Genomic DNA, 288,358 nt, shown 5'->3' with positions numbered 1-288,358 from the left:
TCAACAGCGTTTTGGTTTTGACATGCTCCAGAAATTAAACCCTTGCTTGAGCTTAAATAAATTTTTTACAAGAAAAAAAAGTGTTTTTTGGGGGATAGTAAAGGTATAGTTCACCCAAAAATCATTTACTTATCCTCATGCTGTTCCAAACCTGTATGACTTTTTATTCTGCAGAACACAAAAGGAGAATTTTTAAAAGAATGTTTCAAATGTTATTGTACATACAATGAAAGTCAATGGGCTCCAAAACAACACTGGACCCCTCACTATATGGACATATATTTTCTAAATATCATCTTTTGTGTCCATTGAAGAAATAAAGTCACACAGGTTTACAAATGATTACAACATTTTCATTTTTGGGTAAACTAGCCCTTTAATAAATAAAAAAAAGATGATGATTCTCTTGATGAAACCTCTCTCTGGAATCCATTTGGGTGATTTTAGGGTGTTTGGAGACCCTATGATGAAGGTAAGCATGTGCAGCTTCATTCCTTCCCCCTCTTTTCACAAGGAGCTTAGAGCTATTTCAATTACCTGTGGTTGTGCCATTTCATATTAAACAGAATGCAAGTCCAATTCAATTTCAATCACTGGACACTTGGGAATTGAAACAATAATGACTAAATCTGTAAACAGGACAGTCTCACTCTGAACACAGCATCCAACCATAGCACCTGTGGTGTGAATACAAATAAAAAAGGCCAGGCACAATTATATGAACGAGCAGCTTTCACCAGTGAGGCTCTTTCTTGGTCTCATAGCTCAGTGAGGTGGGCTGATGATGAAAATTACCCTTAGAGGCCATATGTCTGGCTGAAGTCAATATTTTGGTTAGAAGTTGGACATAAATCATAGCAATTCATGCTTTGAAAAGGTTTAAAGCAATAGTTGAGCATAAATGAAAATTCTGTCATCCATTTACCACCCTCATGGCTTTCCAAACCCTTAACACACAAGATTTAGCATATAAGTCATATGGACCACTGCTTTTGTGTCCTTTTTGTAAGCTACAGACGTCATTTGTTGTCACCATTTTTTTATTAAACCGTTTTGGATTCTGAAGAATAATGTTTCAACAAGGAGCTGAGATGGTCTCTTTATGATCATTAATTGAAACTTTTAAGGGTTGCTAAACCCACTGGTAAAGTGAGCAACAATCTCTATTTTCATTACTGAATTGTATGTGCATTGCTCACGCATTGTTTTTGTGAACATCCATGAGTTCTTGTTAAGATGAAGGCCAAAACCAAATCAATCCAATTCATTTTAATATTTTGGTTAGAAGTTGGGATATAAATCATAGCAATTCATGCTATGAATAGGCTTTAAATCAATACTGCACCCATAAGTGAAAATTCTATCATTTTACCACCCTCCTGCCTTTCCAAACCTGTAAAGGGCCGTTCACACCAAGAACGATAACGATAAACATAACAACTATCTTAGTGTTCACACCAGTGGGCGATATTGTTCTGTTTATTCTAGTGTGTGCTGCAGTTTTGTCGTCTGTAACTTTAAATGCTCGAGATATTTAAAGCAGGATGGATTCTGATTGGCTGTCAATGTTTCAGTCAATCAGCTGGAACCTTTATCGTTATCGTCCTTGGTGTGAAAGGGCCTTAAGACTGTCTTTCTTCTGTGAAACTTTAGAAGACTTAGCATATAAGTCAAAAGGACCACTTTTATGAAGCTTTTATGTCCTTTCTGTAGTTTGAAAGCTCCAGTCCCCATCAATTGTTGCATGGACAACAGTGACCTATACATCTTCTTTTGTGTTTCTTGGGCAAGATAGTAAGCCATATTGGTTCGTAACAACATGAAGTCCAGTAAATGATGACAAAATGCTTATTTCTGGATCAGCCATCCCTTTAACAGGTTTTGCTGTGTTCTTACCTGTGTTCATCTGTCTGTTAGGTCCTCTCATCATGTAGCTGAATTCTTGGCAACTCGCACTCTGGCTGAAGCCTCCAGACCGGAAGCACAGTTCCTCCACCAGCACCAACGCCTTCTTACAAAGGTCGTCTTCCCAGTCCCCCGACATCCTCCAATCCGCATCGCACACCCACCCTGCACTCAACCAATCGTGCCGCAGCCCTCACCGCCCACACCAACCGGACGGCGCCTGAGCGAAGAGGGTGTGTCTGGCCACTTTCTACTGTAGGATTCTGATAAAACAGGGACTCGTTTTCGATTCTGAAGGACAATGTTTCAACAAGGACCTGAGACAGTCTCTTTATGACTGTTAATTGAAACTTTTAATAGTTGCTAAACCCATTGGTAAGTGAGCCACAATCTCTCTTTTCAATAATAACATAGGCTCCTGGGGGGGAAACAGGAGAGAGGGGAAAAAAGAAGGAATGAGAGCAAGGGAGAAGACATTGCATACATTTATGAAGTAAAATTAAAACAGTGAAAAATCCATTATTCAATTGTATGTGCATTGCTCATGAGTTGTTTTTTGTGCACATACTTGTTATAAAGGACAGCAATGACATCCCTGAGTCCTTGTCATGGTGAAGAAGAAGGGAATTCAATTCAGAGAAATGTTTTCTTCAATGGATAAACAGCGAGACTATATTTAAGTCTGTTGTTCAGAAAGCATAGCCTAGATTTTGTGGGCTATTACTCTCAGTTAATTCATCAGTCAGGGAAGAGAAGAGTGTTTGCAGGCTCGGTCCTTAAAGCAGCATCAGGGCAGGGTAAAATCTGAGACGTATGGTGTATTTCCACTAGATTTCTCTCTTTGTTTTTTCATTCAAGCTTTAATGTTCATTATGGTCCATGGCTGTATTTCTGGAATGTTCTACAGGAGCTTTGAAATTGCCTGAAAAGAGAGGAAGAGAGAGCGAGAGAGAAAATGAGGCACACATCATAAAAATGTGCTGTAAAATTATGGTTAAATTATAAAGGCAACCCGCTGGGCTTGCAGAGCTCAATAGCATGCAAAGAAGAACTTTTCATTTTGGACATCTATTTCTTCCCAAAGACAAACGGCTCTCTTTGTACAGTGCATCTCGGGAACAAGTTTATCTTGGTAAGCTGTTGTTGTTTGATACTCTGAAGATTAAAGGTGAAGTATAATTTCTACTCCATTAACGATGCTAAACTTGTATTGCTAATTTGAGCTGCTCGACATATTGGCTCAACCAATGGTGTGAGTTTTGGGCGAAATTATCGATTTGATCAATAATGATGGGATCTTTTTTCCCCAATTCAGTTTGTTTGAAGTGTGTTATTTCTGCACCACTAAACTGCATACATTTTCAGCATCATTACTCCAGTCTTTAGTGTCACATGATCCTTCAGAAATCATTCTAATACCGTTCACTTTATTTAAACAATTCATTTTGATTTAACGCCATTGTATTAGGTTTCTCGTTCAAACAGGATTACATTGTGTTAAACAGACTTGAAATGGTTTTTATTAATGTTTTTACTTTGAAAGAACATGTTTCAATTAAGTTGGTCAATGTTTATTCAATTTACTTAAATCAAGTTCACTCAATTATTTTCAGTCACTAAATCCATTTGAGTTGAGAGTACATGAATGATTTTAGATTTTATGTTTACATTTAAAAGAGTTTCTGTTATGTTAGTGTTTTTGGGGGGATACCATGAAGTGTAGAGCATGTGCTTGGGTTAAGGACCTGCTAAAAGGAATTAAAATGGTTTAAAAACAACTATGGGCAAAACCATCCTCTGGCTAATACAATAAGAGTCTATACAGAGTTATTCTCATTAGATAACATTTGTAAAACAAAAAACAAAAACAAAAAAACATGAATTAAGTGCATTCACTAAATAACCGAATCAGTGACACTGGGTTATTTGTTTTATTTTTTATTAGATATTAATTTTAGGATAATTTAACATAATTTTTGGACAAAATTAAGAATGTTAACCTGATTCAACTAAATGGCACTGAATTAACCTTATGTAAAAAACGTAAAGGTGCTCTAAGCGATGTTGGGTGACGTCACTTCTTGTTGACGTTCGAAGTATTGTCAAACAAAACGGAGGCAAGCTCGACCCTCCCCCCTCCTCATCCCTCATTCTTGCCGAATAAAGTTAATTTACTTTTAAAAAAAATACTGACCTCAAACTTTTAAATAATCGTAAGAAGTGCCCTTGCAAAAAAGAATGACAGAAAATAAAGTACGTTTTTTAACATTGAAGTTTGGTAGACACACTTCACATTTAAGGTTAACACTGTGTCCTAACAGGGTGCAACACCACAAGATTCAAGTGACAGGCAATTTGTCTGCAAAAATGGGCCGTGACACGACATTGATGTCCTTTTGTGCACAACACAGCCAATAAGAACAGTTCTCACACTGCAGATGAAGAGCATAAACTAATAAAACAAACCTTGTATTTTTATGCTTTTGAATGGGCAAATTTTGAACCCTCATGTGGAGGATAAAAGCATTTAAGGTTCATGTTAAATAGGCCAATATTCACAACATTTTATTACTTCAACACGACTGCACTAGATGATGTAGTTCATCATAGTTCATCAATTTGAAATTCCAAGAAGCTTTTCATTGATGGATTAGAATAAAGATCAAATCTACACGGAGTACTGCTACCTGCACTTTTTTTTATATATACATAAAAAGGACATCAATGCAGTATGCTAACATACTGTAGTAATTACATTTTCGCTATCTAGTATACAATGATCAAAACTTTATGATTTTTGACATTCCTTTTAAGGAGAATTATGAAGAACCTACAATACAAGTAACGAATCTGTGGTTTGATACATGCAGACGCCATTGAGAAATAAAACGTGTTGTAGCGATTCATCTGGTAAGGTGTATAATTTGTCAGCATGGGGTTCTTCTGTATCTATGAGATCTCTCAGTATTCTTCCATAGTTCTGTGCTCATTCTGTCTCACAAAACCAGGTCAAAGCTCCACCTTTCATTTCCATTCTCTTTCGCTCCTTGTCTCAGCCCTCCTCCAAGTGTTTCTTTTCACCCTTCCGTCCATCCTTCATCCCCTCTCTGCATCAGCTAAAACAGTGCAAGCCCAGAAAAACTGTGCAAATCTATCGATATGTGAATCAATTTAATGATCGTGTGCTTTCATCTGAGAGTATTTCATGCTGCCAAAATCGCTCAAGAAGGCCGATCTGTTTCACTGGTTGACGGGACACCTCCTCTTATTGAACCGATCATCCATCTATCATCCTGATAGACTATCTTTTCATGCTTTTTAGGTCTGTAAAATGTCATTGGTCTTTGGTGGATTGTTTCTTTCCAGCAAGCTGCATCTTTTCCGTCCGTCTTCTCTGCTCCGATCTATCAATCAATCAATCAATCAATCAATCAGTCAAAGCCTTAAGTACAGCTATAAGTCATTCTGGGCAGGACTCAGGTCAAGATGTTCACCCACACACTTGGCCCTCTCCTCTAAGCTGCCTAATCAGCGTGTCTGAGCGGTCTATCACTCTGGAACATCGTCTAAAGGAAACCCAAAACAGATTGAGGTCCATTTATCTGTCCATCTCAGATCTTCGGTCCATTGTAAAAAATAAGCTTCAGATTAGCCCATAAAAAAGCACCCCCTCTCCCCACAAAAAACTCCTGTCTGCACTCTTCACCAATGGCTCGGCCTGTAAATCTGTCAAGGTTTGACTTAAAAATGCTGCATATCTCAATGTGAAAGATGGCCGTCTGGCAGCAAACTACAGTGTCACTGTCCAGAAATGCCAGATCGATTCAGAACAAAGTTAGAGAGGAATGGAAACGGGAGGCAGGTGAGAGAAAGAGCCAATGAAAGAGAAAGCAAGAGAGAGACATAAACTATCAAGCTTGAGAAGAAAAGGAAGTCAGTCACAGAAAAGGGCATATAACATGTGGCATTGAAGTCTAGACAGAAAAAGCATCTTGATGCTAGTGTAAATTTCTAGAGGATATGAATTTTCAATTGATATACTGTAATAAAACTACACTGACGCTCTGGGGTATTATAGGATGTGCGTCTTGAAAAAAAGCAGGAATAGAATAATGTGGTGGTAAAATCCATGCAAGTGACACCGACATGAAACAATCGGCCAACAGAACATGAAACCCATCTCAGACATTCCATTGACTGCTGCCCAGGTCTCAATCAATAGCTCCAGGAAAAGCATTATCCCACAACAGGGACCCCAGGAACCTGTATGGTCACTGTCCAATCACATGCAAGCCAGGTGGAATTGCCACAGTCCAATCATGTCAAAAAGGCCACAAAAGCCCCTGTCCAATCACACATTACAGATGAAAATCTATAATAAAATGCAATGATTACATGGATATGTACACAGACACACACAACCGGAAAGGTCAATGTTCAGTGACATCCATCAAAATGGCAATAATTGCATTGCCATTACATACGTACACATTTGAAGGTTGCAGCTCTGTTTGGTGTCTAGACAATTCATACAACACCTAGATGTCCAGTTTAAACCGGAAAGCAGAAAGACTAGATCAGGTCGCTGTGTCATTGAATGACAGACAACAGAAAGCGGTCCCAAAGCAGAAGAGATGACCACAAATGCTGACCAAAAATCAAAAAGTAAAATAAATCAAACACATTTTACAAAACAATTTGAACATTTTTCAGTACTAAAAAACTACAATAAGAGTAAAAAAAAGCATATTTTGTTTTGTTATTTTGTAGTTTGCCAATCATTAATAATCACCTTTTTTGACTATTAGTCTATAAATCCTTGTAAAATGCTGCACGTAATAAAGGTCACAGGCAAAGTGGTTTAATCTAAAATCTGCGTGGCCTCTAAAAATGGCTCACAGATTGTCATTTCATTTCACGGACGTGACTGAAAGCGATGATGTCCGAGTGGATTAATTTTAAACTTGTAATTAGTCTATTTCCACCAGTTTGATCCATTCAAGCGGATTTGCAGACCGCTTTGGTGGACATGATAAAGCGTGACAAATGAGGCCATCCTACGATACAACAGGTCCTAATAACCTCTAAAAAACGGCAGCTAGCACTCACAAATGTGTGTTATCATAACGCAAGTACTGACAATGATAATATCGCTGACTGTTCATACATAAGACACCTGGCATTCACTACATAACTGTCAGGTGTCTTAGGTTGAGATGTGTCAACACCACAGATCAGCAGCAGTCACTCAGGTCACTGCCTGTATCTACAGCAGAGGGCAGATGGGTCTGAGGTTCTGTCCTCGGCCCTGAGGTGAAATTATTCAAGCCAATGAAGAATGATGCAATTCGTTTTGTCCCGCAGGCAATGTCCGGTGGCCTATTTAGGTTTACCAGTTTGTAGGCTAATGGTTAAGTTGCTGTAAAGTCTGCAAAAGATGACAAATCTCAAAATAGCTGGAAGCAGTGTCCTCCATTCTTTAAGAATCTGGCAGAAGATGAAGACACGCAGGATCAAATATATAAACATCACACAAACCATACACATTATGATACATTTTAGTGAGAACGTACACGGATAAAACTTTATAGCGAATAAAATTCCTCTATTTTTTGTTTGGAACTGCTTCAGTATTGCGGCTCTTTGGCCCGTTTTCCAGTGTCAAATCTAGTGTTTAAATATACAGAAATATAAATATAATCAGATGTTTCAGTTGCTGTGTTTTGGAAATCAGAGCTGTCATGGGATCCTAACTATCTCTGATCCATCTAATCCATCTCCAAATGCAACTTTTAAAAATGATTTGTCCTTTAATATTTAAACAGGACAATTATGGCTTCAAACTGAAAATTCAGTCATCTACACATCAAAAATGCATTCAGATTAAGCAATGTTGCTTGGTTTATTTTTTAAAGGAAACAATAATAATAATAATAATAATTAGAATTATTATTGTTGTTTATAATAACAATACTTAATTATAATAAATTATGTCAATCTATTGGTAAACTCTCTTCTTAAGGTCCTTGCACACTGAGTCCGAAATTCTCGTCCGAAATTTTCACGTTAAAAAATAAATACAACCTCAGGTTGTGTCAATCACGTTTACACACTGCCTCGTAAAAAAATTTGAATCGGGTTTCATTTTTCTGCATTTTTCGCATCTCTTAAGCAAGCATTTTGAGAGGTGTTTTGACAATTCAGAGCCACCGAATGACGAATGTGAAAAAACGCATATGAAAATTTCGAAACTAAATAAATATAAACTATATATATCTATAGTCTGGTTTCAATAGCAGCCTAAATATCAATTTGATCAGATACTGTAAATATTAAATATACCTCAAAAAGCCATTAGGATAAACTGAGAATATCAGGCAAATATGAGGCACATTTAACATTTTGTTATGTACAAAGCATTTGTAGTTTCCACAGTCCCCTGCCTCCTTTTGAAGTTTTCCCGTCTTTCCTCTTTACTCAATGGAAACCTGCCTTACAACTTCCCTTATTCCCCTGAAATTGATAGATGTGACTGAGACTAATTGTAAAATAAAAATGATGGCTAATCCTTTTCTTCTCTACTGAGGCTATGAATTTGAACACTTCTATTGACAAGGGATGTAAATCCATTAAGTATAACCAATAGGATATTAGAGTAATTTCTTAATGAAGCAGTTGTGGTTTTTCTTTCTCTCATTCTTTTACGTTCCCTTTTTTCTCTCACTCACTGTATCACCCCCATGCCTGTGGTCTTATCTGCAATGTCATCGGGAGTCTAATCTGCTTTTGTTTTCTGTAAGGATGGTGTGTTTTTGTTTTTTAAAACCTGTTGGAAGATAACAGTAATTTTCTTTACCCCTCTGGCTTCAAAGCAAAGTGTTTCCAGACTTCCTGCAAAGTGGGAATGAATGAATAAATGATAACAACGCAGTTTTAGTAGACTCATGTAGCAATTTCTCTTCATCTCCCTCCCTCCAATGCTCTCTTGCTTTTCTAACCCTTCCTTCCTCTTTTGTTGCCTCTTTTGTACCATTCCACATTGCACTGGGAGAGGAAACCAGGCTAAACGGCCTTCAGTGCGGCCACAACCTCTACTTAGGAACACTCAGCCAGATCACTGCGTCATCTCATCGTCTTGCTCATATCTGCCACAATGATGTGAGTTCCTGGACACTTTCTCCATCCCCTCCTGTGTCCAGCGTATTCACTGGCCACTAAACACACATCAAAACTGCCCTGCCAACAGCTGCTGTCATTTACACAACCGGACCTCTGCCACTGGCCAAAGACAGGGGTGATATTACATATCACTGTAAAAAAGGATACCTTGGGCCTTTGCGGCTTGTGGTTGCAAGCTGAGGTAGCTTAGAGCATGTCGTAACATTGTTTTCAGTGTCTAAAAAGAGTTTAGTCCTGTTTCTTTGACAAAAACAGTCTAACCTGCACGTGGCTATTGCGGTGAAACTCTGCTGCAAGTTACCCTCAGGCCCAGATGGAATCTGCAGACTTTTTCTGCATGGATTTTGGGGATTTCTATGGAATACATTCAAACATAAAGCACAAGAATAATCAAATTAGTCCAAGTATTTAATAAACAAATCCGCAATGGGGGGTGTGGGAAGGTTCTAGAACTATATGAATGGCACACATCCCAATTCTGAGTAAACCTGCAGGTTTCATGTGGGCCTGGTTATTCCCTCCCATCCTTAGCCTTTTTTTTCTCTCTCTCCCGCACTCCTCTGTCCAGGCCCTCAGAGTATCTAAATCATCTATAACATCACACGGGAAAACACAGGCAAAAGAAAGAGCAGTGAGCAGTGCGAGGAACCCTGGGATACTGGTGACGTTCTGCGCCAGCCCTTAAGATTCAGCTCCCACACAGATAAGAGTGTAGAGGGAAGCTCTCGGCAGCCCGACAGCCAGGCAACGTCATCACCCGCTCCGTCACATTGTGGGGGGAATTAATCGCCCCCTCATATGGCTTTTACGAATGCCGTTATATGCTGTCAGTGAGCGACAGAGAGAGGATTCCTGTGACGGTTCCATATGGACGTATTAATATTTGCATAATTATGGTCCTGTGCCTGAAAGAAGCCCATGTAAGCCTGCCTTTGAAGACTGTGGGGAGGGGTGGGGTTTGGAGGGGAAGGAACACTGATAAGGGGTTGAAGAGGAGGGAAGCAGCTTCATATGTACATTTCACATTCTTGCCTCGTGCATATTACATATGCATGAGCAGATTAGGCATGTAGAGTAGAAAATATAGAAGTTAAGAACAGAATTACATAAGTGACAGTCTAACTGACTGATGATCATTCTATACATTGTTGCACACACACACACACACACACACACACATATGCACATCTGAAAATGCGAGGTCACGATGCTCAGCTCATATTCATGCATTATTTTGCAACAGATAAATGAGATTACTAAAGCAACTGAGAGGTTTTTGCACGACGATACCGGACAGACGTGCAGACCTATACAACATAAGCGCGCGCGCACAAACAGACATATTATGGATAACCTTAACACAACAATTCGTAGAGAGTCTGTACCGTTTAAAGCAATGCAGATCTCGAATGGAACGACTTTCTACATTATATGCACACTCTCTTCTTCGAGCTTACATTCATCCAAATATAATTTTTCTCATGCGACGCGTTACAACAGCAACATCATAACATCCGCCCCGCACACCCAAAGACAGATAAAGGCTGAAATACCGCACCTGGGACAGACGGATGCCAAAGAGTAGACCGAGAGGGACAGAGGAGGTGTCTCTCCGCTCCCCTCTTCTTCCTCTCTTTCTGTGTTTTCGCCTGTCTTCACAGCCTCGTTTTTTTTCTCTATTTCACTCTCTACCCTCCCTCCCTTCTCTCTCCTTCGCCTTGTGCACGGAATACTAAACGAGCCTCGTCTCCGCTCACGGGCTCCAGTGCGCGTGCAGTGCTAAACACATACTGATGTATGGCGAGAGAGAGAGAGAGAGAGAGAGAGAGAGAGAGAGAGAGAGAGAGAGAGAGAGAGAGAGAGAGAGAGAGAGAGAGAGATCACTAATATACTTGTGTGTGTGTGTGTGTGTGTGTGTGTGTGTGTGTGTGTGTTTACACAGACACACACATATATATATATATACACACACACACACATATATATATATATATATATATATATACACACACATATATATGTACGCTTATGTTGTATAGGTCTGCACGTCTGTCCGGTATCGTCGTGCAAAAACCTCTCAGTTGCTTTAGTAATCTCATATATATATATACACACACACACACACACACATATATATATATATATATATATATATATATATATATATATATATACACACACACACACACACACACACACACACACACATATATATATATATATATATATATATATATATATATATATATATATATATATATACACGTGTGTGTGTATATATATATATATATATATATATATATAAAGAATAACTTTTCATAGTGCACGTTATAAAAAGGTTTTCAAAATTTCAAGTAATAATTAAAGTGAGATTACCAGCTAGTGGTGTCGAGTCCTAGTGTCGTTAATCTTATATTGCATTCACAAAGGCTGCATTTACATTAAAAGTGACCCAATTCCAATTTTTTTCCTCCCATGTGGCACAGATCGGATATGACCCACGAACGTGTATACACAGGAAAAAAGCATGGATTCCAATATTCTCAGATTTCAGTCCTCATTCATATGTGGAAATAAATCTGATATGAATCGGATAGGCCTGCGTGCATTTGCGTCTGCCATGTAAGCAGGCAGATCGGATATTCCCATGTCAATGCGACTCGTAGCCTACGTTGTTGAAAAAGCAACTCAGGTGTTGACCAACCGTGATCACATGGCTCTTTCCAATGGTGCAATGGAGGAAGAAGGCTCAACCCAAATGTTTTGCAGACTTTTAAAGATGGTGCGGAAACCAAAAGCTTGTATTATCATTTCATCAGCGCCCATTGCAAATCGAGCCGTTTTTAATTCCTTTTCAGCCTAAGCTTTTCCTGGTGAGTTCATCTACCTTTGGTTGTTTCACTTTTAATGCAGATACCAGATATGGGGGTCACTTTTAAAAGATGATTTTAAGCTGGTCGTCAAAATAAATCAGACATAGTCAACAAATCGGAACTGGGCATCAAGACCTGCAGTGTAAATGTGGCCTAAAAGATTCATTCGCTAATTAGTTCAGTTTGCTGGTTACATCGCAGCGCTTTTAGGTGGTGATAAGTGAGTCTTTTAAGTCACTGGGTGAATCATTCACTCAACCGATTCACTAAAGACATAGAGTCATTCACAATATACAAAGACGTGTTACATCTACAAATCTATGCTGGGAGTACACTGCATGTTTTTACATATTCGCCAACAGTTTTGTGGAAATCGAAGACAAATGCCTGAAATTTGGAGGCAAATCAGTGCTCGTTCACGTGAGTGACAATTGCGTAGTGTGTATTATCAAAGACACAATCTGAGTGCCGATGACCGTGATGACGGGTAAACACTGGACGATTTTCAAAGTCGTCGGATCGCTATTCGTTATTCTCCCGCTACACGTTATTCTCCCACCACACGACTGTTTGGGGTATCATTTAGTTGCATGCACATAACACCAGTATTTCCCAACCGTGTTCCTGGAGGCACACCAACAGTGCACATTTTTGATGTCTCCCTTTGGGCAAGTTCACACTACAGGACTGTAAGACTACCTGAACTGCTGTGGTGCTCACACTACACAACACGTTTTCTTGTCATCTGTCATCGTCTTGTCATAGCAGCGCGCATACTACACAACACAACGCTGAGGAGGTGCACAAACTACAAGACATTTGGTCAAGAGGCAGTCCTGACCAACAAAGAGGGAAAAAAACTTGTTCTCAAATAAATTCACGCAATTGATTATGAGAGCTTTCCATTTGTACCATCTGCACTGTGATTGGCTGGATTAGTTCCACCTTGTTGTTGCATTGCACGCACTACAAGATCACATGGTGATAATATCAAACAGGTTTGAAAATATCGCAGTGTCTGTGACCGCTCGAAACAGGCTCAGATCACGTAGCTGGCCTGCTGATCCATAACGAGCATCGGCGACCTCAACGAGCGCCGATTTCAAAAAAAGTTTCTCCAAAATAGTCAACCCCATGAAAGAAAGTCACTGTGATGCACTGATGAGATTATCCTGTCAGTCTAATTTATATAATACCCCTGTATTATATAAATTAGACTGACAGGATAATCTCCTATATTTGGACTCATTTACTACAACAGTTCCTATGTAATTATTTCAGATGGGATAACAACGTGGGCTGTATTAATATATCCAACTTACAGCCAAGGGCGCTTTTGTGATCAGATCAAAATTAGTTTAGGTGCAGAACCTGAACATATGCAAATCACTCTGTCTAAACTGTCCAATATTACAGTCCTCCAGGGGCGTTATGAATAATCATTACTAAAGTTGCTATAATCCTACTAATAAAGAAATATGAGCATCTGTCAACACACAATGAATTCAAATGCCCATACAGCCAATCATTTTGTGTACAGCTGCACTGGAAATTCATACAGTGTGAAGCGCAGGATGCCTGTGCCTTGAAATCCTTCCTTTTGACACCATATAGAAGAGCAAATAGTCAATTTGGAAGGGCAGAAATCCTTTCAAATAATATAGTAGCACATTTATTTAAAGCAGCTATTATAGTGAATGTTCAGCTGTCGTTATGAATCCAGGTAATAAAGCTATTTCAGAAACATGAATGCCTCCCAATGATTTATGCTCTATCGTATACAGTATTGATGAGGATTCTGTTGAAATAAAGGGCACATAGAGAAGTAGCCTGAAGCAATGAGCACAATGATTGGGGTATAAATGAGTGTAAACAGCTGCCTCTGCTAACTGTCAGAGCAGTGCACACTGAGAAACAGAGGGAGACAACAGGAGAGGACAGGGCAGAGAGAGAGAGAGAGCACAGCAGTAAGGCTATCGAGAGAAAAAGAGGGAGGGAGAAGACAGACTTAAAGACAAACTAAAAGAGAGCAAGACAGGTTAGAGAGAGAAGATCTGAGACAAAAAGGGCTCAGAGAGAGGAAACTGAAAGCTTGGCCTCAGGCGGCTACACTGAGAGCTCATGTCACTGAGGGAACATGTACTGGCACTGCTCCTGTTTCCTACAGGAAATTATATTTACACACACTCATGCACACAGAAATGTGCATATTCTTGGACACCCATTTCTGGCTGAGGAAATGCTGCAATTCAGCTGTGGAGACGGTTTCATGTGCACAAAATAATGAGCCCATGAAAAGCTGCACAGTGGGATTTACACTAGTAGGACGTGTTCCTGGATATTGCAATTCAGAAACTTGTACAAAAAAATACTGAAACCAAAAGATTGTCATGACATTCTGTTCTATTAAAGGAATAGTTCACTTTAAAATGAAAATTCTGTCATCATATACTCATGTTGTTTCAAACCTGAATGAATTTCTTTCTTCTGCTGAACACAAAGGAAGATATTTAGAAGAATATCAGTAACCAGACAGTTTCTGGGTCCCATTGACTTCCATAGTAGGAAAAAAATATACTATGGAAGTCAATGGGACCCAGAAACTGTCTGGTTACTGATATTCTTCTAAATATCTTCCTTTGTGTTCAGCAGAAGAAAGAAATTCATTCAGGTTTGAAACAACATGAGGGTGAGTATATGATGACAGAATTTTCATTTTAAAGTGAACTATTCCTTTAACTTTTTTTTACGTCTATATTCTTCCTTCAGTGCTGCCCAACCAATGTAGCATGATTCACCAATGAATGGCTTTTGTGATAACAAATAGAAAAACTATTTTGAGCCAGTTCTTTTTAATGAATCGATCAAAGACTCTTGGATGCAGGAGTTCATATATAAACAGGTCTAATGACTAATTGACTGAATCTGTCTTCATGTATTAAATGAACTGGTAATGTGATTTTGACTCTTTTAACTCAGTTCTATTATTTGGCCAAAAAGATCAGTCCTGAACAGTTATGCATATTTAGTACTCATGTGAAGCAGTCGAAGGACTCTTTCACTGACTGAAGTGGCCTTCTTCAAGTACAACAATATTGCAATATCGACTTTGTTTTTTAACTGAATTGAATCAACATTGAACTGAATTGAGCTGAATAATGACACCCTAGCTTTTCTTCTTTAGAGCTGCTTATAGCTGACTTGAATTAATGAAATTTACAGTTATTAAACTGAACTGAATCAACATTGAAATGATTTGAGCTGAATAATTGAATCTTCTGAAGAACCGCTTTACAGTAGAATTAGAATTTGTCTTATCTGATGAAGTTTACATCATTGATCGTTATTTTCCTGTTCATTACTGTGAAGCTGTTTTGAAACAATCTGTATTGTATAAAGCGCTATAGTAATAAAGGTGACTTGACTTGACTACTAAATGAATCAGTAATGGAATTGATAAGGAATGGTGAAATTTCTCACAATTCCCATCACTATTCCTGGATCAACATCCTTTGTTGCTAATGTAACAATATTACTGTCAACCACTGTAGCCATAACACTACCTCTAAAATCAGAGAGGAACAAATGGGTGAAGTTTATCCAAGAACATGCCCTTCTTGTACGAATCCCGTTAAGCATGAAGAGCCATCTAAAGTGACGTTTGACCTTATTTTTTTAATCTATTTTGACTCCTGACTCTGTAAAATCTCGCACCAGACTTGAGAGGTATAGCAAGGTGGCGCGCTGTGCCGATAACATCTCAAGCCTCGGTGCCCAAGTTCACCTCTCTCGTCCGCAACAGTTTGTCTGCCCTTCTTCCCTGGATTGCTCCTTTTTGAGTTCTCCATTTTATTTTGTTACCATGACAACCGTCTCTAAGTGAGTCGCCCACATCTCTCATTCCCTTTCCTCTTTCATTTTTTACTTTCCTTGCAGTGACTTTCATCTTTCTGTCTTCTCGACTCATTCCCCTACTCTTTCTTGCACCATCATTGTGACTCTCACTTTTCCACTCTTCAGGCTTACCCCCATTTTTTCCCTCTCTCTCACCACCACAATATGTGGTACAGATTTATGTTCAGTCGTCTTCACTACAGTCTGCTATAAAATATTTATGCTTCATTGCAAACATCTCCTCCATATACTGTGGAGTTTCAGAATGGTGCGGAGGTTTCTTTTTTTCCCTTCCTAGTCCAGTGTGTCTGAAACGGCAAACAAACAGACTTTAATAAAGGCTTATTGTGAGGATGACAAAGATCAGTAAGCAAAAGGTTTAAAAAAAAAAAAAATGTATACCAAATTACACATTAAATACATTGGATGGACGGATGGAAGGGATTGGATTCTTTTATGCTGTTGTCCTCCAGGAGAGGAGGAGAAACACTTAACTAGATGTAGTCTCATTACTAGTCTCATTCTAGCATTTAATGCTGAGGATGACTCTAGCCTACAAGCTTCCAAAGGACTGGTCTAGGAAGGCCACATCCTCACTACAGATTCCATTTGAGAACACCCCATGTCTACATGCCTATTAAGGGTATGTTTACACGACAACGATATGCTTAAAACGGAGAAGTTTTTCATTTGAGTTTTCCACGTACAGACGACACCATTGTCAAAACGATCCCCATTCACACGGATCCGCGAAAACAACTAAAACCCTGTATTCTGCTGCCAGGTGTGATGGATTTTTTAATGAATAAAATAGTAAATTGTATATCAAACTAATCATAACTCTAACATCTAACCTTACTTCTCCTTTAGGCCTAACATTCTACTTGAACAAAATATACTCAGAAGATTGTGTCGAAACCAGTGGAAAATTCTGAGATGCTGGCTAGACAATATCAAAAATATACTGTCTAGCATAGTCTCATGACACATTGAGTAATCAAATTAACTTCAAACCCTTTTCTATTTTTTTAATCATTTGAGATTTAAGTTGCTTCTACCTAGTAACAGAAGGGTTTGCATATGAAGAACCAATCAAATTGTAGGGAAATTATGTAATGTTCCATGGCATTTTTGCCATGCTCCTATTCTATAAAAACTATTGTATTCCTTTTGCTGCTCTGAAATTTGTCTGAGATCCTCCGGCCGTGATTAAAGCATATTCGAAGGCATTGCCAGGAGTCTGTCTAGTTAATGCTGCGCAGCAAGTTAGTTAGAGGAACAAGTTAGGGATTGTGAACTCAAAGCCAGTTTTCGACTGTAGACGCAGAGCTAGAGTATAAAGATATTATTAAGTGTCGACTGCAGACGCTTGGGTGTCGATTGGAGACGCCCCAGGTAATTATGAGTCAGGTACGTAAGAAAAATATACCACAGGCCATTAGATGGCATTGAAACACGTAATACGCAAGTGTATGACATCATCGTCTTTAGAGGTTTGCGTTTTTGTTGTTTACACGGAGACCGTTTTCAAAAGTTTGTGTTTTCAGGCACTCAAAACGCTGTTTTCATGTAAATGAATCGCCAAAACGCATAAAAAGTTTTACGTTTTTAGTTGAAAATGGTGTCGTGTAAACAGCCCCTAATTAGTTACTGCCATGTGATTGGCTGATTAGATATTTGTGTTAATGAGTAGTTGAACAGGTGTACCTAATAAAGTGGCTGTTGTCTTTAAAACCCCAGCTTCACTATCCAGAGATTTGGAAGTAAAGAAGCTACATTTGAATGAGCAACATGAATAAGACACATGAATGACGTAACCATTAAACTATTTGCCCTATGGTGCTAAGATAATATTCAACCAAACGTGCTGCTGTCTGGCATTAGTATCATCATCATCACCATCAGGAAGTCTGGGAACGCTGTGAGCCACATTCGAATGGGCAGTCATGAATGAGATACATGAATGGAGTAACCGCAAATCTTAAATGTTAATTGCCATATGGGGGAAAGAGAGGGTTAAAACTAAAAACTTTGCTGCAGAATTTAGCATATAGCCCAGGGATAGTAGGCTTCTGTCTGAGACATTTGCGTGGCCAAGTTTAAAGTGAACGTGCAAACCTAATCGGATAGCAATCCAAATGATTAGAGAGCATGAAATGACATAAGTATAAATGCATCCTACATTGCAAAGAAGTCGTGCCTGCTTATGTGAATCTCTGAGAAATATGTGCATGGTTACATCAAATTGTGTTAGGACAAAATGTGTCTCTAAGACTTATTTGGCATGATCATGTCTCTTTCCTTTTAAGCTAAAGAGAATAGTGATGAATAATGTAAGAAAAAATGATGTGGACGTCGAAGATCTCAAAAATGAAGTTTATTACAAGATACACTAAGCACCTTGGGTTCACTGGCATCAGAATGAACCCAGAACATCCTGTTACAGTTTACCACTCTTAATATAAATGAAGTTGTTCCTGTTGTAATAGCTGTGGTCTGTATGTTAATGAAGTTGAGACACCCCATTGTCTGAGAAGGTTCTCTGTGTCCTACACCCACTCCCATTCTACAATTGATGATGACCATTTGCTCAGGATGTGATCAACCCAAATGGTGAAGAAACAATATACAGTAACTTCAATTCCTGCATCTCTATGATAATTAAGCCATTTTGGGGATGAGCTCATTCTAAAATATATTTTGGAGTGGAATCTGGGTCGAGGCAGACTACAATTTCTTACAATATTCAATCCTCCGGCATAATTTGTGTGTGGCTGTTTGCATGGGAGTGATAGAGTGGCTGAAACAAAACAAAAAAACAGCGAGTCCACTTCACCCGAAGCAGTCATCTCCTCAGCGTCTCTCTTCAAAGCAAATACTGCTGTTCACACATTTCTCACACCCCAGGGTTACACTGTGGCAAAGGCAGAGTGGTGGCATAGGGAGGCGTCTGCTGATGTTTTTCACCACTGAAACAAGGCGCTCTATATATCACACTTCTCTGGCTAAACTGCACTGCTGTTCAGATGTCCATTTTAAAGCTTGATGCATTGCTGACTGTATGGAGTTGGCCAGCAGGCCACTAAAGCACTCTGCACAGAGAAGAGAATTAGAATTGGGAGTTCTCTGTACGGGTATGAAAGTACAAGGGGGATAGATTTAAAGGTGACACAGGTTACCAGACACTCAAACACTGCCAAATACAAAGAGATGCAGGGAGGTAGACCAATGAAGAGAGAGGCTGTGTTGCATTCCGATCTCTAGCTGCCTATATTGCGAAGGACAAAATATTTTTATTTCAAATAAATGCTTTTTTTTAAACATCCTATTCAAAGAATCCTGAAAAAAATGCTACATGGTTTCCACTTCAAATATTAAAGGGTTAGTTTACCCAAAACTGAAAATTATGTCATTAGTTACTCACCCTTATGTCTTTCCAAACCAGTAAGACTTTTGCTCATCTTCAGAACATAAATGAAGATCTTTTTGATGAAATCTGAGAGCTTTCTGTCCCTGCATTGACACTTTCAAGGCCCAAGAAGGTAGTAAAGACACCATTAAAAGGAATCCATGTGACTCCAGTGGTTTAACCTCAATTTTATGAAGCGACGCGAGTGCTTTGTTTGCGAAAAACAATTTACCACTTTATTTACAAAATATTAATCTCACACGCATTCACAAGAGCACCATGACGCATACGTGTTGTGTTGGCGCTACCTTTCTGGGTGGTAGTTGTCTAGGGAGGGATTTCATCAAAGAGATCTTCATTTGTGTTCCGAAGATGAACTAAAGTCTTACGGGTTTGGAACGACATGAGGGTGAGTAATTAATGACAGAATTCTCATTTTAAGCAGCACAACTGTTTTCAACACTGATAATAATAAGAAATGTTTCTCGAGCACCAAATCAGCATATTGAATTATTTCTGAAGAATCATGTGGCACTGGATATAAATCTTATACTGGATGGTTGTCAAACTTTTATGTCAACCCACCCATTTAACTATAAGGGCCTTGATTTTCTAAACACTCATTATGAAGTCACACATTGGGCCCTATTTTAACAATCTGAAACGCAAGTATCAAACGCGAAACGCAAGTAACTTTGTGGGCGGATCTTGGCCTATGTTGCTATTACACTGGCGGGATAAATGACTCTTGCCCCGACGCAAATCTAAAATGGGTTGGTCTGAAGTAGCTTCATTATTCATAGGTGTGGTTTGGGCGTAACGTGAAATAAACCAATCAGAGCGTCATCTCACATTCCCTTTAAAAGCAGGCGTGCTTGTTCCATGGCAGATTGCTATTATAACGGCGGATTTGCCAGGCGCACGCCAGGAGCGGTTCACAGCCGAGGAGACCGACGTTCTCGTCAGGGCCGTGAAAGACAGAGAAGTGACACTGGGGATGGGAGAAACCCACCCAAATAAGCTTTGGTTAAACAGGCGTATAATAATTTGAGTAAATGTGTAAGCTATATTTATGCCTATTTTTTCACATCTTCATGGACACAATAATGATTTCCCTCGTGTGTTAATATTTTTCCTTGTAATAATGTATGATTTGCAAAAATGAAAACTGCTGCTTCTGTGTGTAGATGAGAGAATCAAAGTGTATGCGCGTTGTGCACATGCTACATTATGGCCAAGCATGCGCCCTTAAAATAGCATATGAATAACATGCGCAACGCGCTACTGACTTTAGACTAGCTTTTTCCTGGTCTGTGGCGGAATTGTTTTCTAAACCTGCAAAATAGCACCAGGGAACGTTTGCGCCGGAACACGCCTCCTCTTTTCGCTGAACCGCCCCCGGGAGCGCAAGTTCATTCCCTAATTTACCGACGTGAGTCTGTGGAGGGAAAAGTCCGTGCAAAATAGGAATGATACATGCGTCGGTGTACAAAGTCAATTGCGCTGGGTGCAAGATAGGGCCCATTAAGTGTATTTGGTATCTATCAGCAACATCACTGTAAAACACAGCATTATGTATTTTCATATAAGCTGTTAAAAAGTACAGTGCTATCATGAAATATGGGCAAGTCCTGCATTTTAAGCAAAACTGATATGTGTAAACAATGGCATTCAGACATTAAACTAATATAATGCACATAAAACTACAGAACATACATAAATGAACAAAATTATGTGTCTGTGGGGGGTGGGGCTTTAATCTTTATTTGCTCTTTTAATCTAGAAACTCTGCAGGACTATTTCCCTTTGCATGCACATTAGGTATGAAATGAAAGCTTTAGCGTAAGTTCTGTTAGGAAGACTCAATTGTTGCGTCACTTATTACCTTCACATCTAACCAATCATGTGCTAATACTTGCAGTATAAAAGATTGGTACTTACACATGTCTGAGTTTGCAGATGCTGACACTGCCAATTACCTCCATCCTCCCCACCACCACCAGGATGGTCCCTTCCCATACCTCCCGGGGATCAGCTGCGCCCCTGCCTTCGTCTTCAGGCAGGAAATGCAGATTCCGTACCCTCGGATTGCGCGCTATGGACGGGGCCTACGCCAAAGAACTTCAGAAATATTTGCTTGCTGGGCTGTTAATACATATATACTTTGTTATATCATTCTATCTCCCGAGTCTTTCTGGTAGAAATATAATATCTACTCATTTTTTGTGATTACTTGAGAGTCATTTTCTGTCCTTTACAACTGCTACTTGTGAGACAATGCGACCTCAGTGAGAAAGCAGAGGCAGACTGCATGTCATTGGTTATCTTGCACGTCAGACTGTATCAGATACATCGTAGTCAAAACTTTGGTCATGACCGACATCACTTACTGTTTTACGTCATCAGCCCATATCACGCATCACTACAATATAGCTACTCACCAGGGAATCGTATTTCCTCTGCCATCTCCATTCTGTGAACTTCAGTGAACTGAAACGATTTTGACAATGGGACACTCTTAGAAATGGCCATATAAACACATCTTGAGAAATGCAGAGAAGAGCCTTTCTGTTGAACCTGAGAGAAACAGATCAAAAAGAAGGAGATAAAAGACAAACATTCTGATAGAAATCTCAATGAGGTGGGGGAAGATGGGGTGGTGAGGGACCTGAAGGAATTTAAAAAAACGGAGCAAATGAAAAAAGGCTTTGTTTATTTGTTGTGTCAGGGATGTTTGGTTTCACAAGCTAATGAGAAGCAATTAGACAGCTGCCAATTAAGCATGACCATTAGACTGTGACTGAGAGGATGGGGAAAGACAGAAATACTGATGAGGGATGGAGCACAGTGACAGGAGACTATTGGGCTTTAGGGGAGAACGAGGGAGGAAAAAAACACAGTAAGTAATTATTACAAACAGAAACTTCTGGTAACCTAGCAAAGCCCCAAAGTGTTCATCTCTGTCTGTAAACAAGGAGCCCTCAGGGCCGCCTGAATACAAGCACTCAGTGATATTGGTCAGTCAATGTGAAACCCATGTGCATGATATCTCCCTCAACATGTTTGAGCTGTGGAAACAGAGCCATCACTGAGGCAAATAAGCTACATGCTCACTCAGTCGTTGTGCCTGGCGCTGGGGAGCTCCACTCTTCAGGCGGAACAGTCACACTGTGGAGGAGCAGAAATCTGGAAACAAGTGTGTCTATGTATGTGTGTGTGTGCACATGTGTTTGTGTACGTGTAGTCCTGCAGGGGGTGCTACACTCAGTTCTTGCTCTGTCTCTGTGAGGGTTCCACTCAGCCATCTGGCTCTCAGCTGAAGAAGTGATGCTGAAGTAATGATTAACCTCTACAGCTCTCCAGCTCTCTGCTAATGGAGGCTATTTCTCTCTCTCTCTCTCTCTCTCTCTCTCTCTCTCTCTCGGCCCTTCCACCTCCTGCTGCTACCTGAGACTGGTCACTCAGAGAGATTGCATTGATGGGTGTCTAGGGGTGTACAAGGGGAGACAGGGGCTAGATGTCAGACATGAGGGTGAGTAATTAATAACAGAATTTTCATTTTTGGGTGAACTAACCCTTTAAATGTATATATTCAATTTATTAATTGCAATACTTGTTGACCAAAACATATTTGTTGATATTTCTACCTTTTTTTTTTGCTGTTTCATGAATCATTTTGTGTTTTCTAAATGTTCAATAACTTGACAAACTTGGCTTTTCCAGTTAAAATTATAGTTGTATTAATTCATTTTGAGTTTATTTTTCAAATCTATGTTCTTACATTCAAATAAAAAGTGTAACTTTGCATCCGATTTGCTACCTTAATTCAAATTCAGGATTTGAACTATATTTGCATTCTCATTTCATTTCTGAATGGTACCAACTGGGAATTGTATCTTTTTTTTTCTGTGGCAATGACAGCTGAAATGTACCAAGCCAAGACAATTAAGGTATGTAGCTAACACAGAAATATTTCAAAATAAATCTACCCTGAGAAATAATTAAAAAGAGAGATATATAGCCACAGTTTTCCCTGTACATTCATACACACTCATAAAGTATCCAGAATGTATTGCCCATCTAAGCCTTAAGCTTCTCTGAGGATGTTGCATGCGCACACGCACATGCACACGCACACACACACACACACACACACACGCTATTTCAAGTCCCTCTTCTCCAGTCAAACTCTTATTTAATTAGGCTAATTAAGAAGCTAGAATAACCATTTCCTGATTACTCATAATTTTGTTCAGTGTAAGAATTGAGCAGACAAATAAAGCCAACACAAGTCTGTTCCCTTAACTGACCCAGTAAGCCAGTACACACACACATTTTCTTGCTGTCTCACCCACTCACGCTGTGTGAAGGATGACTTTAAGCTTTCTGTCAGAGGTTTTATATGATGTGACACAATAAGCTCCTTAACACATGGAGTTAATGGACTCCATATGGGGGAAAACGAAACAACGTAGATGAGTGTCCTATACCGAACCTGTCATATACGGGGGGGGGGGGGGGGAACATTCCTTAAAAAAATACAGTTTTGATGATAATTTATTTGTTTTAGTGTTTATTATTCACTTTTTGTTAATTAAATAGTTACCTTTTTTATTACATTGAGACACATCTAAATTCTACTGTACAACAGTAATATACTACTAAACCAAACTTTAATTTGACGGGTTGCCGTGAAGACCTTTGAGTTTCTGTGTGTTTATCACATGATGATAGTTTTTCTCAAATGAAGTGGTTCAATGCTCACAAAGTGACTTTCAGAGCTGATCTAGAGTCTGGAGATGAAGTTCATGCATTCGTGTCCTAATATAGAAAAAAAATGAGCCATAACTTGATGTCTGGTGAGAATCGCTCTCTCGAGACCATCCCAAATTCATGGTAAATCCAATCAATTGCTTTGTTGTAGGAATTTGAAATAAAAATGTTGTCATCATTTTCTTTCATGTCATTCAAAACCAGATTGCTTTTTTTGTTTGCTGTTCAGTGGGACATAAAATATTTTTAGCAACGTCTGCAACACTGTTTATTTGCACCCTAACTGGGCTAAATGGAATTCGGCTGAAAGTGTGGCATACATCTGTGATTGGATGAAGCAACTAGCCATCTTATAACTCTCTGCTTTTTCAGCACAGCCACAGGGTCAGGGTGACTGATGGACTTTATTCTTGGTGGAAAGTTTCTTTGGATGCCAATTTCAGCCAAAAATCTTTTGTATTTTTCTAATAATGGTAGCAGGTAGGGGGTCAGACAGCTTTGTTGCACACCAGTGAAGACTGATGTCTTGCTCTAAAGTGAAGCTTTTCTTTCAGTTTTTGAAGCTTTATTATGGCTGTTTATGTATAAGTCACTGTTTTTTACACAATGGGGTTGCCAGCATATGCTGTAAGGAGGTGTTACGGTCAGCCGATCATTATCGCAAAATAAACCCAGACAGGGTGACCTGGTATCACCCTGAGGGGGTTTACTTTGTGATAATGACTGGCTGCGGCTGTACATTATCCCATTTGCCTTCTCGCAAAATAAATAAACATGTGAAATTTTGAGCAGAGTTAAAATTATTTTATAATCTTACTGCTTATCTTAAAGCTTCCACTAAGGAAAATTGTTGGGCACTGCTGGATCCCTGAAGTAAAACTTCTTTCATTTTCTCCACATAGAGAAATTGATTTTTAAACGATAACTTACAAACCTTTAAAGACAGACCTGTTGTGAGATCAGAGGTTGTTAATCAATGGTGGCCTATATGCTTTTGTTGAAGCAATCATTCACAATATTTCAACTTATTTTTCAAATAATCATGTTTAATAGCATTATGTGTGCAATGTATTTAGGATAGCTGTATAAAATTTAGCATAGAAACTAACACTAACATTTATATTTATAAGATATATTTTTCTTTCAAGGGAAAATATAAACTTAAGCAGACCTACTCAAATAAGGATATAATCTCCATGTCTCAGTGTGACTGTTTCACTCTCTTGATCTTTCTCGTTCTATTTTCTCTCTCACACACACACACACACGCGCGCGCGCGCGCGACAGTGAGGGGGAGCCTATGACAGATTGCTGAATTGCTCATATGCTATATGTACCTTGCTGGAAGTGCGTGAGTCACCTTCCGCACAGTTATTCATGTGCATTTATCAGAGACATGGAATAAAAATCATCAACATACATCCACGCATGTTTGTTTGCATAAAGCATTAGTAGACTTGATGATTTGGTGGTTCAAATAAACATAAATAAAGACCTCCATAATCATGAGAGGCTTTCTGCACGCGCGCGCAAATCCTACTTAAAATATAATGACTCGCTTCTTAATTGTCTGTTGGTGTGAGTGAAAATAGGATAGCAAAATCAAACTGTTTGAGGCTGTGGGTCCAATCATACTGGAGCAAATTTAATCAATTAGAAATACAGCTAGCTAATGCCAATACAATATTTGGCCTAGGGTTTGTTGTTTCATGTGCTAGGCCTAAAATTACCCCTATTTATTTACCTTCAAATGCGGCGATTTTCTTTTTCAGTCTATGTCAAGCTGATATTTATGCACGTTTTGGGTACATGTAATCAAGTGTTTGTTTTAAATACATTTTTCTTACCTTTTTTTACCAAAAAAAAGAAGAAAAAAAAAAGAAAAGTTGCCACGATGTCCAAAATAGAACGTAGGTTGCTTGAATCCAGACCCAGTTGTGTTCGATATCAGCGTTTAGGGGTTTAGCCGTTTATCAGCTAATTGCTTCATGAATCAACTGCGCCCTCTGCTGACTGAGACCATCGTCATCTCTCACACGACAGCACAAAGTAGGCCTTGCCATCTATTTCTATAGAAGTTACATAACAATTATCCACTTGAAATGATAAATAGAGCACATCAGTATTGTAAGATAATCAGCTTATGAGAACATCCGGGCAGGCAATTTCGTGAAATTTGAGAGGCACTTGGTGTACGTTGAAAATAATATCGATCTATAAAAGCATCTAGCATGATGAGTTTGGAATACAGTGTTCTTTCTGACAGACAGTAATGTCCAGTAGAACACAGCGTTCACAGCATAAATATATTCATTCTCTTTGCTTAGTCTATTATTACCATGTATTCAATTTTGAATGTGAGATGTTCAGTTCTCACTGAATGAATATTTATCTTTGCATATTAATTAACTTCATGAAATGTGAGAGAATTTGATGCATATTAAATGCATAAAATTGTGTGTGTGTGTGTGTGTGTGTGTAATAATTTAAATACATGATACATTTAAAAAAATATATATATATATATATATATATATATATATGCTCTGTAACTGTAGAACTAATGGTGTACAAAAATTAGATGATCTCAGCCAATGTTGATTTGTAGAATCCACAAAGTGTAAACGATGCCTTTGTAAAGTCCTGTTGTGGTGGAATTGGGAGATAGGATGGGTTTTATGAGCAGAAAATGACCTTTATTTTATGTAAGGGATATTTTCCCCTTTCGTCAGAACCCTCACAGAAATGTGCCTACCAGCAGGAAGATGATTTTTAAAAAGCCTTCATTTACCATCAATATAGAAGCATTTTTGTACAAATTATCCCCAAATCTGCAAGTGGAGAAGTTTAAAACCCTGCAGTGTCCTGTTTGGTGAATGTACCCACCCAAGTAGCAAAAGTGCTGCCAGCACTGACCACAGAGACCACAGTGGCGGAGGCGCAACATATGGACAGTCAGTAGGGAGGCAATCGGCCTGGCATCTGGGATTTAAGAATTATGGATAAACTGAACAAAGCATGAGAAACTTTTTTGCTATTAGGCCTCTTCACTAGGCCTAATACTGTTCTATGGTATGTTTGGCTAGTTACTGTCATACATGCAATGGGAAAGAGTAAAAAAAAAAAGTGCAAATTGCTTGGTAAACAGTGTGTCTGTGAAAGTTTTAAAACCTGTGAAATAAAAGCACATTTTTGGGTTTCATCATTGACCTACTCATAGCTTGTGCCAGCTTTACTTAGCCTGAGTGTTATTATTTTCCCTGTAAGGTATTTTATGCAGACAGAGAGCAGTAATCAGCACATTTCTGTGCCGTGCTTATTTTTGGAAATGTGAAAGGTTAATGTTGCTCAAAACTGTGGGAAAGGAATTGACCCTAGGAAAATCAAGCCCAGAGTGGGAACATTTCTGACTCATGTACTCGTCATGATGCACGCTAAGCATGTATGTGACTGAGAATGTGTGTGACAACCACTCAGGGCAACACACTGAATGATCTGACACTATTAAAAGATGTGCTGCCTGTGGGGTCCAGTGGAGCTGAAATCCTGAGATACGTGAGCAGGCTGACTAATACGAGTCTGCACGGCACGCACACACACACATATATTTGCCTTTAAAGGGGTCTCAGAAAGTGAGGACCAGCCAAAATGTCCTCACTTTACTCTCTTTATCCTCACTCCGATGGTCTAACACTCAAACCGGTCTTAACACACACACACACACACGGATATTTATTTAAAGCCCCATTTATTTGCACTGGCATGTGGCCTGGGGACAAGCACAGAATGAAATATGAACAAGAATAATAAAATGTATATTATGTATAATAATGCGTATGTGCATAATGAAAGTTTTCCCAAGATGATTAATAAGAACAAGACTCCCAGTAATCTGTATCCTTTTTAATACTGGTATTATTTGCATTTGATTAGTGATGGTGCATAAACTACGGCCCTGATCCGATGTAATTTACCACCACTACTGCACAAACAAACATTGGGCTTATTTGCATACATACTTTTTCTTTGGTTAGAATGACATCTTAAAACACAACAGAAATACACAAGAAGAGACCGTAATGGGTCCCATGGATATCACTTTAAAATGGTGTTGATTAATACTGCCTTTGTGTAACTAAAATTACTAAATGTGAGACAAGTGACATTTAATAACAAGATCAAAGCAGATAAAATATAGCATATCATCATACCTATTAACACCTTGCGTGAAATTCGCAGCTGTGAATGACATCATACCCATCTGGCCCCTTTTACACAGGCATCAGATATAACAATTCTCATCAAAAGAAGTATGTCATTGATAAAATGTAAATATGCACTGAAGTCTTTGGTGTGAGACATTGTCCTCAAAATACTCTGTAGGTTCATGCATACATCAAGACAATGCAGTTCATATTCTCTATATATTAGAGGATCTTTGTAGCTATTCATATCATAATTGTATGAAAATCTCTGCATATTTTGATCTAAAGCCACAATGTGATGCACAATAAAACATATATGCCCAGTTTCACAGACAAGGCTTAAGCTAGTCCCAGACTAAAATGCAAGTTTGAGCTGTTTTAACTGAAATCAACTTGCACTGACGTATCTTAAATTATGTCAGTGCCGTTGTTTTGTCTCAAGATGCACACCAGTAATGTTTTTTTTCTAAGGCCCATTTATAAAAGCTACGTAAATGTCCTAATTGAACTAAGGCCTAATCCTGGCTTAATATAAGCCCTGTCTGTGAAACCAGGCCTACATTACAATATTCTCAAGTAAGGTCGTAATGAAAGCACTTTGGATGCATTTTCTTGTTCAGATCCCAACTTCACACACTTAATTCAGCTCTAAACCCGTACCTGCACCATCTGTCATCCGCTCAGAGAAAACAAAGCAAACTTCAATAAACATGGCTGTGAAACTGGCTTAAACCTGGGTGCCTGTAGGCAATTATGTACCCCAGAGCGGGAGCTCTGTGTCGTCCTGTGGATCTACACCACCTCCACGTAGTTAGCAGGGTAAAGACCCTCTTTCCCTCCATCCATCATGCCTCTGCACCAACCCTGATCATCCTCATCCTCGATCTTCAGAAACTCCTCACCTGAACACACACACAAACAGAAAGCATCAGAGGTGGTGCACGTACATCATATAGACACAAAATATGAATACAAACACAAAGACAGCTGACCTGCTTTGAAGGAGAGTTCATCTGTCTCCTGTCCAACATAGTCATAAAGAGCTCTGACTCTCACTCCTCCAATCATTACACTGAGACGAGGAGGGAAAACAGACACAGTCAATCAACTAAGCACTGCGTTAAAAATTTTGCAGACCACTCCGACCTTATTATTAAGTTAAAAAGTCTAAATTATGACAAAAACATAAACATGACATAAAAAGTTGAAATTATGAGATTGGTCTCAGACTAAAATGCATGTTTGAGCTGGTTTAAATTAAAGCAACTTGCACTGACGTATCTTAAAATATGTCAGTGCCATTGTTTTGTCTCAAGATGCACATCAGTAATGTTTTTTTTCTAAGGCCCGTTTATAAAAGCTACTTAAATGTCCTAATTGAACTAAGGCCTAATCCTGGCTTAATATAAGCCCTGTCTGTGAAACCAGGCCAAAAAGTTATAAAAACTTGAAATGGACAAAAACATAATTAGGACAAAAAGTTGAAATAATAAGATAAAAAATATGATATGTCAAAAGTCGCACGGGTATATTTGTGGCAATAGCCAACAATACATTGTATGGGTCAAAATTATTGATTTTTCTTTTATGCCAAAAATCATTAGGATAAAAAGTAAAGATTTAAGGTGTAAATTTCCCACCTTAAATATATAAAACATTTATTTTTGTGAGTGAATGCAGCACAATCGCGAACATAAATTTACAACTTTAAAGACGATTTTCTCAATGTTTTGATTTTTTTGCACCCTCAGATTTCAGATATTCAAATAGTTGTATCTCGGCCAAATATTGTCATATCTTAACAAACCATACATCAATGGAAAGCTTATTTATTCACCATTCAGATTATATATACATTTTAATTATTTTTTACAATTTAAAAATTTAAAAAAGAAAATAACCCATGTGAAAAAAACAGGTTTTGTGGTCCAGGGTCACATATTATGAAATTATTATTACAAATTTTGTCAGTTATTACAAAAATATTGACTTTGTCATAATTATCTCTTTTTTGACTTTGTATCTCATAATTCCGACTTAGTATGTCGATTTTGATGTTTTATCTCATAGTTATGACTTAGTATTTCATAATGTTGACTTAGTATTTAATAATTGTAACTTTTTATTTTTTTAAATAATTTTTGGATTTTTTATGTCATAATTATGATTTACCAATGTATTATTTTTTTCTGACAGAAACAGGTTTCCATAGTAATACTGTACATCAGAAAAACGTGATCATCTTTTTCTTTATTTCTTATATAAAACTTCTAAGTACCATATAACTCACAAAACTAATACAGTGAAACACTAGACAAAAGAAGGATATCAACCAAGTTAATGAGGATAAGACAACTTTAGGGTCGAGTCTTTCCACATCTGACCAAACAGAATGCCACATACTATAACATTTTTAAACAGGTTTAAACAGAATTTATCCGATACTCTAAAACATTGCTAGAAAACTTGCGTATAATCATGACACATGATTTACTAATTTAACATCTTTTTATTATCATATCGATTCAGTTCATTGAACTGTATTGTCGATAGTAACTGTAGTGAATGTGTTGTAGAAACATTAGGAACAGTTCTGTTGTTCACTTACACTAATGTTATCACTTGTAATGTCTTTCTTGTAAAGTCGACTGTGATCAGCATTTGCCTCAATTGTGATTCGCAGACTCCACAGATTTCCTCACAATACTGTATATATTTTAGATTTTTGTAAAGACTAAAAATGTTTTGCAGTGTTTTCACACTTCATTTAAGTATTGTATGTAATAACCACTCAATGTTTGCAACTGTATTTTACTGAAAATCACACTGTTCAAACCCCAATTCATGTCCTGTGAAGCTTGTCTGAGAAATCAGACATCAGTAACCAAGGCAGCTGAGCTTAGCAAAGGTTCAATACACAGCAGCAAACAATAACAAGGCCAGTCCAAGTCAGGTTTGTGTATAACAGACGGACAGCCCTGTGCTGTAAGAGCCCCACAGCAAATATCAAAGTAGTAAACTGACCTTCTCTCCATCATTGCTGCTTTCTGCTCCACCTCCTTCTTTCCCTTTTTATGCTTCTTGTCTGGAGTCCACTCCTGAAATAGAAAGAGAGCGAAAGACAGAGTGAGAGAAGGAGTAAATGTGGGTTTTGGCACAACAGAACGCAGTCTATTTCAAGATGTGCCTCTGTTAGATACATAATTAAATATCACAGATAACAACAGAAATTAACTCTAACACTCTAACTCTGACACCCTCAGGAATGCATTAACCTCAAAACAATACTTTAAAACCAACCCCATTACAGCTTTCTTTTGCTCTGGACATAGGAATGCCACTTATTGCACATTTCTCATTGCGGATGATAAAATAAGGAAAAACCCCATAGACTTATAGTGAATGAGAATCCAGGATATCAGAGACATGAGTGACATGGGTGACCCTAACAAGAACCTAACCTCTAGTTTTAGTCAGTGTTTGGGGAACACTCAATAAGGTTCATTAGTTAATACTAGTTAACTACATTAGTTAACATTAAATAATAATGAACTGCACTTCTACAGCATTTATTAATCTTTGTTAATGTTAATTTCAACATTTACTAATACGCTATTAAAATCAAAAGTTGTATTAGTTAACAGTTAATGCACTGTGAACTAACATGAACAAACAATGAACAACTGTATTTGTATTAACTAACGTTAACAAAAATGAATAAATACAGTAACAAATGTATTGCTCATTGTTAGTTCATGTTAGTTAATACATTAACTAATGTTAACAAATGAACCTTAAATGTAAAGTGTTACCGTGTTTGGAAGTATAAATGTATTTGCAATATACCTGAAATTGAGGCCAGTCAGTGGGCATTCCCGGCCCATGTGTATTCTTCCACCAACGCAAATCCTCCTGATCGCTGATGGACATCAGAGTGTTATGGAGCTCATTGTACACGGCTTTTATGCTAACAGAGAGAGAGAGCGAGAGAGAGTGGGAACTTGTATAATTCACTCATTGTGAGTAATACTGAAATTGACTGAAATTGAGATTTTGACCAGAATGACCCTTCTCACACACCTGTCATTGTTGGTGATATCCAAGTGTCTGTGGATGGAAAGGAAAGCCTGTTTGAGGAAACTTATCCTCTTCCTCTCCTCCTCTTGTGATTGGTCAAAGATAGACTCCATTTCCTCCATGTAGCGTGGAGCATAACGCGTCACTTCCTCGAGAACCTTCTCATAGCGGGCTCGCACCTGCATACAGGAATTTGCAGTCAATCAGTCAGATGTGTCGCTCAGTGCTAATGTGACCCTTCAGATTGACTGTCATCAAAGGATCCTAAAAACAATGTATCACAGTTTCCACAAAAATATCAAGCACTACAGTTTAAACATTGACAATAATAAAAAAAAATTCTTGAGAACCAGATCAGCATATTAGAATGATTTCTGAAGGATCATGTGACACTGAAGACTGGAGTAATGATGCTGAAAATTCAGCTTTGCCATCACAGGGATAAATTACACTATTATATATATATTAAAATACAAGTTTGACTTTTTTTAAATGAATGCAGCCTGGGTGAGCATAAGAGACTAATTTCAAAAACATTAAACATCATACAGAGCCCAAACATTTCAACGATAGTGTATATATATATATATAATTAATAAAAACATATTTATATAAAAAATGATTTCAAATATTACCATTAATTAAATTACAACCCATGTCCCCTTGAATGCCAATGAAAGATTGTGTCACAAGACTAACATGAGCAGATTTACATGTGTTAAGTTGTCTGTTTTGTTTCCTTTGCACCTGAGTTGGTTTTCCACCTTATCTCTTTTCTCTTTCTGTTGAGTGCTGTAGATTTACTCTTAATCATTAAGCAGTGTGACATACGTTGTATAATTTCACTGTATCATAATGCAGTCTGTAAATGTACAGTAAATGTAGGTTTTTTTCTGCTTCTTTTTTTTTTCCATTGAAACTCCTTGATTTTCTCTCTCTCTTTCTGATAGTTTTCCCCACACAACACTCACTTTCTCTGTCTCCTGGTGAGCCAGTTCGGTCTCTTCCTGGATCTTCCTCTGTTTCTCAATGGCAATGTCAGGGTTGCCTTGGGCGTGGGCCTCCCGCTCACGAGCCATGTTTTCCTTGCGACAAGCTTTGTGAAACGCTGTCCTGGCCTTCTCTAACTGTCACAAAAAACACACATTCAGAGCGGTCAGATTCATTCAGTATTGCACACTGTATACATTCATTTTCAATAATTCAGTTCATTATTCACAGTTATTCCACATTTACCATATGTATACATTCTTATCTGGAGACAGAAAAAGTGAAATTAGTAAAAAAAAAAAAATATCCCAAATCCCTGCATTGCTTTCTACCTTCTTCAATCTCTTGCCCCAGGGCTTCTGAGCACGTGAGAAACCGGTTTCAAAATCCTGGGACTCCTTGAAACCTCCAAATATCTTCTTATGGAAAGTGTCCTTCTGCCATGTCCGGATGCGATCTCCATCCTCTGACACCAGAGCCCGGCAGATGGAGGAGTGCAGTGAGGAGAGGCGGTCAGCAGAAGAGAGGAAGCACTGCCACGCTCGTAACAGAGAGCCGTAGAGAGGACCTGGACAAAGACAAACATTCATGAAATAAATGAGAGGACCTTTTAGGGTCACAAACAGAAACCTCTTAATCAGATGCTAAACTAAAGATGTGGGCATCTCATGTAAAAATGCAGGTCACAGAAAAAAAAAACCTTACATATCTTACATGTTATGTTAATGGCACTACTCATACTATTTTTTAGTATGCAGTATGTAAACACACAACAGTATGCACATTTTTAATGCATTTTAAGGCATGCATTTACTAAAAGTAGGGAAATACTTTTTTCTTTTTTTATTGCAAATGAAAGATTACAGACATTAACAGTGAGAAGAAAAAAGAAAGGGGGTATACGGATACCATAAAATAATGAATTAGGCTACACAAATCAATACAATATTACATTTTGTCAATATGAAAAATGAAAGGTTCCTTAAAACAGACTCAAGGATGTGTGGGAAATACTGTATACAACAATATTTTTTTCTCATTATTTACCTATAATTAGACAAAATTGTATATGCAATTTTATATGAATTTAAAAATATTCATATTTATTCCCAAGATGAACTTGTTGAATTAAACAGTGAGATCATGTGACAATATTCTAGCTTTAATTTTGTATAGTTGTAATATCAATTGAATGTAAACATAACCTCAGTAAAACATTTATTGATATTTACTGCATACAATTTTTTTTTACACTGGCACACAGTCTACAGTAAGCAATAATATTGTATTATGTTCTAAACATTCAAAATTTGAATGAAAATGCAAAATATTATAAATGACAACACAGTGAGGTCATGTTACAATCATTTAGCAGACAATTAGCATAATTGTAATGTTAAAGTAAACATTGAAATGCATAAATAAAACAACATAAACAAAACATTTATCATTATTTACTATTATGCATACTTATTTTTAAATATGACAATAAAATCTACAGTACATACTGCACAGTACGCAGTAGGAAATACGCTAGTATTGCGTTCTACACATTCAAAATTTTACTGAAAATGCAAAATATTATTTTTTATTATTTCTGAACTTGTTGAATTAAATAGCATAGTCGGGTCATGCAAGTTAGAATTGTTGTATGCAAACAATTGACTTTTAACATTATTTACTATTGCTGAATATTGTACATATTGCATAGTAGTACACAGTAAGAAATAAGTTAGTTTTCTATTCAGAACATACATTTCAAAGGTTTGGGCTTGGTAAGATTGTTGGTACAGTAAGATGGTTTTGAAAGAAGTCTCTGTTGTTTACCCAATTTTTTTATTATTATTTTTTTTTTTAATGAAGTTTATTCCTGAATTTTCAGCATCATTATTCCAATCTTCAGTGTCACATGATCTTTCAGAAATCATTCTAATGTGATCATTTAAAGCATCAAAAAACATTTTTTATTATTATCAATGTTGAAAACAGTTGAGCTGCTATTATTATTATTATTAATAATAATAATAATATAAATTTCTTTCAACAACTAAAAAAAAAAAAAAAAAAAAAAATCGCACTGACCCCAAACTCTTGTACAGTAATGTGCTCTATCGTTCAAAGGTTTGAGGTCTATCTAACAACAAATCCTGAAAAAAAAAAATAGTTTACATGGTTAATACGGTTTACACAAAAATACTAAAGTGCACAGATTTTTTATTTTATTTTTTATATTGATGACAGTAATAGTGTCAAAACAGCATAATAGAATGATGCTGAAAATCACAGGAATAAATGACATTTTAAAATATAATAAAATACAAAACAGTTATTTTTAAATTGTAATAATATTTCACAATTTTACTATTTTTGATCCAATAAATGCAGCCGTGGTGAGCACGAGACTTCTTTCAAAAACAAAAAATCTTACCAACCCCAAACTTTTGAACGGTATAGTACTGTCTCCAAGTTCTTGATAAAACTGCAGTACTTACTGGCATCCACTAGGGGTTTCCATTTGGCACTCCACTCACTAAGTTGCTGCGCGTACTGTCTCTCGACCCTGGCCCTCTCCTGGAAACACGTCACTATGTCATTACATGCCTGGAAGGCATCTTCGGTCCTCTTCACTGTACGATGGTAGTTCCCTGGCTGAGAAAGAACAAGGATAGAACTGTAAGGTTAATAGCATAATATAGAGGGAAAAGAAAATGAAAGACTGGCTCTTGGCGCTAAAGGTTTATAGTCTATTTAAAGGTCAAGAATGAGGTATTTACTCTATGACACAGGGAAAATGTCCCTCTGTCATCTGAGCGATTGGCCTCATTTCTTTTCCAGCAGGGTCACTGGGTTTGTATGCTATGGATTGGACAAGTTATCAGTATAGCGTAAGCTTTGTTTCTAATATAAACGGCAGAAGACAACATGTGGTGTGGAAAACCAAAGCACATTTCAAACATTATTCCCCTGAAAAAAACATCTGTGAGTAGATGAGGACCAGCGAGACGAGAGAATTCAGGCCATGGCAAGTGGAGCATAGCATGGACAGCGCAGTGAAAGGGGTTGATTAACTGCAATAACACGATAAATGAGAGAGAATGAGGGAGGAGAGCGAACGTAATGACAATTTCAGAATGGGTGTTTTGTTTGCTGATGTGGAGCGTGTTCTACTATTTTGCTGGCAACCATTAGTGGCTCCCCCACGATTTTATCAATTCATCTCTCTCTTCTACATCTTCCTTTTGTGCCGTTCTTTGTCTCTCTCTCTCTCTCTCTCTCTCTCTCTCTCTCTCTCTCTCTCTCTCTCTCTCTCTTAGCTGTGGTTTGCACCACATATTTTCCCCAGTCTTAGAAAAAAGTAAAAACAGCTGAAGAATTTCAACTCCGGCCAAGAGCGGTGCAGAGAAGCACCTGCCAACCAATCAGAGAGTTGCAGAAACCAAACAAATAACACAATCCCTGTCAAATGGAATATAACATTCAGCTGGACTCAAAGCTGCAGTATTTAAACAGAGCTGTTTCACTGAACAGACAAGCCTATTTAAAAATCAACCCCATTCAACTCTGGCTCAAACTTTCAGCATTTCATCACTGCAATCCTCTGCCAATGCTGTGGTTAACCAATCACAGCGTCTGGGATGAACACAAAAACACTACTGCGCTCAGTTCTGGTCAGCCGCCAGCCAATTACAAGGTAGGACATGCAACAAAACCCTTGCAGGCGATATCAGTGTGGTCGTTGTAAACTGACTAAACATCAGTGGTCGGAGCATTTCACTGAAAACTGTACCACTGGCCAAGCTCCAGATGGGATGGCAACTCAGCAAAAAGTGCTCAGGCTAAGAGGAGAGCTGAGGAGAATCTTAAACAGCTTCATACAGAGTGGTAGTGGGAGCTCTAGATGGCATGGCATTGATAATAACAACAAATCACCACAGAAAACTAATCAATAAAAACTTACTTAGATGCTAAATTAAATGCAAATTATATGTAAAATAATAATTTAACCAATGAAAATATATTTTAAATGATCATTTTTAGATCATTTATCCCAAAAATTATAGTAAAACCTAAAATTACCTACTTTGTGGGGACCAGCCAACAGTCCCCAAGAGAAAGTATAAAATTAATATATTTATCTACTAATACTGAATAATGTCAAACAAAAATCTGAAACTGCAAAAAGGTTTCTGTGAGGGATTCTGTGAGGCTTAGAGGCTAAACATATCATTAGTTCAAAACAAAGACAATAATAGAATGATACAGGAACAAGTGTGTATGTGTGTAACTAACATCAGGTAACACATCTGCTGAATAACATCTTGTTAATTGCTTTAAATATAAGTCTAAACATGAACATGACAGTTAACAGTGCCTGTAGTTAATTATATATACAATACCATCACATTATTACCATTTTCAGTGTCACAAGAACCTACTGTATTATATATATATATATATCAAAGACATCTAATACATGAGCAAAGACACCTATTTTTTATCCACATACTGTAGGCATTCACATTTCCACGTGTTTTAGATTAAGAAAGAAAGCCACAGAACATCTTAAAAATACTACAGAATTTCTACAGAAGAAAAATACTGTATTACTGAGAACTATTCTCACAATGGTGAAACAACTAGACAACAAATTTTAAAAGGTTATAAAACTATTAAAAGGCAAGCTACTGCATGATTCCCAGCAGTATTGGGGAACAGAAAAGTAAACCAGTTAAGGAGCTGAGAGACAAAAGCTGAGCTAATTAAAATGGGTGGAGGCACAATGGATGAAATTTATAGATGGACATTAAAGTTTAAAAAAACCTTGAACCATGCTGAAATAGTCTCAAAGAGGTGAAAACACTTGACTTGAATTTCAATCTTAATTTGGCTAATAGAGAGTGTTCAGTAGCTTTTGTGAACCATTTAACTTACAGTTTTTACCAACTGCTTACACACAAAATCTTTTCATGTCACACGATTTTTTAAACCTCTCACTCAAAGTGCAAAACTACATGCCAAATCTTCAAAACCATTCTCAGCATTTGACTCAGTTTTCAATTGCATAAAACACTTTTTGCAAAACACTACACACAATTCTCTACCTAAAACACAAAGATCTATCAGGAAGTGACTTGCTTTCCTTTTCCAAACACAACCAATCAAAATGCTACACTTATTCACCAGGTCACACAGACACACTCCTCACATGTGCAAACACTAATTGCTTAACTGATCACTAACCAATCACTGCTTTACTGAAAGCAGTGATTGGTTTCCCCCCCCCCCCTAGTGGTTTGGATGCAGATTCACACACACACACACACACACACACACACACACACACAATTGTGTTATTTACTGTATTCTAAAGAATATACTTTTGGTTTACAGTACATATGTTTATGGTTTTGTTGTATGCTACTGTAAACAATAATAATGTTAGACCTAATAAATATTTTCTGTTGCATTTGGTGTTTACAGTGTACTTGTTACATCAGATTACTTTCACTGTAGAACATTGTATTGAAATGTAGATATAAGCCTATGAAAGACCAAAGAGCTTTAGATTTAGAACATGGTATATACAAAAATGTATTATTATGAAAGAAGTGTTTGCCATTTGATGCAAATGCTTCATTCTGACATGTGTTTATGGCATTTTGAATGCAGTGTTGCATTTTGAAGGAGATGTGAGGCGTTTTGCATTTTGTGTGTGCAGTTTTGAGAATTGTGTGTAGAGTTTTGAAAAAAGGAGACTTAGTTTTGAAAACGTGTGTAAGCAATTGGTAAAAACTGTAATGTCCGAAAAAAATCTTGTCATTTGTTGTGAATAAAACTGTTTAGGTGTTAAAACCCAAGACAAGCTACATCACCCACATGCATTACTGGTAACACATACTTAACAAAACAGAAGCGGATGGTATTTCTTAGAGGTCCATCATCCTATCTGACTCATTGCTGTCCTTCCTCCCCCTCTCACTTACCATCCAGAAACTCTGATTGTTGGCATCCTCAGGGCCTGTCTCTGCCGGGAGGGTTGACATGATTAATCTGGAATAGAGATACATGAAAGCATTAAAGGTGCACTCATTTTCCTCATTAAAAAAAGTTTACAGAAAAATAAATGGTCACACTTTAGATTAGGGTACAATTCTCACAATTAACTATTAACTATGACTTTTTTCCTCTATAGACTTCTATTTTCTGCTTACTAATAGTTAGTAAGGTAGTTGTTAAGTTAGGTATTGGGTAAGATTAAGGGATGTAGAATAAGGTCAAGCAGAATAAGGCATTAATATGTGCTTTATAAGTAGCCTACTAATAAACAGCCAATATCCTAGTAATATACATGCTATAAAGCAACTAGTTAATAGTGAGAATTGGACCCTAAACTAAAGTGTTACCAAATAAATTAATAGTACTTTTGAATTTTTTTTAAAATCATCTATATTCACATGAAATAAAAAATATATATATTCTAAATGGGGTGGGTCGACTCATGGAAGATTACGTCTTGAGATCACATGATCAGCCGAATACTATTTCACCCTGTTGTTGTACAATTTCAACTGTGCAATAAATTGATCCTGGCGGCGACAACCAAAACCATGTGTGTGTGTGTGTGTGTGTGTGTGTGTGTGTGTGTGTGTGTGTGTGTGTGTGTGTGTGTGTGTGTGAATCTGCATCCAAACCACTAGTTGTCAGTAAGTCCAAGACGACTGAAGTATCAAACAATACAACAAACAACTGTTACTGATGCACATTTAGAGCAAGATTACTAGTATTTTTATAAATTTGTTTGTTGTGAGTTGCAAAATTAACTATGAACAATAGAGGTCAATACAATAGTTTTGCTTGTACTTGCAATTTGACATGTCAGAAATGACATGGCATGCCATTTAACAGGCATACAATACTAAGATATGTGTTTCAGAGCTGAATATCATACTGTGTCTAATAGCATGCTGGGAGGGCGTTGTCTTTTACAAGCTTTCTTTTATTTAAACTACAGTTTACGAACTGTGTCGGAAAGTGCATGGCTCCAACAAACAAGTTTAATGGTCTTGAAGTCATGAAGAATGAAGAAATGAGGATAGTAATATATAAGGTTATTTACTGAGGATCAAAGGAGTTTTCTGGATTAAAAATGTTACTAGTTAAAGTGGCTAAAAGCAGATGTGAGTGTTGAAGTGGCTTTGAGAGTTGTGGGTTATAGTGAGACAGATAATGCTCGATATTCTCCACTGCTATCTGCCTTGATCCAGAGCTCTGGGATTTGAAACTTGAGCCATCCCAAAAATAAACAGGGGTGAAAGTTCACCAACACCAATATATACTCAAACACACACACAAACACACTAGTTCTCTTCTGAAACACATGTTCATGAGCTTGCAAACACTGGTACATGTGGCTGGCCGACAAGCCCACACAGGCACATGTTTGAGCTGCCCCAAACACACGCCACTGACAGACCAACATGCCTGTGGCCATTTGTTTCTGTAAATGCAATAAACCACATTTTGTCACAAGACACGGAGTGAGAACAAGATGACAGAAGGGAACTGCGTGAACAAGCTGCTATTTGTCTGTCTTCTTTCGCTCTCTCAATCCCTCTCGGGTCCATGTCCCTCAGTGCATTATCCTAAATGGTCTCTTTCTATCCCCTTTTCCCACTGCAGGGGTCATGGGTATAGTAAATCACCCTATATTTGAACTTTAACCTCACTTCCTGTTCCCTCTCTGTTCCTCTCCCTCCAGACAGCCTTGTGCTCTTAGAGAATATGAGCAGGGAGCACGAACTTAAAGGGATAGTTCACCTAAAAATGAAAATCTTTAAAAATCTTGAAAGTCTTTAATTTCGAATCATCTTTTTACTCTCTTTGATGTTTTGATGTTGAACAGAGCCTAAAGCTTTCAAGCTTCAAAAAGGATGCAAAAAAACACCATGAAAGAATCATAAAAGTGGCCCATAGGATTCATACACTACATTCCAAGTTTTCTGTAGCTTTGTGTGAGGAACAGACTGAAATGTAAGTTGTTATTAAGATGGAACTTTGCAATGAGACCATTCATTTTGTTAGAAAAAAACTGATCTAATTGGAATGTTCATAAATCAGATTGATACATTCCGTATTGTGACTTCCGTACATCTGAGATAAACAGATTGTAGGGTGGGGACTTTTTTTTATCTATCAGTTGTTGTTTGGACAGAGACAGATCTGAATGCAAGCTTGCGTTGATTGTAAGAAAGAGAAGTGGTTTAAGGGGACTGAATCATTGGAGAAGTCCACAATATGTCACCAGAGAGAAGTCTGTCAAATCACTGGATGATTCAGTTATAACATTTGGATGAAAAATTACGAGCTCAATAAAGATAACGTTAAACTTATGTATGGATGAATCGCAATAAGATCAATACGATGCATTTAGAAAGTAGACTGAATGGTAAATTTGCATTTCATGCTGACTTTAAGGGATAGTTCACCCAAAAATGAAAATGCTGTCATCATTTACTCACCCTCAAGTTGTTCAAAAACTGGTTAAATGTCTTTCTTCTGCTGAAGACAAAATAAGATAGTTTGAAGAATATAGGTAACCAAACAGTTGATTGGCCCCATTAACTTCCATAGTGTTTTCCCCCATACTATGGAAGTCAATTAAACCACTTCACTCACTGGAGGGGAAGAATTTCAGTGAGTAAATAAAAAAGTTTTAGTCTGTTTTGCACCCAAAACATATGACTAAGACTTAGAAGAAATATATTGCACAAGCCAAATTTTTTGTCAAACTTTTATGGTGCTCTTTTACATAATTTCAGTCTGCAATGCATTCACTGCAATGACATGGGGAAAAAATAATCAGCTACATTCATCTGCTTTTGTGTTCCAAAAAAGACAGAAAGTCGAACATGTTTGCAGTTACATGAGGGTGAGATTGTGATAACAGTAGTTTACTTTTTTCACTTTTTTGCCAGTTTACATTCAGCCTTTTGTGTAAGGTTAACCTAATAGACTCCAGAAGAGTTAATTCTTCGTAACCCATCTCTGTGGGTCATACTGGACCCTCATGCAATGTTATGTGTAAGTAAATAAAAGGATGAACAAATCTGCTTGATTGAATTAAATCATCACTACTTGGAGGGTGGGGGGATTAGAATGAAGTTTTGAGGTATTGTAAAACACCCCAAAAAAAGATTACGAAGAATAGCATTTTAGAGAAGACAAAGTGCAATCAAATTGATCAAAATCGAGATCAAAAATAGTTTGAAAGGTTCTGTAACTTTTGAGAAAAGGGAATGACCCATTTCTCGGAAAAGATCATCATGACGTTGCTGTGAATCTCTCTCCTCTCTCCTCTTATTTTCTCTTTTCTCCCCCTTTCCAAAGCCCTCAAACCCCGATACCCCTCACCCACCCTGGCTCTCTTTCTCTCTCCTCCCCCTGTCCCCGTTTTGAGTGTCACACATAACTCAACACACACCCACACACTGAAGAAATATATAGCAACTTATGAATACATCAGACAGAAATAGTCTATGAACGCAACAGAACTCATCAACGCAATGTGATCTAACTTGACACAAACACATCAAGAATAAATGAAGGGCAGAGAAAAACGAGACAACAAACTCACCTCTATCTTTTCCAGGGAAAGTTTCCTTTAGTTTACACTTTTATTTTCCAAAGTAACTGATTTTTCCACTTTTAAGACCACCATATGGTTATGGTACGTTCTGGACACCCTCTTTCTCCTCTTCTCTGTCTTTGACCCGCTGTCAGTGTTTAATGATGTGGCTTCCTGTCACTTTCTTTCTCTCCTCTCCTCTCCTCTCCTCTCTCTCTCTAGTTCCCCCTCTTTCCGAAGCAGCTGCGGACTTTTCACTCTGAGGATCATACTACATGACAACACTCCTCCCTCTCCCTGTCTCTCTCTCTCATTTGAGCAGAGAGCTGCTCCTCACAGTAGCCTATAAAGTAATAATGCAATGGGTTCAGTCCAGACAATTAGTGTGGATGCATTTTATTCCAGAAGAGACCCATATCTGTTGCACACTTTTTCTTTTTACTTACCACCCCTAATTAGGTAGAACTATTTCATTTTCTGTGAATTGTGTCTGTTGTAACAGCCAGATTTATTACAAACACAATGTACATACCTCAGAAATGCCCATGGTCACTCTGAGGGGTTCCACACAACAGTTGTCTGGCACATCCAGTGGTTCTTAAGGAGGGAAGGAAAGAAAGAGTGGGGGGTGGGGGGCAGATTGAGTTGAACAAAGTCTATGACTCAGTATTAAAAATATGGCAGCTGTTGTACACACTGGCAAGAGCCCATCCCAAATATCCCTATGTATAATCTCATACTAAAGCATTTTGAATTAACCTTCATAATTTATATAATTATACACAAAATAATAATAATAATAATTAAATTACTTACATATTTATGCTGATGCTGGATCTTTAAATGTATACCACTCTTAATGAACCAAGCAAAACTCTCTAACTAGTGCTGCCTCCCAATTTGCATATGCTACGCCCTAAAAGTCTAGAAGTATGTACTCTTTTTGTGAATAAAAAGTACATACTTTTGAGTGTGTAGCAAGAGAATAGACAAGCTTTGGGACATACTATCATGTCATTAAATTGCATCTTTTAATGGACGCTCTATCGCATAGTTAGTTTTACATGCTGTCACTGGCTGCATCCAAAATCGCATAGTTCCCTACTATATAGTAGACAAAAAACAGTATGTGACAAAAGAAGTGTCTGAATTCACAGTACTCAGGAAAGAGTAGGCAAAAAGTACCCGGATGACCTACTTCTTCTGGCAAGATTTTGAAGTGTGCATAAGATGGACACTTGAGGCCACGGGAGACTATTTATGAATGACAGTGAAGCGACGTAACAGAGTGGTTCAGATATGACATCACTTTGTAGGCCAAAACGTGGTTAGCAATTTAGTACTTCGGGTTCCATCGTCCCGAAGTCAATGGGTTTATTGAATGGGGTTTTGGTTAAATGGCTGAAATAAGGTCTGTGGTGAGCACAAACTCAAGACACTTTCACGTTTTATTCCACGACATAAAATAAATCAATATTACACCATTTTTGAAGCCGTTACGTGTCTTAAAAAAGGCGGTTGCTGACAAGTGGCTAAATGGGAGCCCTAAAAGCTCAGTCCGCTTTTACAGCATTGTTGTGCTCTTGCAAACTATTCTAACTCAAACGTTCCGGGAAAACGTTTTTAGGTAAAGACCGAAAAAGTTGTCAGAAGCTTAGTGGTGATGATGTTGACGTTGTGGGACCGTGGTGTAGTTCGTTCATAGCCTATCTTTCAATAGGCTTCAAAATTCATAAAAGTTGTGTTCATCTGTGATAATATTGATGGACAAAACGTGCAAGTATCATAAACTTTTGTTGATCACAAAGCTTGTTTTTAGCGATAATCCAAAAGCCTATGGGAAAACCAATGTGATGCTAACTTGCCGGTTGGCCTACAAAGTGACGTCATATCCGCACCACTCTACTGACGCTGGTAGGTCACATGATAATGACAACATGGCAAATGTAGTATGTCCAGATTACATTCACGCACATTCATACTATATAGAACGTACTTTTTTGCAGTCGTGATTCAAAATAAGTACCTGAGAGTCTGCGATTTTGCATGCAGCCAATGTAAACTGGCCTGTCAGTCATCTTGTCACAGTTAAAATCCTCCACATTTCATTTAATTTAATTTCCTACTATAGCTAAAGGATAAAAAAGAAGTAGCACGTTTATCTGCCATAGGTCTTTCATGCAGGGAACTCTCCTAAAGTGTTTGCATAATGATGCAATAAATGAATGCAATGAAAAGTTAATGGTCAAATGAATCTTTATAAAATCCACATTGTTGCAGATGAAATATAGCCTAACTTTCTTTTTTCTTTTCTTTTTTCTTTAAATCAGGTTAAATGATGATTATATTTTAGTCACTCAAACCCCTTAATATAGTTTTTTTTAACACTTTTTTATTTGTGTATTTATTTCTGAGCCGAATCCTCCTCCAAAGCGCAATGGGTTGTGGGCAATATTAGCTGTTAAATAGCCTGCACGGATCAATATACATAGCCTAATAAATACATAGACACCCCATTGGCTGCTTTGGGCCGTTGCTGCAATATGTCAACGAGTCTGCCATATTGATCCAGGCAAGACCACTCTATAAACAAATAAATACTTAAGTACGAAAAAGGTTCTGTCGCCAATTATTAAGAATTAAGAATCTATTCAGAATTATTAGGAATTGTGAAACTCATGCGTGTCAAGCATAGATTTGGTTTGTTTTTCTGGGTTAATAATTGTAGAGACATCCCTAATATAATATAATTTAATGTACATGAAATATTCATAGTGTATTTCATTGTGGAAATGGCTTTTTCCGTCTTAAACACCATAATATGAGCTTTCTCTCTTGAATCACATGTCATAGGATGTGAAGATAACTTGCAGCTCAAACTTATTTATCTGAAGCATTTAAAATAAACAGCATTACATTTAATGTGTCTGGCAACTTGAAAATGTGTTTTATTGGGGTCTAAAAATTGTTTTACTTTATTGTCATTGTACATAGTAGGCTACAACGAAATTCTGTCTGGTGAATCTCAGTTAAAGACCTAAACAAAAAAAAACTTAAAACGAACAACGATAAACAGCTACAAACAGCAGCAATTACAGCAAAATAATGTGCAATTATGTCACTATAGCTGCAAGGTGTGTCAGTATGTGCAAAGATTGTAATGGAGGTCACAGCTCTTGGAAAGAAGCTGTTTCTCAGTCTGTTCATGTGTGTTTTTCATAGCCCTGTATCTCCGCTCTGTACATTTAATTATCTAGGCTATAAGCGTTTCACTGATTTTTACTGTCAGTAGACCATAGTTATACAAATGAACTAAATGCATTTATTTCCATTCAAATGAATGGAAACATATACACTCACCTAAAGGATTATTAGGAACACCACACTAATACTGTGTTTGACCCCCTTTCGCCTTCAGAACTGCTTTAATTCTACGTGGCATTGATTCAACAAGGTGCTGAAAGCATTCTTTAGAAATGTTGGCCCATATTGATAGGATAGCATCTTGCAGTTGATGGAGATTTGTGGGATGGACATCCAGGGCACGAAGCTCCCGTTCCACCACATCCCAAAGATGCTCTATTGGGTTGAGATCTGGTGACTGTGGGGGCCATTTTAGTACAGTGAACTCATTGTCATGTTCAAGAAACCAATTTGAAATGATTCGAGCTTTGTGACATGGTGCATTATCCTGCTGGAAGTAGCCATCAGAGGATGGGTACATGGTGGTCATAAAGGGATGGACATGGTCAGAAACAATGCTCAGGTAGGCCGTGGCATTTAAACGATGCCCAATTGGCACTAAGGGGCCTAAAGTGTGCCAAGAAAACATCCCCCACACCATTACACCACCACCACCAGCCTGCACAGTGGTAACAAGGCATGATGGATCCATGTTCTCATTCTGTTTACGCCAAATTCTGACTCTACCATCTGAATGTCTCAACAGAAATCGAGACTCATCAGACCAGGCAACATTTTTCCAGTCTTCAACTGTCCAATTTTGGTGAGCTCGTGCAAATTGTAGCCTCTTTTTCCTATTTGTAGTGGAGATGAGTGGTACCCGGTGGGGTCTTCTGCTGTTGTAGCCCATCCGCCTCAAGGTTGTGCGTGTTGTGGCTTCACAAATGCTTTACTGCATACCTCGGTTGTAACGAGTGGTTATTTCAGTCAAAGTTGCTCTTCTATCAGCTTGAATCAGTCGGCCCATTCTCCTCTGACCTCTAGCATCAACAAGGCATTTTCGCCCACAGGACTGCCGCATACTGGATGTTTTTCCCTTTTCACACCATTCTTTGCAAACCCTAGAAATGGTTGTGCGTGAAAATCCCAGTAACTGAGCAGATTGTGAAATACTCAGACCGGCCCGTCTGGCACCAACAACCATTCCACGCTCAAAATTGCTTAAATCACCTTTCTTTCCCATTCTGACATTCAGTTTGGAGTTCAGGAGATTGTCTTGACCAGGACCACACCCCTAAATGCATTGAAGCAACTGCCATGTGATTGGTTGATTAGATAATTGCATTAATGAGAAATTGAACAGGTGTTCCTAATAATCCTTTAGGTGAGTGTAGAAAAGATTCCTTATCCTGTGGGTTCCTCTAATGGGCAACATTAATATCACAGCTTGGACCCCTAATTATAAGATGGATCCAGTTTAAAAATAGTACAACTACAGTACAGTACAGTATAAATTGCATGAAATATAAGCATAACATAAGGTCAGATGTACTGTAATAGTTCAATATACAGTATGCAGTTTTCTTCTAGAGCATATTATTAGTATAAATAATATTCTTCATAAGAATCATGTGAACTTTATATTATCTCTTCTTTTATATATAAATTATAGTCTAATTTTTCATAACTAAATACCGCAATAGTCTGACTTTGGTGGCCAACTAGCTGTGTCAACATAATGTTATAATGACCAAATACAACCAAAAACAACTGTTCAGACTTACCAGTGAAAGGTAATTCCCCGAGATCTGCTTTGGATCGTACGACGGTTCATAAAACCCATAGACTGTAAAAAATAGGTAAAACCTCAAAATAGTCAGGCACATTTTCTTCAGTCCACTTATGAGAGTTACGGCAAGTTGCCCGGACAAATATGGCGGCGCCGTTGACGTACGATCCAGCGGCCAATTTATTATTGTATTAGTCTTTGTATTTATTATGTCTACGGATCCACACTTTGAAAATCGACCGAAAATCGACCTTCAGTGGACTTTTGGCATACTCTTTTCAACATACTATGCTTTGGGGCACACTTTTTGTAATCTAACATACTATTTAGGATGGATGCACATAGGACGCAGGGAATTAATGAAGTAAGTTAGGCTCAACCCATAGACAGTAAAAGAAAGGCTCAACCCATAGATTGTAAAAAATAGGGCTCAACCACAGACTAATATACATACAACCGGCGTAGCGTCATAGAACGTCTCTGAAAAGGTTCACGCCCACTTTTAGGAGAAAACAATCCGGCGAGCGCCATACACAGTATCGGATTGAGGACGTGTACTAACCCTTACAAACATGTAATTTGTATTTAAACATTTTTTTTCACACAGTAGGCTACCCCTATTATGTATTTGTATTTAATCAAATTTTTCCACACAGTATTTTGTATTTTTATTTTATTTTAAATACATTTCCATGTATTTATGCCCATCTCTGCCTGCCATCATCATCAATATCTTGCTGTTATGGAAATATCATGAATTACGGATGATGCTATCAAAAGCTAAATCAGGCTAGTTGTATGGCTGGACAGAAAAGTGCACTCAGTAGCTCCTCTAAATATAAAGACATACTATTATACATTTAAAGATGTTTACTTCTTAAAACCGTAGTAAAATCATTCACTGGCTACCTGGTGACTCGATGAGGTACGAGTAAATGTCCAGGTAAGACACTTCTGGCCAATGGGTGGGGTTGTTAGACCAATTTGACGCTGGTAGAATGAAAGGGACATGTTTTTAAGTTGCCCAAATTAAGTTTATAAATGTATCGTTCACGCTCTATGGAAAGCAGTGTGGACATATAATTACTCGACATATTTCATCTAAGTGATTTCTGAAGTTACACACGTCTGCCGGCTGTGTACGGACGTTGTTTTGTGCCGCTATTTTGTATTGAAGTCTATGGGAAGTCTGGCTTGTTTTCCCCTAAAAAGGGGCGGTTACGAAATTGACAGTGAAGTTCCCGGATGTGCCGGTTGTATGTATTTAGTGAACAAGTTTGGTACAATTGCGGGCACAATTACATTTTTTTTTTTTTAATTAATTAAATTGATAATACAAACAAAACTTCTAGAAAGATACAGATCACTTTTAAACTTCATGTTTATAACTAGAATCTTAAATTTGGAAAGGCGATATTAATGGAGACCTAAAGGTCCTACTCAGGATATATAAACCGCCACACTGCCAGCGATAGAGTTCTCTTTTCAGTCGGCATTGGTAGATGTTGGTGCTGCATGTGCTGGTAAGCGCTTGGGTTTTTGATCGTGTAACTGTTAAATGTATATTATTTGTTTTTTTCTGTAATTATGAAAAAAGATTACTAGAAGTTAGTTCATAAAATAATTTTCTAGGTAAGTTGATTAGTAAGTCAGCGCTACCTTCACCACGTGGCGCGTGTAGGTAGGTAAGCGGACAGTATGCGAATTTACTTTAATAAAATACACTATTGCCTGTCAAATGGTTCAGGGTGCGTTTGCACTGTATGCAATGGATCTGTTTTTGAGACAAAACTCGTATTAATGTTAGTCTTACCTGCGGCCGTCATTTGCTTTCTTTTGCAGAAGACCGAGTAAATCAGGGTTATCACTGCTGCCTTGAGGTAAGAGAAAGCTGCATAGCTTTTAAAATGAGTATACGTTTGTGTTGTAGGTTTGTTAAACGCTTCTATGATGTTTTAGCACTGGGCTCTGAGCTTATGTGTAGACAAAAGTGCAATTCTGCTCCTGACATGGCAGAGGCTGAGAAGTGTTGAAATGCTGTTAAAGACAACAAAGTCTGATCATCCAGATTAAGTTTACATTCCTTTAGCATTTAATGTAGTGTTGCAGCCTTGAGCATCTGCACGTATGTGCATATTTTTGTTATTGTGTACGAGTCCCACAGTTCTATGTGTGAGGAGTTCTATCTCAATCATATCACACATTCCTTTTGGGAAAATGTGCAGAAGATGCTGGTCAAGGAATTTGTAGGATTTTTAGCTTCATTACTCGGGACAAAGCAGGAACAACTATCAAAACATTAATAATAATAATAATAATAATAATTTGAGAAAGCTATGTGCCATAAAAAGAACTGGCTAATTTGTGTACTTTTGGCTTGTGGACTAAGTGTAAACATCTGTCATGGGAGTTATTCAGGGCAGTACTAAATAATTTGTTTTCTTTTGCAGAAGACAGAGTAAATCAGGACCCATCACTGTTTCCTTGAGGTGAGATAAAGCTGCGTCGCTTTAAAATGAGTATACATTTGTTGTATTTGTAAAAGGCTTCTATGATGTTTTAGCACTGGGCTCTGAGCTTATGTGTAGACAAAAGTGCAGTTCTGCTCCTGACATGGCAGAGGCTGAGAAGTATTGTTGAAATGCAATCAAAGAAGAGATTAAATGCCAGATTAATAATAAAACTGGTCTTTTCTTACAGAGTGGAATCTGGTGAGAAGTGAGTGTGGCCTGTTGACGAGTTTCTGCCTTTCTGCAAATGTTTGATCTGTTTTAGCTTTTTTTTTTTTCTCTTGACCATACAAATGCTTGATGTTTAAAGCACTGATTGTTTCCTTCAAATATGTTCTTTTTTGACAACCAATAAATGAGACTAAGACCCCTCAAGCTCTGCACTGTTTTCAAATTGCATGATCTGAAATGCTGTTCTTATGAGTTGCTTAAGTTATACCCGGGTTCCTACAGTCAATGATTAAAAATCGCTTCATGAACTGACTAGTAAATGAAGTGCCAAGCGGTCATGCTCATGGCAATCTCTGCAGGATTTTGTCCCTCCAATGAGTATTTGTATAGTACTTTTCATATTGCAATATTGCTTCATTGTATGTCAAAAGTGTGAAAACCATCAGTAAGCATGTAACAAGGTGACTAGCATGGGATAGAAATGGCAATATGTTTAGATTGGAACACTAAGAACCTATCTTCCTGGCAGTCACATAAGATTGTAAAGATGGTAAGGGAATTTAAAAATCTTACTGCTATTCAAAAACTGCACAAGCAATACACATACTTGAGTAGACCACAATTTAAGCAGATCATCCTGTTTAAAAGTTTACATCCCTTTGGCGTTTCATGTAGTGTTGCTGCCTTGAGCATCTGAACATTTGCATATTTTTGTAATCGTGTGAAAGTTAAATTCTGATTCTGCAACATTCTGTACATTTCTAAGGTTTAAAATCAATGTCCATATGCCAAATAAATAATATAGTAAAAAAAACAAGTCACTCAAAGTAATTCCTGCATTTATTATAATTCTAATAGCCTTTATTCATTTCTTAAACATGTGTATATGAATGTGTATAATTGCATACACATATATATATATATTTTGTAAATAACCTCTTATCTGTTCATAGTTAATTTTCTTCAATTTAAAAGAAAAGATGCTTTCTGCACACCCTGGACAGCTACTGCATCAATTGCTCCTGTGTGTGATCAGTGACCTCTTCCTGGGTCACATTGTCCAGACCCTTTAATGGCTATGTGATCTTCAATGTGCATGGATCCTCAGCATGATCATGGATAATTCTGCAGCTTGAAAAGCTGTCTGCATACTGTTCTGTTGTAATATTTAAACTGTCTGGGAAGAGAGAACCATACGACTTTTACTCCACCTAGTGGACAATACAAGAAAGTGAGAATTACCATTCATCAGGGTACAACAGCTGTTATTGAAGCAAATCAGTTCTATGAATTTGACTCTGAAAAGATGAAACAACAGAGAACACAGGATGTGTAGAAAGCATGATTCGATTACACGTTAAATTCATGTTAAACATTTGGAAGACAGAGATTCTTTAAAACTTGGAATCCTTTTTTTCCCATCTCAGAATGATAATTTCTTTCATTGTCCTTACTGTTATCAACATCACTATACTTACCAGTCTCAAACATCAAAAATACAATAAATTCTTCAATCTTTTTATCCAATATTGATGATTATGCTAAAGTGAGAGCTGTGATGAATGATGCATAAATCCCACACTCGTTCTGAGAAGACGAACAGATGCAAGATGGGCAGAGAGAGATGGAGGGGGCGAGATCTTTACTGATGGTCCTGAAAGAGACACAGACAGGTAAGTAACATAAAGGTGAAGGCGTCTGTGGTTTGGACTCAAGGTGATAGCAGATGAAAGGAAGAGAAAAGAGAAAGGAAGTGCAATGTGATGATGAGGAGCCCTTTTAATTGATTGAGCAACTATTTGTGATGTGGGAGATGAAGGCTGGAGGTCACTAGATTTACTTATTAGTTTGGGAAGTGAGGGAATATGAATGTAAAGGGTTTATATACTACCGGAGACAATAAACTCCTTGATAGTCCTTGCATACAAAGTGGTCACATTAATTTTGTGTTGGAAGGGAAAAGCAGGAGGGTAAGGAACATTGTAAGATATGAAAGTCTTGTCTCTATTTTAAGTCTTAGAGGTACCAAAGATCTGAACACATAGCATGTTGTCAAAAAAAAAAGATGTCAAGAATAAACACCCGTCCAGCATTTGCGCTCAGAAACAAACAAGAAACACTGCAGAATAGCGATAACAGCAAGGACGATGAGAACAGTGACGGCAATAAATAACATTATCTCATGTTAAATCAACAACAGAATTCCAGACCCATTTAGAGTTTAAAAATTGTTATAGGAACAATCATTGTATTAAAACAGATGTTAGCACATATCCCTCACCCATGTCAGAGTGCATGTTCATCTTGCCTTTGCTCCATAGAAAGAGTGTTTTTTGGAAGGAGAGAGGGAGAGTGACTTGGAAAGAGAGAAATACAGGCAGTTTGGTTTTCCCTCTCCCTCTTCTCCATGTTGTCTCCTCTTTTAAAATGGAGCCTTGATATCGTCAATAGGTTTGCTGAAGTCGTAGTCACCTCTATATTTTGAGAGTCTGTGGTAAAAATGTTGATAAATTTTCAGTATATATATATATACTTTTCTTTGTACAATGTTGTATGATCTTTCTTCTTTAAAAGATTTTTTGCTTGTTTAAACATGATCTTCATCTTGTATCCATACATTGATATTTTACTGTGTCCCATTATGTTATAGAAATAAAAGTATGTTGCTATCAGTAGTCTGAGGATGTAATGTCTTTGCATGTGTGTGTGTGTGGTAGAATGCTTGTGTGTCTATTCTGTTGGTCTGGGCACTTATTTTTGCTACGGGTTTGTAATACAGTGACCAGTCTGTATATGTATGCATGTATATATGTATATATATATATATATATATATATATATATATATATATATATATATATATATATATATATATATATATATATATATATATATATATATATACATGCATATAATTTCATTATAAGACATGAGAAGGTAAAGAAGTTCTAGTGAAATAGAAGATAAGCACAAGCCCCAATCTGGCTTCGGCAAAATAGAATCCCTCCATTGGTGAGGTAAAAACACGTAAACCACGGTCATGCCTCTAGTGATAACCTTTCATATTATCATGTATACACACACACACACACACACACACACACACACACACACACACACACACACACACACACACACACACACACACACACACACACACACACACACACACACACAAACACAAACAAACAAACAAACAAACAACAGGAACCCATGCATAAACACAGTCGTACCAAATAAGTGCCTGCTGTTAAACTGACCTCTATTTTAAGGGCTTCCCTAGTCATGCCAGACAGGAGGTTTGTCAGTACTTGCCCTCCCTGCATTGGTCTCCATTGAATCTGCTCTAAAAACGAGACCGTTAGTAAATATTTGTTGATGATAGACTCGGCTCAAAATCTGAGAAAAAGAGAAAAGACAGCAAAGGAGGTTTCAATATCTCTCTTTCTCCCTATCTCTTTCTAAAGAACTACAGAAAAACAACAAAGCTAAAGAGCATTGTGATTGTTTCCCTCAAATTATTTGGCTCAGATATGTAGTATGTTACCTTCTCATGTTGCTCCTCATGGAGTTAGATTCCCCTATTCATTCAATTATTTCCATTTTGATCACCTTGTGAATGCCTGCAAGCTCAAACTATGTGTTCTGTTTAAATGTTGATATGTACGGATGTGTATGTGGGTGTTCATGTTTTCGTCGACTGAATCAAACATGTAAGTGCAGGCGTTCACAGTTCGGCAGGCCTTCAACTCTCTCTCTTTCTCCGGTATGGCTTCATCTGCAAGCCGGCAGTTTGATATCGAAGTCACCTCTTCTTGCGTTTTTCTTCATTCAGGGAATAATCTCTGATGGCAGCAGTTGTCACCTCATCTTTCTTGTTCTCTCAACTCCGGTTGGCCTCATCTCTCCTTCTGTCTCTCCGTTCATCTCGAGGGGAGAGGGCGGAAATGGGGAAAGTGCTAGAAGACAGCCTGATGATAGGGGGGAAGGTGGAAAGTCTTTATAAGGAAGTAAATTTTGTTCTGTTCATCCCCCACTTTCTGTTCTCCATCTCTTTCCCCATGCCATCCTGGACCCCATGCAGCAGCCCACTCCATATGTTCCCAGAAGTTAGCAATCAATAGCATATCAACGTTTCACCTCATCTGTACTAGCTTTATTTCTCATGCACTAACCCTTTCTCACCCTAATCCCTCTCCATCGCTGTCCTCCCTTGCGTCTCTCTGCCTCCCCTTCTTTCTCTCCTCTCACCTGTCCATCACTCTCCTGAGTGCCCTCTCTATGTTCATACGATGGCCAACCCTGGTCACACCCAGGTCCAGGTAGTCGTCCTTAGTAAGAGAGGGCAGGTGCGTGCCATCGATCTCGTTGTCTAGGAAACGCTCTCGGTGCTCACCCAGGTTCAGGTAGCCCAGCCAATCTGCAACATCATACTTGGTCCAGTATGGGAGTGGTTTGGAGGCAAAGGGTTTGGTGGGTGAAGGGGGTGGGAGGTGGGGGTAACTCAGGCAAGTGGGTGGAGGAATGGGGTGAAGAGGTGGGGATGAAGTCCCTGAAAGGAAGTGGGTGGGGGACAGGGAGCGAGAGACCACCAGAGAGGAATTTGGAGGCGGAGGAGCACCCGACGGGGCAAAGAGAGGGGGAGAGGGGGAGAAGTAGGGGTCCCCAAGGGGATTGGCAGGTGAGGGAGGAGTAATAGAACCACGGAGGTCATATAGGCTGCTATAGAGGGGCGTGGTGGGGAGAATAGGAAGAGAAGAGGGTCGGGGAGGGCCAAGCTTGGGCCGGTCAGATGGAGAAATTAACGGGCTGGGTGCTCGTCTGCGCTGGGCATGATGTGACTCGGCCTTCCGAGACTCTCGGCTGGGGATAAATTGGAACTCCAGGGCTTTGGTGCGATAAACGGGCCGGTGTTTGGGTGAGGTGGGGTATGGTGAATACGAAGAGGGAGAAACAGGTGAGTGGGACCGGGGAGGAGGCTGGGATGAGGCAGCAGGGGGCTGAGGGGAAGGAGATCGAGCCCAGTTTGGGAAAAGTGGCTGGGAGGAAGGGGTTGGGGAGGGAGACAAGGCAGGCTGAGAGAGATGAACAGGAGATGGGGAGCTAGAGCGGACTGAGGGAGGACTCAGTGCACCTGTAGAGTCCTCTGAGAACCTGAAATAAGAGAAAACACAACACAAATTAAGGCAAAAGTATAAAAGATTGGACAAAAAGAGAGAAAAAGAAAAAAAAGTTTGACAGTAAAGAGAAAGAGAGAGCAAGGAGGTTTAGTGAAGCAGTTACCTGTGTCTGATGTGGGACAGACAGATGGACATGGACAGTGCAATAAAAAGCAGAAATCACAAAAAGAGAGGAACAGTTTAAACAGACACAATTACACAATACACACACAGAGTTCTTTGGTGTTTGAGACATTGTTAATAAAAATGGCAGTTACAAAACTATTTTAGAGCACTGTCGTAAATTAACTGTTAGTCTAAATACCCAAGGAGTCCTTTAACTTAATGGCTCAGATTTCCCATGACTTATGGCATCCCAAATCACACAATGCTCATGCAGCTGAGAAACTCTCATGCTACATGCCTCCTTTCAAGGTCACCATGCAAACATTAACATATAGCCATGCACATATACCTATACTGATAACACACAAATACCTATGCCTGCTCAGTGATCTCTGAGCCCCCCAGTTCTCTGTTCCTTTGCTCCTCTGCTGTAATTTGGTGCTTAGTTCGTTGATGATGCTTGCCTTCATACCGGACACGGGAGGATGCAGTTTACGTGCCTCCACATATGTCCCCACAGTCTGGCCCCCTCCCTCTCCCATGGTTCCAGCCGACCCATCACCCCACAGAGGTTTTATCTCTGGAGTGCGGGGACGGTCAAAGTACATTACAGAGGAGCGAGCGATCCCTGGCCCTTCCCTCATCACATAGCCATCACGGGCATTAAAATCTTCCTCCTCTCCCTCTTCTGCCTCATCCTCCTCCTCTTCCTCCTCCCTACGACGGTGGTAGGCAGGGGGTGCCGTGCTGGTTTGGCGCCGAAGATCTCCAGGCCGGCTGCCTTCTCTGTACCTCTGTGTTTTTGGGTAGGTGGATGCAGTGCTGGCGGCTTTGGCATTGTGCATTTCAAAAGTCTGTCCATCAAGGTAGCTCATGTAAGACTCTAAAAAGTCTGCCCCACTTGTTCTGTCAGCCTCGGTTGACCCACCTCTCTCTCCAACTCCTCCTATGCTACCTATCCCTGCTCTCTCTAACCTCTCTCTGACCCCACTACCACTGAGTGCAAGGATGTTGTCTAAGTGATGGTCACTGCTGCTTCGACTGTCCAGCTCCTCAATCCCAGAATCTACCACTGTCTCCTGGGACTCGCCACTCTTGGCTGCAGCTGCAGAGGGTGGTGGACGATGCTCTGCACTAGGCCGCCTGCTACCCCCTGTAGCTACTGTGGAGACAGTTGCCATGCGTGTGTGTGGTGTGACAGCGGCAGCAGTAGTAGTAGTAGAAGAAGAGGCAACAGTTGTAGAAGCAGTTGTAGAACAGCTTGCGGTCACAGTTGAGGCGCCTCTGAGAGAAACAGAAGTGGCAGGGGTGGATGTTGCTACTGGGGCCCCCCGGTAGGCAGGTGGAGCTGGAATAGAGAGAGGAGGTGGTGTGGGAGAAGAGGAGCGCCCAGTAGAGTGTGTACTGTTGTATAAGTGTTGCGACTGAGATAGGCCAAATGGTCTATGGTAGGAGGTGGGTGGTGGCGGAGGTGATACAGAGGGAGGTGGAGGTGGCCCAGAGGGCTGCAAGGTAGAGGGGGAGGGAGGCGGTAGAGGGTTGGGGGAAGATTGAGAGGGAGACGGGGCTGACTGGGTTAGGTTGGCAACCTCACTGTCATAGGAAGTAAGACTGGAAGTTGTGGAATCTCCTGCCTGGGGGGAAGGCAGTGGTGTGTGAGGTGGGAACCCAGCCATAAAGGAGTCTTTTGGAGGGGGAGGAGGTGGTGGGGGAGGTGGTGGTGGAGGATGAAGCTGCTGACGGGCTGTCACATTGTGAGACATCATTGCAGAGTAGCTCAAACCCCGATCAAAACTATTGGCAAACTCCAGAGGTGGAGGGAGAGGATCGACAAAAACAAACTCATCATCTACATCTACCGAGGGAGCTGGGGGAGGAAGAACCATCAGACCTGTTCCACTTCCACCTTCACCTGTGGCTCCTACTGAAGGACGTGTAGGGGCTGCTGTTGAAGGAGGAGATGGTGGTGTTAATGAAAGGATGTACGCCCCAGCCTCACTCTCCATTCTCAAGAACGAGGGGCGTCGAGGCTGCTGGGTCGTTGGCTGTGTAGACTGTTGCAGTGACTGTGTCTGAGCTTTTTCTATTTCTCTTTCTCTCTCTCTTTCTCGTGACCTCTCTCTCTGACGCTCTCTTTCACGCTCTTTGTAGGTGGGTTGATAGTGCTGAGACTGATAGTGGTGCGTGTGGACAGTTTTGTCCTCAGAGAAACGAACCCTTAGGCCTTCTCTGGGAGCAGAGGTGCTAGCAGCCTCCCTATCTGCACGCTCTCCTACCCCTGCTTCCTCACCCCAACTGTTCCCTGCTCCACGCAGGATCCTAGGAGATGGAGGGCGAGTGGATGTGGTGGTGGCAGCTAGTGATGAGGAGGTAACAAGGTATGAGGAGGAGCTTGAGGACTGAGCAGCAGAGGAGGTTGCAGGGGAAGAAGAGGCCATTGAGTAAGAGTTGTGTGATGTTGATTGTGCAGTGGATGAGGGAAAGGCCCCAATGCTGGACAATTGACGGCTAAAATGGTGTTCAGTAGTCCTCTCCCTACGTATGCGACCATCATCCTTCAAGGCACGTTCCCGTGCAGCCAATGCCAAGCCTAGTGGGGATGAAGGGTCCAGGACTTTCCCTGTTAATGGGTGAATGAACGTTGTAGTGGAGGCTTGCTGCTGTTGTTGTTGTCGGCCTCCTGCCCCATAGAAGTCAGCAGGTACAGACTTAGGCTGGTAATCCCCAGGAGGAGCAGGTGAGGAGTACTCAGGCAGGCCAAAGGCAGGAGGCATACTGCGTGTGTGGTGGATAAAGGTATCACCTGAGAACATTCCTTCATCTATAGATTTGGATGGTCGCAGGCGTGGTGAAGGCTGGGAACTCAGCTGCTGTTGGGAAGTCTGGGTTCGTCCTCCTGCTCCTCCTGCTCCACCCAACTCTTCCTCAGCAGAAAGAAAAAAGGAGGCACTCTTTCGTCGTGCTTCATGGAATCGCTCTCGATCCCTGCGAGCTGCCCCTACTATGGCAGCACCAAACTGGCTGGTGAAGTCCAAACTCTCTTGCGTACGAAGTGATGGCAGTGATGGGGGTGGAGGAGCAGGTATAGATGGAGGGGCTGGCGGTGGAACAGTGGGTGCAGGTGGGGGAACAACAGGTTGGGGTTTAGAACTGTCACTCTCTCCTGGAGGAGGCGGTTCGGCTTCCACGCTGCTGCCTTGGCTACTGCGACCACTGCTGCTGGTGGAAGGGGCTTTAACAATGATGGTTGGGATAGGAATGGAGCTCTTCTCCACGGACCCCTTCCCTTCCAGTGTGCCCTGGCCCTGACGCAGATCCTCCACCTTTGACTGCTTCACCAAGGGCCCCTTCCCTCTCCGGGCACCACCTTTTGGTACACCACCTGCCCCTGCCCCTGCTCCTGTCCCTAACCCACTGCGGTCCATCCTGGAAGGTTGGCCCTGTGTAGTCTGCTGCTGTTGGGGAATAACCGTAGCGACACTGGTGGGTGGGACTGCGTTGCTGTAGCCCCTTCTCAACACTGTAGCCTTGGCCCCTGCTGCTCCTCCAGCCCCTGCAAGGTCCCCTGTGTACCCAATCACCTTCCTGGAGGCAGTCCTGCTTGGCACGGAGGGATGGGCTTGAGCATGGGAATAAGCAAGGTCCCCGGCTCCGGACCCAGTAGGTGGTCCAGGGGACCTGTCTCGGGGTCCATGAGTGACATGTACTGACTGTGAGTAGAGCTGATAATGTGCAGACGAGGAAGTGGATTGGGACACAGAAACAGACGGTTGCTGGGATGTCTTGCCCCTAAAGCCAAGAGGAGGAGCTGAGGAGAAAGGGGGCTCAGGGGGAGCTGTAGTAGGAGGAGGAGGTATGTCATCTGGGCCAGGTACTGAAAGACTGCGGGCAAACTTCATGGTTGGAGGATGAAGGAACTGCTTCTCCTCCTCAAGAACCCCTGCAGAAAAAGATAACAAAAAGGAGAGAGTTTAAATACATTTTCAAGGAAAGTAATGAAGGGAGAATTAATAGAAAGGATAACATGTTACAAAACAAAAAAGGCAAAACAAAAGTATGCTTGAGAGTGAAGGAGAATGTATGACAGCTGGAAGTGAGGAAAAAAAGAAAAGAAGAAAAAGAAAAGATATATTTCCTAAAAATGAGCAGAGGGCAAACAAAACGGGATACAGAATTGAGGCCATCTTGTAGTATATCTGTCTGTCTGCTTGTCTGTTTGTTACCTTAACTAATTTCCCAGCGTGAACATGTACAAGCCATTCACCTCTCTACTTTTGCAATGCTGTTTTGTGTTAGTGCAGACTTTAGTTACAGTATTAGTTACAGTATGTTATAGAAGGACAAATGCTATACACACACACACACAATGTCTACCTGATGACACAATAAATTACACAAATACACAATAGCTATAGCTAAAGGCAAGCAAAATAAACAAATGGCCTTAATTTAAAAAATGTTTTAAGGCAATTTTAATTTTAATATAAAGATCCCAATTATGTAAGCCAAGAAAGTTGAAATTTTCATATTGAACTTTTAAACACAATTTGGCATTGTAAGCTTACACACACATCCATGGCATGGGACAGAAAGTGTTTCTCATCATACAGATAGTGTGCTAATAATCTTGGGGATTTTAAATGGGCTGTAAATTTTATAGACCAACCAAAACTGAATACTAAATGCCCCAATACACTTCCAGCGAAATCGAAGAACGAACTGAAGTGACATAATTTAGAACAAAATCAGGCCAAAACACCGCCTTCTTTCATGCTGAAATCTTTACTAGTTAGGGTTAGGGTGAGTCGTTCGAGGTCAGATATCCGTGAGTAAAAACATGAACACACTGGAGAGCCGCTTTTTGCCCGTCTGCTCACTGGCAACCGAAAACGAGATCACATCACCCCAATCCTACGTTCTCTGCATTGGCTACCAGTCCGATACAGAATTGACTTTAAAATTGTATTATTTGTTTATAAATCTCTTAGCAACCAGGCCCCCAAATACATTTCTGACTTAATTATCACTCATAATCCATCCAGATCACTCAGGATCAAGAGATCAGCATCTCTTGGCTGTTCCACACAATCTCGCTTAAAACGCAGAGATGATCGAGCTTTTGCAGTAGTCAGCCCTAAGATGTGGAACACCCTACCACTACATGTTAAATCAGCTTCCACATTAGCTGAATTCAAATCTTTGCTGAAAACACATTTTTTCTCTAGTGCGTTCAATGTACCATAACTTGTATGTTTTCTGTCTTGTTTTGTTTAGTTTTTCTTACTTTACTGTACAGCACTTTGGCCAACCAAGGTTAATTTTAAATGTGCTTTATAAATAAAATTGATTTGATTTGAATTTACAGTAGAAAATGAAGTTGTACTTCTGATTAGATGGGACATTGACACTGTTTATATTTAAGAGGGTAAAGCTGCTTGATTTTAAGCAATCTATTGTTTAAAGTGCCATATAAATAAACGTAACGTGACTTTACTAGAGTGCCGAATTGCAGAGCTTGTGCAAACACATCCACGTTGCTATAATCAGATGCTTTTCTTATGCTTTATTAAAAAAATGCTTTTCTCAAGAATTGTTTTCTCAGTTTTGTTGTGCGTTTATTTTGTTATTGAGAGGAAAGCGCGCAGCACATTTATACATATTCATCTAAATGCCGTTCTCAGCAGAGTGGGTGGCGTCAGATGTTCTCTAACAGTATATCGCTGCCCACGTATTTCGAACTTCGTTTTAGCCCTAGGCGAAGAACAAAAAATTGTTTCGTTGAGAGTATATCGGGGACTTTATGTTGAGCACCAGATGAAAGAAATAACTTTCACCTTTGTTATGACAATTTATCTCTTTTGTAACCCAGTCAAACTCCTGACAAGATTCTTATGGACCGTTTCAACAAACTGAAATGTACAGTCAGTATTCTAAAGCAATAAAGCATTACAGATGATAAGCATTAAAGCAAACCCACAGTTGCACTCTTTTGAGTGCTCTAAACGCACATACCAGAGACGTAGAGCAGTATGGCTAAACAGACAGACAGGTGGGCAGACAGACAGATGGACTAACAGACAGCCTCACCGATGGACTTCTGTCGCAGCATACCGTGCGGAGGGCCATGGCCAGACACAAATTGACCACGGTCGTAGCCTAGCCCTGCCCCAGATGATGTCATCCCCATTCCCGATTGGTCGAAATTTGGCTGCCAAAAAACAATGATTTTCATTGAACATTATGGACAAAATTTTTTAAAGTCTGCAAATTTGCTAAAAGCAAAACATAGCTCAGTAAACCCTGAGCATCAATACCTCATTCCATAATTATCATGATCTTTGTGATAGTAATCTACACACACCTCATTATAAAAGCCTCTGCCCCGTTCTCTTTTTACCCCCTGAGCCCGGGGTCCTGGAGCTTCATTGGTACTGATGGACTGCTGTGCTGCTGCTAAAATCTCATCCAATTTATCTGACATAGAATAATAGGACAGATAAAAAAATAAAGAATTAATTAACTTACAAACAATGTATTCTTAGCTTGAATTAGTTTGAACTAAAGGAATTGTTCACTCAAAAAATAAAAAATTATAATTTTTAATTACATTTTTAGTGATTTTCCTACCCATATTTCTTTTGAAATCCTTTTTTCCCGTTCCATTGAACAAAAAAGTTATTTTTAGCAAAATACCCAAGCTGCTCTTTTCCATACAACAAAAGTAAATTGTGGTCACAGCTGTCAAGCAAGTTTGTCAATGAATTATAAACTAAATTTCAGCCTACACTGTAAACCCTTATGCTCAAAAAAATAATTGGTTTAAGTAAGGTAAACTTAAATTAAACAATTTAGTTCAATCAAATTGACTTTTATGAGTATTTAGAAATGTATTTTTCTTTCGAGTTCACAAAACTGACACATAATAAGTAATCTTAACTGTATCATTGTTTTGAGTTGTTCTTTTAATTTAGACAAACTTAAATTTAACAGAAACTGGGCAGGGATTTCTATTTCCCAGCATGCTTTGCCAAGACACTCGAAAGGGAGAGTAAATGCTAAAATTAAGTGTCAAGTTTATGAATTAGCTTACTCAAATATTTCAAGTCAGGAGCAATTAAAAATCTTTTTGCCAACTTATTCGGGTTTAAAGTATACTATACCACAGTGGTGCCTGCAACTGTATGCTCTGTTCATACCACGAATGACCTGAGAAAATTTTAGAAATTATAATGTTTCCCGTATCTCTGTCGGCTGAACCAGCAATGCCAATGAATCATTTGTGAAGTAATCATTCTTTTGAGTCGCTTCTAATTGGCCAAATGGGTTTGCTAAACGGTCTGAATTTATTAACAATTCAGTTACATTCATTCATATCACTTCACTGAATCATTTGGAGTGGTTTCTCGGTCAGTATATGCAAGAACACAGAAAAGAAAAAAACGATGATGGATGAAGTGGATGTTCATACCAGCAATCAATTCAAACTTTTGGCTGTGGTTACTTTGAGAGACTTCAACTAGTGCTAAGTGAATAAGTGGCCGTTCAGAAGGAAAAGGGGTACACCCACACTGTTTTAAATTGTAAACATGCACTAGATGTATATTTTTTACCACTGTGCCACGTTTTGTTGTTTATGTGTTTTAAAACATTTAAAACATGTGCTGTCAAAAACACATTTTCGTTCTGCTCAGATGTTGCGTTCATTTACTGTTTTGTCGAAGGGTCTCTAGATGTGCATTAGCCAATAGTTACATGAATGGATGAATGTGCTGGAATTCATATTCTCAAGAAAATGAAAAATGCTTTCATTGAAATGAAAAAGTTGAATTGAACACCCACTTCCCCCTTCCTGTGCGTACCATTAGATAAAATCATGCAGGTGCCTCTGCTATACCCCACACAAAACTATAATTTGGCTTCAGAAGACTTGGAACATAGTTTACAAGACTTGGACTATTGTTATGATGCTTCACAGTGCTTTTTTTGCCCTGGTCTCTGTGCATTTTCATTGTAAGACAGCAGCTCAGACATTCTGCTTAACTTCTCTTTGGTGCTCAGTCATACAGGTTTGGGTGAATAAATGATGACTGAATATTCTTTTTTTTTTGGTGAAATCTCCCTTTATTTCTTTACATTATTTATGACTAGACATATGACAATGCATACAACTATTGACCCTCTTACTCAAAGCCATCTGATAAACTGTCCTCTTCTTCTCTGTAGCTTGTGAAGATTCGAACTCTGTAACAGAGGGACAAGTTTCATTTTATAAGAAATATTTGCAGACCCATTAGGTCAAGTGTCTCATAAAAGACACAGAGAGTGGAACAAAGAGCTTTACCTGATTTTTTTTTCCATGGGGCAGAGGCTGTGTTCAAGCAAACAGAGAGTCAATGTAAGGTGGAAAACCATCAGCCTGTAGTAATACTCTATGAGCTGTTAATGCTGCAATCACATTCCCTTCAACTAACAAATAGGTTAAAGACTTTTTTACATTTTATTAACACTCCTTTCCAGGATGCACACAAAATGTTCTCCCAAACTTGTACAAATGCAACCTTAGCAAAACAAGAGAAACTGAAGTGCCTCTTACCTCTGTCCACTGTGTATGGAATGCCGGGACAGACAAAAAGATTAGGGAGGTTATAAAACAGACTAGTTAGGGCTTCAATCATTAAAAAAACAACCTGTGCAACAAGTGTGAAGGAAAGGTTAAAAAAGCCACAGGTGAGTTTGTAGGGAGTGTATATGTGTGTGTAATGTCTTCTCCTGTTATTGTCACTTGCACTTCGTGTCACATGTATAGTATAGCCTTCTCTATCAGCGGTGAGGACTACACATGTGATAAATGCAGGGAGATAGTCAGGCTGACGGATAAGATTTCAGTACTAGAGACACGCATCCAAACTTTAATCGAGGATAGTAAGAATGCAAGGGCTTTAGATACCGCTTTGGATGCGACTAGCTTAGTGAACTCTGTACATTGTTCAGTTCTGGCTGTAGAACCCGTGCAGCAGGGCAACTGGGTGACCGTGAGACACTGTAGTCGCGGGACAAAACACTGCGCTTCCGTTCCGATTACAACATTAAACAGGTTCTCCCTACTCAGTGAAACACCCACTAAGAATCCTGCTGAATGTGCCCTAGTTATTGGTGATTCTATTACACGGAACGTGAAAATAGAGACACCAGCCACCATAGTCACATGTTTACACACCAGAGTGCCTGACATCAAAGCAAATTTAAAAGTGCTGGCTAATGCTAATCGTAAATTCTCTAAGATTATTATTTACGTCGGCACTAATGATGTTCGACTTCGCCAGTCGGAGATCACTAAAATAAACGTTAAAGAGGTGTGTGAACTCGCAAGTACGATGTCAGGCACTGTAATTTGCTCTGCCCCCCTTCCTGTTCGCTGGAGTGATGAGATACTTAGTAGACTGTCCTCACTCAATGGCTGGCTGTCTAAGTGTTGTCCACAAAATAATATAGGGTTCATAGACAATTGAAAAAGTTTTTGGGGCAAACCTGACCTGTTGAAAAGAGATGGTATTCATCCCTCCTGGGATGGTGCTGCTCTTCTCTCTAGTAATATGGCACATAGTCTTAGAGCTCAAACATGACAGTCTGGGGCTCAGGTCAGGAAACAGACAGACTTGCTAAACCGACCATCTGCTAGCTGTCTCACGTCACTGAGGTCAGATAAATTCCATCACACAGAGACTCTTTCTCCTAGATATCATCATATAGAGACAGTGTCTGTTCCCCGAATCAGGAAATACAAAAAACTCCCAAACCCATTTAAGGGTAAAAAATGTATCGATGTTCAACAAATAAAAAATAGATATAATACAGATGAACAAATGATAAAGCTTGGGTTCCTGAATATTCGATCCCTTACTTCAAAAGCACTTGTTGTTAATGATATGATTATAGATTATAACCTAGACGTGTTGCGTCTGACAGAAACCTGGCTAAAACCAGACAATTACATTACTTTAAATGAGTCCACCCCCCAGGATTACTGTTATAAAAACGAGCCACATCTGAAAGGAAAAGGGGGTGGTGTTGCTGTAATCTATAGTAATTTCTTCACAATTACTGAGAAGTCTAGTTTGGTGTTGGTGCTTAATGTAACACTATCTAGTGTAAATGATAAATCGTGCTTGACATTTGTGCTAACTACTGTATACAGGCCACCAGGGCACCATACAGACTTTATCAAAGAATTTGCTGATTTTTTATCGGAGTTAGTACTGGCTGCAGATAAAGTCCTAATTGTTGGTGATTTTAATATCCATGTAGATAACGAAAAAGACGCATTGGGATTACCATTTAGAGACAATCTGAACTCTATTGGTGTTAGACAACACGTGTCAGGACCCACTCATTGTCATAATCATACTTTAGATCTAATATCGTCACATGGAATCAATGTTAATGCAGATGAAATTCTGCAGCAGAGCGATGACATCTCAGATCATTATCTAGTCTTGTGCATACTCCATTTAGCCAAGGTTGCAAAGCCGACTCCGTGTTACAAATATGTTAGAACTCTGCCACTAAAGATTGCTTTATTAATAATATTCCTGATCAGTTTCATCTCCTCAGCGTCCCAGATAGCTTAGAAGAACTCGATATTGCGACAGAAACTTTTGACTCGGTCTTTTCTAGCACTTTAGACACAGTTTGTCCTTTGCACTTAAAGAAGATTAAAGAAAATATTCCAACGGCGTGGTACAACGAGCACGCTCGGGCCCTTAAAGGTGGGGTATGTGATTTGCAAAACGGCCGGCAGATTCCACAGATGATTAAATTGCTTAATTTTCATTTCAGTGCTTCTAACTCGGTGGCTGTAAGTGGGTTAGGAATAGGATTTCAAGTGATTTTGAAAAAATGGACAAAAAAAAGAATCACATACCCCACCTTTAAGAGAGCAGACAGAAAAATGGAGCGCAACTGGAAGAAACTTTGACTCTCTTAGAAGAAAACAAACACAACCCTAGGTATTTATTTGACACAGTGGCTAAATTAACAAGAAATAAAGCTTCTACTTCTGAAGTTTCCAAAGAGCATAGCAGTAATGACTTTATGAACTTCTTAACTGATAATATTAGAGAGATTTTAAGAAGAAATTATAACTATGCAACCATCTACTACAGTATCGCATCAGGCAGTGCATTGTAGTGCTCCTGAGGAAAAATTCCATTCATTCGTTGCAATAGCAGAGGAAGAATTGTCTAAACTCGTTAAACCATCTAAATCAACAACATGTATATTAGACCCTATACCGACTAAGCTACTGAAAGAAATGCTTCAGAGGTCATAGATCATCTTCTTAATATCATTAATTCATCTTTGTCACAAGGATATGTACCGAAAACTTTTAAGCTGGCTATTATTAAACCTCTTATTAAAAAAACCCAACTTGATCCTAGAGAATTAGTCAATTACAGGCCAATCTCAAATCTACCCTTTTTGTGAAAGATACTAGAAAAAGCAGTATCCTCACAACTATGTTCCTTTTTAAAAAGAAATGATATCTGCGAGGATTTCCAGTCAGGATTTAGACCGTACCATAGTACTGAGACTGCTCTCATTAGAGTTGCAAATGATTTGCTCTTATCATTCGATTGTGGTTGTATCTCTCTATTAGTATTACTTGATCTTAGTGCTTCATTTGATACCATTGACCAAAACATTCTTTTAAATAGGGTCGAAAATTATGTTGGCATTAGTGGAATTGCATTAGCATGGTTTAAATCATTCTTATTTGACCGTTATCAGTTTGTAGCAGTAGATGAAGAAATATCTTATCGATCACAAGTTTAGCATGGAGTACCACAAGGCTCAGTACTAGGACCGTTGCTGTTCACTCTGTACATGCTATCCTTGGGAGATATCATTGGGAAGCATGGGATTAGTTTTCACTGTTATGCCAATGATACTCAGCTCTATATCTCTTCGTGCCCCAACGAAACTTGCCAATTCAAGAAATTAACGGAATGCATAGCTGATATAAAAATTTGGATGACTAGCAATTTCCTATTACTTAATTCTGAAAAAATAGAGTTACTAATGATTGGACCAAAAACCTCCAAACATACTAACCTAGAATACTGTCTAACAATTGATGGCTGCTCTGTCAAGTCTTTGTCGTCGGTTAGAACCTGGGTGTGCTCTTTGATACCAATCTTTCATTTGAAAGCCACGTTTCTAGCATCTGTAAAACCGCATTCTTCCATCTTAAAAATATAATGAAAAATGCGTAACAGTTAGTTCATGCGTTCATGACCTAGATCATTGTAATGCTCTTATGGGTGGTTGCATAATAAACAAACTACAGTCAGCTAGTCCAAAACGCAGCAGCTAGAACCAGGACCAGGAAGTATGATCATATTAGCCCGGTTCTGTCAACACTGCATTGGCTCCCTATTAAACATTGTATAAATTTTAAAATATTGCTGATTACTTGCGTACTAAATGGTTTAGCTCCCCAGTACTTGAGCGAGCACTTAACGCATTATAGTCCTTCATGTCTGTTGCGATCTCAAATCTCTGGCCAGTTCATAATACCTAGAATATCAAAATCGACTGCTGGCACCCAAGTTTAGCACCTAAACTCTGGAACAGTCTTCCTAACATTGTCCGGGTAGCAGACACACACTGTCAGTTTAAATCTAGACTAAAAACACATCTCTCTAACCTGGCATACACATAGAAAATGATACATTCCTATTATTCAAATCAGTTAAATGATTATTAGGCTGTATAAATTAGATCAGCCAGAACCGGGAACACTTGCTATAACCTCCTGATGTACTCGTTACATTATAAGAAGAATGGCATCTACGCTAATGATAGTCTTTCTGCTTATTCCGAGGTTTACTGTAATCAGCTGGATCCAGGCCGTATCCAGATCAGATGGTGGACCTGCGCCTAGACACGACCACAACGCATGATGTAGTCAGCAGGATCTGGGCCGTATCCAGATCAGATGGTGGACCTGCGCCTAGACACGACCACAACGCATCCCTGAAGTGTCAGCAGAGATTGTGTCAACTAGACTCTCCCCTGTGAAGGCCTCATCGACACGACAGCTATCGGCACTGATCCTCAACAAACCCGTCTCCATACCGGCGTGACTTCGATCTTCAACCAGACGGAACTGGATAATATTCTCATTGTTTCAAACCAGTCTGACTTCTGACCTATAATGCTGCCTGAATCATAATCATACACTGTTCGTTCATTGGCTAGAGGAGAACTGGCCCTCGACTGAGCCTGGGATCTCCCAAGGTTTTTTCTCCATTCTGCCACCTGATGGAGTTTTGGTTCCTTGCCACTGTTGCCTTTTTCCACCTTTGTTGCCATTGGCTTGGCTTGCTTAGTTGGGGACATTAAATTTAACAGTTAATTTAATATTATTGATCTGCCTGCATTGACACTATTATAAGAACTGAACTGAGCTGGACGATGACATCATGGTTGACTCCAGAGCGGCTATATATATATATATATATATATAAATGAACTAATTTAATAACTTTTTTAAAACAAAAATGAAACAGCACTGAACTTACTTAAGCTGGACTATGACGCTATTTTCTTCTGGAAACAAACTTTTTTGCATTAATTTCCTATTATCTCTGTAAAGCTCCTTTGAAATAATCTGTATTGTAAAAAGCGCTATATAAATAAATGTGACTTGACTTGACTTTTAAGTGTTTCTGTGTGCATATAAAGCTGAGGGATTCTGGGGGAATTAGAGGAGGGCTGATCTGCTTGCCTGTAAAGGCTAATCATCTGCCCTTTTGTCTTCATAGAGTTGTTTCTGTCTTTTTCATTTAACTGCCTTTTTTATAAGGTACAGTACCAGTACAGCAAGACATTAATGCCAGCGCAATCTCGGATATCTTTAGATCACGGCAGCCAATGAGGTGGGACACTACCGTGTCCTTAGCTTGTAGCTTGGGGATTCGAACTCTGTAACAGAGGGACAAGTTTCATCTTATAAGAAATATTTGCAGACCCATTAGGTCAAGTGTCTAGTTAGGACAGCACCCACTTTTTTATTTTTATTTATTTTTTTATTTTTTCAAGGCTTGCACCTTGGAACCTATTTCAAGGTTTGCATTCTCCAGGCACTGTTGTTGTGCGAATGAGCAGGCCGGAGTGCGTTAAGGGTTTTCTGTTAGAACGGTGTCGTGTTAGCGGCCCCTAAGCTAATAACTAATGATCTTTGCAACAGAAGTGAATCAATCAAAACTAGATAATAACTTTATTCTAGAGCTGTGTAAAGCCAAAACAATCTCTGTTACTTTAATTTCCTATTATCACTGTAAAGCTGCTTTGAAACAATCTATATTGTTAAAAGCGCTATATAAATGAAGGTGACTTGACTGCACCAGGTGACGAGGTGAGTGCGTAAAAAAGGCAAGGGCTCTTCACTCACATTAAATTGCTGCATCTGATTAGGCACATGGTATATATAATGGTATAGATGACATTATCTGCACACATTAAACACCCGAGACACCTGGAAATGTTCTTCTAAACTGAGAAGAAACATCAGTAACACATCAAAACCACTCTGATCACGTTATTATAACGGAGTATTAACTTAAACAGCGTTAAATGTAAAAGCACACATGCATCGCTATTATATGCCCTACATTACAGTCTAAAGGCTTCTGACATTAACGTCTGGATCTACATACCACACCAACCACACATTGATTTTCATGTGACACCACAATAATAAACTGGTATGCAACAAAGTGGTAGTTCGTTGAATAAGCTGAATATGAAATGGAAGCTGAATGGAAATTTTGGTTCATAACAATTACTGATAATTACATATATTTTGATCTTTATAACTGATATATTGGCCAATATAAGATATACAAATGTAGAGCTATTAACCACTGGAAATAAAAAAATTATAAATACTCATGACCAACGTTCTTTAAAGGTCCCATGACATGAAAATGTCACTTTTTTTTTTTACATTAATATGAGTTCCCCTAGCCTGTCTATGGTCCCCCAATGGCTAGACATTTTGATAGGTGTAAACCAAGCCCTGGGTATTTTTGAGAAAATGAAAGCTCAGACGGGCGTATCTAGAATCTTCCCTTTATGTCATCATAAGGGGAAAGGTCACCTCCCCTTTCTCTTCTTTGCCCGCAAAGAGAATTTGTCCCGCCCATGAGAAAATGAGCTGCGTGAGCGCGATATTGTTTTTTCCTCGAGAGACATCATGGCTTGCAAACGAGCGAAGCATGGCAGTTGCTCAGTGTTTGGATGTACAAATGACCACAAAAGTATTTTTTTAGTTCCTTCATCTGAGCCTCTGAAGAACCAGTGGGTTATGTGAATTTCTGATGTGTAATTCAAGTTCAGACAGATAATCTTTCTCTCAAAATCGTTCAATACTGTTTATGCATCAGTAAATCAAGCCAGTGACTAAAATATCAACTTCACATCGTTTCTCTTGGTAGGATGAAAATAATCTTATTTAACCTGGGATTAAAATATATACAGAAAGCGATCAAAGAACAATCCTTTTCCAATCACCCAAGCTGTCAATCACACAGCACGAGTTTATCTGGACACTTGCCAAAACTCGTTATGAAATCAATCACTTGCCAAAACTCGTTATAAAATCAATGACGCTGTTACGCTGCACAACGAAGCTCTTACTGTACTTACCTCATGTTTGCATTGGTGAAATCATTAGTGAGAGTGCAGAAACTGCGTTGCAATGATAAGATCTTCATTCACGCGATCAACAGGCTGTCATCTGCTCAATGCTCATCACTGCAACCTTTTATGTGATGGGAATAGATCTAAATACTTAAAAAACTTCTCACGGTTCATTAATCTCGATAGCTGTAATAGTAAAAACGTATAATAGCTGTAATAGTAAAAGTATTCGAGAGAGTTCCACATGTAATGCTAGCTATTTCATATGCAAGCATGTCAGCCAATCACAGCAGTGGGCGTTTACACTGAAGTCTCACAGCAGACACGCCCCTTCAAACAGAGTGTTCAAATCAGAGGCTAAAATCAGGCTAGGAAAAATGCCTTTTATTTCTAAATTATTACAATTTTTGATCTTAAAAACATACTAACATTATAAGGGCACCCCAGGAAACATTATAAAATAATAAAATAATCCATGTCATGGGACCTTTAATAAAAGCTAAAAGGAAATTATAACTTTCATAAATATAATTAAGAAGAATAACAAACCAATATCATTTGCCTATAATTTATTGACTTACACTTCCATTCAAAAGTTTGGGGTCAGTAATATTTTTAAAATGTTTTTGAGAGAAGTCTCTCATGCTCACCAAGCTAGCAAATCAGAATTTTCAGCATCATTACTCCAGTCTTCAGTGTCACATCAGAAATCATAATAATATGCTGATTTGGTACCCAAGAAACATTTATTATTATTATCATCAATGTTGCAAACAGTTGGGCTGCTTAATATTTATGTGGAAACTGTGGCACATTTTTTGCATTTACAATGCATTTATTTGAAATATAAAGTATAAAGTCTGGTGCATTTTGGTGCATTGACCTTTAGATCAATAGCGTATCCTTGCAGAATAAAAAAAAAATTATTATTGACAGCAAACTTTTGAACAGTATTGCATATATATTGGGTTATTTTACTTATTGGACTGATATTGATGTGATAGCTGATATACTGTCCGTCTCTACCAAATATACATTTGTGTTCATATTACTAAGTGCCTAGAACAAAACTCTGAATACCTTGTGAAGATTCAAAACCATTAACTAGGCAAACTGGCAACATCTAGTTCTTGCTTAGAAGTGTTAGTTGAAAACCTGACTATGTTTCCTGACGGACAGATTAAAACCTGTACATCCAGATTTCCTGCCAATCTGATTGAGTGCTTTAATCAGCACTCACTATTACTGAATTGCATTACCCTCACACTAACCCTGACTACTGAATTATGGGAACTGGGCTAAGGAGAGCATTGAGCATCTATAGTAGACAGTGCCACAAGGGGCTATGAGCTCTGAGAATATTGCTGGTGCTGAAGAGAAGGGAGAAGGGTAAAATATGCCTCAGTGAACTACAAAGTACCCTACTGGTCTTGATTTTGGTTTTAAAAGTTAATAGGGGAAGGTCAGTGTATACATTGATTTGGAGGTAGACCGTTGAAATTATCTAGTCTGATTCCATTGATGTTATAGAAGCCTGATTGGTAAACTAAATGACTGTAAGTGATGGTGACACCTTGAGCCAGTACATACTGCGCCTCTCTAGCAATGCCCATCGCCCGCTGTGTTAATAGCGACCCGCACAGTGCTCAGGAACCCATTTCTCTGACAGCCGTAAGGGAGGTGTTTTAGATCGAGGTTTAGGGTTAAAGCTAAGAGGAGTTGCAGGTGGAGGATTGAGGGATAAGGTGGAAGGCAGGGGAGATATAAGGGTTGGGAGGGGACAGTTTTTGGGGGGTTACCTGTAGTGGGGGTGCTGGTAGTGACAGTGTGGAACTTCTGAAAGAACAGTGAAAGAACATTCTTAATGCTGTCTCTCTCTCTCTCTCTCTTTTTCTTTTGCTCTCTATCTCTATGCCATCCTGTTCATACGCTTCCCTCCATCATTTTGTACTTCCTTTTAGTGTATCACTGTGATAGTTTACTCTTCGATTCACTCCCATCCCTCCCCCTTCTGACCATTCAAAATATTGCATTTGGCTCTTTCATCCTCTCTTGAATTCCTCTCTTCACTGTCCTCTCTCTTTCTCTCTCTCTCTAAGCCTTCTGGTTCTGTCCTCTAGTGCAGTGATTCCCAACCGAGGGTACGCAAACGCCAGAGGTTACATAAGCAGGGAATGCTAAAAAAAGATTTTGCTTTTCTAAACCAATAAGACAAAAAATGCATCTTAAAAATAGTAGGGCTGTTAATACATTACAATAATTGTTTACAATTATTGTCATGACTTTGTTTTGTACTTTCTGTACACAATAATGCTATATGTTCTATATGTACTTTTATTCAGCAAGGATGCATTAAACTGATACAAATTATAGTAAAGACATTTATAATGTTATGAAATATTTCTATTTGAAATAAATGCTGTCCTATTGAACTTTCTATTCATCAAAGTATCCTGATTTTTTTTTATTAATTTCTACAACAAACAGCACAACTGTTTTCAACATTGATAATAAATTACATTTTAAAAATGACATATAATAAAAACAGTAATTCAAATTGTAATAATATTTCACAATATTACTGTGTTTACAGTATTTTGATCAAATGAATGCAGCCTTGGTGAACATAAGCGACTTTTTTTAAATGATCTTAAATGATCTTTAAATGATCATAAGCGTCATGATCTTAATGACCCTCAAACTTTTAAACAGTAGTGTATGTGCATAGACTACATAAAACAGCTGACAGAGATAGATTTCAGTGTCACTTCATTAAACCATTTGTGGTTTGTGTTGATGAAGGGGTACTTCAGTCATACTGAGGGGCTGTAGGGGCTAAAAAAGGTTGGGAAACACTGCTCTAGCTTTTTTTTTTATCCCTTCATTTTTCTATCCTTGCATTTCACAAGCCTTACCCATCTCTTCCAGTTCTGATGTCATGGATTTGGAGCGCAGAGCGATAGCTGGTGTGCTCAGTCTTTTACTCTGCTGTGGGACTGTGTGGAGAGAAAGAGTCACCAGAGTCATGATCATCACCACCATCATTATGATTCACTGATGTCTTTGCAGTGTGAATTTGTATCTCTTACTTTTCTTTCTGACCCCTTCCTCCATATCAGGATTCCGGGTAACCATGACAACCTTGACCATGAGACTGTTGCCACCTTGCCTGATCATATTGACCACCTGCCTGTGTCCCACCTTAACCACATTCTGACCATTCACCTAGAAAAGAGAAAGAAACAATATACAGAGAGAGAGAGAGAGAGAGAGAGAGAGAGAGAGAGAGAGAGAGAGAGAGAGAGAGACCTTAAGTAATAAGGGAAATTCTAGAGAAACATCAAGTAATGATACAGAGGGAAGAACAGAATACAAGTTCCATGATGCAGATCTGCAGACACCTCGATAAGGAAGTCTCCCATTCGCAGACCAGCTCTCCAAGCCACGCCTCCCTCGTCGACAGACTCAAGGTACTGCAGTGCTGGAAAGGCTGGGGTGGGAGTGAACTCTTCTATAGGGGTCTGAGCTACAAAGAGAGGACATTTATGCAATCAGTCTAGCGTGCTTATCCAAAATGTTTTATTGAGGTTTAAAATACATGAACAATTATAAGCAAGGAAACTATGAATAATGATGAAAGATGATTTTGTTAAATGTTCTAACTCCAGTTTTGGAACTATGTGTGTGTGTGTGTGTGTGTGTGTGTGTGTGTGTGTGTGTGTGTGTGTGTGTGTGTGTGTGTGTGTGTGTGTGAGCGAGGGAGGGAACGAAAGAACAAAAGTGAATGTGCCCTCTCTTATGCAGTGTGTGAATTATTCAATGACTTTCAGGAGAGTCGACTTATCAAAATATTTTTTGTCAGTAGTTTTTGGGGCACAGTCAGTTGTGGTTAATGTCACACACAACCCAATTGTGTTTTGCCACAACAACCCATCAACTTTAATAATATTAAAAGTTTTTTTGATGTATGTTTGACATATTGTGATGATCCTGTTAATAAGTGAATATTTAGTGCACAATGACAAAATTGTAATCTAATTTTGTGGCTAATAAAAAAAAAAAGTATATGCTTTTAAATCCCCAAACCTGATTTTGACTTCCACTGGAGGGTTCAAGTTTTAAGGAACCCTGCAAAACCCCTAATAAATTGGCCCCCTGCTCTTACCCTTGGCTCCTCTCAGGACAAAGCCAAAACCCTCATTGTCTTTTTTCTGCAGGAGGACTGTCTTCTCCTTGATTATGTAGTCACTAAAAGAAAGAAAGAAAGAAAGAAAGAAAGAAAGAAAGAAAGAAAGAAAGAAAGAAAGAAAGAAAGAAAGAAAGAAAGAAAGAAAGAAAGAAAGAGTAAAGGATAGAGAGATTGCGATAGAAGAGGCAGATAAAAGAAGAGAGAAGATATGGTAAATATCTCCACTGCATCAGAAAAACACTTAATTCCTGAACAAGCCATTGAGTGGAGGAGGTGACGGGGGGAGGGTCAGAGGTCAGAGAAAAGCAGAGTACAGTGTATGAACCATAGACTGTAAAAAATATGTATAAAAGTATGAACGAATACATTGCAGGACAGCCTGTACTGACTCTTTAAAGGTGAAGGGCTAAAACAGTGGGGAAGCACAGATGTCATATATCAGTGGAAAAATACATAAAATATGTATAATGGGTTTGTAGAAGTGACATGGCATTTTCACTGTCACACAAGATAAAAATGAATGTAATTAGTATTGTCATCATTTAAAATGCAGTAAATGGTAAAAAATGTCTCTGTCTTGCATGGACCTGTTGATTTAAAAACTGCTTTGTTATTAGATTTTAAATTATTTGGAGCCAAATCTCAAAAGAATGGTGTGACTGTCTCAAGCATGGTTCAATAAATTACAACTTTTATAAAATAAAAAAGCATACAGATTTTACAAGTGTCTATTTTAGTAAATGGCCATCATTTTTTTTCATCCATATATTTCTAAAAGCGTAGGAACCTGAAACATTTTGTCACTGAAGACCATGTCCTCCGGTGTGACACCATATCCTGATTTTAAATAGGGCAATTCCACTAACAAGTATAATTAGTTGAAGGACCCCATTCAAGGTCATGTTACTGAAGCCCCCTGTGAAGCACATGATTTGTGCACATGATAAGTTTTGTTCAAATATGTTACTTTTTTGGAACCACAATAAAAGTGTTAAGTTTTGTTGTCATTTGGTGCGACACCCCTTAATTCTTAATTATTGCTATGTCACACCATAGGACACATTCCAGTAAAAATGTTTTTAAAAAATAGTGAAAGAATTGACAAAGTTAGAGGCCCCTTATATTTTCTCCAACATCAGACTTCACACAACATAATATGTATATATATATATATATATATATATATATATATATATAAATATTTTTTTTTAAAAGTGGTGTAACTACCCATAATATGTATAATTTTTCATGTTTGCACAGTTATGTATTATAAATGTAAATTAACATTACGTATATAATGTAACAGGGCTCCAGATTGCAACCTTTTTTCTTGCCGGTGTGACCACCACATTACCCAAATGATAAGAGCTGCCATTTCTGTTGCATATGAAAAAACAGAAGCTCAGAAGGTTTACTCGCGGGCCGATCTCGATCACGCGACACCATTAATACAGAGCGCTGGGAGATCTAGTGCAAAAGCTTTTAAATTTACCACAGTATTAATAACATCACGGCTAAATCTAGTGAGAAGCATTCAGATTTGGAGCAGAATTCTCTGTTATAAACCACAGATATAAGATCAAATAGCGCTGACGTGGAAACTCCCCCCAACCCCAGCGCTACCAAATCAGGTGCTGGTGCCTCCATATGTATATAACTTAGTGGCACTGCTACTACTGCTCAAATGTTAGTCTGGAGCCCTGTATAATAAACACTACTATTCAAAAGTTTGGGGTCAGTAAAAAAAAAAAAAACTTTTATTCAGCAAGGATGCATTTAATTATGCCAAAGTGACATTTACTTTACAAAAGATTGTTCTTTCGAACTTTCTATTCCTTAAAGAATCCTGAAAAGAAAAAGAAAAAGAAAACTTTCCATAAAAATATTAAGCAGCAACTGTCTTTAAACTTAATGATTCTTAGACATGAAATAATCATATAATAATGATTTTTGAAGGATCATGTGACACTGAAAACTGGAGTAATGATGCTGTAAATTCAGCTTTACATCACATTAATACATTACATTTTAAAATATATAAAACCATTTATATTTAAATTGAATATTATCACATTTTAGAATATTACTGCGTTTACTGTGTATTTCATCAAATAAATGCAGCAATGGTGAACATGAGTCTTCATAAAAAATAAATAAAAATCTTACTGACCCCAAACTGAACAATAGTGTGAATATAATTAGGGGTGTTCGATTCCGGGTTTTTTGGAGTCGACTCCGATTCCCGACTCCTAATATTGGAGTCGGCGGAGTCGACTCCTCGACTCCATTTACTTTTAATCAAAATAGGGTCAGGAATAAAAAAAAAAAACTTCTTTCCCACTCCAGTACTGGATGGGACATTCTGATCGACAAATCTGTTTTTACAACAGTAAACGCTCTTTTCATGTAGTCGTGATGTTATATTGTGTCATCTTTATCAAAATAAAACTGAAAAAAACTTTGACAGTATAGACCTGTGTTGAACTTTATTCTTGTACAAACAGACGCTGTATTAAGCAGTACCAAAGTATTAAATAGAAAAGTATCTGAATTGTCTGTGTATTTGACAAATATTGCATTTATTTCACTTCAGATGTCATAAAGTATGCAAACACAGCACGAGTGTCACTACGAGAAGCACAAAGTGTCCGACTTCATTTCTCCGTTTTTAGCTCATGCACGCGACAACTCTTGCCGATCGGTTACATCCAGCCGCAGCCGATGTCGAACCATAGACTGTAAAAAAAACAAAACACGAACACACCTCACATCTTTTAAAAAAAAAATACAGAATCGATACTGGTAGTCGATTCCTGTCCTGAAGTCGATTCCGACAGTGTGGCTATTGAGAGTCGAGGAATGGGTCGACTACCCATCACTAAATATAATACATATAGAGTATAAACATATTGGTAGCAGTACACTTCCTGCTCATGTAATACTGATAGTTCTGTCCCACTAGTGGTTTCCATTCACAGCAGAGCCCCTCTGACTGACTCCACAGCTTTGTTTACAATACTCTGGCATCCGTGTTCTTGAGTCGACAAGTGCACTGCAGTTCAGAACACAATATCCCATCCTTTAGCTCTGTGTTCAGGAGACTTATCCAACAGTATTCTCTCATTGCCCGAGGACCAGAGGAGAGGGACCAGGGGGACAGACCAAGTCAATGCAAAACACAACAGCAGGTCAGACTGCACATGGCGATTCTCCTTCTCTAAACAGCATAACAAGAACAATTTGGCCGGAAACCAGTCAGCGAGACTTGATTTGAAGGCTGTCTGAAGTTCATCCATTGGACAAACCTTCACAACATCGTGCCAACCTTGAATGTAGCTCAAACGTCACACAGCAGTGGATGGGGCAGGACAAGTCCACTCACATCAATAACGCAATCTCACTGTTGTGTAGTTGGGAAAGAGGCTGCAGATCTTCTATGTGATGTTTGCATGTGCAATGGGCACTGCAAGTAAGATGTTGGCGGTTGCCTAAGCAACGGACAGAACTAGATATAGGAACTAGCCAGACTAATATATAGACATGCACAGTGAGTGATACAGTACACACACTTGGCAGCCATATTGAACAGAATTAGTCATACCAATGTTCACCTCGAAGGGATCTCAGCAACACGCCCAAGCATAATGTTTTCAAAAGCAAACCACATTATGCTGGGCCAAGTACATAACTGGTCACAGCAAGAATATAAAATAAAATTGCAAATGCCTGGTTGTTATGTCTGAGATCACATCTATATTTAGGCAAAGGACTGTTTGCTCTGAATAGTAAAAGGTTTGCAGATATTTGCACACATACAGACACATATATATGTATATGTGTGTGTGTTTACATTATGATCTTTTCACAAGACAAACAATCTACCACAAAACTGTATCATTCATAATTTGCAATATATATTAAAAAACAGGTATATGTGCAAGTAAATAAATAAACAAACAAACAGCCATTTTAATTTTGGTGGTGGGGCCAGTGAAAGCGAGCTAGATGTGTTTATCCTCCTTAATGAGTGAATTAAGATTCAGAGTATTCCAGAATGATTCACATTTTCTTTTGTCATTATATACCTCACTTTCATTCAGTCACTGGTCTGATATATCTGTGAATGTGTGAAGTCGGTAGTCAGTTATGCTGCTGACACTAGGATGGTATAGGTTTCAGTGAGTTAGATGAGTCAGTTACTGTGTTAGTGAGTCAGTATGGTTGTTTGTCCAACAGTGTCTCTGTCCATGAGTCATATGGCCAGTGATTTCATGAATCATGTGCTGCAGCTCTGATAAATGGCATCAGAAATACTTCCTTCATGCTATACAGCTCCAAACTCGCTGCAGGTATGCACATATATTATCATGTACAGGCACATATATTAGTGAATGCACTGAACATGTAAGCGTATTTAACTCAATCTCCTAGAATGCCCTTGGCTGACCTGGGTTGAAAACAAAGGAAGTTCATGGCTTGAATTGTGGTTTTAAATTTTAAAGTGCCCCTATTATGCTATTTTAAAGGTTCCAAATTTTGTTTAGGAGGTCTCCTACAACAGGTTTACATGCATCAAAAGTAAAAAAAAAAACACTTAAATTTTCTCATAATATACATTGCACATCACCACATTATTCAATGATTCTCAAACGACTCGTGGATTAATCAGTCTCTCTAAATCCCTCTGTTCCACGAGCCTGCTCTCCTCTGATTGGCCAGATGGCACAGTCTGTTGTGATTGGTCTACCGCGTACAGCGCCTGTCGGAAGCTAATGCCCATAAGTGAACATCAGCTCTGTCCTAAGGCTTCCTACAGCTCAGCGATTGTACACACTGTAAAGACAGTAACGATGGGTTAGATTTTACCATATCAATCTGATCGTGAGTCCGATGATGAAATATTGGAAGAACTAGTTATTCAACCCGAACCTCCATCGCAAGGATGACTTGAGCAGGACGTTTCTCAGTCATACGCTACTCAGTTTGGTACATTATGAGATGTTGCAACTATAATTCCTCACCATTAGCATTAACAAGAGTATGTCCATCAACAATGTATAATTCAAATTTATTGTGGTGCACATGTGGGAACTGTATCAACAACAGCGCATTTGTTCGCCCAGCACTAACATGAATGACTGATCTAACAAACGTTTTAAAACAAATCTTGCTCCATCCTTTATCTTTACTCAAAGTAAAGGCAATCTGTATTAATAGACAGTTTTAGGTAAAAGAGGCCCATGGCTGATTAGCAGAAGTATTTCAGTAAGACAAAACCACAAATTTTGAACAACTGATTGAAAATATATACATCACCAATTATTCATACTTCCAGGTTGTGATTCTGAGGATCTAGCTGGTTTAAATAAACTGGGTACTGACTAATATTTCTAGAGCAAGCATTTTGCGAATCCCGAGTTGAACTCCAAGATTTGAGAAGTCGTCAGTAAAATGACGTTTGAGGGCTGGACAAGTTGTTCGCGGGTGGACGAATTACAACATAGGCGGTACAACAAATACATTGTGCAAATGTATTTTCTAGTGACGTAGAACCGTAAAACAGGAAGATTTGAATTAAAAACGACTCATGAAGGCACTCCAGAGTCGATTCTTTCTTTTGGGAGACAATAACTTTATTTTTAGTGAACTTTCGACTTTGCAACTTTGCAGAACGTTTACATTCACAAACAGCTATATATTGCATGAAAGGGAATATTCGAAAAACCATAACAGGGGCACTTTAATTCCGCAAGTTCCACACTCACAGTGCAAGAAATTCTGCATAGATTTATTTGCTGTAAAACAATGGAGAGCATTAGCAAATAAATACACACAGATGAACAAATAAAATAAATTATGTAATGATAAATTATGTTGAATTTGACACACTGCTTTTATTTACACAGTAAAGGAAGTGTCTTTTTCATGTGTTTTTTTCCCACAAACTCAAAAGTAGCAGTCGGTATGTGGTGTGACCAGCAGCTGCTTAGTGCATCTCATCTTCATGGACTGCAGCAGATTTGCAAGTTCACACGTCTGGGGCAACACATGGTTACACGTGGCTTGGCACTGCAAGGACGATCAGCTGTCCTTCCAGTCTCCCTGTAGCACTGTCTTACATTACGGACATTGCAGGTTATTGCTCAGTTTACTGCACATCTACAGTCCTCATGCCTCCTGCAGCAGGTCTGTAGCATGTTCATAAAGCAGATCAGGGACCCTGGGTATCCTTCTCATGGTGTTTTTCAGAGACAGTAGAAAGATCTCTCTAGTGCCCTGCAACTGTGTAACTTATTGTAACTGTGACCTCAATTGTCTACTTCTGCATGCAAACTGATATGGCCGGTTTCACAGACAAGGCTTAAGCCTAGTCTCAGACTAAAATGCATGTTTGAGCTGTTTTAACTGAAATCAACTTGCACTGATGTATCTTAAAATATTTCAGTGCCATTGTTTTGTCTCAAGATGCACATCAGTAATGTTTTTTTTCTAAGGCACGTTTAAAAAGCTACTTAACGCCCTAATTGAATTAAGACCTAATCCTGGCTTAATCTAAACCCTGTCTGTAAAACCAGGCTTTAGTGTCTTAAGGACTGTTCCACAGGTGCATGTGCAATAATTGAACAAGCATGAAAAACATTGTGTAAACCCTTTCCAGTAAAGATCTGTAAATCTTATTTGGATTTAATTATTTATTGGATTATTTGGAAAAATGATCTTTAAAATGCAGTATCCTGAAGGGATGTTTCTTTTTTGCTAACTTTAAATACTATAGTATCAAGTAAACGTGCCACTTTGCAGCCAGATTATCTGTCTTCCATGTTTGCTCGCAATACAAGCCTGTGTGAATGCTTGTGTGTGGCCAGTGCCAATCAGGTGCTGCTGAAATATTGTTTCAACTGTACCATACTGTACCCACATGCTGATAGTCACACTGTACACAGGCTCAGCCCTCAACCCACTCCATCTGTTAATTTCTCTCTCTCTCTCTCTCTCTCTCTTTCTCGTTGAATGCTTCTGAACTCCAGTCTCCATCTAAAAGCCAAATGTAAAAGCTTTCAGTGAACCTCTTAAAGAACATGAACCTGAGGCCAGGGGTCGCTCATATCTCCCTGTGAACTCTTTCAGTTACTCCTCTGTGTGTCACCTCCTACCCTTCTTTCTATCTCAGTCCTCTCTTCTCTCCAATAGTCCGTCCGCACTCCTCCTCACATATATTCCATCGTGCCTGCACAGAGGGATGCCAATGGTGGCCATTCTCCATATCACCCACTCATCCCTGCCCAGATCGAAAACAAGCCAGGAATGAATTGATGTGCAGAAAGTGATGGTCTCGCTTCAAGTTGGCACACCCTTTTTAAAGTTACAGACATCTCACAACCCGCTGAACCTCTCTGCCACACACACCTCACCATCCTCTCTCTCTCTCTCTCTCTCTCTCTCCTCTTTGGGCATTAAGTTCTCCTATGAAATGATACAGACACAGTTAATATAGTGGCCGCATCTGTAACTACTGAAGCCTACACAATCTCAGTGTACAACTATTAAGACGTTACACAATCTTCATGGTGACAAAACAACACTTGCAAACCACATTGCAGGCATTGTAAACACCACATGATGAAGAACGGTTGTCTTTGTTGAACTTTGGGAGTTTTAACCAAAGACAGGTCTAAGAGCTACCACATGATAACATCACTGAACATAGCACAAAAAAAATGTCGAACGGACACTGTACAAGATCATCAGCACCACATCAAACTAAACACACGCAGCAGGGGTTACGAGAAACCAGCGCAAAAGTCCCCTTGTGAACAATCATTCTTAATTCCTCGAATGTACACATGCAAATCACACACAGTGTGCATGATCACACACACAGAAAACCCAACAGCATCAATCCCTTCCAGTGAAGCTGGAACTCCTCTAAATCAGCAGCTAATAGAGCCCAGCACATTCTCTCTCCATCCCACACACACACGCGCACTCGCGTGCACAGAAACACACACCGGTTTAGCATTCTGTCCATCAGAGCAGTGGTCTATCTCGCTGGAGGCAGACATTGTTTTCTGCGGCCGTTAACAGAGAGACAGAAGCTGCGATTCACACACACGCACAAGCATGCATGCAGCAGTGGAGATGCGTTACGCTGGCTAATGCGCTTGCTCTTCCGCACATAGACACGCACACGTCCGAACGTGCACACACACGCACGCATTGCAACACATCCCTGCCTGTCGATCCACTCCATCACTCCGGCTCGTTCCTTGCACACATGCGGCGCTCTCTCAAGCCCACCTCCCTCCCTCCCAGCCGTGAGAAAAACATGAAAACAGCCAGTACCTGTAAATGAACCAGACGCTGCGATTCATAGGGCCTAGCGACGGCCAGGACGACGAGAGGGAGAGGGAGAGAGAGAGATCCTCCTCTCCGCATCCTCCCATCGCCATTTCCCCCCCCTCCTCCTCCTCCTCCACCTCCTCCTCCTCCTACTGCTGCTCCTCTTCCAGCCAGAGAACAGCGAGCGAGAGCCGCGCGAGGGGAGGAGAGGAGGAGAGAGAGACGGAGAGAGTGAGAACGAGGGCCTAGCTCTCCCAACCCTTTCATACTTAAGACGGAGAGAGAGAGCGAGAAAGAGAGAGAGAGAACGATGGTTCACTGTGACTGCGACAGAGGAGGAGGGAGAGTGAGCGAAGCAAGGAGAAAGAGAGGGAGGGAGGGCGAGATAGAGGGACAGAGAGAGAATGTGTGCTTGGAAGACATGGTTTAGCATGAAAGAGGACAGAAATGATGTAATTTGATGAAGGGACAGAGAGAGAGAGAGAGAGAGAGAGAGAGAGAGGAGCGCGAGGTGACTGAGTTTGTTTGCTGATTAGCTAATGCATGCATTGAATGTAAAGGATGCTAAGGGGCCGTTCACACAGGACACATTTTTGCATTTTAATAAAGCTTGGAATTAAAACGCAGGTGCCTCGAGAAGCATTTTTCGTCATTGCACCTCAAAAACGCAACAACACTCAGGGCGTGAGATGCTGTAAAAAACCTGCATGTAACGGTCAAAGGCGTCCTGCTAATGTAGGCACATGCCTAATGCGTGTATATGCACACCAGCTGCAGTATAGGAGGGTCAAACCTTTGGGAAGGTGCAATTGAAATGCCAAGCACCAGTTTCACCAGGGTAAGACACCTGTCACACACACACATCTGTCTCTCTTTTACTCCTTCTCATGTACACATATGCCTCTTCCTCTCTTCTTCAGCACCCGTGTGAGTTGAACAGAGCGATGTTTCTATCACTGCCTCCACTAGTCACCGTTTTCCCATTCATAAAACTGGCAGCAGCGTTTGAGAGGTAGAGACAGGAAACGAACAAGAGAGAAAGAGAGAGATAGAGCACTCTCTAGTGCTCTTGTCGGGTAGCCGTAGAGCACTACAGCTCTGAACCAACATCCGCTTATTACATCATCAATATCACAAGCTTCTGAATGAACATTTGTTTTTTTATTTCTACACACAGGTGGATTTTTCAAAGCCATTGCCTGTGGCCACACCTGATTCACAATCTTTGGATTTATTGTGCACTGATTGACATGCAATACAGCAGTCTGTTTTCTAGTTGAATATATTTTCAAATGTAATATCTTTCTGTGATGGCAAAGCTGAGTTTTCAGCATCATTACTCCAGTCTTCAGTGTCACATGATCCTTCAGAAATCATTCTAATATGCTGATTCGGTGCTCAAGAAACAGTTCTTATTACTATCAATGTTGAATAATCTTTTGTAACATTATACATTGTAAGACTGGAAAAACTGTAAGAGAGGGCAACTCTCTGAGAGAACAAAGGAAATTAACATTTGAACTCTCTTGCTATATTACCATCCCCATTCGAGACACGATCGCACTTGAGTTGATCACCTCCCAATTTACACATCATTCCCTTCACCCATCCCTACCTGAATTCACCCAAAAATCTATATGGCTTAATATGATCAATTATCATACAGTATTATACATGTTTGGTATCATTTGAAATGTCTCAGTGCGACTGGTACAAAGGTCTCATTCCCATAGAAGTAAACCAAAAAGGCAATAAGGTGTGGAGAGTTTAGAGATATCTTGTTAACTGCTGTGGGTGTGCCCCCATGTAAATCAACACTCTGTCCCCAGTAAGTCTGGGATGGTGATTAATGTAAATTCCCACTGTGAGCTCATGTTTACGTTTGAAAAGAGGTTTCTGCCTTGGTCTGAGTATTTAGGGAGATGCTGAAGAAGGCTCGTGGCGATTTGTAACTCAGATTAGCCTGTGATGCTGAGAGTGGCCGAGACTCTCAGCATCATGTATTTTCTAATGTCAGGTTCACATCTTTTCTCTTTATTCCAGAGCATTTGATGTTTTGTATTTATTATCTTTGAACTGATTATGAAATTGGCATGATACATTTACCTGACATAATAAATGATTTTATACTGACTGACTCTGAAATTGTTTTCCCAAGTAGATTAAATGGATTTGTATGTTCCTGCAAGTTTTGCATCAGATTAGTGACAACTAATATTTGGCATCAATTCAAGTGTACTTGGTTTGCAAAGACAAGAAGTGAATTTCCATTTAGAACAGCAAATGCTGCTTGACCAATCTGAATTTGGGTGTGTCTTACCTCTGTTTTAATTTAATGTTACTTTCGATAAGTGTACGTGGGAAACCATGGCATGGCCAATCCAAAACTATTATAAGAGATGTAATGTTGGTCAGCTTATATCTGTAATAGTGGCCATACCTCTACTGAAGTAAACGTTAAATTATGCAATTCCATGGTGGCTATACCAAAGTATCTTTGATTGTGTAAACGTGAATGTCACCGATCTCAGGTATATAGCAATTACCTCTGTTTGGTGACCAAAACTGATGAGCTTGTGAACATGAGACCCGCATTAAACAGAAGACGTGAGGACCTCTGAGCGACATAGTTTCCTAATCTGAACGGGGTAAAATATACTTAAAGAGTTAAAAATAATAATCAAACATTCGCTCACTTTTAATGATGCTCAGATATCATTAAAACCTTTTTCATTTATGGAGTCAGATGAAATAACGAGGTAATACATATGAGAAAATGTATTTCATTTAATCTTGTTGTGTTGCGTAAAAGGAAAGACAGTAACGCGCAAAAACCTTCACACGTCCTACCGGAAACCCTCATTTGGACCGTTAGTCGGGCTTACAACCTGTTTAGTAACATTATAAATGTAACATTATAAATAAATCTTTTGTAACATTATAAATATTTTTACTTAGCCTTGCTGAATTAAAGTATGAATTTCTTCTTAAAAATTCTTACTGACCCCAATTTTTTAATGGTAGTGTATATTGTTACAGTATATGTAACAGTATATTCATTATATTTGTCAAAAATATCACCTGTACAGTAAGTATCCTTTGTACTAGTAATTGCCTTGTCTCTTGTTTTGAAACCAAGTCTAAAAAAATACCTTTCTATTTACATAAAATTTACATTTCAAAGAGATCAAGATCATATTTCTTGGCAAAACATTAACAATACAAAAATACTTTTGTTTATAAACATATTATTTTCTAATTGACCAAAAGCCACAAAATTCAAAACTACTGCAATAAATAACTGAGTAATAGGACACATTCGAAAAAATTTCTAAAAGCATTAATAAAATAAGTTACTGTAAAACCTTCAAGAATGAAAGGCATTGTCTAATTAAAACATTAACCTTTAAATGTATAAAAGAAAACAAAAAGTATTTTGTAAAATAATTAACATAATTAAATAAAATTAATTAACCGTCAAAAAGTCAATGTTAATGAGCTCAATGTTTGTAATGGTCTGAGAGTCTCTACGTGTTAATCAGGCTAATAAGAAGACCATGGGTCAGCGACATTAGCTATGTATGCTACCATTGGTAGCACACAGTTGAGTAATCACTGTCACACAAGCAATAAGAGTAAGAGAGATTAATAATAATCTCACTGGACAGAGCCAAGTGGATCTGTTTACTTACACTACCTACTGTTTATCTCTAACTCTTCTTACTGACTCTTAAAGTGAATGTGGGTATTGCTCTTTTTTGTGGTGTATTTTTCATCCTTCTCTAAACTTGTTGCTCTGTTACTGTCTCTGCACCGTGGCAGATGTACACACTTCCACACCCATCTGCTTCCTCTTCTGCCTTCTGTCCATCTGACCTTTGTTCCTTCCTCTTCCTCTGCTTGTCCTCCCACACCTATCACACTCTGTCCCTTTCTGCCCTTTCTCCACCCCCCCCCCCCCCCCTGTATGCTATATTGTACAGCAGCAGCATGTCTTACTTGCTCACAGCAGCATGTCGTGCAGCAGCAGCAATAGCCAACAGCAGCATATCAGCATTGTCATATCCATGTAAGGCTAGAAGCTTACGCTGCTATTTTGAACCAATAATCCAAACAAAAAGCAGTTGAAGGATGATGTGCATAATTCAGTTAATTATCTGACTTATCCAATATATCCAATATATTTTTTATCCAATATAATTAATCTGACAAAACATAGGATTTAACTTGAATGCTTAACAAAAGTTATGATCACTTTAGCTTTCAACATTATCCGTGTAAAAGATTATCAGTGTAAAATGAAAGATTCTTATAGACTTTAAAGCATGCACATTTATTTATTATGTAACATGTTTAAATATACAGATAGTAGAATAGAACAAAATCCTGTATAGAAAAACATAGCTGTAACAAATAACGCACTGCTGTGCAGGAGAGGGCGTAAAAGCCTTTCTTGTAGTTTGAGGTTACGCACTGGTGTGCAGGAGTGGCAGGGTTAAAGCCTTTCTCCCCGATCAACAGTTATCTTTCCTTCTTATACCCTGAGAAAAGCATTGTTAAACATGAGTGGAATACCAACACTAAAGCCAACTGACAGAAAACCAAAAGATATGGCAAATGTTTGGTGATCAAGAGGGGGAGAAGAACATTAATATTCTCCTTAATGCATGTTTAAGCAGTAGGACCTAGATTGTACATTAGGATACTCTAATATCTCTATTAAGTTTACCACCTTTCAGTTCAGTTTATAAGTTGTCAGATGAGACCAAACAAGACAGTTATATGTAAGAACACATAAGTAGATAAATAGTAGTAGAAAGCACATGTGTCCTGTGAAGCAAATGGTACAGATGTGTCATTGAGGTGTAATCGACTCAATGAGTGTCCCAACAGTCCTCAACCAGCATATTGATGAAGCCCTTGCACTAAACAGGCATTAGCATACTGTGATGAAGAAGGCCATTGTGCCACGTTTAATTCACATGTACACCTTTAAAGGGATTTCTGAAGTACTAGGGCAGTAAAGAGTTCTACTTATATTTGCTCAGCCTTACCATGCCATCCATTCCCATGCCAAACACTCAGAGGGCCCTATTTTAACGATCTGAAATGCAAGTATCAAACGCGAAATGCAAGTAACTTTGTGGGCGGGTCTTGAGCGCTGTTGCTATTATACCGGCCGGATAAATGACTCTTGCGCCTGACGCAAATCTAAAATGGGTTGGTCTGAAGTAGCTTCATTATTCATAGGTGTGGTTTGGGCGTAACATGCAATAAACCAATCAGAGCGACATCTCACATTCCCTTTAAGAGCAGGCGTGCTTGTTCCATGGCAGATTGCTATTATAACGGCGGATTTGCCAGGCGCACACTGGGAGCGGTTCACAGCCGAGGAGACCGACGTTCTCGTCAGGGCCGTAAAAGACAGAGAAGTGACATTGTATGGGGATGGGAGAAACCCACCCAAATTAGTTTCGGTTAAACTGGCGTATACAATTTTTTTCACATCTTCATGGACACAACAATGATTTCCTTGTGTGTTAATATTTTTCCTTGCAATAATGTATGGTTTTCTAAAAATGGGAACTGCTGCTTCTGTGTGTAGATGAGAGAAGCAAAGTGTATGCGCGTTGTGCACACGCTACATTGATTATGGCCAAGCATGCGCCCTTAAAATAGCATATGAATAACATGCGCTGACTTTAGACTAGGTTTTTCCTGGTCAGTGGCGGAATTGTTTTCTGGAACTGCAAAATAGCACCAGGGAACGTTTGCGCCGGAACACGCCTCCTCTTTGCGCTGACTGCCCCCGGGAGCGCAAGTTAATTTCCTAATTTACCGACGTGCGTCTGTGGAGGGAAAAGTCTGCTGTGTGCGGGTGCAAAATAGGAATGATACACCCTATCTGGGTGCAAGATAGGGCCCAGAGAATTGTCATGACAGAAATCTTGTATGGCATCAGATGACTTTGAAAATAGTGCACAAGTAGAGCACATTTTTATGAAGTTTTGTAGCTTGACAGCCCCTGGAGCAGTAGTTTTCAAACTTTTGGACTCATTACAACATTATTCAAAGAGCCGACACTTCTAGTTTCTGTAAAGTCAAGTCAAGTCAAGTCAAGTTTATTTATATAGCGCTTTTCACAACGTAGGTTGTATCAAAGCAGCTTCACAGTATTAAATTAAAACAATACATCAATATTTGTTTCTAGTGGAATGTCCACGTTTGGTAATGCTGATCAATAGTATCGTTGATTGATTAATTAAATTAAATATCCCCAAATATCCCCAACTGAGCAAGCCAAAGGCAACAGTGGCAAGGAACCGAAAAACTCCATCAAGTGACCTAATGGAGAAAAAAAAAAAACCTTGGGAGAACCCAGGCTCAGTCGGGGGCCAGTTCTCCTCTAGCGTTTATGAACTAGAGACCGGATTTAACTGTAAGATTAAAAGTATTATATGAATGCCAGGCTGAAGAGATGCGTCTTTAATCTAGTTTTAAACTGGGAGAGCGAGTCTGAGCAACGAACAGTATCAGGAAGACTATTCCAGAGTTTTGGAGCTAAATGTGAAAATGCTCTCCCTCCTTTGGATGATCTGGATATCCTAGGTATGACCAAAAGCCTCGAATTTAGTGACCTTACAGAACGCGATGGATAGGGCGATAGAAGATCGGTTAAATAGACTGGAGCTAAGCCGTTTAGGGCTTTATAAGTCAGTAGCAATACCTTGTAGTTAATACGGGACTTTATAGGTAACCAATGTAGTGATGATAAAATTGGTGTTATATGATCATATTTTCTTGATCTAGTTAGAACTCTAGCGGCGGCATTTTGGACTAACTGTAGACTAACTGTAAACAAAATTGCAGGATCTAAGAAGTTTTAAGAGCTTGTTCTTCAGGGTTCCCAGTATTTTTAACCCATGAATTTTCCAGTTGGTTTATGATTTATTGAATAAAGATTGTACTTGCAATTTCTACCTGATCAAATATTTTTATATATATATATATATATATATATATATATATATATATACATTTTTTTGGGTTAAATTTTTGTGACTTTTTCAGGTCTAGAAATCACACTTTTAAAATTAGGCTAACTCATAAATCCAGGTTTTTCAAGACTGTGGGAATCCTAGTTCATCAAAGAACGCAAACAATTGGTTAGTGGGTGAATTACAATCCAAAGTATCTTGATTTTTTGTTGTTTTAGCTGATTTTACTGCAAGTTTAGTCATATTTTAAATTATTTTAAGTCATCTTGAGGCCCCTTTAAAGGTTAGCTGATGTCCCTTATAGTGGACCCTGGCCCCATGATTGAGATCCACTGCCCTACACTGAAAACAAAATGTAACATCTAAATTAACTGGTTTTATCCAAGTCAAAAACATTAATAAATATCGCTGAATCAACCAAAATACCTACCTAAATGTTTTTGGATTAAATCAGGAAGCAATATCTCTTTAACGTAACAATTTTAGGTTACCACTTTTTACAGTGTAGAGTCCCCATTCACTTCCAAATGTATATGGAAGCAAGCAGCTCAGACATTTAGCTAAACTTCTCATAGGGTTTCTAAACAACATGATGGTGAATACATAATGACAGAATCATCATTTTAGTGTGAACTATCCATTTAAAACCAAACACAAAATGTACCCACCGGACAATGCAAACACAAGAAGGTAGAGAAAGACCCCTCCCCCTCCCCTTGTCACCTCCCCCTCCTTTAACAATGTCTGTAAACAAAGCGGAACCTATGAATGCAGGAGGAGAGGGAGCGAGGGAATCGGAAAAGAGGGTAACACAGCCGAGCATCTCCATCGCACAGGAGGAAAAGGGTCAGGGATGAGATAACCGGGAAGAGAGAGACATGAGCAAGAAGAGAAAGAGTAAGCTAAAGGGGAGAGAAAGCAAAAACTCACATCATCTCTGTCAAAGCCTCTTTCGTTGGATGTCGATGTTGGTCCTCTTTGCCCTCCCCCTCCGTCTCCCTCTGCCTCCTTCGCTCTCTACGGCATTGCTGGATCCACAATCTACTGCCTTATTCTTCCTCTTTCTACAACTCTCACACTCTTTCTATCCTCCAGCATGGTACATGGGACTACACCACACCGCTGTTCATTCAGAGCATGTGTGTGATGAAGAGAGTGAGAGAGAGAGGAGGAGAGAAAGAGCGAGAGTGAGCAAGAGAGAGGGAGAAGCAGCAGGAATAGAGGGGGTAAGGAATAGTGGATAGTGCCAGAAGGTGTATGTGTGCTTGTACAGTACAGTATGTATTTGTGCACGTGTTCTTAATGCCAGAAAACTTGCTGGCACATTTTCAGTGAAGATCGCACAGGACTCATTTGGTGAACTTTTACCTAAAATTATAATGTATGTCCTTGACCCTATTTCACAGATCACTGTCCTATAAAGAGATCACGTGCGTTGGAAAGGGAAAAAGAGAGTGCTGCAAGGCGCTCAGGGACCGGGGCGCTGGAATTGTGACACAAATGAGCGTGCACGGACTGAATGAAGACGAGGAGCAGAGAAGGATGATGCAGAGTACTGTAGGTTCATATTAGTTTACCAATATAAAATGTGTTCATTGTTATTTGATGTTCATTGATGATACATGAACTAATATTAACCTTAAAATGTATTAAATGTACAAGTGGACATTTTCTACATATTCTACAAAATGTGTAGAAACATTAATCTAGATGAATAAATGCTGTAAAAGTATGTATAAACTTAGGGTCCCCTTGCATGTTAAAAAGGTGCCAAAAAGTTGATAGTTGTCAATAGTTGCAAGATGCTTCTGCATCCATTCATTCATCCATACATTTCTCTCTCTCCCTCTCTCTCTCTTCCTCTTTAGTGTCCTTCATAGTCTGACCTCCAGATGGAGTCACCACAGGAGTGGGAGGGTGATGGAGAGAAAATGAAAGAGTGCAGGGGGTGAGTAAAATGGGAGGAATTAAAAGAGAGAGAGGGAGCGCAAGGGAGAGTGAGAGCGGGATGAAGGGAGTGAGGAAGCCAAAAATAGAGGGGTGAAAAAATACTTAGAAACAGAAAAAAAGAGTAAAGAGTATCAATGTGTGTTAGTGTATTTCCACATGTGTGCCAATGGGAGCAAGTGCGTGTGACCCCCGAGATTCAGGGAATAAATAATAATGTGACTTATAATGTGTATATTTGTATGTAAATAATTCGCTGTGCTTGTATTGTGTTGTATTACAGGCTGCTGGGATGAGGTGAGTGTGAGCTCTCTCCATGACTGGGACAGAATGACATCACATGAAGCAGCTTTGTTTACTGTGAGGCGCTAATGAAAAGAGCTCAGTGGTGTTAATTTACCAGCACGCGACTCACAGACAGCTAGACAGACTGAGAGATAGAATGAGATTACAAAGTGGTCATCAAAAACAGATATAACAGTCTAAAGTTTCATGGGGCTATCATTTAAATTCAAAGGGGCTGGGACAATATTTTTAGACCCACCCTACTCCCCTAGGCTACAACATAGAGGACTTCAGTGACTCCCCTCGTTTTCCCAAGCCCCTGAAGATGGCCCTGAGTAGATGACAAATTTTATGAGAACCATGCTACGAAAGTAGATTACTGATGACTTGGGGGCTATTTACACAGAACTCGTCTTTGTGAAGTGGAATGAAAAAAAGTCTAGACATGATTTTAAAAGTTCAACTTCTTTTAACTTGAAAGCGCAATGGTATATATATATATATAATAAAAAATATATAATAAAAAAAAGTAATATGGAGCACCTAGAGAGACATTGGCCAAGGAGAACTGGCCCCCTGACTGAGCCTGGGTTCTCCCAAGGTTTTTTTTTTTCTCCATTCTGTCACATGATGGAGTTTTGGTTCCTTGGCACTGTTGCCTTTGGCTTTTGGCTTGCTTAGTTGGGGACACTTAATATTCAACAATATTTTTGATCTGCCTGCATTGACACCATTATATGAGAACTGAACTGAGCTCGCTGCATGGACGATGACATCACTGTTTTCTCTAGAGCGTGCTATATACGTATGTAAATGAACTAAATTAATAACTTTTTTTAACAACAAAAATGAACCATCACTGAATTTACTTAAGCTGGACTATGACGATATTTTCTTCTAGATTTGCTGTACAGCCGAAACAAAACTTTGTTGCATTATTTCCTATTTCCTGTAAAGCTGCTTTGAAACAATCTGTATTGTAAAAAACGCTATATAAATAAAGGTGACTTGACTTGACATGGTGGTGGAAAAAATATGAGATGGGAGGACAAAATGTATTTCAATGCTTTTGTGTTCTTTTGCAAAACTTTTGCGTTCTCCAAAGAAACTTTGCATTTGCTCACAATACCTATGCATTCCCTTGCAAAGAATGCAGAAGTTTTGCGAATGAATGCAAAGTTTCTTTGGGGATTGCAAACATTTTGCGAGCCAATGCAAAGATGCAAAACATGTTTTCCTCCCATCTCATACTTTTTCCATCACATTTTCCAGTCCCTATAGGGGCTCTGTAAATTAAAGACTTGTTTAAAATGATGAAAAATTCATTTTAAAGATTTTTTTTTAAGTTTTTACTATCTTAAATGGATAGTAAGATAAAATAACATACATCTTATTTTTGGGAATATATTTTGAGAAATGCCTCAGTGTTTATTTCCATACAATGGAAGTCAATGGTCACCAAAACTGTTTGGTAACCAACATTCTTCAAAACATCTTTTTTGGAGTTCCGCAGAAGAAAGAAAGTTAAAGTTTGTAACAAAATAAGGCAGTTTGACCATATAGTCCTCTTTTTGCTGGAAATGTCTATCTGGCCAGGATTTGGCTTTGTTTTGATATTGACATGCTCTCTACAGCCCTCATACATTCTAGGGACGCTTCAACATTGTTTTGACCATTCTCTGAAGATCTCAAGTCCTCACACACCACAGTTGTTCAATTATATACAATGCCTGCACACTATTGGTCAAACCATTTTCTGTCATTACCCTCATATTAACATATTACACATTACCCTCATATTAACATATTACATAGACTCGTCTCGTATTAACAGATTACAGCCTTCATACTAGTAGAATGAGTTGTGCTATGCCACACTTTAACCACTTCAATGACTACAGCAAGTAGATGTAAAGTAGTTTTTTTTTTTTTATCTCAAAATATCTCATAAAATATCTCAACAATCTGTAACCTGTAATTCAAATTTATTCGTGAATTACAATCAATGCATGTATCGCTTTACACTAAATATACTACATGAATTATCCTGTACTTAAACCATTGAAGTGACACATATCCCATTCTTCAATGTCAACCTCAGCTATTTAATTCTGAAATTAATTTAACATAACAGACTCGCATCTGATTTCCAAAACAAGCTTCACAGACCGCAAACATTGCAATGCATGAATCACATGCTGGCATCTCCATCTCCATGCCTGTCAGTCTATCACTCACTCACACTCACAGCAGTGCGAGAAAAGGTGCCAAGGCCTCCTCAGGTGAGTCGATGCCAACGGCAGCAGTTCAGAAGAACCGACAGAAAACTCTCCACGGCACGTGCACAAATGAAACTCATTCAAACACACGAGACATGCGTGTAAATGATAAAGAATGCACATCCCTTTAGATTGTTGACACTTGAGAGAAAATAATCTCTAGGTTTGGACATTTCTTTACCTTAAACAGCAAGATTTCTTTTGACCACCAATTTTTGTATTTCATACTGTATTTTATGCTTTAGTGAGTATTTTATGCCAGACCACTATAGCTAAACCAGGATAAACCAACTCTAAACTGGTCTTCTCACCAGAAAGTCCTTCATTACCAACATAAAAAGTGTAAAATTGTTCTTACCTGGGTGCATCAAAGCTGTCGTAGGATCCAACGGTGTAATGTCGGAAGAGTCGCTTGGCTCTCTCACTGCGGCTCTCTGAAAGACGCAAACACAACCGCATCCACATCATCACGAGTTTGTGTGCATGAGGGTCTAACTACAGCATGACAAGAAAATATATGTCCGACTTGAAGTTTCCCACTCCGACAGAGCGTGGTGGCCCAAACCACGGCGAGTTTAGCCAGCGTGAAATGGTACAATCGGTCTCTCTCACACTCCAGTAGTGCTGTAAACTATTAATAGTCATCATAGCTGCTCTCCCTCACAAGTCTGACATCACAACTTCATAGAGAAGCTTTGGACAGTCCGACTGTCCTACAACAACATCTGGGACAATCAAAATGACAGCTCCGAGTGTAGCGTGGATGTCTTTGATACTTATAACGTGCGTGTAATGTGTGTGCGTGTGAGAGAGGAGTCTCACCTGAACGAGACTCCAGGCTGCGGTGAGCCACCTCCTCCACGCAGTCAGAAGGGAACCAGCCCGTGCGCCCTCGAACCGTCCCCTCCCAGTAGCCTCCTTCACCCACACTCAGCACTGAGAGAATCAAGAGAGAAACAACAGTGTGTGTGTGTGTGTGTGAGCAGTAAACATATGAACAGTGTACAGCCACAAATATCCAGTATATAGACCAGAAGCGTCATGACCAAGAAACATTTTTGAATGGATTTTGAAGGGAACTGCAATCTTTCATAGAAAAGTTTCACGATTATTGTAGGCAAAAAGTGTTTATCTAAAATGCTGTGACAGAAATCACTCATTTAAGAGTTTACGTTTGTTCTGTCCAATTGAGTTTCCACCGATTATTTACTTTAAACTTTATGGCTTTTTCTGTTCATGACTTTTTTCCAGTCATTTTTTCATACATAGCTGTAAGCATGGTCCACATCCTTTTTGACCATACATTTCTATGACTTTTGCATGACTGTTCCATACAGAAATTGCTAGGCAGAATTTCTATTTTTGTCAGACAAACTTTTTGAAATTATTTCAACCAAAAATGAAAATTCTGTCAATAATTCTGTCTCATTTCCTCTTTGGGGGACAGCTACACAACTGACACTTTGACGCTTCAAAAAGTTTATAAAGAAATCGTAAAACTAAAACTTTTGAAGCATCAAAGTTTTAGTAGCATAGCTGTCAACGGAGGGACAGAAATCTCTCAGATTTTATCAAAAAGATCTTCATTTGTGTTCTGAAGATGAATGAAAATCTTATGGGTTTGGAACAACATGAGGGTGAGTAATTAGTGACAGAATTTTCCCGTATTTGGGTGATCTAACCCTTTAGTATATTTAAACAATTATTTGTATGCGTCTAAAATGATCAGAGATTTAATTATAGCTCAATGATGGATTTGGCTTTCTGAGCCAGAGAAATTTACATTCCTATAGTTTTACACTCCTATTTATACTACTGTTCAAAATCTTGGGGTCGGTAAATCTTCTTCTTTTTTTAAAGAAGTCTCTTATGCTCACCAAGGCTGCATTTATTTGATAAAAAATACAGTAAAAACAGTAATAAATAGGTGCATGACGCCCCTGATAAACACTCACTGAAACACACACACATTAAATCACAAATCACATGCAAAGTCACCATCACTTAAGAGTTTACTAATGTATGATGGGACATGCATATATGTAAGCTATGGTGACAGATCTAAACATGACACACACACACGCAAACTTGCATGCACGTTGACATTTCTCACAAACAGACATATACTGACATACCAACACATATCACCAGAATACATACACAGACAACGTTTATCCACACCTGTGAAAAACATACAGAAACAAACGCACATTTAATGGCACTCTTGTCGACAGACAATATATCATTGCTCCTGTCCACAAAGAGTCACACACACACATTCACCTTTGACTTTGTCTCCCTTGTTGAAGCTGATCTCGCGGTCCCCTTGGGCTGAGTGCGAGCGAGTGGCCACAAACACACGGCCAGGCACGGCACTGTAGAGACGCCGCCGCTGCCCGCTTGCTGTGCCCTGACTACTGATGGAGCCCGCCCTGTACAAAGGCACACATATCAGACAACAGGGTTAACATTCTTTCTATGCACATTTATTATTACCAGCTCTACTCAGTCAGGTGTCCGTCTTTATATAGAAATGAAGACGTGAATATTGATGACGATTTAGGCATAGAGTTCACTGAATGACAAGCTATAACCCTTGTACTTTCTCACTCTTTCTCACCCTTGTCTTCCACGTGTTTGCCGGCTCCGATCGTCTCTGTCACCTGTTCGGCCACGGGATGGGGAACGGGTTCGTGCTCCACGGGGACTGCTGGAGCTACGCAAGGTGCCGCCATGCTTTAGACCCTGACAGATACACACAAATACAATGAGAAGTAGAGTAACAATGCAAGTTTCTGATAAAATCTATGGGTAAGTATTTTGTGCAAATCAACAGAGTAAAACAATACTGTACACACAGTGTCAAACCAAAGGCTCAAGGTTTGGCTGGTTAGTATGGTCCAGTTAGTCCCTTAACTCCCATTGAGATGAACAGGAATGCTAATGAATAGCTTTAATGAATTTAAATGTATAATTGTCACATTTTTAATATTTATTATAATGAACTGTTTGTCTCTTGATGTCGTCTTAGCTTAAATCACTGATCTGTAAGTGTATTTATTTTATTTTATTTTATTATTCTGTGGCTATTGTGCTATGTACAGCACTTTGGTCAGTGCGAGCTGTGTTTAAATGTGCTATAAAAATACATTTTATTAATAATTATTAAAAAATTACTTTATATTACTAATTATATACTACCTTTCAAAAGTTGAATGGTAGTACACACACACACACACACACACACACACACACACACTCATAAATTACCTGCACAGAGACAATGTTTGATCCAGCAGCATTGGGAAAAGCGATCCAGTCTGGTACGTTCATGCTGTTGTCACTGTTGGCCCGCAAGAAGGGGTGAGGATGGGGCAATCCAAGAGTACGTGAACTCTCCCTCCTCTGGGGGGCGTACTTCGGAGACTCCAAAAATGGAACTGACACCAAATTAGGAGAGAAATAGTAATACAGAGAGAGAAGAGATGCAAAAAGAGACAGAAGTACACTCCAATTGCCCCAATACTGTCCTGCGAAATAGACTTCATAATATATGCACGTGTCGTCTGTGTTTGATGATGTTGCAAAGCATTAAAAATGAAGTGAACTTCAACATTTCCCCTGCTGAAGTGTATTGGGAGCAGTGAACACTGCTTAGGGACTGTGTGAATCGCTACACAGCTAAAGAGAGACAAAAGTATCAAGCTCCAAATGTCACACAGTTTGCAGTGCAAATAAATTATATAACACAGAATAAAAATACAGGCACAACCAAAATAAATCTCCGCTCCTTACCTACGTCTGATTCTCGATGGTTTTTAATGATTTCTCCCAGCTCAAAATGGCCAGACATCACAGCCACCTAGAAAAGAAGTTCACACACGCTTAATATTTGCATCTGTGAATGACGCACAGTGACGCAAGGCTTGGGAATAACATAATATTAAACAAACACACACACGCATCCACTTTCCACCATATTAAACACAAACGCATGATCACAGTCACAGCTGGGTCTGTGGAGATGGCTGAGGTTAAGTAAAACTATTTTGGCTCGCTGCAGCTTCACTCCACCTGGGACTCGCATAGCATACAAAAATTCTCCACGATAACACTGTGCCACTAGCAACACCAGATGGAAGTGCAAAAATAAAAGAATGTGTTTACAAGCACAACAAAACATTACATTTTAAAACCTTGATCATAAAGACTCCAATAAAGAGTTTTTTTCTCCAGTTTTGCCATCAAACAGACACGTGCACTAAATAAGCTGACAAAATTATGACATTTACATCATCTTGCACATTATAAGTATTATTATTATGCTAACGTAGAGTCATCTCTGCATATTTAACTGGAACATACAGAAGAAGGATGTATTTAATATCCAAAAAATACATTCGTCACATTTTAAGTTAACTTTAAGTATATAAACAGTATGAGGCTGGAAGAGTGTTTGTTGGAGTTCGGTTTTCTTTAATTACTTGGTTTAAGCTGTTAATAATATGCAGAGTGTTTAAAAACAAACCCAAACATTAACGTGCAAGTGACAGTCTAATAATTACCTGGAAGGGGGTCTGCCCACTGTTATTCTTTGTGTCCTTATTGGCTCCTCGATACAACAGAATTCGGACACAGCTCTCCTAAAAGTAGAATTAGCCAATAACAGCCACAAGACATTGAAGACATCTGATCCAGGCCATAAAATATAGTAAGAACTATTCATAAAAGTTTAGCACCGCAGTAAATATACCACTTGTACACAAAATAATAATATCTTCACAGGGACCTTTAAAGCATCACTAGAAAAACCATGCTACCAGCTTTACCAGTTAGTGAAAAGCATGGCTTTAATTTTTAAGGATGAAGAGAATGGCACCAAACCAGCATAAACCAGCCTGAAAATTCATGCTGGTGTAGATTTGATTATTTGTCTTGATTTTTGTGCCTAGATCGGCAGTTATACCTTGTTATATAATGCACATATGTGCAGGGCAGTGTTTCCTGAGGCATTCTGGGATGAGGAATCCGCACCATAAAAAAGTAGGTGCTCCAAGTGTTGAGAGTTCCCATTTTGACAAGCCTGGAGAGAGGGAGAGAGAGAGAAAAAAAGGGAAAGGAAATAGGATGGATAAAGAACAGCAAAGGATCCACAGGATCGTTCAGAGAGGAGGACAGAAAAAAAGAGAAGTGGATAGGAACAGGCAGAAACAGTCATTTGACATGAAGGAAGAAGAGGGAGAGAAGAATAGATCTTATGCATTGTCAGAACAGACACCTTTGCTAATTAACACCGCAGTGAATGTGTGAGTGAGAGGAAGAGAACGAAAGAATCAAAATAGATATGGAAATGCAGACATGCACAAAGAGAGGACAAAGACTCAGCAGAGATTCTCAACCAGTGGTACTTGAAAGAAATTTGAAATTGTCTCTGTTGCCTATACCTATGTTTGTATTATGTTTATGTTTCATTTAAATGTGTAAAATTTACAGTGAATTATACTTTTTTAGCGTTGATGATTATTGAATTTGAAGACTGAAAATGACTTTACTTTTGTTAAACATTTAATCTGGATTTCATTCAAATACCAAGTCAAATACCCCATAAGGACTTTCTCTGGGAAAGTTTCTGAATGATTTTCCCCTGAACTTGAATGGCAAAAAAAAAAGCTTAGGTGAAACTTGGTGAGTCTGTTTTTCACCCACTGTATTGACTGCTGTATTAAAGTAATAATACCCTTAATAATATTAAAACTTATAATGCTAAATTAAATCTAATATAATATGAGTCAAAAGGAACATGTTTCTGGTTAGTGTCCGTGAAACAGTACTTGAGTCTCACAAACGAAGGTACTGTGGAGGTAACTTGAAAAAAGCTGGGACAATAAAATAATAGAAGAAAAGTTTGGGGTTTTGTTTTGTTCAATGTTTTTGAAAGAAGAATAAAATTGTTTTATCAGCATAAGAATCACTGAAAATCTGAATTTAAGAAAATATACAAATTGTATGTTTAAAATAACACTCACTGACAATTATGAAACTGCATTTCCTGTATATATATATATCACACACAGTCTTCTCAGCATTTCTTTGTACCTGATGGGTCTCGTCCCAGCCATTCTCATCACGGAGCCCCAGCTTGGCTCTGTGGTACAGGAGGGTCTCGCAGCAGGAGGTGTCGCCCCCTATCAGCACAGTGTGGTAAAGAGGTGTGAGCCCACGGCGGTCCTTATAATCAGGAGATGCCCCCAAAGACAACAGCGTCTAGAAAAGAAAAAAAGAAACCAGATGATTAGATTTAAATATTAATATTTAATTATGAGCATATGTGGTTTTGTATATGTGTTACCAGTAGGGCAGTGTGTCCATGTGCTCTGACAGCCTTGTGGAGAGGAGTCAAGCCATCCTTTGCCCTAAAGTCAATGTGAGCTCCACCCATCACCAGCACCCTGATGTTCTCCCCTCCGCCCGACTCAGACTGCACGGCCAGAGTGAGTGGGGTCTCTGCCACACACACACACACACACACGTTTACTTGACTTTATTTATCTGCCTAAATGAGGACATAGCATAGACTTCTATTGATTTTATATACAGCTAACCAACACCCTAACCGAAACATTTATTTATTTATTTATTTATTTTTAAACTCTTCTTACAAATGAGGTTTTGTCATGTTTACCTTTCTTCTGGGTACAAATTTGTCCCTACACATACAAGTACCTACACAAGTACATAAACACACCAAAGATCAATTATTTATCTATCAGGCAAATGCATAATTACAAGCAATGTGGAAGTACGTTATTCGTATATTTTTTTGTGTTGATGTGAGAAGCTGTAATGTCAGATTGAACACAGACAAACTTCTTTTCGGTCGGATCTGTTTAATAAAGCAGTTGATCCATTTCACAAAGATTCTTTCACAAATCAAACTGATCCAGATCTCTTGTTCAACTCGATTCGTTTGCAGTGGTTAACAGCTTTATCATATTTTTCAGTACATTATTTAAAATATCTCCTTTTGTGTTCTACAGAAAAAAAATAAAGTTAGGTTTGGAACAACATGAACAACATTATTTTCATTTTTGGGTAAACTATGACTTTAAATACAACAGAATATCATAATCTTCCAGATAAGCCCCCTAGTGGTTGCAAAGAGTGCATCAGTTCTCACTCCACGTTAGCAGGGTCTGCTTTGAGAAGTGACTGTCAGCCTGGCAAGCACAACATCAACTCTGTGATAACGCAGACGACACAAACTGTGAACAACACTCAAGGTAGCCGTCTGGCACGTCACACTCTGCTGCAAACGGACACTAATATTACTCTGCATTGTCATCTGGTCCATAAAATTACTTTCACGGCATTTCTGGCCATGTCTCCATCTCACCAAAGCGCTAAAAACTTGTATTAATATGCCATAAAAGATGCTGCCCTGTTACATTCAAATTAATCAGTGGTTTTCCTTTGTTGACACGCATTGAACTGAACCACTGAGCTGAAGTAATAGTCTCATCTCATTAAACAGCCCAAAAGCAGTAATTGTGTTTTTGTTTGTTTGTTTAGGAAGCAGCCACTGAGTCTAACGTTAACCTTACGCTTTTGCTGCATAATTCAAACTCCAGATGACTTTTGTTAGAAACTGCATGGATCGCTTGAGAAGATGCAAATGTCCATTCCTGTAAACACTCATTGAATATTCATGCAGCCCTATTTCCATAAGCATATAGCATGTGTGGGCCAGTTTATGCTCTGCTGGCAGTAATTCATTATTCAGGCAGCTGCACTAATGGGAAGTTCATTAACTCTCACAGGAAGTAACAGCGCAGTGCCTGACACCTCACCTCCTGTATCAGGGTCGTGGTAGTTGGGGTCAAGTCCTTTGTCTATAAGTTTGGCTACCTTATCCGCAGCACCGGTCTGTATGTAGTCCATTAACTTCTTCAGACTGGCCTGTAGAGGGAGACACATACAATTGTTCACAGCCGTTCTCGCCAGGGCCCTGAGGATAAGCTACTTGTCATATTTAACACACACACTAACACGCAATTAGCACCCCTTGAATGTTCACTATATATTTGTGTTTGCAACCAAGAATAAGGTGATTTCTGTGGCGAAGCCTACCTTAGTGTGTAGTTTGGCCAGCTGTTTCTCATCAAGATTTGTCTGTTTGTACACCCTGGTTTTGTAGCGGAACTGTGTGAAAGTAAATCAAAATTAGAGAAGGAAAGATAACCGAGAGCTGCCCAAAAAACGTCAAGGCCTTTCATCAGTTACATGTTTATAGTAATAAGGTTTTATTATTTATAGTAAAGGCAGTTTTCTGTTTTTCTTAAACAAATTATTCAGAAAATGGCACAATTCATTTATGGACACTTCCTTTCATAGTATGGTTGTGTATATCAGATAACAGTAACTTAACTATTAAAAAACGTTTTAGGTGATTGAAATGAAGCTGAAATAAAATGTAAATATTACATGAAAACCTTTTTAAAAAATTGGACATTTATAAATGTTGCCTTGGCAACTAATTTAAACAAATATGTTGAAGTTGAAGTACTAAAATGACTAAACTAAAATTAAAACTGAAAATATAAAATTAAAAGCTAATTTAAAAAATAATAAATACTGTAAAGACTAGAACTAGAACAATCTTTAATGACAAAAATCATAAACTGAACAGAGAGTATATATGAAGGGGATATTTAAGGACTGAATAAGATACCGCTGATGACAGTTTATAACAGAAACAAACAGGGGCATAATCAGAAACCAAGGAAACCAAAAACTAAACAGAGTAGGGAAACAGTCCATAGTCGTGACAGTACTCCCCCCTCCTGGAAGGTGCGTCCTCATGCTGTAACTGACAGTTCGAGTGTGGAGGGAGGGAGTGGCTTTGGAGGAGGGTGTGGAGCTGGTGGTGGACAGGGATGAGGAGCAGGAGAAAGCGAGAAATACTATGGTGGAGCTGACGGCAGGAGGAGCCAGGGTGGAGCTTTGGCTGAATCCCCAGGCGGAACCCAGAGACTGACGGCTGGAGGTGGAGCCAGGGTGCATGGAGAAACCGACGGACCAGGGCGACATCCACAGCCTGGGTGACGATGGAGGGAGTGAGGATGACTGGTGGAGCCAAAGGGGTGGAGGGTCGAGGCGCAGCCAGAGACCCGGAATTCCGTGGCAGAGGGAGAGCGACAACTGACTGAGGCTGAGCTGGAGGGACGAGGGAACCCAGAGGAGTCTTAGGCCGTGTGTCCACCAAAGCATTTTTAGCCAGCTGAAAACGCTAGACGCTCTGCTGAATACGCCAAGCTATGGGCAGTTTTGGTAGCACAGCATTTTTTTTTCAGTTGAGACACTTTGCTTGTTATGATACGGAATATCTGTGAAAGTGTTACTAGTATCTCATTTGACACATATTTTGTTTCTGTCTTGATTCTATATTAAAATATCGATACAATGTAACATTTTCTCTGGCTCTTGTTTTAAATTATTTTGTTCCGTTATTATGCTTGTTGTTGTCATCTGTTGAGGTTGTACAAGCAGAATGTGGCAGTTGGTCGGTGTGGTATTAGTCCCGCCTCTCCTCCACTGTGATTGGACGGCTGGATAAAAAGTGACAGTGATGAGCGCTGCGTTTTACCCAAAGTTGAACATTCTTCAACTCTCGGCGACCAGTAAAAACGTCAGGCGTTCAGTGCTACAGCGTGAAAAAAACAGGACAGGACAACACCAGTGGAGCCGACGGATCCAGGGGACGTAACCAGTGGAGGAGATGGGACCAGGAAGACGGGCGGGAACATTGGAGAAGGAATATTTCTTGACAGGTCCGGAGCATCCAGATAGCCGGACTGGACTGGAGGAGAAGGCGCCGATTTGAAGGTGGGGACTCAGGAGGGAACTGGATCCGAGGACTACAGATCTATAAGGCAGAGGTCCGCTCCTGGCTCTGGGAACGGACTCGGTAGCTGTCTCTGGCTCGCAGATGAGGATATGGGAACGATAATCAAACATAGATGGAGTAGATCGAGTCCATCAACACCCCAAAAGCTTCATAGTCCTATAGCTCATCCTGGGTCGATATTACATTCAGTAACGTTAGGCAATTTTGATTTATATGCTGTTTGATCGTGTTGATGATCACATTATTTTACATATGCATCTGCTAACATATGCTATCACTTTTTTCTGCTTCTTCTTTTACATGTCTTCTGATCTGCAGATTCAGTACTCTTTCAGAAGATGCATAATAGCACCCCCTATCTTATAACAGTGAAAACATGGAAAGTCAGAAATTTTCGTCAATGGCGGGGAAAGAGTTAAAGACAAACACTCAGGAGAACAATGGAAACACAACCATAGAAGTAAACATAAACAATAATTAACAAAGGACTAAACTGAACAGAGAGTATATATGCAGGGGATAATCAGGAACTACATAATCTACAGCTGATGATAATTAATCACAGAAACAAACAGGGACATGATCAGAAACCAAGGAAACCGAAACTAAATAGGGAAATAGGAACTGAAGGAAACAGAACAGAATATCAAAATACTAAATAATACTAAAATAACTTATTTTGCATCAACCTCAAGGTATCAAAGTATCAAGCATTGCAACTGAACAAGCAGAAACGTTGAAAAACCTAAATTAAGTTGTTAATCATATTCTGTAATGAATTGTTGTTAAAAAGTATGTCTTTTAAATAGATTTATGGAAGAGGTGTCATTATTTATAGGCCCTGGTAGTAGCATTTGGTATCAGATTGAAAAGAAAATATCAACTTCAAATGAAAAGGGTTTGGCTTCTTGTGAATTAATTAGACTTTGAGTTGACTATTGTTGTATAATAGTAATTACCCTGTGCTCTACAAATAAAAAAAACAAAAAACATTTTAATCTTTTTCAGTGCAAGACAAATCTCCAGTTAACCATATCAGGGTTATTAGGATTCACAGTTACCAGAGAAGCCGCTTAAAGAATTATCATCACCTAGGCAACAAACAATTTGAAGCAGCAGTTTCCTAGCACCAACATTAACATTCAATTATGGAACAAACAAAAGTAAACAAAAAATGCCTAAAATGAAGAGGAGAATAAAAGGAAGGGTACCTCCAGGTAGGGTACTCCTTTCTCAAAGGACTGTGGGTACTCGCGGAGCGGCCTCTCTTCCTCCAGGAACTTGGCATCGTGCCCGTCAGTAGCAGGTTGGAAAAGGCCATAGTTTAAAACATCTCTTAGGGATTCGGTTAGACTACACAACACCTGCTGCTTCGCCTTCCATACGGTTGCATCAGGGTTGAACCTCAGACACTTCTACAGAGACAGATGGGGAAAAAAGATTGTTAGATAAACTAAATGATTCAGCTATTTGCATTTTATTATATACAAATCTTATATTATATTAACATAATATACTATAATAATATTACATTTCAATTTTAAATATTTGTATTTATATATTTTATTTATATATATAGACACTAGTGTTCAAAGATTTGGGGTTGATTAGATTTTTTTATTGTTTTTGAAAGATGTCTCTGATTATTTGATACTTAATACAGTGCAAACAGTAATATTGTGAAATGTTATTACAATTTAACGGTTTTCTATTGTAATATATTTTAAAATGACATTTATTCCTGTGATGTCAAAGCTGAATTTTCAGCATTCAGACTTCAGTGTCGCATGATCCTTCAGAAATCATTCTAATATTGATGATTTGCTGTTTAAGAAAAAAAATCAGAATTATTATCTATCTTGAAAACAGTTGTGCTGCTTAATATTTTTGTGGAAACCATGAAAATACAGAAAATCCTTTTTTTTCCTTCAGGATTCTTTGATGAACAAAGTTCAAAAGAACAGCATTTATTTGAAATATTTTGTAACTTTCCTAATGTCTTTACTGTCACTTTTGATTAATTGAATGCATCCTTGAACAATACAAATTTTAATTTATTTTAAAAAAAATGACACCAAACATTTGAACAAATGTATTGTATTTTTTAAATTATAATTAAGTTTTTATTTTGATATATTTCACATTTTATTTCATATTAATAAATATACTTCTTTTTTCATTCATTAATAATAACTACAAAAATTGGACTCTATCCCTATTGACCCTGAAGAGGGGGGGGGGGGGGGGGGGGACAGTTCTTTACAGTGTGCACTAGAGGGAGACATTGTGATTCACTCAGGTGAAACAGCACTGCTTGTCGGATTAGCCAACCCCTGACCAGCAATTGGCCATCAGTTCATTAACATCTCAACAGTTCATTTGAGTCTTTGGTCACACTAGTAGTGCTAAATGGGAATGTGAATTGATTAATTAGCCTGTAGTAATAGCTATAATTAATAGCCTGCTCAGGTGCCGTAATAGTTGATTACTAGGAATGTCAGGAATTTCGCACGGTTCTTGTGACATTGCCTAAAACTCCTTGCAGCCTCCTAGCTTGAGCACTAGCTCCCGGCTAAGGGACATGTTAGCTTCAAGCTGCTCTGGCTGGATTTTAGGACAGCAGCACTGTTCCAGGAACTGTGAAAATGGAACAGCCCTGCAGCGGGGTGCTTGAATCAAATCCCATCCTCTGACCTTGAGGAGTTGCTGTGATTGGTCCATGCATGTGTTTAGGGTTTAAGTCTGAAACAGTCAGTATCCTGCTTTCTCTACCATGTTCCTCTTGAATGTGTGTGTGTGTACATTCAGTAGCACAGAGAAGTGTGAAATTTCTTCCTCCCTCTGTTATTCAGTCTCTCACTTTGCGCACAGCCAATCCCCATCACCATGGCAACCAGTTCATTAGTGGAGCAAGCTGCAGGTTGCCATAGAAACATCTCAGCAGTCCCTTGGTGCGCTATGGTATGGTGTGCGTGTTTCAGTGTGACCTGACGGAGTGTATGTGCACTGGTTGGGGGGTTCTGCTCGAGAGAGGTCATAGGTTTAGTGGATGATTTCACAAACAATTTGGAGTATCAAGATATGTCAAGATCACTCAAATATCATAGTGAAACATCTTGCATATGCAAGGATATGCGTAATGGAATAGTTTGCCTAAAAATGAAAATGTCGTCATCATTTCTACACCCTCATGCCTTTTGAAACCCATAAGACTTTCTTTCTGTGTAAGTCAAAAGATGATGGCTGCGTCCAAAATTGCATACTCTCGAGTAGGTCATTATTTTGAATAAGTAATTACTTCACGGCCGCAAAAAAGTATGTTCTATATAGAATGCATGTGTGTAGTATGAATGTAATCTGGACATACTACATTCGCCATGTTGTCATTATCATGTGACCTACCAGCGTCAGTTACTTCACTTCCATTCACAAATTCTCTCCCATGGCCTCATGGGATAGTAAAGTGTCCATCAAATGCACACTTCATAATCTCGCCAGAAGATGTAGGTCATCCGGGTACTGTGAATTCGGACACTTCTTTTGTCACATACTGTTTTTCACATACTATATAGTATGTCATGTGCAAAACTATCATATGGCTTCAGACATAGAATATAGCACACAAGTCCTTTGGACTACTTTTATGGTGCTTTATTTATTTATTTAATTCATTTTTGTCACTGGACACCCCCTAGTTCCGATCCACTTTCACTGAATGGAAAAAAGCAGTGTGAACATTCTTCACAACATCTCCTTGCGTTTTCCATGGAAGAATAAAAGCCGTACAGGAGTGAAACAAAATGAGGGTTAGTAAATAATGACAGAATTTTCACTTTTGAGTAAACTATCCTTTTAACACTATGCACACAATGTAAATGCTTTTTTTTTAAAAAGGCACACAACACAGATGCAGATGTGAGTTCATTTGTACCCTTGTGAATAATTTTGTTGGAATGATGATAATCAACCCAGAAAATGATTTATTATAATGATATCTAATTATAGTAATTTAGTGTTAATCTAAGAGCTATTATTTTCAGATCCAAACCACAGCCTTCTTCATAATACTGTCCTCTTTTTTTCCACTGACAATAAGCGTGACATCCTGTGTTGAGGAACAATTTATAGATAAAGGTTCTAAGCAGATTATTTAATTAAACAAAATGTACCTAAATGTCCTTGCTTGCATCTCCTGGTCTAAAGGGTTTGTTGATAAAGATTCTGTTTAAGAGCTACATCTCTCCCTCACTTTTCCCTCTTTTGCCTTTTTCATACATGTTTTTCTCTGTTCTTTATTCTGTTTTGAATCCATTACTTTGATTCCTATTCTTTCCCTCTATACTCATTAAGCTTAATTGGTTTCAAGAGGTACAACATTCAGTTAAAGTTAAGGTCCAGGGTCACATATACATACATTAACAAAATAATATTTTTTGCAATTTTGACTGTCAGAGCGACAAATGAGTCTTTATCAAATAGCAATCAGGTAAGAATATGCTCATGTTAGGACAGATTTGCTAACGTGACCCTTACAAAAAAATGCACATAATTGTGTTTAGTTGTCCCACATTATGTATTAGATTAGCCTGATTCAAACTACATGAATGATTCAGGGGGCTAAGCTCCCTACAAAATGCGTATAATATACAGAAGAGAAAAGTGCCAACATTTGCTGCTGTAATATATATATTTACCTTACTCTGGATAAGTCTGAACTACAGAAATCCAGTGTGTAGTTATAGGAAAAATTATTTAAATATATACATGTAGATGTACTGTAGGGTTAAAATTTTCATAAAATTTAATCATATCAACAATAGACAAACATAACTTTTGCTTAAACAAACAACACTGGAACACACTATGTAAACATTCAGAGTGCAGGGTGAAAAAAAGTAAGAATAGATTTAATAATAATGGATTAATAATGGATTTAATAATAACAATTTCGGTCGAATCCTTTGCCAGCAATAACCTCTACCAAACATTTCCTGCAATTGCGGATCAGACTCGCAGGAGGTCAAGAGGAATTCTGCACTATTCTGCTTTATAAAACTGTTTCAGCTCTGCAATAATCTTGGGATGTCATGAGTGAGTCGCACTCCTATAGTCATTCCAAAACATTTCAGTTGAGCTGAGGTCAGGACTGGGCCTCTTGAAGTCAATTCTGTTGAAATACTTGTTGAATCAACTTCTGAAAACTCAAAAAAGGTTGAAAAAATGGGCAGCTCTGAACGACATCTCAAAATCAGTGAATAATTACATGACATTCAGTAAAGATATATGGAAACTTGGTTGTTGTTGTTTTTGCAACTGTGATATGAGTAACTGAGCTAATCAAGGAGAGACCACAATTTCAATATTATCATGAAAATATGCTCAAAAAAAGTAACTACAGTGGTAGTATTTGATACACTGCCGATTTTGCAGGTTTTACCACTTACAAAGCATGTAGAGGTCTGTAATTTTTATCATAGGTACTCTTCAACTGTGAGAGACGGAATCTAAAATCAAAAAAAAAAAAAATCCAGAAAATCACATTGTATGATTTTTAAATAATTAATTTGCATTTTATTGCATGACATAAGTATTTGATCACCTACCAACCAGTAAGAATTCCAGCTCTCACAGACCTGTTAGCTTTTCTTTAAGAAGCCCTCCTGTTCTCCACTCATTACCTGTATTAACTGCACCTGTTTGAACTCGTTAACTGTATAAAAGACACCTGTCCACACACTCAATCAAACAGACTCCAACCTCTCCACAATGGCCAAGACCAGAGAGCTGTGTAAGGACATCAGGGATAAAATTGTAGACCTGCACAAGGCTGGGATGGGCTACAGGACAATAGGCAAGCAGCTTGGTGAGAAGGCAACAACTGTTGGCGCAATTATTAGAAAATGGAAGAAGTTCAAGATGACGCCATGACGGTCAATCTCCCTCGGTCTGGGGCACAATGCAAGATCTCACCTCGTAGGGCATCAATGATCATGAGGAAGGTGAGGGATCAGCCCAGAACTACACGGCAGGACCTGGTCAATGACCTGAAGAGAGCTGGGACCACAGTCTCAAAGAAAACCATTAGTAACACACTACGCCGTCATGGATTAAAATCCTGCAGCGCATGCAAGGTCCCCCTGCTTAAGCCAGCGTATGCCCAGGCCTGTCTGAAGTTTGCCAATGACCATCTGGTCCAGAGGAGGAATGGGAGAAGGTCATGTGGTCTGATGAGACAAAAATAGAACTTTTTGGTCTAAACTCCACTCGCCGTGTTTGGAGGAAGAAGAAGGATGAGTACAACCCCAAGAACACCATCCCAACCGTGAAGCATGGAGGTGGAAACATCATTCTTTGGGGATGCTTTTCTGAAAAGGGGACAGGACGACTGCACCGTATTGAGGGGAGGATGGATGGGGCCATGTATCGCGAGATCTTGGCCAACAACCTCCTTCCCTCAGTAAGAGCATTGAAGATGGGTTGTGGCTGGGTCTTCCAGCATGACAACGACCCGAAACACAGAGCCAGAGCAACTAAGGAGTGGCTCCGTAAGAAGCACCTCAAGGTCCTGGAGTGGCCTAGCCAGTCTTCAGACCTGAACCCAATAGAAAATCTTTGGAGGGAGCTGAAAGTCCATATTGCACAGCGACAGCCCCGAAACCTGAAGGATCTGGAGAAGGTCTGTATGGAGGAGTGGGCCAAAATCCCTGCTGCAGTGTGTGCAAACCTGGTCAAGAACTACAGGAAACGTATGATCTCTGTGATTGCAAACAAAGGTTTCTGTACCAAATATTAAGTTCTGCTTTTCTGATGTATCAAATACTTATGTCATGCAATGAAATGTAAATTAATTACTTAAAAATCATACAATGTGATTTTCTGGATTTTTGTTTTAGATTCCGTCACTCACAGTTGAAGAGTACCTATGATAAAAATGACAGACTTCTACATGCTTTGTAAGTGGGAAAACCTGCAAAATCGGCAGTGTATCAAATACTTGTTCTCCCCACTGTATCCCCAATGATAAAGAAGGAAACCATTGCTGTAATCTGAAACGGTCTCATGTATGTAAATGTTACATTATGTTATTGGGTCATTCCGCGTCAAATCAACCAGAGGTCCCTGGCTTAAATTTTGTCAATATTTTTTTCTGTAGAAAGACAAACATAAATAGTGATGAAAGCCCAAATATTAAATGTCTCAGATGTATATTCATTATTTTGTAGAGGGGGGTCTGAATGACAATTTTCACCTGAGATTGAGACAAATTAGAGGGGTGTAAAAATGACTTTAGAAAGACGGCAGCATCATTATTTTATTTTTACACAGAGATTGGTAGGTATATTAGTAAAATATGTTGACTTTAACAATGTTTGTTTTAGTATATACCAACGGTGACAGTTCAAAAATGGCAAAAAGCAATTGTGAAGGCCCTCGACAGTTCAATCTCAGAGATATGGAAATCTTAATGTGGCTCTGTAAGTAAATTGGTCAATTGTAAACATTTTCAGTGGCCAAAAACCAAATGTGGGTCACTTTGCATACAGCTGATACTTTTTCTTTTAAAGATGAATATCTGAAGAACAAATAATGTTTAAACTATAAATGTATCCCATTTCTTTTCTATCAGCTCAATTGCATTGCAATTGCATTCAAGAACATTACTGTCTTGAGTGTCATATTATTTTTCTAAAGTTTTCACCCGTTCATCCCCACCCCTGTAACTCTAAAAATATTCAAGATATCTTAATATCTTTCTGGATTCTCATTCTTAATGAACTTTTCTTTTGGAATCTTCATTTTTAAGGCCCTATATAGTTCAGTCCCATAGATATGGGGATATCAAAGTGGCTCCATGTTCAAATAGTTGAATTTTATCCATTTTTAATAGTCAAGAACCAAATATAGGTAACTTTTTAAACAGCTGATAGTTATTTTGTTTAAAGAAGATTGTCTGAAGAACAAATAACACTGAAACTAGAAATGTGTTTCCCTCTATCAAAAATATTGAATACAACATACCTCTCTAAGTGCCAAAAACAAACATTTTCCAAAGTTTACATGTCTTTAATTCAAGAAGTGTTAAAGATATCTTAATGTAATTTTAGATTCTTGTTCTTATGAAACTTTTCTTTTGGAATCTTAATTTTTAAGGCCCTATATGGTACAATCCCAGAGATATTGGGATGCCAATGTAACAGTTACGATACTGCACATTTTTTATACGCTTGGTAGCTTCAGAAGCTGTTAAAACAAACAAAATCCCATCTTCCAAATATCCCTAAAACTGATTCAAATATAGATTCTTATAAATACACTTTTGAGAGCAAGTTAATGTGCCTCAACCATTTTCAGTGGATTTTTGGTACTCAGATATTATGTTTTATGCAATTCATGTAATAGAGGGAAACCAGATAAATTTCTAGTTTAAATGTTATTAATTATTCAGACATTACTCTTTAAATGCAGTAAGTATTAGCTGTGCACAAAGTGAACCACATTTGGTTTTCGATAACTGAAAATGGGTAAAACTCAAGAATTTGAACATGGAGCTGCTTTGAGATCCCCGTATCTATGGGACTGAACTATAAAGGGCCTTGAAAATGAAGATTTCAAAAGGAAAGTTTATTAAGAATAAGAATCTAGAAGGGTATTGAGAAATATCTTGAATACTTTTAGAGTTACAGGCATGCAAACTTTGGAAAAACAGGTGTGCAATTTTTATGCCACTCAAAAAGTATGTTCTATGCAACTGCGTTGATACATGACACACGAGATACATTTCAGGTTTTTGGTTTTCAACATTATTTGGTTTTTCAGATATTCCTCTTCAAAAGAAAAAAGTATCAGCTGTATGCAAAGTCACCCACATTTGGTTTTTGACCACTGAAAATGTGTACAATTGAACAATTTACTCACGGAGCCGCATTAAGATCTCCATATCTCTGAGATTGAACCATCAAGGGCCTTTAAAATGAAGATACCAAAAGAAACATTTAAGAACCTAAAAGGATATTAAGATTTCTTTAATATTTCTTGAGCTACAGGCATGCAAACTTGAGACAAAAAACACAAGAAGTGCCTTTTTGAATGTCACTGTTCTACCGTGCAAAGGAAAAAAGGCCGTTCTTTGTTTTTGGTCGAAAATTAGTTATTGATATTTTTGGCACATTCAAGACCTCCTTTATCATGTGGATAAGTATCTTGAGTCAATTACGTTGTTTTTTCGAGAAAATAATTGGTTGTCTTAACAGTAACTTCCAAAAGCCCATGAGAAACCAAGGCAGAACACCGTAACATCAGTTACCGCTCTTTGGCTTTGTTTTGGAGCGCTCAAATTGAGTTACGGTACTCTGCCTTTGTTTAGCAGCGCGTCAATATGAAGTTTCTGTGCCGGTGTTCAATCAAATAATGCTACCTATCAGACTGTACGGTGTTGCCTTTCTTTTACTTTTTGAGTTGCGGAAGTTTCCAAAATTTGGTTGATTTGACACTATTATAAGTGTTTACTCATGTTTGACTGGTACACTGTTTGATGTAACCCTCCATGTGTGTCTCTCTCTCTCTCTCTCATTTCGTCGGCTCCCTCATACTGATAAAAATTATTTTGTGGTGAAGTAAATACTACAGAAAAAACAATGTAATTTACATGAAAAAGTTAGTTAAGGCAAGAATAAAAAAAAAACTAAGTAAACTCTATATTAGTACTCAATTCAAGCATGTAGAAATGAAAGCGTAAATATTACATTGTGTATTGTCTACCAAGTATTGAGGTCTCTGTGTTCACATAATGCATAACTTCTGATATATAGATATGGTGTCTCACACAATATCTATTGTATTTATTACTTAGATGTTTCTAAGTAAAGCATATACTTTAAAAGTGTGGTTTAATTCAATGTTATATTATTTGAGTGAAACGTATTGCAAAGGAAACTTCAACTAAATAGATACTGTACTATTCAACCTTTTACTAGCCAAGTTAAAATTACTTATTTTCTTTGTTACTTTCACTTACTGTAACTTAGTTAAGTAGTTTACTTAATTCCATATGTGAAATTTACTTTAAAAATATGCGTGCAAAAACTTGCCAAAATAAAAAATAAAGTAAATTTACTAATTGTTTTTTCATTGCAGGCCCTTTTCTGCAGGGAAAGAGCAGGGGGGATTAGTAGTCCTTAATGAGACCTATAGGGAAATAACCTTCACTGCCTCCTCCTCCTCTATCTCTTCTTCATTGCCATCTTAATGACCACTCACATCTAGTCTTCACATTTCCACAAACTTTATTTTCACCATTTTCCTCTTCCATTGGAATAAAAAAAAAAAAAAATCTGAGAATTTTTGTTATTGGCAAATATTTATTTATTTATTTAATTTAAAAAATAATTCTAACCAAATTAACTGAGGTTTATGCTTAAAGGGTTACTTCACCCCAAAATGAAATTTCTGTCATAAATTAGTCACCCTCGTGTCGTTCAGAACCCGTAAGACGGAAAACAAATATTTTTGATGAAATCCGAGAGCTTTCTGACCCCTCCATAAACTGCAATGCAGCAACCACTTTCAAGCCCCAGAAAGGTAGTAAAGACATCGTTAAAATAGTCCATGTGACTCCAGTGGTTCAACCTTAATGTTATGAAGCGACGAGAATACTTTTTGTGTGCAAAACAAACAAACAAAAATAACGACTTTTTTGAAGAATTTCTTCTCTTCTGTGTCAGTCTCCTATGCTGTTCACGTTGTAAACACAATGCAGCGCTTCCGGGTTCTACGTCAGAATGCCAGCTTTGTATTGGCCAGATCCTGTATCAGCATCACACGTGTCATGGTGCTCACGTAAAAAGCGTCAGCCAATTTGCGTCAGCATTCTGACGCAGAACCCGGAAGCGCTGCACTGTGTTGTTTACTATGTAAACAGCGTAGTAATAAAGTCGAATTGTTTAAAATTGAAAGTGGTTGATTGTTGTGAGGATCAGAAAGCTCTCGGATTTAATCAAAAATATTTTAATTTGTGTTTTGAAGATGAACGAAGGTCTTACGGGTTTGGAACGACACGTGGGTGAGTAATTAATGACAGAAATGTAAGTTTTGGGCGAACTAACCCTTTAAAGTAAAGCCAATGGAGTAATACAAACCAATTTTATTTAAGATATACATTATTGCCTATATACATTCAAAAGTTTGTGGTAAGATTAAAAAAAGAAAGAAAAAAGAAAAAAAGAGTGAAATATATACTTTTATTTCGCAAGAATGCGTTAAATTGATCAAAAGGCAAAAAAGACTAATATTGTTACAAAAGGATTTCTGTTTCTATTCATCAAAGAATCCTGGCAAAAAAATGATCACGGTTTTCAAAAAATATTAAGCAGTTGTGTTCAAAACACAACTGTTTTGAACATTGATAATAATAAGAAATGTTATTATCTTGAGCATCAAATCATCATATTAGAATGATTTCTGAAGGATCATGTGACACTGAAGACTGGAGTAACGATGCTGAAAATTCAGCTTTGCCATCACAGGAATAAATTATATTTTATTATAAATGCAGTCTTATAGTCAGTATAGGAGTCCTCCTTAAAAAACATTAATAAATCTGAGTGACCTCAAATTTTGGAACAGTAGTGAATTCTCTAAAAACAAGTCGTATTATTTTATGGAAGTTTGGTTATCAAGTACAGTAGATGTATTTTGTTTTAAGGGTGTTATGATAGACAAAATACTGATAAAGATTTATTTAGCAGTTTAGTAATATTTTTCCTTCCTGCCTTGTCCTATCCTCTTTCCATCCTGCTCACTCTCTTTCTCCCTCCAATCCATCTTTACTTCTTTGCTGTTGCTCCCAGCTCTCAGTGATCACTAGTTCATAGACCTTCAGGCAGACTCTGTGGTTAATGAGTGTGAGATGCAGGGTTGCTCTGTTACTGCCCTGATGCCCCTCAGGGTTCAGCGCCCCACACTGCCAACACAGCTGTTCCACTAAATAAAGTCACATACACTTAGACAATTATCAGCTTTCCTATTTTGTCATGTTAATAATTTTGCTTGCAGCTGCTGTGCAGTTTGTGGTAATATTAATAAATTTCAATATTTGATTTCAAGGACATTTTGTACGATAAACTGTTTTGATGTCCGATGTAAAATCTGTGTCCAAAAGCGTTTAGTGCATTACAGGGTGAGTGGGCATTCCCGCGGCCCTACATTTGCTCAGTTGTGTTTGTGCACCTCCTGTCTCTCCCTGAACTCATTAAACCACAATTAACGAGCAATTGCAGTTTATTGAGGGTGAATTAGCTGGTATGTAGAGCAGGCCTAATGTACTGGGATTATGTGGACATATTACTCCACACAGAGGAAACAGAGAGAGAGAGAGAGAGAGAGAGAGACAGACTCAAAAGAACATGGTTTGAGGCAAAACAGAAATCAGGAAGACATAGGAGAGAAAGACATGAAACAGAATCTGAAAGATTTCCTTCTTTAATGTATACAGATAATCAATAACAAATTCTTTAAAGTCGCAATATCGGACGTAGCTTTTCTTCCATATGTGAGGCATCCGATCCGAGTGAAAAGAATTATCAAAAAAAGAAAAAAAAAGTAGGGTGGTAACTTGGTATATTGTTGGTTGTTGATTGGATAAAGGCAGATCTGATTGCGAGCTTGCGGTCGATTGTAAGAAAGGGGCACGGTTTAAGAGGACTAAATTATTGGAGAAGTCTGGCATATGCCAGAAGTCTTTCGTTCCACTGGAAGATCCAATTTGATTAAAAATTAATAGGTAAAATTTCAAAAAATATATGAAACATATGCATGGCTGAATTGTTCAGAATAACATCAATAACATGAAAACAATAGTTAGGGAGAATTCAAATTAGGGCTGCACGATATTGAAGAAAAATGCGCTCTGCGATAACTCATCAATGCGATAATCAATATGCGATACGATAATGCTTAAAGTGAGTAAAATAAACTTAAATTAGCTTAAAAATATATTTAAAATTATATAACCTACATACGCGTTTCACATTCTTTTTGTGACAAGAAAACATCCCTACAACTTCTGAAAGTGAACATCAGTGTTTTACTGTAGCATAAGAAGTGTTATTTTAACATCAGTGTAAACCACGGGATTTAGGGTTTCAGGAAGGCCTACATTAGGTTTATTTAACAACAGAAACTGAATAATCAAATATAAAAATAAAACACTCCTTAGTTTTCCCTGCATGAATTAAATATATACTGATTCTTATTAAAGCTACAAAAGTTATTCAGCCAAGAGTAGTGAGTGATTTTCTCTTTGTCTTTTGTTCATAACCCCAGTTATTGCAAGCTGTTGCGATATGCATATCGCGATATATACATTTGCGATATTTCGATAATTTCTATATATTGTGCAGCCCTAATTCAAATCAAGATACTTTAATTCAAATTACATTAAATTAAATTATGTTAAAAGCTGTTTTTAATACTATAACCTAAAGCATCATGAATGCATTGCTATATTGCAGCATTTGAGTCATATATCATTTCTGCACAGGCAGGTGTTGCAGATGGGCTAAAAATCACAAGAAACATGTTTGGCAGAGTGTTTCGATCCAGCTCAGATCACCTCCAGGTGTTTCACTGTCATCTTGTTTCATCTATCTACCAATCTTATACTAATTACAATTTTGCTAGTGGCTTGTTGGACTAAATAGGCAGCTTTGGATAACTGTAACAAAGAAATAACCACTCGTTGTCTCTCTCTTCCACTCGCACACAAACATACACGAACTTCCCCCTCACAAACACACACACACAAATGCACATACACACACCTACATTAATTCTACAATCCAACAATAGGAGAGAGAGGAAAAAGCAAAGCAGATACTGTTCAGTTTTTCCAAAAACTAAATAAAAAGTGAAAGACAGACAGAAAAAGGCTGTCAGAAACCTTAAATATGCCACCTTAGACACGTCCTAACACCCAGAACTGGATAAGATCTTATTTGAGCGACCGACATCAGTGTGTACAAGTGAATAACATCCAATCTGCGTTTAGAGCCACCTCGATGGGAGTGCCACAAGGGTCTATTTTGGGACCCTTGCTTTTTAGCATCTATATAAATGACCTCCCTAGAGTGTGTTCGGACGTTGACGTAATCATGTACGCTGATGATACGGTGATCTTCACTTCTGGGGAAAACGAGCTGGAGGTTGCTGACAAATTATCAAAAGAGATGCAAAAAGTGGCAGAATGGTTGCAGACGTCCTGTCTGACTTTAAACGTAGATAAAACGGTCTCAATGTTTTTTTCAAATAAACGTAAATTACAACTAACTCAAGAAATTCAAGTTAATGGACAAAAAATTAAAAATGTAAATGAAACAAAATATTTAGGTCTAATACTTGATTCGAACCTTGGTTTTAAAAGTCACATAAAAAAACTTGGTAATAGATTGAAATTTAATTTGATGAACTATAAACATATCAGAAATTCATTAACTAGGGAAGCCTCAAATATATACCTTAATACTATGATTGTCCCACATCTTCTGTATTGCATGTCTAGTTGGTCTCAGGCGTGTAAAACATCGTTAAAATTACTTGAATCGTTATATAAAAGGGCCATAAAAATTCATGATAAAAAGCCTCGCCAGTACCATCATTGTAAAGTACAAAGTAAATATAATATATTGAGTTTTGAAAACCTCATTAAATATAATCAAATTTCTGCTCTATTTAAAATTATCCATAATATCGCTGCTCCTCCTTTGAGAAAATTTGTCACACTAAATTCGGAGAAAATTTCTAGAGCCACACGGTCGACAGCCAGAGGAGAGTGCAGCGTTCCAAGACGTAGAACCACATATGGTCAACAATCGTTCTCTTATAAAGCAGTGAGCCTTTGGAACACTCTTCCAAACGAAATTATTTCATGCACAAATTATAGTACTTTTACACGCCTGACCAAACAATGGTTATTATCAAAGCAAATCTGTACGCACTGAATGACTGTGATATGAATGATGTAAATTGTGAGTGAATGAGTGATAGATTTCTTAAGTGCATAGTGTTTTTATGATGTGAGTGAAGTAATGCTTCTATGTATTATTCTGTATATATTTTATGAATTTTTGTAAGTATAATATCAACCTGTCCAGGGACTGCAGGTGGAAATTAGCATTTTTTGCTATAACCTGGCACATGACATCTCTTCTTTTTTAGACTAATGTTGTTTGAGCATTGTCCCTGATCAAATAAAATAAATTCAAAAAGTCCAAATCTAATATTTGCTTAATATAAAATACTAACAATCCTGTGCTTGTGGTTTGGCAGTTAGTTGCAAAATTAAAATCCTGTCCGACTGAGTGATTTAAACAAACAAATTTGGCCAGATTGTTTTTACTTTTCTAGAAAAAGCATTACTTAAATTATTAATCTTCTAAGAAAGTCTCTAAATATTTGCTTGTTTATGTCTAAAGCTCACAATCATTAATTCTACGATGCATCATTAGTGTTGTTATCGTTAACTAAAACTATTAAAAAAACATTTTTGTTAATCGAAATAAAGCTGAAATAAAATGAAACAAACATTAGATATTACATATTAAATGTTGCCTTGGCAACTAACTGAAATAAGTTTAAGCTGTAAGTTTACTAACTGAAAAAAACAACTAAAACTGATATAAAATTAATTAAAACTACTGTATACAGAATTTTAAACTAATAAAAAAAATTTTAAACTAATAAAACATTTATAAAATGACAAAAAAAAACCAATTGAAATAAGTTTAAGCTGAAGTAATAAAATTACTACATGAAATAAAACAAACTAAAAAGGAAATAAATCTAAAACTATAGAAACTTTAACAGAAACTAATAAAAACGATAAAATGGCAAAAGTACATAAAATTTCTACAAAATAATCTCATTCAAAATAATAAAAAACTATGTTAGTATATAAATAATTCTAAAATAACACTGGTTATATTATGGTGCCAAATTATATTAGTGCCAAATAGCAAGTAATAAAAACGCTATCTCAGTCATTGGTCGACTAGGCTGTGAAGAGGCAAAGCAGCTTCAATTTGACTTCCATTGAAAGAACACTCTGGGTCCAGGTCTAACAACCATTTTAATTAAATTATCAAGCATAATCATATTATTCATGAATCATTAATCTTTTGCAACTTCCCACAGTTATAGTGTGGGCTGTGGAGCATGATAGAACAGTAAACCTCATTACTGACATTCAAAGGAGTGAAGCACAACTATAAACATCCTAGATGCTGTCATGTATGGGAGGGAGCAGAGTTGTCATTTGCATCTCTCTTGGCAAATGGGTCCGCAGTGACTTCAATTAAAAGTGCCTGCTTTAATTTGTAAAATACAATAAACGGTTTACAGCAGTGGTGATTTCATTCCTCGAATCACTGAACCTCTTAATCAGTCTTGTAAAAAAAAAAGAGCTTCACTTGAACCTTTTCATTAGGATACTTTAAACCCAGATCTTTTTCCCCTCTCATTCTCTCCATCTAAAACAGTTGAGGTCACCTTGAGTCTGTTTCCATTTGAAAGACATACAATTGTTTACAGGATTTTTGTTGGGCAGGGTTTTTATTATTTGATGTTTGACTAGAGTCCCTTTACCTACTTTCCTTTGTTCTTTTATTCTTTTTTCTTCTCTCTCTCTCTCTCTCTCTCTCTCTCTCTCTCTCTCTCTCTCTCTCTCTCAGAATTTTGCTGACATTTGCACATCTGCTTGGAGGACACGTTTGGATAAAAAATACTCTCTCTCTCACACACACACACACACACACACACACTGGGGGGGAATTTCAGCAGATCCAGTCAGCGTCAGCCCATATTTAAATATAAATTCCTGAGCTATCAGAATCCCGTAAAACCATATACCATATAAAGAACACAGTTCCACACTCTCTCACACCCAGGCTGCATTTATTTGATTTATTTTAAAGGCAGGGTAGCAATTTTTTATTAACATTTTTTGTTGGTTGAAACTCTTCACATCCTGATAGCAATCAGTAATAGAAGTGGTCTAAATATAATTATTATTTTTTTAAATATAAAAAAAAAAAAAAAAAAAAATCCAATCCCTGATACAATGTCCTGTCAACATATGTATTTCCATACCTCCGCACACCCTGTTCGCGCATACAAGACGTCATCAGCGTGTTACGCAAGGCTATGTAGAGTTTTGGACTGCAGCCGCCTTTAACAGTTCCTCCTGAACCAAAACAACAAGCTTATGCTGCGTTCATGCCATGTCATAACCGTAATTACGAGATGACAACCCGTGACGTTCTACCAGGAGCTGTTCACATCCACGGATTTATGCATTTCTATGGCAAGTGGCAACACTATCAACGCCAAAGTAAGTAGCACAAAGTAAGAGCTCTGTAAGTTGTTTACATTCATTATTATTGTAATGTTATGTGCTTTAAGACATGAGGTAATTTATCACCGTGTCTCGTGACGCTTTGCGGACTCTGCTGTGTGCGTTCATGTGTTTTAAAGGAGGCGTGGCTTTGGAGACGCTCTGAAGGGAGGGTGAGATCTTATGCTTTCAAAGCTAGCTTGCCATTGCTAGCCTCTCTGAAATTGCCTATGCTACATTTAAGTAAAAGCAGTAATATTACTACAATGTAAATAACTGTTTTTGTTTTAATGTTTTAAAGTGTCATTTATTCCTGTGATGCCAAAGCTGAATTTTCAGTCTTCAGTGTTAAAAACAGTTGTGCTGCTTAATTATTTTATGGAAACTTGATGAAACTTCAAAAGAACAGCATTTATTTGAAACAGAAATATTTTGTAACATTATACAGTAAATGTCTTTACTGTCCCTTTTGATCAATCAAATGCAGGAATGCTTTCTTTCCAAAAAAAAAAAAAAAAAAACAATTCATACTAACCCCAAACTTTTGAACTGACGTGCACATATGCAGTTATAATCGTGCTACAGAGGGTCTGTGGCTGTGCAAAGTCAAGATGCAGTTTTCATGTATATGTCTGTCAGTTTCAATGCTTAATTGAAGATTTGAGGGACTAAATACACATTGCACATAACCCTGTTTTCAGAGAATGCGCACAATGCTGAGATCAACTGTAGTCTGATGTGTTTATAAAGCCGAACTACAATCACATCAAGGAGGTCTGTTAGTTCGACTTTTGAGAAATCTGGACAAGTGCATGTAAACAAACTTATTGAAAGTGCTAATGACACTTCTGCTTTGTGGTGATAGAAGCAGCATTAAATACGTGTTTGTTGAGTGTGTGGCCCACCAGCTGGTACGCTCTGGGATCTATTTCAAAGTCAATTCACATTTTCTACATGTATAAGGTAGCAGGTCTTTTGTGCAGCAGAGGTCACGTGTATTGACCAAGAAAACGTCTGGCTCTGTTGAGGGGAGAGCGAGGTCTGACCTGCCATAGCAGAACACACGCTCCAGACTGTTTCAGATGTTCACACTGGCACTGAACACTTGAGAACATCTTTTCTAAGTCTGTGTAATTTATTCCTGCCCCTTTTTTCAGATTTCGCCTAATTGATTTTTTGAACGGTGTTTGGCGGCGCTCTGACTGCCTGGTTAATATTTATGCTGTGGGCTCAACCAGGCATGGTTAGCAAAAGATGGATATTGCACAGAGTATGAGTGGGTAATTGGGAAACAGGTGTGGGATTGTGTGTGTGTGACTAACCGTCTGTTTGATATCAGGAATGCCAATCCGAAAGACCATCATAGCTATGTGTGTGTCGTCAGGTGCGTTGCTCGAGCTCCGCTCTCGTAGCTTTCGCTGCTGTTGCTGCTGCTGATTCGCCGGCGCTTGTTGGGTGGGTCCAGAGTTGGACGAATAAGGGTTGGCCGCATGGCCCGGGTTGCCAGGTCGTAGCGGTCTGTCTCCTGGGAGTCGTCCAGCCATTGTGCCTTTTTGCCTGTGCCCCTCTTCCCTGCCTCCTCTCAAACGCCCTGGTCCACGCCTGATGTCATCTTCGTCATCCACCTCCTCTTCGTCATCCAACTCCAGCTCTCCATTCTCCTCCTCGCCTTCCTCGTCCACGCCGTCATCGTCCATTTCCTCTTCCTCCTCCTCTTCCTCTTCCGCCCCTGGATAAAGGTGTTGACTGTTTCCCAGCATCCTTTGCTGCTCCTCGTCGCTGGAGAGGGGGCTGAGCGGCATCGTCATGGCGACAGGGAGAGTGGCACCAGCGGCAATGGCATCATCCCCAGAGACACACTGTGAAAAGAGAGGAGGAGTGCAGGCATGAGAAATAGCGAGAGGTGGATGATGAGAGGAGGAGAGAGCAGACTGAGAGAACAGAAGTAGGAGTTCGAGGGAATATATAAAAGAACAAACAATCCCACATCACTCCATCACTCAGTGGCTCCCACCAAGTTGCAACAGGCCATTCATGCCAGACGTATTCTTGCATTTCGGCATTTTTAAACATGCACTAGAGTGACATCTTTGACTGTCACAACATGTCTCTGTTTTTTAAGCGTGTTGTGCCACAAGCATTCATTTTGAAACTCAGTGGAATGGAACAGAATCAAGACGAACTTCTTTTAACTTCTTAAAACGTGGCGCTCGCGGCAGGACTTTGAAAAAATAAGTGAGATTTGTTGCAATCGTTACAGATGTCCGCTTAGTGCATGTTTACAAAGAAAAACAATGAACAACAGCCAGGCAGATGCACGAATGCATCTAGTTTGAACAGTCCCTAAAAGGAACTGTACTCCCCAAAATTTTCTTTGTTCATTTATTCTCAAAAAAATTCAGTCATCATCATCATCATCATCCTGTGCACCAGCTTCACAGTTCAGTCCAGTATGTGGCAGAAATGTGCAGCTGCACACCAAACTCACATTTAATTTTCTTGTGCTCAAATCAAATTAAAAGCTGTAACACTGCTTAAATATAGGGTTGTTTTTCTGTTATGCAGATTTCTTAAAATATTATCTGGATTTTTTTTATTTTTATTTTTTTACTTTTTATTAGGTTTTTACCATGTATACCATAAATTGGTGTAAAACATTTCTTGACTTTAATATTGGGTTGTTTTTTACCAAAACGGGAGCACTTGACTGACCAGTGAGCCTGCATGTAGTTGTTTGCTGACGTTCTTGGGTGCCTTATTAAGCATTTAAGTTAATCAAGATGTACTGCCATTGTATTGAATTAACAACCAGATATTCTTTTGTGTTTTAAAGTAAAAAAAAAAAGAAAGAAAAAAGGAGTCATACAAATGTTTTTTTTCCTTTAAGAACATTTCAAATTCTAAAGACACCTACATTCTGTTCCATTCCATCGTACACCGTCTAGCTGGTAATGAACGCAAGAACAATCTCTGTGGGAACGGCCCCTCGGCAAGAAGACAATTCTCATTCACAGACACCCTAATGTCCCACTTGCCCTTATGCAAAACAAACACACTCCTTACAATGACAAGAACTGTCATGAACAGACACTCAAGCACTGCTTGTTTTACAACAGAAAGAGGTTGTTTGGCTTCCACTGGCTCTGTCTCCCTACAAGCATGCACTCTTGCACCTCTTGTATTACAGCACAGACGGGACTCTTGCCTCCACACACACAGACAGACAGCACTCAGCACAGTGTTGTAACTCCTCATATGTCCCAGATCAGCAACAAAACCACTGTAGCCCGGGATTCTCAGGCACTGAGAGTGTCTCTCCTTCAAACAGACCTCTTCAAAATAGGATTACTGTGTTTAGCTGAGGGAACAAAATACTCCTCTGTAGTGCCACTCACACCCAGCAGCTGTAAGGGCTCAGATTCTGCACCCACACTTTAGATGTAGAGGATATCATATGACAACGTGTCTTGTTCTTGTGCCAATCTGCTGTGGCATTCCAAAGTGTTCACTATTATCCATAAAATAAAGTTTTTCAAATATTTTGATGCCAAGGACCCTCTAATATGATGATCCCTGATATGATGTGATGCGATATGATGCATTTTTAAAAATATTTTTGGAAAAATATATGTGGAAAAACAATTATTTTTAACCTTAATTTTGACCCTCTGTCTAAAATAATCAATTTTTAAGGGGCAGCTCCTTTAAGGATTGTCAGAAAACAGCCACTGTTATGATTGGCTAACGTCATTGTATAGGAAACTGTATCAACGCACACCTGCTATTGCACGTGAGTGCGTGTTTTGAAAATATTATCCAAATAAAACCATCATTTACATACAAAGCATTATGAAATCGTTTACTTACGATTTGCGATGTAGCTGCTGTCAGATCCAATACAGCTGACTGCTTCATCTATCAACAGAAGTTTCTTTGCGAACTCATTACACTGTCCCTCATTAACAAAATCTGCTGTCAAATTCTCTGAACAAACATAATCCTCCGACACGATCCAGGATGTCATTAAAAATAAACAATCTACTTGTTTCTGACGCTGGGATCCTTCTGAAGTCTGTACAGAGACGCAAACAAGCTTCTATTTACTCTTCCATTAGAGGGCAGTTGTGGCCTAATGGTTAGCGAGTCAGACTGCTAACCCGATAGTTGTGGGTTCACAAGAAAATAACTGAGCTGCCCTTGAACAAAGCACCAAAAATGGCTGTCCACTGCTCCAGGTGTGTGTGTCCATGGTTTGCAATGTGTGGGTTCACTACTCCTAATGTGTGCGCACTAAGGGTTTAATGCAGAGGACAAATTCTGAGTATGAGTTACCATACTTGGCCTTGACATGTCCCTTTCACTTTCCATTTGTCCTCTTGTCAGAGTACAGTGGCATCTGTATATTGTATCCAGTGTAGAAAGCATAAGTGATTTTAATGTGCTCTATTTGCTCTTAACGCTGCGCTCACCTCCGGTGTAGACAAGTGTTTTAGGTGGCTGAACGATCAATGTCTTGCTCTGGAGGCAGGCACATGCAAATGTATTTGCCCATGTGACATCTCAAGTCTGGTTAAATAAATGCTTTGTTTATGAAGAGGCAGTTTTAAGCTCTGAAACTAGCAGGATATTTTAATGGTACAAAGAACTCTTATATGTCACAAGATCAAGGCAAATTTGATTTCTCATTATTTGATTTGATTTCAATATAAATTACCCCTTTAAATTTCACAGCCATAAAAATACATTGTCTTTTTTTCTGTCTTAAATTTTTCACGGACTACTCCAGGATGCCCTCATGGCACCAAAGTCCATGTCTGCCATCACCTCAACTGAGTTTTCATTAGAAGCTCTGTTTTACCTCAGAAAGATAGGAAGTGATTGAAGCACTGAGCAAGACATCATTGCCTGCCCGCCACCAGGGTTATTGACTCAGTACTGGAGGGCAGCTGGTGTTAATGTCTCTGCAGACACTTAATTCAGAAGCTGTTCCTGGAGGTACTGTAACATAATATAATTTCTTTGTCTCACATGCTCATATCCTCAGCACAAAGTAAACCATTAAAAAAGATAGGAAAATAGCCCTAGAACAGCTTAGCTGCATGAAGAATTTCAGTCATTCAATTAAGAAAAAAACTGTAAAATATACAGCGAGCGGCGCTATCAAAGATGACAATGTGCCAAATACAATTACACCCAATTTGCATCTTCAACAAAGCACACAAATCATAATAGCTGTGAGCCTGTGGATTTGTTGTGAAGTGCCCAGTCAGTGAAAAAGATAGGCTTCCTGACGGAGTATCTTAATACTTGTAGGTTGCAACTTGCTTAAGGACTTTCCTTTGAGTTCAATGCAATATTCTTCTGACCCTTTAGATAGTTGACCATCAGACATATAAAGCTTGAATATGTTTATGAAAAGAGAAGACGATTGTGTGTGCGTTGCTAATGCAGTTACAAGTTGCCTTTTATTTTCTCAGAGGTTCATATGTGTTTATGCATGAGCATGATTCAATTTCTGTGCGTGAATGAGTTTTATGCTATTTATGTAACCTATCACTTGCAATGCAAAGTGGCAGAGGAACTGCACCTGTAGTAGTTTATATACTATTTAGCCAATGTTAAGACCAATAGCACGATTTTGTGACTTTGTTTTATGATAAATAAGAAGTTAATATTGTATGACTTACATTTTATACATAGTAGTGACAGTTACTTGGTCTATTTTTGCCCCACAAACGAAAATATATCCAAAGGAAGCCGCTGCAGTTCTATCAGTTCTATCTATTCAATTACATTGAAACGCACGTGTTTGATTCCCAACTAATAGATTGAGTAAATGAATCGACTAGCTCATAATAGTCAAAATGCATTACTTGTCGCCACCTATTGGCATAGCGATTCAACATGCTTTTTGCATTGAACTCAATGGAAGAATATGCCTGTGCTGCTGAACATTGCAAAAGGTGGGCATCATTAAGATTTGTAATGTTTCTTATGCTCACCAAGGAACATATTTACGCTGCATTATTATTACATTTAAAATAACTATTTTCTATTTTAATATATTTTAAAATGTAGGCCTACAGCTGACTTTTCAGCACATCAGCCTTTACTCCAGTGGCACATGATCCTTCAGAAATCATTCTAATATACTGATTTGGTGCTCCATTCTTTTTTTAATACTGCAGTATTTATTATAAATGATTTATCCGTTCATCACATTAATGTTTTTAATTCATGTGCCCTTGTAATCTTTAATCAAAATAACTTCACCTCCTTGCAGCAACATCTCTTCTCTGATGACGTGTTTACTGGCTTGAGGGCGGGATCAATCTGTCACTCACATGATGTCACAGCAGTAGCAAACCACAACTATCCAATCAATTTCCATTGGACAAAATCAAGTCCTGCCCAACATTATTTCTTGTTCGAGAAGCCATTCACTCGGATACACATCACAATAGAGAAGAAAAGACTATATCAACTTCTGTTTCATTTTGACTTCAACGTGGCTGATTAAAGATGCCTTTAGAGTGAAAGGTGACTGCATAAAATAGAATACAAAAACAGAGAAGTGTTATGGAACGGGGCATGTTTGATGCATAATGACAGGCCTGACCTGATCTGACAATGAGTGAGGGACAGAAAGAGGTGGAACGGCGATACATAATGGAGAAGATATGGGTGCACCAGAGGGATGAAAAAGGGTGAAAAACTGACTGAATATGGGATGGGAACATTAAAGGGTTGTAAAAGAAATAATATGACTGTCAGAGAAAATAAATGGCAATGGCAGAGAGAAGTGGAGTGGGAAAAGAGGGTAATATGAAAGAAATACAATAAATGAAACGCAAAGCCCTCTTATTTACAACCAATGATCAAACTAATGCCCCCTTGGCAAGCTCTGTGAAATTGTGCCATTGTGCAATCCTCCTTTATCATTACTGGCGCCCTAAAACCAAGAAACAGAACCACAAATGGTGTGCGATTTGGGCAGACACACTGACCATGTTCATGATACTGGCCACCCAGAAAATCCCTGTTCAACAGAGCAATGAAACACCCCACAAAAACATGATAAAGTGAGTAATGACAGTACAGAGAGTAAAATAGAGGAGGTTGGAAAAAGAAAGATTTTAAAAAAAACTATCGTTCAGAGGTAGAGCAGCTGGCAGAATCTGAAAAAGCATATGGATAAGGACAAAATGAAAGAGTGGGGGGAAAAAATGGCAAAAGAACAAAGTATATTTTTTTTCCTGCTGACTAATCACAGATGAGGGGGGTTGGAAATGAGGGGAGGGGAGGATGGGAGGGAGCTGAGATAGAGGGCAAAAAGAGAAGGGTGGAGAGAGCTGGGGTGAGAAACTGAACAAAAGATAGAAAGAGTGGAAGGCCAGGATGGTGATAGAGAGGGATTAGTCTCGGCAGGTTTTGGATCCAGGGAAGAGGAACTCTGGCACAGCATGAGGAGAGAAATGTGAATTGAACAGATAGATTAAAAAGCAGAACACTGAGGTGCTAAACTCACATGTGGAAAAAGGTGTATAATGGCATGCAGAGACGTATGTGAGAGAGAGTTAAAATAGAGAAAATTAGGAATGAAAGAGCTAAAGGGAAATTTAAGGAATCTAAATTATGTCATCATTTACTCCCCATCAAACCTGTGTGACTTTCTTCAAAAGGAGATGATTTAAAAAAATGTCATGTTGTTCTTTTCAATATAATGAAATGAGCTGAAAGCACTGAGTACTACAAAAGAGCAAGACTTTTGAAGCCTATAATAGGCAGAACAGAGCAAAATTAAATATTATTCATTGATAATTTTCATGCCTGCATTTACCCTCCAATAATGTTCAAATGAAACACAATAAAACATAATAAATATTTAAAAAAAAATTTTTTTTTTTTTTTTTGTCTTTTTCAGTGCTTGATAACCCCAGTTAGTAAACATTACGTATAGTCCATGAGCCAGGGGGGTTGATCGGTATCAACGGGGGGGCAAATGCTATCATTGTTTTTTGGCAAGGTATACACCCCTAGTATTAGAAAAATCACGATAGCAGTGAAGGGGTGGTAGCGAAATCACTTTTTTCAGCTCATGAAGTTACTAAACCCCTGAAATAAATTCCGTTTTTGAAATCTGGTGTATATCTGGTTGAGGCTCATGCTAGGGATATTGTCAATATTCTATAATATGGTGCTTGGTATCGTTGGAAAGGGGACCTTTTAGGCTTTCATTTAAACCCAGTACTGAATCTGTCTGACAGACACAGAGGTCACATGACTTCTTTAAACCAGAAATAACACACATTTTTTCACAATTTCCGCCTAAACTGTATGCTTTCTTTAATCCCTGTGGCATGAAAGAACACCACGGACACAAAACTCAACAACTTCAATACTCAAGGCACTCTGATGACTCAGAAAATGTATAATATACCTTTACTATTTATTTGTGAGAGCCTTAAATTAGACTTGTGCAGCCAGCACAAGTCTTCAAAATAGAATAGAGACAATAGAATGGACAAATAGCATACCCTATTAGCCCAGGGCCAAATGGCCTATTTATTCATGTACAGTTGTAATAAAAAGTAATTGTTTCAATAGTGTAGTCAATGGTATTGTCAACATAACATTTGTAAGTGGTTTAACAAAATGTTTCTATCATGTATTTTGATATTCACCCACTTTCAGTTAGAATGTCAGAAAGTAGCTCATGCACGGAATGTTGATGGATTTTGACAGTTTGACAAGGTTTTGTCAGTTTTGTGAAAAGATTGTTGGTTCAGTTGACTGGTTATAACAACACTACCAACTATGCCATCTTCAATCAACCTCCATTGAGTTCCAGGGGTATTAAATGTAAGTACAAAATACTTTTTCTCTTGTGCTTGTGAATTGGTGGGGAATAGTAGCAGTAGCTAATGTAAGCTTGGTGTTTTTCACACTTAGTATACTTCTTTTAAACTTAAAATAAGAAAGTATACTTTCAGTCTACATTTTATGTACTTCTCAGAAATATACTTAAAATTACACTTCAGTGTAGGCCTACTTGATTTATACTGAGAGAAAAGTCCAGGGCCCGTATTCATAAAGATTCTAAGAATCCTCTCAGAAAACTCTTAAAGGACAAGTTTGGTATTTTACACTTAAAGCCCTGGTTTCAGATCGTTTCTGATGAAATAGAACGGTTAAGATTGAAATTTGGACACATGCTGCTGGCCCGAGAATTTTCGGTTTCTGTGGTATCACCTCCCCCCCCCCCACCCCCACACACCTCCACAATGGCTGCATAGGTGCACTGGAACAATCCTTCCTAAAACGCATTAAACTTTCGTTTACAAAGACGTGAAACTCACCGAGTGGTCAGGGGTGTCCACTGATATGCTCACACAAAAATCGCTGCAAAAGATGCTTTCCAACAGGTGTTTTACCATTCGTTGTAAAACTGTGGACCTATTTTTCCAAACGCCTCACATCCGTAAATTTTTCCGTTGAGAGCTTGAATAATAGATACTCCTACAGAAAGAATACAAAGGCGGAGTAAAACCGTACCTCACAGCACATCCAATACAAGTCAATGGAGTTGGACAAAAACTACGATAAAACCTGTTGGAAAGCATCTTTTCTGCGATTTTTGTGTGAGCATATCAGTGAACACCCCTGACCACTCGGTGAGTTTCACGTCTTTGTAAACGAAAGTTTAATGTGTTTTAGGAAGGATTGTTCCAGTGCACCTATGCAGCCATTGTGGAGGTGGGGGGGTGCTACCACAGAAACCGAAAATTCTTGGGACAGCAGCATGTGTCCAAATTTCAATCTTAAACGTTCTATTTCATCAGTATACCTGATGAAAACAGGGCTTTAAGTGTAAAATACCGAACTTGTCCTTTAATTTAGCTTAAAAACTTTTAGTCTTAGCTTAAGAGCAATTCGGGGCCAATCTGAGAGCAACTCTGAGCAAGGAAAAGACAAAAACTTTCATCTTAGTGAGGAGGCGGGGCTGACCCCGTTGCTATGTATGACACAATCTTTTGAAGACTGTGATTGGCTGGTTGTCCAAGAAGGAAAAAAAGAGTGATTTTAAGTATAGGGTCTATTCTAAGCCTTCACTTTGAAATTACATGTGACTGTGTACATTACACACTGCTGCATTGTTGCATTTTCCCAGTTGCCAAATATCGTAATGTAGTGATTACTTTCATTTCTGGCGCTATGGCATTCCTGCGCTGTGTCGGAGATGTTAGCGCGTCTCTAATAAAATCAGTCACAAACATGATCCCTGCACGATCTAATCTATAGCGTCTTATTAACTCACTGTCATCCATTGTCTGCAACACATTTTTTCTCCCTCTTCATCTTTCTGCCATGTTCTCCTCTGATAAAGAAACTCTTCAGCCTCTGAAAAGTCCTCGTCCGTACTCCTTACAATTTTGACCTTAAGACCTTTTTTAAGGGTTAAGATGCTTTCTGAATTACTTTTTTCTTTACTGGGATTTTTTCTTTCATTTTAAGAGTAAACGCCCACATTTCTAAGAATTTTCTTAGAATTTTGTCACTAGGAGCTACTCTTTGCATTTAGATTCTTTATGAATACGGGCCCAGGTATATTTGGCCTGTACTTGAACTCAATCTTTTGATCCAGGTATACTTAAGAATAATTAAGAATTCAAAGTATTTGAATTCTTGTATTCTTGTCTTGTAGTTCTGTTAACTCTTTTGATTGATTAGTCAATTAAATATACTTTTTTTACATAGTTTTTACATATACAGTCTTATGAAACTTACATTTTTTGAAAATATTGATTAGAATATTGATATAAAACAGATATGTTTCTAATTCTGCATATATGAATTTTTGTGTAGGCTAGTCCAATGGTAGTGTATAGCAATTTACTCTAATTATACTTTTTTGTTTAAAATGTTGCCTTTCTTTATGAAACTTACTGACATTCAAGTGTTGATTAAAAAAGGATGCATGAAGCTAATAAAATGTTTTTAAAATTAAAGTACAGTTAAAGGTATTTTTCAAGTGCAAAATAATATATAAATAGTAAACTATAAGTATAATGTTATGTTCACTTAAAGAAAACTTACAAGTATACTTGCAGTATAAACTACGTGTGTACTTTCATAAACTAAAAAATGTACTCCTTGTATTAAAATAGTAAACTACTAGTATACTTATAAGTTCACTTGTAGTACAGATGCATTACAAATGAGAAACCTAGTTGTGTACTTAGTTTACTACTCTTACAAATAATAAAAATACTAAAAGTGGGCCAATTTAGTCCCAAGCAGTATTGAAATAGTACACAAGTTTACTACAAGTACACATTGATATTAGTATACTTACTTCATAAAGTATACTTAAAAAATATACTTGAAAATTACTTAAGTATACTTCATAAAATGAACATGAAGACATGCACTTTTATGATGATAGATGCACTTTTATGATGGATAGAGGCACTTTTATGGTGGACAGATGCACTTTTATGATGGACAGATGCACTTTTATAATGATAGATGCACTTTTATAATGGATAGATGCACTTTTATAATGGATAGATGGACTTTTATGATGGATAGATGCACTTTTATGATGGAGAGATGCACTTTTATGATGGACAGATGCTCTTTTATGATGGATAGATGCACTTTTATAATGGATAGATGCACTTTTATGATGAGAGATGCACTTTTATGATGGATAGATGGACTTTTATGATGGACAGATGCACTTTTATAATGGATAGATGGACTTTTATAATGGATAGATGGACTTTTATAATGGATAGATGGACTTTTATGATGGATAGATGGACTTTTATGATGGACAGATGCACTTTTATGATGAGAGATGCACTTTTATGATGGATAGATGCACTTTTATGATGGATATATGTACTTTTATGATGGATAGATGCACTTTTATGATGGAGAGATGGACTTTTATGATGGAGAGATGCACTTTTATGATGGATAGATGCCCTTTTATGATGGATAGATGTACTTTTATGATGGATAGATGCACTTTTATGATGGACAGATGCTCTTTTATGATGGATAGATGCACTTTTATAATGGATAGATGGACTTTTATAATGGATAGATGGACTTTTATAATGGATAGATGGACTTTTATGATGGATAGATGTACTTTTATGATGGATAGATGTACTTTTTTGATGGATAGATGCACTTTTATAATGGATAGATGCACTTTTATAATGGATAGATGTACTTTTTTGATGGATAGATGCACTTTTATAATGGATAGATGTACTTTTTTGATGGATAGATGCACTTTTATAATGGATAGATGCACTTTTATAATGGATAGATGTACTTTTTTGATGGATAGATACACTTTTATGATGGATAGATGTACTTTTTTGATGGATAGATGCACTTTTATAATGGATAGATGTACTTTTTTGATGGATAGATGCACTTTTATAATGGATAGATGGACTTTTATGATGGATAGATGCACTTTTATAATGGATAGATGGACTTTTATGATGGAGAGATGCACTTTTATGATGGATAGATGGACTTTTATAATGGATAGATGCACTTTTATAATGGATAGATGCACTTTTATGATGGACAGATGCTCTTTTATATTGGATAGATGCACTTTTATAATGGATAGATGCACTTTTATAATGGATAATGGATAGATGCACTTTTATAATGGATAGACAATAATATATTTTTACAGCGATTGATTCCTGCCGGTTCCATAATGAGACTGGCGTGGCCAGAGACATTTTGGGCGCTGCGGCATATTAAATATATTATAAATATTTTTTCCGCGTGAGAAATACAATGTGTGGCGAGAGGGCGTGACAAAAGACCGAAATGAGTGACTGTCACATGACACTTGAGAGCCCTGACTGCACTGTAGCAGTTACTGTTACACTGTTTAACCTGCAAGCTAGCTAGCCTGCTAGATAGCTAGCCTGCTAAAAACACCAAGCTTACATTAGCTACTGCTACTATTACCCACCAATTCACAAGCACAAGAGAAAAAATATTTTGTACTTACATTTAATACCCCTGGAACTCAATGGAAGTTGATTGAAGATGGCATAGTTGGTAGTGTTGTTATAACCAGTCAACTAAACCAACAATCTTTTCACAAAACTGACAAAACCTTGTCAAACTGTCAAAATCCATCAACATTCCGTGCATGAGCTACTTTCTGACATTCTAACTGAAAGTGGGTGAATATCAAAATGCATGATAGAAACATTTTGTTAAACCACTTACAAATGTTATGTTGACAACACCATTGACTACACTATTGAAACAATTACTTTTTATTACAACTGTACATGAATAAATAGGCCATTTGGCCCTGGGCTAATAGGGTATGCTATTTGTCCATTCTATTGGCTCTATTCTATTTTGAAGACTTGTGCTGGCTGCACAAGTCTAATTTAAGGCTCTCACAAATAAATAGTAAAGGTATATTATACATTTTCTGAGTCATCAGAGTGCCTTGAGTATTGAAGTTGTTGAGTTTTGTGTCCGTGGTGTTCTTTCATGCCACAGGGATTAAAGAAAGCATACAGTTTAGGCAGAAATTGTGGAAAAATGTGTGTTATTTCTGGTTTAAAGAAGTCATGTGACCTCTGTGTCTGTCAGACAGATTCAATTCTGGGCTTAAATGAAAGCCTAAAAGGTCCCCTTTCCAACGATACCAAGCACCATATTATAGAATATTGACAATATCCCTAGCATGAGCCTCAACCAGATATACACCAGATTTCAAAAACAGAATTTATTTCAGGGGGTTAGTAACTTCATGAGCTGAAAAAAGTGATTTCGCTACCACCCCTTCACTGCTATCATGATTTTTCTAATACTAGGGGTGTATACCTTGCCAAAAAACAATGATAGCATTTGCCCCCCCGTTGATACCGATGGACCAAATTTGGGGCCCTGGCTCATGGACTAGTAAGGAATCATTTACGATGGGCCGTGCATATAATGCACACCCGAGGTGGTAATGCGGCCACAACGTGAAGCAGAGTTTTTATCCTATTGTTTACCATATTTATTTGCTTGGTCAGTGTCGTTGTGGGTTTTGGTTCTTTTGCTGTTGTAAATCGAAATAACTGAAATCATTTGGCGAAGTAAAATGGAACTGTAATGCGGTGACGGGTCAAGACATGCCTGGAACTACTTTAGCCGTACGTTTCCCTGAAAATAATTGCACACTTTAGAACGTTCATCAACCAATCAGATTCAAGCATTCAACAGCCTCATGCATGGGTTTGGAATGACATGGAGGTATGTAGAGTAGGCAATTTCAGAGAGGCTAGCAATAGCAAGCTAGCTTTGAAAGCATAAGATCTCACCCTCCCTTCAGAGCGTCTCCAAAGCCACGCCTCCTTTAAAAATCACACAGCAGAGTCCGCAAAGCGCCATACGGTGATAAATAATTACCTCAAAGCACATTACAATAGTAATGAACGTAAACAACTTACAGAGCTCTTACTTGTACCACCTGACTGCAGATTCATTTCGGCGGGTAGAACAGCTCCGGGTAGAACGTCACGGGTTGTCATCTCGTAATTACGGATATGACATGGCATGAACGCAGCATAAGCTTGTTGATTTGGTTCAGGAGGAACTATAATAGGTGGCTGTTGTCTACAACTCTGCATAGCCAGACATAACGCTCTAATGATGTGTTATGTCTGTGAAATGTATGGAAAGGTATGGAAATATATATATATTATATATATATATATTATATATCAGGGTTGCCAACTCTCACGCATCTGGCGTGACAGTCACGCATTCAGCCTCAATCTCACGCTCTCACGCTTAACAAAGATATCTCACGCTAAATTAGACATTCTTCTGTGCTGTATTTTTTTTCACTCGTGTGCACTAAATTTCAGAATTACTATAAACAATTCAGGCTCTTAACTACTGGATGGACCACTATTTATGGCGCAAATTAGTTAAAATCTCCCGGAATCTAGAGCGAGCACGCATGCGAGACAGAGACTAAACCGTAGCGCACACACGGCGTACGGCAGCGTTGAGCATTGTAGCCAATCACTGACATGTCTGTTGAACGCATTGGCCAATCAGAGGCGTTTAAATGAGTCGCTGTCCTGAAGATGTGTTTTGCGCGAGCTCACCGAGTTCTACACTTTCGCAAACCTGTCATTATTATTGCCTATAAACTTAAGATGCAAATAAAAGATTCACTGCAATGTATTTGATATTCTTGATGCTGTTCTGATGCGCTCCATTACGCACCGCTCTGTTTGGTGTTAGGATGACTAAAAGTTCAGCGGTCTAGCTCTTCAATGTCAGAATGATTAAAGAAGTGAACGAATGCCTGGCAAAATGTAAGTGGAAAACATTTAATATTTGACTGTTTTACAATAGAAATGTTCAACTACCGACAGTATCCGGTGACGCGAATTACTCAACTTTTTTTATTTATTTACTAAATTTAGCCTTTTTGAATTGAAAATATGCTATAATTTCTTTGATTCATTTAGAGAGAATGCATGCATAATTAAAAATAAAATATTATTTGCAAATAGTTACAATTATTTCACTAATACAATAAGCTTTTTTTTCTTTATTCCCTTAAATCGCTTTTATAATTAATTCCTTTAAATAAAAATACCCAAACCCCCCCCCCCCCCCCCCACTTTTGAGCTAAACTCAAAAGTTGGCAACCCTGATATATATATATATATATATATATAATAAAAGAAAAAATATTTAGACCACTTCTATTACTGATTGCTATCAGTATGTGATAAGAGAGTTTCAACCAGTATAACAAAGTGTTTATGAAAAAATCTTTAAATTAACTTTTCCTGTAAGGTCTCGATTAAACTGAAGTAGCGACAGATTATTTCTTCTGTATCGTGACATACATCCGAGTAAAATGAAAAATGTTGGTTCTTCTATCCATCAGCTGTTTATTTTGAGATGTGGGTGTTGCACTCAAAACTGAATGTGAACTTGAAGTTGATTGTGGAGGGATGGGATTTAAGTTGACTAAATGATTGGAAGATGTTTGGTACACGTCACCAGACCGAAGTCTGTAATTTCACAGAAAGACATTTTGATTAAAAATTACGAGGTCAAAACAAAAAAACAAAAAAATAAAACGTATGCATGAACCGCTTACAATAAAATCTATAACACACACATTTACAAGATAGGGTGAATTTTCATTTCATGCCAACTTTAATCTTTTTTGAATAAAATATGCCGCATATGGGTTTGGAGCGACATGGAGGTGAGTAAGCAGATAGATTTCTAATTTTGGAATGAACATTTTCTTTAAGGACAGAGTTGGGAAGGACATGAAAGATGTCAGAGCACACAATGAACTGAGCATATCTCAATTAATCATCAGCAAAGGAGGAGAGATAAATGAAGACAAAGGAAGTGATTGATGCCCTCTATAGGGCAAGAACGAAATACTGTACAGAGCGATAACAAGTGCAAGATAACAGTATCTCTCTACAGTATCTTTCTATCGTTCTCCTCCCATGGGTCCCTTCTCTCAGTTACTCTGTCCAAGTGAACTTCCACTTTGTATTTCTACACAATTTTAATAGGCTTCAAGGTTATGGTGCCTGTTGAGCGTTTCACTCAGTATCATGGTTTCTAAAGTTTGACGTAGCACCTCAGGTTGCCAGGTTTTTGTTGACAAAAACAAACATATTTTGAGATATTTCTCAAAATATCTTCTTTTCTACAGAAGAAAGAAAGTGACACAGTTTTGAAACGACATAGGAGTGAGTAAATGATGGCATCATTTTCATTTTTGGGTGAACAATCCCTTTAAGAATGATCTAAAACCATTCATTTGAGTATTTTAAGTGATGATTTGCTGAACAAGCTATCTATATTTGTCTTGATAATTTATTGACTGAATGAGACATTTTGCATTCACTTAGTAATTAATATTATTGTTATTTTAATAGCAAATTTCAATGCAACATGGTGCTTTTAAAAAAATAATTATTATTTATTCATTTCTCAATCGATTTTTTATAGTACTGAGACTGAGAAATAGCAGTTATATCCCCAAAAATACAAAGAGATGTTTAAGATGTCTGTTTAAGTTTATGTTTAAGAACTTTTCAGCTGATCAGACTGGGAGAGCACGCTTAAACCGGCTTAAACTAGCTTATAGTGATTGTTACACCCCTGGACGCACCTGTCAGTCATCAGCTCTTGAAGTTTATTTTTATTCGCCAACTGCAATAGTCAGATGTACAGGACAACTAACTGGTCATCTCTCACCATCAAGACCTCCTGTGAGTTTTCAGCTGGAAAATCTGAATAGGCCTTCCGCCATCCCTAAAATGGCTTTTCTCTCTTATCGCTGAACACTCTCAGGTGTTCTGCCCTCTCTCTCTCACGCTCTCTCTCTTTCACCCTCTCTTTAATTTAGGACAAAGCATCTATATAGATAGATATTTTCAGTATCTCGGCCCCCAGGACATTACACTGGGAAACTTCCAAGGAACAGACCGCCCCACTTTTACACCATGAAACTGGAGCGGCCAATTTCTCTCTGATACATACACACAAACGCATACACACACATACGTACATACATACACGCCCTTCCATAGGAAATGCTCTATGCGTGTGAGAGACCGTACAGGTAGGACAGGAAATGACGTGTGTGCACCATCAATTGTCTCTCACAACCTTATGATTTTGTGTGTTAGAGCACATCACGATTTTGTGTGTTAGAGCACATACCAATCAACCAACTAAGACACAAGCTCGGCCCCTCAGAGAGTTTCAGTCCTCAGAGAGTTATTCTGCAATCTCCTCCGCAAAATGGAAGCAAGTCATTTTAATTCCCTCCATCAGCCATCTTTACATGGGAGCTCATAAATCAATACGCACCATATTTCATGACATGGGTAATAACAGTGACCTACTTCTGATGCTCTTTTCCCCGCCATTTTATCCTATTTTGAAGTGTTGGGAATTTCCAATTATGTCATTAAATCAAATAATCTCTTTGCCGTTAAACAAGACACCATACAAGGTCACATTTGTATAGAAACTATCAGAAAAAATATTCCCACAGCAAAAGATGCCGAAATCTCAAATCTCTTCTGTGTACTCTGTAAGATTCTGGTCTGGTTATATAACAGAAATCACATTAGAGAGCTGAAAACAGCTGTACTTCCACATAGACGCACCTTAGGGGAAGCTACAAATCAAGCTCCCCCTCTGAGTCGACAACTCTCCACCATGGGGCTAATTAAGATCTCAGATCCCGATCTCGCAGACTGTCTTCTCCAAAATGGCTGCAATTTCAAAAGACGTTTAGAAAATATTACAAGATTTGTAAAATATTTTGAGAATATTACTCACTTGACCATAACAGCTCCTTCTGACATTTCTAACAGATTTTTTTTTTAACTTAAATGTCAATATACCAGGGTTGTGCACCATTTAGAACTTAATTGAGAATGTCTAGATAGATAGATAGATAGATAGATAGATAGATAGATAGATAGATAGATAGATAGATAGATAGATAGATAGATAAAGCACAACTGTTTTTAACATTGATAATAATTAGAATTGTTTCGAGCACTAAATCAGCATATTAAGGATCATGTGTCACTGAAGATTAAAACAGTTATTTTAAATTCAAATAATATTTCACAATATTACTGTTTCCTGTATATTTGATCAAACGTTAAAAAAACGTACTGACCCTAATATTTTGAACAAGTAGTTTATAGTTAATTATAGTCATTTTTGTAGACCAGGGTGGAAGAACACATAATTTCCCAGAATGCATTAGTTGGTTAATTTGGTGTAGCCTACTTCAGTAAATTCCTATTTTTGACATTCCAAATCAAATTCCAATTCAACTTCTTGTGATATTCATGGCAAAATCAATTCAAATTCCAGCTTATGAACTGAAAACGAGACATTTTCATTCTGTACTGTACTGTTCTGTACAGTAAGCACACTATTCTGAGTCAGAATCTGCTCACAGTTTTGAATAAGCTCACACCCTTAAAAACATTCTTGCGTATGAAATTGCGGCGTGTCAACCAGATAGAAAAAAAGAGAAGAAAAAGAGCTTGAAAGGAGAACATTTCAAGGGCCAGTAGCTTCTTGAAACAGCTCAGCATCATGCCTACATTACAGCTGAGTGATTTCATATTCTTTTCACACAACATCAATCACCAGTGACCTGTGGTTCTATAAGGAGAGTGAGCGTGATATTCTTACACAGAGCAGCGGCCCACATACAGAGTATTTATGAGCATGTTTCAAAGAGACAGAGTGAGAGAATGAGCGAGCATGTACGAAATAAATGGAGAGGGGAGAGGTCACAATGTCTTGCAAACAACAAAAGTAATGGCAAGCGACTTCCACCTTTCTTTTACTTGCTTGTGACAGTAATGTCACATCATGGCCTGTTCATCAGCCAGCCATTGGGCACATGACAGCGTTGTATTTCCTCAGGGCACAAACCTGGCTCAACAGGCGCAGTGATAATGTTATAACAAGAAAACAGCTCTAGTCCAGACCGCCTCAGAGAGGCCGAACAATGTCTCGCTAGCCTGCATTTTCTGGCTAGACTGATAAGAGCACAGACATCTCAATGGGAAAAAAGCTTGCCTGAAACATTCCTGAATGGAAGCACATAAAGAGGTTACACACATTAGAGCGAAACGCTGCAGGGGGAGAAAGTGCGTGGGCTCGAAGCTTGGGTGCTTCATGCTTAAAAATGATTGGAGACACCATGCATGATGGCACAAATGCAGGACGGATCATCCCACTACAAAGTACGATGACATTAATGCCATGCTGCTTTTAGCCTGGTCTTTTATAATACTGCAGAAGATAGATGTAGATGTAGTCAAGAATGTAGTCTTAAAGGGACAGTTCGCCTAAAACTCCAGTTTCCAGTGTTTTCGGTAATTGAAATGCATCTGAAATAAAAAATAAATAAATATTAACAAGTTAATTAATAATTTTTAACTAAAATTAAAGCTATATAGAATAATAAAAAAAAAGAATAAAAATGACAAAAGCACATGCAAATAAAATTAGAATATATAAAAAAGCTAATTCAAAATATTAATAAATACTGTATTGATTTAGTATATATATATATAATAAAAGCCAATGGGTTCCAATATTGTTATTGTATGGAAAACACAGTTGACACACTCTATAGTACAACAACCAATCTCATTACATATGTTCTCCCATGCATAGTGTGGAGAGTGCCATACATAAATAAATTAGGTTTGTGAAGCAGAGACAGAATAACTGCATTACAGCTAACTTGTTAAATGACACGACTGTGTTACGCAATCAAACTGCCCCCTCTTATTTTCCAATACACTCTCTTGGCCTTTCTTTTTCCTTGCCTGCATGTCTGAAAAGACACCCTCAAGTGAACTTTAACAGAACAGGACGCTTTGGATCTGTGCTTCACTGACTCAGCCGTTGTGGTCAGTGTGTAGGTTTTCTGAGCTAATGCACTGAGGTTTGTGTTAAAAACAGAACTAATGGACACGGATTATATAATACAACTAGGAACAACTTAATAAATCCTATGTAAGCTATCATAAAAGCTAACAAAAGGTTCAGACACATAAATCAACACTGCGAAGTGAATACAATTTTTTTTTTAGTGTAGGGATAGTTTTGGATATTACAAATGAAAGCTCAGACAGGTACAGAAAAAAAAGATAATTGAATGTAGTCTGAAGTAAACCAAAGAGAAAGATAAATCTCAGAATAGACACAAAAAAAGGAAAAAACAAGTGGAATCAAGATCAAAATCCTTCACTCACCAAAGCTGCTGCAATATTAAGGTGCTTCCCATAAATCCTTTCAACACTATAAGCTGAAGATGTGGTTGTGCATTTTTCTGACTCCCTATACAATAGCTTTTTAAACTGAAGAGACAAATCCCTTGCTATTTCATCTTGGAGGCGGAGTAAGTTTGAAAGTATTAAAAATGAAACTGAAAATTCTTCTCAGACTGCAATTGGTTTGCAAGGAAAACACAACTTCTCACACCATTCCGAATAAATGGAGTCCAAACAGATTTTGCCACAAATGAATCTTCCACAAAAATATGATGCCGTTCTTGGGTAAATCACAGCTGTATTAACATGTCAAATAAAGCTGGTTGAGACAGTGCTGTGTGGCGATGTGTCATCACCATGGCCTGAGGGCTTCCTCCAACTGATGGTGTTTGACAGAGTTTCCTGACAGGCCACACTGCTGTTTTGCCACGGCTCCCTCAGGTACAAGCCAAGCTGACTTGGCGTTTTGTGATGGACATATTTTGCAATGATTCAGCCGTCAGAGGGTTTTGAATGGGCAAACACTGGATTACAATCTCTCCGTGTGTGTGTTTCATAGAGATGGCTGCGAGGGAGGGCGGGAAGAAGCTGGATCAGTGGAGCTCGCACTCAAGCAAGTACACGCTTCTCTCTTCCTCCGCAAAAGTGCAATTCACAGACGCACTTCATATGTCAAAATTCAATTCCACAAACACAGGCCAAACCGAGTAGTGATATATGGGAAAGATTACGACACTTCCCATTAAAACACTTCTTTTTGGTGTAACTTTTTGTGTACAAATCATGTTTGTTGTTGTGAGAACTATTAGATATGTTAGATATTATCCTATTATCCAATATGAGTAGCATGAAAAGTAGCTATAGTTTTAAACAACTATTTTGGCCTGTCCCACCTTTGGAATAATGTAATTGATGACTGCATAATACAACAAATCATATATTTTCATAATTTTGACATTAATCAACTTAATTAAAGGGGTCATAGACTGGATTATTTTATTATTTTATAATGTTTCCTGGGGTGCCCTTATAATGTTAGTATGGTTTTAACATCAAAAATGTTCATAATTTATAAATAAAAAGGCATTTTTCCAAGTCTGATTTTAGCCTCTGATTAGAACGCTCTGTTTTAAGGGGCGTGACTGTGTGAGACTTCAGTGTAAACGCCCACTGCTGTGATTGGCTGACATGTTTGCATATGAAATAGCTAGTATTACATGTGGAACTCTCTCTAAAACTTTTATTACGTTTTTACTATTAAAGCTATCGAGATTAAGGAATTGTGAAAAGTATTGATCATAATGTTCTATTCCCATCACATGAAAGGTTGCAGTGATGAGCATTGAGCAGATGACAGACAGTCTGTTGATCACATATGAAAAGATCTTATCATTGCAACGCAATTTAGGCACTCTCATGAATGCTTTCACCAGAGGTGTAAAGTACAGGGGTCAGAAAGTAAAAGTCCTGCCATATATTTATTCCACCCATGAACTCAGCCAGCTGATTTCACTAATTAGTTCTATCTCCTGGCTGAAAAACGGTGCTAATTAGCAAATCCAGGTGATTGGAACAATAGCTACTGAGGAGGACTTTTACTTTCTGAGCCTGGACTTTACACCTCTGGCTTTCACCAAATAACAATGCAAACACGATGTAAATACAAGAGCTTCGTTTTACTGTACATTGTGCTGACAGCGTCATGATTTTGTGATGATTGATTTAAACGAGTTTTGGCAAGTGTCCAGATCAACTCGCTTTGATCTTTGATCGCTTTCTTTATATAATTTAATCACAGTTTAAATAAGATTATTTTCATCCTACTAAGAGAAACGACGTGAAGTTGATTGTTTAGTTGCTGGCTTGATTTACTGATGCAAACAGTATTGAACGATATTTTGAGAGATAATCTGTCTGAACTAGAATAATTACATCTGAAATCACTGATCACAGATCAGGCATTCGAATAAACATGACTACTTACATGTTTGTGGCGTTGCTGGCAGATCCATATCGTAAAAGTCTGTTTGCAAAGCCTTTGCAATTTACCAAATAATCCACAGTGAAATACCCCGAATACAAACAAATAATGCACTGCTGAGACATTCACACTGTTGTGAAGAATAACCCACTATCCAAGCATTAGGATCATTTGGAAGGTAATGGTATTTATCCTGTATCGATCTTCTCTCGTTCTCATGTCACTGATCACTATCGCTCCAGTGGGCGGGGCCAAAGGTGCCCTGTGACGTCACAAGTTTCCACTTTTTAGATCCTGTCGTTTGCTGGCCTTGGTTTCAATAAAAGCAGTTTTTGGAATAACAAGAAAGTTTTGATTATTTAAACTTACAGGGTATTTTTATAGTAGCCTATAACGAACTCTTAACTGTCAAAGGATCAAGGAACATTTGAATTCTCAGTCTATGACCCCTTTAATATTCCATTCCTTGTAGTAAAAAATATACATACATTATACATACAATATAAATATGCATAATATTACACAGTATTGGCATGCAACCCTGTAAGCACATTATTTTCCCACATAAAAAAAACAAACAAAACATTTCTACAGCATGGTTGTAACTTAAGAGATATAAATAATATCTTATTTTCTCAAATTTTACACAAATTGTAGTGTTGAATGCATACACTGTAAAATTTAAATGAATTGATTTTCATTTCATTTAATATATATTATTAAAATAATAATTTAAAGGTACGCGATGTAACTTTTAATTTAAAATTAACAAAATTTAAATAGCGAGTCAATACATCATCTATCCTTGTTCCAAAATGTGTTTTTGTCCTACCCTGATTCACTATGTTAAGCCTATTATAAGTGTTTATATTTTAGAACGGGGAATGGTTTTACGGGAAATTGTGTACAAACGTCACTCACCTGTTTGTGTCTCGTCATGTCCGTAAATAGAGAAAAGTTGCTTTGGGTACTTTGAAGCATTTACAGTATGGTGTGGGAGTGGCAGAGGTTAGTTGTCACAATGAGTGAGAAAGGCTGACATGGAGCAGCTAAATCTCAAACCAACATTGGCTTGGCTTTTTGGAGATGGGGAGAACGGAAGGATTTGAAATGTTGTAAAGGTGACACAGTGATGCCGTGTTTATAGCTCAACAGGTGAGTAAGGTATTTTATTAAACAGATAATTGCCTCAAGTAGCTCTCTAACAGAGTTCACTGTAAAGCATTATCGGTAACACATTACAATAAGGTTCATTAGTTAACACTAGTTAATGTATAACTAACAATGAGCAATACATTTGTTACAGTATTTATTAATCTTTGTTTATATTAGTTAATATAAATACAGCCATTGTTTGTTCATGTTAGTTCACAGTGCAATAACCAATGTTAACAAACAACAGTTTAATTCAAGTGGGCGAGACATGCAAGTATCAAACTTAGTCTCATTATTTGATACATTAAGTATCCTCACCCCTTTTAAAGAAGGGCGTGTTAGAACTAAACTGATGGTTTGCTCAAGGCTGTTGATCTGCTGAATTTCAAACAATGCTATAACTTCTTGCTTTCCTGTATTCTGCTTCAGCTCTCTTTCCCTTGGTAAACTGTATGCATGTATGTGTATGTATGTTAGAGTAGTTTAAGTGTTTAGTCTAGTTTAGTCTAGTCTAGTCACATGAAAAGTTGTCCGTGTTTCAAGCTCATATATACTGGAGTCCCTAATCATGCAGATTTTGACTACTTGCTCTTAGTAGCACTGTACAGTAAGAAAAAACATTTCCCATACCCCGGAAATGTACATTTCTTAGAATTAATAAACAATTAACACTGAGTGTTCACGGTACAAACAGGTTAATTGATTGTAATATTAATTTGACTAAGTTAATTCTATTAACTGATCCAAATATTCATAATCAATTATAACAAGTTATGATTGATTATTAATATTTCTTTAGAGCTAATTTGCTACAGCACAAACAATGTTCTTCCGCAAAATGCTTAGTTTTGAATTTTAATCGCTACAATGCCGAAAATTACATAGCTTACTTTTAATATAAATATTGACAACTTAAATTTGGTGTTAATTTAAGGTTTATTCCTATAACATTTAAGATAAAAATAAAAACGCAAATATTTTGGTGCCGTTTTATTTTTATATAAAACATGATTTCTAAGCATCTCTTTTCTCTGAACTTTTTTTGTGCTTCAACACACACACACACACACACACACACACACACACACACACACACACACACACACACACACACACACACACACACACACACACACACACAATGTTTCTAATTTCTAATAATAGTGACTTTAAGCATCAGTTGTGGGTGGAACGGCAATGGAGTTCTGGCGTTCTATTGCGCATGCGCGACTTTAACTGCTAGGCCTACTTCGTGGCGTTCTGTAACCGTCTACTACGGGAGGACAGCTGATTTGCTGAAGTTATTAAAACGTGACAGATTAGATTAGTAAATGTAATATTTTATGGTTATGTGGTATTTTAATTGTATCTGTATTTAATTTAATGCAAAAAGCAACCCTTTTCTTGGGTTTTTAAATGACATTTTCTTTCTGTATTTTGATAAATGATTAAATGATCCATTACTTCGTCCTCATTATTGTTCCTTAGTGAATTTTGCGTTCTTTGGCTAGGGCAGTTTATGGTTTACTTCCGGTGCCCGTTGCCATTCCACCAGCAGCTGTTGCTTTAAGTCTCTAATAAAGGCCTCCAAATCAACCAGTGACGCAACATCTTTATCACTGGGATTTGAGTTGCAGTATCAAAATCTTAACCTTCAATTTAAATCCACCCCATTTGGGAAACTGACAATATGAGTGACAGAAAGGACATGTCAGCTATTATACGAGCTACTACTGTGCCCTGTACAGTGTATTTTCATTGCACCCTCCAACGCTTGTTCTTCCACTATTCAATTCAATATTATTTTGTAATATTGTGCATTTTGTCATTTGTCAGCTTTCTTTTCTGTAGCACCATCTGAGCATAAACTACTGTCAAGAAGTGTCATCTACTTGTGTAAATGATAGCGGCCTGACATTTAGAAAGCTCCTTTTAGCAATGTCAATATTGCAACATGTGGTGCTGATGTCACGGATATCAGAGCACTCTTCCTGAGAAAATGAAGCTGCTTGGTATTTAATGGAGTGTGCTCAGTTCTGTGGGCAGCTCCCTAACCGCCTTCAACATAATCAATAATAAATATTCCTGCCAGCCCTTAGAGTGGCATGACCACCATAAAACATCAATGGCACGTAAAAACTAAATAAAATAAATCTGACAGATGGCATGTTCTCACGGTTAGATTTCCCACTGTTATATGTATACTGTGAATGCCATAGCACATTTATTAGTTAAAGCAACACCAAATAACTTTTCCTCTTCGGTCCCCCTACAGGTTGGAAGCGGAATTGTCCATTACCGCTGTCGTTAAAGGGGGGGTGAAATGCTATTTCATGCATACTGAGTTTTTTACACTGTTAAAGAGTTGGATTCCCATGCTAAACATGGACAAAGTTTCAAAAATTAAATTGTACGTTTGAAGGAGTATTTCTGTGCCAAAAATTGTCCTTCCGGTTTGTCACAAGTTTCGGAAAGTTTTTTTCGAGTATGGGTATGTGTGACGTCAGATGTAACGGAATTTCCTTATATGGGTCCTAAGGGCACTTCTCCGGTAAGATCGCGGGCGCGCGCGCACTCGTAGACCAGAGCAAGAGAGCGAAAGCAGTACGCCCATCAAAGCGCCCTGCCCGGCTTTTGGGAAGCCAATGTCACCAAAGAAGTGTGTTTTTGGTTGCCAGGGCAAGACAACCCTGCACAGATTCCCAAAGAACCCGGCGTTAAGGCACCAGTGGATGGAGTTTGTTTTTCCTGAGCATAAACGGAGTTGTGTAGACTGTTTGTTCCCTGCATTTCGACGATGATTGTTTTATAAACAAAGCCCAGATCGACGGATTTGCAGATCGTCTAATGCTTAAAGGAGAACTTGGTAACTTTTTTAACTTAATAAAACTGTCTAGAAATCATTTGGATGGTTAAACAACCTATTCTGGTGATATTGATGACTTTCCCTGCTCCCCCCAGCATTCCCAGGTGGAAAACCAACCTTGCAACTTGGGGACTGCCGTCCCGGTAAGACAGAAATTGGAAGTCTCGTGAGAAGCGAGAACGAGAACGAGCGCGAGCGCCAAACACGAATTGCTTTACGGCAATTCGACATAAACACACACGCATGTATGATGTATTACCAGATTACCCACCTCGGTAGACATAGCTCCACACTATACAGTTGGCTTGCTCCGATCATAACAAACGCACATGAGCAGCGGTAGAGAAGGGGAGGAGGCTGCCGCAAGTGAGTTTTTTACGTCCGTGTTGTGAAATATACGCCCCCCCACAGCTGTAGGGGGAGCTCGTGGGGAAAACATGCGACAACAAAAGGGAAAATCAGCGAAGAAGTGACTAGAGTTCGCTAGAGTTGCCGAGTTCTCCTTTAAGGAACTCCTCCAACCGCTCGTTTTTTTCCGGAAAGACTCGGTACAGCCTATCTTTCTTTTATAAATATAATAAAACTAAAGACTTTTTGGAGATATGAAGGATGCAATACTACTCTATAGGTACTCAAGATTAACAGGAGATTGAGTGAAAATGAGCATTTCACCCCCCCTTTAATTATTTAGCCTATACCGCAGCCTACAAAAACAAAATAATGACTATTGTAACGCTTGCCGTAAAGCAAGTCAAATTTGTAGTTTCCTATGTCTCATTCGAACTACAGAAACGCGTCCCAATCTGGCAAACTTGCATAGTGTGGTTATAGCAGATATAGGGCCGCAAAGCGAATGCAGAAATGCCTTTCACCCTGTTACGACTTGAAGAACCACTGAAACGATTTTGGAAACATTATTTTTAGGTAAAAAATAATCTTTAGTGTTGCTTTAATAAAACATTTTTAAAAAATTAAATAAAGGTCCCAAAGGGGGGGTTTCACAACGACGGCATAGAAGAACCATTTTGGGTTCCCCAAACAACCTTTTAGTGAACAGTTCTTAAAAGAACCATTTCTTAGTGTGAAGAACAATCTTTTTCCACTGTAAAGAACTGCAAAGTTCCACACTCTTAAAGAAGTTTCTTTATCTGGATTTATGGTTCCATGAAGAACTTTTAACATCCATTGAACCTTTGCATTTCAAAAAAGTTTATTTATGGTAAAAAAAGGGGGGTTCTTTAGATTTTTAGAATGTTCTTATCACTAAGAAAAAACTATGGCATCACTGTGAAAACCCCCATTTTTGACCTTATGAACCTTTATTTTAAAGAGATATTTCAAACCCTTCATTGCACAAATGCATTCAAAAGTCATTAGCTTAGCATCTATGAAAACATAACGATAGATGAGAGTGGCTTTTATCTCAACTACATGTTTTTTAGGTGCATTAATTGCATTATTCATTAACATACACTACTGCCTCTAAAAGCTTCTGCCTCTGATAGGTAACGACAGAAACCTTGATTTTCTAATTAATTTTAGAGGAGAGAGTTAGATGGAAAACAGAGAGAAGAGCGTCAAGAAGCCGAAGATTAAATTTGACTTTGTGCATTCAAACTGTGGATGAAAGGTGAAAACCAACATGAGGAATAGTCTTTATATCGTTCTAATCTATTCTATATAGGCCAATCAATATGGCAACACTTCAAACAGCACTTCTCTCCCCCTCCCTCTCCTCCAGGCCCCTCGGCTTCAACAATACATGTACGCACCTCATCTCCTAATTGTGTTTGCATTTTAAATTATTCAAAGCAATAAAAAGAACAGAAAAGACACTTAACATTCCTCCAGCTTCCACTTGACTCCAAATCTACGGCAGTCACGCAAAGCCGCGCAATATGCTTGAGGAAACGATGTGTATGACTGAAATGATAAAGCGTGATTTCATGACAGCGGTATTTGAATACATCTAGAGTAATGCTTAAAGAAACATCTGCAATCTTTGTCAAATTTCACAAGAATGGGAGGAATTTTTACTCAATTACGATGTGAGAAGGCATGATTTTGAGGAGGTGCATATGCACAGTACGAGAAAAAATGTCACAGTATAATCTTCTTAATATTATTTTCAACATATTTAGTCTAACTTTATAATTCATGTTATTGATTCTATAAAATCACTTTCCAATAAACTCTTTTGATGGAGACACAACTTAAATGATTCTCATTCGTCGCTCTAATCTCTAAGACTGTGATCAATTAGGCATTCAATGGTCCATAGCTGATTTGAAAATAAAGCAGTAATCTGGCAATAATGCCTTTGAGGGATGTGAACGAAATCAATCCTGTCTAGTGTGATGGCTTTCTGCATTCAAATGTTAATGTGATCATTACAGCCATCATTATGCAGTCCTCTTTCATAATTACAGAAGCTCTGGAGAAGCCCTGAATGACATAAGATCACCCAACTGGATGGAGTATGAAGAGCCAACAACATTGACCTTGCGTTGAAAGGAAGCAAGAAGCCAGATATATATACATATATATATATACATTATAAATATATAAACTTGTTAGTCATATTTTTTATATATATATATAAAATATGGCTAACAAGTTTCAATTAATTTGGTATATCAACATTATGCCAAGTGCTGTTACTTGAACTTTGTATTGAACCCCAAAATATTCCTTTAACTGTTTGGAGAGGTTTAGACAAGCGAAAGGAAAATATGTTTTCAGGTAAATGGAGCACTGAAAGCAGCAAGTTTGTTTGTTTGTGTGCATCAAAGTCTGCCAGTGAACATGCACGTCTCCAGTACCCATATCGCCCTCTATTTCTACAGCTGTTAGTCATGGCAATTGGCATCCACTCCCAAACCGGCCTCGCAAGCAAGCAGGAGGGTGGCTGAGGGGTTAGGGAGGTTCTGTCATATATCATTCCACATTCACAGCGCCGCCACCCTCCGCTGTTACTATAAATACAACCAGCAGCGCCTCCATTATTAATGTGCACAGCCACTCCAGCCAATCACACCAATCTATCCTGAATCCATCAACGCAAGCTGAACGGGTCCACCTCCAGATGCCTGACTGCCTGGTTGACCCACCCACAGCTTTCTGAATAAGGCCTGCAGCTCAGCACAGGCTTTAGAAGAGGATCAACACAGGCATCCTGATGTGGATGAGGGTCTGGCTCATTCACCATAATCTCTTATAAATGGGATGAACGGATGACCGAGCACATAGTGAGGGCAATATAACTGCTCTGACACACCTGAGGACACACTGTCCCAATGCTACACTATGAGACTGTATTACAGTAATATATCTTTTTGGCCTTTTTTTGTGAAATATTACGATTTGTTTCTGGTTAGTCTCTTGAGATTAAAATCTCGATGTTTTCGATGGAGGCACAAAACATGACAACAATATGAACAACAAAAACAAAGGATGATTTGAAAAGAAAAGTGACTAACTACATAAATGCCAAAATGACTGCTTAAAATATCTTGAACCTGAAAAGGCACTAGAGCTTGTAATTTCAGAATCTTTTGAAGAGTAAAAAGTAACCTGACGCTGAGCAGTCCACAGCAATATTACAGTAATATTAATACGGAAGTCTTTGGTAATTTTCACTACAATCGATAACGGAGATGCAAGATGGCAGGGGTTGCATTTGTATGAAACGAGAAAGAGCAAACAAGTGCCGGTTTTACTCGGATGAGCGGTGAATAGATAATGGTGAATAATTTGAAATACCTAACAGCTGTTTGTTGTGAGTGACCAATTAGGATCAAGTATTCCAGAGAGCCACATAATAATATACATCCTGACAGAGAACGTCTATTATGGTCATTATTACAACTGATGGTTGACATTTGTGCCATATGTAATAAATCCGCAGATAACAGGTCGGTCACCGCCACTTGTTCTTAAAAAGACGTGTAAAATATAACTCAAACCAACAGTGATTGTTAAAAACTTGATGCAAGTGCACAGATGGATGCTTGTTTTCTTATAATTTATGCTGCCACATATTGCTCATCTCTTCAGGCTAATAGCTTTAGGCTTGAACACGCACCTGTTTTGGTGAAAGAAGAACTGTTCTGACTCTGTTTTTGTCATTCTCTCCTCTTCTATTTCTCAAATACAAAACCCCCACATATGCCAACACAAGAAGTCTATCCTTGTATTCTTTGCTAAAAAAACACAAAAAGCAGGTTTCCATGGTCCTGGAAAAACACTTATCTAAAACTTGGCTAATTAAGCTATGGTGATACCAAATATACAAAGTTATGAGCGAGTACATAAATATTTGTTGTACATTTCAAGGGATAGTTTGCCCAAAAATGAAAATTCTGTCATATTTTACTAAACCTAATGTTTTTCCAAACCTATATGACTTTCTTTCTTCTGCTAAACATGGAAGAAGATATTCTGATACCTTTCTTTTTGGGTGAACTATCCCCAACAAAAATAAAAAATATTGTATAATAAATTATATATTTAAAATATCTTCTTTTGTTCTCCACAGGAGAAAGTGCACCATACCTGCATGAGTAAGGGTGAGTAAAACAAAAATAAGTGACAAAATTAGTGAGCCATCACTTTAAGTGCCTAGAAAATGCACAAAAAACAGCATCACAGGTAAAATAACAGATAAACATTCAGAAACGTAACTAATTACACAAGATAACCTGCGACTCCACAATAACCATGTCAACCCAGTTCAGCATTAGTCTAGAAAAGGACATGACTGACGAGTTGGGTGGCTCTAAAAGCCTATTGATCTAGTTGTTGACTTGAGCTGACACTGCCAGCGCAGCTAAGCTGAAGGTTGATTGATGGTGTGTGCAGCTGACACTGATAAACTGAGCCAAAACCGTCAGCATATGGAGAGGTACATTAGAAAGTTTAGCATAGCATGCTGAGATAGAGATCTAGAGCTGTGAGCTGAAGTATGTGGCCATTAGACCTGCAGTAGATGAGCAGAAACTGAAGGATAGCAGGCATGCATCACTGCCCTTCAACAAGCTATTCATCAGCTAATGCAGTGGATCACACACAGAGTTAATCTGTTCAGTGCAACTCTAAAACACGCTCCTAATAAACAAACCGGATGGCGTCATTTGCCTTAATGGCATTCAGTCTCGAGGATCTGCATCGGTGAGCCATAGCCATTTCAGCTAACTGGTATTCTCATCAGAAGCGTCAGCTGTGTTATACTACTGAAGAAGAGCAAGCATTGGAGGATTAATACAATACAGGTTTTGTGTGCAACTGTATGATTTTGCCAACAATGCGATTTTATGCCGAAGTATTCATGAGTAATGGATTGTTTCCTGTCTTCATTAAGCACGTCTCAGTAGCATAATCCCTCTGAATGAAGATGAGCACTTCTTAACCACACACACTTCCATAGCTCATTCTCCATTGCAGGTAACAAAAAACACGTTTGCCCATTTGCCTGACATAGTTTACTGATGAGACTGAATAGTATTATGCACAATAGATAGGGCATTTGGTAAAATATTTGCACCCTTAAAAAGCTTTGAAGGCTGCTGAGAATAAAAGTACTGGACGCTGCATTATAAAGTCAGTCAGCGATGGTACATTTATTCAGCAGTGTTTCTCAACCTTTTTGACTCCAAGGCTACCCTTTGTCCACAACTATGTTAGAAGGCCCAACACTCATAATTTCTGTTAAGTTTTAACAGCTGAATGTATTTCAAGCCTCATTTTAATTCATTTGAATGAATTTTCCAGTGATCATGATTTACTTGATAAGAATTAGGGATAAGGTTTATTTAAAAATATTTTCTACTCACAATTTCTGCCTGATAAAATATTTTAGAGTTTGGCACAAGTAGAAAAAAGTATAGTAATTATATATATATACATATATTAAAAGTTACGTTTTAAGATTTTATTAATTTACAGGGGTTTTCTATAGAAATTACACTTTTAAAATTAGTCTACATTATGACAGTAGGAACCTTGGTTTTTCAAAGAAAATAAAATGTGATTAAGAAATATCCTGATTTTTAATTAGTTGAGAACCACTGCTATACATTATACTATTATTATAAAACTATGGCTCTCAATAAAATCAAGTCGATCATGAATGATCTCATGATTTCTGTCTTTAAAACAGTAATATAAATGTATTTATTTAGTCAACGCTGAAATTTAGATTCCCTTGCAACCCCCTTACTGACCTCAGTTTGAATACTCCTGGAATAGGGCATTAAATACTCCTAAGAGTCATCTAACTGAACCTTAACATCAACACTTGATAAATGTGCATAAGCAGCAAAACCATCCATAGAAAAGTATGGGGCGTAATGCACTGCCACGGCAGAAACTGCTGTTCTGGGCCAACTGGCTCACCACCACTGCTTGTGAGTCTAAAAATAGCTGTACTTTGATGATGCACTGGTGACTGCTGGGAAAATTCATGCCCCACTCCCCCTCTTTTGCTGCATCCCTCTTTCCCTCTCAATGGTGCAATTAGCTCTAATACACTGGGATCTGGTCCACAGAAGAGCAGGAGACTCCGGCCAATCATTCAGATCAATTGGCATGAATGAGCTCATCCTCATGCAGCGAGCGGGAAGGAAGGAAGGGGTACGGCAGCATGCGGCTGCATTACTGCAACAATATATCTCTTGCATTTGCAGCGAAGCAACGGGAGAAGATGGAGAGGGAGCGTCGGGAAGAGAAAGAGAGAGGGGAACAGAGTTTAATGCTGTCCTCTGAGATTCAACAAAAGGATTGTGTTCCACTTATGTGCATGCACATGCTCAACCACTGTTGTGAGAAACACCCCAATGCCCTGTGCTCACACTGATGCAGACATGATCACATGCTGGCTGTGCCCGAGTTTCCAAAGCGCTAGACCAATCTCAGCAGCAGGACTTGTGTTTGGGTCACAAGGGGGAACAGCTCTGTCAGGGCAAGGGGGATTTGGCAGACCACTCAAGTCCTCCAGTTCATAGCCAGAAAAGACCAGAGTGCATGACACTTGTCTCTAGCATGACACATGCTCCAGCAATCATAAACTAGACAATCTGAACGACATCAAACTCTGTTGCTGAAAAGACCATGCTTAGACCAGCATAGTCCTGGTTTGGTGCTCATTAGCTGATGGACCAGCAGTGTTATGCTATTTACCTGCGAGTCATCCTGGTCAACGAGAATGGTCTTCTTTTTTTGTTTTTGTTTTTGGTAAAGATGTTTGACCCAGGAAGTTGGCTGGTTAAGATAGCAAAAAAAAAAAAAGTCATCATATTCTGATGAAACATAACAAATGCATAATCAGGTCACTTTTTCCAGGTAATGTAAAGGGTAAAGTAATATGATACATGATACTTAACACCATAAAACCAGAGTTACTATATTTCAAATAAATGTGTTACTTTTGTGAATATTTAATTTATTTACTCACACATACAATTGAAAACTTTCCTTTTATCATCTTAAATTAAAAAGTTATAGTTCACCCAAAAATGAAACTTCTGTCATCATTTATTCACCCTCATGTGGTTTCAAACCTGTATGGCTTTCTTTATTCTGAAGAACACAAAAGATGATATTTAAAAAAAGTTCCAAACAACATTGGACCCCATATAAAAAACAGACAGAATAAATAAAGCCATAGAGGTTTAAAATGACATGAAGGTAAATACATTTAAGGTGCACACTTTCAGTCCACAGTGAGATTTGTTTTTAAAACCTTCAAAACGCTGTGCTTTAGTCAAATCTTGTACTTTTTATTTGCAGTAGACAAAATAACCTCAGAGCACCGGTGGATCTACTCTGTCCTTGAGCCCACAGGTACGACCGGCAAAAACCTTGCCTTTTTCGTGACAATCAGTGTGCACTTTTCGCAGTATAGACCTTATGTAGCTCCGCCCCTTTTCAGCGCTGCGCTCATTGTCTTTTGACTTCCGGTCTGTATTTTCACAGCGTTTTGCGTGTTTATTAATGAACGGCTCGTTTTAAAATCTTCCCGGTCGATTTACATTTGTTAAGTCATCTGCTTTAAACATTACAGTCCTCATGATAACTTTCGTTAACTTTACATTAAGTAAATCCACTTAAAAAGCTAATTACTCCTGGACAGAAATGCCATATAAATATACAGAGCGACCGCAAAACGGAAGTTAAAAGACAATTTTCCAAAGATGGCGGCGCCCTTGTTTCTCTGGTGCATAAGGTCTATAGCCTGTATGTGATACAAAATGTTCAGGGATGAACACACACACACACACACACACACCTGTAAGCCAAGTAAAGCACTTATACTTTGGTGGAGGAAGAGTTTAAGTCAGCTGTCAGTGATAGAAAGTTACACAAACACAATAATGCAATGTAATATTGGCATGCGTTAGTTTTACAAGTAACTTCCCAAAACAATAGTCATCAGCCCGTTCACCAAAGAGAGACACACTCAGGGCAAAAGAAGGAGAAACAGATGGAAAGAAGGAAAGAGGAGAGAGTTTGGGCAGGTGAGAGAGAAAGGACAGAGCTGAAGTAGGCCAGAGCGCAAGGGAGACTGTCTGTCCCAGATCAGTCCTTTACCGCGAGCAGAATGAGAGAGGGAGGAAAAACGTGAGTGGAAGTGCGTAAAAAGACTGGGCTAAATCCTGAAAGCTTGAACTATCCCCCCCAAGAGCCTCTACAGCAAATATTAGAGGAGGGAGAGATTTCACCATCTTCAACTGATGGACAAACACACAGGGAGGGAGAAGAGGAGGAAAGGGCAAGAAAAACTCACTCGCTGTACAGGGGACGAGAGAATTAAAAGTGCACAAAGTGAAGACTAGGAGGAGGAGGAGTGGTCAGGAATAGCAAAAAAGACAGGATGGAATGGAGAACAAACATAAGCTGGCAAGGTAGCGCCCACTGCCTAGACTCATCAGCTTAGACATGCAGGCAAACGTGTCATTAGAAAACACTTATTAAAGAATGACATTAACCGATTGCATGTTTTTATCTACTCATTTTATAGGACAGCATGAGAAGAACATCAGACATTCATCACAATTGTCCTGTGTTGTTGTCAAGTTGTCCACACCTTCAGTATAATTTACGCAAGTGTGTGATCATTTATCTTAGCCTGTTAAAATGGTTTGAGCAGTTTCTATGTTAAGATGAGAAAATTTCTGCTCATTTACGGTTAAAAGTGTGAGGATGCATGGCAGGAGATCTTTGTGCTAAGCAAAATGAGAGAGAAGTGTTTGAACTACAAAGAGAGCAGTGGTTCTCACACATCTCTAAATGAAGACATGGAAGAGGCAATACACACAAACACGAAGTAATTGGAACGAAATACTTTCACTCTACACATTAGGGACGATTCAGGAGGGTCGATTGTATACTTGCGGCGGTACTCTCACACACCAGCAGTACAAGTATCCCTTTTATTCAACAATACTTCATTTAAATTGTTCAAAAGTACAGTAAAAATGTTTACAATGTTACAATTCATTTATATTTTAAAGTCATGAAATGGAAGTTTCCGATCGTCTTTTCTTCCCTATTGTGACGCATATCTGAGTGAACTTCTCAAACAAGAAAAAACGAAGGCCGTTTTTAATTGGATCGTGGTTTGCTATTGCTGTGATCTCATGTGAGTGCCAGATTGCTTTCGCACCAAAAATCACGTCATCAGAAAGAAGGAGAGGAAGTTATTTTGATGAAAGATTATGAGGGCACAGGAATAAACGAAAATAATGATGTGCATGGATAAATAATTTATAATAAATACTGCAATATTCCATAAAAAAGGGGAATACAATACATTTTTTAAAAACAGAAAATAGTTATTTTAAATTGTAATAATATTTTACAATATTACAGTTTTTACTGTATTTTTAATCAAATAAATGCACCCTTGGTGAGCATAGGAGTTTTCTTTTTTTGTGTATGTGTATGTGTGTGTGTGTGTGTGTGTGTGTATATATATATACATACTCTGGACACGTTCATGTGTATGCATGATATGGAGAGGGCAATGCAGATGAAGGGAGAGGCTGGGTTTTCCGGAGCATTGAGCAGAAGGGTGTCAGTGCCGTTCTAGTTTCCCAATTTATCAATGGCCTGTTCAATGTGGCTAATTTTAACTCCCTTTGTGTGCCTTTGTCTGATTATCCACTCTGTCATCCTATCTCATTCCAGCCCCCCCCCCCCCCCCCCCCTGAAGCGAACACACTCACACTACACCGGAGAGACTCTGTGTGTACGTGTATGTGTGTGTTTGGGGAAGACGGAGAGACAGAGAGACAGAGAGAGAGAAAGAGAGAGAGTGTGGGAAAAGAGAGCGTGTGACAGTTGTGACAACGTGTGACTGAGGAAGAGATGTTTTATTACAAGCTATGTTGGCAACACCATTCTGCCCCAATATCTGTGCCAGGAAAACATATTTGAGAGCTTTTGTTTCTCAGCCCATTTGCAAATTAATAGTTTTTTTATGCTGTTACGCATCAATTTAATTTCATATTATATTTGTGAGGAAATTATCTTTACAATACATAATTTTCCCTCCATTTTCTCCACTACAAAAAAATAAAATAAAAAATAATAATTTTCTTAATTTTTTTCTTAATTATTGGAAGATTATTTGTAGTTTTAAGCATAAATCTTACCAAATGTAGTCCTTTAAAACATACTCTGAAGAACAAGTCTTATTAGTTTTAAGAATATTTGATTATTTTACTGGAAAATAAGGGGGGGGGGGGGGGCAATTGTCTAATTATTGCCTTTATACTCAGCATAAAAAACTCATGTTCTTCATTTCAGCTGGTAGAGCTAATTAAACAGAGGTTCTTTTGTCTTTGGCTTCATTACATATTATGTTCCCCTCCCCCATGTTCTCTCTCTCAATAACTAGAAATACATACATCATGTAATTACGGGTGACCGTAAAGACCTGCAACAATTTCCCTCTTCTGTGCAGACAGTGTATCAGAGGAGGATAAACACAAGAAATAAAGGCTTCTAATAATAGATTCAGCAGATAATGGCAGGGGAGAGTCCCAAACCAAATCCACACACACTCCCTGAGCAATGACACACGTAGACACACTGCTGCTGCCTCAAGATCGCTTCACATCTGTGCAGAGGATAGAATGTTTTCTTGTGTGCCACTTCTAGCCTAAGAGATGAGGAGTTTGCTAACTACTTGAGGGGCATTCAGTGGGTTGTCTGAGCACCAGTTTGTGTCTGTGGGCGGAGAACAATCTGTAGCAGAAACTGTGATTAAGGAAATCGCCTGAACGTACCTGGAACACTTACTGTATATTCACAACTTTTTATATTAAATATTAATCTTAGATAAATGGCATGTACCAAATAAACAATGAATGAAAAAAAAAAAAAAAAAAAAAAAGAAAGTTCACTCAAAATCTCACACTGTTTCAAACAAGTATTTCCATATAACCTGTTTTCCATTTTCATTTCCATGCACTTACACTTAATGAACACCGAAGATTTTAAGCTTTAAAAATGTTTCAAAGCATCATAAAAGTGGTCCATATGACAATGTGTGCAATATTCTGCATCATCTGAAGTTATGCAATATCTCTTTGCGATGAAAACACAGATATATTTAAGCTGTTATTCACTGAAGATTTGCTCTAGCTCTCCTTGCCATGTTTGTGGATTCATGAACAAGTTGAGTCAGATCAGTTTTAATAAATCATTGAAGCGTATCAGAAAACCCTAGCTGAATGTGAATAATAAAGTGAATACTGATCTAAATTTTGGTCTGTTCTGACACAGAAAGCTATTGTGTGGCTTCATAAGACTTGGGTTATAGTGCACTAGTTGTGTGGACCACATTAATGATACTCTTATGGGGCTTTTCTGGAGCTACAGTTCAGTATAATTGCATGGAAAAGAGTGGATGGCATAATATTCTATATTCCACCTTTTATGCTTCACAGAATGAAAAGTCAGAAAAAAAATTAAACGACATGAGAGTGAATAACTGACTATTGAAGTTTCTTTACTTAAAGCGTATATAATGCATTATAAAAGTATTTCAATGCATTAATTATGCTTTGTAATGCAACTTATAAAATGTTGTATGGTCACATGAATCATTCTAACCACAGATTATAGTACTGTATGTAACACCTTTAGAAAGCATAATGATCTAAAAACATGACAAACAACCAATTTTAGATGTAACCAGGAATCTCCAAACATTATAATGCATCTTAACTTTGGTTACAATTATTTATGAAAAGATTTAATGGATTATAACACATAATAATACATTATACATAAAGGCTTTAAGTAAAGTGTTATCGAAATGTCATTTTGGGTGAACTATCCCATTAACAGCAAATTCTGCATGCATTGCATATGCTTACAAGAAAGAACGACAAAAAGCAGTGAACAGAAAAGAAAACTAACGTGGCATTTAAGAGCAGCAATCGCATGAGAGAGCTGCCATGCTTGCAGATCAGTCCGTTAGCCCTGCTGGGTGAGTAAGTCTGCATGCATGCCAATGTATGTGGGTGGGTGTGTTTCAGGGAGTGACATACTGCATATCAGTCTTTTCCCTTTAAAATACAGAGGAGAACTAACATATTACACTCTGCACAAGGAACTGATTTATATTCACTTGTAATTCTATCATTATGATGATCTCTTTCTGTGCCAAGCTCTTTCTCCCACACCAACTCACATATATATCCAGAAAAACTTACTACCTACTGATCCATTATCATGCACCTCCTGTTTTAATCGAACCTCAGCATGTCTCTTTAATAGAGAATCAGATTCCCCTGTACGAAAACACACGCCGTTGCAGCCAAAATACAGATAATGAGCAACACCAACCTAGCCTGATGTCCTCACATCATTCACTGCCTACAGCAGATACAGCACATGCATAAGTCGCCTCTGTTTCCCAAAAGCTCATATTTCCAGATCTGAATGGTTCAACTTTGAATGGCTCCTCTTAAAACCCTCTTCAGAATCCATTCAGCTCTCATCCTCTGCACATTTTAACCAGTCTCCCGTTCCATGCATCACCCCGGCACAGGCGTGAATAGAAATAAGCCCCACTTACTGTCTTACTGTGGTTGCCTGTATTTGTAGATCCCTCCTTTGTAAATGGAGAGAATGACAGCAGTTATAAACGAAGGGGAAAATCCAGCAGCTGGTAAAGAAACGGGGGGAAAATACAACAACGGCAAAAAGAGAAGGAGAGGAGATAGAGAAGGCAGATAAAGCAACAAAAAAAAAAGAAAGAAAAATGAAATGGAGGAAAATAAATCACCGTGGCAACAATTAGGCCTTTGGAAATTACATTTTAGAGTGTGTCCTGCGAGCCGGTGAGCGCTGGGAGCCAATGCATATCCTCAGCGGGCAGACACCGCTCCAGTGGCCGTGCAATAGTAACACTTCTATTTCCTCGGTTCTGACAATCGATCTCAACCTCTCTCTCTCTCCCTCCTCCCTCCTTTTCTCCCTGCCACGTTCAAACAGCCCCAATCGCTCGTTCTCTTTCAGCTGGTTGGTTGGCTTCATTCCTCTCTCATCCTCTTGTTTCCCTCCCTCCATACCTGCCTTTCTCTCTCTCTCTCTCTCTCAAATTGCTTTTGCCCCTCCCCCTCTCCGCCGCTGTCTTCTCCATCAGAACCCAGATACAAGGCAGACCCCTCCTTCCTGCACTCCTTCTCTCCAGCTTTCTTTGATGTTGTGAGGAGTTGTAGACTCTTAGCTGAGGACAAAGAGGAGACGTCTTTGACAGACTGTAGCGGTTGCTGAGAATGGCATGAAAGTAGGGGAGAGATTAAATAAAAAAAATATATAAAGCATGTAAATGTATAATACATTTTATGTAATTAGCGATGCCCGGATTGGATCAGATTGCCTAATTATTAATGAAGAGAAAATATATTCAAGGGCACCAAAAAATGCCACATATATTGTTTCATATATTTTAAAAAATTGGATTATAATTTGATAGATTTTCAATATTAAAAATCCTTAAATAGAGAGGATACTTCTTGAAAAAGGTGCTGGTGCCCTTCTAATAAAGGTGAAATAATAAACTGAAATAAATAACAGAAATACATTTAAATAAAATAAATTGATTGAAATTCATATAACCCCAATGGGTGTAACAAGACTTCACTTTTTTTTCCCAAAAACTTTCAAAGGTTTTAAAAGCCTCACAGACAGACAGATCAGGGTAAAAAAAGAAAACTATCCAGGATGCCATTCATTTCTTTGAACTGAAATTCCACTTCATGGCGTTCCAATTCAGCTTCCTGTATGGGTGAATCTATTTCAATTTAAATTGTCACTCACATCGACTCATCAACTAAAAAGTGAGGCAATTCTTTAGGTCTGAGATGTGCCTAGCCCTGCTGTCAATACCAGGTGTAAACAAGGTCACATATGTCTGTGATTGGCTGGCTCCATGTTCAGCTCGGTTAAATGAGCATGAAGTTTGTGTTGTCACATGTGAAGGTGTGATTACATGCATGAGAGATCCGATTCATAGCACATCAGAAGATCATGATTCATGACTGAAAATCAACATGTGTGACAAGACAACTATAAAATTGTTTGACATGGACTGTATATCAGTTTGCAAAACTGTGATGATTCACAACAAATCAAACTTCAACAATGCTCTGCTATTGTCACAATACAAATCTTTCTCCACTGCAAACGTTTGTCTTTACAACAGCTCCATCACTTCCTTTCATGTTTCCTGCTACTAGGGCAATATTTCTCAGGAAGTCCCTCTATGGTTCTTCCTTCAACATTAAATTAATCATGCTTTTAACTTCTATCTACAAAATCCTTGCTCCATTTTCATCAATTGTTGTTATCAAGCTTTTATCAATCCTACCATTTACTTTGCTTTATAGCACTAGGTGCTTTGTCTCTGAAACTCCCCATACATCTTTCCTTACTCATCCATTATCTCTACTAGCCGATTCTTTCAACCCATCTTCTTCTTCGAGACTGATATATAACACTTCCTTGTCTCCCTTTTTGTTTCATCACACAACTGTTCCTCATAATTAAGTTGTTTTACACCAGTGGCTCTAATGAGTCTGACTTTACCATCTTAGTCCGTAACATCCAAGCTCTTAAACTTAAACCCCCCACTAAGATCACCTCCAAACCACATTCAAAAAGACTAAATATCATTGTGTTTATGTAATTGAATATTATATCAACACCAACGGTCTTTGATAATACTGTCTCCAGCAAACATAGACAAAGAACACTGAAAAGAGATAGCTTACAAACAACGTTACAGAGCAGAGGGCTGTTTCATAAAAGACGCTATAAGAAAAGCGGGGATTAAACTCCAACACCTGATTTGAATGAACATAACAAATAAATTTGGGCTAAAGCCGTTTCATAAAAGGTCATTGAAGGTCACGCAATCCAACTAATTTAATCCAGGTTTATCTAGTCTAGATAACTGCGTGTGCATGCATTTCTTAAGTAGCCCCATAGGTCGATGGATCAAATCGATCTACCATCAAACAGCACATATTTGAGACATGTTTTTTTTCCTCAGTGCAAAACTTACATTTCACAGGTATATTCTCCATCTGTAAATGTTGGAAAGAAATATCTTCTAACTATATTCATTTATCTTTCGGATGCTGGATAAGTTGCAGTGAACTTATAGCTCATTACACATTTTATTCATGTAAAATAAAAAATAAAAAATTTGAACAGAAATAATTCAGGGAAGAAATTAGTAAGAAACCAAATATAATAAAGATAAAAAATGATTTTTGGTATAGGCTAGAGATTGGCATGGAGTACTTTCCATAAGATCATCTCTCAATGCAAATCAAACCAGCTATTAGGCTAACTGAAATAAAACCATGCCAATCTCTAGGTATGGTGAAGGCTATGTGATGATGTGGGGCTATTTTAATTCCAAAGGCCAAGGGAACTTTATCAGGATGCATAGTATCCTGGATCCATGAAGTAACTGGCCTTTAAAAATAAAAATCTGCCTGCCTCTATGGGAATTTAACATAGGGGTGTCCAGACTTATGCACCCTGTATTTTAAGGAAGAACATTTATTTATTTACGATACATTATTCATTCACAAAGAAAATTGGTGTCCTTAAAGGTTGGATTTTTCCTAATTTTTTTAATTAAGTCATTAAGTTCAATTTCCAAAAGATGATTTTTTATTCCTGTTTTTAGTCAACTTTAGCATGGGTGTCTAAACATATGCATAGCACTGTATATATATATATATATATATATACAAAGAACGTTAACAAACATTTAATTTACAATATAATTGAAAACGTTTGTAGGTCTAAATTGTATCATTTATCATTGTAGCCTAATTTGTTGATTGTCTGTATACTGTATATTTATTTTTGGACTGATAAAAGTGGTTAATAAAGTCAAATAATGGTATGGGAGAGTGTCAGTGGTATTATCATTGTGTTCCTGGTTGTCAGTGTTAGAGGAACGGTGTAACAACTCAGGCTTATTAGCCTGACAGTTAGCCTGCCCTGGACCAGGTTAGTTTCCCAGCATAAGTTGCCAGAGTAACTGAGTTTGAACTATTTTAAGTTTGCTTTATGAAACAGAATCCACAGACAATAAGTCTGACTAACTAAACTGGCTTCTACTCTCATCTTGTTTTATGGAACAGCCCACAGGTAGTAAAATATACAATTTTGTGCTAAATTGAAACTTTCTGGATCGATTTCATTCTATTCTAATACTGGCAGCTTGTCTACATCACCAGTTTCAAATTTAAAGTTCTCTTAGTGAGGTCGCTGGCCCTTCATGTAGAAAGAGATAAATGTTACACTTTTAGGCGCCGTTCACACAGAACGCGTTTTTCCATTCCGATGCGCTACTTTTCCATTATTTTTCCAGAGGTGTAAAGTCCAGGTTCAGAAAGTAAAAGTCCTCCTCAGTATTTTGTTCCAATCACATGGATTTGCTAATTAGCACCGTTTTTCAGCCAGGAGATACAACTAATTAGTAAAACCAGCTGGCTGAGTTCATGGGTGGAATAAACATATGGCAGGACTTTTACTTTCTGACCCCTGGACTTTACACCTACGTAAACACGTGCTAGATGGACATGTATAACCGCTGCGCTTGCGTCTTTTGCAGCGTCTCGCGCATAAGGCGTTCTAAAAAGTTAAAATCAGTTCTGTGTGAACAAGCCCTTAGGATGTACATTTCCTCTTCAATATTAGAAACATCACATAATATTTTGGAGAGGGTATTGAAACTGAACGTTGAACTGTGGGAATGTAAAGAGGGATGGACATATGGTTGGAGTTACCATGAGGGAATACACAGAAAGGCTCATTTTGTCATTCTAAACTTAATTCTTAGTAACATTACATGTACAGGAACGTGGCATTCATCTTTTCGACATTACATGTTATTACATCACAGATGGTAAGATCCATACATTTGAACGATTTGTATTTAACGTAGCAGCTGCTACAGTTCTCTTACATGGCATGCAGGAATCCAAGTACAGTATATGCTTGTCATGTGCACCATTGACTGCACACACCTATTCCACATGATAAACAGGCATTGAAACAGTCCTAAATTAAAAGCATATGAACTTTGCTGTGGTCCTTCATGTGCAAACCCAAAGAATCATTAAAGTTAATTTTGCCATTCTAAACTCAGTGTTTAGTAACATTATGTGTACAGGAAGGTGGGAGGAAGGGAGAGAGGATGGCTCGGTGTGGGAAAGGATTACTGAATAATTCAAAAAGAGAAGAAAGCACAGATGAATCAAGCAGGCTAGTGCCTGTTTCACACACAAGCACTTTAAAATGGAGGATGCTACTGTACATCTCTTTTGTTGCACAAATCCATCTGTAATATTTGCCAGTGAGGAAGGCAGTGTCTTCAAAAGCAGCAAAACATTGGGTCACTAGATCTGAGTCAATAGCATGTTGAGGTCTTTCTTCACCAGCTTTAACTACTAAAGACTGTGAGGTTTATAAATTATTATGTCTGCACCAAGAAATTCATGGTGATACAGTAAGGCTTTTGGATCATACAGTGTTTTCCGCAGTGCCTCAAAGGTTCAGCTTTTTACCGCCTCACTCTCTATCCACTGCCTTTCTGCCTGTCCTCGTTATGAAAAAAGCTGTTCCACTTGGCTTCAGAGTTAACCCTCTGCTGACTGTTGAGGAAAGAGAAAATGGGTCATGAGTGGGGAAAGGGGATGAATAGGTGGCAAGAAGCAAAAAGAAAGTGGACAAAGGTTCAAAGAAGTATTGTGGAATGAGGAAGAACCAAAAGCACTGTAAAAAAAGCAGCAGGGAGAAAGTATTTTATAAGTGTTTTTTTGAAAGTCAAAAGATAACAGGCAAAGGTAAATACTAAATAGTTGAGAAAGACAGTTGATCGAAGAAAAGCCTTTTGGCCAAATCAGACACTGTAGAAAATACATGTAAGACCCATAACCTTCAAGAAATATACTGGTAGCACTCTTTCAGAACATTTAGGAAACTTAGCTGGCTTCACTGGTGCGGTTGAAAAAAGGAAAGACATTTTATAGATTCTTCAATCTTATGTTGATTAGAGAGAGAGAGAGAGAGAGAGAGAGAGAGGAGAGAGAGGAGAGAGAGGAGAGAGAGAGAGAGAGAGAGAGAGAGAGAGAGAGAGAGAAGAGAGAAGAGAGAAGAGAGAAGAGAGAAGAGAGAAGAGAGAAGAGAGAAGAGAGAAGAGAGAAGAGAGAGAGAGAGAGAGAGAGAGAGAGAGAGAGAGAGAGAGAGAGAGAGAGAGAGAGAGAGAGAGAGAGAGAGAGAGAGAGAGAGAGAGAGAGAGAGAGAGAGAATCCAAAACCAAAATATCGTTGCTACATTTCAGTATGCTAAAATACCAAGACCAGTTTCTTTTAAAATCATTTCATTTTAATTGCATTACTTTCATTTTTTACAATTTTACAGTGGAACATTACAATTTAAAATTCATCTCAAATGTCCTAGGTAACAAACAGGATGGCCATACAAGACATACCAGAAAGAGACATCTGAATTATAGATATTAAAAAACAGTAAAATACACAAAGTTCAGTACAATCAAAAAATTAAGTTATATTGAAGCACCATGTTAAGAACATATTAAAATAAATATAATGAATACACTAGCTTTTTATAGACAAAGGCAAGGCTTAACACAACTATGTCAAAAACATGTAGGACAGCCCAGGGCTCTCATGTCTGCAACTGTTAAAACTGAGAAGAAGCCAACAAACGCTTCCATCTCTGACATGGGACTGGGGAGGAAAAAATAAAAAAAATAAAAATAATAATAATAATAATATAAGTTTGGAGATGTCAGGTTTTGGGTCTTGGTGACCTACAGGGCTACAGTACATTATCGTAACAATATTCTATCAAGTGTTAAGTGAGTCTGATTAAGGATCAGCTCCGAAGGACACTAAACATCTCTCTAGAGTAATACAAGTGGTAACTATTAAATTATGCATTTGCCCAATGTACCAAAGCAATACCCAATATGATACAAAAACCCATGAAGCTGATATAGACAAATGTTTAGAGTAAGAGGAAAAAAAAGCATCAAACGTCAAAACACATTTGTGCTTGAAAAGTGTATGTGATTTGTGTGGAAAACATGGGATGCTATTCAAATACATGTATTTGAATAGCAACCCTTCTTTTCCACATTACATGTCATTACATCACAGATGGTAAGATCCAGAAATGTGTGTGATTTGTAAGCATTTAATGTAAAAGCTTCTCTTCCATGACATGCAGGAATCCAAATACAGGACACCTGAGAGCTGCTCCAAATATATGCTTGTCATATGAGCACCATTGACTGCACACTCCTATTCAACTTGTCAAATGGGCATTGAAACAATCCAAAATTGAAAGCACATGAACTTTGCTCTGGTCCTTCATGTGCAAACCCACTAAACCATGCAAGTTGACATACACGCTTATTTTTCCTCACATTTGATAGGACATGTTCTTTTAACAAAAAGCAATCTAGATTGCCAACTCTGAACTGAAAAGGCTAGGAGGAAATAGAGAAAATTTCCACATGGTGGAGAACCGCATCCCCATCATGTGGCAAGTCTTGTGTACTACAGGATCAACAGAATATCTATTTTCCTTTGTTTTTGTACGAACAGTAACCACTAGCATGAAAATATTATCTTCTATAATAATGTACTAAACAAACTTCATTAAATGTAGCATACAAATAATTAAGCAAGTGTGCTAATAAAAATATGTCTTTAAATATTTCAAGAAAAAAGTCTGTTTTGATGCTAAGAACAGGACAATTTACATAAATCCATATAAGTTTAATGAAATCAAAAAGAACACCTTATTACATTGAAGTTTTAAATAAATAACTTCTTAGCATATCAACAACAAAAGGATGTTATTAATCAGTATATTGTAGGTCCAGATCCACTGTACCGTCAGTCACCACAAGCCTCAGTCTCTTGGGCTTGCGATCCGTTATGGCGGTGCTTTGCGAGTGGGAGGTGGAGAAGTGTAGAGAGTTATATGGGTGAGTTCCAGGCTGCCCCTGATGCTGCTGAACCTTTCCAATTTGGTCTCCGTGGACTTTAGACCTACTCACAGAGGGAGAAGGTGTGAAGTTTGAGGGATCACACGCTTCTACAACCAGCTTTCCTTGTGTTCCTGAAGGCTCCATAAGACAATGATAAGTGTAATTTGCAGGTCCTGAACCAGTGTAGTTAAAGTTTTCACCATCGCCACTGTACCCCAGAGTCACAGAATGATCTCCGGTGAAGTTCACTACGTAAGACTGGTGAGGAGGCTGAATTTGTTCAAAGGTGGTTGACTGAGTTTTAGTCAATGGGACCTCATGGATTGAGGATTCTCTGCGTCCCAGATGAGGACTGCTGTGCTGCGATACAGGAGGTGAAAGAGAGGAGCTGAAGTTGAAATCAGAAGAATCACAGTGAGAAACGTTTGGACACATCTGATTCTTATTGGGCTGAATAGAAGACACTCCAGAAAGTTGAGTGTTTTGAGTGGGAGCCACAACAGCATGGGGTTTCTCTAATTTTGAGAGTTTGCTTTGTGTTGTACTGTAACATTGAGAACTTTGAGATGAGGAAAATAAATATGTGGAGGGCAGGGATGGATCTTTATCATTTCTTGATATCTGAGGCTTCATACCTGCAATGCTCTTAAAAGCATTTGCTGTGGTTTTGCTAGAGCTGACGAAATAAACAGGGTGAATGTGATCACCTTGCTGACTGGGATTTGCAGGATACTGTTTGGAAAGAACGTTCTTTGGGCTTTTTTGCAGATTTTCTGGAAATCTTGAGAACCCAGCATTAGGACATCTAGCTGAAGAATCTTTCCCACTGTGAGAACTTGATGGACCAGGCCAAGCAAAGATGCTTTCCAGGTTGTTGTGAGATTTTGAGCTGCCTGCAGCCATGGAAATTTGACAAGCATTTTGGCCTACCTCGGTTTTCGAGACATTCTTGGGGTTTTGAAAAAAAGGAAGCTTCTTGTCATTGCTACGATAATGTGCATTACCAGAGCTGAACGCACTTGAACAATCTGCAAGTGAGGTTGACTTATTTCCTACGTGAAGGGAATGGAAGGGTGTAACAAGGTTACTCTGAGTTCCAGCACCGTGTAGGCTTTGCGTCGACTGGTTTGAAATGACAGATTCAGATTTAGTATTAGAGCTTTGCAAATTGAGAGGTCCATGAGTTTTGTCTTTAGCATCACTTTTAGCAAGGCCTGACTGAGAGGACTTTGTGTTTACAAGGGATTCAAGAAAGTTTAACTTTTTATCCTGAGGATGCAAGCGCACAGTTGGGTGTACAGGCTGTTTAGCACTTGTAGATGCATTGTTAAACATTGTCAGGTCTTTGGGGAGATATGGTGTTGCTGAATCTTCCTGCACCAGGAGATCTATGGGACTTTTTGACAACTCGCCATCAGACAAATACAGATCTTTCTCAGGGTCTTGAAGAGGAGCAGAACTTGTGGCTGTATTACATAACTTATCTTTGAAGAGTAGTTGAGGCGCACAAATAGATGACGATGTGTCAGATTGAGCAAAGACAAGATCCGGGAAGCTTAGATCTTCACCACTACTAAAGTTACTCACTGGGCTTGGGGATCCTAGGTAAGGGGTCTCTGGATTCCATGCATCAGTGGGACTTTGGGAGAAGGGGCTGCTGAAGGATCCTGTGTTATGTGGTTCCCCAGGACAGTAATCTATTAAAGAGCTCGCCAAGCTGTTTTGTGCAGGCATCTGATCGTAGCTTTCAAGATTTAAACATGGAAAGTCAAGCACATCCTCTGAATAGTTACTAAAGCTGCACTCTGTGGAAAAGGGAGAGATGGGAGGAGACTGATTCTGAGAGGATGTTACACTGGTATTAGTAGGAACACTTTTCTCACATATCTGTGACTGGCTCAGAGCCTGGAGTTTTGACAGACTTTTATTAATCTGAGACAAATTGTGACTCAAGCACATGTCATTCCTTCCTTTATTCTCAGTCCTAATAACTCCAGTCTTAAGAATATTGGAATTGTCTGACACATGCCCTCTTGTATCCTCTTTTGCTTCAATACTCCCACTGACATTACTAACCCCTGTCAGCCCATCATAACAGGGAGAGTAAAGCGATAGAGGTGAAAGGGATAATGGTAGAGGTGAAGTTTCAAAACTCACTGGATCTTTGAAGGTCTCAGTCCCCTTGGTACAACTACGCACTGCCATTATTTGCTGGCACGGAGACGGGTTTTCCTCTTTAACTTTGCCAAGAGGCATCTGTTCCAGTATTGCTGTTGTAGAAGAGACAGATGTTAACTTATTTGGCTCCCTGTACACAGTATCAATGCTCCCATCTTCATTTTGAGCTTCTTTCCACTCCACCTCCCACTTGCCTTCAGCTCTCCTGCACAATCTAATCAAAGGTAAAGGTTTAATGTCATCAATGTCTGTTTCAATTTTTGGACCAGATGAGTTTTGTTGGAGTTGTGCATTGATAACCTCAGTACTGTCTTGAACTATTTCTTTTGGTGTGCGTTTGCCGTTTTTCTTGTTGATGCAAACTTTTGATACTTTTTGCTGTCTTTTACATGGTTTAGTTGCACATTCTTTTCTGCAATGCTCTAGCACGTCTTGCACTGCTTTGGTGGCTTTCTCCAAACCTATGCCTTTATCAGCCTCCCCATGACCCCGAATCCTCTCCATTTCTGCATTTAAAATTGAGACAGAATCCAAAATGGCCCTAAAAGGGTCAACTAAAGCCAAGCATTGCTGTGGGCTTGATTTGTCCGCAACACTTTCGGCTTCATCCGTACTATCCATTTCCCACTCTTTTCCCCTTTTCCTCTTAAGGCGGATTCTGACATTTAGCCTCTGGTCTTCTTCGGTCTTATCCAAAACATTTGAGGTAGACAACTCATCTCTGATGGCATCTTCTATATTATCCATAATCTCACAGGCCTCTGGTCCTTTAGTTATTTCTTCCACTCCTTCCACACTTTTCGCTTGGTTCTCCTCTCTCATGTCGCATTTAATAAATTTTTCTTTAATTTGGGATTTTTCGCTCTCAAGGTCCTCATTGATTGTCCTCTCACAAACAGGTTCATTATTTGTGCTATCCTTGTATTCACAAACTCTGACATGGTTTCTCACTGGTTCATGCTGAGCACTCTGAAGAACTTTACAGCATTGTTTCAACTTGGATGAGCCACGCTTTTTAGACCCAACGGCAACATTGCCTTTATGAGTTAGACTTGATTCTAGTAATGAACATTTCAGCAATGTTGTCTCCACACTGCAGCTTTCACTTGGCTCAGGTAACAGATTGTCCGAGTTGAGTTCTGTGTCCTTATTGACATTTGTACACCGTTTTGCAGGTACATTAACATCTTGTTCTGGGTCTGTATCAAGCGATTCTCGAAATGCTCGTTTCTTTAGGGGAATACTGCTCTGAGAACTATGATCCAGATAAACCATGCACATGGATGGAGGCTCTGGGGAAATCAAAGTGTTTTCTGACTGTCTCACTTGAGTATCTTGATGTATATTTGGCTGATCAGCTGCAGTGAGTCCCTGAATAGAGTGCTCATTTCTGTTAAGTGCATCATGCTTGTCCTTTGTCTCGTTGTCAGCAAGTGATAGTGTCTTCATATTATCAACTTCTCTGTTACCACTGTAACTGCATGGAAGTTGGTGGTCATCAGCATATTTATCTTGATTAAACTTCCCACTCAAACTCTTTTTAATATCCATCAGCAGTACCTTTGCCTCTTTAACAACAACAGTCCTGCTCCCAAAATGCACTGTTAACACTTTCTTTTTCAAGTGATTTCCATCTCCCAGCTTATTGTCTATTTCTCTATCTTGCACCTCAGGTATACCCTCAACATTTGTTTGTTTCTTATCTTTGTCTACTCCTTTCCTTTTCTTTATAGAATCTTCAGATTTTTTTGGAATTGTGACCTCAACAGATGCAACCGTTACAACATTATTATCTTGCTTACCTTCCTTTTCATGCTCACTGTGGCTATCCTTAACATGTATATCCACAAGTTCTTTCACAACAGGTTGTGTTTTGCCTTTCTCTAAATCACATGTTACTTTTAGGTACTTATCTGCACTCTCCATATTTACTGGTCTGAAATACAACTCCTTCACACCTTTCTTACCTTGTCTATTGCTTTCTTTGCTCCCATTTAACTTTGTGCTCTGCTGTACTGATGCTGCTGCTGTATCCTTGTCTCTTCTACTGTCTGACTCCCTCTGACCTGTACTTTCGACCTCTGGTTTACCTGGGATAGCCACCCTGACCAGACTTACTTTGAGGTAACGATTTAACCCTGAGAGGAAAGAGATAGGACTGTTAAGAGATGGTGAAGACAAGGAGGGTGTAATGCTTACAGCGCTAGATACAGACTGCCTATGGTTTTGCTTGTTATCCCCTGAGGTCTCTGAAGCTACACAATAACTAACATCACCTTTCCTAGGAGTAATGGAACCGCTGATGTGTCTACCGTCGCCAGCCACTTCCCTGAGGCGATCCCTAAAGACTCTCTGCTGCGCCTCTCTGATCACCATGCTCTCTGTTTGTGATGATTTGTCACTGTTAGCTCCAGCATCTCCATCAAGATATACATTTTTATCAGTACATGGTTTACCTGGAGAGATTAAAACAGGATTAGTGATCTCCTTGGACTCAACCTCACTTCCTTTTTGCTGCTTCCCATCTTTTGTCTGCGAGTCAGAGCATTCATTTCGGTCTGTAGAGATTTTAGAGTTTGATTTGATCAGTCTGGTCCTCCTTTTGTTGAATCTGGAGAGTTTAGATCCAGTCCTTGCTCGGAGACTGCTCCAACGACTACGAAGAATATTCCTGGTCCTTGAGGAAATGCCCTGGTGGACAATTCTGACAGAAGATGCATCAATATTACGTCCCTTGGCCTTCATACTGTTTCGTTCAGGTACACTGGAAACACATCCAAGAGTGAAGGGTTTAAATCTAATGACAGGGTCTCCATTTAACACTTCTCCATCCTCACCCTTTCTCTCCTCTGGTCCATTTATGTTAGCCCTGCTGGGTATTGGAGAGACAGATTTGCTGTTCTTTGTGATCCTCTCTGGTTTTGGTCGCTCTTTCTCAATTAGGTAGAGCAGGGCCCTTTCTTTGCTCAAGGGGTCCTTACAGCTTAATAGGAAATTTGTGCTGTGATGATGGAGGCAGATGCTCAGCTCCTTTAGCTTGAGGTGAGGAAACGATAAGAGGTTTTGTGTTCTCTTTTCCACCTGTTTGCAATGCTCCACCCTCTTCCGCCTATCAGTCTTTCTCATCTTGCTCAAAACAAGGGCGTTCCTCTTCGTCCTTTGGGAAAATGTATTCCTCATTGGCAAGACTGACAAAGAATGAGATGAGAAGAACAGACAGCCAGAGTTAAGTGGTTGATAATAGTGAGATTAGTTGACAATACTAGCTTCTTCACCAAATTATTAGGCAATTGCATGGGATGCTTAATTATATCCTTTGCGATTTTAGAATCAAAACACATACACTTTACTCTGGGACACAAGTAATATAGGAAAAGAAAATATGAATGGTATAACAAGCATACCCGAGTTTGATACAGTGAGGAATGGCTTTGGAGTGCCATTTCCTCTATTCCTGTTCAGCCTTAGATCGGTCTCTCTGAACTCATATTTCTGTCCTGAAGGATCCCTGGAGCAAGCCACATCTGGAAATTGGTCTCTCTTCTTAAACAATCCCTCTCCTCTCCTGCATAGATTGGCATCATTAGATCATTTATCTTGTAATAAAAAGCATATTTAAAAGGCTTTAAATCGATTTGTGTCATTAGAAACCTAATTGACATTAAAAAACTAATACAGCTCAGAATAATTACACGTGTCCATTGAGATAATTATGCATCATAGATCTAACATCACTATAATATCAATATATTAGAATGGCAGAATTATTCTAATTTCTAATTATTCTAATTTCTATTAGAATAGAAAAGCAGATGGCCATAAAGCAGTATTAACAGATTTACTCTCACCTCTCACATGTGCAACATTCACACATTTCATTATTCTCCCCAAAAAAGCTGTCCCCATAGTAACAGGTTATCTCTTCCCCTGGAGAGATGGGCCGCACCACTTTTACACAGGCTCCATTCTTATCTCCCGGGACAAACTAAAAGGAGGCACAGAAACAAACATTATGAGCAAATTACTTTTCAGCATGAACTGTTTGACTATAATCGATTTAGTCATATGCCAGGAAAGGGGGAGGGGGGGGTTCTGTGGAAACTGCGATAGATTATTTTCAGGATTATTTTATAGATCTAAATTTCAAAAGAACAGTATTTATTTGAAATATTAGAAATATTCTGTAACATTATAAATGCCTCTACAGTCACATATTATTAACTGAAAGCGTCCTTGCTAAATAAAAGTATTAAAATCTTACTGCCCCCAAACTTTTGAACAGTAGTGTATTTTTTCCTATATACGTCTATGTATAAGTTGTTGTCTAGATTTAGGACTACAACGACCCAGACTTTTGACAAAACATAGAAAACAAATTCTAGAGAGGTCATATAAATACCACATACAAATTAGATAGATAAAAAACAAAAACAAAATTTAAACCTAGCTCATGTTTTAAGTTTATCAAAATGATGGACCACGTTTAAAATTATCAGTCAGTTTTATGTGTATGACAGAATATTTTAGGTTTACACTAAGGCTTGATTTTAATCAATTCTCAATTTGATCAAAAAAGCAATTCTTGGGATTTATGGGATGTATGGTCTTTATCCGATATTAATATCTGAATGGACTAAATAAGCTTACGCAATATAAACATGAACGCGACCGGAGGCAATGGAAAAACATACAGAGAGCAGCAGCAGCAGCTTTCATTTCTGTTCCGATAGCTGTCGTCTTTGTCTTTGGGTTGTTATATTTCTCACAGATTTCTGCTCATTCTAAATCAGATACAGATAAGGTAGCACAGTACAAATTACATTTATATGAATGCATTAGTGAAAGAGTGATTGCATGTGAATTAATTCTACCTGGCAGCATCTCTCTAATAATAGTGAGGCTGTGGGTTTTGGTTACTAAGAAATTTATGCTAGAACTTTTTAGGTTATAAGCTATTTTATTGATAAATCACAGAAAATTGTTGACAAAAAATTTCTGCGCTACTGAATGTTTCAGTGTGCACAATCTGCACATGATGTGCGAGCTACTGTCTGTATGTGTGTTTGTTACAATGTAGCAGCTCAGTTTAGAATGGCGATTAACTTGTGTACAATTTAAAAACATGCATTCATCAGATCAATTTTCAACATCCAGATGGTATAATCAAACATATCTTGAGTGCCCTTCATGCAGGGCTTCAGACAAAAAAAAACAAAGGAGCCATTGGTTCCTATAAGGGAAATAAGGTGAATAAGGCAAAACTATTTTTTTAAGTGCCACAAAAAAAATAAACGTGTTTTATTTTGTCATGTGTTGTCACATCTGCCCTCCTTTTACAGCATCAGCATTTTCATCCATCTTGTGGATGTCCTGGGAACTAAGATTCACTTAACGTAGGAACTGAATTGCTTTTCCAGCTTGAGAACTACATAGTCACAAAGAATTGTTCTTTACACAGAATCTGAGCCAGTGTCACAGACCATAATGCATATATTTAGAAAATTTCCATTTTCTATAGTTATTTTTCTTGCTGACTAACGTGTTTGAGCATTGAATGGATTTTGTGAGGTAAATTTGACGTTACGTGACATGATTGTTCTCAAACTGTTCTATACAAGCTCTTTCCCAGGTTGAAATGCTGATTGAGTGATCTGTCAGGTCACATTAAAGAGCGCCAAAACGACATTTGTTGAGATAAAATTTTATCTTATCTTTATTTTACACAATTTGAAAGCTGAAAGTTTGTAAATTTTTTACTAAAATTAACAAACACATTAAAAGAGACATATTAAAGGTGACAATTAAGTACAGATCTTACTGAGAATATGAATGGCTGCACTACAAATAATGTGAAGTTCAGGCAGTAACAGAAAACAACAAAGATTAAAAGATGTTGAGAATAAGAATCTATATCAGTTTCAATTAAAAATGAGAATTGTTAACGATTAGTTCATGTCTACACAGCTGATGTTTATCTGTTGTAGTTTATCCATGTTGTGTACATGAAATAGACTATGTCTTCCTGCACTTTTACAGCACTTGCATGTTCATTCATTGACATGTCTCTGTTGTTTTCTATCTCTCTTGTACTGGCTTTGAAAAAGCCTGATATTTTCGTTTTGACATGCGTTTCTGACACGGTAAGCTGACCCTCACTGTCCCCGTGCGTATTTTGGCGCTCGCTCAAACTCAGTGAGGTTTTTTCCAATGCAACTTTGCTGCGCGTCGTCTTATTTTATTACGTCAACACAGCAAAAGATGTGAAACTACTGAAACTTCGATTTATGGTGTTGTAAGACTTTTAATAAGAACATACCACAAAGAAGTCTTCTGACAAAATTATAAGTGATTTTAAAATGCTTATAATTTAGGCCAGACTCGACTTACTTAACCTAACCTGAGAATAATAAATAATAAGGTTAAAGGTGTTAAGATCAAAGTACACACCGCAAAACATGGCGCCCAAGGGGCATTGATCCATCGACCCCTGGCCAAGGTTGATCAAGCAATGCTTGCCCATTCGCTTCCGCACTCGTACGCTTGAGTCTTAGAAGAACTTTGAAAGCTAGTAAATCACCAACTAAAAGGCAACCTGTAAGACCCAAAAAATTATAATCTAGAGAGATTAGAGAGATTATTTATAGACAGCCCAGAAAGGGTTGAACGCGCGTAGAACAGATAACTTTACAAGCGAGAGAGTCGTAGAGATTGAGAAAGCCGTAAAAAAGGAAAGACAAAAGACTCATATGGCCAGCCTCAGAGAGTGAGAGGCAGAGACGGGCTAAAGATAAGACCTGTTAGTGAAGGACGCTTGGTTTATGACAGGGAAAGCACAGCAATGTAAATATTTAACCTTATACATGAGGAGATTCTCATGTATTGAAAGGAAAATGAGCCTTTCAGGCAGACAACGGTTCTAGAACTGGAATGAGGCTCCTTTCTAGAGATAGAACAAAACGGTTTAAACTTAAAGACTGTGGTAGGTCTAGCAGCAATACGGTGAAAAAAAATGTGTACATGTAATAAAATTACAGTAGAAGACTCCTAGAAAAGGAAAATGTGATGTTACTGTTAATAAACAGCTGGGAAATGTTTTACATTTTTATAGGCATGGTAGAGTGCTAAAAATAATTTAAACCACCAGACCTGGATAGACAGTAAATATAAAATTGCTATTAACATCTTAAAACAAACAGAAGAAATACACCTAACATTGTCAGAAGACAACTTTATGAAGTGGAAATAGGCAGACTAAAAGTAGGATTTTTAATCTGTAACAATAGGTGTTGGGAAAATCATGTAAACTGGTAATTTATTGGTCCTGGAACAGCCAGGATGATTTTAGTGTAAAATAGGTGTACCAGTTAAAGAGACGGAGTTTGTGAGCACAGCTCGGACTCGAAAAGGCAACAACGGTGCGTGTAAGATCGTTTCCCACACTGTATTAGCAAGAAGAGCTTGTACTTCAGAACGCTAGAGGCTTAAAGACCTGTAAAACGATAGTTAAGAGATCTTAAGGGAGGCACTGACTACAAAATAAGTCAGGTAAACTTTATTTTAATATAAAGTTAAATAATAGTTTAAGATTGAGTAAAAGAGGGAAAAGTATACATACATTTGGTTAGAGCTGGAATATTTTGGGAAAAGGGAAAGAGAATGTAAACACTAGCAACAGTAGTCAGACTTAGCAAAGTTTAAGCAGAAGAATAAAAAAAAAAAAAAAAAAAAAAGTATAATTGTGTAAGAATGTAATTTAGAAAATGGAACAGAAGCACATCCTAAGTCATAATACAGTTAAGATTATGAGACTTATTTGGTGATAATGGAACTAATATTGTGAAAACTATTAATTAATGTGAAGAATATGGAAGAATATTCTAGCACTGGCTAGAAGGAAAATTAACCAAGAGATAATGGTAATATAAGATAAAACAATGGATAGGAGGCTATTACCTCTTACTTGTAGTAAGAGTGAGAAATAAAAAATGATATAGAAAAACATGGGTTATTTATTTATATATTGCCGTTAACCAAAGCACTGAACAATTTTAAAACTAAGCGGTATATTGAAAAGAAAAGGCTGAAGGAAGAAGGTACGTTTATTGGGCAAGGGTGAGTAAGTAGGGTGGTGCTACAGTGAGAACAGAGGCTATAGCAAGGTTGGGCAAACAAGCAGAGTCCTGACCGGGGGTTAGGGGCAAGGATACGCAGTGGGATGGGATAGGGTGAAAAGATGAGTTTTAAGGGAGGAGTGAAAACTGCGTAGTGTAGGGGACTGTTTTATATGGAGAGGGAGTTTATTCCAATGAAGGGGAGCCAGGAGGGAGAAGAAACGGAAACGGGATTGGGCACAGGGCGAGGGTGGTACCGAGACGGACAGCAGAGATTGAGAGCATAAGGGACGGGAGGGAACATAGTAGGTGATAAGTGCAGCCAGATAGGGTGGGGCAAGACCATGGAGGAATTTGTAGACTAGGGTAAGGAATTTAAATAAGCAATTTGCTGTAGTGGTGTGAAGGCGTAGGAGGGAAGGCCAAGGAGTGAGTTGCAGTAATCAAGGTGGGTGAAGATGAGGGCATGAACCAGGAGTTTAGTGGCAGAGAAAGAGATGGAGGGGCGTATTTTGCGGATGTTGAGTAGGTGGAATCGACAGGTGCGTGTAGTGGCCAAGATATGATCAGCAAGGGAAAGGGCGGCGCCAAAGATGACGTCGAGGTTGCGAGCAGAGTTAACCGGAATTATGGACAGGGGAGGGAATGAAATGGTGGGGGTGGGAGGGGAAAAAAAGGATTTCGTTTTTGATGGGTTGATAAGGAGTTATTGGCGAGCCATCCAAGATTGGATTGCAGTCAAACAAGCAGTTCTATGGGCAGAGAGGTCAGGGGTGAAGGAAGGGAAGGAAAAGAAAATCTGGGTGTCGTCAGCAAAGAAATGGTGGGGGAAATTAAATGGTGGGGGAAATTAAAAGAAGAAATTAGAGCTTCAAGAGGTGAGGTGTACAGAGAGAATAACAAGGGTCCAAGGACAGAGACCAGGGGAACACTAACAGTCAGAGGGGAGGGGGGAGAAGTGAAGCTGTTGAAAGCAACAGCAGAGGTGCGGGAAGATAGGTATGAGTGCAGCCAGCTAAGGGGTGTTCCAGAAATGCAGAGGTTGGAAAGGGTGGAGAGGAGAATGGGATCGACTGTGTCAAAGGCTTAGGAGAGATCAAGGAGATTGAGAATTGAAGAGAGGACAGCATGAGAGGAGTTGGCCAGATGATTCTGGACAGTAAGGAGAGCAGTCTCCGTGGAATGGGAAGGACGGAAACCAGATTGGAATTGGGGGTAGAGGGAGTTGACGGATATGTATTGTGATAGGCATACGAGAACTAGACACTCAAGGAGTTTTGAAAAATATGGAAGAGAGATTGGGCGGTAGTTGGCAGGGCAGGCAGGGTCGAGAGTGGGGTTTTTTTATAACAGAGGAATGATGATAGCTGATTTAAAAACAGCAGGGCAGATACCGGTGGACAGGGAGGAGTTAAAAAGGGAGACTAGATAGGGGAGGATAAGGAGGAGTAGAGGGGTTAGGAAGGAAGCAGGGACGGGATACAGAGGGGAAGAGGTTGGGTGGGCCTTTGAAATGATGGAGGAAAGTTCAGAATAAGATGTGGGGGGAAAGTCAGTAAAGGGGGCATTAGAAGCAAATGGAGGTAGAATGGGGAGCTGTGGATGGGGACTAAATTGGGGGAGAGTCTGAAGGTGTAGGCGAACAGTAATGATTTTATTTGTGAAATAGTAGAAGAAAAATCACTTGCAGTGAGGATTGGGAGAACTGAAGATTGGGGTGAAGAAGGGGGACGGAGTAATTTAGGGTTAAGAAAAGCTGACGGGGATGGGGTGCCAAGGCAGTGATGAGAGTTTGAAAGTAGTCATGTTTGGCTAATTCCAAAGCAGAGAGGAAATTAGAAAGGAGGGAATTATAGGCTTGGAGTCGCTCAGTCCAGCACAATGAACGTCAATATGATTTAAGGGAAAGAGTGAGCCATGGTTGAGAAGGCCTATGTCACAGGTGTCAAACTCAGTTCCTGGAGGGCCACAGTCCTACACAGTTTTGTTCCAACCCTGCTTCAACACACACACCCCTGCAGTTTTCAAATAAGCCTGAAGGACTTGATTAGCTGATCAGGTGTGTTTAATTAGGGTTGAAGCTAAACTCTGCAGGGCTGTGGCCCTCCAGGAACTGAGTTTGACACCCCTGGCCTATGTGAAGGAGAATAAGGACATAAGAGGGCTAGGGAGTTGAGGGAAGAGGATAGCGCACTAGAAAGGGTGTCAGAAGCTAAGTCTAGGTGGAAGGAAGAGAAGTCCGAGATGGAGGGAAGCAGTGAAGAGGAAAGGGAGATCAGGGAACTGGTGTCTAGAGTACGGAGATTACGACGGAGGAAGTCGGAGGAAGATTACGACTGAAGGGAGCAAGGGTAGCAGAGAGGAGGGAGAGGGGAAGGGCAGGGAGAGGGTGAGGGAAAGAAGGAGATGATCAGAGGGGGGTTGGGGGGGCAGTTAAGGTGGATGATGTTGCCTTATACAGTCGGAGATGAAGATAAGGTTGAGGATATTACCAGAGTTGTGGGTAGGGGGCGAAGGGAGAAGCAAGAGGTTAAATGAGTTGGTGAGGGGGAAAAGGGCAGAAGCAATGGGGGAGCAATGTAGATAGAGATTGAAGTCACCTAGGAGAATGAATGGGTGAGGGAGGGGTAGGAGGGAGGAGAGGAGGCAGTCAAGATGGTCAAAGAATGCGGAGGGAGGGCCAGGGGGACGATAGATAACAAGGAAGGCAATGCGGTGGGGGGATGTAAAGGAGGAATAAATAAATAATTTAATTATAGGCCAATAATATTTAAAGAGTCACATAAAATAGATTAGGATTACGGAAAATATTGCAGTATCTATTATATTAAATAGTAATATAATCTAATATGCAGAAAGAAGATATAGAGAAGATATGGACAATAAAGACTGGAAAAAATTGAGAGAAACTGGACAAGGATGGTCAATAAACTGGTAGAAGAGTGGAGAAAGCAACCTAAACTATAGTTAATTTAGTATGTTACCATAAACTAAATTAAATGAATAATTGAAAATTAGCTATAAATAATATAGAAAATATACTATAAATAATAGGTTCTAGTAGACAAATTGTAATGTTTGAAATACATTGGACCTGAATGACACGCCTGGAAGCAGGCTTATCATGCAGGTGTTTGAGAACAGCAAGAGAGCAGATAAAGAGACAAACAAGCTCTCATTATGAACAAACTATAGTAACAAACAAATCAATGGATAAAAAGAGATTTTAGATTTAACTCAGGAGACCTTTAGGGTGAGAACTCCTGACAAGATGATTTAATTACTGGGTTATTTTTTGAGGATTTAAAATGTATGAGATGCCACCAGACACTGATCACCGACATTACTGAAAAGAATGTTTATGCTTTTGAAATATTGTAAGTCTTTATGAATTAAAGAGTTCATTGGCTTCAGTAGACTTTGAATATAAATAATATATTAAGGAAATTAAAACATATGCTATGGCAATTGAAGAAGAAACTCTTGTGATTGTGGTTCATTATGGTTACATGCCATACATTCATTATTATCAGAACAATCCATTATTTAAACCTTTGTATCCAGAGTAATCCTTCTGATGTTTTCCTGAGTTTCTGAGAACATTATATAAGTTCAAACATAAATGATACATTAGGCTATATATCAACAAATCAATTTGTTCCAATACATAAGGTTCCCATAGTCAAGTTTGTAAAACAATCTCTCAATCTTAAATAGTTCCATAAATTTAAGCCTTTTATATTTTAAATAAAATTTTGTCTATGACATTTCCATAAATTTAAGCCTTTTATATTTTAAACAAAATTTTGTCTATGACATTTCCATAAATTTAAGCCTTTTATATTTTAAATAAAATTGTCTACGTTAAAAAGATGAATTTGTAAATTTAATGTAAAGTATAAAAGGCTTAAATTGATGGAAATTTTTAAGATTGAGAGATTATGTTTTACAAACTTGACAATGGGAACCTTATGTATAGGAACAAATTGATTTGTTGATATATAATTTTATGTTTGCTTATATACTGTTCTCAGAAACTCAGGAAAACATCAGAAGGATTACTCTGGTTACAAATGTTTAATTACTGGATTGTTTTGATTATAATGAATGTATGGCATGTAACCATAATGAACCAGAGAAAGAATTTTATATTGTGATATATTTATGCAACAATTACTACAAAAAGAGTTTGTTATATTTCATGGTACAATGACGATATCTGAGAATGTGTTAATGCTCAGCTCAAGAAATGATTACTGAATTTAGAGTAAGATATTTGAATGAGAAAATGAGTTGCTTGAAAATATTTGACTGAGAGGTTAGAAACTGGACATTTACAAGCTTTGATAGAAAAGGAACTTCGTGCCTTGTTTGAACACTGTAGTAGAAGTTTCAAGACTGGTTCAAACTGAATAGTGTCTTTAAACTTGTAGTTGGAACAAGAAAACCCCTCACATCCTTAGATACTAACTTTGTGCCCGAAAGACCCAGGAGACGTCAGTCGGCAAAGGATCCCCTGGTTTGGCTTCTGCAAACTTTGTCTGAGCCAGGGGAGGAGCTGCACATTCTACTGGGAGACCTATAGGGTGCTTGAAGTAATGGATTCTTTTTGAGATCCAAATTGGCCTAATCTACATGATAATCAAGCAAAAGCACAAAGTTTTGCCCCTTGATGATACATACATAATTACTAGGGATGCAACGATACCATTTTTTCAGAATCGATCCGATCCGATACCAAAAATTCTAAGTATCGGCCGATACCGATCCGTACCGATACCAGCGCAGTTTTTTTTTCAATCACGTAGAATTTCTATAACTCTGTGTTGAACTGATAATAAGAACTGAAAAAAAGAAAAACAACAACAACAAAAAATAAATGATCATAATCTGACATAATTTTTTTTATAAACTAGGTTAGTGGATAATTCAGCAGTAAAATTTAGTCTAGAAAAATCACGAGTGCACAATAATTGTATAAAATCTGAACATTTTGTGAAAAAAAAATGTTTAGTGGGGAACAAATTAGAGACAATAAGTGTAATACTAAATCTGGTAAAACTTTACACATTGCTTTTTGTATTGTTGTAAAATACATTCATGAAAAAGATAAAAATAAAAAATAGCAATTATTTTATATATAGCCTACTATAAAATTGAGACATTTTTTTAATGTATAGCACAGCTGTTTAATGAGGTAGCAACATATGATAGATAGGACAGAACAAGAACGGCTATTGATAATCTTTCATTGCGTCACTGTATTACGATATGAAAGGCTCCAATACAGTGCGGCACAGAGCGCTTATGCGCATCCCGAGCGCAGAATGATGCGCTTGAAGCAACATGAGTCACAGCGCGCAGCGCGTCGAGTCCGCATTGAAAAGTTTAAAAAGAAAACAAAGAAAGAAAATACACATTGATGCGTAGTGTATTATACAGTATCTATCTATGCAATTGTCTATTCAGCATTTTCTTTTAACAGTTTTAAATTGCAGTTACTGTGCGCGTGAAGAACAAATAGTGCTCTGACTTTACTCCAGTGTTGTGATCAAACAGACCCGGTAGAAAGTAACATGATTAAGGTACAGCAATAAAGTCCAGCAAGATAAAGTTGTTTTATGCGAAACCATAGACCTTTATCTACAGATCAAGTATAATAATAGTAACATTGAATCATCATGGAGAGAGTTTCATCGTGTTAACTGTCGTAACCGAACGCGACGCGCTGTTTGAATGCCGAATGAAGAGTGATTGACAGCCGCAGCTGAGGGAAACGTTTAGTGAGCTTGAATTTAACGACTTAAATATTAATTTATATCTCACATTATATTATATAATGGCTTCAGAACACTTATAATATTGTGCACGGAAATTTATGGTGCTTTATAATGTTTGTGTGCCTTTTGTGGGGCTTAACAATAACACAGAATAGTATATGCACAATATCGGATTTGGATCGGCCTTGTCTGACCGATACCCGATCCGCCAAAAATGGCAGTATCGGAGCCGATACCGATACTGAGTATCGGATCGGTGCATCCCTAATAATTACATAAGAAATATAATTGATTATCTATGTTATGGGAACCAGAAAACTACACTGGGTGAAATATTACATGAATGTGTAACAAACCAATGAATTTAAGAATGATGAACAAATGTCCATGTTATTGGTTAAGTTGGATGAAGTGAACAAAGTTTGTGCCACACCTATGTCTGAGAATGAAGGATAATGAGTCAGGATAATTACATGAAGGGTTTTTTTTATAATATAAAGAAAATGCAACTACCTGCCTCCTTGTTTATTGTAGATGCCTTTTTGTTCCACATATATGGCCAACTTATTGAATATAATGCATTGCATTCAATGTTGTTATTTATTTCTGTTTGTAAAAAATAGCTTATATTGTATTGGCATAGATTTACAGTAAATGTTCGTTATGTATATGCGTGTGTGCCTGCCCATGAGAAAGAGGAGCAGAAGTGTGTGTGATTATGTGTGTGCGCTCAAGGACACAAAGGACTGTGGTTCTACTCCTAGAACCTTAAAAGGAAATCAGCCATCTTGGTTGAGTTTACTGGAGTTCAAGGACATGAAGAGGTGGACAGCTTGCACATGCGAGGCCTTGAGAAGGAACTGGGAAACTTTAGGAAAGTCACAACTTATGTCAATCAAGAAGATTAGAACCTAACACCTGTGGTAAACAACTGGAGTATAAAAGACTGATGAGCTGATTGCCTCCTTGGATATTGCTACATCAGTACCCCCAATGCCTAGAAGCCCAGAGCTGAGGACAAAAAAACCCAAGCGGAAGATTCGAAACGTGATTATTGTATTTTATACTTTAATGATGAAGTTTTATTTGCCTTTATATTTTTGTTTATTATTTAAATAATATACAAAAACTGCCTACCAAATCTTCGATTTATGGTGCTGTAAGACTTTTAATAAGAAAATACCACAGAGAAGTCTTCTGACCAAATTATAAATGATTTTAAAATGCTTATAATTTAGGCAAGACTCGACTTACTTTACCTAACCTGAGAATAATAAATAATAAGGTTAAAGTTGTTAAGATCAAAGTACACACCGCAAAACAATTGCAAGACCGCATGCACAGATCTACTGTGACTCCTCCTTTATAGAGGAGTTTAATGAATTAATTGTATAAAATGTACATTTACTCTACAACATATGTACAGGGTCTTTCAAAAACCAAGCAATTCAAAAGATTCCCCAGAAAATCAAAAGTAATAATTTAGTATCTTACCTTACAGTTAGGTCTGCAGTCTTTTCCCAAGCAATAAAAAAAAAAGAGAGAGAGAGAGAAAAAAAGAAGAAGAAGCACAATCAGATTCTGTACCTTACCAAAGACCACATTTGGAAAAAAATATTACTGATCAGTATAAGTATACAGGCTCTCTCACCATGATTAATGAAGGCAGCGGGCCCCAACCAAAGCTGAGCACATCTCTTGCGCGTCGAGTACATGACACTGAAGTCATTCACTCCTGCTCTGAGCACGGCACTATCCTCAGGGCTCAGCTCAGCTATACAGCCCTGCAGTACCTCCACCCGTTCTCCCACAAACCTGGAGAATTCAAAATCATCATATCCTCAAATATGGTGGTCAACAAAATTAAAAAGACTAATATTATGATTACATTTCAAGTCACTTTTATTTATATAGCACTTTATACAATGCAGATAGTTTCAAAGCAGCTTTACAGTGATCAACATGAAAATAATGATTAATTGATCAATTATTAAATCATTATAAATAGTTTATGATTTAAAAAAAAAAAAAAAACTGAGCGAACCAGTGTCGGGTGGATGTGATTTTGGCTCCATTTGTCTCAGAGGAATAGCGGGTACACGGCTCAATGTTCACTCCGTTGTCCAACAGAAATGCTGTCATATAGCGATACATCTAAAGAAAAGAGATTAATTAAAAAATAGTTTTTAAAGCGCACAGCAATATTCAATAATTATTAGAATTTGAATAAATCTCCTGCTATGCACTGTGCTTGTCTTAAATCAGACCAAATTTTATTGACTTGCATTACAAAAGCCAAGCCCTCACAGACAAGACACCACACTCAGAACGTTTACTACTGGAGCATTCAGAGATTCAAATTCAGAGAGACAAATTATGGTAGAGCATAGTAGGTACATTTCTGTTGTCTTTCTTAGGGCACAGTATCAGACAGTGTAGATTCCCAAGAAAGTTCTCGATTTGATTTCAATTACGGAATCATTTGGGATTTCATTCTGTATATTTACACTATCATTCAAACATTTGGGGTCAACAGGATTTTTTTCACAGTTTTAGAGTATTTAAAAAGGTATTCATTTTTTTTCTTTCTTTAAAAATAAATAAATAAATAAATCTAACTGACCCCAAACTCAACAAATCATATAGTATAGTAAATGATTAATTTTTACACTTTGAAATACAAGACAAGAAACTAAAGATTGCAATTAAACTGAAAAATCAATCATTTTACCCTGCCCTTGTTAATCTAACACAACCTTTTTTTCAGTACAGTCCACATTAATGTGTGCAGAGAGATCCAGTGCTCCAGCAAAGACAAACACATTGAAGTAAAGGCAAACCAATGTTACTTACTACACTAAACACAAAAACAGCTTCACATTCTTAACTCTTTGAGCATTGACCTTCCTATTTGGTGATAACAACATGTACAAAAAGAGGAAAAGTCAAAGTTCAAACATTTTGGATTACATATTATACTCACATGCTGCTTTAACAACTCATGTCGGTGTGAACCCAGCCCAGTGAAATAGCCACTGACCCATTCCCCATCCAACAGAGCATCAAAGGTGGCCTGGAAGTCATGTGTGCGTTTGAACCGCAGAAGGGTCTCTCTGAGGTAGCCCCATCGCCGGATCTCAGGGGGAGGACTTCACACAATGAAAGAAATCATCAAAAATAAACTACAGCTCAAAAGTCTAATATTAATAATAAGAAATGTTCATGAGTAGCAAATCATCATATTAGAATGATTTCTGAAGGATCATGTGACACTGAAGACTGGAGTAATGATGCTGAAAATTACATTTTAAAATATATTCAAATAGAAAACAGTTATTTTAAATAGTAATAATATTTCACAATAGTTTTACAGTTTTTTTTAATCAAATAAGACTTTTTACAAAAACATGAACCTGAAAAACTTAACCCAAACTTTTGAACAGTAGTCTATTGCTGCATCCCAATTTGCCAACTTACACTATGTCCTAAAAGTATGTACTGATTTTGTGAAGAAAAATGACATACTTTTGAGCGTTTAGCAGATTAGTAGGCACGATTTGGATCATACTACTTCGTCATAATTGCGCATTTAATGGACTGCTCTGTCGCTTAGTTAAATACATCCTGACACTGTTAAAACTGCACTGTCAATCATCTTGTAATAGTTAAAATCCTTAGAGGTCTCAGAAAAAGCGCTATATAAATGTAACAAATTATTATTATTATTATTATTATTATTATTATTAATGACTAAAAACACCTTTATCTAAACGCCTCTACTTAACCGTTCGTCTCGCACATCCACCACGTTTGTAGTTTTTTAACGCTTTTTATTCAAGTTTGTGATTCTAATCGAATCCTCCGTACAACACACAATGGGCTGTGAGCAATTTTAGCCGTAGAGCGTGCATGAATCTACACTTCTGGGTATCTTTGGAATACTCATTTCAACATACTATGATTTGGGACACACCAATTCTAATTTCGAATACCATTTAGGATGGACAGTATGCGAATTGGGTCGCAGCATATGTTTTACATTACTATGTAAAACAAACAGATTACAGTTCAGAATAACAAAACAAATATTTTTCTTTAAATACAGTGCATAAAATCTGTCCATCATATATATATATATATATATATATATATATATATATATATATATATATATATATATATATATATATATATATATATATATATATATATATATATATCAGCAGCGCAAAAGAGTCAAGCAGAATAAGTACCTTATGTTCATCTTGTGGGTGCTGAACCCCAGTAAGGGATCCAGCACCAGACTCGTGGCCAGATCATCTGTCTCACAAAGCTCTCTCACACTCATTCTATAAGATCCCTCCATGGTAGCCCACCATCAACATGCTGGAACAAAATGAAGCCGGTGAGTTACACATTCAAACAGCTGCAGGTCATTAAACACAAGCATAACGTATGGAAAAGAAAGGGAGCAACCATAATTTATCCTCACAGGTCCTGTTTACAACTGGTATTAAGATGCATTTTGTAGATGCACACACATAAGATGCATTTTAAGATGCACACAAGTAGACGACGCTACATACAGGTGTAAACGGGGTCAAAAACGTTTTGAGCTTGTCCACTTTCATCTATTTCCAGAGGTAGTCGAAAACGCATTCAACCAGATTGCTTTCGTAATGTAGACGCTCATGTTGTTGAATGTGCTCGAACAACCACAAAAGACCGCCGTCTGACCTAATGCGCGCTAGCCAGACAGGATTTAAACTTTGTCGGCTGAAGATCAAAGTTTGGTCTGAAGATGAAAATCGTACCAAGCACAATGTTCCCTCAACATGTTTTTCCGTCATCTCCAGTCGAGTTCGTATGTAAATTGCGTGAGCTTATTTCGTCCATTAGATCAAAAGATCGGAAAAAGCCCATACATTTACCCGCCCATAGACACTCCCCTCAAAGAAATCAGGACAGAAGAGGTTGAAAGTGGACAAAATAGACGGATTAAAACACCAATTGTAAACGGGAATGCGTCTCCCTCATCTACTTGTAATCCGATCGACCAAAACGCATCTTAATACCAGGTGTAAACAGATCCTTCGTCTTACAGTAAAAGAAATCAATTTACAGTGGTGTCCAAATGTTAACCACTAGTGAAAATATTTCTATTTTCAAGAAATTATTTATTACAAATGATATTATCATCACAATTTGAATGAAATTTTTTTTTTTTTTTTTTTCTGCCCTGATGACAGCAGCAGTCAAGCAGTGCAAATTCAAGTGCTATGTAAAACCAACCAGTTCAAACAATTTGAGAATGTTAAAAGTATCTTGAGCTTCTATGCAAGCAAGAAGATCTGACTTATGATTTTATATCATAACTTTATATGTTTTGTTATATTCCGTAAAGCTTTGTTTTTCCATATTTGTATCAGATTTTTAAACCTAAATGATTAATGCAGTCTCAGGCTTTTGGACTTTTCCACAAATTTAAGTCTCCTCAACTTATTTAGATTGAGGAAAAACTAGACTGTAAAACTGAATTTATCACAGTGTTTTGTGGTCAATAACATTTAAAATATGCATAATCCATTTAGCACATATCAATGTAATAGCCGCACTACTTTGACACTCAATAGTTTACATGTCCTCATGGGACTTTTTCTTTAAGCTGTCAGGAATAATGCGTATAGGCAGCAAAAGCAGGGGTTTTCCTGGCTCTAAACCAGGCGGAAAAATCCCGATCATGTATTTTAACAGTAAGATAATTAAATTACTATTTTTCGTAGACCATCATATAGCCTACTGTGTTTCCTACAGTATTTTTGTGGGTGGAGCTCGGTACCTCTAGGGGGGTCCGGGGGCATCATTAATCATAATCATTGATTAGCATATTCTGTCTTGATAATCTACAAATCATGTTCCCAGGGGCGGGTTTATGTACATTTTAGGGTTGGTGATGTCACTAACCCGGGGGGACTGTCATGTAGTCCCGACTCCCACCAGCCATTTGTTGCAGGCCTTAAAAAACGATTTCTTTAAAAGCAAATATCTCCCATTCCTTTGAACTTTGAGTTTTGTAACTTTGCAGATGTTGTTTATGCTCAAACAGCAACATTACACACTAACTAAAGTTAAAAAAGTTAAATCATAATCAACCATCCCTTTAAGTAAATTACAGATCAATTCATTGTTACTAATTGAAAATGTGTTGAACAAGAAATCTTGATACATTTCTTGGTTGAATGTGGCATTATGAATTTATTAAACACACATATCCAAATGTATAAAACTGAGAGTAGTGTCACTTAAGTAGGACAATTACTAAAACAATAGTTCAGAGAATCAAAAAATTTGAAAGCATAAGGTTCTCTCTTCAATTCATTTTTACAGTGTGTAAACAGCAAAGCAAAAGCGATACCATACTTATTTCCCCAGGAAGAGACTCCAGTTGGCAAATGCTGAATTAGTGGCCTCGATCAAGCTTGTTTATGACAGAGCTCAATTGTAAATTTTCACGTTAATTACCCAATTTACATACATTATTGTATACTGTAACCCTTGTTAATACTGTCGTGCAAGCAAATAAATCCTCCTCTTGTAGATTACTATACGTCTAAAGCTTCTCTCCGCTGACAGGCCAGGATTCGCAGCTATTCAGCTAGCGTTATTCAGTCTGAAGACACTTCAGCACTGGAGTTGTAATCGAGTTCGAGTAGTAAGTTACGTGTCGCGAGCGTGAAGAAAAGAGCTTCGGGAATATGCGCGTTAACACCAGCTCAGAAAGATCTCAGCGCGAGCCGACCGTGGCGAAACAATTAAAGAAAAAAACATATACTAATGGGAAATAAAATTAGATGATAGTAAATAATATATGTCGCGTGGTCTCACGGTTACACCCCCATCGGTCACCGAGCACCTTTGATCGCGCCAATTAACGTTAGCAGTTATTAAACAACACACCTCACTGGAGGTAAAGGGATCATTGATTTTGCCAATTCAAAAATAAACGCTGATTATTAACGGTCACATGCGCGAGGGGCCATATATCACTGTCGGGGAGTCGAGTTAACGGACTTCAACCCAGACCACCGCGGTCCATTTAACGTTAGCTCACTGGACAACATAAGCAGACCCACACGGTCCAATTTGAACCTTTAAACATGCTATATTCTTCACTTTGAATAATATATGATTTCCAAAAGTGGCGCGAGCATATCCATGTAGCATAATAAACAGCAGAGTATTTTACCTGACGGGCTTTCCTTCAAATTTCTGGTCGATTTGTCCGTAGTGAAATTCGCCTGAAAGCTAACAGGCTAGCTCTTCCTGTTGGTTACGAGTGCTGCAGCCATCTGCTCCTTCTGTCTCCATATTCCATGATTGTGATGTTTCTGCTGCGGGTATATGATCATAAACCAGAAAATGGGCAGCCGAGTTGAAACGATTCGGGAATTATTCTAACATTAATTTTTCTGTACTGCGTTTGTTTTCGAACGTAGAAGTCTTGTCCTCCTGGAGTCGAGATGAATTCAACCAATCCTTGACATCCATGGTCGCGTTCCTATTGGTTAGTGTGATGAGTGGGCGGGATCTCGGCGTTTTTCACCATATCCTATTGGCTGGACAAGTTACACGGCGTTGAGATTGGCCTATAGGAGTACAGATGTAGAAAATACCACAAGCTTCCACCAATCAGTGGGCGAGAAAGTAGCTCCGTTCCCCGCCTCATCTCTGTAACCGTGTCCCGTTGACCTCATGGAGTTACGCAATTTAATAGCAGACTGTTTGTTAGGCAAAATGCATGTTTGATGGGATTAAGGTTTTTCTGGTTCTGCTCAGTAGATGTTTAAATATTCAATACCCTCACTGTGTTCTTTGTACTGTTTAAATGTAATATTTGTTGTGGTGCACATTGTCTGAAAACAATAAACATTGGTTTTAAATATTTTGTGATTGTTTTTAAGGTCGTTATCATTTGAAATATTTAAAGTTGAAAAATCTTAAATACCCAAATTAGGATTTCTAATCCTTTAAACCAACAAATGAATAACCTACAAATTTCCAAACCTTCCCCCATGGGTTTCGTGCTTCAAGACTAGCTGTTGAGAGTACTGTCAGGGTGGAACACATTTTGTGGAAAGAAAAAAAAACTTTATTCAAGCAAATCATACATTGTATGGTTTTAACCAGGACCAATTGAAAATACAATGTTTGTCATACTCAATTAGTCTAATTTACTGAAAGGCACCTTCCTTAGAAGTGGAAAATCGTTCACATTTAGATTAAAAATCTTGAAGGAATATCAAAACAGCCAGTAGAAATACACGGTTTTATTTTTGTTTCCAGTAGCTGAGAAACAGGATTTGTGGTTGGAAATCAAATTGCATTGAAAAAGCAAAATCTCGAAAGCCCCATCCCCCGAAGCCTCTAATTGGCTTATTTATACCTATGGTATACAGTTGAAATAATGTACTACACTGCATTAAGGAAAAACATCCCTGATTGCTTTATAAGAGAAAGAAAAAAGTTACATCATCTAAGTATCCTGCTCTCTGTCAAGTAAAACAAATAAAAGTACAATTATATATTAATAAACAACAACAAGTCTACTACTAATAAAGTCTTAATCTCAGTGTTGCTGCAAAGCAAAATGTGCACAATCTACCAGCCTTGCTGAGGAGATCAGAGATAATAGAAAGGCCATCAACCAAAAGGAAATACATCAACTTTTTGCTTTTTTTTTTAACAGCAACCCCCCCACCCCCAACATATACAAGATCTATCAGAAAAGAGCGATATTATGATTGTATTATGGTTGATACTTGATTTGAGACTGACCATAAGATGCCAGATGAGGAATGACATTGATTTTTCATGTTCTGTTGCCACTGTTGTGATCTGCATGTGACAGTCAGTTCTGTGATGCAAGAAAGCAATTAGTGTGTCTAGCGCGGTCAACTACATCTGTCTATTACTCATTACTCTAATTTTTCAGTGCTAGTCTCCTACATTGGCTAAAAATGTTACATAAGCAATGAAAGACACCTTGACCTGAAGACCTTTCTGAGCATCTAAAGCATTGTTAACCATAGATTTTTTTTTTTTTTTTTTTTTAAACTAGGCCACCATATATCAGAAGTGTCCAATCCTGCTCCATGAATACTAGAAACTTCCAGGCAGGCGTGTTGATGCAAGTTGAATCTAAACTCTGCAGGACAGTGGTCCTCCAGGACTGAGTTTGGACACCCTTGGTTTATATTTTTTCTTTTTCTTTCATATTATAAAAGACATTTAATCTACACGCTTAACCAAAGATTACCTGCTTATTTAAAATAATTTTAGATGTTGCTACTCTGCTTTAGATTACAAAACTATTAATTTCAGAACATATTAAGCAGGTGACAACATAAAAAAAAAATAATAATGTCAGTGTCTTTGAGCCAGCAGAGGACACTAGTGTATTGCTTTGCAATATTCTTATCCCCTATGAACATATAGAAGAACTAGTATTTTGTGAAATGCGCCACCTGCTGGAACCAGTGATATGAGTTTGAGGCAAACAAAATTCTTAAATCCTAATTACAGTAGCAACTCCTCTGAGATTTAAATGGATCAAACTTTAAATCCTGTCTGGCAACTCAGAACACACAGTTTGAAATGGAGGGAGGGGAATGAATAGGACAACAGATCTCTAGAGGTAAGGGACAAGTTGAGCTGGCAAAACAAGATCCAGGAGCTGGGTGTCGCCCAGTGCTTCAAAACCCAGACAATGCTAACTATCAAAAAGTGAAAAGAGAAGGACAGAGCAATAGGACAGATAAGGGTAATTATGTTTGAGTAATCAAACAGGTAAAATGGAGAATATCATAATTGGAAGGCAAAGGGAGACTGAGTTTACTGTTGAGAGGAAGCAGACAGAGAAAGAGGCAGCAAGCAAGTTGGAGACAAACAGAAAATGATTAGGTGTACAATCTCGGTCCTTCTCAGCAAATGTCAACTTTGGTCAACCCTAAAAGACTACATTCAATCCACTTTAGTTAAATAAACAAATAAAACGAAAGAAAATAGAGAACAGGACAGATTCGCAACACCTGAGGAAGAGAGTCATAACGTGGGAGAATGGGACACAGTAAGATAGATAGTACAGGATGTTTAAATAAAGTTCTCTTTATTGATAATTGTCTTTCAAAAAAGACACTAAAAAAACACACATAGTAAGCAAAGAATTTCAAAGCTTTTGTTGTGATCCAACTACAAAAAAAAAAAAAAAAAAAAAAAAGAAAAGGAAAAAAATAAGTAAAAAGTTCCAACATGATTGATTGTTTTAAATCACTGGATCTCTAAATGGAAATTATGCACCTGTGACAGTCTCTCTCTACCTCACGCTTTCTCTGCACATCCATTCTCCCTGCGTGTGTGTATACATTTATCACATTTCACTCAGACTGGCTCTCTAACTAATGCAGGATGTGCAAGTTCTGTGTTTAAAACAATGCAGGAGGGTGTCAGGACATAAACAGTGAGGGGGACTTCACCCGCACCTCTCGACCGGCCCCCTTTGACCCCTCTGTGTCTCAATCTTTCCCAGAGCCTGGCTGGGAGTTCAAATGTAGACTTCGTCAGAGGCTCCCTGACAGAGACAGGTGGAGAGATGGGGGCAATGAGCGGTGGAGGGGAAGGGAAGGATGGGTGGAAAGACAAACACAAAGAGCCTAACAAACATAACCGATGCTCACACACGCAGTCTCATATATATATATATATATATATATATATATAAACACACATTTGTAAAGTTACATGAAGAAAAGAAAAAAAAAAATTAAAAAAGAAAGAGAGAGAAAAGGACTTCAACCCTGGGTACTGTTTTGCTTTATAGCCATTTGGAGATGGAAAGAAAGAAGGGAGGTAGAGAAAGAGTAGGGAGAGAACAGGGAATTTTCAGGAGAGACGACGTTGGGGGTGGAGGGATCATCCAGCGGGTGTTATTTCTTGGCTTTTCCACCCTTGGCTGAATTTCGCGGTGGGGTGACTGGACGTCCTGAGCCCATTCCACCTCCTCCACCGTAGTACAGCTTCTTATCAGCTGGCTTAAGGATCTGAGAAAAAGACAGAGGACGAGAGTGAGCAACGGCGCACGACAGCTCACAGACTTCCAAATATAGCCACGTCCTCCCACAGAGAGAGCGCTTTGGTGCATTATAAGCTCCGTTTCAAAATCTAGCGAGCTACCTACATAGGGACCCATACTAACCATCATAGAACCTCACAACTGACTAATTCAAAACCCTCTACATAGGTAGTACCTCTGTGTGAGAGACTTGACTAACAATTGATTTGAATGCAGTTTGACATTAGCAATACAAAACTACTGATTTTTAACTATGCCAGCTTCTTTAGCTATTTTCATAGCAAAAACTTTTTTTTTATTGAAATAGAAACTGGAAGATATTTAAGGCCCATTTCCCCCCCCAAATTATAAAAAGAAATGAACTTGATTAAAAATCACTACAATAATGACAGACAAATGTGCCTTGTTTCCCCACCATTTTGCTAATGTGACTGCACATTTAGAATGAGCAATCTTAGATGGTAGTATAATTAGGTTGCCTAGTTTTTTTTGTCTTTATGCTGAGAGCGTGATGCCTTAAAAAGCATCTGTAGGCAGTGCACTAGGTTTTAGAACAGAACAATAGAATCACTGTAAACGCACAGAACAAATGTTCCGGAGATGACCTAACGCAAATCTACAGAGGAAGTTGGCCAGACCGTCAAATTATACTTTATGTATTTCCAGAGAAGCTGGAAAGCCTTGTAATCAGGTATAGGCAAAAGACAGGGAGGAAAATGACAGCTCATCTCTTACCTGGAAGGAACACATGAGTGTCTCATCCACACTCATCATGGCCCCGGCGTTATCAAACTCGCCACAGTAGTTGGGAGCGGAGAACAGGGTGACTAACTGTCTCTTCGCAAAAAACTCATAACCATCCTCCACCACCTGCACAAGATGAAAACGTCACATTTTGTAGTCTATTAATGTTACAAGGCTTTGTTAAAGCATTCCTACAACAGCAGAACATATACTAACCTGATGTGCCCTGCATATTAGGTCCATGTCATGTTTGTGAAGAAATTTGGCCACCACGTCTGCACCGAAAGTGAAGGACACACCACGGTCATTCTCTCCCCAACCTAGCACGTCTTTGTCTGGGTCGGCCCAAAGCAGGTCACACAGCAGCCCCTGGTCAGGCACATCCGTGGGCCGCATGACGCGCCGCACCTGCTCCATTGACTGCAGGTCTGGAGAGAGGCCTGGAGCAGAAAACAATTCATTATATTTCACAGTGCATTTTTAGGGAGCAACTTTTTCTTTTGTGCAAAATAACACATTTCTAAACAGCTTTACAAGCAAGATGAAGAAATCATGTCAGAATCCTTCAATACAGATTGGTGATTCGAATTTAAATGAGAGAAGGTCTTAACATGTCTCCTATAAAAAGCTTCTAAGTTTTAAAGTGTTTTATAACAAAAAATTAAATATAATTTTAGAAACATTTATTTCATACTAAGTATACTACAAATCCATTAATATATTTACTGACATATTGCTTAAGACTTACTGATATAAATATAATCAACTTTATTGCACAATGCACATTTCTTGATATTAAGCCTTAAAATCGGTTTAATATCACTATTAGTAAGGATAGTATGATCTCTGTATAATAGTCTTTAAAATGCAAGATTATTTAAAGGGGTCATCGGACGCCCATTTTCCACAAGTTGGTATGATTCTTTAGGGTCTTCATGTAAAGTTTGTAACATACTTTGGTTAAAATTCATCAATGGTTGTGTAAAACACCCTTTTTACCTCCTCAAAAACAGCTGTTCACAGTGACCTGTTTTGGTGCATGCCTCTTTAAATGATAATGAGCAACTGCTCACCCAACCCCTCTCTTACATGGGGGTTGTCGCACAAGACACGTAAAGTGCTGCCTTGGCGGACAGTATACAAATGGCTGAGGGCGGAAATATGCTAATACGGGACAGTCCGTCAGTGGTCGTGGGTGGAGCATGAGCAATATGGCATCATATTGCTCAGAAAATCCAAACGGCTTGATTGAGAGCGTTTAGGCTTTTTGATAAAACAAAAAAGGAGTGAATGGATTTTTTTTTTTTCATTGTATGGTGGTTGTGTCCACACACTGCAGAGACACATTTATATGTAAAGTTGTAAACACCATAATAGTAAATTTTGCATCCGATGAACCCTTTAAAGCAGGGTTTCTCAAACTCGGTCCTGGAGGGCCGCTGTCCTGCACAGTTTAGCTCCAACCCTGATCAAACACACCTAGCTGTGAGTTTCTAGCGATCCTGAAGACATTGATTAGCTTGCTCAGGTGTGTTTGATCAGGGTTGGAGCTAAACTGTGCAGGACAGTGGCCCTCCAGGACTGAGTTTGAGAAACCCTGCTTTAAAGTATACTTGCAATAGTTCCACTATAGCACAAATATACTTAAAGCTGAAGTCCATACTTTTTTTTCCTTTGGCCACTCTGAAGTCCGAAGTCTTTTGCATTTTACAACGGGTGAATCACCAGTTGTCACTGGTTTTTGTCGTTTGAACCTTTCTGGATCCGCCATCAAATTGATCAAGTTTAATTATATCAAGTGCTGTGAGAAAAGGCTATAAATCTCCATCTTCAACATCCTCACGCACAATATAGCCTACTAGACGAGACACCTTTGTGTACAGATGTGACAATGACGCAAAGACATGCTCAAATTTCCTGTGGAAATCCACCAGTACCACTGGAACATTATTACAAGCTTACTGTTTTGAATCGAGCTAAGGCAAGCAGATAGTTTTGAACACTGGCTGGTTATGTACCTTATTAGGTTGCCTAGTGCCTAGCGTGCCCCATGATGCAAATTTATTTTGGATAATTTTTAACCCAAAAAAGTTACGGACTGCTGCTTTAAGTATATCTTTAGTTGAACTTCAGCACTATTTCCAGATAACTAAAGTGCATTAAGAACAAAATTTGTTGTTCCAATTTAAGTATAACAATTTAGTATATCAACAGTACAATTCAGACTGCACGGCACACTCACAAAACAGTAATAATTTTAATTTTTTACTGTGGTGGTAGATTAGTAGTGCAGGAAATGCTGGTTGTTTGTGCCGTTTCTCCCATGTATGCATTCATGACATCAATCAATAGTTTTAGTGAACCCCTTAATTTTAAGCTGCTTAAAGCAAAAATAAAAAGATATACCTTAACATCTTTATATGAGCACTCCATCTGGATCTTTATGTTTAAAACAGTTCATATTTACTGCATTTCATTGCTAAGCACAGCAGATATTTTGAGGATATGATGACAATCAGAAAAATAAAAAAAACTAATCAATTACGGTTCATTTCCAGAGCAGATTACTGCCACATCATTTGCAAAACCACACTAGCTTAAATGAAGTGTACACAAAACTGTCTTTTTATGAGGACTCTAGTTAGACCCCTGGTGTGTCGTTGAGATTTCGTGCCAATCAAATGAACCAAACTTTATGGTCTCCCAGTCATATGGCTATAAACAGCTATATTTAACTTATCCAGGGAAATTGCAAAGTCAATACAGGAGTTATGGCAGAACATTAAAATTGCCATGGGGACAGAAGACCTCTGCCTGCACTCACCTCCATGGCAACAGAAGATCTTCTCGTCTACAATGGCAGCCACAGGTAAACAATTGAAACAGTCTGTGAAGGTCTTCCACAGCTTAATGTTATACCGTCGCTTACCTTAGAGGATAGAAAAAAATAGCTTATGAGCATTCAAAATCATGAAATGTGTATATGGGAAAGGCATCATAAGCATTTATGAAGATGTATGTAGGGCTGGGCGATATGTAAAAAATATTTTGTCTATAATCACCTTAAAAAAAAAATACCGCAATATCCAATTATATTGTCTATCCTATAGGCCGACCGTTTAAGTTCACTTAAGACAAAACTGACTGCGTTTACGGGCATATTTGGACATAATTGTGTGTGTGTGTGTGTGTGTGTGTGTGTGTGTGTGTGTGTGTATTTGTCTGTGCACTATATGAGAGCTGGGCTTTGCGCAGCAAGAAAACAGCACGCATCCAGTAGTGTTCTCTTTGGCACGTCTTGCACTTAAATAATATCAAGAACTGGAATCGATTTTCTATTCCTAACCCTACTAACTGCTAGCCTATAGAAAATATTTAATTCATGCTATTGCATGTGAATAAATGTGTGTATGGTAACTATGCGGCTATGTGAATTATATATGTCATTATCGTATATTGTCGATGATCGTCTGGTAACTGACTGTTATAATCAACCTCGAGACACTTGCAAGACATCGTCGATATACGATAATATTGTCAAAATGCCCAGCCCTAGTTGTAAGAGATCAAATTCAGAATTTATACTGATACCTACACTCATCATAGAAGCCATATATACGGTTGATAGAGGCGCACTCGTGGTTGCCACGCAGAAGGAAGAAGTTTTCAGGATATTTGACTTTGTAGGCCAACAGGAGGCAAATGGTCTCTAGAGACTGTTTCCCTCTATCCACATAGTCCCCCAGGAACAAGTAGTTGCTTTCAGGAGGAAAGCCCCCATACTCAAAGAGACGAAGAAGGTCATAGTACTGGCCATGAACATCACCTGCACATGCAACAGAAAAAAACAATTATGTTCAGTAAAATAATTTAATTAATTTAATTTAATTTCCACTGATTTAGATCTGAATACCTTTAAAGGGGTCATATGATGCAATTTCTTGGTTTCCTTTTTCTTTAGTGTGTTATGTAGCTATTTGTGCATGTATAAGATCTGCAGAGATACTCTGTAAAAGTTAAGGCTCAGCCAAATCTACAACAGACTGTTTCCAGAACCTGGGAGAGTACAAGGCCGGCTGTGCACAAAGGCTGATTCTAAAAAGTGGGGCAATTCCATCTTTGCAAGTACAGTCTGGCACTTCTGACTCACAGACACAGCACAGTAAGTATTTTTTAATATGGATAAATTATTTTGAGTAGTATAGAGTAGCGCTTGTTTGTCATTTCTACGATCACAAATGCAGACATGGTTTTATGTTTACATAATGTTCTCTCCCCTGTAGCGCGGCGCGTAGAAAGACAGTAAAAGTCATTATAATCAACAATTATGTCCCCAATGAAATAAAACCATACCAATCTGATATGTTCTGGTCCAGTTGCGCTGGCAAAGTTGATCGATCAGCTTGGTCATCTGCATTTTCCGGATCAGTTTCGTGCTCGAATTGATAAGGTAGTATCGACATTATCACCTGTCGTTATTGCAATGGGAGCTGATGTTCCAAATATGGTAAGGGGCGTGACATTTCCATCACACGCTTGAGGTATTTGGGCCAATCTGGATTGCTGGCCAATCAGAGCACACCGCGTTTTTCAGAACGATGAGCTTTGTAAAAATCTACGTGTTTCAAAAAGGCGGGGCATAGAGGAGCAATAATAATGAACTGTATGTGTAAAATAATGACTTTTTTTAAACTAAAACCACATAAACGCATTGCATTAAACCAAATACACAAAATAATGTTTTTTTTAGAACCGTCATATGACCCCTTTAAGGTTTTCCATGATCGTGGGAACCCACTAGGACAAACATACCACAGATCTTGAGCGGTGCTTCCAGCTCCAACAGGATTGGCTGGCTGAGGAAAATTTCTCGGGATTTGAGACAGAGGCCACGGATTTCACTTTCTGTCAGCTGTACGTTCTTGCCTGGCCTGGAGCCTTTAACTGGAAAAAGCACAAAAGAGACAAAATGAGAATAGGAGGAATCAGGCCAAAACAAACAAAAAGCAAATGTGCCAGATTAGACCCAGTTATCAGAAAATAAGTGCTTTTAAAAACTAGGAAGAGCTAGAGGATGAGAGGCTCTCTGAAGTGATGGGATGTACAGAAAAGTGACGCACAGACGTCAGTGCACTCAAACACTAGATCATGTGTCTCTGCTGAAACAGGAACCCCAACCGCGCAAGACCCAGCAAAGGCATTTACAGAATTTAGCAGGTTTGTTAAAGCAGTCCTTAGCGTTTCGCTTAGTCCACACTAGCACAACCGCACATATGGCTTTTATAAACCACAATGCGTGGTAAAGATATTTATTTTCTGAGACACAGCTGCCCAGTGTTAAAGATCATGTGCAATTTAAGATTGATTTAAAATTGCAGATATATTTAAATATTATTCACACACACAAAAAAACATGGGTCAACAGACCCCCCCCCCCCCCCCCCAAAAAAAAACCCAAAGAGATTTGCTGGCCTGCTGTGACGGAAGGCTTGCAGGGTCTAAACAGACTGTCATCTCACACAACGCAGACCTGTGGTATTATTCAAACATGCCCTTTTAGATTGGCAGCATGCCGCGCTGTTCGAGAGTTTAGCTGGCAGCAGCAGATGAAAGAAAGCACATATGATGCACCTGCAATATAGCCACCTATTTGGACAGGGCTGAAGCGGCCATCTCCGAGGTCACAATGGGCAAAAATCTGAAATGCATCCGTGCATGGGATGTTCAGAATGTAAAAATAAGCATCCCTGCAGTTGTAGTCAAGCCATTGTTGGGTTGTAAATATACATTTCACATGGCTTCCTTCAGGCAAGAAATATTGTAGCATACACGGAGCGTATCCCGGTGACTCATATAATCGGGCAGTTATGCAAGGATTTGGAAGATGGCTTATTTGTGCACAATCACAAAATCAATGCACCCAGGCTACACCTCTAAATAAATGTTTAAAGAATGCTGCTTTACACAAATTAACCAAGGACACAAATAGTCAGTGCTGAAATGTTATGAAATCACAATGCCCACATCATACAAACTGAACAATGTTACTGCCAAAACAATTTTACAGTGCATGACAAAATGTTTCTTTGCATCCACCCATCTCTACAGAAGATGTCTCATTCAACGTGACAGTCCACAGAGAAAAACAGCTGGCTGACTGAATGTTCACCCACATTGAATACATATCCGTGCAGCTGTTTAAAAGACACCCACAGCACACTTCACAGTGTAAAGTGAAAAATTCCTGCATGCCATGCAGTCTCACATTACTAAAATGGCAGAGTATACCACTGAAATTTCACAATTCTCAATATAAATGTACATACCAAAGCAACAATTACTTAATTTTTAACCTAATGATATAGCCTAACTTCAATTCGAAATTTAAACTTAAATTACATCAATCACTATGATACATCACTATTTTGACCAAGTAGCTGCCATTCAAGCATGTACTGTACACTACTATTCAAAAGTTTTTTTTTTCTTTAAAGAAGTTAATTTTATGCAGGAAAGACATTATAAAAGACTCACATTTCGAATAAACTGTTCTTTTGAACTTTCCATTGATCAAAGAATGCTGAAAAAAAATCAGTTTGCAAAAAATGAAAAAAAAATAAGCAGCACAGGTTTTTAACATGCACCGGATCAGCATATTTGTAACACTGAAGGCTGGAGTAATGAATGGCCGCTGAATTCAGCTCTGCCATGACAAAAAAAAAAAAAACATAAATTTTTTTTTTTTTATATATATATATATATATATATATATATATATATATATATATATATATATATATATATATATATATATATATATATATATATATATATATATATATATACACACATATAATGTTTCGCAATATTTTTTATCAAATAAATGCAGCCTTGGTGAGCATGACTTGGTGAGTATGATTTAAAAATCATACAAGACTTCTAACTACTTAATGTAGCTTTTTTTTACCATGAGGATACTTCAAATATGCATGCACTGACACTGAATTCAGTCTCTATACGATACTTCTAATAATGGCGCTTTTCCACTACACAGTACCAGCTCGCCTCGACTCTGTTTGGTTTTCCACTGTGTCAAAGTTGTACCTGTACCTGCTTCCAGGTACTTTTTTTCGTACCACCTCCGGTGAGGTTCTGGGCGAGTTGAGGCGATACTAAAATGTGACGTGAAAACACGGCAGACTGCTGATTGGTCAGAGAGAATCGTCACTATTCACTGCGTCATCATTGCACGCGCCAGACGGAGTATCCTGAATAAAAAAACAGCAAAAACAAAAACATCCAAAAACAGCATGCACTCGATTTCCTCCATTGTCCTGTGTGTGTGGGTAGCGGCTGGGTGTGTGTAGCGTAGAAGATTACGTCACGGCAGTTTCCTGCGGCGTCGCTATGACGACCAGGTACTATTGTGGAGGTACTATCTGCAATGGAAAACGGAGCGAAAAGCGAGACGAGGCGAGTCGAGTTGAGTTGAGTTGGTACTGGTAATGGAAAAGCGCCATAATACTGCAGAAAGATTGTATGCATTATGAAGATGTATTATAAGAATTGAAAAACTATTGTTACATTTCCTTTATTTTAATATCGATTTGGTACTGAACTAACTAGTGTGTTTGACATTGTGTGCCATTTATTTGCACAAGATCTATATTGACCTTCCCTTGGGTTTATTGTTTGTACATTTTGATAATGCATATTGTATGGTTGCTACTACTTTGTCACGAACAGCGTGTGTTTGCATCAAAGTTACCTGGGAAGTTACATTTCACTTTCTCCCCTGCACAACAAAGGAGAGATAATACACTGAATTTGACTTTCATATTAGGGAACAAGCACTTCACTTTTTTTGTTACTGATAATAACCGACGCTAACTACCTTGGTTTCATTTTAATAGAGGACTTTTGAGCAAACAAATCAGATGATGTGCACCAAACATGCACCAATGGTGTGGTATAACAGTTAGGAGGGGTCTCAAAAAAGGAGGCCTTTAAGGTTTCAGCACTTGAGTGATCTGAGGGCCAGGACGGTGACCGGAAGCCTGTCAGCTCAGCCAGTGAAAAGTGGGTATAAATAGGATCTTGCCGCTCGTCACTTTAAACCCAGATTAAGGCCGGCTAATGCCCTAACAGCACTTGCTCTAAAGTTAGTCACGGGGCCAATAAGCATCACAGAGCTTAGACCCAACACAAGGTTGGGGGTGGACCTATACGACAAACAAACAAATAAACCACTCAAACAATAACCACAGGTGTTCTAAGTTAGGTGTGCTAAATTCCATAAATAAGTAGAAAAACAGTAGTGCAGAGAACAGTTCAATCACCCACCAAATAGGGGGTGTACTTGGTTGATAAATAAACCACTTGAACGGTAGCTCGTAGGTGTGTTAAGTTCTTTAAATCACAGATAACAACAAAGGCAATTAAATTTAACTACAAGTTTGCATCTAGCCGTCTCATGCGATGGGTAAATACAGTCATGCTAACAGTCCAGTGCTTAATCGTAATGAAGACGGTCATCACACGGACATCCATGTGTTTTCCCTCGGAATCTGCAAGTTCTCAGAGGTGATACCCTCTACACTTAATCCAATGAAGGCAATGAGATAGAGGGACAATCTGAGGAGAAGAAAACAACTTATTTATGTGACACCTCAACAGAATGACAAATGTTAGCAGATGCTGGGAAAACACAGCAACCAGCATAAAACAACCAAAAGCAACAATCTACGTGCAAAAGTTTCCTTCATGTCACCTGTAATCAGTACAATTGATTTTCCATTCGTTGGCCATGAGGCTTTGGGAGTTTGGGCACAACAGCGCTGCAGTATAGAGCAGCTTGAACCAAAAGGATCTAGACTTAAAAGCTGGAATCACTGAACATTCCAGTCTTAGGATCCGGATTTAAAAAAAAAAAAAGGGTACTGCCTGTCAAAAGACGCACCGCTGGGTTCATTAAAAGAGAGGATTAAGTTATGTAACTTGTAATTATTTCCAACCTACAAGCACAGTAACCCAAGTACACAAGAAAACTTTGGTAAATAGGACACTCTGATACGTTCACTGTATTATACGCGTGTATTGTTGAGCACAACCTGCCTGCATACAGAGTCTGACCATATCTGCATGTCAGAGCAATGTGCTTTTTTCCCTACCCTCAAAATCACTGACAGCAAGAACTTTGGTCCAGAGAACAGCATATCATATAGAGAACAGCATAAAAACAGCAGGGGTGTAACGATACATAAAACTGACGGTTTGGTATGTCCCGCGGTTTTGCCGTCTCAGTTCGGTTCGGTGGGGTGGGGGGTGTAGAAAGGTAAAATTGATTTCTTTCCTTTTTTTACAGTGGTTTAATGAACAAATTGTATCTTTGTCTTTAAAATAATTCAATTACAATTAAACATTTTGCAAGGATAAAAAAATATCTTCTAATGCTGTAAACTATAAAGGGAGCCCGCACATTACGATAACATTAAAGGTTAACAACAGAGCCTAGACTTTTAACCTAAATTCAGATGCTATTTATTTTTAGATATAATAATCAACACATATGAAAACATGTAAACTGCACATAAGGCAGTTTTTGCATTAACTTATGTTTTTACTCTAATTCGTTATTGAAATAAAAATGTAGGCTACACAGTTGCTGTCATTTTCATGACCGATATTTTAAACATTAAATAATCAAGATATCATTAACAGGTTAAGTAAAATATAATATATAGGCTAATATAGTGCATTTATTTAGAGCAAGAGTTAATTTAAGAACCAACAAGCTGTGGACACTGAATGACTTACCTGAGGTAAATATAATGCTATGTGACAAACTAAGCTGTTTTATTGACGTCTTTCCGCTGCTGAAACACTGATTGATCGATTACACGAGTTATGATGCATTTCAGTAAGTATACTGTATCTTTCAACATACCTTCAGGTGTCCATTCATGTTTATTCTGTAACTGAGGAAGAGAATGGCGTTTACTGGCGTTTATTGTTTGAATTTCGTTATCAAATAGACAGAATTTAAAAGATTACACCTTGCTTATTATCGAAAGTAACAAAACACGAAGCTTGCTATTATATGGTATTAATGGTGGTTAGGTATTCGTTGTGTACACATCAGACATGAGGTCCATTGAGCCAGGGCTGGGCCGGGGTAGCAGGGGGCGAGGCGTCTTCGGTACACCATGAGAGTATCGCGATACGTATCGTGGGTGGTGTATCGCGGTTTTTCGGTTCTATTTGAATATCGTTACACCCCTAAAAAACAGCATTAAAAAAATCTATGTATTTTAGAGTTATTTACTACTTATGGACCAAAGTGCTGTCCATTCTAATGGTTTTGAAAGTGCTTTACAAATAAAAGTTGAGTTGAGAACAGGAAACCATAACTCAGTCTCTACTCACTAAATATTCCTTACATTTATATAATGTCAGAGTAGATATGACCATTATAGGCACAATAAATTAATTTATATATAATATCTATATGAAATAGGCTATATAATATCTATAAAATAGCGATATCTGTGTGATCTGCAGAGCAGCCATAAAAAATTTACTCAGGAGAATCAGGACTTCGGATGAAGGCATCAAGCTTTGAGGGAAAATAGGACAGCAGGATTACATAAGGAGATTTATATACAACTATTATCAGGCTTGTTTATTTTTTTTTTAACTGCGATTTGCAGAAAAGAAAAACAAGGTTTACACAACCGTGCTGCCAACAGAACCCAAAGCCAATAGGTAAAAGGTACGATGTACGTGGAAAAGGTTTTCTTTGTGCGACTGTGTGTGTGTGTGTCTTTTTCTTTTATTACATATGAAAAATACTAAAGAGACATTCAATTTCATGCCAAATAAATAAAATCAAAACGGTTCAATCGCTCTTGCAAAGCCAGACCAAACGACCCAGCACCATCAGTAACTGTGATGTCTAAACTTCACAACTACTCATGAAGAGGCCCACACGGAATCTGCAAATACATGCAATTTTAATATGTAATTCAAATATGGCAAAATTTGTTAAATAGAGCTGAAAGCACAATGAAACAAGCCAAAAATATTTAATAAATGAATACGGGCAGAGATTTGCATGAATTTTTAGAATGATGAATTGCGCAGAATCTAAAGAGGTCTCTATGGAGTTCTAGGGGCTCAGATGCTGTGTGGGCCAGCTTACGACCTCACTCAACTTCCTCTGCTACGGAAACGGCTGGAAAGATGGTACATAGTTTACAAAACGGCCCGAAGCATTCTCATTTTGCAACACACATGCTTGATGCGAGTCAGACATTTAATAAACTCCTTGCTTAGGTTTATTAAGCCCATCTGTGCTATGGTTCGCAATGTACCTCAGTAGGCATCAGTAAGCATTACATACAAAAGACATAAGAAAGAGACTAACAAATTCTGTTCCTACTACCCAGCAGATCCTTACCTAAAACCTCAACCATTAAATACAACCAAGTATTTTCTGAAATATTTCAACTTTGTAGAAATTAACATCAAATTGCAAAACAACACTACAAAAAAAAGGACCCTTGAACAACATTGGGCTTCCAAAAGAATTAAACTCTGTGGAAGGGCTAAAGTATTTACAATCAGTGTAAATGCATATAACTAAAAATTGGTGTACAGAAATGTTATCTTCAGATAATAAAACAGCTTAAATGTAGAATCTCCTAAGCAAAAAAGAAAGTGATCACGTTTTCAACGACGTATGTCGTGTTGTGAAGGCCTCTATTGTGAAGATCACATGGTAATACACTTCTACTAACTACATCCTCATTAGTTAAAGTAATCCTATTGCTGCAGGTTTTAATTAGACACAGGACTTCCCCTGCTGAAACTGAAGATAAACAACTGGACACAGATAAGTTAAAAAGGAAAAGCACTTGGAAAAACTGGAACACCAGTAGTCATTGAATGAAATATTGGCCGATTTTCAACTCATAACCTTAACATTATGAGATTATGAAAAAAAAAAGAGCATACACTTGTCATCTATATATGTTCTTTATTATGACAGATATGTGACCGACTGTAAAATCGCAGGCAGCTTTTAGTAAATTAGTGTAACGTTAGACTGATTGTTGGCTAGTAACTGCTAATTCGCTCCACTTCCCCCGGCTTTTTTCAGAGCACAAAATATCATTAACAGTAACTACTATTCTATAATATACGACATACATGCAAAACAAACTCAAATGCACAAGTATTTGATGGTTTTACACGTTTCATTTCGGAGAAACGGTTAATTTTTTAAAGATATTTGAATTTCTTCTCACCTTCCAGGAGACGCTGTATTATGGAGTCTATGTTTAATTTGTCCGGCTCCGCCATTTTAGTGGATTTCTGTAGGGTTTATTCAAACAGGTCGAGTCTTCCGTTTTCTGTTATCTTGGTGGTTGGTCAAAAAATAAGGCCCCAATCCGAAAAAGCAAAGCGTATAAAAGATATCGTTATGGAAATGTGAATTTACTGGCTATATTTCCTTTGTCGTTTGGTTGATAGCTAACTGCTAACGCCGTTAGCCTGATGGCGCTAGCTATTGCCTACCCGTATTTAAACACCAGGAAATGGTTAATGTGGTACAAAAAACGCCCAGATATACTCCTTCACCTCTTCTTTTGATTTTTTTTATGCCCCGTGAACATCTAAAATATTCAAACTGTCCCTATTTTCCGTATCCTCACAACCCCCCTTCTCTCATCGTCTACGGAACTTTAAAAAAAGACCGTGTTGATGAAGAGCGAAATCAGCGGAGACTGATAGGGCCCGCCTCCGCTTGTAAATGCGAGGAGATGATTGGCTCACATCTCACATTTGAACTGAGGGTGTGGTCATTCATTGGCTAATGTTCACTCACATCTCATCTCCAGAGGTCCACCCCGAGTTGTAAAGTAATGACGTCAATGAGGTGAAAAAGGAGAGAGCGGGTGAGGGGATGTGCATGTACTATGAAATTGCTGGCACTTATAATGTACTATAGGTTTAGGGACTATATGCTTTATGATAAATAATAGTTAATAAGGCCACATTATTATATCGAGGCGCTCACGCTGTGATTACAATTGTTTAATGACAGGTTTCCTCATGTTTCTGGATCATTTTCTAACACACTAGCGCCCTCTATTAGACGTTACGGAACACCGCACCTCCTTTTTCTTGAGAGAGTTTCCCCGTTTGCAAGTTGCACTGTTTGATTGCTGTAAAATAAAACAAATCACGGCGGGTCGGTTTCAGTTTAGTTTTCATTCTGGTGATGACGTTTTAAAGTTGTGTTAATATGTGTCACGGTGTTTGGCCTGGGCACCTATTTTACACCATCAGGTTTGATAAAGAAGATTCTGGTCTATATTTTGATGAAAAAGGCTCAAATGTTTTTGTGGCCATTTTCACAAACTATATTTTGTGCATTTTACTGACAACAACAGCTTAAAATAGCCACACAAAAAGCTGGTTTATTGTTTTTTTTTTAAAGTTTTTTTTAGTGAGGATTAATGCAATTATTGTTGAAATATTTAATCTATTCTATAGAAAACAATTGTAGAATTATTTTGAATACAATAAAAGCCAGATGTTTTTATAAGGCCTTATGGCCTATGTGACTACAAAGGTCAAGATGAGAAGTTTGTGCAACCGCAGTTTTTGCATATTTTCTGGTAAACACCTGGGGCCTCATTTATAAACGTTGCGTACGCACAAAAGAAGGCGTACGCCGCTCTCTACGCAATAATTGGTATTTATAAAAAGCAAACTTGACGGGAAAATGTGCGGTCTTTCACGCACACTCTGACCCAGGCGTACGCACAAAAACGGGTGAAATGAGAAATGGCGACACCGTCGGCAGTTGGAAGAAACACGTGAAAGTGTGTGAAACTGTAGACCGTTGTGTAAAATAAACGGCAATACTGCCTCTCATAAATAACATGAAGACTTCACAAAGCAAGTCTTAGCCTACAATTGACCTTTCGCCGGCCCCTCCCCCAAAACGGCCATTGTCCAATCACACATCATAGCAACCGTTACTATGTGAGCAGGTCCGACAAACATTAGCAAGATGGTGAAGCGTGCGCCCATGGCGTTTGTAAATCGGACACTACATACCCGAGAGATTGTCTGGAGGAGTTGTGGTCTTTCCATTCCCAAAGCCGAAAACACAACGTGAGCGGTGCCTACAATGGATAAAACAGTGTGGACGGCCCCACTCCCAGTTAAATGTGTCGAACATTACGAAGCATAAATACGTCTGCTGGCTGTGGTATCGATGGCTAACGTTACTTAAAGTTTTTTTTTGTTTTGTTTTTCTGATCTGAAAAACTATCCTATCTGTAACTCAAAAAACATAATATTGTCTGAACCGCGAGTTTTATGATCCGTTGCCCCACTAATAAATATTATGGTCTCAACCGCGATTTTTGTGATCTGTTGTCCCCCTAATAAATATTATGGTAAGTGCATTATGAAAGACAATCAATGAAAGTTATTTAGATGCAAATTAAGGCTATGTCTGGTTAAACAGTTATTGTGTAATTTCGTTTATTGTGCTTTGTCAACTTGAAGCATGAATTTGAGAAAGAAAATCATTTTTGGAAGAAAATGCACCACATACTTTTGTCAATGATATAGGCCTAAGTTATAGCTAAAATATTGTAAAAGCTTTCAGTTCACCTGCCTAATTGTAGTTGAAAAGTCAAATTAAGCTTGATTAATGATATACTGTGTCTGATCAAATAAACTACAGCATCGGGAATATAACTCCCATGTGTTTTGCAGCATTTAAAATTTTAGTCATAGTGTTATGCGAAAAAACACACATAAGAAATTATTGCTGACAGCACTTTTATTTTCAGAGACAGTTTTTTCTTTCACACAAAAACACAACAGTAAGTGTCTTACAATGCTTTTAAACACTTGTTTCCTTGTTCTTTGCCATAATCACAAATGATGTGTATGAACACCGGTAAGCATTAGCCTCGATAGAGACGTAGATAGTAGTCGTGTCTCCTTCATTGCGCATTTTTATATTATAATATATCCCTCCACTGCATACTGTAACCCTTTTTGCCTCAATCTGGAGGATATCGCGGAGGTATTGCTCCAAAAAAGGTCACTGACACGCACGGGTATACCTTTTTCCGTCGTGGCAATCTGTCGCGCTGGTCGTGTTTGACCATTTGTTTGTCGGACGTAGCAACAGTAACTAAGGGGGGCGGGGCTCGGCGAAAGGTCAATTAACAGCCTACACGAACACCCGTTTGATCGATCTGCAGTGTAAAACAAACTAAATCAAACGAAGATTAGAACAGAAATGCAAATTAACACATATTTGCTAAAAGAAAAGTGAAATATGTTCTGCAATAATATTGGCATGTTATGCAATTCACCATCATAACACATCTGTAGCTTGTCAGATGCAATCAAATGGATGGTAATAAAATGCCATGATGCCATCACAATGCGTAATGACGTGAGTGAAGTTACGTTTCTTGGTTTTCCTCTCTGTGTTTGCCATGGTTTCGCAATCGATGAATATTAACTTGTGGGCGTTTCACGGACTATTTATGGGCAACTATGGGCGTGACATGAAGCCGCAAAAGCTGCGCTACATTTAGAATTGATTGTGATTTATTAAGGGAAAACTGCGTAGGATGTGCGTGCGCACGGTTTTATAAATCCGAATATTTCTGTGCGTACGCACGTCCTATGTTTCATCCGTACGCCACTTATGACGCAAATCATACGCAAAGTTTTATAAATGAGGCCCCAGGGGCCTGATGTATAAACGTTGCGTAAGCACAAAATGGGCATAGAAATATGCGTACGCATTTTTCCACGCACATATCGGGATTTATAAAAAATAAACTTGGCGTAAATAAGTGCGCACCGTAAGGATGCTCTTGACCGTGCGTACGCACTCTTTTAGAAGAGTATGTGTTTTGGCGACACCAACTGGCCCAAATAGCAATAACTATTTAAAATTAAAAACTTCTAAATTATCCTATTACATCACCCAATAAATCAAATTGCATCAACCTGAATTATCATTATGATATGATTATGATGGAGTTTGATGGATTCATTGATTTTAATAAAATTTGGACTCTATTTCATTATAGCTCTGCACTAGTGTCTTGCAGAAGATCACTTTTAGACAGAAAATCTAAAGAAATACAAGATAATACAAATATAATTTCGCTCACCAACCTGTCACTTGAAGCAAATATCCATCCCTTCTTAAATGTCCGCGCCAGCAAGCGCGTTGGGCCGTTTAGTGAAACTGACGCAAATAACAGTTTAAATAAATAAAATACTTCTGATATAAACTATGTTTTACTTATGATATAAACATTTAGATTAAATATGCCATTCAAATTAATGGAGAACACTTAAACATGAAATCATTACTGAGAAGTTACAACATTTTTTATATTCAAATTCAATCAATAGAAATATTTGTTGTGGATGCGATGTTTTTGAACACGTTTCCTGTAGCGTGCTGTGTTTAAATGTTTTAACCACAGAGATAATTGCTTATCATGATAATACCAGATTGTCTGAGAAAATAGTTTCGTGCAAATAATGCCCAAGGCCTATCTGTTTCCATTAAAAATATAAATCAATTAAAAATACTATTCGGCCAGTGGAAAAGATTAAATGTATTTTACACTATTTGATTTATGTATTCAAAAACAAGACAAAGATAGGCAAATACATGATTTTTATTAATGTAATGTGTCTTGTACCGTTAAACGTTATCACGTGGATGAATAATTATATGCAAATGATATGCAGACGAGGATATGCATAGTAAAACTAGGCGTTGTAAGCTCCATATATGGTTATTTCGGGGAGGAGACGCATGTGCGCACAATCTTCCGCTGACTGGGATTTATAAAGTGAATTCTGCGCAGGTTCTGGCGTACGGACGGTTTTATAAATCTGAAAACTTTTGTGCGTACGCAAATTCTGCCTTATGTGCGTACGCACACTTTAAGGATGAAATCTACGCAAAGTTTTATACATGAGGCCCCAGGGGCCTGATGTATAAACGTTGCGTACGCACAAAATGGGCATAGAAATATGCGTACGCATTTTTCCACGCACATATCGGGATTTATAAAAAATAAACTTGCCGTAAATAAGTGCGCACCGTAAGGATGCTCTTGACCGTGCGTACGCACTCTTTTAGAAGAGTATGTGTTTTGGCGACACCAACTGGCCCAAATAGCAATAACTATTTAAAATGAAAAACTTCTAAATTATCCTATTACATCACCCAATAAATCAAATTGCATCAACCTGAATTATCATTATGATATGATTATGATGGAGTTTGATGGATTCATTGATTTTAATAAAATTTGGACTCTATTTCATTATAGCTCTGCACTGGTGTCTTGCAGAAGATCACTTTTAGACAGAAAATCTAAAGAAATACAAGATAATACAAATATAATTTCGCTCACCAACCTGTCACTTGAAGCAAATATCCATCCCTTCTTAAATGTCCGCGCCAGCAAGCGTGTTGGGCCGTTTAGTGAAACTGACGCAAATAACAGTTTAAATAAATAAAATACTTCTGATATAAACTCAGAAGTGTGCGTACGCACACTTCAAGGATGAAATCTACACAAAGTTTTATACATGAGGCCCCAGATGAAGTGAATGAATAAGACCATTGTTAAGAGGTGTCGCGTAGAGGTGTCTTGCCTCTGGGAAGAGTTAATTGGCCTTGGAGAATGTTACATTTTGCCTATGAAAGAGGGTTATACCATCAATTGGCAGAATGCCACAATTAGAGAGAAAGGAAAACGATGTATAACTTGATAGTGGCAAAACAGGAGGGGTGAATATTACCACACGTTATGTCACACTTGGTTATTTGCAAAATTACAGATAATAACAAGGAATAATAATTGCAAATTGTATAATAATCTGATTTCTGAAGAGCTCTGACTCCTGACCTTTTCCCGCAACATAAAATAAGAGAAGACATTTTCCACAACATTCTCAGCAGGCCAACTTACTTACCAAGGTTATTTTCGTAAATGAAAACTGAAACTAAGACTAAAACTATTGGTCAAAAAACATTTTCGTAAACTGAAATAAAATAGAGATTTCAACATAAATGAAAAACTAAAACTAAATTAAACTAACAACAGTTACTGAAAAACTAACTGAAATAAAATAATAATTAACAAAAATAGATAATCGTTTTCGTAATCAATAAGCTCTCATCCTGTAGGCCTACCGGAAAATCACGTTTTTCTATTCCACTTCCACTGCGCTACTTTATTTTTCAATGTAAACACGCGCTAGTCTTTCGCAGCGTCTCGCGCATGACTATAGCCTAGCCTACGTTCTAAAAACGCGGCACTCAAATTAAAATAAGTTAACCTTTTAAAAGGCGCGCCTCGAGACCTTGCGCTTTTCTCCATTCCACTGCCCGCGTTTCGCAAAGCAAAAATCCTACGAATTCGTACGAGTGAGGTCGTATGAGCCACCTTGTAAAATTCGTATCGGGTTGGTATTTCCATCATGCCTCCTTAAATGCAATACAGCTTTAGGTCTACCCTAATTCCAGGTTAGATAACCATCTAATTTGAAACTTGATAAGGCAAGGCAAGGCAAGTTTATTTATATAGCACATTTCATACACAATGGCAATTCAAAGTGCTTTACATAGAAGAAATTAAAATAATAAAAAGAAATAAGAATAACTAAAACAGTTTAGAAAAATAAAAAATAAAATACAGTACAAACAGTCGGACGAACAGTGGCACAGTGCTCATTCAGTAAATGCATAGTTAAACAAATGTGTTTTGAGTCTGGATTTGAATGTGACTACAGTAGGAGCACATCTGATCTCCTCTGGAAGCTGATTCAGCTGCGGCTGGCATATAGCTAAAAGCAGACTCGCCATGCTTAGAGTGAACCCTTGGTATTTCTAGCTGATATGATCCTAGTGATCTGAGTGATCTGTTGGGTTTATATTCAGTGAGCATATCTGCAATATATTGAGGTCCTAGGCCATTGAATGATTTATATACCAGTAATAATACTTTAAAATCAATCCTAAATTTAACTGGGAGCCAGTGTAAAGACCTGAGGACTGGTATGATATGTTCATATTTTCTGGCGGCAGCGTTCTGTATGAGCTGCACCTGTCTTATGGTCTTTTTGGGAAGGCCAGTGAGGAGTCCATTACAATAATCCACCCTGCTGGTGATGAAAGCATGCACAAGTTTCTCTAAGTCTTGTTTGGAAACAAAGCATCTAATTCTTGCAATATTTTTCAGATGATAGTATGCTGATTTAGTTGTTGCTTTGACATGACTACTGAAACTAAGGTCTGACTCTAGTGTCACACCAAGGTTCCTGACTTGATGTTTAGTTGTTTGACCCCTAGAGTGAAGGTATGCGTTCACCTTGAGAACTTCATCTTTGTTTCCAAATACAATGACTTCAGTTTTGTCTTTGTTTAACTGAAGAAAGTTTTGACACATACAACTGTTGACTTCATCAATGCATTGGCACAGGGAGTCAATGGGGCTGTAATCGTTAGGCGATAGGGCTAAGTAGAGCTGTGTGTCATCTGCATAGCTGTGGTAAGCAATTTGGTTTTCCAGCCTGTCAAGAAGTATGTTATGATCGACAGTGTCAAATGCAGCACTGAGGTTGAGTAGTACCAGCACTGATAATTTGCCTGAATCAGTATTTAAGCGAATATCGTTTATTATCTTTATGAGCGCTGTCTCTGTGCTGTGGTGCGGTCGGAAACCAGATTGAAAATTGTCAAAGTATCCATTCGAGCATAAGAATTTGTTCAGCTGATTGAAGACAACTTTTTCAATGATCTTGCCTATGAAAGGAAGATTTGAGATCGGCCTATAGTTGCTTAATATGGTCTTATCCAGATTGTTCTTTTTCAGGAGGGGCTTGACAACTGCAGTTTTCAGGGAGTTTGGAAAACTCCCAGAGAGAAGTGAGGCATTTACCACTTCTAGGAGATCTGCTTCTAAACTGTTTAACACACTTTTGAAAAATGATGTGGGAAGTGTGTCAAGAGCGCAGGTTGATGTTTTAAGGTGCTGTACGGTTTCTTCCAAAATTTTGCCATCAATTTCTTTGAAGTCAGACATAGTAACTACTTTCTCAGGCGGTTTGATCTGTCTGACCCCAGCGCAACTCAAGGATGTGCTGATCACCTTTCTGATATTATTGATTTTGTCAGAAAAGAAAGAAGCAAACTCACTACACTTGTTCTCTGAGAGCATTTCACTGGGAATCTGGCTTGGGGGGGTTTGTCAGTCTCTCTATAGCAAAAAGAGTGCGTGTGTTGTTTAAATTACTGTTTATAATATTTGAGAAGAAAGTCTGTCTAGCTTTGCCTAGTTCTATGTTGAAAGCATGAAGGCTGTCTTTGTAGATGTTATAATGGACTACAAGTTTTGTCTTCCGCCACATGCGCTCTGCTTTTCTGCATTGTCTTTTCATATTTTGCACTGTTGTTGAGTTTCTCCAAGGTGCTTTTTGTCTGCCATTCTTCTTCCTGACTTTAACAGGAGCAATATCACCAATTACACTTTTAACTTTTGAGTTAAAAGAATCAAGGAGAAAATCAACAGAGTCTGCAGATATGCTTGGTGTTAAGGATATAGCCTTCATAAATAGTACACTAGTGTTCTCATTTAAGCATCTCTTCTTGACAGACACAGATCTAGCTTCAGTGGCAGGAGAGATCAATATATCAAAGAAAATACAGAAATGATCAGACAGTGCTAAATCCTTAATAACAATCAATGAAATGTTTAGACCCTTACTGATAAGTAAATCTAGAGTGTGTCCACGATTGTGTGTGGGTCCATGTACATGCTGAGTCAGATCAAAAGTTTTTAAAACACTTTTGATTTCTTTTGCCATATTGTTCTCTGCAATATCTATGTGGATGTTAAAATCTCCAGCAATAGCAAAACAGTCAAACTCTGAGGTAATGGTTGATAACAGTTCTGTAAAGTCCTCAGCAAAGGCTGGAGAGTATTTTGGAGGCCTGTAAATAATGAAAAGTAAAATGCGTGGAGCACCTTTTAACACAATACCCAGATATTCGAAAGCCAAGTAATTCCCAAATGATATTTGCTTACATCGATAGATATCTTTAAAAAGAGCAGCTAGACCCCCACCTCTCTTAACAGCTCTGCAGACACTCATAAAAGTAAAGTTCGGAGGGGCTGCTTCATTGAGGACTGTTGCACTGCAGCTGTATTCTAGCCAGGTTTCATTTAGAAGCATAAAATCCAGGTTGTTTGTGGTTATTAAGTCGTTGACTAGAAGTGATTTATTTTTAAGTGAGCGGATGTTAAAGAGTGCTAACTTAACAGACTTAGAGTGCTAACTTAACAGATAATAAACAAGATAGCCTATACCACAAAAGCCTAAACCGGAAAAGACAAATAGCATGTCTAGCCCACATAGACATGTAGACATTTTTAGAGTAGAAGTAAACTAAATATCATGAATATGAGTAGGCTATAACTGTGAGTATATGATATTAAAAGAGACAATAGATAAAAAAAAAACATAAATGGATCAATACACAAATAATATGTTTGAAATTATTTATCATAGAAATAACCATAAAAGAATAATCATGCACACATTATTATTATTATTTTTCTTATACACCACATGTTTAACAAGATTTCATCTTTAATAGGAATGAGTTTGAATGAATAATTTTTACTTTCATACTTTTGAGCTACATTTGTTTGGTTCTTTGTTCAATCTCAAACAATTATTTTATTTTTATTATTAAGAAGTATGCACAAGTGTTAACTGTAAACTGTGAACATTAAACTTTGCTGAAATTAAATGTCTTGGAAGTGTTCTGTTAACTCTGCTAAACTATAATTACTAAAACCAAAACTAAATAGAAATGTGTCAATAGTCAAATAGTCATAGCCAGTTAACTAATATTTCATCTACAGACTTGCAAAGAGAGAGAGAGAGAGAGAGAATCCAGTTTGAGCGGTTTAGTCCAAATATATAAATATAAACATTCATCAACTCACACATCAGTTGTGGAAGCTCGAGCATGTTCGCTTGACGTACGAGAACCAATGAGGTTCATTCTCATGTTGCGCAGCACGTTTGAGCACGTCGCGCGTGAAGCAGGTTCAGTTGAGCTTCTGTTTATGTTTGCTAATCAGTGTTTATGTGAATAAAAGCCTAAATTCAATATTCATCATATAAAAAGATTGTGACTCAAAATGTGGACTAAACCGCTCGATTCATATGGACTAGCAATCTCTTTATGGCCTTTTTGAAGCGTCAAAGTGGTAGTTGTGTAACTTGTGTAGCTGTCAATGGAGGGACAGAAATCTCTCAGATTTCATCAGAAAGATCTTCATTTGTGTTCCGAAGATGAACGAAAGTCTAAGGGGCTTGGAAAGACACGAGAGTGAGTAATTAGTGACAGAATTTTAATTTTTGGGTGAACTATCCCTTTAAGACATGACAGTGTCTCATGTAGACTCAAGATTCTTTTCATTTTAGATTTTATCAATCAATGCATTTTTTAGGCATAACTAAAACTCATAGTCATTGTGTTTGCTGATGACATTTTCTAGATTTAACAGTAGAGCAATATTCACCACAAAAAAATATTTTTTTTTTTTTGGGGGGGGGGGGTCTTTTTTGTTTGTTTTCACAAAAAAAGAGAGGCACAATGATGAAATAAAAGTCAAATAACTAATTTCAATAAATGGTGTCATTGGAATTTTCCTCATATTTTTCTTTTCCAGCATCAGAATTACATATAGTGCATTATATATCAGTGTCTCATCAGCAATACTCTTAAGTTCACAAAAAAAAAAACAGACAAGAGAGAGACTGTGAGACCGAGAGTCGTGTCGTAATCTTTCTGATACCTTTCCTTCTCCTGGCTCTGTTTTTGTTCCTGAAACTATGTCTTTTTTCCAATCTCTTATTTACATAGTTTTTAAATGAATCCATTCTTGCCTAACCTTATGACGATGTGTCTCCCAATCCCGATGTTTCATAATTTAAAGCCCACCCACTCTAACTTGTTTATATTTCTCAGGTGTGGTTTCAATGGTGACTGGGCAGAGCTTATGAGGAGAGGTTGAGGTTGTTTTTGAGATGTCATTGTGACAGAAGAGTCAAAGGAATTATGATTCATAGTATCATGATGCTGGACCATGTTTCCATTTAGTTGCATAGAAACGTGATGAACAGTGGGGAAAAAAACTAGTTGTATGATATTAGTATATATATGAATATTTTGTTTTTGATGAAAAAAATATCAGACATGGTCTATATATAAAAACCAGATGAAGGTGATATAAAAAGGGATGAAGAAAGCAGTAGAGTGAAACAAAACAAGTCCAGTCTGGCCTTTTCCTCTTTACCAACCCGCCTCTGTCTCATACCCCACCCATCGCATTCCTCTACAAAAGCAGCCCCACGTCCCAACACCTTCATTAGAGGTAACGTCTGGTAAGGTGGGAGACAAACTTAAAGACGACCCGAAAAGAAATTGTCTTCAAAGAGCTACAATTAAAGGTAATGTTCAAACTTTTTTTCCTTTTTGCAAGGTTACATCAATTATTTAAAAAGAAGGATAAATGATTTTATATAAGGTGGTGCCTTTGTGTATTGTGTTATGTCCAGGTAGATATCGAATGTTTAGATGTTTTTTTTTTAAAGTGTATGACATTGTTAAAATGTTTCATGTTGTCTTTGTATGTAACATCATACATAAAACGTTATATTACAAAAATTACTTGAAGCACGTCATATTGAGAAACAAAATAAACAGGTAATGTTTCATTAGGGACTTCTCTTTCTGTTATTATTGTTATAATGTGTAACTGACCTGAAAACTGGACAGTATGAATACATAAAAAACGAAATTCCTCACTCATTCATGATTTTAGCTCAGTTAAGAGCAGAATTATCATTGCTTAGATGGAAAGAATACAATTTTAAAGGAGCCGAACAGCATGTTAATCGCTCAGAGAGCTGTTGAATGATTCACAGTAAACTAAAAGCAGCCACAATTACCGTTAGTCATTTTGTTGGTGCCCACGCACAACCTGTTCACCCCTTCCCTATCCATCCTATCCTTCTCACCAATCCATGGTGCTTTGTGCTGAGTAGGAAGATAATACAGTGCACTATAATGGACTACGAGGTCTTAACTACAGTCCACACATTCTAACTGTAGTTTTGTGAATCGGCCAAGAGCAAATCCTGAGGAAATATAAGAGAAGTTCAGAGAGATCGACATGAATAAAAAGCCACAGACATTTGGGAAGCGGGTGTACAGAAATAAGAACAGTTCAATAAAAAAAAATTTCTGCATCCGAATTGAACCGAATAGAATAGAATGAGCGGGACCTGAGACCCCGCTCTGGGAGTGGCAGTTCACTAAGTGCAGATAAAGATTGCTAGAACCTGTTGAGACTTGAGGCCTTTGCTTTATGATGTGAGTTTTCTTAGCGTTTATGTTTTTTTTCTGCTATAGCCCTAAGATACAAATTCTTGTATGGGCCTGTCTAAAGGGAGGAGCCATTGAGTTTCTGTGCAAATTCGTAAAACATACCACTTATCAATAACACGAACAGGAAGCAGTGAACAAGAAACTACTGGTTTTGTAGCCTATTTTGTCATGCCATTTTTTGGTCTTTCAGTTTTAACACCATCTCCCTTCCTCTTTCAGAATGGGCTCCACTGCTGTACAGATCGTGTGTATGGCTCTGGGAATTTTAGGTCTCATTGCTGCGGTCGTGACCATTGCTGTTCCAAGATGGAGGGTTTCTGCCTTTATTGGTCAGAACATCATCACTGCACAGGTAAACATTTTGATTAAAAGAAAAATAATATTTATTTTTTAATAAAAAAAAAAGTTATATAAAGAGATCTTTAACAGAATGACTGAAGATTAGGTCCTGTCAAGCAAAATGATACAAAAGCACCATAAAATGATCTATGGGAATCTATATGGTATATTCTGAATCTCATGAAGCCATTAGGAAGAGACTGAAATTTTCACTGTAAATGGTCTGAGAGCAGTGATCAATATTCACCTGAAGTATGTTTTCAGTGTTGTTATTGCTAATACAAACAGTCAGAAACTGTTTTCCTTAATTAAAATAAAGCTTACATAAAATAAAATATAAAAATATTAGATGAAAATATCCTGTAAATTTTATAAACTTATAAACCCAGCCAGTATAATCACAATGAACACATCCAAAATGAAATATTTAACATATATATAACAACTGCAAAGCGTCTAATTTGTAAACAAAATGATTTACGCACTAAATCCAGCATAAATTCGGGCACAATTCAAGACAGACGTCACATCCCGAACCGCGTTTTTCGCTTGATATTTGCATAAAGTCAGAGCCCGTCTACGGAGAGCCTTGGCACTTCCTATTAGCCCCATTGTATAGATGGTTGGTTGCAGTTCCATTAGAATTCCACTGGAGGTGATCGCGGGCGAGTGCAGACTGAATGGGAGTCAATGGGGCTAGACGGCTAAATGTGTCTCTTTCACCCGATTGCCTTTGAGAAATCTCAGATTTTATTGTAGATTTTGCAAGTTCAACATGGGTTATAGGTCGAAAGTTGAATGAACGAGTACTTATTTCTTTTCGATTTCTTACAAGTTGAGTTGTTGTTGCCCATAACACGCTAGCATTCTGCTAATGACGTCAGCATTCTGACGTCATTGACATTTTAAAAGACTTTTTAAACCAAATAAGTGACTCTAAAAAATCTAACACCCAGCAATGTGTAATTTCTTTGCATCTCCTTTCGAATACAACATTCAAATTACTAGACAAAAAATTATATCCTGAGAAAAGTGGATTTTGAGGGTTTTTCGCCATAGACCTCCATTCATTCTGCACTCGCCTGCGAGCGCCCCCGCATGGACAGAGACGTGTTACTGGAGCTAGTCCAGAAACCGGAAATAAGCAGAGAGTGCCAATTCTCTTCCTATTAGACATTCTCTGATAAAGCAGAGCCCGTCTACGGAGAGCCTGCCCACTCCCTATTAAGCCCTATTGTACCGAATTTTGGTTGTAGTACCACCAGAGTTCCACTGGGGGCGATCGCCATGAGTGCAGAATGAATGGGAGTCAATGGGGCTAGACGGCTAAATGTGTCTCTTTCACCCGATTGCTGTTGAGAAATCTCAGATTTGATTGTAGATTTTGCAAGTTCAACATGGGTTATAGGTCGAAAGTTGAATGAACGAGTACTTATGTCGTTTTGATTTCTTACAGGTTGAGTTGTTGTTGCCCATAACACGCTAGCATTCTGCTAATGACGTCAGCATTCTGACGTCATTGACATTTTGAAAGACTTTTTAAAGCAAATAAGTGACTCTAAAAAATCTAACACCCAGCAATGTGTAATTTCTTTGCATCTCCTTTCGAATACAACATTCAAATTACTAGACAAAAAATTATATCCTGAGAAAAGTGGATTTTGAGGGGTATAGCTCCATTGACCTCCATTCATTCTGCACTCGTCCTGTGAGCGGCCTCATATGGAATCAGAGTGGAACTGCAACCAGTTCAGAAGCCGGAAGTGTAGTGAGAGTGAAACTTCTCGCCATATTAGAAGAACTGCCCAACCTTTTGACGCTCTCAACGCTTTCCCCGGTCCGCTGTCAATCCCAAAATGCACTGCGCGAGCATGAAGCTCGACTTTCATAGGAATGAATTGAAAACGGTCGCTCCGCTTCGCTTTGCCAGTGGACACGCACCGTTATTCTGCATGACCTTATTCTACATCCTTTAATCCTATACCCAATAGAGTTTATTGAGGCAAAAGTCGTAGTTAATAATTGATAGTGAGAATTGGTCCCTAATTTAAAGTGACTGAAATATATATATTTTTTAAAATAATAATAAAAATGCCAAAAGAAAATACAAAATTACTAAAATACCAAGACAATGCAAATATACTGTAGCTTCATCCAGCATGTATATACATTCACAATTGTCCTTGACGTTGTGTGCACCCTCCGCTAGACAGACGTGAGGCATGACGTGTGGGCTATTTTAAGTCGGAATGACACAAGTTGCGATATTCTTTTCTTCCTTATTGTGACATATATCCGAATGAAACAGCTTCTCGAACAAGAAAAAACTGAGTAGGACGGGACTTCATTTGGTCAATTGGGATTTGATTGGATCGTTGGATGGTTGTGGTTTGCTACTGCTCTGACGTCATGTGAGTGACAGGTTGATCCCGCCCTCGAGCCAGTAAGCACGTCATCAGATAAGAGAAGAGATGCCGCTGCAAGAGGGAGAGGAAGTTATTCTGATAAAAGATTAAGAGGGCACATTAAATTAAAATATGTGCACGGAAATAATCATTTATAATAAATACAGCAATATTCCATAAAAAATAAGATACTTAATTTTGATTTCATGTTGGCTTTAATATTCTAATATTAGATTATATAATGTGTCATGCATACTCTGCAGAGAGATGGAGACTGTGTACTTTAGTGTATGGAGCGACATTCGGTTATAAAAGAAAATAATAATAATAATTATTCGTTATTCTTGAAAGAATTATGTGGATGGGAGGGTATATTTCATATTTTGTTATTTGACGATATCTAAAACTAACTTCCCTCAGGCCATATTTTCCATGAATAACCTGTACGCCTATAAATAAAGCTAGATGATTGTTTCTCCCCTCACAGGTTCAGGAGGAGGGCTTGTGGATGGAGTGTGTGTCTCAGAGTACCGGACAGCAGCAGTGTAAGTCCTACGACTCGCTGCTCATCCTGAGCGCTGACCTTCAGGCGGCCCGTGCCATGACCATCATCAGCTGTATGCTCGGTGTCCTGTCCCTGCTCATTCTGTGCGCCGGAGCCGACTTCACCACCTGCATTGACAACGAAGATGTCAAACCCAAAGTGAGTCTGGTGTCCGCTATTGGGCTGATCATCGCGGGCTTGTTGCTGATCATCCCTGTCAGCTGGGCGGCAAATAATGTCATACGCGACTTCAACAATCCACTGGTCGCTGCGCCTCAGAAAAGAGAGTTGGGTGCATGTATCTTCGTGGGCTGGGGAGGAGGAACCCTGCTCCTGCTGGCCGGAGGCCTGCTGTGTTGCTTCAGCAGACCCCGCTCTGGAGGATCGAGCGGAACCGCCAAATACTACAGCAATAGCGCATCTGCACCAAGCAAGAATTATGTGTAGTGTAGATACAGAAAAATGTGTTAAACTAATAAGTAGTCGCAGTAATTATAGCTGGAGTCTAAAATGGGTTAATGTTAGTAGGCTAAGTAGTCTTTAGTAGTTGGTAGGAAATTAGAAAAACTTACATGAGAAAAGGTCAAGATCTAGAAAAATGTAAATATGACTTGTTTGGAGCGTTTAGAAATGGGTCATTGACGAATAAGGTTTTTAAAAGTGTAAAAAAATTAGAATGGAGATATAACTATATTTGAAACCATTTTTTTAGTTTACCTAGGTGTTAACAATAAGATTTTGTGGTTTGTACAATCAATTAACACTGTGTTTTGTAATTTTTTACAAGATGGAAAAAATGTCACCAAAAAAGTCATTCGGTTTAACCACTGATTTGAAAGTTAAAAAACTGATTTGACATTGATGTTGAGATAGTATATAGTGTGTACCACAGAAGAAATATAAAAAAAAATTATCACTGATCTCATAAATGTAATCATTTATTGGACTACTCTAAATACTCCAACATATTCAAGTAAAACATTGCACAGGGAAAGGAGAAAAGGGGAAATGTAAAAAAAAAGAGCCTTATCTGCTTTATATTTGTATTATTGTAGTTCCTTTAGTTATTAAAAACAATATTATTCCATTTAAATATTTACTATATCGGTTTTACCGAATTACCTTTTGACACTTCAAAATCTTTAAAATACCTTTATATGTAGTAAAATATAATTAAAACCTTTTGGATTCAGTAAAAGAGATCAAGTTGTACTACCTTACATACTTTGGATGTTATATATTTGTTTTTTTATTATTATTAAGGCCTTTGGACAAAAAAAAAAAAGACCCGTCACGTCATTGACCCAAATACAATCTTTAAGCTTTTTAATGAATTCGTTTTATATCTTTTACAATTTACTGCTGCGATTTCTCAGTGCAGCTAATACACTATGCACTTGTTTATTAAAATTCAGGGATGGGCCAAGCTTGTGTCCAAAATACTTTCAGGTCATTGTATATGTGCCAGTCCTTGGCATTTCAAAAAATGCTACTGAATAAATGCGGTTGTAAACTTTACAGTGTTTAGGCTACTTGGCCTATTTTTGAGTAATTTTTTGTTAGTTCACTAAGTTTTTTTTTTGTGTGTGTGTGTGTGTGTATTGTGTATTTGGTCATAATCATTTCTATTGTCTTTCATATATTTTCAATAAAAACGGACTGATTTAAGACATTTGTGTGTGCAGAATGAACAATGACTTTTTGACACATAAATAAATCTTTGTTAAAATAACACTGACCTTTATTTCAAATCCTATAAAACATATATTAAAATGGGCATCAAATAAATTCAATCACATTTAAAAAAAATCTTACAAAAAAAAAAGAAGTAAAATCCCTGAAGAGCAAAATTTGGTCTGCAATGGACTGCAAACTGGTATCCAATGAAAACTTTTCACATAATTCTACAAATCTTTCTGATATGAACCTTTTACAATTTCATTATTCATGCATCTTATATGTGTCAATTAGCATATTTCTTTTAAATCTCATTCTACTGGGGTCTCTCTTCAGCTAATTGTTCTCCAGTTCGCTCACACGCTTGGACAATTGCTCAACCATCTCTCTCAGCTCCTTCACCTCATTCTGCAAAGCCTGCACGTCCTGTGTGTGAAAGAAAGAAAGCTAGAATGAGATTTTTTGTTACAGAAACTCAGTTTTACATACAATTCACTATGTTTGGGATTAAATAAAATGCATTAAAAAGGCTGGGGTAATTATCTGTTCTCGTACCCCACTGTCAGATTGTCGGTTGTTCGAGGAAGAGGATGTTGTGGCCATCAAGCTTTTGATGACTTTGAACTCTTTATTTTTGGTGGTAGCCACAAAACCATCTTTCAAGGAGATCAGGATTGGTTCCCCATCTTTACCAGCAAACCAATCATCTGCCTCCACCGATGGCTCTGGACCAATCGTGTCAGGGTAAAGGTCCTCTTGAAACAAGTCAGACTAAAGCAAGGAAAAGATAATGTTGGATTAAGATGCCATAAATCAACTGCGTGGCATTCATACACCATCAATAAAAAAAAATATTTTTTTGTTTTTAAAAGCTGAATTTTCAATATTTAGAGTCACACGATTCTTCAGAAACCATTCAATGCTGCTTTGGTGCTCAAGAAAATGTCGATGTTGAAAACAGTTGTGCTGCTTAATATTTTTGTGGATTCGTGATACTTTTTTTTAGGATTAGTTGATGAATAAAAAGTTCAAATGAACAGCATTTATATGAAACACAAATCTTTTGCAACATTATAAATGTCCTTTCTATCTTTTTCAATTAATTTAAAGGTGCACTGTGTAATGTTTTAGCGGCATCTAGTGGTGAGGTTGCGAATTGCAACCAACAGAAGTTATGGCGGCAGACAGGAAAAGAAGTCGTTGTCTGAGACAGCAGAGTGTAGCCAGTTAAGCAATGAGGTTTCTTTACAAAGATAAATTAAGAAACTACTTAATTATTCAGTAAAACGATATGTTATTGTGAATATTATTGTTACTTGTTCATCATTGTGTCAGTGTTTTATTTGCTGACTTGCTTGCTTCTTTGCACAAAGAACAACATAGTGACAGAATGCGTTTGTCCGTTTAAGGCTACTGTAGAAACAAGGAGACCCGATAGATAGAAATGGCTCATTCTAAGGTAATAAAAACATAACAGTTCATTAAGTAAGGTCACTGAAAACATAGTTATGTATATGATATTGCATTTCTGTCAACAGATCCTCCTAAATATTACACAATGCACCTTTTAAATCTACATTATATAACTTTCGGCCGTCTAGCGGTTAAAAAAGAAAATAGCATGCGTCTTGAGTAAGAATGGATGAATGTGCACACATGTACAGAGCGGATTGATTATAGATAATTCTGTGGAGGCCAGCCCTTTTTCATGATAAACAGTAAAAAAAAATGTGTTCGTTTGCAAATTTTTAGCTGACATGTACAGGCAAATGAATGATTAAGACATATCATAATATCATTATTGTAGGTTTATCAAAAGGGTATTTGGTTAAAGTAAAGACATGGTTTGGAACATGTTTTTTTTTTTCTCCAAAAAGTTACATAGTGTAGCTTTAATGCATCCTTGCTGAATGAAACTATTTCTTTCAAGCAAACAAACAAACAAAAATCTTATTGACCCCAAATGTTTGACAACATTTAAGCCTATCTTTGACTTTAAATCCAAACTTACCTTACGAGGCACAGTCATAACAACAGGTTCACACTTTCTCTCATGAAGTTTATAGAACCTGAAATAAATGTAAAATAATCAAGAATTGAAAATGCTGAACTTTTTAAATGTTTGTGGGACAAAGCAACTACACAATGGGCATTGGTGAAAGGCTGGGCGTGTTTACCTTGCAATCTCACACTTGTTGACTTCCAGGCCTCTCTTAGGCATGTAGCCCATGCCCTTCTGACTCTCTTTGCTGCTGTACATGGAGAGATAGTGGACGTATGGAGCCTCGTCTGTCACCTCAAAGTATCTGATGCTGCTGTCACCCTGTCAAACCATATGCACTTCATGAACAAATAACTCTTCATGATCATAAAACTTGAACTTGTGTTGGATCCTTGCCTTGCCACAAAGGTAGACCACACCAGTGTCAGGGTCAAAGAAAGGTAAGAGCACTCCACTGCTGGTGTCCAGCTCCTGCAGAGTCAAGGGCTCATCCAAGTTGTTCTGCAACCACAAACAACACACTTTTGTGAGTCACTTGTTTGTAAAACTGAAAAAGAGAGCTTCTGAAGCACATGATGTACTCACAGGATCCCACAGCGCCACCTGCCGCTCACTCATGCGGCTGAAACCGGTGGTCAGGATCTTGCCGTCAGACACGAACACAGCTCTGACTGGCCTGGAACCTTCATGAGGCTTGTCCTTCTCCTGAAACACACACATACACAGAGAGTGGTCACCTGAGCAGTGAAAAAGCTGGTAGAAAGGAAGGTGTAAGAAAGAGACACTATAATAAGCTATAAAAGAACACTATAAAAATGTTCAGACTGTAAATTGGAATAAATAAAGGCATAGTTTGCGTTAAATTGATTTAGTTAATTACTTTAAATGCATTCACTGGATGTAAAATGTTAAAAGACAAAAAATGCAGTCACATTAACTGTTGTTTGAATTTTCAAGGGCGAATCGAAGTCATTTCAAAAGGAATTAATGCAATCGGGAATTTTGCACGATGCAGATTTCGCAACAGTTTCAAGTTGGATACGAGGACTCACCGCGTTGGCTAACAGAAGGTGAGCTGTGATTCATAAATGACTGATGTTACTGCACCTTAAGAAAACATTAAATTAACACTAAGATTTCCTGTTAATTACTGCGGCTTTAAATGATTCGGTATCATGTGCTCAATCTCAAGTTTTCTGAATACTTGCATTAACATTGAAAAAAAAAAAAAACACTGATGCAATGCTTTAAAATAACATCAAAAATACATGAAACCCAACAACCAACTAACTGTTCTTTTTATGTGAATGGTAAACAATGCAAATACATTACTTATTTAAACCCATACATTTTTTTAAAATTATTATTCACTTCGGTTAGCATTATTTTATCATGTTTTACATTGAAGGGATGCACGCACTTTGATGACGGAGCCCTTGCGGGGGTCGAACACTCGTAGTTTCTTGTCCTTGCAGGCGGTAAGGATCTGAGAGCCGTTTCTGTTCCAGCAGGCGCTGTAGATCAGATCAGTGTGCACTGAGTCAATGCGCACCACTGCCTCTCCACGAGCCACATTCCACAGGATGACCACGTTATCACAGCCTGCAGACAGGAACCAAGAGAGAAAGAAAGCCAGACAAAATAAATCAAAAGTATAGGGGGAAGGAGGAAGATTGATGTGGAAGAAAGAGAGAAAAGGAAACAGAAACGTCAAATTTATGATAAACCTAAAGAAGTGTATGAAGAATCAGCAGAGGGCGCCACCATTCCACCAACTGTAAAAGTTTGGCTGTTGGGTGGATGTCTGATGTTGGTTTACCTGCACTCATTAGCACATTGTGGGCAGTGGGGTGCCAGCTGAGGATGCCCACACGTTTAGAGTGCCCTTCCAGCTTCACAACTGGGTCCTTCAGGGGCGATATGAGACCTCCCTCTGGAATCTCCCAGATCTATTACATCACAACATTGACCTTATGTTATAATAAGTAGTACTTTTCACAACAGTACAGTTTCCACATTCAAATTTGTTATTCCGGCATTACAGCTGGTTGGATGCTAGATGGAGCAATTTTAAATAGAAATAGAAAATAAATGAAAATTAAATGATTAATTTACACACTTAAAAGATTGAACGTGTTTGTTGTCTATGAAAAGTACCTGTACACATGAGCATTATTTAACATTCATTAGGATTGATAAAGGCACTGTTTAAACCGGTATATATTTTCATACCGACATCATCCCACATAACCGGTATTACCGTATATTGTAGCAAGCCTAATATGAGCTGCTGTTTTGTATACAGAATTGAATTATTCATTAATTGATTTGATATTTATAATAATCGGTAGATGTGGATGGCACTGGTCCGATAATTATGGATTATATTCGCATTTTCACTTTAGTACGAGTATTGACTGTTTTGGTGCATAAATGTAATTTGATCAAGCCAATAAGCTAAAGGCACATGTCACTCACCATGACACTACAGTCTTCAGAGCCACTGGCAATGATGTTGTCATTATGTGGGCAGAATTCAATGTCCAATACGGGTCCAGTGTGACCACATACAGTGGGCTGGGACATGTCGATGCGACCCGTCTAAAACACAAATCAGAGACCCAGAAGGGACAAAAGGGTTACAAAGGTAAACCTTGGTATGAAGTAGCGAAAACACAAATGTACACAAATAGACCCATGTAAAAGTCCTTCAAATGACTAAACAGAGAATATGAACTCTTTGAATCTTTGACCAAGAGAGCAGAAAAAGAGCAGGAGAGATCTCAGACAGATGAGGAGGGCTGTGTCAGCTGATCTCAATTTTACAGCTATGCCTTCAATTACGCCTAATAACTACTAACCCGTTTAGAGAGGACAGCACTGTGCATGAGTTTCCATCATGCACAAGGAGAGCACATTCACTCTGCAAAAATCCTATTGTTAAATGTGAGTGCTGTGTGCAAGTCCATGTACAGGAACAGTCTATAAATTATTACAGGGGCTGCAGTACGTAAGTAAGAACTTGAAAAAAATATTTTTAAGTAGCATTATTATTGTTAAAAATATATATATAAATATTAGTTAAAAAACCTAAACTTAAAAACCTTAACAGAAAATTAGAAATGTTGCCTTGGCAACTAACTGAAAGAAAAGAAGTTGAGGTACTAAAATGACTAAAACTTGAAACTGAAATAAAATAAATGAAAGCTAAATAGAATTATTTAGAAGATTAATAGAAATGAAAAATGAAAAGTGAACATAAAAATAAGACAATTCAAAATATTAGTAAATACTATACTAGTATACAATATCCCTGATACTATATTATTAATATTACTGAATTAATAACAGTAGCCTAAAGATGATTTAATTATTGTCAGAGAAAGTGACTGGTTAAGTTCAAATTACAACAAATTCATCTTTTCCTAAAGGGTCTAACTAACTTCTGGTACAATGGGGTCCTAAATTCTAAAACCACTAGTTCTACATTAATATTTAATTTAATCCAAAATATGAATTACAAATTATAGTATCAGAATGACAATTTGAGTAAAAAGTCTCTTTTTACTCAAATGTTCTTTTTACATGAATTTCATATTCCCCCCTTTAATGATATTGTAAACTTCACAAGTGTGTACAAAACCTGATGATCATGTTATCAGTCTCAAAACTGAGCTTTCAAAACTTCCTCAAGCCACCCAAACGAAATGAAAGGGCTTGACTCGAATTCTCATGTTCATTGGGAAACAATGGCTGCCATTGAGCAAAGCATCGAGTGTAAGATGCACAGCAGATTGAATATGACAGATCTCCCATTCATTCTCTGGCATAAGACCCAGGAGTGCAGACAGAGTAACATATAGAAACAGAGGACCAGAGATGAGAAGATGAAAAAGAAATGACATATGAAATATACTCTACAACAGCAACAAAAAAGAGGAAGACAAAAAATAGTTTCCACCATATTGCCACTCCCACATATGAAAGGTATTTTGAAAATATCAGAAAGATTTATGAAGTAAAAAGTACACAATCAAAATTTGAACCAAGCTGATCACAAGAAAAAAGCAGGCACATCAAGTCTAAGTGGCAGCTGTCCTTTTCTCATAGTTTTTGTCACTCACTCAATCTGCAAGCTGTCACCACATCCTGTGCAGGGTTGACAGCAGAGCACTCCAAATATGGCAAAAACAAGATGCAAGAGAGCAGAAAGAGAAGAGATGCTAGGTCTGGTGACACGTACATATGAAACTCAACCTTGAACTTCCTTATTTAGACAAACACGGCATGACATATGTAGAGTTCGAAATTCAAAGACCTCAGAAGATCATTTGAAACAGATAATGGGTTAAAACTACAGTTGGACCTAAAACTATCAATCCAACTAACTTAATATCTTTATCTTAATATTGGCATTTCTCTCTCTCTCTCTGTCTCTCTCTCTGTCTCTCTCTCTCTCTCTCTCTCTCTCTCTCTCTCTCTCTCTCTCTCTCTCTCTATATATATATATATATATATATATATATATATAATCAAACCTTGAATGAATAGCAATATATACCCACTGCCCACCAATACGAACACTGCAATTAATTTGGCAATTAATTTGAGCTTAATGAATGCTTAATCTGGATGCACCTTGCTCAGGGGCAATACAATAAAAGCTCCTCCACCACTGGCATCCACAATCATGGCCACAAACTTGGGGTTGACGGAGCAGAAGTTGCTGTCCCAGGTCATCTGGGAGATCCTGATGTCATCATAGCACTGGTCTGCCTTCACCGCCTGGCCAAAGACATGGCGGAACTTACTGGTCCTGACCACCTTCCTAGACATGATGACCTGAGGAATGACAGAGGAGGAGGAGACACAGGGATGGAGAGAGAAAACACATACATATGAGAAACAACTGGAAAAGTAAATTAAGTATGATGGTTTTCATCATTACTTTCAAACATTCCAGTAGCTCAAACAGTAGAGCATGGTGCGAGCAATGCTATGGTTGTGGGCTTGATTCCCAGAGAACGCATGAACTGATGAATTGTATACCTTTGATGCAATGCAGGTCGCTTTAGATAAAAGTGTCTGCCACATGCAAAATCGAAAGTTGCACGTTTTCTTTTTGTGGGTTGAAAAATGTGCATCTTAATATAGGCAACACGCTAATATATTCATTGAAGGAAGCTGTTTTTTTCAGGTATTTCTGTATTTGTAATTAATGGCTGACTCCAGTTACTGCATTTGATGATGATCTGAACTCTTCGCTGTTGTCAGTATGTTTGCATTCAAATTTAATTCTTGGTTTAATAACTAAATTCTCTTGAATTTGAATGAATTCCTGTAAATGAATAGTTACCGATTTTTTCATCTTTCTATGTTTAAAACAGTGTAGGCAATAAGCCCCAAGAAAGAGGAAGGAAAGAGGAAACTAGCATGAAGTAAATGAGAAGGAAATGCTACTTCTCTAAGTCTGATGCCACGTTGTTTGCAGGTTTTAGTGATAAAGCTCTTAGCTGTATACCCTCTTCTCATCTATATCTCTCTCTTTTTGATGCCTTTTTTCATTTCTCATCACATCAAACGCAGTCTTGTGCATAATGCTTAATTAGTTGACTAACAAATGTCACTCTCATTTGCAATGCATCACTGAAGCCCTGTATGCTCACAGAAATAATCTGAAAGATGAAGTGAAAGATGCAAAAGAAAGTGAGCATTAGATAGACGGAGAGAGGAAACTTGTAACTGGACTAACACCACAGCAACTGTTGGAGCGCAGGAGATGTTCAGAACTTCAGTTACACCACATCCTTCCACACAAACATGCTGCTTCAGAAAGACTGTACAAATGTTTCCATTCATTTAACTTCTAGAATAATCCTGACTGAGACTGTCTATCCCTAACTATCCCTTTAAGGATTTTTAAAAAATATTATTTTAATGAATTTTTTTTTCTTTATCTGTTTTCTATATCTATTTCTTCCTAGCTCGTATTGAGCAAACTGTTATAGCTATAGGCTACAATATTTGCAAAAAATCTGTGAGAATTTGTGAAGAACTCAGTCATATCAGCTTCACCTTTTTCTGGTGAAGTTCTCTTACAAAACTTCCTCAAATGTTTAACCGTGCCTTGCCACAGTTCAGAAAAGCACAGACACATTTAGAAATGGAAGTTCTCGTTGAAACATTATGGAACAGTTCTAAACCGAGTAAAAAGACTGAATGTATTAGGAACGATCTGCAGATTAGGGCTGGGTCCCAAACCCTATTTAGCTAAACAACATTTTAGGTCGTATAGGAGCGTCTAGGCGCGCCCAACCGGCTGTCTAGATAGTCAGCTTACTAGGTTTTGAGAGGCGGGCAAAGATGCAAAGTTCTGCACGGTTACCAAAAACACCGTACATGAGCACAACACACCATATGATGATGGGACGGGGCACTGTACCTGAGAACTGTGGCTGGGAGGGACTCTGGCTCCTGAGGCGAGAGGATGAAGCGCTGGGCTCGTTTGACAGATGGAGAGAAGCGGATGAATGCCAGTAGTTATGGCCAGATCTCACTGTAAAGCATGGAGGAAGTGAGAGTTTAAGATGTAGATGAGAATGGGAGGTGTCCTCGCTTTATGTTTCCTTTTAAAGTGATTTACGTTGCATGAAGCTGAACCCCGCTTGATCTCACACTTTATCGTGGTCATAGCAACACAAACGTGACGTACGCTGGCATAAAGTTTGCGGTTTTGCCGACATGTTTATCTGAATGTTTATCACTTTATCGAACCGTTATCACCCTCACATTTTCCTACGCTTTGTTTTCTAACAATAGGCAACTAAACGCCAAAGTAGTTAAATGCAGCATTAAAGTTGACGCCCTTACAAACATTTGCATGCACCTTATTTCCGCCAAAACTCTGCAATGTACAAATAAAACTTTGATAACTTGACATAAGCCACAAATTTTGTCATCCCAAATTATAAATATTGCGAAAGCTTCTTGCACTGTTCGAAAGATATCCATTTGCCCTGTTTTCACAGCACGGTAGGCTATTTGAACTAGTTTATCATTTAACCTTACTCTACAATCTTTATGTGTGGATGGCTTTTTAATTTATTTTTTAAAAATAGAAATATTTGACAATAAGAAGTCATAAATCATTTTGGGTTTTTTTATTTTGTCGTGAACAAATGTTTCCATCCGTCTGTACATGTTGGAAATAGGTCATGTTAATATCATGTGCACGTTCAGATTTATATTTAGTAAGAAAGTAAACTGGCACTGTTATTGTGTATTTTGCACAGTAATTAAGCATTTAGCATTATCATGTATTGTGACGAGTAGTGTTATAAAATTATATGCATCTAGTAGTTAGGCTCTATCCCTTAAAGGGACAGTAGCCTACAGTCAAAAATGAAAATTCTGTCACTCACCACACCCATGTCGTTCCAAACCTGTATGAATTTCTTTCTTCTGCTGAACACAAAGGAAGATATTTTAAAGAGGGTAACCAAACAGTTAATGGGCCCCACTGACTTTCATAGAATGGAAAGGGAAAAAAAATACTGTGGAAGTCAATGGGGCCCATCAACTGTTTGGTTATTGACATTCTTCAAAACATATTATTTTGTGTTCAGCAGAAGAAAGAAACTCATACAGGGTTGGGACAACATGAGGGAGAATAAATTATGACAGAATTTTCATTTTTGGGTGAACTATCTATTTAACAGTTATTTTTGACCCCGGGGAAAGTTAGATACCGGTTAGGGACAGATTTAATATATAGAGCAACATAATAATATATATATAAAAAAAAGTGATTTTAACTTTACACAAGTCACTTAAGTCACACAAGCACACACCTGTGAGAATAAACATAGCAAATATGAATAACCTGTGGAGTGGAGGTCATCCTGTTTACATCAACAGTCCTTCTCCAAACCATTAAGAAAGTGACAAAGAAGAGACCATTTAAAAAATATAAACCTCAGTTTATTGCACAATCGCTGCAGGAGACCATGGGGTTTGGAAGATCTGTCTGTGTGAACAAATGTAATCGTGGACAGAAATAGACATATAGAAATATAGGCCCATATATAATAAACCAACAGAGACACACGCTTGTAGATAAACCCATTTACAACAAGAAAGAAATGTTTATGTAAAACCAAAGCTATAGCAAATTTTGCAATAAATTAGTTTAGGAGGCATAATAAACCAACAAGAAAGAAAGATAAATGGCCAACGTGGCTCAGCGAGTGACCTTCGTGACTGACTTCATCCAGAATGTCAACACGGTTCAACTGAACATCGTTTATGCTGTAACCGACATATAAAGACAATAGAGTGCTGTCTGTGGCCACCAGATGGTGCCAAACAACAACCAAAATAAATAGAAACATACAAGCATGAGTAAAAATAAATAAAAAAAAACTTTAAAAAAACGACAGATCTTTCAGAGACCTCCTGTCATCCTATGTGCATTCGTATTCTCAGCCTTTGTACTTAAATTATGATTATCATTGATAGTGGTAATCCATCTCAGAATAATATCATAATAATGCGAGATGTAACTGAGTAGTTTTTAAATTATCATCAACAGGCTATCCAGCACCTGCATACTAAGAAACAAAATGTTATTATAGTTTCATACATCATGTCATTATTTTTTACCACAGGACATTTAGAATATACAGACAGGAGAACATCATCCATGAGAATATCATCCTTGTTCCTCCTCTAAAACATGAGTTATGATGCAATCCATTTGCTTTAGGGCTTCAATGTAACATGCTCTGCACATTCTCACATCACTTAACTATATAAATAAACACATTCTTGATCAGCATTTATGGACACATTCGGCCCCACAAAGGCAATATGCATCAAGAAGGATGCACGGTCCAAATGCTTGATGACTGACAAGCCATCACGATCTTTGCCCTTAAAAACAGAGAACTGTCATCATTTTTTTTTTCTTTTTTTTTTCAGTTTCAAATCTTAACCAGAACAAGCAAAGACATGACAGGATGAAAAGAAAACTGGCCCGAAATCAGTTGTTGAGGTCACTCAGTACAAGTGAGCACTGACAGGGCACCCTGAGAAGAGGAAACCCCAGGATGGCATGGTCTGAGCAAAACAAATCTGTCTCTTTTCAGGACTGGTAAAACTGGCAAAACATCTGGTTTTTGGAATTCACATGTACAAACATGTTTGTGTATATATATATGTACAAATTTTGATTATGCATAGTTATCCAGTGGGTTTCAGAGGTAATTACATATCAGGATCCCCATTTTTCAAACCAAAATATCTGTATTGCAGCCTCTCCCTACTTTTCACAATGTAAAAAAAGAGATTTTGCCAACCAAACTGTTTAAAAACCAAAGACCGTGTTAATGACATTATGACATCATAGTAGTACATACATTATTATGACGTTAACCCTACTAAACAATGTAACCGCATTTTCTGCCGCCAGGCCTGTCATTGAGATGAAATACATTAACATTCAATACATTTTCTTCCAACATTGTTGCTTTAAATATTAATATGAATATATAAAAATGTCAGTATGTATGCCACTTGCATTTTATGCATATAGTCTACATACAGGTATTTACGTTACCCATATGGACTTTTTAAGTTCTTAATTGGTTTTCACTTTGATCCAAAGCCCTTTTGGTAAAAAAAGAAAATAAAAATCAACAGTGCAGTTAACTACTTGATATGGTTGTATTGCCTCTGGGCTGCTCTCTTGATTTCATTCCCTTTCTATACACAGATATATTTGATGCATTTGCTCTGTTACTGCACATTAAGCACATATGTCAGTGACTGCATTGCACAAGCATTTGGAAATCGCATGTTGTGTTAAAGGGGATTGGCTTACTAGTATTTCCATGCACCACTTGATTTTAGAGTCTAATGTTTCTCATTTAATATTAGCATTAAAGGGGTTGGGATAAATTGGCCTGTATTTGTGGCTTGTATTTAAAACCATGCTGGTCTGCTAAGATCAGGACCATCACGTGTGACACCCTGAAGCCCCAAAACAGATAATTTGGCATAGAGTGTGTTTAAGTGTTTGTCAGATACATCTGAGCAACATACTACCAAACATGCACCGCTTCTACACTAATAGGTCTGACCTCTGCAATAGGACTATCAGAGTACTGTGGTTATGTAAAGATATGTGATCCCCAACTGGTAAAATAATAATAATTAAATAAATAAAAAAACAGTAGTAGTTGTATTCAAACAAAATATCATCAAAAACTTCCAAACAGTAAAACATCATCATAAATATGATAAATATAATGCCAGTGATACGGATATTGGAGGTAATTGAACTGAAATTTATGGCAGGCCTCACTGATGTTCATTCTGAAAGCTACAATGTGATTGTGTCAACGAAGTTATCACAGTTGTGTCATTTGTTTGTCCGTTCTTTAAAACTAGTGAGGTTGGAAGGGATAGGGGCCATTCACACAGAACGCGTTTTTACATTCTACTGCGCTACTTTTCCATTATTGGCAGCTGCATATTCCATGATGTGTTTGACCTTTGCGTTCACGTCAAGCTCTAAAAACGCGCCACTCAAATTAAAATAAGTTCAACTTTTAAAAGACGAGTCTCGAGAGCTTGCGGTTTTTTTCCCCGTTCCACTGTTTTTAACAACGAAAACGCGTTTTGTGTGAACCAGCCCTTAGAAGGGTCATTCTTGGTTTGTTCCGCTCAGTAGTGCATAAGCATGACAAATTCTAATGTGCAAAAAATGCAGTCACATAATACAACCCATTTGGTGGATGTCAACATCTCCATAGTGCAATCTGCTTTTTTTTTTTTTTTTTACTTAAAATCACATTTTAAGTAGATATAGATGGGACTTTTTTCAGCTCTGTTAAACTTGAAGTCTTTTTGGGAACGTATCTCAAATCAGAGGGGCTATTATGAATTATGTCCTATCAAATTCATCCCGTTACTTAAGACTTTGATAAACCTTATATATAGCATTAATTTGGCAGTGACAAGTGAGCAGTACCAAATATTCCCCTAGTCTTCATTGGGGAATTCATAGTGTATCGGCATGTGTAATATTGCTGCATTCTGGAGTGTAATATTCCTCTTGCACATCCGATTAAGCAGGAACATCAGGTGTGCATTGGTCGAGGATAGCCAGCAGAGAATTAAAGCCTTTGTGCAAACAGCAGGCCATTAAGAAAATAATTTGCTTTGTCTTGAATCCAAGGTTACATGGATAATTGAGGTTAAAGGTCAGGAAGAAATGAAATCTAATTTAGAGCAGTACAAAATCCAATCTTCCAAACTACAGACTAGGATATTAAAACCACGAGTGTACAAGGTTGAATCGACTGCTCAGTGGCACAACAGAGAAAATATCTTCTGCAGGTAACGTGAAATGTTTCCCAGGGTGTTATTAGACGTGCTCCTGCAAAAAAACGGCATTAAATAAATGCCCCTTAGATGCTAACAAACATGATCAAAGTCACAGAGGGCAATCCAAAAATTAAAAAGAGCACTCAGCAAATTTAATCACCTAGCAAATAAATAAATAAATAAATAAATAAATAAATAAATAAATAAAGGATACAACCCAAGGAATGACCCCTTCACCCTTCACTTACAGCTAACTGGCATGAATGTGAAAAATATGGACCTGAACAGGGAGACGGCATGAAAAAAGACACGAGCATGATAAAACAGCTAAAATAAACTCAAGTATTTCCAGTAAATGTTGCTGTGAGACTGGACTTACAGTACATTTTGTGTGTGTGTAGTGTTAGCATTGATATAACATCTGATATGCTGCATAGTCTGCAATAGAGTAGCAAGTTGAAAGTTGGAGGTGGATACATTTCCACACCAGCGATCTTTGTTTGTGTCACCAGCAAAATTGAGAATAGAGACAAACCGTAATTAGTTTTCACAAAAGCCATGCTATTTTGAGCAACGAGTTTTAGATTGTGATACGGTAAATCTCGCTTTTCGAGAGCCAATCATTTGAGGGCTCAATATTATCTTTTATTGTTCAGCTAAACTAAACTTAGTGGCTATTTAATAAATGCCTTAAACGCTGGTGAATATATGACATCAGAAGATGTCAGATCCTGTGTGTGTGTGTATACGCCTATGTGTGTAGGTCTCGAACCAAAAAAAAATTTGCCTTTGTTTGAGCTAGTAGGTCTAAACAGTGCCATGCACAGACAATGTTTATGCAAACACAGATATGTACATTCTGGCTACTGACAGCACAAACAAGCATGTGTGTCGAAGCTGGCACTGGTGTCTCCTAAAAAACATGTAAAACACTTCTTATGGACTTTCGTGCACACATTTATATACAAAGCACAACAGTCTCCCCCCAACCCATACCGTTCTTTGCCCAATGACGTCGCATTCCCAGACGACTCATTACTAAAAGAGGTCCTCGCGCCCTATTACCCACGATTCCAGGCTAGCAGGGGCCACTGTCAGTCTGTGGGACAGTGATAGGTGTTGATCCACAATAAGTCATCCAGCACTCCCCAGTGTAAGTACAGTATGGAGACTACCACCAGCACATGCATGATTTGATGGCTGTTGCACCAGTAGTCAAAGAGGCCCGGGCGGAAACGCTCAGGGATTCGCGTGATATTGATGACGCCGCCCAACACTGCTAGTGCATCCATGGTGAGAAAGTGGCGCAGTGAGGTGGGACTCCCTCCGCCCACACCTACCGAGCGCAGAAGGAAAAACGAGAAGCGGTAAAGCAGCTGCCAGGCGAAGGAACGCAGACGCCGCACTCTGCTTCGTGCTGTGATGGCACAGTAGATGGCGTAACTGGATAGCAGGATGTACATCAGCAGAGCCACTGTGCGGGTGAAGGGGTAGCAGAGAAGAGTGCTGTACACGATGGGTAGAGCTCCTGTGAACCAAAACATAGTGTTAATAAGATGACAAGCTAAACTTGTTACCTAATATTCAACTGTATAGTTCATCATTCAAGCATAGGTGAATTTTAAGTGTATTTAACACACCTGCTTCCCACTGTACACTGTAAAAAAAATGGCATATTTACTGAAATAAATATGATAGCAATATTTCAGGATGGCATTGGACGGTTATCATCCCTAATATATACAATCACCCCAAATTATATATACAAATAATAAAATATCATAAATATATATATATATATTTATAATGTTCCTTTGTTTCCCAACTATATGGTCGAAAATTATAAAAACTAAGAAAAAGCACTTTAAATTTGACAAGATATTTATCAAATAAACAGAGCAAGAGACAATGGAAGTGCTGTGAAAGTGCCTTTTCAGCTTTTCAGTGCTGCTTGACACGACAACAGAGAAAACTGTCTTGTTGTAAGGCACTTCAATGGATTCCTTTTGTTTTCTCTTTGTTTCTTTATTTCCTTTGTAACAGCATGTTGAGCAACACTGTTTTCAACGATATAACATGAGTACGCACAGATAAGGGGGAAACGCACATTTTACTTATTCATTGGGCTGCTGTGACACAGGTCTCTATCGCAACGCAGCCTGTTTTTGGTAATCACAGCTAAAAATGACCTGATGACACATCAGTTCATCAGGTGACCTCATCAGGTTTGAACAACCTGTACAAAAATATCAAATTTGAGGTGTCAGGAAAAAAATCAGCAGAGGAAAATAGAGAACAGAATTGAAAAGATGTACTGAGAGATAATGTGATGGAGAGTTCGGATTGATCTAACCGCAGTTTGAGATGCTGACCTAGCGTGTTGATCATGCAGATTCCGCACATATCTAGCGTGAGCAGGGTTTTATAGACGGGCTCGCCGCCCTCATGGTTCATGAAGAGGTGGTAGACTACTGAGCCCAGCTGCGGCGACAAGCAGGCCAGGAAGTGCACCACGCCGAGCCACGTCACGGTGATCTGCGACCAGGGGATGTTGAGCGGGAGCAGCACCAAGAAGCAGAGCAGAGGGATTCCTGAGTGAAGAAAAAGAAACAATGAGACGACGAGGCTCAGGAGGGTCATTGTGTACTGAAGACGCGTAAAGTGCTGTTAAAACACACACGGCCCATGAAGAGAGCGAGAAAGTTGTTTTTGGACATTATGCTCAGACAGGCCCTACAGTGTTTCATCACGTCCCTTGAGTTGAATCGCTGCCGCCTAAACAACACATGGATTTATGGAGGCCCAGGGTACGGCCCAGTGCAATGAGGGTCTCAGTGGCTTTGCTGTGCTAATTTTAGCAGCAGCTGCCAAAATGCAAACTACATGCTAAAACAAAGATCTTTAGCAGTAAAAAACAGTTTGTGGCTTTATAACAGAGACTCAAAGTACAAGAAAAAGACAATCTTGAACAATCTTCTGGTTATTTGTGAATCTCTCTTAGCCGCTGTCATTCACCCCAATATCAAATGACTTACCCTGGTCAGGTAAAAGCACCAATGCCTTCTAGCACTTCTATTTTGAGTGAGTTATCTCTGTTGGCTTAACTCTCACTTTGACAAAGACACTATTGTTAGAGAACATGCACTTTACCCTAGAAAAGTACATGCATTTGAGTGGCACTTATGCTTTGTACATAATGTATAATATATATATATATATATATATATATATATATATATATATATAGTTGTAATCGAAATTTTTCAAACCCCATTTCAAATCAGGTTTATTGGCAAAATTGACAGACTTTCAGCTTTGTGCAATGAATAAGTCAAACAAAAGTAATTGAAATAGCTCAACACAACAAATTTTTCAAGTGGTTACCCCAAATTCAACTGAAAATGCAACTTTTAATGACTTCTGCAGTTTCAAAATTATTCAACCCCCTGAATTGAATCCCTCACAACAGCACAAATCGGCTTCATTAGTTGCACCAGGTGTGTTTGAACTAGAACACATGAAATATTTGAACTAGGTTTGTTGAGTGTCACATTTGACTGCATGTTAGAAATATGTCAAAAGAATGGTCCAAAAAGTTAAGAGAAGATATCATCGCCCTTCACAAACAAGGAACAGGAGGATACAAAAAGATAGCGAAGGCACTAAATGTTCCTAGAGACATTGTTGGAAAGTCTTAAGTTCAAAGTTAGAGGAACAGTGGTTACACTACCTGGACAGAAAAAGCTAAGATGAGCTAAGGTAGCTTTGCAGCAGGTCATAACAGCAAAAGCGTGTTCTGCTAAGTACTAAAGATGCTTGCCATGATGAATGGGGTTAAATAATTTTGAGACTGCAGAAGTCATTAAAAGTTGCATTTTCAGTTGAATTTGGGGAAACCACTTGGAACATTTGTTGTGTTGAGATATTTCAATAAGGCCTACTTTTGTTTGATTTGTTCATTGCAATCAGCTGAAAGTCTATAAATTTTCCTAATAAACCTGATTTGTAATGGGAGTTGAATAATTTCGATTACAACTGTATAGCTTATATAATGATTTGGTAAATCATAACTATCATAATTCATAATTGACTTTCAAAATTACAACTTTTTATTTCATAATTATCATTTAACAAAGCATGATTGTTATAGTAGTTGGAGAGTTGATGCACACTTTAGCCTATTAAAAGTGTCAAAAGGACACTTTCAATGCATAAAGGGTTAAGGGTTAATAGTTCACCAAAAAAAATATTTTTTGAAGCATCAAAGTGGTAGTTGCGTGGACTGTCAATGGAGGGACAGACATCTCTCAGATTTCATTAAAGGGGTGGTATAATGCCCTTTTCACATGATGTAAAATAAGTCTTTGATGTCCCCCGAGTGTGTCTGTGAAGTTTTAGCTCAAAATACCCCAGATATTGTTATATAGCATGTTAAAATTGTCACTTTTTGAGGGTGAGCAAAAACGCACCGTTTTTGTGTCTGTCCCTTTAAATGAAAATGAGCTGCTGCTCCCAGCACAGGGAGCGGAGCTGCAACAGCTTGTGTCCTGAAAATTTAAAAAACTTTTAGCCTTTTATGTCCAAATCATACAAAGATGGAGAGACTCAAGAAGAAGTGACAACATGTAGACAACATTTTTGAATAGTTAGTTGATGAATTTATGTAGCTTATGTGTAGTTATCTTCTAGTCACTGATTAGCATATTCTGTCATGATAATCTATAAATCGCGTTCCCGGGGGCCTTCAGTTTAGTGCAAGTGTCAATCAATTTATGCAGAAGCCTGCTATCAGATCATAGCCCTCCATCAGTGGCCAGACAAAGAGAATATGGTTTAGAGAAGCCCACAGACCTAAAAAACGTCAGTAATGTGGTAAGACCAGGAACAGATCAGAAAAGATTAATAGTCATAGTCAAGTGTCAGGCTGAGAGCTAAATCTTTCTTTAAACAGCAGTTTTAAACAGCAGATGTTACAGGTAGGAACCTATGAAGAACAACAAATGTTGCTGTGAAGACATGGCATGCAAACATGGGATTAAATTGTGCATACGAATCATGCAAAGTAAAACTTAAATACAAAGCAAACTGTAAAGGATCATGCACATCGATTGCATTCAAATGCAAGAATGGAAATAGGCCTGTGTTAAAAAAAAAAGACAATATCTACAAGGAATCTTTATTCCTCCATCTTCATTATTGTCAGTGCTTCTTTACAAACTCTAACAGGAGGTATTTATACCAGACAAAACAGTAGAGAGAGACAGAACAAATGCTCCTATATTTCAGCTTAAAAAAGGACAACCAGGTGCAACTCAGTTGCTATCATATAGCAAATTCATCTCTTGGGTCAAGTTAAGCTGTGTAAACTAAGTTAAGCTGTGTAAACTAAGTTAAGCTCAATTTAAACCTCTAATTTCTGCTTATTTGACTACAGTAGGCCAGAACACTCTGAAATATACTCTGAAATAGCATTGGCTTGAGAACACACAGCAAATTTGAGAGTGTGCACAGATGACGTGTTTATCTCCGGTTTTAAGTAATGTAAATTAGTGTGAATGTGTCACTCTTCATCATAAAACAATATAATAAGACTTTTATTATATATATATATATATATATATATATATATATATATATATATATATATATATATATATATATATATATATATATATATGCTTTTACTAATTCTTTCACCCTAGCTTATAGTATTCTGGACGATGTTTGAAACTTTGTATACTGTAGCTCTGTATAGCACCAACAAAATATTACTAGTTAACATGGGAGTTTCTCGGAAGGGAAGGGTGTATATGACAGTACACCTGCAGGCAACTCGTGACCCAGCTTGATGGTTCCACACAGGACTGAAATTGAGCCTACAAGTTTACAAGCAGAAATTCCTTTGGAGATGACATTTATGCCTGATTATACAATTTTATATATTTCCTCTCGGCAACCAATGCACTAAAATGCTTATCTAGACACTGCTCACTGCAATACAACAATTCAACACAAATTACTTTTTTGTGCCCCCGATCTGATCCAATCCAAGTCACTGAATATTGAGTATATATCTACTGATACTGAGTCCTGATCCGATACTTGTATTTTCCTAGTGCTTGGTGCACACTTCAAGTAGGCCTACATTAAAGTTATTAAAATAAATCCAATGTATACAGGGCCGTGCGTGCAGAGTTTCTCATGGGCAGCGGCATCTATTAACTATGGAGTAGGCTAATTCCATAAAGATTATTAATCACAATTTCCTCATTTGAAATTATATACAATCTCTCTCTCTCTATATAGCCTATATATATACAGTGAGGAAAATAAGTATTTGAACACCCTGCTATTTTGCAAGTTCTCCCACTTGGAAATCATGGAGGGGTCTGAAATTGTCATCGTAGGTGCATGTCCACTGTGAGAGACATAATCTAAAAAAAAAAAATCCAGAAATCACAATATATGATTTTTTAACTATTTATTTGTATGATACAGCTGCAAATAAGTATTTGAACACCTGTCTATCAGCTAGAATTCTGACCCTCAAAGACCTGTTAGTCTGCCTTTAAAATGTCCACCTCCACTCCATTTATTATCCTAAATTAGATGCACCTGTTTGAGGTCGTTAGCTGCATAAAAACACCTGTCCACCCCATACAATCAGTAAGAATCCAACTACTAACATGGCCAAGACCAAAGAGCTGTCCAAATACACTAGAGACAAAATTGTACACCTCCACAAGGCTGGAAAGGGCTACGGGGAAACTGCCAAGCAGCTTGGTGAAAAAAGGTCCACTGTTGGAGCAATCATTAGAAAATGGAAGAAGCTAAACATGACTGTCAATCTCCCTCGGACTGGGGCTCCATGCAAGATCTCACCTCGTGGGGTCTCAATGATCCTAAGAAAGGTGAGAAATCAGCCCAGAACTACACGGGAGGAGCTGGTCAATGACCTGAAAAGAGCTGGGACCACCGTTTCCAAGGTTACTGTTGGTAATACACTAATACGTCATGGTTTGAAATCATGCATGGCACGGAAGGTTCCCCTGCTTAAACCAGCACATGTCAAGGCCCGTCTTAAGTTTGCCAATGACCATTTGGATGATCCAGAGGAGTCATGGAAGAAAGTCATGTGGTCAGATGAGACCAAAATAGAACTTTTTGGTCATAATTCCACTAAACGTGTTTGGAGGAAGAAGAATGATGAGTACCATCCCAAGAACACCATCCCTACTGTGAAGCATGGGGGTGGTAGCATCATGCTTTGGGGGTGTTTTTCTGCACATGGGACAGGGCGACTGCACTGTGTTAAGGAGAGGATGACCGGGGCCATGTATTGCGAGATTTTGGGGAACAACCTCCTTCCCTCAGTTAGAGCATTGAAGATGGGTCGAGGCTGGGTCTTCCAACATGACAATGACCCGAAGCACACAGCCAGGATAACCAAGGAGTGGCTCTGTAAGAAGCATATCAAGGTTCTGGCATGGCCTAGCCAGTCTCCAGACCTAAACCCAACAGAGAATCTTTGGAGGGAGCTCAAACTCCGTGTTTCTCAGCGACAGCCCAGAAACCTGACTGATCTAGAGAAGATCTGTGTGGAGGAGTGGGCCAAAATCCCTCCTGCAGTGTGTGCAAACCTGGTGAAAAACTACAGGAGGGCAATTCCACGCAAAACTGTCACATCCATAACGCCAACTAAATACAATGGCATTGTGCTGGCGTTATGGATGTGACAGTTTTGCGTGGAATTGCCCAGGAAACGTTTGACCTCTGTAATTGCAAACAAAGGCTACTGTACCAAATATTAACATTGATTTTCTCAGGTGTTCAAATACTTATTTGCAGCTGTATCATACAAATAAATAGTTAAAAAATCATACATTGTGATTTCTGGATTTTTTTTTTTTTTTTAGATTATGTCTCTCACAGTGGACATGCACCTACGATGACAATTTCAGACCCCTCCATGATTTCTAAGTGGGAGAACTTGCAAAGTTCAGCAGGGTGTTCAAATACTTATTTTCATCACTGTATATATATATATATGACAAAACACAGATTCAGCAAAAATTATACTTTTTTTCTTTTTTTCCCCATTTTTGAGATGTCTAAATACTGCAAACAGACAGTGGCTCTGTAGTTTTCAAGTGCTTTACATTATGAAAAATCATGCTGACAAGTGAAATTCCTAATATTAATTCCAATTATACCAAATTATGTAAAATTTTTACTTTTTTATTGTAGCACAAAGGTCGCACAGACTGCATTTATTCAACAACCATGGTCGCAAACAATATGGTCAAGAATCCTGTTTGGATTTATAACAAATTTTCACAGGTTGCTAGCAGATAGTAGCAGCCTAGTTAAGGAGCACAGACTGGTTGCATGACATTTTCATTCGATCAGAATTTCACAATGGACATCGTTAAACTCCAACATGTTTGTCGGTATTATCAGATTATCAGCGCAGCTCAGAGAGAGCGTGTGCGCATGGTTGTCAGATTAAGATGTATCTGTTTAAGAGAAAAGCCCCATACCATATATAGACACAATAAAAGTTTCTTTCCTCAGGCCATCTACCTCATGAACAGTTAAATGCCCCCACTTTGCAATAAACGTGCAATGCACAACGCTATTTATACTTGTATTTATTTAGCATTCAATACCTCATATTCACATTCCCTTCCACTCTATTTAACATACCTGTATACTGTGCATATATTGTCCATTATCTATTTTGTTTATGGTGTATTTTTTATATATTTATTTTTATTCACTTATTTTATTTTTATTATCTGTCTTGCTGTCATTCTGTCTGTGCACAGGAAGCTTCTGTCACCAAGACAAATTCCTTTATGTGTAAGCATAGTTGGCAATAAAGCTCTTTCTGATTCTGAAAAAAATAAAGGCCCAGATATATATTTATGGTTCTTTTTCGTTCTTCACTTATGGGTAAAAAGAAGTTCGAAATCTAAATATGTTCTGTGCGCTTTCCTCACAATAACAAAATGAACAGAAAACAAAAATTAGAAAACAGCAAGCATTTTTTAAGAAAGCATAGGAAAATCATCTGATCATAGCAACATGGATATGTTTGCACGAGCTCTGCAATTCAGCACTCTTGTAAAGTCACATCACGTTTATTTATAAAGCACACAATTGATTGCTTAAAAGTAAGCAGCTTTACATTTAATTAAACATGAAAAACAGTGTCAGTGTCTCATTTCATCAGAAGTGTATAACTTCATTGCGTTCATGTTTTCACGTGCGGATGACTGACCTCGACGAACTGAACAGAAGAAATGAACCGGAGAAGATTTCCATGTGAATGAAGGCGGAGCCTCAGAGCACACCTATCTATTACGTTATTGATACTTTGCACGTGACGTCACAAGTACTGGCTGGCGGGCAAGAACGTCGTTCTCCAGCAATGAAACCCAGTAAACTAATCAAGGGTCGCCAGTTTTACTATACAAAAGTTGGTGTTTTGAGGTGTAAACGACATGCCAGATAACTTTGTGCAATTGGATGCACTAACCGCAGATGAGATAAGCAACCTTCACAGTATACACGTCTGTGCAAATTATCATCAAATGTAAATTCAACATTTGTTTGAATACAATGGGTGTATGATCATGTAATTAATCATGTCTTTAAGTTACTGTAGTTTTGTCAATCAACACCACCAGTATTCACCAGCTGGTTCGGCGAGTCAGCTGCTTGTGTTATGAGTCTAAGCTAGGCTAACTGTACGTTCACACCGCCGCCGGCGAGAGCGGCAAAATTCATTGAAAATGAATGATTTCCGGGCACTTTGACGCTCTCGCCGGTGGCGGTGTGAACGCACAGTAACCATAGACAGTAGACAGTAACAGCTGTCGTCTTTTGCTAACAATAACAGAAGTGTGTGATAGGTTGTTTTGAGGTTTGCGATATCTATGATTTTCAATGAGAACCAGAGATGACCCAACAGCTCTAGATTATTTATGGAGGAATTATTACTGCTCGATTATCTTAAAAAAACTTGTCTGCTTTACACAATTTATACCTTGGAGTTAATCCTAGTCCATAGTTATGCAGCTAGCTCCCTAACAGACTTGATAGCTACTAGAAAGTCCTGGAACTACAGGACTCAACGTTGAAAATACCCGTTTGTTGCCCGCCAGGTATCCGTGGTAGTCACGTGACTGCAAAGTATCAATTGAATGGTAGTACGAAGATGTTGGCTAGCCGGAGCAAACTTTTCTGTAAAGTTCGCTTTGACAAGCTGTTTTGAACTCCCAAAACAAACTCTAAACGAATTTCATTTTGCTCTGATTTTGTCCGAAATGACAGTTCATTCTTCGATTTTGCTTGAAGTATATCGGAGCCTTAATTGCAACAAAAAGAAAAAAAAAAGTGGAGATAAGTTTAGAAAGCATGACGCTCACAGTACCAGAATGCCATTCTGTCAGTCAAGTTCGAAGCAAGACGCAACCCATAGCAATGTCTCAGACAGTCTTAGGGCAGATAAAAATAAACAGTAAATAAATTACTTTCGAGGGATTCGTAACAAAAGTGTGCATCAAATATGCTAAACGCAGAAGCTCAAACATGCGTGTGTGTGACATGCTAGCAGAATAGACCTCATTGGCACACACAATTATTTAAGCTTCTTTTTTTCCTTTTAATGGCAGTTGGCAAACCAACTTGAAGGAGAATTATCCACAACCTACTGCACGACACCAGCATGACAGCTTTCATAAAATAAAGGATCTTTGAGATCGACTAGGGACATCCCTATAACAAACTGCAGCATAGTGATGTACAAAACCACAGAGTGGGATGGAGAGATGCCGGTCTTTGCATTTCTTGGTGTAGCTGTACAATAATTGAAAGGGATATTTCACCCAAAATGAAAATTGTGTCATTAATTCACCCTCATGACGTTCCAACCCTGTATAGGCTAATTCACACTGCACAGACAAACCCCAACAAATCAGTTGGCCGTTGGATTTATTTTATAACTTTATGAAAAGTAACTGTCATGTTCACACTGCCCCAAAAGACAGTGACAAGCACTGATTGAACAGTCGGGTAAAAACAAACCTTGACCAACACCAACAGATGCCGACAGGGGCAACACACTGTTCCAACGAAACCCAACAAATTTTGTTTGTTGGCGTTTGTGCAGTGTGAATTGGCCTTATGACTTTCTTTCTTTTGCGGAAAAGAAAAGGAGATATTTTGAAGAATGTACTGGTCTGTCTTTTCCATTCAATGGTGTTTGAAGATGTCAATGTTAAAAAAGGACACAAAATCACAAAGCCGGTGCAGCCCCACAGTTAAGGGGACCCTGCAGTGAACAAACCTCCATTTCCTTCCACTGTAGAAAAATTAGGCCAAAATATCCCTGAAACGGTCGTTGCCGATTACGTCATTTGGAGCCCGAGTCTGCGCAGCAGTGATCCTAAAGGCTGGGACACACGAAGCCTATGGTCGGCCGTCAGGCACTGTCAGCTGTTTTTGAGCATCAGTAGGATTAGTTTTTTCGGTGTGTTCCGCACCAATGGCTCTAGTCATACGCCGTCTGGGTTTTTGCCGTCAATGAGAGAGAGGACTCTGATTGGCTGTTCGGCTTAGCAAACAAGTCAATGCACGAGAATAAAAGCGAAAGTGATGAAAGCGAGCAAAGAAGTCAAGACGGTACAGACAGAAGTCTATTATAATTTTATGTCATCTTACCTGAGCATTCAAATGCAAATATTTTTATAATAACATGATATTTTCATGTCATAACATCTTAGTATCGGTTTCCCTTTTTGAATGCCGAAAATAGTCAGACTATTGATGCCTGCTGATATAGACAGATATTTACTAACACGCAGGCGCAGAACACACGTGAAAGCTGACAGTCGCCTTTAGTCCTTTTGATGTGTTCAAAAGCAGCTTTTAGGCTGAGACAGCCAGCGAGAGGCTTGGAGTGTCCCGGGCTTTATGTGGAGCGGCAGTATCAAGATCCCGCCCATACACCCGCTCCTGAAGATTCAATTGCAAGCACAGCTGTCGATCATGACATTACAGCCCGTTTTTATAGCATCAAATAACTAGGCTAACTAAAACCAAACTTACTGGAAAAACGAGCATTGAACACACGTCTGCGTAATAAGAACTACCTAAAATGACAGAAATCATCTTTGGAAAATAATTACTTCAAGAGTAATTCTATTTTTTTAGTTTAGCTCATATCACAAGCCAAATGTTTTGGCATCACTTTTCAGGACATGTGCAGCACACTTGGGCTATGTCCGAGATCGCCCCCTTTACCCTTAAATAGGGCACTATTTAAGGGGAGGGGACAGCCATTTGTGTTTGGTGTCCAAAACTATAGTGGCCATTATTGAATGCACTCATTCAATCCCACAATGCACCGCAATAACGAGTGTACAACCAATGAACGCTCAATGGCTAGAAAATACCCATAATGCACTGTGAAAGTAGCGCAACGAATTAATTCCCGAGTCTCGCCAGAAGATGGCGCTGAATCATCCATCCATCCATTTTCCAAACCGCTGGTCTACTGTGGCTACAGTGTAACATCATACAGCAGAGTTTCCCCAGGTTTGATCACCCCAAATTTAAGACTTTTTAAAGACCTTTTTAAGACCACTTTAATGAAAATTAAGACCTACATCGAACCCATTATGCAGTCGTAAAACACCAGATCAAATCCCAATAATGACTATTACTAACAAATGTTTTAATTAAAAATACATTTATTGTAAAAAAACTCATTCAACAATACACTGCAAAGTGCCAAGAAATTAGACGTTCTCTGACGTTACGCTAAACGCTGTTGAATTTTCACGTTGTTGTTGTTTTTTCCCCCATTTCACCTTGCATTGCAGTCTGGTTGACTTTGAATAATGAAATTTAAGACCTTCGTTTAAAAAATTAAGTCTTGGACAACGGAATTTAAGACTTTTTAAGGCCTTAATTTAGAAACATGACTTTTAAGACCCCGCGGCTACCCTGTACAGATATAAATTCCTTTTTTATTGATTATTAAATTGTTTAATTAAAGTTTATACATAGTTTCCTTGATATAGTTCAAGATAAATCTTTTCATCTTACTACTGGAGCTTCCAGTTTGGTAAGTTTCAAATAATTAAACAACAAACTATGCAAAAGTGGCAGCCCTTCAGGCACACTCAGTGTCCGAATTTGCTCACTCGTTTTCATTCACTTCCCCAAGTGAACTATATTAGACTAGTGTACTAATGTAGGGAATAGTGAATGAGGGTATAGGTGTGATTTTGGACACAGCCTTGGTCTACACTTGTTTTCGCTTATTGGACATGTTGGATCATGTTTTTTCAGGTTGGGGAATGTCTGTGAACTGATGTACTACAATATGATGATTGTCCGTGTTGGTTAGGTTTGGCCATAAGAAGTTAGAGTTGGCCTTAAGACTTTAAAATATTTAGCACACAAGTCATGTGGACTACTTTTTTTACACTGATTTTGCTCAATTTTTCAAGCTTGACAATGAATGAGGACTGAAGATGTCACTGCATGAAAAAGAGAACATTCAGGACATGCTTAAAATCTGCTCCTTTGTGTTTAAACAGAAGAAATTCATACAAGTTAAGACCAATATGAGCATAAATAAATAATGACCATTTTCAGGTGAACTATTCCATTAACACGTAGTTTTATGAAAGAGCCAGCAAGATGCAGTTTACAAACGCTCATTCCTTGGGTAGGAAATATAGACCAATTCCTGTTTCTGATGGTAGGCTATAGCAACACTGATAATTTAAATAGGGTTTAGACTATAGCTATGAATGGGTAATACAAATGCAAATACTGGTAAGACCGAAGCAGCCAGGATGGGTAAAGCTCTTACTAACATGATTGAAGTTATGCATAAGTTTTAAGCATAAAGTTTTTTTATTTTATTTAAGTAATACAGTGACACAAAAAGTGAAGCAGATGACATGTAAGTTAACAAGCACATAAAGAGAGAGGGTAACTTATACTGTCAGCTTCCTCTTTGGAGGCAATAACTTATCTCACTCACCATGTGTGTAGATGTTTCCCAGCTCATTGTGCAGATAGAAGAGACTCTTGATACACTCCTGGACGGAGGAAATGGGTCTATAACCAGTCAGGACATATTTGTTGAACTGTAAATGCGGAGGAGAGTTTGCCCAGTCCAGCAGTCTGGGACCGTTTAAAAATGCCATAGCAACCAGAAACAGTCACAACGACGACTCTAAAATAACCACGCTATACATCTACACTTACACGTACAACACACTAAAAAAAGATGTGACACCCTAGACATCAGTCAGAGAAGTCCAGTCCGGTCATGTGCAGCCAGCTACATGGCTAACAGACCGGTTCTTCAGCCGAAAGAATTTAAAAAATTGACTTTTGCCTTAGCGACGGTTTATTTTCGAGCGCTGGCGGCGGTGTCATCCACACGGGTTGACGTAGAAATTCCCGGCTGCGTTCATAGTGAGCTTTGAGGATTTATACAGTGCAGCATGTAACATTTAAACGAAGTGCGGTCACACCCTGCTCAAGTCTTTCAAACAAAACCCCACCAGCTTCTGTCAGCTCGACTTCAGAGGCGACCCGAAGAGAGGTGGCTTTCGTTTGCTGCTCATCAAACAGCCGCTGGATAATTTCACCATCGGGAACCGCAGGGTTCTCGTGAACGCGAAGCCGTGTTCTCGGTTCAGGATAACTTCCTCATATTCCCGTGGAGTGAATCATCATCATCATCATCTGTCCGTCCTGAGCGTTGGCATCCAAGCTAACTGTTACCAGCGCTCTGAGAAACCCGTGTGTTTGCAAAAAAACTGATACAAAAGACTCATTTACAGGACATTTCGACCTGAAAGAAGCCCGAGACAGGTGTATTTTCGGTAAACAAATACCGGAATGCATTTAATATAGTGACGATACGACAATATTGCTTGACACCAACCATAAGTAACGCAGTCACTATAAAAATATACAGTAACGTTACAGTGCCAGAATCGATATGACATACCACGGGACTTAAGGGGTTAACATTAAGATATTCGGCTTAAAAAAAAAAAATGCACACAAGTTTGATATGTACTATTATCAAATTCTCATAGATATGTCAAGTTATTCTCCCCGCCCAGATATCAAGCATCTCCTCCAGCACTAGTATCCAATAAGGAGGTGCACCGTGCAAAAAATAAAAAGTGCACACACATTTATCATGTGTTTTGCTCTTTCAATTTAACAATAATGATATTTTGATATCAGAAGCGCTCAGTGCGTTTTCTGTTCCCTGTCATACACTACCCGGATAGCTCAAGAGCTAACGGGCTAGCTGCCGTCACCTTGATTGTGCTGACTGCAAAAACACACGAGCTTCACAGTCACCGCTTTTGCAGCGGTTAAACTTCACAACCGGTTTTCCCAAACAGCGGCACAAGCATTCCTGCAATTCCCCCCATTCCGACTAAAAATCTCTGTATCCATAGGCTTGGCATTTGTCATCCAGCAACCGGAGGAATGTACGCGGTGCTCGTGCTCCGCTCACAGGATCACGTCTCCCCTGTGCTGCCAAGGGATGTTGCTGCTAGCTTGCAGTGATTTCAGCCAGCAGAGTTTTAAACGTGGGCTTTGGTGAGGAAATCCGTTTCTGTTAAGTGGCTATGCCCCCCAAAAAAGGTTACTATCCTCTAGAGTCCACCGGCTCACTTCTTATGGGCTGTGTGATACCGGTGTGCGGGAACATGCGGCTGGTGGAGGGGCGCAGCGGCCCGGCCTTCACTCCTCATCATCCGCTGATGCTGCAGCGCTCTAATCCAGTCTGGACCAACTGGAAGGAAGAGACGGGGGTGGCGCGAGGACAGGATGGATTCAGTTTGTGTCTTTTAGATAGTTTTTTCCATTAAAATATATTTTCTTTGAACGAAATAGCAAGATGACATAAAAAATCACTATTTTCGCTCATTGTATTTTAAAATAATAGTAGGCTATTTTATAATGATAGCTCAAGAGTAGCGATGTCCGATTCTGAACGAGTCGGACCTTTTCAATGATTTGGTTGGACAACGATTCGCTCAAGAATCGAACTGAATCCGTCCGAGCGGAGTCATTTGACCGAGCTCTCTTGTCCAATTCGCAATTAGCCAATTTGGAGTGTAACGTATTGACTGATATAGCGGAAAGTTACTTTTTTTTTTTTTATGGAATATTGCTGTATTTATTATAAATGATTTATTTTATCATTATTATTATTTTGAAATAAACGTGCCCTCGTAACCTTTAATCAAAACCTGTCACTTTCAGGTGATCACAGCAATAGTAAACCCCAACAACAATCCAATTGTTGTGTCCCAATTCAGAGGCTGCATCCTTCAAAGGCCACAAAGGTCGGACTGAGTGTTGTTCAATGGGACGGTCTATCCTACGGAGGATTGTTCTTGTCGCCTAGTCTAGCAACTGTGACAGCTGCCGCTGATGAGAGACAGTAATGTTTGTAATGGACTTTTTTTTTCATTAAACTGTCTGAAAACAAAATAGGGTGCACAAAATGTCTAAATGTTCAGGTCCATTTCTGTGTATAATAAAGAGTAGGCCTATAAACTATAATGGCATCTTAAGATATGTCAACATTTTAACCATTTAAAAAAAACAATTATTTTTACATTTGTATCATTAGATATTTGAGTAAGTTGAAACCCAGTACTTACGTTTAAAAGTGTAATTTGGCAATCTCTCTCAAAAAAATCATGTTGTTACCAGAGGACAATGAATTTTAGGATAGGCAAAGCTGCAAAGGATCCTTCTGAATCTGATGTATCCTTCATTTCACAGGAAACGAAAGACAGATTTGGAGGCCGCATTTAAAGAAGTCTTCGAATTGGGACAGCCTTTGTCGAGCAGTGGTGATGCAGTCGGCCTTCGAATGCGGCCTTAGAAGGATGCAGCCTCTGAATTGGGACGCAAAATGATCCGATTCCCGATGGACAAAATCAAGTCCCGGCCTCTGTAGATTTTTTATACAGAAGCTGTTTCACTTAGATATCATTCACGAGTTCACACTTACAAATAAGTCAGATAGAATAAATGCGTATTTGGCGTGCTGTCCGAGGAGAGGGCTCCGGGCTCGGTATTCGGCCCGAACCCAGAGTACTCCCCGTATTCCTGGCTGTGAAAGAAGAAGCCAAGAGTGAGGAGTCGGGGTGGTGGAGTGATGCTGAAAACTGTCAAGGAGTGTTAGGCGAGTGAATATATATATGCTTCCTCTCATGCTTGTAAGCTCGCGCTAAATCGGCCCAAAGTCCGGCGTCCGACCAGCGCGGAAGGTCTTAATGTGTTACTGTCCTTTTCTCGAGGCAAAGTATTTTTTGATTAGATGCAATACATTTAGTTATGTATTCTCTCGTTATTTCATCTGACTCCATAAATGAAAAGGTTTTAATGATATCTGTGGATCATTAATTATGAGTGAATGTTTGACTATTCCGTTTAACTCTTCAATGAAAATATCAAAGTCAGTTAGAATAATCAAATGTAACAATTTATTATGACAGGTAAATGTGTCATGTCAATTTTATAATCAATTCAAAGATAATCGATACAAAACATCAAATGCTCTGGAATAGAGAGAAGATGCAAACCCAACTTTAAGAAATACATGAGACTGAGATCTCTCTCTCTCTCTCAGCCTCACGGACCAATCTGAGTTACAGAAAAGGTCTGCTGAATTTCCTTATATAGACAAACCTTTCACTTGGAAACATGTGCTAACAATAGAAATTTGCATTCAGAGGTAGCACCTCTTGGGGGTGTGTGACCATTTGCTTGAGAGACCATCTTCCTTTTTGTGTCAGTTATCAATAAACTCTTAAAAATCTTATTACCTTTTGTTTTACTTATTCTGAAATGAGACATCTGTACCAGTCGCACTGTGACATTTTAAATGATACCAAACATGAAAATACTCTGTGATAATCATTCACATTAAACTATAGATTTTCTTGGGTGAATTCAGGTGATCATCTGAGCATGAGAGAGAGGGGGTGAGGGGAGAGGGAAAGAGATGTAGATTAAGATGACTCGGAGGTGAGACTTTTGTCTTGATGGTGCATGAGAGCCAGTTCAAATGGTAATCTCCAGAGAGGTCCTTTTGTCCTCTCAGGGTCTGGTCACCCCCGAAACAGACTGTCCGGCATTTTGTAATTTCTCAATTCTTACATGCTGATAGGATAGACATGGTAATTGTTTGATGACAAGTTGATTGGATTGATTATTTGAACGTGCTCCTCCCGAACTTTGTTTATGAAACATCATTAACAGGGGGGGGGGGGGTATTAATAATGGTATTAATACCATTATTAATAAAACACCTACATAGACCTATAGCTTTTATGCTTTAAATGTATACTTCGCTGGGATGCCAGCAGCCACGTGAGGACATAACAATGCTGTGACATAAAAGAATTGTTGCTTCTTTTTACCACGGTTCTTTGAAATGAATGGTTTGAAACAAACGATTCACAGAAATGAGTCAAACTTGCCACCACTAAAAGCAAGTATAGAGCAAATAATTACAAGTGTGGGGCTCTGCAGACCCCTGTCTCAAACTGGAGCACACTTACCATTAATAAGGGTGGGCATGGAATTTTGACATTCAATGAATGACTATTTATTTATGGTGCGTCTTTTAGAGCAGACAACCTTTTGTCTTATTTTCTCTGACTTTAGTATGCTTAAAAGTTAATTATTGAATAAAATATTCAATAATATAAAGCTCTTCACATGCTTAAGCTGTGGGTTGTTTGAGCAAACAGTTGTCTATTTTTTTGTTTAATTGCACATTTATTTTAGCAACAAGGCCCTGAAACAATAAGTTGTATGGAGGTCAAAACATACTAATTTCTTTAGTATTATTTTAACATCTAATGCAACACAATTTTCACCGATTTTAGTGCTATTCTCTCTCTGGCTATTTTAGAGATTTAAAAGTAGGTAAAAAATAATATTAAACACACACACACACAAGCTTCACACATCACACATCTAAAATTTCCAACCACTAGATGAAAAGCTAGTTATTTTTATGAGTCATGATGCAAGACCACAGAGACCACAATCAGGATGAGCTTATTTATCAGAGTATTATATGCATGTATTTGCATATAATCAATACAAAAGTTCATCAATACAAAACAGGTCATTAAAAATGGTGCAAAAACAGTTAAATTGAATATAGATATAGAATTTGCCTTATATATTCATATTCATTTAAACTTCAACATTTATGGTTAAAAAAGCATGAATTATGCATGCATAGTTCATGCATCAACTTACTATTTGCATTGTTTGCAGACCTCAACCAGCAGGAAGGGCTGTTTTAAGTGAGAGTTTGATTTGCATCAGCTTACTTTCTTTGATTGTTCAATTTTGCATATAATTCAGAATGTCTGTTTCTGCAATTAAAAAGATGATAATGGTTATTGTGAGTATAAAGTGTTGCTGAAATCAAACCACATCCTTTAGTCAAGCAACACCTTTTACACATGTTCCAACCTTTCACTCATTTTTTCTCTACATTTCACACATGATGAGTCAGTGACCATCTAAGTGAAAATGTTCTCAAACCTGTCCAGTGATAGGACATATTACCTCTTTGTTTTGATATAAATATGAGCACAGCACAGTACCTCTCAATCTGCATGCGGGAGGCTCTCAGATTATGATTACAGCGACCTTCCAGGTAAGTGAAAAACAGCCTAAACTCACTTCACTGTGAATGAGCATTTGCTGAAAGCAAATAAATACTTAAAGATATTTTTTGATACTGACCTCTGTTCCTGTAAAACAAAAAAAAGTTTTTTTTTTTAATGATGATGAAGCTTTGACAGTGTTATTGGTTAAGGTTAAGGTATACTTTATTGTCCCAAAGGGAAATTTGACTTGGGCTCAAAAAACATAATAGTAAAATACTATTAATTAACATATATTACACATAAATTAGAGAGAGAGAGAGAGAGAGAGAGAGAGATGAGCTAAATATGTCCCATCACAAAGCCATAATTCATAACTATAAATCCTATAAAAAACTATTTAAAAAAAAACCCAACGTACTTAGTGTTATTTAATTGCAGAAGAAATGAACAAATTCTTAAACCATTTTAATTGACAACTTGGTATTTTTAATTTCCTACCCGATGGCAACATTTCAAACTAACAGTTCAGGGTGTGTGTTGTATCAGAATCTTGTATGCCTCCCTCAGCATAGATTTTTCGTACAAGGTCTGGAGATAAAAAGGTTGTATTCTGCCCATGATGGATGGATTTCAACTGTACTGCCAAATTACCATACCAAAGGTTTATTCTGTATCACACCACTCAACAAACTGGTTAATTTCTGGTTAATAAAAGAGTGGTAAAATGAGATGTCTTGATTTTTATATAATAAAATAAGAATAGCAGTATCGTAACTAAATTTCACAAAGTAATTGTTAATGCTTTTGCTCACACAACCATTTGTGTACAGTGTGAAGAGAAATGGGGAGCTCAGCTCACACACCCTTGAGGGACTTCTGTACTGATAGATTGAGAGTCAGAAATCATCTTATTAACCTTAACCCGTTAAAAAAAGAAAAGTACCATTTTATAATACAAGGATTTACATCCATCTGTTTCAATTTCTCCAGTAATAAATGTGGTTGCAAAGTGTTAAAAGCTGAACTAAAGTCAATAAAAGAAGGCGTGCATATAAATATGTCCTCCAGATGTTTAGGGACTAAATGGGTGATACTTCCTATCGTCCGTACTCGGTTACTTCACTTTTCATTAAAGAAACAATATTTCTCAAATCATTTCATTACAATTGATGTTAGTGCTACAGGTCTATAATAATTATTCTCAGACGGATGGGGCTTTTTTTGGAATTGAAGTGATCACAGATCCATAGTGCAGGAACTCTATGCGAGTCCAGTGAATGCTGAAAGACTGGAGTAAGTTCTACAGCACAAGTTGTCAAAAGGCGTGCAGAAATCCCATCACGTCCTTTTGATTTCTTTGTGCATAACTGATGAAATAGTAATTTCGCCTTGGAACTATCCACTAATTTAGTGCCCATATTATCTGTCAGAGAGCCTATAACAGATTTACATTTATCAGAGAAATCATTAATTTGAAACCGAAGATAAAACTAATCGTTCAGTAGCCTTCTGTAAATCATCGATTGTACCATATGTGGTCTACTCGATTCCATATTAGTAACAGCCTTCATTGTGTTCCATAGTTTTTTAGAATTTGAAGTGGAAAGCTCAATAATATCCTTCTGTCGTCCCCATACTGATTCTACATGCTAACAATATCATAGTGAATTGGTAAGCCATCAAAAATCAAATGCTAAAATCTTATTATTATTATCTATACAAAAAGTTTAATTATAAACAGAAAACTTATTTTTTAGTTAGTACATTTCTACATAATGAAGGGTCAAGAATACACTAATCCCACACAAAGATTTTGTTTAGGACCAACATATGTATATACATGTATGTATGTATGTGTGTTTGTGTGTGATACCCTGATTTTATATTCATTTACTATATGAAAATGACAGATTAACAATATGAATATTGTGCATAATAATCAGTGATTATAATCAGGGTTTTTTTTCAACCTCATTTTTTATTTATCTATATCACAGCAGGATAATATCACACACCCAAATTCGCAATGATTCCTCTAGCTATCCTGTGGTCTGGGCTTCTTCTGCACCTTCCTCCTCCAACCAGCCCAGCATGCTTTCTGGGTAAAGAAGCAGAGTGTCAAGATGCCGATTTTATACCAGGATCTGACTTGGCTGGAGAGGGTTTCGACATTACTAAGATGCAACGCCTGGGGACTTTTGTCATCGACATGAGTAAGTGGGAGCTCAAGAACAACACGTGTAACCTGTGCAAAAACCCATTCATGCAGAACAAAAAGCAGAAGCTCCCGGTGTCCGTGGTTTACTGGAGGGCCACCCAAAAGTGCAGCAGTTCAGTATCCAGCTCCGTTTATGAGTCCAGCGAGTCCCTGGTCAGCTCCAGCACATCCTCTGTTGAGAACAACTGGAAAACTGACCTGAAAATAGGCAATGTGGCGAATGACATGTCGCTGATGTTGGCTGGAACTGACTCCAAACTTGCTGAGTATTCAATGAGGAAGACCAAAAAGGACAAGTTCAGCTTCATCAAACAGTCTGCGTCCTGCGAATACTACAGGTAAGACTTAATATATTATAAGACAATAATATATTAAATGTTAGGTACAATATACTTATTGTATTACAAAACACTTTTGATGCTATTGAGGTGGGAAACGGGTTAGAGACAGGTTTTGTTTGGGAAGGGTTAATGTCATTACAGAAATGAATTACAGCTGTAATTGCATGCAGGTATTTTTTTTAAAATATTAGTACAATGTAAAAACACGCATGCACAATAAGTTAATTTTATCAAATTCTTATTTTAAATCTTACACAGTAGTTAAAGACACTCAATATATATATTGAGTGTCTTTAACTACTGTGTATATATATATATATATATATATATATATATATATATAGGTCAATTGTTGTGATGAGCATCATGGTTTATTGTTTACTGTATGTAGATTTTAATGTGCAGCAACTATAAACTATTGTCTTCAGCTACAGCATTGCCAGCCGCTCTCCTTTACATCGTGAACTAAACCACGCATTCACAAACCTTCCAGAGACGTATGACAACCAAACAAAAGAAAGCTACTTGTCACTTGTTGAAAAGTTTGGCACACATTACATTGTCCAGGTAAATCCAAAGAAATATAAATGCTTATACATACTGCAAGGTATATTTTTATTTTGACACTTGCGCACTATTGTTCTTAAAGGTGAAAATGGGTGGAACTGTGCAATCTGTGACCAGTGTCAAACAATGCATGGCTACTCTACAGGACGTCAGTGTGGATGAGGTTAAAACATGTCTGAACGTCGAGGCATCTGCAAGTGCAAAGATGAGGATCAGTGTAGACACAGCATACCAACACTGTAAACAGGCCAAAGACAAAAAACTGAGCACGCACAGTTTTGCAAACAGTTTTAGTGACAGGTTTGTGCTTTGGCTTATGAGACCATGACTCTGAATAAAAGACTAGTTGGCTAAACATTATAATCTGATATAAATATTAGTTATATATACTGTTCAAAAGATTTTTTTTTTAAAGAAATTAACTTTTATTCAGCAAGGATGCATTAAATTGATCAAAAGTGACAGTAAAGACATTTATAATATTATAAAAGATTACAATTATTGATGTAGATCTTTTTGTTAACTTTTTATTCATTAAAGAATCCCACCACAAAATATTAAGCAGCACAAATGCAACGACATTGATAATAATAAAAAAATGTTTCTTGAGTAAAAAATCAACATATGAGAATGATTTCTGAAGGATCGTGTGCACTGAAGATTGTATTAATCTTAATAATTAATCACTGTAATAATTTTCAGAGTAATGATGCTGACAATTCAGCTTTGCCATCACAAAAAATAAATTGCATTTTAATATATAATAAAATAGAAAACATTTACTTAAAAAAAGTAATAATATTTCACAATATTACTGTTTTTACTGTATTTTTGATCAAATAAATGCTGAGCATAAAGACTTCTTTCTAAAACATCTAAATCTTACCTGCCCCAAACTGAACAGTAGTATATTTTCTTTTGTTCATTAATATAATATAATATAATATAATATAATATAATATAATATAATATAATATAATATAACCCCAATATTATATTATATTATATTATATTATATTATATTATATTATATTATATTATATTATATTATATTAATGAACAAAAGAAAATATACTTAATTCATTTTCTTTCTTTTTTTTACAAGGTTAACTGAAATCACTGGTGGCCACACTCAAGACACTGAGCTTCTCTTCTCAGCCAGCAATGACCCTGGTGCTTACACTCAGTGGCTCTCCACAGTGCCAGAGACACCAGATGTGATTTCCTTTTCACTCAAGCCCCTCCATATGTTGCTGCCAGTCAAGAACCCAAAATATGGGCAATTACGCAGGGCCATTCGTGACTACATACTGCAGAAGGCCCTTTGGAGGAAATGCTCCTCACCTTGCAAGGCTGGTGTTGCAACTAACCCCAAGGAACCCTGTGTGTGCAGCTGTCATAACAGCCCTGGAGTACAAGCAAACTGCTGCCCAACACAGCGCGGACTTGCTCGAATTACTGTAACTGTGACAAAGGCGACCGGTCTGTATGGAGATTACTTCACACAGACTGATGGGTATGTCAAAGTCCTGAGAAATCACAAGGTCTTTCTAGGGGAGACAACAGTGATTTGGAACCAAAACTCACCAACCTGGAACTGGAAGTTTGATCTCGGCAGCTTCGTTCTCTCTCAGTTTGGCGGTCTGAGGCTAGAGGTGTGGGATAGAGACAACAAGTGGGACGATGACCTCCTGGGGGCGTGCAACATACAACTAACAGCTGGCGTAAAAAGCAACTTCTGTACACTCAACCATGGTTTGCTGTACTACAAGACTGATGTAACTTGTGGTCCTAGTTTAGCTGGCTCCGAATGCACAGACTACGTGGGCTCTCCAATGTCTTCCCATCTGGAGAAGGCATACATGTCACGACATGCCCTGCCCATCCCGAAAGATGTGCTGGTGGGAATGGGGGTGCTTTTAAATGAGCGCCGCTTTCAGTTCAGTCAGACCAGTGATCCTAAAAGAAAATCCCAGATTTTGTGAAAGCACAACAAAAATATAAAAAAAAAAAAATCAAAAATATAATTGTAATAATTATATAAAAAATACAAATTTGTGTTTTGCATGTCAGCATTTGCATTTTATAACTGGTATTTGTTTTCTTTATATAGATCTTTGATATAATAATTACGATAGTCCACTTTAGGCAATCTACTGACTATAAGTAACTTTGCAACTACATGGCAATAGTAGACAGTCTGCTTAATATCTACTAATTGTGATGGTCCCCCAACAGACATCTGACCTGAAGTAACTGCAAGTACAAGTCAACTTATCTGCTTACTGGAACTCCAATCCTAACCCTAACCAAACAGTCAACCAATACTCTGAGTTGGTTAATATGTTGCAAATTAATGAGTTAGTTAGTTGTCATGTAGTTGAAAAATGACTTAAAGTTAGTACAATGTCAAAATAAAGTGTAATGTTTTTCTATATTTCACTATATTTTCAGATTTGTAGTTGCTTGCTAATTTGTGTGGTTAATAAAACAATGAAAACAGCAGATTAAGTGATTCATGTCATGCATGGTTTTTAGGTTGCTGAACTGTGAAAACCGTGTAGGAGGTTAGTCGACTCTAGTGTTTAATACCACAAGAGGAACTATGTGACTAACATTAACACTGAAGCACATTTAACATTTAGTAAAGTTGTGATCTGACTAATTTTGTGTTACGGTCAGGGTCTGCATGCTCCATGTTTTAACAATGCACAGGTCAATGTGTCTATGATTGCTCACATGTTCCACTGATATGTTGTCTAGTCCCCCCAATTCACCACAGAGCATATTCAGCGCTGCAGTGGCTATTCAAGACCACATAATTCCTCTGAACTCAAAAGCGTATACCCTCACTTACCCACGACAGATGAGTGTGTATTTTTTATTGGTAGCACATAACGGTAAAGCCCACCCACAAACTTAGGTTTATATGTCATGCACATCCCCTCTCACACATTATTCACAAACGCCCGTCGGACAAAACAGAGTAGCTGAAGGTAAGAAGAGACTTTTACATCCCCCTTAAAAGAACATAGTGCTTTTTTCTTGCTGGTTAAGCTTGTCATGCCCATGATGTAATGCAAAGGAAATAAGCATTACATTATTATGTATTATAAAATTTTTTTTTTTTTTTTTTTTTGTTATTCCTTATAATCCCTGGCGAGACCCACTAAATTGTCTCACAAATTCAATAAAACAAACTACTATACAATATAATTATCCCTTTTAATGCACAACCCGCTGTTATTAAAAAACCTGCAGCACAAGGCATCCATCCTGTTATGAGAAGTCATCCTGTTAAATCCTGTCTTGTTAATATTTCAAAATGAGTTAGTTGTTTTAGGGACTACAGTTTAAAAGAATTATATAAGGTCTTCAGAAGTGTCAGGTAAACTACAACAATTCCATTTGGTAATACTTCAAATTTAATTTAATTTCATTACATTATACGTTTTGAATATATATTAATAATTTTAATGTTTTAGACTATATCAAAGTATTACTCTGCTCTCCAGATGCTCGTGGCAATACACAATTGATTTCTAATGACATATAGGAAGAGATAAAATACATTGAAGTATACAAATAAATTTTTTAAACTTTACATTTTATTTTCTTGTTGACAGGATGTGAGTAATTATCTATATAATAATTGTGTATTTTGAGTGCGTGGGTTTAAATCTGTTATTTTTCTCACTGCTGAATGTATAATTTTATAATGCCTTGTGAAATTCCAATAAAAAAAAAAAAACTTTCATGTTTTTCAAAGGAAAGAAGAGCATCCATACACCTTATTTCAACCCATTTTACAGAGATGTGGGCTGGGCTTGTTATTTACCTCTTTCTGCCCATCGTGCAGTCATGCACTAAAGGTAAACCGAATGAATGTGCAGAAGCAAACTTCGCCCCCGGGTCCAACCTTGCCGGAGAAGGATACGATGTGACCAAGATGCAGCGCAAGGGAGCCTTTGTCATTAACACAGATGTCTGGAGGCGAAAGGATAAATCATGCATTCTTTGCATGAACCCCTACATGGACGGGGCAAAGCAAAGGCTTCCCATATCTGTGGTGGACTGGAGACCCAGCCAAAAGTGCAACATACAAATATCAAGTTCCCTGTACCAGTCCAGCGAGGAACTGGTCAGCTCCAGCACCTCCTCTATTGAGAACAACTGGGGGGCAAGTTTGGGAATAGATATTGGCCAAAATACAGGTTCATTCATGATGGCTGGAACTAATTCGAAACTTGCGGAGTACTCGATGGAGAAGACCAAAAAGGACAAGTTCAATTTCGCCAGTCAAAGTATTTCTTGTGCCTTTTACAGGTGTGATAGTTTCACTGATTCCCGCCTTCCTTGACAATTTATTGATTACTTTATTGATTATAAAGGAAACAAATGAGTAACATTATGTAGTCTTCTTCTATCGCCTCTAACATGGGGTTTCAATGTCTACCTACAGCTACAGGGTCTCCAACAAGCCTGTTCTCCATTCTGAGTTCAAGCGCTCTGTAAAGGAGCTTCCCAAGACATACAATCTTGGTTTCAAACCACGCTTCTACAAGTTTATTAACACCTATGGAACCCATTACATCACTAAGGTAATTTTGGTTTCACCCTCTTTTCAATAACTTGTGTTGTATGGCTTTCAAAGGCCCAAAATGCTTCAACAGTAAAACACAATGCAAGTCAAATCCGTTATTAGAAGTGCCTAGATTACATTTTTCTGATTTTTCCAGGTAACTCTTGGTGGAAGCGTACAGTCTGTGACCAGTATCAGACAGTGTGAGGTCGCTCTACAGGGCCTAAGTGCGGATGAAGTGAAGATATGCTTGGATGTGGAGGCAAATGCCAACGTTCGAGGCAAAGTAGATATGAAAGCTGAATCAAAGCACTGTGATGAAGACAAGAGCAAAACAGAGCAAAAAAGCAGCTTCTCCAGCCGCTTTAATGACAGGTGACAATAAGGACGCACTTATGTTTTGTAGTTCATAGATTGTAATATTGTCCTTCACTGAAAAAAATGATTCGTTGAATTTAATAAAAAAAATTATGGTAAGTGGTTGCACACAATTGATTTTAGCTACATTTAAACAAATGCATTAAGTTGAACTTAATCAATTTTAGTTCAACTTAATGCATTTGTTTAAATGTAGCTAAAATCAATTTTGTGCAACCACAATTCAACGAATCATTTTTTTTCAGTGTTGCTCATGCAAATCAACAGTAGTGATGCACAATGTATCAATACAATTTCACATTTTATATTTAGATTAGCTCTGCCATGATCTAAAACTCACAAAGTTAATCTTTAAAAACAATGATTTAATAACACTGTTAAATGTAATATTTAGCAGATCTCAAGTTCAGTGTCCATTTTTCACATTGTACATTATAATGTTGTGACGCCTAAATTCACTTGTAGCATTTAAAACTACTAATTTAAAATTTTGTGATTTGTTTTTTTTTTTCTATTTATTTATCTTTTACCATATTTTTTTACATTTTCATTTTATCTAAACATTCTTACATCACGATACATTTACTTGAGAAGCAACATGACAAGATAAGTAAACTTCAAAAAGATGTGCAAAAAAGTTTGAGCATAAACTCATAGCCTAATTTTGATACATTTATCAGAAACAAGACATACTATATTATGTCATTTTGCTTCTCAAGTAAATGTATCTTGATTTTAGAATGTTTAGATATTTGTGCCGGAAAACAAGACAAAAATTCAGAGTAAGAAATTCATTTTTTCACAGTGAACATGAAAAAAATGATTAGACAGAACTTTAATATTGATGCATCCCTAATTAGCAGATCACAAATTATCATTGTTTTCCATTCAAAGGCTGACCGAGGTCACTGGAGGTCACACCACAGAGCCCGAGCTCCTTTTCTCCGGAGGAAAAGACCCGGCAGCGTACAAAGAATGGCTTGCATCCCTTCCACAAAACCCAGATGTGATTTCTTACTCTCTGGAGTCGCTACATGAGCTGATCCCCACCAAAAATCCAGTGCGCAAGCACTTGCGCCAAGCCATCCATGACTACATTCTGGAAAAGTCCCTCTGGAGGAACTGCACAGACTCTTGCAACAACGGCGTCAAAGCCAACCCAAACAATCCATGTGCCTGCACTTGTCGCAACAATCCAGGGGTCACACCAGATTGCTGCCCATCCAAGCGTGGACTTGCTCGGGTCAAGGTCACAATCGTGAGGGCTGAAGGTCTGTGGGGTGACCAAACCACAGCGACAGATGGGTACGTTAAAGTGTTCAACAAACATAGCATGGAGATCGGACGCACAGATATGATCACGAATAACAACTCACCCTACTGGGGGAGGACCTTTGATCTGGGTGATGATGTCCTGGCAGAGAATGACAAGATGAAACTGGAGGTGTGGGATGAAGATAGTAAATGGGACGACGATTTGCTGGGAACCTGTGAAGTAGCCATAATAGGTCAGAAAGAAGGTCAGAATGTCAATTTCTGCAATTTAAATCATGGTGTGCTCTTCTACAAAACAGAAGTGACATGCGCCCCAAGTTTGTCTGGGCCCTATTGTGCAAAGTATGTGGGTTCTCCCATGAACTTTCACCTGGAGAAGGTGTACGTGTCTCGAAATGCACGACCTGTGCCAGCAGAAATGCTAATGAGCAATGGAGTGCTTCTGGACAGACTTTACGTATATCAGAAGACTAATTACAGTGCTAAAACTATTTTGTAGTAAGTTTTGGCTTTGGATCATAATCCGTGCTTGTATTTATCACATAAGTAATATAAATGTAACATTTCTCAATATTAGAGACAATGCGCAATACGTATTTATTATCAGCTGTCTTCATTGCAGGATTTCCATGCTTGCACAGGCAATTTTTGTTTTTAAAAACACATCATATACTGTGTTATTATGCTCTTTCAGTCTGCACACTGTATTATTTATAATCATTTTTATGTTTATTGTAAGAAGCATGATTTCATGACCTTCACTATGATGATAATTCATCTTATTGATGAATAGTGAATAATATTCTGTAACTAAAAACGTAATGCCTTGTGCCAATAAAAGCTCAAAAGGCCACACATCATCTGCTTGGAGTCGTATTTGTTTCGCTTTTTCTGACCCATCTGCTTTGTTTAAAGGGATAGTTCACCCAGAAATGAAAATTACGTCACCATTTACACAACTTGACTTTCCTTCTTCTGCAAGACGCAAAAAGAAGATCATTTGAAGAAATGTTTAAACTGTTTTTGACCATTCAATGAAAATAAATGGGGTCCAAAACAACACTGGACCCCACTGACTTTTATTCTTTTATTCTATAGACCAAAAAAATAACACTGTATTTTTCGATTGTATTGTTGACATTTTGGGGAGAAAAAAAAGTGAAACCGGTCTGGAATGAGTGACATGAGTGCGAGTAAATGATGACAGAATCTTTATTTTTCTGTCTTTAACAATGGCCCTGATTCATTTTTTCTTAAATGGTGTCTCGCCAGTGTGACACAGGATGCTTGCTGTGTGGTTTTCCTGTAGACGGATGAGAACTGAGAGCGCTATGTACACCCATATGAGAGCTCACAAGATTATCACTGTTATATTATAGTCTGTCATTTTGTTACCGTCTCGCTTTGAGAGCTTACATAATGTTTAATTTGATAACACACAATAGAAATCAAAACCATCTCTTGGGTTGTTCTGATGCTAATAGCGCAGGTTCAAACCCCATCATCACCCATCATTTTTATGACATCCTCAATGATCATAATGGTTGTCAAACAAACACTAAGGAGTCAGATTAGGAGGTGGAATATTTACTGTTTCATAAGAGTTAAAATAACAGCCAATGAAATGCTTAGCATGTTTTAGTAAGATACAGAGACACACAAGGACATGAAACACTCCACTGGACAAGACAAATAAACAGACTGGGGGAACATCCACAAACATCAAGCCACATTACAATAAACACCAAAACCACACAAACACACAAAACACACATACATATTAGCTTTACAAAAGTAAAGCTAAAACAATATGCCAGACAAAAACATGTCACAAAACTGCACAATGGCGAGGAACACTGGGCGAAAAGGGGCCAAAAAACACTGACGAGGTTAACAGCATGGCCCAGGAAATCAACCTAAAAAGACAGAGAGGATGAGAAGTGATGCATGAGAAAGGATAGAAGACACAATTATACTGAGTTAAGAATACAGATCTTCTACATCATCTACCTTTGTACCCGTTCCCATAAATGCCACTAAGCTTGCTTCCATCCTTCTGTCCTATAGAAGAAAGATTGAACATATAGTGTAACTAAGCGCACTTTAGATAAACTTGTTGGTTAAACTGAAATGGCTTCAGTACTCACCACCATAGGAACCTTGACCACCATTGCTCAGCGCTGCTGCGTAGCCTGTGCCTAGAAATGATCAGTCATCACACTCGCTATTAGTCAAAGGCTTGTATTTAGTCAATGATGTCTGCTAGCCATTAACATGTTAGTGGAGAAATGATCAAGACAAGAACACAGACAGGTGGTCAGTTATCAGTCCATAACAATTATTGAATTATTTAATCAGTCAATATGAGATATTTAATGCATATACTACAGTTTAAACATTTGGGGTATGTAAGATTTTTTCAGGTTTTTGAAAGAAGTCTCTTACGCTCACAAAGGCAGCATTTATTTGATAAAAATACAGTAAAATCAGTAATATTGTGAAATATTATTGTGATTTAAAAGAACTGTTTTCTATTTAAATGTATTGTGAGTCTAATTTATTCCTGTGATGGCAAAACTGAATTTTCAGCATCATTACTCCAGTCTTCAGTGTCACATGATCCTTCAGAAATCAGTCTAATCTGATGATTTGCTGCTCAATTAACATTATTATCAATGTTTAAAAAAATGTTTGTGCGGAAACTGTGATATGTTTGTTTCATTATTGGATAAATAGAACGTTCAAAAGAACTTTATTCATTTACAATAGAAATCTTACGCATCCTTGCTGAATAAAAGTATTCATTTCTTTCAAAACTTTTGAAAGGCAGGATATTAAGTGCATGCTAATTTTCTCTATTTTTACATTTAAATGACCTTTGCTGTCATCTAACACTCACTTAAAGCTATTATTTAGAAAATCACAAAATGAATATACATTTTCATTTTGAGATGCCTTTTATTTATTTTATTTATTCAGGCAAAATGGCACACAGTTTTAATATCGGACATTGATCGGTTATCAGCCATAACAGGAAAGTAATTGGCATAATAGCGATAAATCAATGAATCACCAGTGGTCAAATAATAATGGACCCATACAGGCAAACAATATTGAGCAATTTTGAGTTACTTTAACTCTCCAAATGATTAATAATGCAATTCTAATGGCCACCTAAAGTTTAAGAAACAAATATGCATAATGTTCATGCTTACTGATCTTTATATTCTATGTGAATCAAACAAAAATGCTCATATTCTCACCATATTTGGCAGCTGTCTTCCTAACATCAGCGCCCAGACTGAGTTGCTCGGCACCAAAAGGATAACCAGCATCAACTGCGGGTAAACACATTTACATCTGTATCACAATCAGACAGTCCAGTTCTCTTTCTCTCTTTTTGTTACCAGCTTACCGTCAATCCCAGCTGCAATGACTGGTGCGCTGTAAGGATTCTGGCCTACAGCTCCACCTGTATCAGTAGCAATTTGTTATAAAAGGAAGAGTGACTTAGGTATGAAATATCATAAATATATTTGCTAAAAGTCCACAATGTTACCTGCTAAAGGCTCCATTGCTCCACCTGTACCACCTAACAGAGAAAGACCATATTTACTTCCTTTTTTATATATACTGTAGTTATCTAATGATCATATGTGGTTTATTCATACACTTTATTATCTTGTTTAAATCATATTCTTTCTCTTTCTCACAAGGCACTTTCACGTTCAAGTCAAATCCTCAGGCAAAGCATCAGGAAAGTCGGGATTTGCATGTTTAATTTGAATAACAAACATGTGCGATGCACGTACCCAGACCAGTGTCTGGCCCGAGGGTTGGTATACCTCCATATGTAGTTCCACCATAACCACCAGTCTTGCCTTGAGGGCCAAGTCCAGCTGAGACCACAGGCTGGCCTCCGTAAGGCAAGGATCCGGCAGCTCCAAGCACTCCACCAGCCCCTTTAGACAAATCAGAGGCATGACAGGATTAAGCAACCACAACAAATAAGGTATATCTAGACAAAGAAGAACACACATACATTAGCTTGACTGAACACCGATCATTTGAGCTGGAAAGATTCAGAATATATATATATATATATATATATATATATATATATATATATATATATATATATATATATATATATAGCATAAGAGACTTCTTTCAGAAACATTAAAAGGCCCCAAACTTAAATAGTGCGTTTAAATTAATTCGTTTGAATTTAATAAATCTAATTTTTAAATAATTGGCAAAGTAAATTTTGGACACTGAGTCTTCAGTTGTCTTTTTTCTTACCGTACTTTCTAGACTTGGCATCAGCACCCAGGCCGGGGTTCACTATCATCCCTGGACCTCCGAGGCCTCCAGCTCCAAAACCTGCAAGAGCAGACATTGTGAGTTCACTTCTCATGCAGAGGATGCCGCTTCTAGTTAACACTTGCTTTACCATTCCTGTATAAGCTATTGCAGTTCAGATATTCGAGTTACCCAGATTAAGCTTGATGAGGTTATTTTCTACAATCTTGGGTAAAATAATATTGCGTATAATCACAGGACAGAGTGAATTAAACACTGGATGACGTGTTGACATTATTGTAGGTGTTTTGAATCTCTCGTCAGTGCGAATGCGATGTTGTTGGTTAGACTAACAACCTTCAGCCTTACCAGCTGCACCGTTCAGGCCAATATTATCAGCTAACACTGATGGGTAGACAGGTCCTGTAACATAATTATAATTGTCACTCAATTATAATTATGCCTATATGTTAGCGTGACATTAGGACACTCTCGTAACAATCCAATCTGACTCACCTCCCCCGTAACCGTCGGCTGTGCCATAAACATCACTGCCATATCCATTGCCTGCTGAGAAAACAATATTCAACTCAACACTCAGTGCTGGAAAACAATGGTTAAGTGTCAAAGTGACACAGGAAGCACCTCTGTTTTTTTCTCAACCACTTTCCAACCAAGATGTTTCGAAAAAAAATGAGTGTGAAATTTTGGGTGTTTCTTGCACAAACAAGCATGCACATGTTTCTGCAAGCAACCAAACGCAGAGGTCTTAGAGGGGCACTTTGCCTCTAGAGCGGCTCTTGGCTTTGTGCTGAAACAGCAGGCTGCTGATCAGACCACACTCTGGCCTTAATGCATCAGTGCACCAATATATGATATTACAAATAGATTCACTTGAGTACTAACATAGACAAGAACAGTTATCAGAAGAAACACCTGGACGTTGTTTAAATTGTCTACATGGGGGAAAAGACAGAGTAGTTGTCACATTTGTGTTTTACTACAGTAAATATTTTAGGGCATTATAGAGTGCATACAAGTTGTCACAAATGGAAGCCTACCAAGACATTTTAAAGAGGGAAATTCTGAAATGTAATTCATGAATGAGTAAAAATGTAAAGGTGACACAAAGTGACAATTTGCCCCAATACAAATGTGACATGCGCTGTTTAGCCAATACTAGGGCTGTAGTCAAGACCACCTTTGTCGAGTCCAAGACAAGTCCAAGACCAGGACTAGTCGAGTCCAAGTCAAGACCAAGTCCAAAGAGGTTCGAGTCCAAGACAAGACCGAGTCCAAAAAGGTTTGAGTCTGAGTCAAGACCGAGTCCAGGACAGGACAAGAAAAAAAGTCTTATGCATGACATTATCAAGACAATCATTTCGGGTTATTATTTGTTGATCTAAAAGCAAAAACAGTGTCACAACACCCATGATTTTTAAGTATAGATATTCCCCTTGATATCATATAATCTTCTAATCTAAAGAAAACAGAATGATGACATATGGTGATACCTCATAATAGCAGTGTTAGAACTGATATACAAACACCAACCCACTTCCACTGCTAGGTACTAGTACTGAGCATTTGAGCAACTAAATGACAATATAGCTTCACTCCAGTAAAATATATCTGTGCTAATTTCTTCACGTTAAACCGAACTTTTATTTTGACGGGTTTCTGAGCATATCTGACGATGAAATGCTGAAAATGAACGTGTACTTGAGTACGTGTAGTACATGAACCTGCACTCATTTGCAGAGACTCGCTGAACAATCAGACTTTGATAGCAGTCTTTAATATTCACAGTCACTAGTCCATATAGCAATTTGATATTCTGATCGGCAGTGAATAGACAGATCTGTTATTTCAGCTATGCGCCGGTATTGCAGTAGCAAACAGTAGAAAATAAATAACACACATGCAGGTCGTCATCTACGGAGGTTTCTGCGGAAGTCTGCGGGAAGCATACTACAATAATACGTTATTACTGGGAACATAATAAAGAAACCTGGACTCGGTCGAGACCAAAAGCCATATTTGGCAAGACCAGTGGCCGAGACCGAGACAAGTCCGAGACCATAGAAAAACGGTCTCGAGTCCGGACTCGAGTACTACAGCCCTGGCCAATACTATAGAAAACATAAGATGATATTGGACTTTTAGTGTCAATAGGGGTCTGGGGTCTGTAAGATTGTTTAATGTTTTTGAAAAAGTCTCTAATGCTCACCAAGGCTGCATTTATTTGATTTAAAACAGTAATATTGTGAAATATTACCATTTAAAATAACTCTTTTCCATTTTAATATATTTTAAAATGTAATTTATTCCTGTGATGGCAAATCTGAATTTTCAGCATCATTACTCCAGTCTTCAGATGATCCTTCAGAAATCATTCCAATATGATGATTTGATGCTCAAGAAACATTTATTATTATTATCAATGTTGAAAACAGTTGTGCTGCTTAATATTTTTTGTGGAAATCATGACTTTTTTTTCAGAATACTTTGAAGAATTGAAAGTTCAAAAGAACAGCACTGATTTGAAATAGAAATATTTTGTAACATAACACATCTTTACAGTCACTTTTGATTATTTTAATGTGTAGCCAACCCTTGTGGCAACTTCCCAGTGTGACAACTAGCCCCGGTCTCCTCTATATAATGAAGAAATACACATTACTTACCAATTTGCTTTCCCGCTCTAACTCCCTGTGGATATCCACCAACCCCAAGACCTGCATCAGCGATTAAGTAAAAAAAAAACAGCTGTTACCAAAATATGAATATACTATAGCAAATATTTATGATAATGTGCCTTCTGGGAAAGAAACAATATTTTACAATTTCTACATACCTGCTCCATAACCGTTAGAAAATCCAGCTCCAAGATAGCCAGCAGCACCAAGGCCGTACCCTGTGGACAAAACGTGATAACTGTGAAACATATATATATACTTTAATAAAAATCATAGCTGTCACAGAATCCTGTGATCATTCAGGGGCCTGTGGGTCAGAATAATCATGCAAGATACTTCACAGTGTGACAAGTCCTTACATATGGCCTGTGGGAGATAAATAATGCAGCATGCATTGGACACACATCAGCACAGAGGTAGATATAAAGATAAAGGCTCATGTGAAGCATATAAAAAGAAAAGTGAACAGAACAGAAAAGAGAACAGCCCCAAGAAATAGATGAGGCATTAGTCCAGCACACACACACAAACCCTTCAGAAGAGCTGTGCCAGAGAAAAGCACTTATTCATAGACCTGCAGCTGCAATGAGTCCATGATGAGGGGTGGATTTTCCAGTCCACAATCACTAACACTAATGTGTCATATAGGCCATATTTTCCTTTCATTCAATGGCGCTTTGAGTACGGTATTGATTTTAGACTGGGGGAAACACCACCTCATGACATGCATTTAGCCATAAACCGGTGACATTTTAATATGGAAGACGGTTACCATTTTTGGATGGCTTGGTGCCCTGTCTGCTGGGCAAAACTGGTCCTGTATTGTATCACAACAGTGGTTTATCTCAACACTGAGAGTCCAACATAGTTCCTATCATCTATGCAATATCTTTTTTATGCATTGCCTTTCCCTCTCTCTTTACTTTTGATGCACATTGTAAATCACATTTATTTACAGGAACTTTTAACCGATTACTATTGAGCTATGCTACTGAGGCCATAAAACGTGCTTTATTGACAAATACAGTGAAGGCTTTACCATTGTTTATAACTCCTTGTCCATTAGACATATCTGCTGCTGGACCATTGCCTAGAGATTACAACAGTAGTTACCTACATAAAGTACAGGATCTTCTATTGATCATTTAATCCATAAACATCTGCACTACTGTTCAAACGTTTGGGGTCAGAGAAGATTTATGTTTTAAATGTGTTTTTTTAAGAAACTGAATGGTTTTATTTAGTAAAGACACATTAAATTGATCAGAGAGAGACAGTAAAGACATTATAGTGTTACAAAACATTTCTATTACAAAATGCTTTTTTGAACTCTCTATTCGTAAAAGAATCTAATAAAAGCAACAAATCACGTTTTCAACAAAACTATTAAGCAGCAAATCTGTTTTCAACATTGATAATAATAATAAATGTTTCTTAAGCATCAAATCAGCATATAGAATGATTTCTGAAGGATCATGTGACACTGAAGACTGGAGTAATGATGCTGAAAATTCAGCTTGCCATCACATCACATTTTAAAATATATTAGCATAGAAAAGTGTTTTAAATTGAAATAATATTTCACAATATTAACTTTTACCGTATTTTTGTTCAAATAAATGCTTGATATGCCTTGGTAAGCATAAGACTTTTAAAAAATATTAACGGCCCCAAACATTTGAACGTTAGTGTACTAGGAGAAGAATTTGAAACAAAATATTTCAAATGTTCTAAAATCTGATGTGCTCTGATCGGCATTCATTCAGGTAAATGCTATAAGCTATAAGCTGATGGAGTGTGTTTACCCTTAATTTGAGCCCTCAGTCCATTGGTCACTCCTGGTCTTGAGGGGAAACCTATGGACCGCAGCTATAGTTACTATGTGCCTACCAGTCCCACATAAAACTATAAAACTCCCAAATACTCAAACTTTATCCTAGCTTGAACTGTATACTAACTATACTGTACATATTTGACCATTTACTACAACTATCATATTAAAACAGAGACGCTACAGTAACTAATATCATGCAAAAATCAAGTCACACATACATCTGGGATGAGGTTTACCATTGGTTATAGCACCGTGTCCATTAGGGACCCCTCCGTGACCATAACCTAAACATCACAACACCAGTTAACGTTCACTAACAAGATACTATCAACACAACAGTTGCCAATGATGCAATAGCATAGAGAGATGGTCTGCAGGAGAAAAATCAAAGAAAATCAACACATTTCAAGGCATAGTGAGGTAACAGAGAGTAATATACCACCCAAAAAGTAATTTGTGCTTATTTTCATGGGATAGTATGGTTTTGTGTGACATTAGGGTCATCAGTGCACCATTCACAGGCTTAAATACTGTAAACAAAAATTCAGAACAGCAGATTTGAGAAAAAGCTATAAAAAGCATTAAAGTCACACATGGAAGTACTGAGGTTTACCATTGGCCCTCTCTCCCTGTGACACGAGCTGGCCACCTGTAGGCCCAGCACCTGTGAATACAGACATATCAGCAGGAAGCAATGATTTCAAGGGTTAGAGAGATAAAAAAGCAACATAATGCAAATTGCACTTAGTAGTGTTAACTTGACAACGATCGAGTTGAAGTAGCATGATTTCTGGTTTTTCAAACACCTATAGCCTACAAAGTTGCATAGGATATTGATTCTGGATTTGACAAAGATCACTAATGTACAACAGGATATCTCTATTGTGACACGGTCGCGAGACAAGAGACAGAACGATGGAATAACACAACAGAAACTCTTGCACATACGGACACAACAATGGCACTGAACTGTACAATCCTGCTTTCTAGGTCTAATCAACCTTATTTTTGTCACAATAGCAGGCAAAAACAGTATGTTATGCTGCTTGATGTTGCAAACTGGTATTTGTTATCAATTTAATTGTAACTCTTTACAATAAGGTTTCATTTGTTAACATTATCTACATTAGTTAACATTAGTTACTAGTTAATTAGCTAATTAGTCACTTCTACAGCATTTCTTAATCTTAGTTAGCCTAATATTAATCTCAACATTTACGAATACATATTTTAAGATTTTTTTTTACATTATTTAATGCACCGGGAACTAACATGAACATTAACATTTTTTATTAACTAACATTAACAAAAGTTAATAAATGCATGTTTAGTTTATGTTCGTAAATGCATTAAATAATGTTAATAAACAAGACTTAATTTTAAAGTGTTAATAATTTAATTTAGTATCATAATAACACTTTTTTGTGCAAATATTTTGTATAGCTTACTGCACTTTGTAATTCCTAGTTATTTACCCATAGTGCCTTGTATATTCACAGGAAATAGCTTACTTCTGCGTTGAAAAATAAGGTGGATATTTTGACATTAGTGGAGGATAACCTCTTAAATCTGTCACTAGAAGCGGGCCTTTTCAAATCAAGCAAATCCTCAAGATTTTCACAAGAACAGCAACTTTTCTGACATTCAAATCTATCTGTACGGCTAATGCACTGTAAAAAAAACATGTCCACCTATTTCAACTTTAAAGGCCCACTGAAGTGCTTTGGAATGCGCAGCTTTGTATGATACGCTGACGTGATTTCCACTGAAACAGGAAGGCGGGACATATTGAATGGCTCCTCCTCCTTTTCAAATAGCCAATAGCATTTAGTTTACCTTACAGACTGCAATTCATACTTTGCAGCACCATGGAAGTGAATCCGAGCACTGATGATACGCTGGATTCAATAGTAAAGGTATAAATAAATTCTAGCCCTTTCATTCTTAATCAACGTATAGTTGGAAAATGGAATTAAACTCGAGCGTTTGAGCCAACCCATATTGCTTTCTGACGTGTCAACGCCAGTCGACAGGTGGTATTTATAGTATATAGGATGCTTTAGAATTCTAGAGAGCATTTGATTGGACCGAAGATGTGATGAGAAGCTTCAGTCCGCGGTGATGTCATAAAAATCCATGATCCATTTTAGCGGAGTCATTTCAACATAAATTATATTAAACTGACTTGAAAAATTGAGTTGAACTTATAAAAAAATTAAATAGCTTAAATTATTGAGATGAGTTATGTTATCATGAAATGTTTACAGTGTTTGTTCAGCACTTGTCTTGTCCTATCTGAAACAGTTTTATCCAGAGGGGGAACAAGGACTTACAGGACCTATACATTTTTGTTGTTGTTGATGAGCAAGTGAGAACACTATATTTGTGTGTGTGTTTTGTATGGGAAACATTTGATTCAGGCCTGTAATACCTGCCGATTCAAACATCCTCCAATTGTTTTTGCATAGGCAAAATAACATTCCCTCTGCAGGCTGGACAACAAAACTGAACTTTAAAACTGAAACCTGAACCTGAGAATCTAGATCAGAGGTCTTCTACCCTGCTCCTGGAGACCCACTGTCCTGCAAAGTTTATTTCCAACACACCTGCCTGTTATTTTCAATCGCGGTCCTTGATTAGCTGGTTCGGGTGTGTTTGGAGCTAAACTCTGCAGGACAGTGGGTTTCCAGGAGCAGGGTTGAAGACCTCTGATGATGATGATGATGAGTCCTTTTTATGCTCTATCACTTTCTAAACCTTCAAAAATAGCAGCACAGAGACAGTGGAGTCAGGCCCAAACGTCAACAACACAAGCCAAGAAATGCTTAAATGAGCATGAAGGGACAATAAAACAATATGATTGAAGACAAATCTCCTTATTACAAATCAGAATATCGAGATTTAATATCTTAAATTAAGCAAATGCATCTTGTACTGGAAAACATAACAAAAATACTGAGGAAGAATATAATTTCTTGCGGTGTATATGTAGGCCTACCTTAATTTATCTCTTCTGTTTCAGATCAAATTGTTCTAAATCATTTCTCATAGTTACTCTCATGAGATTATCAGTTTAGTGTATAGATGTATGAATGTGAATTTTGATGTTCTGTGAACAGCAATTATCCCTAAAAAAATGCAAGAAGAATGAGTCAGGAACTCTGGAGATTGGCAGGTTTACCCAGTTTTGATGGCTCTGAGCCTTGCCTTTTGGGTGTGCCAAATGCTACACCATATCCTGAAGATCACTAAATCAGTTTCACAGCTTTGAAACATCTAATCTGGAAGGGGATGAGCCTTTTTGTTATCTAGCTACTGTGAAAGCATATACATTATAACACTGATTAATGGTCAGCTAGTACTGAGAAAAGCGAACAACTCACACCTTGCCCAGCAGAAACACCTGTCATATCATAAAAATCTGAATAAGCTTTGAATCAACCCAGAATGCTAATTACAGATGCTATTGCTAAGCACACACAAGATTACTGCAATTAAACAACAAACAAAGAAAGTGGCTTAAATATTCCAGCAATACTTGTCATAGCAACGTTTTCTTAGGGTAAACATTTAAACAATTAGATTGTGCACACATAACACTTACACACCGAGTGCACCCATGACAAATACGATGTGCATAAAGAAACAACCATCCACAACCACCTATATAGTCTATACCTTAAGGCACGTATGCAAATTCTCCCACAAGCACATCCACAACATTAAATCATGTGAGCAGCGTCACTTTTTCCAAAGCACTAAAATGACTTTTGAGAGGTTGGGGCATGCATGCAAGCATATAGTAAAACTATGATAAAAGTATATAAATGATTCTGAAAACAATTAAGTGTCGACAAACGCAATGCAAATTAATCACATCTGAGGTTTTACCGGGTTGCAGCGCACATCAGTGGCACATAAAGGTACTGCAGTCAACAACTGAAGAAAAATATTTGCCTACTTCATTCAGCATTTAAAAATTAAGGCCAGCAGCTTAAAAAGGCACTAAAAGAAATATTTATTGTATTCATTACCTATTTATTTGATCAGTGAGGTCATGCAATGCACTGCATAACATGCAATGTCAAAAAATCACATTTGAAATAGCTTGATCTAAAATGCAATATTTTTTTAATTACTGCAGATATTCTTTTTCTTTTTTCTTCTTTTTTTTTTGCACATTTATGAACTTAACATTTATTAAAGTGATAGTGCGACTGAAGCTGAAACGTGCTGTGTAACACGAGAATGAACCTCATTGGTTCTTGCTGAATATCAAACATATGTAACAAACAAGAAAGAACCTCATTGGTTCTCCTACCTCAAGCGAACATGCTTTAAATTAAATTAAATCTGCGATTTGGAGCGAAAATTTTGACTAAACTGCTAAATTTATATAGATTCTTTTTACAATCTCTTTATCAACTTTTTTAGCGTAAAAGTGGCAGTTGTGTAGCTGTCAATAGAGGGACAAAAAGCTCTCAGATTTCATAAAAAAATAACTTAATTTGTGTTCCGAAGATGAATGAAAGTCTTACAGGTTTGGAACGACATGAGGGTGAGTAGGCTAATTAATGACATAATTTTCATATTTGGGTGAACTAACCCTTTATAACATATATTTTAATTAAAACGTTGGCCTATATTTTTCAGTTTTGTTGAATGTATCTAATTAAAATAATAGTTTTCAACAGTAGCTGTTGAATTAATCAAAAGAATTTGGGTTACCAAAAGGTCCCCCCCCCCCCCCCCTTTCAAAAGACCCTAAAATTGCAGAATAACTTTGTTATGAAATGCCTAAATTACTACGAAAAACTGCTATATCATGAGTGAAAAAAAAAATCTAGCATCTGGTGACAAATTTTCACTTTATCACTAGAGTCCCATTACTGCAGAAATCTGAAATAAAGAAAATATTATTTGAACAAAGCGATCCAACCGCTTCCTAAAATAAAGTGGATAAAGCTGGCCAGTTGCTGTAGCAGCCTCAGAAAATGACGAAACATTGTTCAGACACCTGAGTTTAAACACAAACATTTTCATAATGCTTCAACAGGGAGAGTTTACATACCGCGTCCAGCGCCGGGGTATCCTCCTGCACCGTAACCTGGCAACAAGACAAGAGAGATGTCAAGGTTACAGAAAGAAGAAATAAACACCTGTTTAGTGGAAGCTGACGCATAAACTCCCACTCCCACACGACTTCATCAAAAATATGACACCTAATCGTGGCAAATGGACAGCATATATCACTAAGTGTGAAAGATTTTAATCACAGTGCAAGGTTAAATTGTGATTGATTGGTTAGATCAGATCCAATCTGCTACACAACGTTGGGTCGGACAATGATGGCATTAAACTGGAATGTGTCATATAATGTTTATTGATTTTTGGGACGTTATGGTGCGTGCGCACACTCACCAAGCTGTTGTCCATAACCATTACTGGTATAACCTAGGAATATGAAATATGAAAATATGAAATTGAAATATGTCAAAATCAAACAGGAAATAAGTCTGCTGCAAGAGTAATTATGTATCCTGAATGCAAAGCAAATGAGCAGCTCTCACCTCTTCCTCCAAGCTTCCCTGCTGGATAACCCAAGGCTGCTCCCAGCCCGTTGCCTTGGCCATACCCTGTTCCGAGTCCCAGCCCGGCAGCTCCAAGGCCAGTTCCAAGGCCGGTTCCAAGGCCGGTTCCATGTCCTCCGGTTCCAAATCCAGTTCCAAGGTTTGCGGCTAAGACCAAAAAAGTAGGACCATGGTGACGAATGCAAGAATAAGAAATCCATCAGATGTAAAATGTATGGTTATTTAGGAATGACAGTTTTACCTCCTCCATAACCAAGTGCTCCATATCCTTGTTTCAGGCCTCCTCTGATCGCAGTGGGTCTGTATGCTGCCCCTAACAGATACCATAATCATTACACATACTACACACACATTGAGCCCATATGCACGTAATAACCCAGGCTATAGCACACAAACATGCTTGCATGCATTTTACACTACCGTTCAAAAGTTTGGGGTCAGTACGATTAAGAGACTTCTTTCAAAATGTTATTCAAAAATCTTACCAACCCCAAACTTTTGAAAGGTATGTGTGCACAAAATGAAAGAGAAGAGTATAGATGAATTCACCTCCAAGATAACGGCCAGCTGTTTGGGGCGAAAAAAAAGTATGTTTGCTTTTGGACAGAATCCAAAAGACTGACAATCAGTTTATAAATAAACACCCTAGTAAACTGTCTCATTGGCTCTCCTTTTCCAAATCAGTTCGGTGTATTTTGGCATGTTTTTACTCAAATGTTAATAATAAACCTTTATTGATTTATTGATTGTTCATTTTCATCTCAGCTTGATCAGAGGTTGATGGACTCACCACCTGTCTTTCCCTGCCTTCCCGCCCCATAGCCACGGGCTCCAAGAATACCAGCCACTGGACATAGGACAGTACAAAAATGAAAGAAAGTAAGGTAAGATAACCATTGTACTGACAGAAGCAAATTGCTAATTGGATTCAACAGCATCCATCAGATTCAGGCAGACAGACTTACCTCCGTTCTTTGCACCGATACCAGGACCTACAAAAAAGTGAGGATTGGTAATGAAACTCATTATCTGATGTAATGCTCTGACCTCTAACTCTCTGTAATATATCACAGATACACCACATCTATACAGAAATGAAAAATTGCAATTTACCTCGACTCGCCAATCTTCCCAGGGCTCCTGTCTGTGGCCTAACTCCTTTAAGACAAGGGGAATAAAAACTGTGTAAATGCATTGAGCCTAAAAGATAGAAATAAAGAATAACCATAGAATACCATATTTTTTTGTACATTTACCATGATAAAACCATGTTTTCTGGCAAACCTTTGAGTACTATGTAAATACACATTTGTGGCACATGAATAAGATATCAATTTGTCGACGTATTACAATCTGATAACATTTTATCATCATAATATGCTTTTTAAAGTCAGGGGTCATGAAGGTCTTAAAGCAGTGGCAAGTCTAAAAAAAAGATGGTCAAATAGATTTCGGCATTTCCTGATGCACATGTTATGTGTGTAGAGTACAAAACTTGACTCTTTTTGTCTTCTCTTTGAGACTCCTGTTTGATTTCTTAGAATCGGCCTATAAAACTTCCACGGTTGAGAAACGGCGCCATCTAATAAGAGATTAGCAGTGCAAATTTCCACCCTCTCCACATTTTTGGAACAGGCCTCCATTGATGCTCAAACACAATAGGACAAAGTGTACTGCCTGTGTATGGGTCATATAAAGTCAGCTCTGACAGGAGGTCGACAAATTTTGACCACCGCTGTCACCTGTAGGTCCAAGGTTTTGATCTTCAGACATGAAATACGAGCATTCAAGCTGCGGTCAGGTTTATGGAGGCTGTAGCGGATACTGCAAACTTTTTTTTCTCTATTTATCAGAGCTTTCAGACATTTAACATACAGTCGTTGTGTGCATTTTATGCCGTCATTTTCTAGACACCTTTTAGTCTGAGGAACAAACAGGACTGTTGGCTAAACATTTGATGACATAATACCATCATCTGAATAAATAAGCTTTCCACTGATGTATGGTTTGTTAGGATAGGACAATATTTGGCCGAGATACAACTATTTGAAAATCTGGAATCTGAGGGTGCAAAAAAATTGAAACATTGAGAAAATCGCCTTTAAAGTTGTAAATTTACATTCGCGACTGTGCTGCATTCACTCACAAAAATAAATGTTTTATATATTTGCAGTAGGAAATTTACTAAATATCTTTATGGAACATGATCTTTACTTAATATCCTAATGATTTTTGGCATAAAAGAAAAATCGATAATTTTGACCCATACAATGTATTGTTGGCTATTGCCACAAATATACCCGTGCGACTTGTGACTGGTTTTGTGATCCAGGGCTACAGATAACCAGTATCATGCTGACTGAGATAACAGTGTAGTGTCCTATTAAGAGTGGCCCAGACTAAATACATATATATATATTGTCTGTCAAGTACTGATTTGATAGTATATTCAAAGTGCAAACAAGTAGAAAGATCTGTCACACACTTTTGATATGTCAAACAGCTACTTTTCTCATTGTTTGGGTATTTCCAAGAAAAGCAGCACAAGCACTTAATTCACAAGGACTGATTCACCAGACCTCAGTGAAGTGTTTTCATGTCATCAGTCATCAAAGGACTGGCAATATTATATGGGGAAAAGGATTGACCTAACCCTTACTAAACCTAAAATTTGTATGTTTAGTTAATCAAATATAGCGCATATAGTAGTAGTATATGCAAAACTTTTACATGATGTTTAAATTAAATCATGTTAAAATTTCAAAACCCCAAATTTTCATAGTTTTATAATATAACTTTGACTTTGAGTATTATGTGTTTAAATATATGTTTTTAGCACACAGTAAATCTAAATAAAAAGTCCAGTCCATGGGCTAGAAGTGGTTAAAAAAGGTTAGTGTTACTTTTGTTCAGCGATCCAACTACTTTGTTTTTGTCTAAATATTTAGTTTTAAATGGTATGCAAACCGATCTCAGTTATCCTGCACTGCGACAAAATATAGAGTGACATTAGTGGATGAGACATATACAATTTTTAATTATGTAGTATAGAATATATATATATAATATATAAGTCTGGACAATGTGTGTGATATATATATATATATATATATATATATATACACACACACACACACACATTGTCCAGACTGTTAGACATTCAAAGTGATTTTCAGAGAGCAAAAGCATTGAACAAAGGTCTTCACTACGTATTGCTCTGCTATACAGTGCCAGTTAAAATAAAAATACATATTTTATCAGCAACCAAAACCACACATAATATTTGAAGCCAATTAAGGGCCTCCCTCAAATGCACAATGGAGGGCTTGAGTACCTGAGTAAGCCCAGGAATTATAACCATACAACCTCTGTGTTACAAGACCGATTCTTTTCCATTAGAAGTATTACCATTTCAAATGAATCTGGTTTCATTTTCAGTCATAATTACAATGATTTGACCCCATGTGTGCTCAAATATCATTACAAACCACTACACTTCTTTCTCCTCACTCCTGCATTCACAAATTCTCCTCGTTTCTCTATCCTTCCACCCACCCTCAAGCCTCTTCAACAAGACCTTCTTACCTCCTTGTATGGTGTTCTGTACCAGCCACAGGACCAGTGAGGTCTGCAGGAGTGCCCGGACCAGCATGTTGGCAGACAGACAGACA

The 288,358-nt window shown here is 38.1% G+C and overlaps 10 protein-coding genes and 2 long non-coding RNA genes across 27 annotated transcripts in view; 4 read left to right on the top strand and 8 right to left on the bottom strand.

The window, feature by feature from the left end:
* syt3 (synaptotagmin III) overlaps positions 1 to 10,808 on the bottom strand; it is a 37,569-nt gene extending 26,761 nt beyond the window's left edge. Inside the window, exons 1-3 of one of the 2 annotated variants that reach the window (XM_079875016.1) lie at positions 10,643 to 10,808; positions 2,474 to 2,827; positions 1,897 to 2,323 (exon numbers count right to left, since the gene is read on the bottom strand). In XM_079875016.1, the coding sequence (XP_079731142.1) occupies positions 1,897 to 2,044 (148 nt within the window). In that variant the 5' untranslated portion in view covers positions 2,045 to 2,323; positions 2,474 to 2,827; positions 10,643 to 10,808. The remainder of the gene's footprint in view (positions 1 to 1,896; positions 2,324 to 2,473; positions 2,828 to 10,642) is intronic. The other variant, XM_079875017.1, reaches the window with a different exon arrangement.
* A 17,113-nt stretch (positions 10,809 to 27,921) lies between these two features.
* On the bottom strand, positions 27,922 to 43,195 carry LOC307170196 (protein kinase C and casein kinase substrate in neurons protein 1). Of its 2 annotated transcripts, XM_079891255.1 has the most exons (11): positions 42,940 to 43,194; positions 41,825 to 41,861; positions 39,290 to 39,356; positions 35,798 to 35,954; positions 33,638 to 33,873; positions 33,287 to 33,442; positions 32,319 to 32,494; positions 32,085 to 32,205; positions 31,263 to 31,336; positions 29,231 to 29,310; positions 27,922 to 29,140 (listed from the first exon to the last, which is right to left on the bottom strand). In XM_079891255.1, the coding sequence occupies exons 3-11, from the start codon at positions 39,347 to 39,349 to the stop codon at positions 29,031 to 29,033; spliced, it is 1,170 nt and encodes a 389-aa protein (XP_079747381.1). In that variant the 5' UTR covers positions 39,350 to 39,356; positions 41,825 to 41,861; positions 42,940 to 43,194; the 3' UTR covers positions 27,922 to 29,030. The 2 variants fall into 2 exon arrangements, with proteins under 2 accessions (XP_079747381.1, XP_079747380.1); XM_079891254.1 differs by lacking the exon at positions 41,825 to 41,861 and having other exon boundaries at positions 42,940 to 43,195.
* A 6,081-nt stretch (positions 43,196 to 49,276) lies between these two features.
* On the top strand, positions 49,277 to 51,322 carry LOC307170211. 2 transcript variants are annotated; one of them, XR_013823314.1, is made up of 4 exons: positions 49,277 to 49,425; positions 49,745 to 49,782; positions 50,353 to 50,391; positions 50,603 to 51,322. It is a non-coding gene; the product is annotated as an uncharacterized lncRNA (long non-coding RNA). The 2 variants fall into 2 exon arrangements; XR_013823315.1 differs by having other exon boundaries at positions 49,535 to 49,782.
* A 90-nt stretch (positions 51,323 to 51,412) lies between these two features.
* shank1 (SH3 and multiple ankyrin repeat domains 1) lies at positions 51,413 to 174,547 on the bottom strand. Of its 11 annotated transcripts, none has more exons than XM_079861238.1 (27): positions 174,488 to 174,547; positions 124,221 to 124,757; positions 106,727 to 106,930; positions 103,739 to 103,810; positions 103,459 to 103,567; positions 101,961 to 102,115; positions 101,708 to 101,875; positions 100,578 to 100,694; positions 100,177 to 100,254; positions 99,407 to 99,473; positions 98,882 to 99,051; positions 98,232 to 98,356; positions 97,895 to 98,043; positions 96,434 to 96,547; positions 95,970 to 96,045; positions 75,739 to 75,821; positions 74,975 to 75,099; positions 74,663 to 74,798; positions 74,480 to 74,569; positions 64,210 to 64,236; positions 64,053 to 64,109; positions 62,230 to 62,342; positions 61,956 to 62,076; positions 56,235 to 59,808; positions 54,835 to 55,737; positions 53,844 to 53,929; positions 51,413 to 53,072 (listed from the first exon to the last, which is right to left on the bottom strand). In XM_079861238.1, exons 1-26 carry the CDS (start codon positions 174,512 to 174,514, stop codon positions 53,863 to 53,865), a joined length of 7,464 nt encoding a protein of 2,487 aa, XP_079717364.1. In that variant the 5' UTR covers positions 174,515 to 174,547; the 3' UTR covers positions 51,413 to 53,072; positions 53,844 to 53,862. The 11 variants fall into 11 exon arrangements, with proteins under 11 accessions (XP_079717364.1, XP_079717363.1, XP_079717368.1 ...); XM_079861242.1 differs by lacking the exons at positions 51,413 to 53,072; positions 174,488 to 174,547 and adding exons at positions 162,867 to 162,902; positions 163,107 to 163,333 and having other exon boundaries at positions 53,751 to 54,554; XM_079861237.1 differs by lacking the exon at positions 51,413 to 53,072 and having other exon boundaries at positions 53,738 to 53,929.
* On the top strand, positions 92,037 to 93,370 carry LOC307153729. Its single transcript, XR_013820191.1, has 4 exons — positions 92,037 to 92,326; positions 92,507 to 92,652; positions 92,969 to 93,048; positions 93,331 to 93,370. It is a non-coding gene; the product is annotated as an uncharacterized lncRNA (long non-coding RNA).
* On the bottom strand, positions 168,700 to 193,949 carry kmt5c (lysine methyltransferase 5C). The gene is made up of 9 exons (XM_079862191.1): positions 193,658 to 193,949; positions 190,665 to 190,797; positions 189,395 to 189,560; positions 188,456 to 188,565; positions 188,063 to 188,226; positions 187,906 to 187,925; positions 176,369 to 176,505; positions 175,925 to 176,085; positions 168,700 to 175,708 (listed from the first exon to the last, which is right to left on the bottom strand). Exons 2-9 carry the CDS (start codon positions 190,775 to 190,777, stop codon positions 170,211 to 170,213), a joined length of 6,369 nt encoding a protein of 2,122 aa, XP_079718317.1. The 5' UTR covers positions 190,778 to 190,797; positions 193,658 to 193,949; the 3' UTR covers positions 168,700 to 170,210.
* Positions 193,950 to 197,257: 3,308 nt separating this feature from the next.
* Positions 197,258 to 211,073, bottom strand: ppp1caa (protein phosphatase 1, catalytic subunit, alpha isozyme a). The gene is made up of 7 exons (XM_079883517.1): positions 210,592 to 211,073; positions 203,096 to 203,227; positions 201,879 to 202,109; positions 201,108 to 201,212; positions 198,500 to 198,723; positions 198,275 to 198,409; positions 197,258 to 197,507 (listed from the first exon to the last, which is right to left on the bottom strand). Exons 1-7 carry the CDS (start codon positions 210,644 to 210,646, stop codon positions 197,394 to 197,396), a joined length of 996 nt encoding a protein of 331 aa, XP_079739643.1. The 5' UTR covers positions 210,647 to 211,073; the 3' UTR covers positions 197,258 to 197,393.
* Positions 211,074 to 221,807: 10,734 nt separating this feature from the next.
* cldni (claudin i) lies at positions 221,808 to 227,578 on the top strand. Its single transcript, XM_079889207.1, has 3 exons — positions 221,808 to 221,893; positions 223,053 to 223,185; positions 226,065 to 227,578. The coding sequence occupies exons 2-3, from the start codon at positions 223,054 to 223,056 to the stop codon at positions 226,566 to 226,568; spliced, it is 636 nt and encodes a 211-aa protein (XP_079745333.1). The 5' UTR covers positions 221,808 to 221,893; position 223,053; the 3' UTR covers positions 226,569 to 227,578.
* Positions 227,579 to 227,710: 132 nt separating this feature from the next.
* On the bottom strand, positions 227,711 to 236,611 carry coro1a (coronin, actin binding protein, 1A). Its single transcript, XM_079889197.1, has 11 exons — positions 236,243 to 236,611; positions 234,439 to 234,642; positions 232,279 to 232,401; positions 231,620 to 231,749; positions 231,221 to 231,402; positions 230,386 to 230,505; positions 230,197 to 230,301; positions 229,976 to 230,121; positions 229,810 to 229,867; positions 228,354 to 228,569; positions 227,711 to 228,224 (listed from the first exon to the last, which is right to left on the bottom strand). The coding sequence occupies exons 2-11, from the start codon at positions 234,634 to 234,636 to the stop codon at positions 228,135 to 228,137; spliced, it is 1,368 nt and encodes a 455-aa protein (XP_079745323.1). The 5' UTR covers positions 234,637 to 234,642; positions 236,243 to 236,611; the 3' UTR covers positions 227,711 to 228,134.
* Positions 236,612 to 241,058: 4,447 nt separating this feature from the next.
* On the bottom strand, positions 241,059 to 257,027 carry paqr4a (progestin and adipoQ receptor family member IVa). The gene is made up of 3 exons (XM_079885867.1): positions 255,254 to 257,027; positions 243,561 to 243,779; positions 241,059 to 242,716 (listed from the first exon to the last, which is right to left on the bottom strand). Exons 1-3 carry the CDS (start codon positions 255,417 to 255,419, stop codon positions 242,283 to 242,285), a joined length of 819 nt encoding a protein of 272 aa, XP_079741993.1. The 5' UTR covers positions 255,420 to 257,027; the 3' UTR covers positions 241,059 to 242,282.
* A 3,873-nt stretch (positions 257,028 to 260,900) lies between these two features.
* On the top strand, positions 260,901 to 266,017 carry prf1.9 (perforin 1.9). Of its 3 annotated transcripts, none has more exons than XM_079862572.1 (5): positions 260,901 to 260,947; positions 262,898 to 263,456; positions 263,888 to 264,026; positions 264,109 to 264,326; positions 265,132 to 266,017. In XM_079862572.1, exons 2-5 carry the CDS (start codon positions 262,927 to 262,929, stop codon positions 266,009 to 266,011), a joined length of 1,767 nt encoding a protein of 588 aa, XP_079718698.1. In that variant the 5' UTR covers positions 260,901 to 260,947; positions 262,898 to 262,926; the 3' UTR covers positions 266,012 to 266,017. The 3 variants fall into 3 exon arrangements, with proteins under 3 accessions (XP_079718698.1, XP_079718699.1, XP_079718700.1); XM_079862573.1 differs by having other exon boundaries at positions 260,917 to 260,947; positions 262,901 to 263,456; XM_079862574.1 differs by lacking the exon at positions 260,901 to 260,947 and having other exon boundaries at positions 262,877 to 263,456.
* A 3,940-nt stretch (positions 266,018 to 269,957) lies between these two features.
* LOC307153198 (uncharacterized protein) overlaps positions 269,958 to 288,358 on the bottom strand; it is an 18,432-nt gene continuing 31 nt past the window's right edge. Inside the window, exons 1-27 of the mRNA XM_079862443.1 lie at positions 288,273 to 288,358; positions 285,801 to 285,845; positions 285,653 to 285,679; positions 285,478 to 285,534; positions 285,237 to 285,254; positions 284,929 to 285,000; positions 284,667 to 284,834; positions 284,518 to 284,550; positions 284,168 to 284,203; positions 279,710 to 279,760; positions 279,315 to 279,380; positions 279,068 to 279,118; positions 278,302 to 278,352; positions 278,035 to 278,079; positions 277,421 to 277,480; positions 277,251 to 277,301; positions 275,080 to 275,130; positions 274,933 to 274,986; positions 274,564 to 274,644; positions 274,074 to 274,223; positions 273,821 to 273,853; positions 273,677 to 273,733; positions 273,525 to 273,599; positions 272,409 to 272,459; positions 272,272 to 272,322; positions 270,363 to 270,474; positions 269,958 to 270,259 (exon numbers count right to left, since the gene is read on the bottom strand). The exon at positions 288,273 to 288,358 is cut by the window's right edge and continues 31 nt beyond it. Of these exons, the coding sequence (XP_079718569.1) occupies positions 270,079 to 270,259; positions 270,363 to 270,474; positions 272,272 to 272,322; positions 272,409 to 272,459; positions 273,525 to 273,599; positions 273,677 to 273,733; positions 273,821 to 273,853; positions 274,074 to 274,223; positions 274,564 to 274,644; positions 274,933 to 274,986; positions 275,080 to 275,130; positions 277,251 to 277,301; positions 277,421 to 277,480; positions 278,035 to 278,079; positions 278,302 to 278,352; positions 279,068 to 279,118; positions 279,315 to 279,380; positions 279,710 to 279,760; positions 284,168 to 284,203; positions 284,518 to 284,550; positions 284,667 to 284,834; positions 284,929 to 285,000; positions 285,237 to 285,254; positions 285,478 to 285,534; positions 285,653 to 285,679; positions 285,801 to 285,845; positions 288,273 to 288,339 (1,794 nt within the window). The 5' untranslated portion in view covers positions 288,340 to 288,358 and the 3' untranslated portion in view covers positions 269,958 to 270,078. The remainder of the gene's footprint in view (positions 270,260 to 270,362; positions 270,475 to 272,271; positions 272,323 to 272,408; positions 272,460 to 273,524; positions 273,600 to 273,676; positions 273,734 to 273,820; positions 273,854 to 274,073; positions 274,224 to 274,563; positions 274,645 to 274,932; positions 274,987 to 275,079; positions 275,131 to 277,250; positions 277,302 to 277,420; positions 277,481 to 278,034; positions 278,080 to 278,301; positions 278,353 to 279,067; positions 279,119 to 279,314; positions 279,381 to 279,709; positions 279,761 to 284,167; positions 284,204 to 284,517; positions 284,551 to 284,666; positions 284,835 to 284,928; positions 285,001 to 285,236; positions 285,255 to 285,477; positions 285,535 to 285,652; positions 285,680 to 285,800; positions 285,846 to 288,272) is intronic.

The sequence above is a fragment of the Squalius cephalus genome, assembly GCF_949319135.1.
Source record: "Squalius cephalus genome assembly, chromosome: 1".
Lineage (NCBI taxonomy): Eukaryota > Metazoa > Chordata > Actinopteri > Cypriniformes > Leuciscidae > Squalius > Squalius cephalus.
Note: the sequence above shows the minus strand (reverse complement) of the source record. Positions and strands in the feature narration are given on the sequence as shown.

Excerpts from the sequence above, each read along its gene's own strand:
- LOC307170196 (XM_079891254.1), bottom strand. The coding sequence starts at position 39,349 with ATGTCAACCCTCCCGGCAGAGACAGGCCCTGAGGATGCCAACAATCAG. Across the intron at positions 32,495-33,286 it reads CTCACCAGGAGACAGAGAAA|GTGCGAGCCCGCTATGAGAA; the intron begins GTGAGTGTTGTG and ends TCCTGTATGCAG. Across the intron at positions 31,337-32,084 it reads CTGACTGGCCTCAATTTCAG|GAGTGGACTCCAGACAAGAA; the intron begins GTATATTGCAAA and ends TTTCTATTTCAG.
- shank1 (XM_079861233.1), bottom strand. The coding sequence starts at position 174,514 with ATGGGAGCAAAGAAAGCAATAGACAAG. Across the intron at positions 59,809-61,955 it reads GCTGCGACAGAAGTCCATCG|GGGTTCTTGAGGAGGAGAAG; the intron begins GTGAGGCTGTCT and ends CTTTTTCTGCAG. Across the intron at positions 55,738-56,234 it reads CTGAGCAGGCATAGGTATTT|GTTCTCAGAGGACTCTACAG; the intron begins GTGTGTTATCAG and ends CTCTTATTTCAG.
- kmt5c (XM_079862191.1), bottom strand. The coding sequence starts at position 190,777 with ATGGAGGGATCTTATAGAATGAGTGTGAGAGAGCTTTGTGAGACAGAT. Across the intron at positions 189,561-190,664 it reads ACCCACAAGATGAACATAAG|TCCTCCCCCTGAGATCCGGC; the intron begins GTACTTATTCTG and ends CATTGTGTGAAG. Across the intron at positions 188,227-188,455 it reads ATCACATCCACCCGACACTG|GTTTGTGGGAGAACGGGTGG; the intron begins GTTCGCTCAGTT and ends TGAATTCTCCAG.
- ppp1caa (XM_079883517.1), bottom strand. The coding sequence starts at position 210,646 with ATGGCGGAGCCGGACAAATTAAACATAGACTCCATAATACAGCGTCTC. Across the intron at positions 201,213-201,878 it reads ATATGGCTTCTATGATGAGT|GTAAGCGACGGTATAACATT; the intron begins GTAGGTATCAGT and ends CTATCCTCTAAG. Across the intron at positions 197,508-198,274 it reads CACTCATGTGTTCCTTCCAG|ATCCTTAAGCCAGCTGATAA; the intron begins GTAAGAGATGAG and ends TCTTTTTCTCAG.
- cldni (XM_079889207.1), top strand. The coding sequence starts at position 223,054 with ATGGGCTCCACTGCTGTACAGATCGTGTGTATGGCTCTGGGAATTTTA. Across the intron at positions 223,186-226,064 it reads AGAACATCATCACTGCACAG|GTTCAGGAGGAGGGCTTGTG; the intron begins GTAAACATTTTG and ends CTCCCCTCACAG.
- coro1a (XM_079889197.1), bottom strand. The coding sequence starts at position 234,636 with ATGTCTAGGAAGGTGGTCAGGACCAGTAAGTTCCGCCATGTCTTTGGC. Across the intron at positions 231,750-232,278 it reads CTGAAGACTGTAGTGTCATG|ATCTGGGAGATTCCAGAGGG; the intron begins GTGAGTGACATG and ends GTGATGTAATAG. Across the intron at positions 228,570-229,809 it reads TTATGACTGTGCCTCGTAAG|TCTGACTTGTTTCAAGAGGA; the intron begins GTAAGTTTGGAT and ends TCCTTGCTTTAG.
- paqr4a (XM_079885867.1), bottom strand. The coding sequence starts at position 255,419 with ATGGCATTTTTAAACGGTCCCAGACTGCTGGACTGGGCAAACTCTCCT. Across the intron at positions 243,780-255,253 it reads GGGAAACATCTACACACATG|GAATCCCTCTGCTCTGCTTC; the intron begins GTGAGTGAGATA and ends TTCTTCACTCAG. Across the intron at positions 242,717-243,560 it reads CTGCATGATCAACACGCTAG|GAGCTCTACCCATCGTGTAC; the intron begins GTCAGCATCTCA and ends TTTGGTTCACAG.
- prf1.9 (XM_079862572.1), top strand. The coding sequence starts at position 262,927 with ATGATTCCTCTAGCTATCCTGTGGTCTGGGCTTCTTCTGCACCTTCCT. Across the intron at positions 263,457-263,887 it reads GCGTCCTGCGAATACTACAG|CTACAGCATTGCCAGCCGCT; the intron begins GTAAGACTTAAT and ends TATTGTCTTCAG. Across the intron at positions 264,027-264,108 it reads GCACACATTACATTGTCCAG|GTGAAAATGGGTGGAACTGT; the intron begins GTAAATCCAAAG and ends TTGTTCTTAAAG.